Here is a 250,218-nt window from a genome sequence, read left to right on the forward strand (position 1 = left end):
CCCAAGCCCTATGCGTAAGGGAGAATTCCTCCTGCCTGATTGCCTCCTAGATGAGACATCATTTTTCTCCTGCTTTTGGACTCAAACTGAGACATGGGCTCTTTCCTGGGTGTCTAGCTTACCAGTCTGGACTGGAACTACACCATTGGCTCTCCTGGGTCTCCAGCTTGCAGACTGAGATTGTGGGGCTTGTCAGTTTCCATAATTGTGTGAGCCAATTCCACATTTTTCTGTCTGTCTGTCTGTCTGTCTATCTAGAACTGTGAATAATGCAATTATCATGTCTCTAGTTATATTATTCCAGTGATGATGAGGTCACTACTTATTGAAGAAGCACATTTCTTTTGTGAACAGTTACAATCATTAATTCCTTTCCTTTGGTAGATGTTCCTATAACCTCATAGAGTCCTATTCTATATTCTAGAGCAATGCAAAGATAAATCTAGTTTCTTGCTATATTCTAGCTCCTCAGATATTATAGGACAGCTATCTTGATTTATTTATGTCTTCTCCAAGTGAAATATCTTTAGTACTGTTGTTTTTGTTTAAACTGTATGTGAAGCCTCTTAGCTATTGTCACCATTTTCTAAATACTTCTAGTTTATTAATGTTTCTCAGAGTATGATACCTATAAGTGATCATTACTCTGGATGTGGTCTGAGCATTAAAAAGTATTGAATTACCTGAATTCACTCATGCTAATGAGTTAGGTCTTGGAATGCTGGTATTTTCTAAGGGTGCACAGGTGTCCTAAGGACAGGTGTGGAAATGGAAGGAATAAGAATGAATTGGAAAAGGAATGCCATCTGAAGGGGAATGAGACAGTTTCACTCTATCATCTATGTGAGAGTGGGATTGGCTCTCACATCCAAGTAGGCCTGCACACCCCACAGGCACAGCTTGGCCCAGAACTGGGCTGTTACTGAAAAGTTAACTTGCTGTGTCAGTTGGGACATTCTCCACATTCTGCAGCTCCTCAGTATTCCACCAAAGATGGTTAGGATATAATACAAAAATGAGAGTGCCTCACGATGTTTATCTGTTGTAATAGAGAACAGGAAATACATGAATAATTGAACAACATAATTTAAAAACTCTTGAGTCACTGGTTTATTATCTTCAACAGATCTTTTACCTTTTTACTCACTCTCTAAAGAGAAATAAAGTATATTGTTATGCTTTCATGCACCTTATCTATATATATTTTTTGTGTGTGTGAGGAAGATCAGCCCTGAGCTAACATCCATGCTAATCCTCCTCTTTTTGCTGAGGAAGACTGGCTCTGAGCTAACATCTATTGCCAATCCTCCTCCTTTTTTTTCCCCAAAGCCCCAGTAGATGGTTGTATGTCATAGTTGCACATCCTTCTAGTTGCTGTATGTGGGACTCGGCCTCAGCATGGACGGAGAAGTGGTGCCTTGGTGCGGGCCGGGGATACAAACCCCGGCCACCAGCAGCGGAGCACGCGCACTTAACCACTAAGCCACGGGGCCGGCCCGGGACTCAGTTTTTATGCCTTTTTTTCCCTTCTAAATAGTATGCACAGTGCCTTGCTTATAGAATGCATTTAGTGGATTAAAAAAACAAAAAAACGCAAAAAACTTGGATAATCCACAAACTTGAGATCCAAATTTAAAAGAATCATTTTTTAAACGTGAGTGGCAGGAGAAAGGTGTTTCTTTCCACCTCTCTGGGTCTCCCTGCTTCTGAGCAAGCTTATAGGCCCTAGAGTGAGACATACCCATGCATGCTGTCCAGCCAGCAACAGATTACCTGTTTTCCCTCATAGGATAATGTTGACCTATTGGTCAAGGTGGATGCAAGCAAGGCAGAGGAAAAGGCTTTCTTTTTGTAAGAAAAATGGCTGAACTGCCTTTTCCCCCAAAGAAATTAGCAATGAAAGTTACTATTTTTATTTGTAACTTAATTTTGGTAACTTTTGAGAGAAAATTTTAACCTAAGCACTCAAAAATTTTAAGTTACCTTACAATTGTTTCCCCTCATCACCCACATTCAGTCATTTGCCAAGGTTCTGTCATTTCTCCAAAAATGCCACTCATACCTGTTTCCATTTTTTCATTCTCCACACTCATCCAAGTCAGATTTTTGTTACGCCTCACCTGGGAAACCTTCAGCTTTCCAATCCACCATCATCCATCCTTCATGCTGACCCCAAGGGTCAGCTTTCTAAAGCAAAGTTCTGACCAAGTCATTATCCTTGTTAAAAACTTTCCAAGATTCCTCATTTTCTGGATCTGTTGCAGCTTTAACATCCCAAATGCCTTAGACTACTTTGTTTTCCCAGATTTATTTTCATTGTTCCCACTTCTTGAACGCCTTTGCCATCTCTGCCTGCTAAAATCTAACCCTTCCTTCAAAGCTCAACTCAAACGTCCCCTTTCTAGTAAGCCTTCCTTCATCTACCCCCATTTTGAATTAATCTTCTCCATTGTGCACAGGATTTTATAGGTTCTGCCTCTTAATAATATTTTTGTTCCTATGTTTCTCCCCTTCCTTGTTTTGAACTTGAGGGCATAGCTTATACTTTATTCTTCTCTGTGTTCTCTGCGGTGCCTTGCACACACTGACATTTTAATTTTAATAGAGCAAATATATTTTATTATATTCTAGCTAGTTAAAGAGAGAAAAGAAGAAATCAGAAAGAGGTAGGCAGAAATGGGTGAGGGTGGGAACAGAAATGGGATAAAGGCAACTAGGAGGGAGAGAACATGGTAGTATATTAGGAAGATAGCTGGGTTCTGATAAAAATCAGCTGGTGAAAATGGTAATTTGTCCACTGTCTCATTCACAAATTAATGATATATAAATTAAACTAGGCCCTTGATGCCCTCACTGTGATCTGGAACAATGACTGCTGAGAGTCACCAAGGGCAGAAGTGGACAAGCATACTTCAGTGATATAGAAACTACGAACACGAGCTGAGCTTTTGGACTTGTCCTGTGTGATACATTAGTACATAACCCAAATGAATCCTAATAAAAATTCAGCAATAAATAAGCACCTTGTTTGTTCTAGGCACTAGAGATAGAATGGTACACAAAACCAACACCCCTGCCCTCATGGAGCTTACAGTCTAGTGCATTTGTTAAATTAAACAGCTTACGGGGGTGAGGTTGAGATGGTCCCAGTGGCCTGCCTATGGGACTTCTAGGAGGGCTGTGAGGTTTCCAGCCCTACCTGACCCAGGGCAATTTTTTCCTCTTGAAGTTCTTGAGTTCTCCATCAACAGTGGCTATCTGACTGTGAAGTATTCCCAATGGGTGAAGGTCCTGGAAATCTGAGAAAAAGAATCCCAAGACCAGGAGAAGGAGGTGGCTATCTGAATAAGAAATTGGAAGTGAGGAGGGTCTGACAAACAGCAAGCAAATCTTTGGTGATTCAGAAGGATAGTCCTGACAGTCAAGACTGCAAGATTCTACCCAAACTGGGGGATTTTGATGTCAGAAAAGAAGAGTTCTGGGCCGGCCCCGTGGCTTAGTGGTTAGGTGAGCGCGCTCCACTGCTGGCGACCCGGGTTCAGATCCCGGGCTCGCACCGACGCGCTGCTTCTCCGGCCATGCTGAGGCCGCGTCCCACATACAGCAACTAGAAGGATGTGCAGCTATGACACACAACTATCTACTGGGGCTTTGGGGGGAAAAAATAAATAAATAAAATCTTTAAAAAAAAAAAAAAAAAGAAAAGAGTTCTCATTTGGCACTCCAGGACGTAAACATTTGTGTAGGAGTCTCAGGATCTCTGTCTCTGACTCCCTTTCACGAAGTTGGAAGACACTAGGCAACAGCTACCTTGAAGCCCAATAGCTCCTGCCAAACCAAGCCACTCACCTTGTCTCCAATCATGCCAGTCCAGTACTGGTGGTCTGTGCTTTTGCTTGGGGTGCTCTCTCTGCCTGCAATATTTTCCCTTCACCCCATATCCACTGAAGTTCGTATGCACACCTTTTTGAAGCGGTACTTGACCAAGAAATGAAAAAGTGAATTGATCCATACTGTAAAGGTCATTTGTCTTCAAGACATTTATCCTTGGTTAATTTTCTATTTGATTTCCTTAGATGACTGTTTCAAACTTTTCCCATTCTTTTTGCCAAATGTAAATAGAGTGGACAATGGTAAATAGAGTGGAAAGAGCACAGGCTTTGGAATCTGACCAGAGTACAAATCTTAGCTCTGAATCTTGTAAGTACTACGATTGCAGCTAAGATATTTAACTGCTCTGAGCCTTAGTTTCTTCATCTGTTAAAGTGGGATAATATGTGATGGATGTTAACTAGATTTATTGTGGTGATCATTTTGCAATATATACAAATATTGAATCATTATGTTGTACACCTGAAATTAATATATGTCAATTATACCTTAATAAAAAAATGACAAAAAAATTGGGATAATACTACCTACTTTATAAGGATTGTTTTGAGGATTCAACGAGAAAGTTTATGTAAATTTGTATAGAGGAAAAGTAATTGATAAATATTACTTAAGTCAGGAGGGAACAGGAAATAAAAATATAGGAGGACTACAATGCGTTAAACAAGAGGTTGAATCAAAAAGTTTATTCATAAGGTTCTAGGTTAGTCGCAGTGAAGTAGACAAAAGAAATATTACTTCCATTTTTAATGAAAATACAATCTGTCTAACATGGATTAAATTTGATTTTGACAATGTCAAGTCAGTTAATAAAAGCACTTTACCATTCATAACATTTTTGTTTACAAAGCCCTGCAAGTCAGTGAGGATTGTTACTTTTGTAGTTGTAGCTTTTGATAACACCACAATATTATAAAAATAAAGCAAAAATATAATTTTACTCACAATCCCAGTGCACTAAACATCTGTTTTTCCTTCCCAAGACTTTTTCATTGGATACCTAATTTTTAGTTATAGGACGATGGATACACTAACATCTTCCCATGCCACATAGTAGCTGCCATGATTCCTATTTTACAGAAGAGGAAACAGGTTTAGAAACGGCAGAGGCAAGGGCAAGGGCAGGAATTTAATCCAGACCACTTAACATCATTTAAGGCTCATTAGTACCCCAGTAACAGGAGGTAAACCATTTTTTAAAGAGTAGAATAGGAGTGATGGGAAAGCTTGCTCGGATTCCTAGTGGAGGCTGTTATCGGGACTCATTCCACTACCTTTACTGCGGCATTGGACTTTTCCTTTCCTCTTTTTTATAATTTTATTTATTTATTTATTTGTCCCCCAAAGCCCGAGTAGATAGTTGTATGTCATAGTTGCTCATCCTTCTAGTTGCTGTATGTGAGAGGCGGCCTCAGCATGGCCGGAGAAGCCCTACCTCCGTGAGCGCCTGGGACTGATTCCTGGCTGCCAGCAGCGGAGCGGAGCTGAACCTGGGCACTTAACCGCTAAGCCACAGGCCGGTCCCCCTTTCCCCTTCCCTCTTCTCCTGTCTTGACCTGATCCTCCCACCCTTCTGCCCAAGGGTAGATCACACCTTCCTTATTTTAAAATCTTCTGCACGTCATAGGATCATTAACATTCAATGAATATTTATTGAGCATCGACCATAACACATGCCAAACAATGTCCTAGGTGCCAGCAAAACAATAGAGAGCTTACATGAATCCTGAATCACACAAATCGCATTTACTTTTTTTTTTTTTTTGGCTTCTCCTGAGAATCTTAGCTTTTGAGTAAACGCCACAATTCCCACTCCTTTAGCCCATGTTTGAGTCTCAACCACATAACACAGTGCAGCTCTGAGCCATCCAGAAGCTCCTATTCCACGACCCAGGCCAACTGAACCTAAACTCCAACTGGAAATTACCGGAAGAGGAATAAAGACCAGAACCGGCATTTCCAGAGTGTTCCTTAGAACCAACTTCCGCCCACCCAGCACAAACGTAAAGAGACATCCGTACGTGAGGTCTTCGTCAAAACTCAGAGAAGGCGTCCTACATCCGCTTTCCCAGAGAGACACTTCATTTTGTTTATCTTAGGGGCCGAGATTTTTTTAAAAGTGAGTGGGCGGAAAAAACCGGTTGTTATGACAACCAAAAATGTCTGGAAAACTCAGCCAATCATCGTGCGGGAATGCCTCCTGATTAGCCAATAGGAAGGCGCGCTGTACGTAGGGCCGCCCAATGGGGGCGCGTGCGGCGCGGTATTTGAATCCTGGAATAAGGCGACATTGCTAAGATCGCCAGCGGTGCGGTCTCGGAGCGCAGACCTAACGACGCCGCGGGAGCTTGTGCCCTCCAGCTTCAGTCCTCGTCCCTCGCAGGGCCCGGCTGGCACTCTTGCCTGCCCCGTCCCTCATGGCGCTGCTCCGACGCCCGACGGTGAGTGGGCCCGGCGACCCCCTACGTCGGCAGGGGCTTCAGCCCCGCAGCCCCTTCAGCCGCCTCTCGCTTCTCTCTCTTTGGCTCAGAGCTTTTCGGTCCCAACCGGCGCTGCTTTCCCTTTCTTCTGGGCTTCCTGCTTCCCCCGCGGCCCGGGGCCTGCGGCCTGTCCTCTCTGGCCGGCCTCTCCCCCCAACAGTTCCGCTCTCTGTTCCCCGCTCCCTCTCTGGCCCGTCCCTGCCCTGGGGGTTGGGGCGGGGGGTAGTGTGGGAATGCGCCTCGGAGGTGGCGTTTGTCAATTGAGCCTCCCGAGCACTGGGCCTGGTACTCAGCGAGCGATCCCCGAGTAACCTATGTAAATACAGGTTCTTCGGCTTTCCTTCCTCTGTTCTCAAACTCCTTGCCAGCAAAGGGATCCGTGGTGGGGATGGGGAGGAGAAGGACTGGAAGAAATTCGTAGACAGTAGAGTGTTCTGAATGTTTGATCAGGCAACAGCCATGGCTGTTTTTCAGATTTTTCACATTCTGCTTTGTATGAGTTTCCCATTTATTTCTGCACGTGAAGTCTTCCAGCCTAAGTTCACTAGTGTATGGGTTTGTTCCTTTAAAAAATTTTATTTCTTTACTCAGATGTAATAGAGATTTTGCATATAATTTGGAGCAATATGGCAGACTGAGAGACAAGGGTCCAAATTCATTTATTTCATCTTTGCAAAAATCAAAGTGTTAATGGTGTTTTGGATTTTTCTTTTTTTGTGGGCTTGAATTGTACCTGGATCTACTATTCCTTTGCTGAAAAAGAGGGGGCCCTGACACAGCTGAGTTCCATCTTCCTGGCTATAGCCTAGTTAAAAGCTGCCAATTTTCTCTTCCAGATGGATTTAAACTTAGAGTACCAGGCTTCAACGCATAAGAATTAAACTTTCAAATACTTATTAAAATTGGCAATTACTGCTGGAAAAATTGAGTGGTGTGACTTTTGAGAATCTTAATAAGTTGAGTACATTCAGTATTTGATTCCTATCCTTTTGCGGATCTAAGTGGAACTGACAAGTAATTTATCTCTAATCTATCCCATAAAGTTCTTTCATAGTCAAATTCTTTCTATTCAGGGAAGGCTTGAGTTTCCCTACCCCTCTGTCTATCCTGGTAAGTCCATTCAAACCCCCTGTTGGGAGATTTTTTTAGGATTAGGACCTCCAATTCTTGGGGATAGGACATGCTGGTTTTTTCTCATGAAATGTTTATCACTTTTATAATAAAATAAACTTTTCTGTATGAATTTCTTTTCCTAGCAAGTTTTGTTTCTAAGCACATTCTGCTAAAGCAGTTAAGGTCAACTATTGATTTTTATTCATGCAATTCCAACTTTCTCTGAATTTGAGAGTAAAACTATTTTACCCACAAAAACGGTTTCTCTTCTAAGTATTCTTAATATAAGAGAGTCCATGCTATGGTAACCTCATTTTAAAGGGCTGTATCTCTAAAGATCATGTCTACAGGAGCACCTCTTATTTCTAGAGTGGCATAAGAATCAAAGCTAGTTTAGGTTTTAAAGGTGAATGAGTGATTTGCCTAATTTAGAGTAATGTTATCAATCACAGATAGCATTTTTAGACTTCCTAAAATGTACCTTTTCCCTCTGGCAAATAGATCTCAGCATATTCACCTTTCCCTAATCAATTCTAAATTTGGGCATCTGAGATTAGCAAAGTATTGTAAATTGTCTCTTCATTAATTTGTTTTTTTTTTAGGTGTCCACTGATTTGGAGAATATTGACACAGGAGTTAATTCTAAAGCTAAGAGTCATGTGACTATCAGGCGGGCAGTTTTAGAAGAAATTGGAAATAGAGTTACAACCAGAGCCACACAAGTAGCTAAGGTAACAAGCATGAGGACTGGAGTTGTGCACCCTGGGCTGATTTTGTATAGCACTGAGGGTCTGCTCCGGCTGTCTTGCCCTATTCACATTTCTTTTTCCTTGTAGAAAGCTCAGAACACCAAAGTACCTGTTCAACCCACCAAAGCAACAAATGCCAACAAGCAATTGAAACCTACTGCTTCTGTGAAACCAGTGCAGATGGAAATATTGGCTCCAAAGGTAGGAAGTTCTGAATTTATAAACATACTTAAGGAAATAGCCTGTTTTTGGCTGGACTGCAAGGGTGCCTTTATCATCGCTGCAACTTTTGAAGAACATTCGTAGCTAGAGCTTTCCTTTAAACAACAGTGTAGAAAATGAACATACACATCTTTATAGTGATGGTCCCTAAATATAATGTTATGATCTTGAATAACAAAGATCAAAGAAAATTACCTTAATTCTCAAATAAATGTAGTGATCTCAGAGTGAAATTTGGTAGGTTTTATTAAAATAATCCACTGTAAGAATGAACTTGGCCGTGAAGGCTGTGGAAGCCCTCAGTTCTGAGACCCACACTCATGAAAGAACAAGGTAATGCCAGAATTCTGTGTTGATAAATTGTAGTCTCTGTGACTGGTTAGCTCAACTGGAGTTAGAACGCTAATGGATCCATTGCCCTGTTCACCTTCCACCATGTTCAAGTTCATGCATGCTCTCATTCATAGATTAGATACATTCCTGTAATTACTATGAGACAGGCACTGTTGTAGGTGCTGAGAATACAACAATAACTCCTTCACTCTTTCTAGCTCGAAAAGTATATATATATTATTGTATGTTTGAAATCTTTCAAAGTAAAACATTGGATATATTTGAGAAATATATATATTGAGCACTTACTATACATATCCAATTATATTAAGGGTGATAGAGACATTTTGCCTTGAGGAGACTTATCTAGAAGGGGCGTATGTACCTGAAAATTAAATTAGTAATCCTAGGGAATGCCCTGGCAATGGATGACCGAATGTCAAATGACTGGGCTAGATGGAAGGGCTGTCCTTCAGAAAGTACATCTAAAGGAGGGAGAGAACACTGAGGGATGGAGCAGTCAGGGGAAACTTCATAGAATAAGTGGGATTTGTAAGGATAGGGAGAAGCTGATAGAAAAGAGCACCTTTTTATTTATTTATTTATTTATTTTTTCCCCAAAGCCCCAGTAGATAGTTGTATGTCACAGCTGCACATCCTTCTAGTTGCTGTATGTGGGGCGCGGCCTCAGCATGGCCGGAGAAGCGGTGTGTCAGTGCGCGCCCGGGATCCGAACCCGGGCCGCCAGCAGCGGAGCACGCGCACTTAACCGCTAAGCCACGGGGCAGGCCCAAAAAGAGCACCTTTTTTGAGAACAAAGCGGCAACGGGAATCAAGGCACCAAAGTGGAAATAGGCTTATAATCATGTCCTTTGGGCCAGGAATCAGCAAGCCTAAATTGGGTCAGAAGGCTTGTGTGAGGAAGCAGAAGATAAAAGCTAGGAAGAAGGTTGCAGTTGGATTTGAAAGCTTTGGAATTTGGATTTTATCTTGTTGGGCAGTGAGGCACCTGTGAAAAGTTTTGAGGAGGCAAGAAGTGATGAAAGCAGTGTAGGGTGGCCATGGAAGGGACATAAATTAGGAGGTATTGCAGTTGTCTGAGCAAGAGCTGATGAAGGGCTTAAACTAGCCCAGATCTCCCCTAACTGCTCACCCATATACCAGTGTATATATGGGTGCTAAGAAACAACATCGAATGTGTTAGGATGTGCCAAAACTCCCTTCAGGGACATCATCCTGTATTTAGAAGGAACTCTTTGGATATGTTGCTTGGTGTGAAGGAGTGAGACCCTTAAGTATTTGAATATTTAAGAAACCATTTATGGAATAAATTAATAAAAAATAGGCAAGTCAGGAGAGGGAAGTAGCTTTGGGGAAGGTGTCTCCTTTGGCTTTAGATTTGTTGAGATAACAGAGAGACAGCCACCTGGAAATGTAGTTGGAAATGTGCCAGCAACATCTGAAGGAGAGGGTCAGACTTGTGAGCCTTCTACTTACAGGTGATGGTTGCAAGCATGTTGCTGTTTATAAGACAGGAGAAAAAAGGTTCAGATCAAGAATCAAGGTCAGAACAAATAGTCACATTGACCTTCCTTTAATAGGCATCTCCTGGGAGATTTCTAGTGACCTCCTCAATGCCAAACCCAAAGCAGCCTTTCAGACCTGATCTCTTGACCATTGTGCAGCAACTCATGGATGACTCTTTGAGTGGGTTCCTCCCACGTTTCAGAAGGGCAATTTGGCAGTATATTACAAATGGTTATTCTCCATATCCAGAAAGTCTCTTTTTAAAATTTTTCCTAAGAAAATGATCAGAGGAACAGTTGAGGAGTTTTAAATAGTGCTATAATGAGTATCTCTTATATAACAGAGAAATATTCTATATTAGGAGATCCGTTAAATCCATTTAATGAAGTACTATGCAACCATAAATATCATGTTTTAGTAGAATATTTAAAGATATCAAAGTGCACATTAGTGGAAAAATCAGATTATAACACAATATAATGTGGTGCAACCACAGATTTTCTTTTTAAAAGTGTTCATTTATATATAAAATACTGATGGTAGTTATTTTTGAGTATTATGTTGAGCTTAAAATTGATTTTCATTTTCTTCCTTAAAATTTTCAGACTTTTCACCATAAGTACATATTACTGTTCAAATCAGAGAAGAAGATAAAGGCAAATTTTAAAAAAAAAAAGCAACCAAAAAATTTATGAACAAAACAAAAGAGAAATGTCTTCCTGTGACCTCCACAACTCCACTCTTTCTGGGTTCCCTTTACTCCACATCTCCTTGGCTGACTCTTTTTTCTCTAGCTTCCTGACAAAATTGAGGCCACTGTTGTTTCAGATAAAGAATTATGGTCCCGTAGCTCAGTTCATATAAAAATCACTTCTGTGGTTGAAAGTGCTTCTCGTTTTAGAAGACATCAAGGATTAATGAACAATAATTATTTCCAATTCAAATACACTTTTCTCTGAGCAGCCTAGTACAGAAGAGACCACTACGTCCATAATTCAGGGGAAGCCCCACCTCCTGGCAGCTGAGCCCCTCGGCTTGCCTGTCTCTGGTCAGCCCTCTGGCCTTTACTTCATCATCTTCTCTATCTCCAGAGTCATGGCTTCTCCTTTAAGCCAATCCCTGGAGGTGTGGAAATGCCAGTTGAGCACAGGGTTTCTAGCAGCAGGAAGCCCTGCAAAGCTTATAACATAAGCCATGTGTTCATGAAGGCAGATGTTCGCAGACTTCTAAACGAATCTCTGCTCTCCTTGCAAAAGTGGAGGGCAGATGTGTGCCTTTGTAGCAGATAAAGCAACTGAATCGCAGAGGGCCCTGACTGAGACCTTGAAAGGGTATCTACAACAGGTATTCACAGAAGCTTACTATCCTGCAGTATTGGAGAAAACAGTGTTTTTTGTTGACTAATGAGGCTTTGGCAAACACCGAGCAATTTGAAAGGAAGGAGAAGGTTTTTTACTAGCCCCTTGTTTGCTCGACACTGGGGAAACAAGTGGAATGAACCACCTTCTCTGTCCTCAGGTAGCTCCCGATCAAGTCAGGGATGGAAGGAGTAAAAGGATGCATTATAATCACCGTGACAGAGATAGGGGCAAGCTTAGGAGATGTCCTGGGGCTCACAGGTGGAAATTCGAATGAGGTTTTAGATTTACAGATTCGATTTAAACACTAAATTCAGTGATAGTCATTATTCAAGTATAAGGATGTTTTATAGCCTAACTTTTCCTAATAGAAAAACTATATATAAAAGAGAACTAAGCACAAGTGTCACATTAAAAAAAAAAAGAGTGCCTTTTATTTCTAATTACACAAGAAACATAGTCATAAAAAAGCAAAACAATGCAGAAATACATAGAGTACATAGAGTAAAAGGTCAGTTCATTTTTACTACTCTTCTTACCCCCCAAATTCTGTTCCATTGCATTCCCTGAAGCTCATCACAGTAACTGATTTTTGCCTTTCTGCAATTGTGTGTGCCTTTGTGTGCATGAGTACACACTTAACTGCTACAAATCATGAACTAGCTGGTTGGAATCAACCATTTTTCTCCAAGTCCTTCCTTATTGCGCTTCATTGACATTGTTTATCTATCATAAATTTAGTAAATAAAGGAACTCTGTGTTTCACCACAACTTGTGTAAATACCTATATATTTGCATATTAATCTTCATCTATTCCCTCGACAGACCCAACTCAGTAAATGTTAGCACTAGGAGAACTTCAGGAGCCTTTACTCAACTCTACCCAGCTCCTTACCAAACAGGAGCTTTTCAAGTTCAGCAAAATCTCACATCTTTATTGTTTCTGATATGGCTATTCACTTGTCTCTGACAACCCACAGATGTCATTCATTAATCTAATTTGAAGGTGTTCATTCTCAGACCACTTTTGTCATTAAGAAGTTTGTGATGTTAACTAGCTGATATAGTCTTTTAACTTTGCATGCAACAGGCACTGCATAGAGGATTGCACAGCTGGCCCACGGGGCTTAGGGTACTACCTGCACAGATGAGTGGGATCTTAGAAAGGATTTTAGAATAATTAAATTATGTTAAAAGCATTCCTTTTGGACTCCAAGAAATTCTAAATTAAGGGCCAGAGCAATTATCCTTGTCTCATCCTGGTGGCTTTTGGATATGGCTAAACTCAGGTGTATTTCTGAGTAGACACGGGTAAACGCTGCAAGCTGCTAAGGCAGCACGTGAAGCACATGATGATAACCTCAGCCCCCTTAAACCAGGCTTCCTGGTACTGACTGCCCTTCCCGGGGAGAGCAATGATGCTTATCCTCGAAAAAGGTAACCTTACACTGAAGCTACACATGCTTGCTAAAATGCACGTCTGATTCTAGTCACTCTTGCTCAATTCCTTGAGTGTGTTCACTTACCTTTGGATAAAATCTAAACTCCTTAGCCAGGCTCTTGCTCCCCTTTCCAGCCCATCTTCTCACATGCCACTTCCCACCATCCCAAATCAAAGTGCAGTTCGCAGACTTGCCCGTATTTCTTGGCTCCGCCTGGACTTTGTACTTGTGTACCTTTTGCCTACTCATTTTCCTTGAGGTCCTGCCCTCCCTGGTAACCTTGTCTAGGTTTCTCCCTGGTACCTCAAGTAGCTCCTCTCATTCGTTCTAGCCCCTTGAGGTTCTTAAATTCTTGCATAAATGGCATGCATACCTGCATACCTCTTACTCACCTGGCCCTTCCTCAGTGTAAGACCTTTGATTAAGAAGGAAGGGTATGTTTTGAAGTACTATGTATATTTTGTTGTTGTTGTTATTATTTAATCCTTCTCTAAGACTGGAAACTATAATCATTGAAGTTTAATGTAAATTAAAATTGTTTATTATACAGTCTTCTCTTTCCTTGTATATTTTATTACTTTAGTACATATTCTTTATAGCCTAACAGTCCTGTTAGGTTTTACTTTGAGAAGTATTTCTCATTCTTTTAAAAACTAATGGTTTATTTATTTATTTTTTTGTGAGGAGATCAGCCCTGTGCTAACATCTGCCAATCCTCCTCTTTTTTTGCTGAGGAAAACTGGCCCTGGGCTAACATCCGTGCCCATCTTCCTCCACTTTATATGGGATGCTGCCACAGCATGGCTTGACAAGCGGTGCATCAGTGAGCACCTGGGATCCGAACCGGTGAACCCCGGGCCGCCGCAGCGGAGCACGTGCACTTAACCGCTTGCGCCACTGGGCCGGCCCCACTAATGGTTTATTTATACTTCATTATTAAACACTTGTTTTAACTGACTTTATAAATTTTTAATTTGTGTGATTTTTATAAATAATCACCCAGTCAGCATAAGAAAATAAAATACTGAGTATATGCTTGCTCAGTCTTTGCTTCCTCCTCCTATTTTACTCATAGGTTGGAATGTGCTTTTCTGCTTTTCAGTTGCCAATCAGTTTCTCAATTTAGAATAAATTAGTTGACAGGGAGAAAACATTACACTTGCAGAAGAGGCTACTGCTGAAATGAACCGTCAGCTCTGGGAAACTCTGAATCCAGTGTCTAAGTTTCTTTCACTCAATAGATATTTATTGAGCACCTACTATGTGTCAGGGATGATACAGGTATTGGAGATACCTTAGTGGACAAAATTAACTTAAAAAAATGTAAGCTTATAGAGCTTTCATTCTAGCAGAGGTAGACAAAGAATAATGCACGTCATACATAAGTAAACTCTATAATCGATTAGAAGGTTATAGGTTCTGTGGGGAGAAAACACAGTAAGAGAGATGAAACTTACGTGTAGGGGGAATAGGAGCAGATGGTAATTTTAAATAGGAATCAGGATAGACCTCATTGAGAAGGTAATGTGTAAGCAAAACTTGAAGAAGGTGAGGGAATTACCCATGTGGATACAGGGACAAGAGCATTCCGGGAAGAGGGAGCCTGCTTGCAGTGAGGGAGGACCGACCAGAAGGCTGGAGTGAAGCACACCATGGGGAGAGAGGCGAGAGTCGGGTCAGTGAGGGAAGGGAGGGGGCCAGGTCCTGCAGGGCCCAAAGGCCCCTGTGAGGACTTAGGTTTTCACGTGGAGTGAAATTAGAGAGTTCAACAGAACAGTATATCTCTGAAACCTTCATCTACTATATCTTGAATTTATTCACCTCTTACTCTGAAATTTATTTGTTTTGGCTTTAACATATTTCAAAATGCATACGATACTTTTAAACCGGTTGGCTCTGCATGTATTTGTGGCTAAGCCTCCTCCTAGGATAGTAATACATGCGCTTTAATTTATTGATGTAGGGTCCTTCTCCCACACTGGAGGATGTCTCCATGAAGGAAGAGAACCTGTGCCAAGCTTTCTCTGATGCCCTACTCTGCAAAATCGAGGATATTGACAATGAAGATTGGGAGAACCCTCAGCTCTGCAGCGACTACGTTAAGGATATCTACCAGTACCTGCGGCAGCTTGAGGTGGGTGGGCCTTTGTGTTTCGGTTGTACAAGCAATGTGGGATTGACCTCACAGCTGGGACAGAAATGAGGTCAGCTTTTTAAACTTTTAATTCCACCAACAGGTTCTGCAATCCATAAATCCACATTTCTTAGATGGAAGAGATATAAACGGACGTATGCGTGCCATCCTGGTGGATTGGCTGGTGCAAGTCCACTCCAAGTTTAGGCTGTTGCAGGAAACTCTGTACATGTGCATTGCCATTATGGATCGGTTTTTACAGGTAAGTGTGGCTTCAGGGACTTTGTACCAGTGGCCCACTGAACATTGCGTTTATGTGTGCCAAGGTATGGTACCTCTGAAGAAAAGACCAAAAGCCAATTTATGAGAAGCCAAAGAACTTCAGGTGCTAGAAAGGGAAGTAGTCCAACTGTGTCAAACCTCTGGTGATGCTGACTAATGCTGGGCATTCCTGTTAGGTCAGCCTGCTGAAAATGCTTAGGGGAAAACTGCATTGCCACAATCGTTAATCAAAGGAAATATACCAGCAGATGGTCTGAGAGTCAATCTGAAGCCTGTGTGTCTTTGGATGCTGGTTTTCCAGGCCCTCTTGCACAATTTCCATGGTTCGGTATTCTTTGGTATGTTTCTTCATCTGAAAAATGAGTTTGGCTAGAGAACTTTACAGTTTCCAGCCAGCTGTGGTATTGAATCACTGCAGAGGAGGGAGGAGGCAGAATTGTTTTTAAAGGAGTGGGAGTAGATGTGGTGACTGTACTGAGAATGTGAGGTCTAAAGTAAAGAGGAATGTAAGAAACTAAGCTGAGATGTAAAGGTGATCATCAAAATATTTATCAACTGCTAATGCAAAAACACTGACCAGTTAGAAGAAATGCCAGACATAAACCACTAGTGTATTACCTACCAAAAGGTAGCCCTGCAGATAAGGATTTTATTTATTTAAAGTCAACATTTATGGTAGAGGTTTAGGTCAAGTACAAATTCTGCCCAAACAATACAGTAATAATTGTGTTTATAATAATGACCCCAAGATACTGCAAAATCCTAAGTAATCATAGATTCAGTGGTTCTCATACAATCCTCATTGGGGAGGAAAGCACAGCTATATTTAGATTTTCAATAATGAAAATTATTGAAGCAAGAAAAGCAAAGTCTCAGTTTTGGGGGAAAAAAAAACTGGGAAACACTTATACCCTAGACTGAGTTGTTTTCCCTGACTCTGAAAGCATCTTTGAAAGATTCTTCAGGCTGAGTAATGAGTGTACTTTGGTGAGGATTAAGGAAACGTTTGAGACACCCCCTTCCTTGTCCCAGGGCATCCATTGAATTCTTGCCCTTTTGCTTGGCATCACCTTGATTCAGACCATGTAGAGTGCCATGCTGGGGCTGCCCCTGACACTCAGGCCAGGACGATGGGGGTGGAGCAGTGACTAGGAGATGGTGTCAGGCATAATTCTTCTCTACTCAGCAACTGAGTCGTCTTGGGCTGGTGTTTGAATCTCTTCTCAGGCATTCTATTTATTTATTTTTATTTTTATTTTTATTTTTTATTTTTTTTGTGAGGAAGGTCAGCCCTGAGCTAACATTCATGCTAATCCTCCTCTTTTTGCTGAGGACGACCGGCTCTGAGCTAACATCTATTGCCAATCCTCCTCCTTTTTTTTTTTTTCCCCAAAGCCCCAGTAGATAGTTGTATGTCATAGCTGCACATCATTCTAGTTGCTATATGTGGGACAGGGCCTCAGCATGGCCAGAGAAGCGGTGCGTCGGTGCGCCCCCGGGATCCGAACCCGGGCCACCAGTAGCAGAGCACGCGCACTTAACCGCTAAGCCACGGGGGCCGGCCCGTCAGGCCATCTGTTTATAAGTGGGGAAAAAAATATGTGCTGCCTAGGAGTTTTGTGAGGATCCGATGAGATGATTATTAGAATCTTAGCACCGTGCCTGGCACATGGTGAGTACTCAGTAACAGACAGCTGCTGTGAGCAGTGGTGGTACCTGCTGCTAACATTCAGGTTTCCTGTGCCCTTAAGAGGGGTGTGGGCGAGATGACGTGTGCTTCTCTCTCTTTCTCCTACCCAGAACCTGATCCTCTTGTTAGGTATGACTTTTGACACATTCTTCTTCAATTAGGTTCAGCCAGTCTCTCGTAAGAAGCTTCAACTGGTTGGGATTACGGCTCTGCTATTGGCTTCCAAGTATGAGGAGATGTTTTCTCCAAATATTGAAGACTTCGTTTATATCACAGACAATGCTTATACCAGTTCCCAAATCCGTGAAATGGAAACTCTGATTTTGAAAGAACTGAAATTTGAGTTGGGTCGACCTTTGCCACTACATTTCTTAAGGCGGGCATCGAAAGCTGGGGAGGTAAGCGCCTCTGGTTCTGTAGGAGACTTTATTTTGCTGCTTTTTGTCTCATCCCAGAAATATTGATCCAATTATAGGAAAGCTTATGAATTTATAGGAAGCATTATTTAGATAAATCCTGATGCTTGTCTCATCTGTTCTTAAGAGAAAAGACCTCGCATTCTGTGTTTGTCATGGATAGTGGAATAGAGCGATTCCTGGGAAGGAAAAGTGACTTAAGTGGGTTTCCGTTCCTAGGCCTTCACCCAGAATGTTGCAGGAGAGGAATAAAGCTGTGCTTCTTACTGTCCCTGGCTGTTCTTTTGTAGGTTGATGTTGAACAGCACACTTTAGCCAAATATTTGATGGAGCTGACTCTCATTGACTATGACATGGTGCATTATCATCCTTCTATGGTGGCAGCGGCTGCTTCCTGCCTGTCCCAGAAGGTTCTAGGCCAAGGAAAATGGGTGAGTGTTGGGTCTAAGAAGAAATTAGTTAGGTTATATTTTAGGCTCTCTTGCTATGAAAGGCCTTATCATTTTCACAACACTATCCTTGAAGCAATTGTTAAAAGTCCAGAGGCCTAAAAGAAAGCTGCTTGGAGAGATTCAGTTGGAGACCAGGTGACTACACCACGGTACACGAACGTATTCTAGAGTTGTGAAGAATGAGGAAGGCCACTAGGAACTGATATGCTAAGATTTCGGGGACATTTTGTTAAGTAAAGCAAGCAAGTTGTCAAGCGCACGAGACAAAGCAAGGCCAAGGCCTGACTGATGTAGCCAGTAAAGATGGAACGAGCCACTTGTAGATACAAGTAGCCAAAGATGCCACCTCCCTGGGTCCTTGTCTCACACGCTGAAAAGGACAACAGCAAAACAAAAGGGGCTGGATGACTGCAATGTGAGTCACAGGATACCCTTTTGTGGACGATCCCATTCTAGACTGCCACTAAGCAGTTTTATAGTCTGTAGCTGTACTCCAAGAGCAGCAGAGCAAAAGCCTCATCAGAACCTGGGAGGAGATAAGAAATGTTCTCCTAACAGCCTCCTAGGGCAGAGGGAGGTGAGGGAGGTGCTTGGAGGCAGCCCCTCCCAAGCCTGCCAGCCCCTCATGTTCCAGGAGGATCACAAAGCATTCTGCCAAGACAGATCAGCTCTGGGTCAAGCCTTTGCCTGCTGGTCTATGTGGATACGTGCAGCATTGCCAGGGCACCATGGCGGAGCTGTTCCTCTACACAAGTGTATACAGTTTACATTGTATGTAAGCAAGAAGGGAAATAAGAGAGAGTAGATATATGTGTGTTTATGTATTTGCTAATTTTTCAAGAAATACGGGAAGAATAGACCAGAAACTAATGAAAATGGATACCTATGGGGTTGAGTGGTATCAGGGTAGAAGGTTAAGGATAGGAGCAGGACTTCTGGTTGTAACTTTTTATTAACCTGTATACAATGTAATGTTACTTTTTTGACTTTTGAACAATATTAATATTTTATGCAAATCCTAAAACGGAATTAAGCAGAAAGAAACAATGTCACTATATATCAAATTGGTAAAGAACACAGAGTGAAGAGTTAATTCAAATAACTTTTGAACACAGCATTCTGACTGTGCATCTTTAGTGGGATGTGAAGTTAGACAAAACAAAGGACCAAAAAAGGTAACAGACTTAAAGTTTACTTAGGAGATTGCTTGTTAATAGTAATCTGTTATTGTAATTCTGAAACTATTTATGTATACTGTAGGAGAAAGCAAATAAACAAGTTACTAAAGACTAAAATTTCCACTGTAAAAAGAAAGATAAAATATTGTTAACTATTAAAAGCAAAAGGAAAAACCCTATAATATTACATCTGTTTTGGAAAAATTAGTAAATGCACAATGAAAGGGCCTAGAAACAATGACAACCCAATAGCAATGAATATACCTAGTGGCACATCTTGGACACTCAATACCATTACCCACTAGGAACTAGGGCTCCTTCGAGAAATTGCTGATTCCAGAGCCGTGGCAGGGGCAGTACATGGTGAGTCTGGATCAATTTGTAGCATATAACAAGCAAATTCTCAAAGATCAAAAGGACATAGGGACTGGCTTGAGCTCTTACTGACTAAATTGTAGCATTACAAAGAAGAGTGACAGTAATAGATTATAATGCATTAAAAAAGTCCGTGAGTCCATAATGATGCGAAAGAAAGAAAAGGAAAGGAAAGGAGAAAGGAAAGAAAAGTAAAGCTCTTCTTTTCCTTTTTTTAATCAGTAGAATGCTAGCTAATCAAAGTAGAAAGAATGGTAAGAGTTAGAAATCCACTAATTTTTAACCCCCAATGTAATAATTGATTTAAGCAAGGATCATCAATTGATGCTTATATCATTAGATGAAATAATTTTGGGGAACAAGAATCACATGGTCTCAAAGTATCACCCCACCCCAGATATGTAGTAATTCTGAAGAAAAACTGTGCTTTTGTGATGGAAAGATCTGGCAGTTACCTTTAACCCAGTGATCAAGCTTGACATGACCACTGGTGGGACCACCTGACTTGACCTGCCTTCTAGTGTAGTAGGAAGTATACATTATCACCTATGTAGAATTCATGCCCCAAATGTTTGACACAAATCCAATCATCAGGAAACACTCAGATAAATCCAAAATATGGGACCTTCTAAAAGTAACTGGCCTGAATCCTTCAAAAAAGCCAACATCATTTATTTATTTATTTATTATAATTTTATTTATTTATTTATTTTTCCCCCAAAAGCCCCAGTAGATAGTTGTGTGTCATAGCTGCACATCCTTCTAGCTGCTGTATATGGGACTCGGCCTCAGCATGGCCGGAGAAGTGGTGTGTCGGTGCGCGCCCGGGATGCGAACCCTGGCCGCCAGCAGCGGAGCGCGTGCACACTCAACCACCAAGCCACAGGGCCGGCCCGTCAACATCATTTAAAGCCAAGAAAATGGGAGTTTTAAATTAAAAAAGACTAAAGACACAACAACCAAATGTACTGCATGTACCTTGATTGGACCCTAGATCTAAAAAAAAATCTATACAAGATATTTTTGGAACAATTGGAGAAATTTGAATATTGACTATATATTAGATGATATTATGGAATTGTTGGTAGTGTTTCTTATGTGATAACAGTATTGTGGCTAGGTAGGAAAATCCTTTTTGGGTGATACTTCTGAAACATTTCGAAGTGATGTGTTGGGCCAGCCCCGTGGCCTAGGGGTTAAGTTTGGCATACTCCACTTCAGCAGCCTGGGTTTGGTTCCCACGTGTGGACCTACACCACTCGTCGGCAGCCATGCTGTGGCGGCGACCCACATACAAAATAGAGGAAGACTGGCACAGATGTTAGCTCCAGGCGAATCTTTCTCAAGTAAAAAGAGGAAGATTGGCAACAGATGTTAGTTCAGGGCCAATCCTCCTCAGCAAAAAAAAAAAAAAAAAAAAGTACTGCGTCAATGTATTGTGAATATATATATATATTCACACACAATTTTTGCTGAACCATTTGAAAGTTGCAGACACCAGGAGAGAGAGACAGAGAAAGTAGCAAAATGTTAATAATTGATGAATCTACACAAAGGATATACAGATGTTCATTATATTAGTCTTTCAATTTTTCTGTAGCTTTGAAATTTTTTGAAATAAAAAGCTTGAGGCAAAAAGGCCACTGGTCCGTGAATGGTACACGGTCCTGGTACCAATGCTCATTTTAGCCAAATTACTTTGCTCTTAGACATGCTTCCTTGGGCTCTAAACCAATTAACTGTAGGTCTCCCTGTTTTCTGGGAATTGATTTAAAAATTTTGTGTTATTTCAGGCTTCACTCCTGCTTAGTTCTTTTTTTCTTTGAACTATTTTAGGATTAATATTAAATTGTGGTTTATTTTCCCAATTATATTCTGCCTATGAAAGAGATGTATCTTAGCTTTTCGAATTTTATCACAGAACTGAAATAAAGTCAGGTTACATATCTTCATATATGATAAGTCTTATTATCCATCAACAACTGGCCTTTTGCTTGAATTTTGTTCTCCAGCTGGCTAGGTCACGAGGCTGGCATAGAAGCAGTTCTGAGTGCTTTTTCTTCAGGGCTTACCTGCACAGGGCCCAACAAGAGAGTTCGGGGTAGTCTTAGTTCTTTTGGATTTGGTAGATTAGATGGCTGCCTGTGGCCTGGTTTATTTCTGAATTCTGAACCTCTTTCCCTGACTCACAGTTTGGGTATCTGGGCTCTTGAGCTCCCCACCAGCCACTGCTGGGCAGGCCTTTGATGGGGGGGACGTGTGAGATGTGCTGGGCCCAGGTCTCTGCCCTTACTGTACAGGGGGCATTCCTTTGCTGGGTTTGTTTTCACTCTGTCCCCCTTCCCATCCGCTTAGAGTGTGGGGATAGAGGTAAGCCTAGGAGCTTTACTACTTGAAGTACCCACTTCCCTGCGCAACCTTCTTAAAAAAATAATAACACGCGACCTTTGTCGCTTGCTTTAGCTGAGAGCTGTACACGGTCTTCAGTTAGTCTCAGAGCCACATCATCCTGCATTTACTGGCTGCTTTGCTGCTACCGTGGTAGTGGTCAGGGCTGTGATTGAATTTCCAGAAGATAAGAATATTCTCGTATAGCTTTTACTTAAGTTAGGTCAGCGTGTGTGAGGTGTGCTCTTCTAAAAAAGTGGAGGCTTCATCTTGCCCCTTCCCTTTGCATTGCATTCCAGAACTTAAAGCAGCAGTATTACACTGGATACACAGAGAATGAAGTGTTGGAAGTCATGCAGCATATGGCCAAAAATGTAGTGAAAGTAAATGGAAACTTAACGAAATTCATTGTAAGTACATCTTTCCTAAGCTGTGGGAAGCATTGGATTATGGGTTTTGTTTATTGAGAGTATGCGTATGTATGTGTGTGTGTTTGTGTTTTCATGTAAATATGTTGTTGACATATGTGAGAGTCTATTTTAGCACAAACTCTTTATATACAGCAGGAGAGTAGAGCATACTAATAAACCCTGAGAGCAGACTTTCTTTAAAACAAGGTAGCTAGGCTAACTATGTCCAGGCCTCATGTGGTCAGCCAGGCAGCTGTTCAACGTCTTGATCCGTGCTCGTCCCAGCACCCTGGGTGGGGCACCCAGCAAACAGGGAAGGCTGATCGGCGTGTGATCTGGGGCAGTAAGGGCCCACCTCAGAGGGTGCCGTGGAAGGCTTGGGTATTCCGGTGATATTTTTCAGGGCCTTGGTGCAGGATCTTGTGGGAGAATGACTGAAAGGCACCTGACTAGCAAGCACAGCGAAGAAGGAGGGGCAAGAAGCCCATTCAGGAAGCGTCCTGGGGGCCTGGTGTCTGTCTCCTTATGGCCCCCCTGAGAGGAGGCCCCAGCGGAGACTGGGTGCTGTCCTGTGCTTGTGTGATGCTGAATATCAGAACTCACCAAGGCTCTGGTGACAAAGAGCAAGGCTTTTGCACCGAGGGTCCTCGCAACCTGATTTGCTTCCTTCCATGTGGTTTCAGCATGATTTAGCACACCGGTGAAGCGGAATGGGTTTTCAGTCCTGAGGGTATTGTCTGGGATCTGCTAAGCACTGGTTGCCACTCACTTTTATTGCCAGAATTGCTGCCAGTCCTGGGGAAGCTGTTAGGTGCTGATGGCACTTAGGTATGATAACCAGCTCCCATCTCTCACCCCTCTGGTGGCTGATGAGAGAAAGCCTGCTCCTTGGACCTTGAATCATTTGTTCCCTCATCACCTGTGCTACCAGCTGGGCTTAATCCATTACTAGGCGTGGAAGGAAATTGTCATGCACAACACATTATGACCTCAGAGCACTTGCTGGCTTCGGTGATTCGGCATCTTCATACCGTCTGGAGATTGTGGGTCTGGCCCTTCAATACTTGTAAATTAGACTAGCAACAAGGTTATAAGGCAGTGGGGCGGGTGCTGATGTGTGCTTAATCCCAGATGACTTCTACAGGCCGTCAAGAACAAGTACGCAAGCAGCAAACTCCTGAAGATCAGCACGATTCCTCAGCTGAACTCAAAGGCCGTCCAAGAGCTGGCCTCGCCTCTGATGGGACGGTCCTAGGCTGCCAGGGCCCTCGGGGAGGAGTGCTTTGTCCGTGCACCTGGTCTTGCTGATCTGGAACGCTTGACTTTGTATATAGTCATCTGGTCTATTTCATGAAACCTTTTCTCAGACCTATTTTCTAAATGTATATTGAGGAAGAATAAAGCTATTGATTTTTCTTAAGGTATCCTGTGTGTATTTATTTGTCACTTCTCTACTGAAGACATCAGTAGAAGCTCACTTTGACTAAGTTCCTTTTGAGCTTTTATGAATAGTATGTAAATCATTGCCTTTACGGCTTTGGGAAAGCCCTTCCTACTATTTTCTCAAATGGAAAAAACTAGAACTTGGCTTCAGTGAATGCTAACCCATTCCTAAACTTCCTGAATATAAAAAGATTGATTCATTACAAAAATTTAAAATGGGAGGATAGCCTTGACAATTCCCTTTCTAGAACTATTCTTTAATTCTCATACAGGAACACCTGGCCGCTAGGGCGATAGCTGTCAGAAGTAACCCTCATAATATGTCTCTCTCAAAGGCACGGCTGAGAACAGGAATAGCAGTCCTATGGGGCTACAGCTAGAAGTAGAAAATGGGCCTGTGACATCCTGTTAAAGTTGACACTTGGAATGCGTTTTCCTGTTGTGCTGTTTCAACTACATTATGAGTTACTTTTTTTTTTTTTGGTGGGCATTTGATCACATTTAGCATTGTTTTCTAAGAGGGAATGCATTGTCTGTCTCCAACCACTAACTTAAAAACAAACCTCATAAAATAAATAAGTCTTATAGCAGCAACTTCCCAAACTATTAGTTCAACAAGATGTTAATTGGTTTTTTGAGAGAAAAGAGTCAAATACATTTGGGAAACATCACAAACTCATGTAAGATTCATAAAGTTTCTTTCTGAGAAACTTCGCGGTGAACTCATGTAAGTCAGCACGTCCCCAACCTAGAGTGTGGTGATAGCTGCCTGCAGTGAGACAGTGACGTCCTCAGGGGCCTGGTTCTGTGACTCAGCCATGGCTTGTGACTGCTCCAGAGGAGCGCCTGACTCAGCTAGGGCTGGCTTCTCACCCCCTTTCCCTGGGCAGGCCAGGGCTGCCTGACGAGTAAGTTTCGAGCATTTAGAGGAACTGGGTATCTATATGTTGAAGCCCTAGTATAAAATGTTATAAAGATCCTTGCTGAGTTAGTGAAACTTGCCCTTATGGCAGCCTTAGACTGACTGAGGTCACTTGGTAACGAAGTGAGACCACGACAGGAAGGCGTCCTGGCTCTGCAAAGCAAGGTTATTTCCCAGGGGCGCTGAAGCTCCAACAAGAAAGGATGGTTTGTAGGCATATTCCAAAGACATTTTATAGCTTCTTTATTACGTATTTTGCTTAGTTAAATATTAAATACCCTGACTCAGGAAATTCTTACTTCTAGGATGTCATTAAAAAAAGACCTTTAAGATACTTCCTTATGTGCCACAGCAGGCACACAAACTAAAGTGTTATAATAAATGTGAAATAAGCTGTAAAAGTAGAAATGATAACATCATGAACACACTGAAATTAGGAAATGAGCTGATGTAACCACAGTATTTGAAAAGCACAGACCCTGAAGCTGGGTTGCTTGGGTCTGAGTCTACTTGGCAGCTGTGTGACCTCAGTGTCTGTAAGATGGGGATAAGAGGGTCCACCTCGTAGTGGTGGTGTACTAAATATAGTACGTCGAGCCTTTAGCACGGTATCTGGAGGTGCTCGAACGTTAGCAGCTATAATTTTAAGGAGGTTGATGGTCTTGGAAAGAGACAACTTGGCTTTCCAAGATATGTTAGACACACACAGCTCTTGCTCGTCAAAGGAGTTTACACATTTACAGCTGTCGAGTCCTATTTGTGAGTTTTTTTCTTTTTTTAGGTTTTTGATTTTTGAGAGAAAGATAATGGAAGTTTAAAGGTTGACAATTAGACTGACTATCAAACTCCTTAATATTTGTGGAAGACAAAGATGAAAAGTGTGGGCCATGGGTCATCAGGGTTCAAATGATGACTCTTCTACTTAAGCACTATGTGACTTTGGGCAAGGTAGTGAACTGGACTGAGCCTTCCCATTTGCAAAGTGGAGATTTTAGACTAGGCCATACCGGTTAGAGGGGGCAGGAACAGTAGAGTAGGAGAGAAAGACATCAAGATTAGCTGGTAGGAGTAAAAGTGAGTTCCTAAATTCAGGGGGAGCTGTGGAGATTAGCTAGGCCTTGGGAGAGACACAAAACAAGGAGGGAAAGGGGCAACATTACAGAATGGCTCCCACTCTTGACCACAAAAGTGAGGGGTGCCAGGAACATGGTTGGGCTCTCCACCAGATGCGCTATGCGCACTCCACTCCTGAAATGACTCGCCCCCACCCGCCAGGGAAACCACCCAGAAAACCACCTGTAGAAGAAGTAGAGCTAGAGGCAGGGCCAGTCTCAGTCTGCCCGGCTCCGCTTGGAGGTCTGGGGAGGAGATGGAGGGAGTCACGGAGGGGAAGGATTTGGCTTATATAAGCTCTGCTCTGTGGCAAACCAGTGGAGATCGTAAGTTATATGGAGGTACAGCCATGTTGTCTCTCATTTGTTCTTGTGAGCCTCTCTGCCTGGAAGGAGCCATGGCTGAAGGAGGAGGAAGCTCTCCCTGGCACCCTGAGCAAGCTGCTCTCTGTGCAGAGACTAACTGTCCGCAGCCAGAGACTCCCAGCTCCCCTTGCAGCTGAGGCCACGTGACTACGTTCCCGCCAGTAGAGTATGAGTGGACATGGTGTGTGCACTTTGCAAGGAATCTTTTTAAAAGGAGCTGTGCTCCTCGCCCCTTTTCCACCTTCTTGGGGCTGGACTTGGTAATGGTGGTGAGTCCCGTTTGATCAGATGGCCTGAGACAACACGTTGGGGTGTGGGTGGTGTGCACTCCTATTGGTGGGGAGCAAGCTCATAACAAGGCCCTTCCCCTTTGTCCTCTCCGTGGGCGTCATCGCTTCCCCAAGCACTGTGGAAGAGAGGGCCTTTTTGCATAATGTTTCCAGAAAGCCAGTTACTCTTCCTGCTACATCCCCTATGCATTAGCACGTACCCCTTCTGGCCGTTCTCAAAATGTGTCCTAGGGACCCCTGGGGGTTCTTGAGGCCCTTTCAAGAAGTCCATGAGGTCAAAACTATTTTCATGATAATACTAGGATGTTATTTGCTTTGTTTCACACTCGCTTGTCAGTAGTGTGTGGTGGAATCTTCTAGAAGCTACATGACTTGTGATGATGTCCTCACTTTGGCAGTGTGTGGAATGTGTGTTGGTGTTTTAAATTTTTCTCAGTTTGGATTTCTGAAATGATAGATGCTGAGAGCTATAACCGACAAAAGCAGAACTACTTGGGGTCCTCAACAATACTGAAGAGTCTAAACAGGGGTCTGAGGCCAAACTGCCGTTCTCCTGCTAGTTGGACCACCTCTGTCCCAGGGTCCACCATCAAGCCTACTCTCTTGGTTCATGGTTACTTTAAACCTTTGGTTGAAGGGCTCTGTCACATCTTCACACTGCACATTCCACTGCTACACATGTGTGGTGTATATGCACATGCACACCCCTTATCCCAAACAGGATGGCACGTTCTAGAAAGCAGGGATGGCCCCTTGATCCTCTTTATTCTCCCAGGTTAAGTGACTCATGTACTAATTGCACATTTGTTTAACTCAACAGTGAACCAAACTGCAGGCCTGGCTAGACCCAGATTAGAGGAAACCCAGGTTAACGACTTGAGTCTTCTTCACCTATAAACATGAATTCTCTCACCTATTCAAGCAACAGTGGTCAAGCACCTCCTTGAGCTGGCGCTGGGTGGGGTACAAGGGTACAGGGACGCAGGCTTGCTCTGTGATCCCCACGGATGAGGGGTCTTCCTGCTGCTCATGGGGATGTTGAACTCAGTGCCTGTTTTGTCACCTAGAGCCTGAAGGGGCCCAGTTACACACAATTTAAAAATGACAATCATTAAATTAAAAGCAGCCAGGACTGACTTTTTTGCCCCAGTGAGTTTTTTTCTTTTTGTTTTAATGCATAACATTAGGGAAAATTTAAAACCAACAAACTTTTATTTAAGAAATTTCACACATTGTGGTTTCTTCTACTACCCATCAAGGTCACCTTAGTTCCTCCAAAGCTTGAGTTAAGATTTATTCTCAAGATAGCCCTTTTAAACAGAACCTATGCTTAATCCAGACTTTTCCTGGCAGTCAGCAACAAATTTTTTTAAAGTTGTGTTTCTTTTATCTCAGGACTGATTTTTAGCAGGAGAAACAAAAGGTTGTCTTAGCCAGCCAGGGGTGTATGGTAACAACAGAAGGTAATCTTGGTGTTCCTGACTATGAGAGAGCAGCCTGTGCACTGAGGCTACGGAGAGTCCCTGATGCTCCTCGGTTCGAAGTCTGGTCCTCTCCTTCCTCCCACTTACAGGAGTCCAGGAATGTCAACGTCCTTTGTAAAATATAAAGACTTTTGGTGTCAACGGGATTACCTTTCCTCATGTCTTCACGTTATGGCTTTATTTTCCTCTCTCTCTTAATTGGTCACAAAATGAACTGAAATATACTTTAAACATTATTTGTTATTGTTACTGAATGAAGTTTGCTCCCTATTCTTGAAGTAAAACACAGAATTAAATCGTTTACTTTGTTCCCAATGCGGATACATTTTTTCCCTTCTTTGTAACCCCTGATAATTTTTTCCCATGGATTTGGGGGTGCTGAAGTGACAAGAAGGTGTGTGCTGGTCAGACGCTGCTTTCCCAGTAGCTTAAGGATGGCTGTGGCAACTGGGAGAAGCAGAGGTAGAGAAGGGCCGTCTCCCCTATAACCATTCTCTCACTGATGGACGTTACATTATTTCCAATGTTTCACGATTACTGCAATAAACATTGCATTGGTTTGCTAGGTCTGCCTTAACAAAGTACCACAAACTGGGTGGCTTAACAACAGAAATTTATTCATACAATTGTGGAGGCTAGAAGTCTGAGATCCAGGTGTCGGCAGGGTTGGTTCCTTCTGAGGGCTGTGAGGGAAGGATCTGTTCCAGGTCCCTCTCCTTGGCTTGCAGATGGCTGACTCTTCACATCCTCGTCCCTCTCTGTGTGTCAATCTGTATCCAAATTCCTCCTCCCTCCCTTTTTTTTTTGCTGAGGAAGATTTGCCCTGAGCTAACATCTGTTGCCAATATTCCTCTTTTTTTGATCGAGGAAGATTAGCCCTGAGCTAACATCCGTGCCAATCTTCTCTATTTTGTATGTGGGTCGCCACCTCAGCATGGCTGATGAGTGGTGTAGGTCCACACTGGGGATCCGAACCCGTGAACCCAGGCCACCAAAGTGGAGTGTGCTAAACTTAACCACTAGGCCACGGGGCTGGCCCCCCAAATTTCCCCTTTTTATCAGGACACTAGTTATATTGGATTAGGGCCCACCCTAATGATTTCATTTTAACTTGATTACCTCTGTAACAACCCTATTTCCAAATAAGGTCATATTCTGAGGTATTGGGGGTTAGGACTTCAACATCTTTTTGGGGGGAGACACAATTCAGCCCAGAACAAATGCCACAAAAGAACAAGGTGGTTCACTGATTCCTTTATTTATTTAGGAGGTAGGGGGAGGGTCACAGAGGAGACAGAGGAAAATTACCTACAGGGAGAAAGGGTTGGGAAGGGTTTGCAGGGACCGAGCTAGAAAGCAGTAACACTGATTCTATAGCTGAGAAGAAGTGCACATTTGTAAGTACCTGGTGCGAGTTCTGTAATAAAACCTACCTTATTGATAAGTACAGTGGGATACTACTTAGTACATTCATACATGTTTCTACCATCTCAAGATTTTTATATGTACAGTATATGATCTGTTTTTATAAATGTACAGCTTGAAAAAAAGAGATCCTTCTTGTAATAGGTACAGCATGAAACACAAAACCAACATGGGCCAGCCACATTCCAAGTGAAGACCCAGAGAAAGCAAGGCTGACAGCCCAGCCCCCAGCCCCTGCCCAGCCCGGCAGCTCTGATGGTCCCGGCAAAGTGTAAACCAGCACCCTCTGCACCTGTGGCTGAGCGGGCCATGCCCGCCCTTGGCATTTGCACGGGAAGTGCCCACTCATGCCAAGCCCAGCCTGTAGAGAGTGGGTCCTGCCTGAGGGAAGGTGGCAGAGAGGAATGTGTGTGTCAGGTCAGGAAAAGAGGAATGCAAGAAATGTGCTCTTCAACTAAAGGCACTTGTCAGCGGCCACCTACAGCCATTCCCTGGACCTGGTGAGTGAGCAGGTTACTGTTTTGATAGAGCCAACAAGGTCTGAGCGGACCTCCCTGTCCTCTCACCAGGTTTAAATACAATAAATAAATCTTGGTGGTGGTTTTGCCCTCCTGGGTTCCTATGAATAGGCTACCTTTTTGCATAATTTATGGAGTGACACTCCCTTGTCCCCAACCCAGCTTTTCAATGTCCTCCTTGGGAAGGTACTAGAATAACTCCAGGTCTTGCAGAAGCAATTGCTCGCTATGGATCAGAAGGAGAGCCTCAACTGTCCCCTCCCCTGTCTGTGCCTGGAGCTCCTTCGTCCCGTGTGTCAGAGTCTCTGTGCGCTTCAGATCTTGCTCACATAGTTGTTGGGGAACAGGCCTTGCTTGCCTCGTAGTCGACCCGTCCACCAGCCAGAAGGATCTGCAGGGAGACAGAGATGGTGCACGTGAAGACGAGGAAGGCTGTTCTTCCCCGGGCCAAACAGATGCCACTCCCATGGGTGCATCACATGGGCAAAGGTGATTTGGCTCCATCTGTGTTGTTTTTCCTTCTTCATTCTCTTTTATTTATTTATTTTTTAAAAGATTTTATTTATTTATTTTTCCCCCCAAAGCCCCAGTAGATAGTTGTATGTCATAGTTGCACATCCTTCTAGTTGCTGTATGTGGGACGCGGCCTCAGCATGGCTGGAGAAGCGGTGCGTTGGTGCACGCCCGGGATCCGAACCTGGGCCGCCAGCAGCAGAGCGTGCGCACTTAACCACTAAGCCACAGGGCCGGCCCTATTCTCTTTTATTTTAGATGAAAAAGTTTGTTGTAAAAAGTAACCCCTCTCCCACGGCAGACACACAGATGTGCTGCCCAGATGGGAGGTCTTGCTGACAGCCTCCAGCTGTCCGCCTTGTAGGACTGCCCAGCCTCTGAGATGAGGCCGACTGCTCTTGTTGAGATCACCCTCCTCAACAGGCAGGCCTTGCTCTGGAGCAGCTGCTGGGCTGGCAGACTGTCCGGTGGCGCTGTGGTCTGATGGCTCCCAATCCAGCTTCCTCCCCTCTCCCTTCACAGGAGCTACGCCCCCCACCCCCAACTCCTTTCACACTTCCCACTCCATCTCAGTCTCTGCTTCTGGGAGAACCTGTCTGCACCACTTCAGAAGCCTTACTTCCCATCTTAATCCCAGACCCTTCACCAGCAATAAGAATTTGGTATATATTTTTCCAGACCTTTTTCTGTGATTATAAACACACACACATGCATTCATTTTAAACAGACAGGCCATCCTATATCTTACTATTCTGCATCTTGCTTTTGAATACTTGTAAATATAATCTTTCCATGTCTGTATCCCATTTTTTAGACAGCTGCATCGTATACCAAAATTTATATAACCATTTCCTTATTGATGGACATTTGTTCCCAATTTTTCACTATTTATGCAGTAAACGTCCATACATGTTATCTTTATGCCCATGTGCAAGTAGTTCTATAGGACAGATTTCTGGGTCAAAGAATATGGACCTTCTATTATTCTTCGTAATAAAACGTAATTTATTTTTTTGTAATAGGTAGTACTCTCATATGTACAGTACTTTCGAAAGTACAAAATGATAAACAGGGAACACAGCCACCCAGATCCCTTCTTTGAGGGCAAGCAATATTACCTACTTCTTGTACTTTCTCCCAGAGATATTTCATGTATATAAAAGCAAGTATTTATAAAAATTACCCTTTTGAACACAAATGATAGCATACCATGCATATTACATGTTCTGTACTTTTTCTTAACCTTAATAATATATGCTAAAGATCATTTCCTATCAGTATATAAAGAGCTTCCATATTCTCTCCTATAGCTCCATATGTTCCACTGTTCATAGCATTTGCCTAGTTTTCTATTGGATGTTGGTCTTTATCTAGTTGATTAGAAGTTCTTTATATATATTAAGTGAATTTGTCATATGAGTTGCAAATATCCCTCCTCCCATTTTTATTAACTTTTTATGATATTTTAATATTTAAATAGTTGAATTAAATGATATATTATTTTATAGCTTCTTGGTTTTCTATCACTTTCAGAAATCCTTTCCCACCATGATATTATTAAAAAAGAAAACACTCCCATACGTACTGCTAGGACTTTTTATGTTTATTTTATACATTTAAATACTTATTTATTTGGAATTTATCTTGGTGGAAAGGGTTAAACATAAATCTGAAGTAATCATTTGACATGGAGATTTAAAAATTTTGATAAGTACTATTAAATTTCCTCCCCCAAAGTCTATTCCAGCAGTAAACCATGAAAGAAGGTACCTATTTCCCTGACTAACCACAGATACTACAGGCCACACTTTATTTGCAATGACAAAATCCAGAAAGTTCTGAAAATTAAGTTTTCTGCAACTCATTTGATGGCAAAACTTGACCAGAAGTGACATGAGTTTGTTCATGCTGCCTCTTCCCAGAATGTGAACGCTCCTGTTTCACAGCAGTAACACTGAGTCTGATCTAGGGTGTTGCCCTGGGATCCCCAAGGGGTGTTATATCATATCATATCATATAGGACACATATATATACACCATTATTGACTTCCTAAAAGCTCCCATCTCTGATTTCTGGAACTCATTTAGCTCTAAGGATTTGGACAGGGAACGTGGACTGCACACACTTGACCCTCCGCCGGTGTCACAGGCGAGATGTTTTACCTCTCATTTCATTGATGGTTAGGGGGGCTCTGCTGGGCGTTGCCTCAAGAGCCCTTGTCTGCTTCTGGACAGGACTGTTTGTCCTATTATTCACGTGGAGGAGCTATTGATGTGCACAACGTTCTTTCCCAGTCTGTTTTCTATAATCTAACTTTGCTCCTGGTGCTGTTCACCATACAGAAGGTTTTAATTTAGCCTCTTCATGAGGTTAAATCCTGTATGGTTTATGTCTTCCAGAGGAAGACTTTCCCCATTCAAAGATTAATACAATATTCTAGGTTTCCTTCTAGGACTTTTATAATTTAGTTTTTTTAGATCTTTAATTCATCTGATATTTATTTTGTGTATGAGGTAGAGAGATAATTTTATTTTCAAAATGGAAAGTAATTGTCTATCTTTTCCCCTGATTTCAAATGCCACATTTGCCATATATTAAATACCTATAGACACATGATTCTGTTTCTGGATTCTATTCTACCCCACTTACGTAAATATATATTTATTCCTGCACTCACATCACACTGTTTAAATTACAGTAATAACTTATCACATGTTTTGATAACTTCTAATTGTTTTAATTATACCCAATACATATTATTTCTAAAAAAATTTGAAAATATTGGGAAATGGAAAGTAATAGTCACTTAAAATTCAACACTTGAGACCACTTTAACATTTTCTAACATATATATATGAAAATATATACATACACACATATAGCCATATGCGTTTTATATTTTTACAAAAATGAGACTATAGTCCACAGTCTATAAACTTTTTCTTTTCCCATGAACATTTTTCCATTTCAATAAATATACTGCACTTTTGCATCATTATCGTTAATAAAATAATTTTTGCATCAAAGTTCACTGAATGGATATAGCAAAGCTTATTTAACCAATCCCTGTTACTGGACATTAGGTCATTTCCAATATTTTTGCTAACAAAGCTGGTGAGAAAAATCCTGTTTGTGTTTACTAAGAGTTTATTTCAACACTTATTTTTATTCTGACACTTTTGAAGAAGGATACTAAATGGCTTAAAATATTAAAACCTGTAGAAAACTAGCAGTTAAAGGAGATAAAAATAATGCCCAGAGGCCGTTTAGAAGGAGGTTGGTCCAGGGGCCCAGAAACCCCCCGGGAGTGAGCCCATGTCATGAAGGAACCTATTAAAGGACAATTCCTGGAACTGTCCCTGGCGACTTCTTCCTGAAAGCTAACCCTGCCAAGGACCACTGTCCACTCAGGTGGTCCTCGCTCTGCTCACAAACCGTGGACGGCTGCGCCCTGTCTTCACAAGTTCTCTTGAGCCTGACGTTCAGGGTCCTCTCTGAGCAGTCCGCTGCCCGCTTCACCTCACCCCCCACGACACCGCCTCGGGGAGGCTGCACCGCGGTCGAGCGGCAGCTCCTTTTCCTAAAATGACCCGCTCTTTCTAGCTCCCACGGCTTCTCTCTCTCCCCACCCCTCACCAGAAAGGCCATTTCCTTCATGGTGCTGTTTCTAACATCCTAAGTCAGGAGTTACCTTTGTTTTTTATGCTTCCATAAGGACTGATGCTTGATTATATGTATATTATATTCTAACTTATCTTCTCTATCCAATTAATAAAGCATTCAGCCAAGACCACTTTTATAGTGGATGCTATGGGTTGCCTCCCTGGCTTCCATTCCATCTACCTTCATTCTGAGGAGGCCATGAAGTTTGGGTGGGATAGCTCTAACTCCCGTTTCCTAGGCAGTCCCTGCCAGGTCTAACCCACTCAGGGTACACAGCCTTTGTCTTGCTACAGAGATTGGTTCAGGGATGGGCACATGACCAATTTGGTCCAATCAGAGTGAAACCTAGGAATTTTGTCCAATGGCTAAAAGAAGTTTCAGAGATAAAGCAGATTTCTGACATGGTGAGCTCTGTTGGCCTGGAACTGATGCGGCCATTTTGCTACCATGAGGAAAACAGCCTGAGAAGGGAGCAGATACAAAGAAAAGCACAGAGCCGAAAGAAGCATTAAAAAAATGAAGCTGGAGTCTTGATCAAACTGAGCCTGAAGTTTGACCTACCTCTGCAAGTTTCAGTTAGAGGAGCCCATAAATTCTCTTTATGTTTAAACTAGTTTTTATAGCAACGTGACCACATGCTCTGTGGGTGGCCGTCCTGGCCAGCCAACCAGCCATGTACTTACCTTCTTTGATAATATCGATGATGTCATTGGCATTGAAGCTGAGCTCGTCAGTGTCCTGAGCATCATAGGCATACAGAGCCTTGCACTGTGGCACCTGAGGCTTAGGCTTGGGCTGGGGTTTGGGTCTGCCCCCTGCAGGGGGAGGCCGACTGGTCGTTTGTCTCCGGACCCTGTGGAGAGAGTGGAGACAGGTGAGGGATGGGACCCGACAGGAGGCAGCAGCAACACGTGGTCATCTGGAGCATGGGGCCAGCACTGGCCTGCTCAAGTTCAAATCCAGCTCTATCCTTAGAAGGCTATGTCACTCCCTAAACCTTCTCTGAGAATAAAATCCCCTCCCTGACAAAGTCACTGCAAAAGCACATAGTTAGGTCTTAATAAACATTAGCTGCTGTTATTGTGTCCCTAGCATAGAAGGAAACGTGGAAAAGACACATATTCATACAAAAGTTTATAAAGCATATTTATACATCTAAATGATGAGAAAACAGATAGTCACGTATCTATCCCCCCTGCTCCAACTTTGGAACAGAACTTTCGCCAGTGCCATTAAGCCTGCCGGTGCCTCTCTTCAGCTGCAATCCCTCCCAGAACTAACCACTACCCTGCATTTTGTATCAATAAGTCTGCTTTTCTTTGTAGTTTTACCACACACAGAAGTATCCCTAAACAATACCTGTAGTTTGCCTGTTTTTAACTGTATAAAAGGATATATTAACTGTATATTCTACTATCGCTCGCTCCATTTTGAGATGTACCCTATTGACGCATGTAGTTGTAGCTCACTCACTCTCATCACATGTAGCTGTAGCTCACTCACTCTCATCACATGTAGCTGTAGCTCACTCACTCTCATCACATGTAGCTGTAGCTCACTCACTCTCATCACATGTAGCTGTAGCTCACTCACTCTCATCACATGTAGCTGTAGCTCACTCACTCTCATCACATGTAGCTGTAGCTCACTCACTCTCATCACATGTAGCTGTAGCTCACTCACTCTCATCACATGTAGCTGTAGCTCACTCACTCTCATCACATGTAGCTGTAGCTCACTCACTCTCATCACATGTAGCTGTAGCTCACTCACTCTCATCACATGTAGCTGTAGCTCACTCACTCTCATCACATGTAGCTGTAGCTCACTCACTCTCATCACTTTATACCACTCCCTTGCATGAGTACGTCACAACTTACTCATCTAGTCCACTGTCGATGGTCATCTGGGATAACTGCAGCTATATCACACAACAATGCTGCTGTGAACGTTCTTGTGAGTTTATCTGGAGCAGTTTCTCAACGTCAGTGCTACTGACATTTTGGGCAGATAATTCTCTATTGTGGAGGCCGTCCTGGGCACTGTAGGGTGTTTAGCAACATCCCTGGCCTCTACCTCCTGGATGCCAGTATCACCTCCTCCCCTCGGTCATGATCATCAAAAATATCTCCAGCACCAGAACCCCAATCCAGGGCTTCTAGCTCTGAATGTATTCTTCCTACATACTGTACTGCCTCCAGCCGCCATCCATGCACTGTCTCAAAGGCATATAACTATAGCTTGTTCTCACTTAGTGAGAGCTTTTATTTTATTTTATTTTGTGAGGAAGATTGGCCCTGGGCTACCATCTGTGCCCATCTTCCTCTACTTAACATGGGACGCCGCCACAACATGGCTTGACAAGCAGTGCGTCAGTGCCACCCAGGGGACCGTGAACCTGTGAACCCCGGGCCACCGAAGCGGAGCACATGAACTTATCCACTACGCCATGGGGCTGGCCCCTAGTGAGATTTTTAAAAATATCTGAAGCAACCATTTATTAAATATATTCATAAAAAGCATCTAGAAGAAAAAAAGAAATAGAAATATAGAAAACATTTTTCCCCACTTTGCTTAAGGACAAATTAAAGCCTACATTCATTTGCTTGTAAAAGACACAAGATTTCTTCTAAGAGGGGTTGGGCTGAACTCAACACAGGGGGGCTGGCTGTTAGGTCTGGCCGGGTCTGTTAACACCTGCAGGATGAAGAAGGAAAAGGGAGGGTCTTTGAAGGAAAAAGCACACCCAGTTTTGAATAGTGCTCTCAGGAGGCCAGAGCCCTCTGTGCTTGCTGGGGTCCTGTCATAATAGACGTTAACTGGGCACTGATGAGCAAGTCGGATTACGAGGGGGTGGTTGGTGGGGGGGGGGGCACTGGCTGCCAGCTGGGTGGTAGGACTGTCCCTGGCAGGAGCTGGGTTCCTAAGGTGCTGCCTGGGGCTCCCTGCCTGGGAAGGAGCAAACCCCAAGGCTACTCAGGCTCCATTCTTCTCAGGCCAACCCCGTCCCCACCTTCCCACCCCCACCAAGCACTCTTCTTTTATTATAGAGGAAAAGCATCTCATAGACGGTTAGCGTGACTTCATTTCCTCCCTGGTCTATTGGAAATCCCCATTCCCTGCTTGAGAAGTGCTTGCTGCTCTGAAAGCTGGCCAGGCGAGCAGGCTTTTAATTAAGCAGCCTATACATTAGGGATGTGTCAGCATTTGGTTAATAAGAGCCATTAGCCTGGATTCCAGAAGTCACCTGATTTCCCAGCAACAAGGAATGGGGGGAGAGGGTGCATTACAGCACCATGGGAGGGAGGAAAGCCTCTAGCCTGGCAGTTCCAGGGAGTAGGGCTGGGAGCGTACGTGTATATATGACACACGTGCACATGTGTGCATACACACACACGCACACACACACACATTCCCCAAATACTCCCAGATGGAGAGATGGCCTCTCTTACGTCCAGGGGAAAAACCTATCATTAGTGCAGGTTGATGAGGCATCTGGAACCCAAGAGTATTGGGACTAAGGTGCAGTCCCCGGGCAGGGGGCCTCTCAGTGGGGCGACAAAGACGGGTGACCACCTGAAAGGTAGGTCTAGCCTCCCTGAGGCCATCCCAGGAGTGGACCCCTGCCCCTCTCGCCCGCCCATCCGCCTCCAGCTTTGACTAAGCCCTCTCAGTTCCTCCTCCTTCACGTCTTTCCTGCCAGTTGCTTCCCTTCTGGGCTCCCTGAACATTCCCCCAGCTCAGAGTTTATTAGCTTACCTCATCTTCCACTGAAAATCCTTCTAACAGCTTCTCTCTGCTCTTGGGAAATGGACCAAAACCCTTCATGGGGCCTACAAAGTCCCTGCCAGGTATGGCCCCTGCTTGCTCCCAGCCTCACGTCCTGCTGCAGGCCACACTGGCCCCTACCTACCTTCCTTCAAGGAAGCGCCTGAGCCCTGGTTGGGGTTAGGACCCCCTATCCACACACTCCTAGCTTACATCATATTTGCTGGTGAAAGACAATGCTTCCCCCCACGGTCAGGAACAAAACAGGGATGTCAACTCTCTCCACTTTTGTTCCATACTGCACTGGAAGCTCCAGCCAGGGCAATCAGTCAAGAACAATAACAGGCATACAGATGGGAAAAGAAGGGAAAATACCTCTATTTGCAGATGAGATCATCTTGCACATAGAAAATCCTAAGGAATACACTAAAAAACTATCAAAACTAAGAAACAAGTTCATCAAGATTATAGAATACAAGATCAATATACAAAGATCAGCTATATTTCTATGCAGTAGCAACGAACAATGCAAAAATGAAATTAAGAATTCCATTTACAATACATAAAAAAGAATATAATACTTAGGAGTAAATTTAACAAAGGAAAGATGATTCTATTTTTATGAAATGTCCAGGAAAGGCTAATCTATATTGACAGAAAGCAGATCAGTGGTTGCCTAGGGCTGGGGCTGGGGGTTGGGAGAATGACTGCTAATGGGAAGGAGGTTTCTTTCCAGGATGACGAAAATGTTCTAAAATTAGATTATGATGATGGCTGCGCAACTCTGCAACTGTACTAAAAACTGGTGAATTGTACTCTAAATGGGTTGATTTTTATGGTATATAAATTATATCTCAAAAAAGCTGCTTTCTAAAAGAAACAAGGAAGTTGTCCGGGCCCCCGTGGGCTCTGCAGTGCACTGCTGATACCGAGAGAGACCTCGGCCAGCCTGTGTGCGAGCAGCACTGGGAAGCGGGGGAGGGCATGGAGGTGGGCAGGACGTTTCCACACCTGTGTGAGCACAGCCATTGCATGGTCTTCAATCCCAGGGCATCAGATGCTACTTCCTCAGGATAAGTCAAAATAAAACCCATCAAAGGAAAACCTCAGGGATTACTGGGAAATTTGGGTTCCTGTGGCAACAGCCACAGGACTTGATTGTCCCAGGCCCTGGACAACTGCTACCACACTGGCAATGTAAAGCCATCTGGTCATTTATCACTTGGCTGAATGGGGTTCACAGCACTCCAGTCGGGGGAGGTGGGAGCATCCAGGAGATGGGGCGTTGTTTGCTGGGGGGCGGAGTGTGTGTGATGGGGACTGAGGTGGAGGAGGAGAACAGCTCTGCATTTTGCACTAGGGGAGGGTCTGTTTAGGCAACCCTGAGGTCACCATTGTCTGACTCTTTCCTGTTTAAATGTCCTCTGTGACAGGAAGGGGTACACCCATTCCAGAAGGGCAGCATCTTCCCAAAGTGAGCCCGTTCCAGCAAAGCCCTCCTTCTCGCCAGCCACTCCCGCCTTGTTCTCACATCTGGGCATGTCCTCGCTCTTCCCGTGAGTGTCAGCAGATGAGTTCTCCTCTGGAATCCCTGCCGGTAGCCTTACAACATACAGATAAGCTCGCCCTGGCTGTGCCCACTCTGGGCAAGGCGCTGTGCTAGGCATTTTCACCGACGTTGCTTCATCTAACCTCATGACACTCCCGTGAAATGACTGATGCAGGTTCCTGGGCTTCTTGCTGGTTGTCACTGGATGGCACGATGGCACATGCATAGGCTCCCAGATCCAGCCACACTGACCTTTCTGGTCCCTTGGTCTGTCCCCAACCCCCAGCCAGCATTGCTAATTCCTGCTTGGCCTTTGGATCTCGTTGCAAACCCCCTGCCACATGCTCTGGTAGCCTATGCCTGCTCAGAGCAGGGGATCCAGGTAGCGGTACAGAGACTTGTGTTACCATTCGGCTGACTCTCTATTAGGACAGTAGGTTCCACGGGGGCAGGGCCTGGGCTGTTTGGGCTCACCACTGTAGCCCCTGGACCTGGTGCCAGGCCCAGGAACACCATGTGGCCTCAACCTGCACGTTCTGATGGAGTGACAGTGTGCAGCAGGAAAAGGGACGCTGGCTTAAGGGTCAGTGCACTGGGTTTCTGGCCCAACTCTGCCACCAGCTGGCACGTGACTTGAGTATGTCACTTCACCTCTTTAGGAATCAATGTCTTCATCTGTAAAAAAGAGCGATTTAGGCAAGGCCCAGGTCCTTTTCCCAGTTCTAAGAAAGCTTTACAGAGTGCTCTCAACAAAATCTCTCCTGTCAGATGTACCACAGAACACAGGAAGCCTGTGCTGATGCAGCGATCACTGTCCCTACAATTCTCCACATTGTAGACCTGGAAACCACCATAGAAAACAGTCAGCGAGAACAGCCATCTTCCCGGCTCTATGTCAGACAGGCTCAGCCTTAAACCCAGACAATCTCCTTTGCATCACTAGGTGGCGATCCTGTGTAATAGACAATGGGAGGAGAGAATAACTTTCTATGAGCTGCCAGAAATTGGTTAATGAGGTCTTTTAGGTGCCTGGAGCCCTCCACTTGCAGCCAAGGGGCGATTGGTCAACACAGTGAAGAAGGGACTCAGACTTCCTTACATAGCAGACAAGACCCTCGTGCCCAGGGAGCTGGAACGGGCTCAGTCCAGCCTGTGAGAGAGGATGTTACACTTTCAGGAATTTTGTGGGTCAGTTGCTAAACACAACCATTATTAAAATTAAATCGACCATACTTATGGCTGATTAAATTTAATTAAAAGTAAAGACAATAAATACTCATAACTCAACCCTTCCTAATTATTTTACTACATCTTACTTTTATTTATGCTCTTGAAGTTATTAATGCCTGTCGCTTGTGGATGGTGGAAAGACTACATAATGGTGTGTGACTGTGCATCTCTTCCCAACTCTGAGACCAGTGGTAGTCATGCTGGTAGCTTGAAATTGGCCATGGTGAGAGTAGTAATTGACAAATGTTACAACTCAGGCCTTTCTAACCCCAGAGAGCCAGTTGTTCCCCGGCATACCACTGTCCCCATGCTGCCCCCAGGATAACTCACATTCACTCATCTGAAAGTGCTTTGCCTAGAAGTGTTTTGTAATGGATAGGCAGGATTTTGATAATTTTAGTACCTCTGGTGTTTTATGATACTTGCATTCCTAATAAACCTTACATGATTGAAAACTGTGTTATAAAAACAAGTATTTCATCGGGATAATCGGAGTTGAAGCAAGAATTTCAGACTCATGATAACAAAGTTATTTTTCCTGTTGCCATTTCAGTAATAAAGGTTCACTTTATATATATCAGTATATTATAAAACTCCACATCACCAAGCAAATCCAATCCAGTTTCATTATATGTAACTTTGGCACAACATAATTTAGTTTTCCTATTACTACTTGAACCCCATTTCAGCGTGATTTGTACACACTTAGCATTTTCCTGTGTGTATTCCCCACTAAGAAAACAAACGCAGGTAGAAGCTGAGCTATAGCAACTTGCTTTTACAGCAGGGCTTTTTTCAGAGTAGAGGGTTAGACCTTTAATGAATCACATCATAACCTACAGTACGAAGTTCCCTGAGTGGTCCAGCACATTGCATCCAGTTTGCTTTGTGAAAACTTGCACTGCTGGAGAAGTTCTGTTTCAGTGACTGGGGAAGACCAAGTGGAGCCTTTGCCCCGAGACATCAGGATGCTGACTGACATCTGAACCCTTGTGGACAGCTGCCCAATCTCACAAGACACTGAAAGCCCACAAGAAAAGCAAAACCCCAAATGACATCAATGACCACAAAGCTCTCCAAAGTGAGGGTTTGTTCATCTGCTCTCTCCTGGTAATCCCTGTCACTTCCCATGGGATGTGCGTTGTTATGGTGATTGGAGCAAAGGATGTTTAACAAGAAGAAGACTGTTGAATGGTATGGCGGGAGAAGGAGTTTTGGACTTTGTTTACACTGTCCAAATGCAGCTAGTGTCTGCTGCAATATGATCTCACAGCTCTCTGTTCTGCTGTTGCTCTGAACCCAGAGAGCAGCACAGCTATTTTGTGTGTGTGTGTGTGTGTGTGTCGGGGGGGAAGGTGTCTCCCTGACTGGTCCCCTTGTCTTGGCTTCCCCAGGCTGCCCATTCTCCCTGGTCGAGCCAGCAATGCCTGAAGCTTAGAGCCTCACAGAGTCCAGAGCTCTAAGCAGGCCTGAGATTTGAGTTCTTGAGAGGAAAGCCACAGGGCCAGGGGACACCCACTTTTCAATCCTGGTAGAATATTAATATTTCCCTGTAAGACCAAAGCACATGAATAACAGTAATAAAACAAATGCAAATAAACTTTCAAGTTGCATAGTGCTTTATAGTTTGCAAAGCCCTTACTTAATCTTCAAGAAACTCTGAGGAGAGGGCTTTAAAATTATATGATTATTATCCCTATTGTACAAGTGAGGACACCAAAGTGTAGAAAGATTAAGTGACAAACATGAGGCAGCACAGCTGGTAACTAGTGAAATGATTCATGTGCCCAGCACATGGCACATAGAATGCACATGGCCCAGTAAATATTCGATGAATGAATCAACAAAGGAACAAATGCATGAACTGGGACTCACACCCAGTCCTTGCAACTGTGAATCCCGTGCTCTTTGCACACCACCAGGTCACCTTCTGGGAACTTCTCTGCAGCTCCGACATCTCTGGGGCACCGGGTGTGCCTACTCTATGCTAAGGCGAGCTGGGATTAAGCTTTCAAATATCACTTCTTTGTTCTGCAGATGTGAAATTTATGTCTTGAAATTCCAAGAAGGAAAATAATGGCATTTTATTTCATTGGCTCTTTAAAATATGCTCTGTTCCAAAAGGTTGAATCTACAAACATTACTGGAAATGTGGGAACGGAGGCCAGGAATTCCTAAGCTTCATGTCTGCCTGGGCCAGGATACGGCTGCAGCTCCTGTCGATTATGGGTTGAGAAATTGCTATTGGACACTTGTTGGAAATTTCAAGCCCCTTGAAAATATGACTCCATTAGTAGAATCTTGTGAAGAGACATACAGGCAGCATTTAGATTTTTCTATCGATCCCTCTTTTGTGGTATGGCCAGAAGCCCTACCACTGAGAACTTTCAATGTTTCTCCAACGTCTAGTTGGATTAATCTCTGGCGTGTCTTGAAATTTCCTGAAGTTGTCCTCCCACAAAATGGACCACAGGATTAAAAAGGCCAACGGAAAAGATATTTCCAGTCTGGGTTTCAATCCTTCCAGTAATGAACTGGAGGTAGATTACGTACATCTCAGTTATAGGAGAGAATATACAAAGCACCCTTGATTGGCAAAGCAAGTGTTCCTATAAAGTCAGAGCAAAGGCTGATGAATGAACTGTGGATATGATTCTTGCTTGACTTTAACCTGAATCAGACTTTTCAAAAGGTATGCGAAGGGACTGCAAGATAATGATTCCCCCTGCATCTCTCGTAGTTTTCTTGGGCAGTGATGATAACGATGACAACAAGAACAGCCACCATGTCACAGACGTGGCAAGGCAAGGGTGAGGAATCCAGCTGGGATGGTCATTAATTTAGTGAAGGCTTCACGCTCTCCCCCCGCAAAAAAACCTGACTGAACCTAAAATAAGCTGACAAAGACTTTCCTGAATTAACTGAAGTGCTAATTACACCATTTGATTTTATCCACATTACATGATGCAAAAGAAATGATTGCTTATGCTAAATATGTCTATAAAGAAAAGTGCCTTGAGGGGGTGGGAGAGGGAAAGGAAAGATACACCCGAGGGTGTGAAAGCCCAAGAAGAGAAAGACTGTGGTAATCTTGTTTTTATAGATCGTTTCATGTAGACAGGAATATGGCTACAGGAATTTTCGTGTTTATGGAAAGGTACAAGCTTGCAATCCCCAGACTCCTTGCTTGCTCCAACAACCTCCTGTGGAATAAATGCAATTGAGGTCTTCTTGGCTGAAAGGAACTGTTAAATGTAGGTAACCATGAGGCTCCTGAAATGCATGTCCAAGGTCTCTTGGACACATTAGAAATTATTTTAGGGGCTGGCCTCTTGGCCTAGTGGTGAATCTTCCTCAGCCAAAAAAAAAAAAAAAAAAAAAAAATTTACCTTTATGTGTTTTTTTATTTTATTTTATTTTATTTTTTTGTGAGGAAGATCAGCCCTGAGCTAACATCCATGCTAATCCTCCTCTTTTTGCTGAGGAAGACTGGCTCTGAGCTAACATCTATTGCCAATCCTCCTTTTTTTCCCCCCAAAGCCCCAGTAGATAGCTGTATGTCATAGTTGCACATCCTTCTAGTTGCTGTATGTGGGACGCCACCTCAGCATGGCCAGAGAAGCGGTGGGTCGGTGCGCGCCCGGGATCTGAACTGGGGCCGCGAGTAGAGGAGCACGCGCACTTAACTGCTAAGCCACGGGGCCGGCCCTAACCTTTATGTGTTTTTAAAAAAAGATACTAAGAGAAAGCTCAGCCCTTTGACCAGAGTACGATTTCTTAAGGGATGTTTGCACCACAGCAGATTTCAGTGCACACAGAGGAGGCTGGCTGAGATTCTTGTAGCTACTGGACTCAGTGTTTCTACCAAGAGTTTTACACACAATAGACAGGAAAATCTTACTGCCTGGTAGATGGTTATGAAGGTGCCCTCTCCTTCCAGCCTCACAGCCATCGCCAAGATATCATCATGTATCTTTAGGCCTGAAGGTGGCAAACGGTGTGTTAAGACTTAAATAGGGAACCACGTAACTGAGGACTGGAACGGAGCAGCCTCGGTTAAGACACAATGTTCCTAAATTGCCTGCTTTTGGCTGACAGATGCTCCCAGCTGGCTGGTGTGCAAGTCTGTAACTTGCAAAGCAGGCTGGAAAGATGGTTTTGCTTGCCAAAACCAAAGAAAGTAGGAAGCTAGCAGACAGAGCTAAGAGATTTGGTGCATTTTGTTGACTAATTTTAATCCCCTGCCTACTTTGGGACATCAAACTGGCCCAGGAAGGGCTGTTTATTTTAGGGATGTCCGTCCATCCGAACAGTGTATGCCGAAAATCCCATTGTCTCAATAGCACCCTTCTAATTCACCTTTACATGGAACTTTCCCTGGCTTTATCAGTCAGACAACAGGTGCCTTTAGACAAGTGGTTTTCAAAATGTGGTCCTTGGATCCGCAGCATTGGCATCATCTGAGAACTTGGTAGAAATATAAATTCTTGGGCCCCACCCTGAACTGACTGAATCAGAAACTCTGGAAGTGAACCAGCAAGTTCTCCTGGTGATTGTGGTGCACATTAAAGTTTGAGAACTACTGCTTTAGACCAAGCCACTCAGGTAAGAACTGGTGGGATAGAGCTACTCACACAAGAGCCGGGGGAAGTAGGGAAGAACAGGTGTAATAAAGGGTGGTATCCACTCTACTGATGGCCATCGGTACAAAACTAAGGTGCTTTCATATCTGTAGCCCAAATGAAGTTAAGACTTGCCAGGGGAACAGGAACACCAAGAGAGAGAATATGGTAAACTTCCTAAGAGCTTTGTGGTCTTTAGAAGGAAGTTGGCAAGGCAGGAAAAACATCTCATAATGGGGCATGGAGTGGAATGAGTGGCTGCCCACCCAGGGGAAGGAGCTGCTGTTTCTCTCCCACCACTGCCCTATTTTGTACACAAGTCTCCTCATCCACATTTGAAACTTTTTCATCATTCTAGAGATATAGAGAGAATGGAAAACAGAGGTGGGCATGAGGGAGGGGAAGAGCGGTCTGGAGCAAGCCCATTATCAGGTTCAGCAGAGAGAACGACTACACCACTGAGAATCATGCAGAGTTAGAAGGTTCCTTAAAAGTCACTAATTCAATCACCATGAGATAATGGTTGTATCATCATCATCACCATCACCATCGTCATCAAGCTACAGTTGACTGAGTAGCCTCTGACACGTCCAGTATCCTGCTAGGTATTTTACGTATATTATTTCTTGTCCTCCCAACAACGCTGCAAGCTTGGTGGTATTACATCAGTGTACAGATGAGGAAAATGAAGCTCAGAGAGGGTAAGTAGCAGGTCCAATATTAGATAGGTAATAGGGGCTGAAATAGGATTCTCATCCTTATCTGATATTTGACAACATTACTCTACAACATTTCTGCCTGAGGATTTCCATCTACTCTGTGCCTGAATATTTCCAGGGACAAGGTGTTCCTTACATCCTAGGGCAGTTCATCTTTGGGCTACTAGAATGCTCTTTCTTTTACTGGTGCCAAAATCTACCTCCTGGCAGAGGTCACTCACTCGTCTCGGCTCCAGTTCTCTGCCTTGTGACTCCAGAGGACACGGTTAGCCCCCTTTCCACACTGATAACTCTTTGAATATCTACACAGAGTTCCAGGAATCTTCATTTCCTCAGGCTAAAAAGCCTGGATTTCTTTTACCACTCTTCATTTTCTGTTCTAGAAAGGCAGAGAGGCCCTCATTTTAAAGCTCCTAAGATCTGTTTTCATAAACAAACATCTACATCTAATAGAATGCTGGGACATTATTCTTAATGTTTCTAATGACGCTTTGAGCGGTTGTGTTTATGCAAATGCAGACACAGAAATAAATCAAAAGCCTCATTATCTCCCAACCATGCCAGAGAGCAGAAAAAGTCACAGAGCAATCAAATCTCAGGGCTTAAAGAATAAGCTCTCTCTGGACAATGAGTTGTGTGCCATCAACCTAGCCATACTTTTAGAATGCCAACCAAGATCCTGACAGCCTTGGCTCCTGGATTACAATATGTGGATGGAAAACTGAACTTTAGAATCATGCATAGATGGCCCAAAGAAATCCCTGAGCCTTGGTGGGATTGATGGAGATGGGGGTCACCAGCTTCCCCCACGGGAGGTGGGACTCTTACCCTGCAGCACCCTGATCCGGGACTTTAAGGAAATCCAAGCTCTCTGGCGTCTGTGACACTCGGTCTGAGCCAGTGGACTGTTGTCGTGGCAAGGGCGGGCGGGCCATGGAGGTATACAGACTTCTCTGATTTGACTTCTGGTTTCCAGGAGCTTGGGAATGTGGCACAGACTGATTTTTGAGGACTCCATTCTGATGGTATCCTAGAGAGGAAAAAAGGAGAAAACAAAGCTTCTATCTTCTGATCCTTTGCTAAAAGGCTCTCCAAATTTCTCCCATCTATTAGCCAAGAGTGTTACTTAACTTCTCTAGGCCTCAGTTTCCCCATCTGAAAAAATGGAGGGTATAACTGCTAAAATGTTGTGAGGAATAGAGCCAATACATTGTAACCTGCCCAGAGAGTGCCTGGAACAGAGTAGAGCCTCACACAGGTTTGTTGAATTTGACATTAGAATCACCAGATGTTGAGGGTTTCAAAGCCCACAGTCAAGGAAAGGTAAGCTTGCAACTAGTTGGCAGGCACATTTTTGGATCTAAGAAGAATTATGAGGTTATCATTCAAGAGGGCTTGGCAGACAGCTGTTTAAACAGTTGGACATCCATTTTCAAGGGGTCAGTCTTGGGTGTCCTCTGCAGGAGCCCATTGTGGGAGGCGGAGGGAGCACTCCACACAGCCACGGGAAATGTGGCTGCTGGTTGGATCAATCCAGATACAGCAAGCTCTCTTGGCCAAACAACTGCTCCCCGTCAAGATCACATTATTTGGTAAGTAATGGATTATGGTGATGGGCTCCAAACCATGGGCCTTCGCTGAAAGGGCATTATCATTCCCTGCTATGTATGAAGAAGCCCTCATCTCTTCTCCCACGGGCAGATCTGGGCAAGAGCGAAGGAGAATAAGACTCCCCAAAGCACACTTGGGTCAACCCACCACAAAACCTCTTCCAACTAAATTAAGAGAACTCTTTGGTACCAGCAGGATGACCCTTAGTTTATTAGAGGAACTAGGTATTCAGTTTTGGCTCTGCCTCTGATAGCTGTGTTGACCTTGAACAAGATATATGACCTTTCAGAGTGTCAATTTCTTCATTAAAGAAACAAGGAGCTTGGTGAGACCCACTTGCTTCCAAGGTTGCCCAGGACAGGGAGGGGCATGCCAGAGCAGGACGTGCTCTAGACCTATGATTCTCAAAAAGGGGCCAGAGATGGCCCCCTCCACGTGGCTCATGACCCACTTGCCTGCGATAAGTTCAGAAATCAACAGTAAACATTTATAAATGTTCATAGCAGTTTCACAGACATATTTCATGTCTATTGAAGCTAATAATAAGAAATTTTGGCTTATATTTTGTATGCTTTTAAAATCCCATTCTTCTAGTAATTTTTATTTTTATCTTACAAAAATGTGGCTTGTGATGGATTGAAAATTAAGAAAAACAAACAAACAAAATCAGCGACTCTGGTCTTTCACCACAGACAGAGTGAGAAGTGCTGATCTAAGGGATTCAGGTCCAATTGCCTCCTTTTAATGACGAAGAAACTGTCATGTAGACAGGTTGGGAGCTGTGCCCAAGGTCAGGTACTTGGTCTGAGACAACTTTGGCCAACCTAGCTGAGGCAAATGAGCTTTCCAGGTGGTCTGGCCAGGATTCTGCACGAGGGGCCAGAGCATAAGTAGTAACACAATACTACACTGTTTCTCTTTGGTTCCTCTGTGCTTGGATTTTTTTTTCAAAGGTGAAGGCAGAGGGACGAAAGACAGTTGGGCCAGGCAGGATGGGGACTCCAAAAGAGATGAGAATTCGTTTCTCACTGCTAGGCCCAGGTGTCCATATTTTAGCACATAACTATGAGATGCCAGAGCAGGAGACAAAAGATAGGCTTTTTACTGCTTATCTTGGACACCGCTACAAATAGGATTCATTTGTCTGGGATGATTTGAGTTGTGTGGTCCTAAAATGACCTTTTCAAACCTAGAATCCTAAAATTACTAAAGCAAACATTCTGGGGGAAGTTTCTTTTCTTTTCTTTTCTTTTTTCATGAGGACGATTAGCCCTGAGCTAATGTCCGATGCTAATCCTCCTCTTGTTTTTGCTGAGGAAGACTGGCCCTGGGCTAACATCTGTGCCCATCTTCCTCTACTTTATATGGGACACTGCCACAGCATGGCTTGACAAGCAGTGCATCGGTGTTCGCCCGGGATCTGAACCTGTGAACCCCGGGCCACCGCAGCAGAATGTGCACACGTAACCACTACACCACCAGGCTGGCCCCAAGGTGGGGGAGGAGGCAGTTATTTTTAATTGAATTTTGTGAGTGATGGAAAAAACATTTCGTGAATTTCGAGAGCACTCTTCAAACACCGAACAGATTTTTAAGGGCAAAAAATTTTACATTTATTTGCGTTTGGATTTTATTGACCTGCATGCTATATTTTTATCATAAAAAATGAGAAATAATGAAACAGGATCTAAAAAATTTTTTGTATCAATCTTTTTATTCTCTCAGATATTACTTTATTTTTTGGAGCAGTTCACTTAGATCCCACCTGATGGAGAATAAAATTTTTCTACTTAGTTGCAAAATATTGTCACGGTATTTGGCTGGAGCTGGGTAGTGGTGGGGATTATACCTAGCAAACTGCCATTTCCATAAAAGCAGCATCCTTCAGCTTAAAAGCTGACAACATTCTGGTTGTCCCGGACAAGGAATTCCTTTTTCTTTGACTGATGTAGGAAGCCTTTCCTAAGGGAGTAATCTTGCTGGGTAATGAAATCCAGATCGTTAAATTAGCCACCGTTCCGTCTCACTAGCTCACACTTTTCCTGAATTCTGGGGTCACAAGCAGGGCCACTGTGTTGGTAGCAATACATCTGACACTAAAATGGCTCACGCTGGCGAATAATGTGTGCTAACAAGTTTCTTCCCAAATGTATTTTATGAGTTATGGGTCCAGATTAGTGCCCCAGTCTATGGCACACGCTTAGCTTACCTGGGGGGGGAGGGGCCGCTCTCATTGGGTAGTTGGCATTGTGCGTCCCACCGGAATAACCTCTGTTTTGAATGGTGCTCCTTCTGGTAGGACCTGAAATCAACAAGCAAGACAAAGTTGAAATCAGTACTAGTGGTTGGTTTAACGGATCCTGATGGTTTGTTGCTTATGGAAAACTTTTGAGAAGCTTGGAATCCAGGACCCAGTCAGATCTGCAGGAGACTGGTTGCAGCGGAGAAGCGAGATTTGAGGGAAGTACTATCCTGGTAGCTATTGGATGGGAGGGGCTGGAGGATATGTTGATGGAGGTACGGTTTTATATAGAGGTATTAATAATCTTACAAAGGTTTCTATTTTTGTAGACGTTCAAAAGAGACAGAGGGGACATTATCACGTTTGCACTCGTGTTCTGAACACAGCACGGAAGTTGAGCAGGCAAGAGCTGCACATCGTGCTCACTGGCATGAAGCACTTGTCAGCACCAACTGCATATCTGCCTCTGTCAAGAGCCTTTCATGCCAGAGTTTGTGTTCTATGGTCTTCCCGTTAAACACAGGGACCACAATGGATAGGAGCAGACTTGTACCCTTGACATAGACAGGAAGAGTTAGAAAACAAGCTGGTGCTAAATGAAACATCGCTGTGGGCCAGAATTAGGGCTGGGATGGCAGGGCCACTGGTAGCCAGATGAGATCTCTGCAGAGACATCTGTGTTGGAAAGGGAAACAATAAGTAAGGTCTCAAGTGGGAGAGGAAGGAGGGTAGGATTGAAGCAGTTGGAAGAGGGATGCAGAGGGAATTCCCTGTAAAGAGAAGAGCTGAAGAATAGAGAAGGGCAGGCAGTCACAGGTGTGAATAGCACGCAGCAAAGGAGCTGGGTCTCGGGCCCTGGGGCAAGGGGAAGTGGACTGGAGAGGCTCATCCCCTCAGGACCTCGCCCCTCTTCCCTCACAAGGACATCACAAAACACCATACGAGACAATGCTCTACTTTGGGGCCTACTGAACATTGCCACACACATCCTACTGGTTATCTCAGCCCTTCTTTGCCATGCCCTGTGCCCTGGGGTCACCTGGGCCGCTAGGCCTCTGCATTCCATTGGGTTTGGCCAGTGGGAGGCACTGGCAGGAGACAGGAGTGCCCAAGGAGGGAGAAGTCAGGGTACTTATTCTGCCTGCATCTTTCGGCTCAGCTCTTTCCTCTCTCTGCCCCTTCAGGCTTAGGGGTAATAACGGTGTCCTGTTGTTCTTTGTCCCTGGGTCCTCACTTTGTTCCCTTAACCCTGCCCACATCTTGGTAAAGAATCCTTTTATTTAAAAGTCTTTTTAAAAATCCCACCTAAATGTGCTGTCTGTTTTCTGCAAGTACCCACTGACACACAGACATACACCAACATGTTCCAGGTGGCTATCTGTCTATATTTATTGTATTAATGAGTTATAGTACATGCCATTGTGTACCTTTGTAGACAGATTTCATAAAGGTTTATTTTATATACTCTTCATTGATCATACACAGGGACTAAATTTTATGAAGATATCTATATTATATGAATACATTGCATATATGATTACTCTATACTGTGATTTATAAATATAATTTTTAAAATATCATTTATAAATAGAAAAAGAATCAAAGGCCAATAAAGGAGTGAGACTGAGGTGTGAGTTAGCGCATGTGTGTCTTCTAATGAAGTGTGCTAAAGCGAAGGTGGGAGATGTGAGATGTGATGCACAGTAACGTGGTGAAACCATGTAGGGAGTTGGTAAATTTCTTTAAAATTGACAGAAAGGATAAGGTTTGTATTGTTGACAAGATCCAACTGGAAAGGGCTGGGAAATCTGAAGCCAACAAACTGATCTGTTTTAAACACAATTAATGTTGTAATGCCAGGAATACTATACATAACTGCTAACTTATTCAGACAGGTTTAACCCGCCCATTTGCACTGATGTTGGTTGAGTTCGGCAGGGGGAGGGGGGCCAGGCAGGGAGGGAAAGCCCAGAAGCCCAAGCGGTGGCCCCGCCCGCGGGGCCCGGGACACTTACGGGAGTTCCTGGGCAGCCCGGGGCCGATGCTGACCTGTAGCACCTTGTTGCTGGGCTTGAGGATGGCCAGGTCCCCAAAGCCCTGGTGGAACTGCACTTGCCGGGAGCCCCCTGCACTCCAGGGACCCCAGTTCTCCTTTTTCAACTTGAGTTCAAGCCTGCGACAAGCATATTTGTTGGAATTAACAAGTCGGAGTGAAGCAGAGAGACAATGGTGCTCACAGACCCCAGCAGCGAGTTCTGCTGCTGGGCACATGTGCTGTAAAAACGAGGCAAGCCCAGATCATCAAACCAGCACAGGGCCCCGAGGATGGGTATGACATCCATGGGTTTGGCTCGGCAGCGGGGTGAGCCCACTGACCAGAGGCAGAAGCATTTGGGGCCCAGCACCTGTGAGAAACCAGCCGGTGAGGGAGGTACCCATCACAGGTGCCAATGTCACTTGTCAGGTGGACGCTGGTGGGACTGCCGGGAGACAGAGGAAGGGGACAATTTCCAGGCCACACTTGCTGTGGTGTGTCATTGTGCCTCTCTCTGATTTCCCTGGGTTTGTGTTTGTGGAGGACTGAGAGATGCCAGACACAAGATAGTCCATGTCTCCTTGGTATAGAATGTGGTTATTATTTAATGAAGGTCTATTGCTCCACCATCCCCCCACCCCAGGTAGGGAAAAGGACAACACTAGCAATCAAAATCCAAATAGAAGGGAGGCTCGCTCACAACTCCAGAACTCCCCAGCTAGTTTTTATTTTTCATATGGCCTATATGCCTACAAAATGCAGTTCCACATTCTGCTTTTTTAACTTATATTTTCTCATGTTGCAAGACAGAAAACTAAAAATTTTAAGTAGCTGCCTATTATTCTATCGAGTGGCTTGGCTACACAATTCTTCCTTTTTTTGTTATTCCTTTATCACAAATTCCCAGACACAAATAATGGCCCCTGGTACTGATGGCCAAATTGTTCTTTGGAAAAGCTGTAATGAATTCATGCTGCTACCAGTATCTATTTCACTGCAACCACAGCAGCATTAGTTATGGTAAGTTTCCCTCATCATGGAACTAAGGCTTTACTTTGGCCTCATTCTCACGAATAGGAAGGGATGGAGGATACCCCATTTTAAAGACAGGGAAATTTAAGAAGAAAAGCTAACTAACTCTCACTTGGCAAATATGAGATTAGAAGCTCAACAGTATGAAATATCTGGTTCATGAGACCATGTTGCCAAAGCAAATAAAAGTGACCTGAGACACAAGACGTTGGCCATCGCAGGCCCTCACGTCCCCAGATGGGCCACCAATAGGTTTTATTATGCATCAATTTTGGGAACTTAAGCCCCTACTCCCATCTCTTCCGCTTCCAGCCTTACTCCCCTTCTATTTGCTCTGCTAAGTAAAATATTCTTTTACTGGTGATATATAAAAATCAGCCTTCCCCTGCCACTTTGGTGACCTCTGTCCAAATGATAAAACACACCATTTGATTATTTCACAGAAATAATTTCACAGAAATGTGAAAGTGACCTTTTCAAAGCCTGTGACAACCATCTGGGCTGTCCTCTGCAGGCTCTAAGATTCCACAGGGGAAGCTAAGGCCCCCAAGGCTGGGCTTCACTGAAGCCACCGGAGCCCATCAGACCACACGCCCCACTCTGTAGGCTCTCCCCTTCTCAGCCTGGACCCCACGGGTGAGGTCAAGGCCCCCTCTAGTTTCCCTCAGATGTTTGGGCCCCGTTTTCCAACTTACGTATTGCTAAATTTCAGAGGTAGTTGCTTCTGAGTTTTTTCCTCAAAACGCTTTGCTAAGAGGCTTAAGAATTCAGTTTTGAAGACAGATTCAAGCAAACTGTCATACTCTTGTTCATGAAGAATAAAAATGTCATCCTGCATAGTACTGCAAAGAGATTGGAAAGACTTAATGAAAGTTGCACTTTTGTTTATTCTATTATTTTTTTCACTCATTTATTTATCCTCTAAGACAGTACTAGGTTTCTATAGTCTTTCTGTAAGAGATAATCTTTAAAGCAAAACACAACAACAATGAATTACGTGATAAAATCACTGAAATCTGCTTTCGAAGGAAGTCTATAGCCCACCAAAAGCACAATCAAAATACTTTTCCCACATGACTTTTTTTGTTTGTTTGTTTTTGTTTTTACTTTTTGGGTGTTTTTTTGGTGAGGAAGATCAGTCCTAAGCTAACATCCGTTGCCAAGCTTCCTCTTTTTGCTGAGGAAGATTAGCTCTGAGCTAACATCTGTGCCCATCTTCTACTTTGTATGTGGGACGCCGCCACAGCATGGCTTGATGAGTGGTGTGTAGATCCGCGCCTGGAATCCGAACCTGTGAACCCTGGGCTGCTGAAGTGGAGCGCCCAAACTTAACCACTATGCCACCAGGCCAGCCCCCCTCGTGACTTTTAAAATCAGAAATTTAAGGACAATTTAGGCTGTCTTAAAAAAAAATCCATTTTCAAATTCAACTTCTGTGTTCTTAAGGTCATAAAAATCCAGAATGTTATGAATAGAATGTGGCTGAAAATGAACAAATCCACGTTAAGTTCCAAGTTAGTAGAATTTACGATATGGTTGTAGCTATTGTAAGAAATCCTTACTTGAAGAATTGTAAGCTCAGTTATCAAAGGGAAGCTAACGTCCTGGGCTTCATATGCACTTATTAGGAGCCTTTGGGGATACAGTGCTCCGCTTATACTGCATGCCACATGCTGCTGAATGCACCACCACACCAACCTACAGGTACACAAGACAGGTGTACAAACAGCGAGCAGGCACAATCGGCACCTTCCCGCTAATGAATTTCATGGGACAGGGAGAGCACACGCCTTTGCAGGAACAGCGTGTTTGGATAGGGTCGGGCTGTAGGGAAACTCATGCCTGGAGGGCAGGGAATGTTAGGAGCTGCAGGGAGCACGGGAGAAAGAGGCTGAGGTGAACCCAGTCCTGGAGAAAATGGTCTGTGGTCGGGGGTTGATCAGACACAGCTCCATCTCCAGGCCCAGCTAGACTTTGTGGAACTACAGCACACGTATAATTGAGAATTTTTATTCCCTAGCTGTTGGATGTATAGCTCAATTGAAGAAGGCCACCATCCCAAAGTCTTCATAATATACACGTTTACAAGTACCTCCAAGCACCACTGTCAAATGTCTAAGACAACCCTCTAAAGAATGATGTTTGATTAGGGATAAGTATTTTTCAAGGTATTAAAAACAATTTAAGTGAACCTGCTTCAATGAATTGATCAAAGTAACACTTTAATCTCTCCAGGTGCAGAATGTGGCAAAGACATGGTTCTTTCAGTAACCAGAGCTGAGCTGTGTCACAGGAGCTGTGCTCTGCTCTCGGGGCTCCTGGTACTGCTGCACCAGTAGGATTACTGTGGCTGTGAAAAGGCCAGATGGTGAGGCAAGTCGGTTATATGGAGGACTGGGCTATAGAGAATCTCTGAGACCAGGGACGCTTCTTTCAAATGCAGAATTTGAAACATTTAAACTGCAACTCCTGTGGTCTCTCTGTTCAGTCCTATGAACATGGAAAGGTTGGGGTGGGCAGTCCTTGGATCCAGAGGTTTTCCTTGGGCAAAGAGAGCCTTGGCGGATGATCCCAGGCTTGTCAGGAACCTTCTCTCTCTGGGCTGAGGCAGGGAGCTAATGACCTGAACCCGATAGAGCCAGTAGCTATAGTCACGGCCTGTCTCCCTGAAACCTCAGCCCCTCAGTTGTCCTACAGGAAAGGAGCTTGGTAATCCACAGGAGAAAAAAGGTCAACGGTAGGACCACAACACATTTGGAATTTCAAGGCTCAGAATGGCAGCATGCACAAACCACAGGGGAGGGATGGAGTCTACTACCAGCAAGATACCAGCACCAGGGAGAGGAGCTTGGCCCTTCACAGCCTGTTTACTGAAGACGAGTATGCCGACAAGTTCTCCTTGCATGTGAAATCAGAATACTTTACAGGTGTTTTTGGACAAATAATGGCCATTTGGGTGGAGCACTTGGTCATTATTATTACCTCAAGAGTTGGTTGTGAAATATCCCTACATCACAGCCATGCTTCTTGCCCACCCTTGTGATAGCTGGCTCACAGGTTTTTCTGTTGTGATGAAGACCTTGACAACTGGTGGTTTAAACAATATAGCGTTTTTATCTCTGGCACTCAACAGCACGTGCAAAAGCAATTCAGGGCCAACATGACAGTTCTATAGCGCCTGGGAGCCAGGCACCTGCTCCTTCCTATTAAAGCTATGACCAGGAAGTTGTACAAGTCACTTCTGCTCACACCCCATTGGCCAGTATTATGTCACATGGTTACACCTAGCTGCAAGGAAGCCTGGGAAATGTAGCCCTTGGCTAGGCTGCCAGTTGTTAATATGTAACGAAGAGAATGGGTATTGCAGGACAGCTCAGAATCTCCACTACACCTCCTTGATAACAAACTTTTCCAAACTAGGAATTGGAATCATTTCCAAAAGGTTGAGAATAATACCTCAGAGGGTGTGGCCACAAAGCTACTATCATCTTCCAGGTTCTGGTCAGATGAAAACTCTGGAATTGTGCTAATCACTTCAATTATAGCAATTCAAAACTCCAAAAGGCACTTATATAAAAGCTGCTCTCCCAAGTCATTTGGACTTAATGAAATAAAGTCCAAGCATCCTAGCAGAGGTGTAAGGAGACTGCTGCATTGGGAAGGGAGCACGTGCAATGGGAAAGAGTCAAACGGGAGGCACTACTTTTTGGTGTGTGGGGTGAAGAATGAAACTCCTTCCTGTTTCAGTTGCTTGACTCTAAGCACTCTTTGACATGCCTGGACATGTCTGCTTGCCTGGCTGTCCTTCAGGTGGAACGGTGATTATACAATAGGGCTAAGTGAGCCCAACACCAGTAACCCTGAGTAGTTTAATGTGCTTAGATGTATTAGGAGCATAAGGAAAAAGAGCAAGCAGGCCAAAACTTCAAGGTTAATTAACAGCATGAGTCTGGAAATGAGAAGAGAGTGTTTGGACACTTTGACTTCAACCATCCAATTCAATAAACCCTGCCTTCAGTGACCCAGGCATAAGAGTCAGTGAAGGCATCTTCTCCCAGGCCAGAGTTTCAGCTCATTCCCCTCTTCAGCCCATGCTCCTAAATCTGGAAACAAAGCTTTGCCATTTATTTATTCTAAAAAGTCAGACTTATCTTTGGACTTCACCCCATCTTATTCATATGCTCAAGCTGCAATTCCTCACAGATGTTTGACGCAGTACCCTGTGTCGAAAGATCCTTACTAGTCCTTGGTTTGGCTCTACTTGTTTTCTATCCACTCATCTTTGTGGCTTATCGCTGTATTGCTGACAACACTAGCAAATTTTGTTTTGTTCCCTTAACCAATATCTTCTTTGCAAAAACGTTAGTTACAAAACACTGAGTAAAGTCTTAAAGGAGTTTTTTTTTTTAAAGCTGAAAAGGCAGTTTCCAAGGACAGCCCTGCCTTTATTTAAGCTTTAAAAAAAATTTTGCTGATTAAGAAATACATACTCCTTTTAGTAAACTGGAAAGCACAGAGATAAACAAAGAAGAAAATAAACTTTACCCGGAATTCTACCACTCAGAGGAACCAGCGGCACCAGTCCTACTGAATTTCTCTGAGCAAGTGCAGACATGTGTTGTGTCAGGTCTCCCAGGAGAAGCTTCACCTGACCCCCAGGTGAAGAGGCTCACTCCTGTCTTTCGTGTCCCAGGAGTATCCTGTACTCTATCCAGTATCACTCTCTGAACACTTGTAACCCCTATGGCACATGTTTACTCAGGTGTTTGCTCCTCCTTCCAGAATGGGAGGGAGCTCCTTGAGGCAGCGATTATGTCTCATTCACCTTTGAATCCCAAGGCTGAACACAAGGTAGCTGGTTAGTCCAAAAATGTTGACAACTTCCAGGTTCCCAAAGCCCAAAGGCCACAGCGAGTCAAGATTTCAGTAACGCTTCAGGTCAGCTGAGCAGGGAGTGAAGCAGGCTGTGCTTACTGCCAGAGGTTTAGGGCAATCGGGCAATGAAATGTTCTAGGCAAAAATGCTGTGACCAAGGGAGCTGGAGCCTCTGTCTAAAGCCCCCTCTTACTGGTTGCTTTTTCAATTACATACAAGTATTGGAAAATCTACTGACCCAGACAGGCAGCCACGTAGCTTGTTGTCTTAGGCCTCTAGTGGTCAGCTACGGGAACGAGAAGCCTCATCAGAGAGAGCCCCATATATGAGATTTGATAGTACCAATCTCATTGCCTGCAACAGGAGAGCAAAGTATATAGGCTATGACACCTTGTGGCCACCCTTCCTGCGAATTGAGTTTTTCAAATAAGAGTGAGGCCCACTCAGTATTCAGACAAGAAGTAGCTCTTGAAGGATCCTTCAAAAACTGATGCTCAGCCGTCCATCAGCAGATCCCCCAAGCCTCAGAAATCTGATGTCTCACTGTACATTGGTGTGCCATCTCCTGATTTCCTTACCAAGTCCCCAGTGAAGGCAGAAATGTAGGCGTCAGTGTTTTGGTCTCACTTATTTAGGATAAAGGATTTATCCTAAATCCTTATTTAGATAAGGATTTTCCCTGTTCAAATTATCCTGGAGTCCCTTTGCAACTGTAGTCTTCATATTTCTCTGAGCTTTAGGCCCTATCTTATTTTTTTCATGTAAGTTAAAATTTCAACTATAATTCAACTAGACATATTTCAGTATATTCATAAAGAGAAAGGACTTCTAAAAATATGATGTCTACTGGAGCATTAGAAAAAACTTTTTATTATGGAAAATTTCAAAAATATAAAAAAGTAGAATAGCAGAATGAACCTCCACATGTCGGGAGGCTTCAACAATATCAATCCACAATCATATTGGGGCCGGCCCAGTGGCGCAAGCGGTTAAGTGTGCGCGCTCCGTTGTGGCAGCCCGGGGTTTGCTGGTTCGGACCCTGGGCGCACACCAACGCACTGCTTGGCAAGCCATTCTGTGGAGGCATCCCATATAAAGTGGAGGAAGATGGGCACGGATGTTAGCCCAGGGCCAGTCTTCCTCAGCAAAAAAAGAGGAGGATTGGCAGATGTTAGCACAGAGCTGATCTCCTCACAAAAAAAAAAAAAAAAAAAAAAAAAAAATTTCACAATCATATTTATCTACACCCCCAGTCTCCCCACTTCCACACACAGACTAGGTTGTTTCAGAGCAAAGTATAAATATTATATTATTACATCCTTTAATACTTCAGTGTGTATCTCTAAAAGATAAAGCCCCTTTAAATAAAAATAGCCACAATATCATTATCACACCAAAAGAAATGAGCAATAAATCCTTCATATCAAATATTTAGTCATGGTCACATTTCCCAAATTGTCTCATAATTGTTTTCATATGGTCAGTTTGAACAGGGAGCTGTGAGCCCACTTTGCCTTGACAGTAGTTAGCAGAGTTAGAGATGGGTTGAAAGATCAAGCTTGTAGGACACTCTGATAGTCTTAACTAGAAGGAGCCATTAGGTGATTACTCCAGCCAACAGTCAAGTAGTAAGCCTCATAAAGCCTTCAAAACACATACAGATGTTACAACTTTTTTTCCTGAAGTGCAAGACAACTGTTAAAATCTTTCTCTATCCCAGTATTAAAATATTTTGAGAAAACACACACACACACATTTGGTGCTCTGGTCCCACAACCAATTTCCACTCTGGGTTTGATTCTGCACACACATCACCCATCAGGTTGCATTCCTAACTTGGTTTAGATTACTGGCCTAAACCCAGTGGATAAAGGAAATGAGGGAACAATACTAGTCTTGGTAAGTGTGAGGTTCAGTACCTGCGACAGGCAGAGATCACAAGTTAAGATGACTCAGGTTCTTTTTTTTCCCCTAGAGCCAGAACAACTTTCAGGCTAAGTACCTCATTTTATTACATCCTCTAAAAAGGAAAGGCCACACGGAAGAAAATGTCCAGACAACGAATGCTGAAGAGGAAGCAGAAAAAAGAAGCTGGTTATAAAGACACTGTATTCTCAGAGGCTGTGAGAGAAGAAAAAAAGACAGAAGGAAAAAATTTGACTGTGACTATCCCACACCTTGATAAGCCTCAAGGACTTGATCAACAAGATAGTGTCAAAGTGCCTGATAGAAATGTAGGTACATTATGATCATTTATTATCAAGTACTCCAGGAGTGGTCTGAAGGCTATAGACAGACCTGGGCGATAATAATAGAACAAAAATTACTCTTAGGTAGTGAGCACATGAGCCCTAGGGCTGTGATTCCCTGGCTTTCAGCAATAGCAACAGTCAAGTGTATACAGCGTGGTTCAGCTAACCCAGCTTAGCCCAGGTAGAGCAGGTTCCCATGCAAGAGAAAAAGAGAAGCTTCCAATTGTGTTCCTTGGAACACCAAGGGCAGCCTCAGTGCACAGCTAGCCAGGAAGAGTGTGGCCAGCAGGCCGGCCAGCTCAGGTTGTGACCCAGCCAGGGAGCCAAATGCTCAGGAAGACCTTCTGAAAACCAGGTCTTCGAGTCTAGAGCTTTCCCTTGAAATCAATGGCACCGAGCCCTACCTGACGGTGGGGCTGCAGAAGACTGCTGACAGACTCATCTGCTTCGAAGTTTTACCACATCCTGAGTTGGAAAGTTTTAAACACTTAACCTCACTGCACTGCCTGGCCCTTTATGCAGGAAAATTGGGAACAGACAGAATCAGAAACTACAGTAACACAGGCAAAAATGGACACAACTTGAAATCTGCTTTGGAGTATCACACCGTCGCCAGGATTTCCAGCCAGATAGGTCAGACGCCTGAGCACACAAAACCCCTGCTTCTTCCTGAGCACAGCAGTTTTGTCTTCTGAGCAGAGTAAGAGTTTAGAGAGGTGTCCCAATTCCAGTAAGACAGGTTCACAAGCGACCAGAACATCGCTACTTTTAACGCAATGGCAACCCGAAGTTTGCCCTGGCCAAGGCAGCGGTATCCTCAGAAGGGCCCAGGGAGGCAACTCAAGGAAGAAGATACTGGGCTCAAAAGGGACTTTATTCTTCTTTTCTCAGCCTCCCGTGGACTGGGAGGACTTGCTCTCAGCAGAGAAGACTTAGTCTGGGAGTCTGAGCATGGTAGGATTGAGGGAAGTCTCTTCCCGTGCAGGAGTCTCTCTGCCAACAAAAGCCAGAGTGCTGAGAGGAAGAGCAAGGGCTCCCGCCTGTGAACTTGGAGTTGGAGGCAGCATTTGGCGATGACTCCGGGGCTTACAGATTATGAAGACCAATCTGTAGTCCCTCCTTTGCATGAACAGGCAGAAAGGACCCTAAAGAAACTTCCCTTCCAGGACAGTCAGAAATCACAGCAAACTAAAAAGCAATATTGATAACCTAATGGCCACCTCTGCCTGGGCCTTTGCTGGGGAAATGGGGTAGGTCTTCAAAGTAGGTGAGGTGGACTCGGGGAGACGGGGCTCTGGACCCTCGGGCCTGCTTCAGTAAGAGCAACTATACTCTGTTTGTTCCATATCCTAGGTTTATTTCTCAAATTTTATGGGAACAACAATCTGAGTACCCTTTGATTAGAGGAGCTGACCAGAAGGCAGCTTTTCCTTGGTACCTCATTCCTGGCATATCAGGACTCCCTGAGACCTATGAAGGTCATGTCTTCCTACGGAAGAAGAGGAAATTCAGTTCTCTGCATCATGATTTTGACAACTGGGGAGCCTGGCTGGGCGTTTCTCCAGGCTGTGTTTGGAATAGTGGATGGCGATGCTGAGGAGAGATCGGGCTCCCCTCCCTCCACACCCTCGCCACTCACCTGAGGGACACGGACAAGATCCTCTCCATCTCTATTCTCCGCTTCAGCACTTCCTTCACCAGGCCTTTGTCGGGGCCTTGTTTGACCTTCTCTCGTCCAATTAAGTACAAGCACTTTGGAGTAAGAAGCAGGTCTCGCTTTACGCCCTGTAAGGAGAGGTGCTTTCAGAAAGTGGGTAGACAAGTCAAAGTGACAGCTGTCCACACAATGGCATCTGTTACCAGATGAAGGGATGCTGCCCTGGGTAGGAAAATTTCACTGCCATTGGGATGGCCATTCCATTTATCATCTACCCCCCCCCAAGTCCCTTGAGAGTGAAAGAGGGCATTATTGATGATTATCAGGTTGACATATATGAAGTTGCTGATATTTGACTCTCTTGACTTACAAAAATAGCAAACTCATATGCATCCACCTGAGGTATCAGGACCGCAGGTGTCAAGGGACAGTCCCAGCAAACCAACACATATGGTGTCCCTACCATGTTACCTACTAGAGCACATTTCTCAAACGGGGATCCTTCAAGTGTCTGCATATATATTTTTTGTAAGTCCATGAAATTTTTACTTTTTAAAATCAATCAATTTTCATTTCAATGATAATCCTTAAAAATCTAATATAAACGTACTTTGGAATATGTGGGTTACCGACCACTTTATCCCCAAACACTAATGAGAGACCCAATCACTCATGTTCACATTCAAATCTGCCACCAGAGCAGCTGTAAGGAATGATTTAATTTCAGCAAAGAGCACCATCTTCCTCATTAAATTAATCCTTATTTACTTCATTTTTTTTCCTGACCAAAAACCAACCAACCAACCAACCAAACAAATAAAAAGTTCTTCATGGGTCCATGAGCTACCGTGGCTTCAGATTTCACTATTAGAGCACTATTATCAGGCAAAAAAAAGAGAAAGTGTCTAAGGAAAGAGGTAAAAGCATCAGCTGTCCCTCCAGTGGCAATGTGAAAGCCTTGCTTAGTCATTCACTCAAGGAAGATGGGTGAGAACACTTTGCAATATTGCTTGATATTCTGAATCTTCTGACCAACGATTCCACTCCTATCAATGTATTCTTTTTAAGATTTTATTTATTTATTTATTCCCCCCCCAAAGCCCCAGTAGATAGTTGTATGTCATAGCTGCACATCCTTCTAGTTGCTGTATGTGGGACGTGGCCTCAGCATGGCCGAAGAAGCGGTGCATTGGTGCGTGCCCGGGATCCGAAGCCCGGCCGCCCGCAGCGGAGCACTGGCACTTAACCTCTAAGCCATGGGGCTGGCCCCTATCAATGTATTCTAAAAGCATCAGCAGATAAATGCACAAAGATATGTGTGAAAGGCCCCTTACTGCATCCTTTTTTAAGTTAGTAAACAAACAAACATACAAATCCACTAAAAATGGATAAATGAGAAATTGATTAAAAATATAGTGAAGCATCTGTTGAATGGAATACCATGCAGCTAAACAAAATAATTTATATTGATATATCTATTAATATGGAAAGCTCTCCCTGGTATATTTTAGGGAAAAAAAAAAAAAAAAGCCCAGGACATAAACCAGCATGTAATGTAGATCTCATTTTTGTTAAAGTAAATATACAAATGGATGTTGTATAAAAAAAGTTCTAAAGGATACACAAAAAATGTTAACAGTGATTGTTTCTGGGTACCGGTGGCTATTTTTCTTTTAGCTTATCTGTATTTTCTAAATTTTTTCTACAATGAACATGCTCTGTTTTGGTAGTAAGAAAAGCAAAATTATGAGTTATTTTTAAACCTAAGGAATCCTTTTGGCGACTCTCAGAGGCAGGCGGTCAGCGTGTACCTTGAATCTTCTGTCGTACTTGGTCACCGTGTCTGCAAAATCAATCTTCTCTCTCTTGCCCACAAACTGCTGGAGTTCCGGGTGCTCCTCCATCCCGATGTAATCCCCAATGAAGTTCCTGTTAATACTGTTTCTCCTTCTCTCCTTCTTGTTCAACAGGAGGTCTGAGGCTGCAGTTCCCAAAAAGGCAGAGAAGGGAGAAGGATCAGTCCCTCAGAAAAATGAGGAAGGTATATAGTGTGGAAACACACAGAAAAACTCTAAATGAACGCCAAATTTTTAACACACAACATCATATGCAAAGTAAAATGAACTTGTAACTTCACCTGAACTCAAAATTATTCTTGAGATTTGTCAAATGCATGAAAAAAAATGACTCAAATACCTTCTTCTCTCATTTGGACATATTTCTTCCGAGCTACGAATTTCCTCCATGATTTCTGTATCACTCGAGCATACCCATCATACTTTCTCTCTCTCATTTCTTCTAGAAGAAATAGCTGTGAATGTAGAGAAGACAAATGTGAGCCAATTCACAAGACCCGAGCTTCACTTTTTTCGGTTATTTCAGGGACACTCAGTTTAGTCAAGGACATACACAGAAAGCAGCTTCTCAAACTCAAACAAATGTGAAAAAATGATTCCTAGGGCATGTTGTTTATGATCACTATAACTTTTTAATCCATATATTTTTTCTTTTAACATAAAACATAATGGAAAATAGCTGGGTCTGCGGGTATTGAGTTGGACCTTAATGGTGTCTGCCCTGCCTTGCTCATAATCTCGGTGAGAATCAAATGAGTGATTCAACATTTATCCACTCATTCCCCACCTGGATCCAAAGAGGATTATTAGGTGGCTAGGTCAAATGAGTCGGTGGAGGCTGTTTTCTGCTGCATATAGCCTCTTAGTAGAATTTTCCAGCTTTTGCAGGAGCAGAGCTTGTGCTGCTGTGGAAAGAGGACTGCCTTACTGTCAGTTCCATGAAAGTATAGACTTCCTGCCTCACAGAATGCTCCAAGGCGTCACTGGGGCAGAGGACAATAACCACAGGGATTGGAGCTAGACTTAAGATGTGCTAGTGAGGACTTGGATTCACCAAGAGGGGCTGAGACTGTTGTTTAAGGGCCCGTATCAGACACCAGCAGGTCTTGAGACTCCGGCCATTTTAACAATTAATACTAATTGTTGCATCCCACTCAGTAAAGCTCCGGAATAATGAAGATGATAGCAAATAAATGTAATGTACCAAATACCTGCTATGGTCAGGAATCATTCTAGATGCCTTACATACACTATTTCATGCAACACCTCAACAACTGCAAGAGGCACATATTTCTGTATCTCCAGTTTACAGATGAGAAAATTGGAACTAAGACTGGGTGGGGCTAGAAGGTGAAACAGTGTCTTTCAGGATCTGCCAGGCTCTTCCTCACTTTGACATAAAAGTCTTTCTCCGCAAATCTGCATTTGATCAGCTCGTAAAACAGTGGGAAACTTTATCACTCACCTAAGAAGTGGTTTACATGACTCTCTAGGAAAAAATAAAATAAAATAACAAAAACCCAAAGTAAAGATGATAAATAGCCATTGCAAAAATGTTCCAGAAGTAAACAAGCAAATTTGGTTTGAAGGCAGCTGGGCCTGATTTGTGGTCTCTGTTTATCTGGGTCCATACTCAGGAGCCCCATCTATCTCCTCCTGTCACTCAACTTTTCCTTCTCACAGACCCAGCTGTGCAGAAACAACATCTCAAACTCAAAATCCCAAAGGAGGGACCACTTCATTCCACAGCCTTCAGTGCCATATACAACTGGCATGAGGAATATATTTCCAAAAACAAAAGTGAATACATGGTTTAATAACCAGACAGAATGTTTAAAATCTGAGCCCTGTGGTTGCCTGTTCTAAGAATATTCGTTGGTGTTTCTTATCTTGTGTGTTGGGTTTCTGGGTAAGTCTTGTTTTCTTCTTCTTTCCCAGAACTATTTTGGGAATGTCATAGAAAATACACTTGTGACTCAGAAAGGATGAAGAGACAACCAATTCCCTACTTCCTATAGACTATTTCAAAGATTGGCTGGGTTTTAGGTTCTTTCCAAAAGCTATGGGGGTGAGAAAGCAGGGAGGTTCAAGAAAAAAAGGGATAGAGAGAAAAAATCATGGACACATGTAACAAATAAGCAAAACCAAACCCTTTGGTGTCTGATGTCTAATGTGGGTTCTTAAAGCAAATGGGTTATCTTGTATATTCAGCACACTTACTATAAAGTCAAGGCAAAATCACAAGGTGGATTTTTAAAAACCAATTTTTGTAAAAGTATTTGCAATGTCAAGGCTAGATGTGGATGGATGAGTGATGGGGGAGGGAAGAGAGTAGTGGTGATGGTGTGTGTGTGTGTGTGTGTAAAAAGACAGGGGGAATGAGAGTCAAGTGAAGGTAATAAGCAATTGGGAGGAAGAAAGGAAAAGAAAAACCAAAAATAAATCTCAGTTTTGGAAGTAAAACCTCAAAGCTCAACTAAATCAGAAAAGCATGAAAAATATTGAGGCTGTTTTAATTATATGTGAAAATTTAGCAAGTCGAAAAACTAAAAGCGGGTATAAAACAACAGAGGAGCTGCATTGTACTGATAAATCACTCCAGCCTGTTTTAGGAAGAACAGGAACTGTTCTGTGGGCTGCTTAATGGTGTATGACACAACATTTTCATTTTATATTTGGAAATGAAATTGCTGTGAAGCTACAAATAACTTGAAGTGGAAAATGCTACCACAAACTTTTCATAAATGGGTTCTATCGACATGTGCCACTTATTTATTTAATAATTTTTATGGTTCATAAAGCCATTCAGTTACAGCCATATTCACTTCTGAGTCTCAGGCTGATCCTATGAGGCAGGCAGAATAGCAGCTGTGGGGCCCATTCTAGAGAAGAAGAAAACTAATTGCAAGACCAGGATTTGCCTAAAGTTAAGTGTTTCCGTTATTACCAACGCTGCAAGTTCTCTTATTATTTCCCCTTGATCTGATGACTAACTTTGCCAAGTTTACCATAGACTCTTGAAATGGAGTCTTGTGATTGTCATAGGAACCTCAAGAAATGATGACATCAAACCTTGGTTAGTTCCAGCAGTTTCTCCAACTTAACAAGTAATGTCTTTATCCCATAGCCCCGGAGGTAGTTGGGCAGCAGAACTGAGGGGCTGTGTTGGATTCCTGCTCAAACTGAGAACTTCCTATGGACATTCATTGGGCTAACACCCTCATCTGCACCCTCATCAGGAAAGACAAAGAAGTTCCTATAAATTAATCTGTCGAGATCTATTAAGTTTGTGAATTGTATGTTTGAATTCCTTACTGATATTTGTGTTCTATAAAACCAGAGATTTCTCCTCCTACCTATTCGTTTCCTCAAAGTCCTTTCCAGACTCCCTCACGGTCTTCAAGGTACAATCCTAGGAATTCTCACTCCTGGACTCTGCTCCGCCTTCAAGGAGGAAGCTGGGGCCTGTGCGTAAATGACCCGTTTGGTGTCACTCAGGTGAGGATGTAGGTTTACCCAAGCCTCCTTTGTGGGACAAAGAAGTCCCTTTTTAGCTTAGACACTATAAATTGGACACTATAAATACCTACGGGCACCTCCTATGAGCACTCTCTGTACGAGTCTCTGAGTACACAACGGCATACAAAACAGACAGGAGGCCCTGACCTCAAAGAGATGGCCATCTAGAATGGGAGAGAGACAGTAAGTAAGAAAAGAAACCATTATCTGATGACATCTCTTTACACATGCTGAGTGCTCTGAAGGCTATGAGGGAGCAGGCGTGTGGGGAACGACCTACACTTAGATTGGGAGCAGAAGGAAGCCTTCTTTGAGGAGATGACAATTAAGGCCTGAATTGAAGGATGAGAAAAAGCAGCCAGCCGTGTTGTGGGGAGGGGGCCGGCGGAGGTGCTGCAGGGGAGGGGCCGCCGCACACTCACAGACTCGGGGGCTTTGATGAACACTTTGCTCCTCCCGAGCTGGAACTGGTCGCTGTCCATGTTGACGGACTGCAGCAGGTGGAGGACACCCTGTTTCTCATCTCCTCTCCACGAGGGCCAGGTGGCCTTGGTCAGAATGGCATACCTGTGAGGACAATTCGGGAGAGAAGGATCAGACTAAGACCAGACCACCCCTCAAAGGCACCCGGTGCTGCTGGGGTCCTGGTGAGACATTCACCTCCGTTCACAGGCTTAGGGATGGACCGCAATGACTGCACAAATCCCCTGGTCTGGGAGGCCCATTCTGGAGCCGCCTCCTACTCCTTCTCTATCCCACCATTTCCATGTTAACGCCCTGGTGAAAATCTGCTTTTCCTTTCCACCACTGTCTAAAAATAGCATTGCTGGAGGTCACCAATGACACTCATTAAGCAAAATCAAAAGGTCTTTTCTCAATATTGATTTCCCCAGAGCACTTAACAATTAATGCCAAGAATTTTATAAAGCTTCCCATAAGCAGCTGTTATTATTACTACGTATCAACTTTCATTTTTGGAATTCTGTGCATCTCGAGTCACCAGGCCCTGGTGATCTCGTCCTTGGCTATTCTCGGCTCTTCTCCAATCTCGCCTCTCCTCTCCCTTTGGCTCACTGTGCTCCTGGGAGCGGGGCCTCTTCACACACACTGACCCTTTTCCCTCCTCAGAGCCTTTGCCCATGCCATTCCCTCTGCCAGGTGCTGTTCTCCAAACTCCTCCCAGGGCTGCTCCTACTCAGAGGGACTCCCCTTCAGGGACACTTCCAGAGACCTTTCTGGACTCCTCAGGCAAAAATCGCCCCCCTGCTATTTTCTCTCATAGAAAATAATACTTTTTTTCTTCAGAGCACGCACCATAATTTGTAATTACATTCACGTTTGTGCTTATTTCGTTAATTTATGCCTCCTCCATGAGGACAAGAGCTCCAGGAGTGAGAGCCACATCTGTGGGTTCATCCTGCACACCTTACACAACGCCTGGCACACAGAGGTAATAACTAACATTTACGGGGTGTTCCCTCTGCATCAGGGGCCGTTCTTGGTGCTTTAGACGTAGGATGTCATTTTATTCTTACAGCCACCCGATCAGGTTGGTGTTTCCATTTTGCAGAGTGGGAAACACAGGCAAATAGAGACTCGCCCAAGACTACTTAGCTGGTAAGTGTCAGAGCTGGGATTTGGGATTTGAACTCCCATCTGTCTCTTTAATCACAGCACTACATAAAAGCCATGGATTGGTTTATATGCAAATATTTCTCTTAAAGATTATACAGTCTACTACACTGGTCTATGTTAGAAACATTATAATTATGTAAGAGGCTGACATAACAGAGGAGAGGGAAGTACATTACAGGATGTCAAACACAGAAGGTACCAAAGACTTGAGGTGGAAGGAAGGAAGGAAGAAAAGAAAGGAAGGAAGGAAGGAAGGAGAAATCAGAGAAGGAGAGTGTGGGGGAGAAGTTGGAGGGCATGCCTATGAGCAGGCACATCTAGAACACAGGCAATAAATGGGCCCCAGGCCTCTGGAGAAGCCAGGGCCCTCTTCTGTTCCCAGAAGCTACTATGAGAGTCAGACTGATTTATGGCACCCAAGGGAACCTTGAGAAGAGTGGCCCTGCCTTCAGGACCCAGGGCTCCTTAAGATGACAGAACCATGTGTTATCCTACCCTTAGGGCCAGCTGCTTGGGACTAAGGTGATTCTGGGAACTCTCTCTGCTCCTCCCAAATATCCACATCTTGCCTGATTATGTCATAAATTTCCTGGAGAAGCGGATCCTCCTATTTCCTAATTAGAGATAAAAAGCTTAAAAATGAAAATGCCTAGTTGAGCCATATTAGCATGAATACAATGTCTTCCATGAATACACATTTCATGGTATAATGAAGTCGATGAAACAAATTAAGCCACATATAAGTGACTGATGGCAGAACCTTTCTAGATGCCATTGGGGGACCTGGTGAAAAAGTAGGAACATGCTTCTAAATGGGCAACCTAAACAGATGAGGGAGAAAAGTTCACGCAGGGTATGGGCGAGAAAGAAAATGTGACAGTTTCTAAGAGCACAGTTGTGCTTGGCTTGAGCTAATCAAAATTATAAACTAAAGTATCTTTATTGTGCATCTGCGAACAGGTAGCTCTTTGCAATTCACATTTTTCCCCTATTAAAACAATGCTGTAGTTCTCATTTGTTTTTCAATAGTGAGGAACTTGTTCGCAGAGACTCTCTCTCCCTTCTCTATAGTGAGGCTCTGGGTGAGACACATGGATGGCCTGGCATTTCCAGGGCCCGCTGACCATGGACCACTTGCAGTAGTCCCCTTTGCTTTCATGAAGCCTGATGCATCCTCCTCACTTCCTTTTGTATCGCACTAGAGAGACAAGGACATACTCCTAGTACAATACGCTCCCACTAAGCAAGTACACCCAGTTCACTCACTCGTCTTTCTCCAGGATACTCTGGTGGGAACAGGTTGCACAAGGCACTGGTGCACCGCCTAATTGGTGCCTGTGATAATTTCATCAGGCACTTTCAGTTTAAGAGTCAAATACACCAATATTTCATCTCAAGGCCTTTGCACTGGCTGTTTCCTCTGCCTGGAATTCTCTTTCCTGCCCTTAGACTGGGAGGCTCCTTGTTATCTCTCAGATGATCGGTCTCATGTGTCCTCCTCAGAGGAAATGCAGCTGACCCCAGTGACCTCTAGCTGCTGGCACCTGGAATTAAGCATACAAAGATCCTGGAGGCGAGGAGGATGCGCTCGACACCTCATGTCTTCCTGAGCTTCCTATTCTTTCTTCCCTCTGGCCCAGCACGTGGAAGGCCTTTCCTCACAAGCATCCCTTTCCCACCCCGCCATTCTGAGGGGCTGGGTCAAGGTCAATGGAACTATGTTTGTGAGGAATTCTAAATGCTGCTACAAGATAAATTTTGCAAATCTCTTATGTTTCTATCACATTTTTCCCCCTAAGAATCAGAATCCACATTTGGGCTTATTTCTCCCAACCACAGTAAGGAGCACACGCTGCCTAGCTCAAAAGGTGTTTTCTAAGAATTGGCAGATATTTTCCCAAGCTAAGACTCAAGGTGGCTGCCACTTCTAACAGCTTTTTATCATTTTCTAAAAGCCTGAAAGTTGTATCGGGCAGGTGGTGAATGAGGGGTCTTCCTTTTACTGCTTAGAGCAGTGCAGGATGTACGTCAAGAGCACATGGCCCACCGGTGAGGAAACGAAGGCATCTTTTGATTTTTAGTCTCCAATTCTCAGTCAAGAGGGATGGTTTTGATAAATATAAGGGATTTTTCAGAGAGGAAATAAACACACACAAAAAGCCCCTGTTTCCTATTTTCTAAGCTCTAGGTAGAGTCTGAAGCAGTGCTCTGTTTAGACCCGTGGGCTTCCTGCCCAGGGAGGGGTGTATAACACACACACATGTGGATAGTCGTGCTGGGTATTAATATATCCTTTCCCTTCAGGTTGTTGCTTCCTGTTTCTCACTTGGCAGCTCTTCTGTGGACACCTAGAAAGCAACTTTATAAACAAAGCCTTTTCTCTCAGCCATGGAGAGAATAAAGGTACGAGATGGTCAACTACTCACAGGGGATCACAAGATGAGACAGCTAGTGGCAGACTCGGGACCATTTCTGCATGACCAGGATCCTAGACTCATATACCTTATGGAAAACAGCATTGTCTCCAGAGAAATATTCCCTGCCCGTTGACATATATGGCTTTCTAGTCATTTTTTTTAAATTAATTAATTAATTAATTTAGTGTGTTTGTGTGTGTGTGAGGAAGATCAGCCCTGAGCTAACATCCGTGCCCATCTTCCTCCACTTTATATGGGACGCTGCCACAGCATGGCCCGACAAGCAGTGTCTCGGTGAGCGCCCAGGATCTGAACCCAGGCCGCCAGCAGCGGAGCGCACGCACTTAACGACTACGCCACGGGGCCGGCCCCAATTTCTAGTCGTTTTTGAGTGGGAGACTAAATATGTACTTTTTATTGAAAAATAAGTTTCCTTCCAAACTTTTACTTTTATTCTCCTCCCAGTATTCTCAAATCAAAAGTATGACAACATCAAAAGAGGCTGCTTTTTATCAGACAGGGCTGCCCATTTGTCTCTTCTGAAAGGAAAAGCCACCAGCAGGAGAGCTAAGAGAGGAAGCATCCATGGATAGAATCATTTCAGTGAAAGTCTCTCAAAACACAGGGCATGACAGATATTCACTAAACGTTCACTCTGTGTAAGGCACAGAAGAAAGTACCGTGCCTGGAGTGACGGAGCTAGCATGGCACTTGAGACAGTTCCAGATATTATAGCCAACGAGGAGGTCATGTCACAGCTCACTTAAGGATCTTCTGCAAACAAATAACGCAGCCTGCTCAGCGTACCTGAGACATTCCTGTGAGGAGAGTGAGGACTTCCTGCTCTCCCTAGTGCTGTGGAGTTCACAGCATTGCTCATGGAAGTTAGGTTTGTTTTTAAATTTATTTATTTATTTATTTATTCATTCATTCATTCATTCATTTATTTATTTAGTTCGTTAGTGTGTTTGTGTGTGTCTGAGAAAGATCAGCCCTGAGCTAACGTCCATGCCAATCCTCCGCTTTTTGCTGAGGAAGACCAGCCCTGAGCTAACATCTGTGCCCATCTTCCTCCACTTTATATGGGACGCCGCCACAGCATGGCCCGACAAGCGGTGCGTCAGTGCGCGCCCGGGATCCGAACCCGGGCCACCAGCAGCGGAGCGCACGCACCTAACTGCTACACCATGGGGTCGGCCCCTGTTTGTTTTTAAATAATATGGAAGGAAGGAGGTCTTTCAGAACTGGTTTCTCAAAAAAAAAATCAAGGTTAGGTTTTTCAAAATATCTGATCAGTTTCCAATAGTAATGCCAATTAGAATTTGTATGCATCAAATAAAGAGTTTTTAAGTACAGAAAAAGTACTAAAAAAGGACAAAATTATAAATGTTTTGGAATTGTTGAGGGCAGGCCTTTCTTTCTTTTTTTTTTTTTTTTATAATTTTATTTATTTATTTTTCCCCCCAAAGCCCCAGTAGATAGTTGTGTGTCATAGCTGCACATCCTTCCAGTTGCTGTATGTGGGTCGCGGCCTCAGCATGGCCGGAGAAGTGGTGTGTTGGTGCGCGCCCGGGATCCGAACCCGGGCCGCCAGCAGTGGAGCGCGCACACTTAACCGCTAAGCCACGGGGCCAGCCCCCTAGGGCAGGCCTTTCTGAATTAGGGAAAGATGGAGGAAATACTTTTCATTCTGTTTAATTTTTTTCTTCTTAATTAAAAAAGGGTATTTTCAAGGAAATTAAGTTTTGCAAAAACTTTAATGATTATCTAAGCCACAGTTCTCAACTGGCTTTGCCCCCCAGGGGACATTAGGCAACATCTGGCTACACTTTTGGTTGTCACAGCTTGGGGGGTGCAAATACTGGCTTCTAGTGTAGAGGCCAAGGAAGTTGCTAAACATCCTACAACGCACAGGACAGCCCCCACAACGAAGACTCATCCAGCCCCAAATGTCAATAGCTGAGGTTGAGAAATCTTGTTCTAAGCTAGTGTTACTGATTATTTAAAGAAGAGCAGGGTCTTTCATAATTAACATCTCAGTTGTTCATCAGCAAAAGATGCTGCTATAGTGATGTAAGAGCTCTACAAACTTATTTTCTCAGCTTCCTCAATACTTCTTTTCATTAGCCTCTGCTTACACTAAAGGTGCAGTGGCCCCTTTAATTCAGAAAGCCATGACGGTAAATTTTACGCCTAGTCTAATCCACCTCCAAAATTATCAGGAATCTTGAATGTGTGGGGACAGAGTCAATGAGGCTTAATTGTCTGGAATGATCCACCCTCTTGTTAGGCTCTCCTGACCGTCCACATCAATGACTTTCCACATATGATGACCCACATTGATGACCAGTAGGTCAGCGGTCCAAATCTCTTGGCACAAGAAACAACAACAGTCCCAAAGGAAAAACTGCTTTATCAGAAGTCCTGAATTTCAAAACCAGTAATTAAGCTCTTCTTCAGCCTGCTACCTCTTTCTTACATAAAATGTGGATTAAAAACAAAATTCTTACATCCTGCTCCTGTGTCATATGCCAGGAAGACATAATTATTTCCTGATTAAAATGCTAAATATGGCTTTTTTCTTTCTTTTTTGGTAAGGAAGATTAGCCCTGAGCTAATATCTGTCACCAATCCTCCTTTTTTTGCTTGAGGAAGATGGTCCCTGAGCTAACATCTGTGCCCACCTTCCTCTATTTTGCATGTGGGTCACTGCCACAGCATGGCTTCATAAGCATGATGTAAGTCTCTGCCTGAGATCTGAACCCAGAAACCCTGGCCGCTGAAGCAGAGCACACTGAACTTAACCACCATCCCACTGGGCCGGCCCCTCCTTCTTTCTTAAAGGAAATTAAACAGATGTAAGAAATACAGTGGAACTCCATTAATTTAGGATCATTAGAGAAGTCAGAATCATGTAATACTTTTTTTTAAAAATATTTATTTATTTATTTAGTGTGTGTGTGTGTGTGTGTGTGTGTGAGGAAGATCAGCCCTGAGCTAACATCTGCCAATCCTCCTCATTTTGCTGAGGAAGACTGGCCCTGGGCTAACATCCGTGCCCATCTTCCTCTACTTTATATGGGACGCTGCCACAGCATGGCCTGACAAGCAGTGCGTCGGTGCGCGCCCAGGATCCAAACCCGGGCTGCCAGCAGCAGAGCATGCGCACTTAACCACTATGCCACGGGGCCAGCCCCAGAATCGTGTAATATTTTAAGGACACTAAGTTTTATCCTTTTCAAAAACAACAAAATATAAGAACAATTTAAGTACAGGTCCTTTACAGTACAAAGATACTTTAATGGAAATATAAAAATCAGTTTAAATTTGTACATGGACTGTACAATTTTTTTTTTTTTTTTGATGAGAAAGATTAGCCCTGAGCTAATATCTGTCACCAATCCTCCTCTTTTTGCTGAGGAAGACTGGCCGTTGGCTAACATCCGTGCCCATCTTCCTCCACTTTATATGGGACGCCACCACAGCATGGCTTGACAAGCGGTGTGCCAGTGCATGCCTGGGATCTGAACCCCGGGCCGCTGCAGTGGAGCACGTGCATTTAATTGCTGTGCCACCAGGCCAACCCCAGGACTGTACAAAATTTTAAAGTTAAATACTTTATGCTTGTTTTCTTAAGTAGGTTAAATTTTCCTAAATTGTCTTCATACTATTAATTTGCGCAGTCAAGTTAAACCTCAGTCCTTCCTGTGTTACAATTATCAGGAATTTCTGAACTTAAGTGTTACACTAAACAGACCAAATACTTGTGGCTACTGATTTATTCTACAATAAATTATGGTAAAAAAGAATTCTGTTACAGCTTAATAATAAAAAGACAAATAACTCAATTAAAAAATGGGCAAAGGACTTGAACAGATATTTCTCTAATGGCCAATAAGCACATGAAAAGATGCTCAATGTTATTTCCCATGAGGGAAACGCAAATCAAAACCACCAGGAGATACCACTTCATACCCACTAGGATGGCTAGAATCAAAAAGTCAGATAATAACAAATGTTGGCAAGGATGCAGATAAATTAGAAGCTTCAAACACTGCTGGCGGGGATGTAAAATGGTATAGCCACTTTGGAAAACAATCTAGCAGTTCATCAAAAAGATTAAACACAGAGTTACCAAATGACCCAGCAATTCCATCTTTAGGTATGTACGCAAGAGAAGTGAAAACATATGTCCACACAAAAACGTGTATATGAATGTTGATAACAGCATTATTTGTTATTCATAACAGTCAAAAAGAGGAAACAGCTGATGTCTATCAACTGACGAATGAACAAGTAAAATATGGTATATTGGAGTACTGGTGCAATGGAATATTATTTGGCAAAGAGCAGGAATGAATGCATACGATACAACATGGATGACCCCTGAAAACATTATGCTAAGTCAAAGAAGCGAGACACAAATGACACATATTGTATGTTTCTATCTATATGCAATGCCCAGCATAGGCAAATCTATAGACACAGAAGTGTCTGCCTAGGGCAGGGGGAATTGGGGTTGACAACTAGGGAAGTGGGACTTCTTTTTGGAGTGATGAAAATGTTGTAAAATTAGTTGTGGTGATGGATGCACAACTCTGTGAATACATTAAAAGCCAATGAACTGTATACTTTAACTGGGTGAACTGCATGGCATGTGAACTATATCTCACTAAACCTGTTTAAAACAAACAAAAAATCCACAGTCACTAGTTCATTACCTCTGTAGGAATTTTTGGAAGATGCGCCGATAGGCGTAACCAGCTCTTCTCACTCGAATGTTTTCTTTCAGACCCAGGTATTCCACTTGGTGCTTTACCCTATAATGGAGAAAATGGAGCCAAGACATTACTGGATAATTCTTTCACCACCTCTCCTACCTCCCATCTTCCCAAACCCTCAATTCCAGGCTGCAGGGAAACACATTAAAAACACGACAATTTATAGCATTTAGAGTTTGAGCTGACCCTCAGGTTATATAACATTAATTAAAAAAATATTTTAATGTAAAATACAGCAATTATAGAAGAGACTTGACATGTATAATTTTGAAAAATAGTAGAACAAAAAGCTAAATACTACCTATCACCCAGACTATGAACAAAAATATCAGTTTTCTAAAAGACTAAAGGAAAGAACTTTTTTTTTTTGCTGAGGAAGATTCGCCCCGAGCTAACATCTGTAGCCAGTCTGCCTCTATTTTGTATGTGGGTTGCCTCCACAGCATGGCTGTTGAGTTGTGTGGATCCGCACCTGGGATCCAAACCTGCGAACCTGGGCTGCCGAAGCAGAGCACGTTGAACTTAACCACTATGCCACTGCAACCAGGCCGGCCCCCTAGAACTCTTAACTTTTGAATTAAGTGACACTAGAGCTGTTTTTGTTATCAACTTTAAGTTTAATAGCGATTCTAAACCTAATGAGCTTATACTTCTAGGCTTTTCAAATATAAGGTAACAAAAGGCATATAAAACCATTAATTTCAAACACCTAAGTTAACAATGTTCTAAAAATATATGTAAATTATAGTTTTAGTTGGCTTTTATAATAGTAAAAAACTAGCAGTGTATTTTGGAAAATGGATGCAGGGTAATACTAGAGTGATGCTTTCACACAGGGGACGTTCATAGCAGAGAAAATGCCCCATGCTCCGTGCCCCGCACCTTGGCGATTCTGGTTTAGTAGGCCTGGGACATCTGGGCCGGTGCACAGACACGCAAATTGTGAAAACCCATTCCTTGTTGAGAAGCACAGTGTCCTAGAAGCCGAGTGACAGATCTTGGGCATTAGCTTCTGATCCTCCACTCCGGGGAGATAAATGGGGCCTTTGCTGCGTATTACACAGACTGTTCGAATACAGACACTTGGAAACACGATATTTGAGGAAAATGAGAAATAAAAAGTAAACTCCTCTCTCTTTTGAAGATGGGATGTCAGAACTGTGCTGTGGCAGGGAGGCAGCTCCCCATTCAGTACAATTGGGGTCAACCGCACTAATGATGGATTCTAGAGAACGGCCTCTCAGGAATCTGCTGTGCTGAAAAGGCAATTAGCAGCACCCTCCTTCCAGCTTCACACAGGTTCCTGAGAGTTGTCTCCCCAGCAAGGCTCTCATGAAACCCATCATTTCCAATGAAGCCCCGCACTTGCTGATGCCCACTCTGTGCCACTATGCACCATACTATGCAAGGTGCTAGGGATACCAGAAAAGGCCAGTGCTATGGTTCCTGCTGAAGACCTCGCAGACAGCACGGCAGTCAAGGGCTAGGATCTGGAGCTGGGTTGCTAGCACACCCCTGGCTCTGCCACTAGGTAACCTCTCTGAGCCTCAGTTTCCACTTCTGTAAAATGGGGATGATGACGTTACTTCTTTCTTCCTACTTGGGTAAATTCCATATAAATCACTTAGCCAGCTACTGGCATGAGCAACATAAAGCTGTTATTGTTCTCATATATTCACAGCTACAATAAGTAAATCAGGACAAGGAGACGAGAAGGAAATGGATTTTTTGTAGTGAGAGGACTCTCAGAAGCAGTGACATGTGCTGGCCCTGGAAGGCTGAGTTGAATTCACCAGGTGTAGAGGAGGGAGAGGCAGGGGGCACAGTAGGAGACGGGAAATTCAGCTGAAAGAGGAGGTAGAAGCCCTGGGAAGGACGAGGTCAGACAGTGAGAGGTGTTTGAAAAGTCTCAAGTCCTACTGGTCTTACTTGAACCAGCATCCAGAATGTCAACCCCTTCAAGATAATTAACTTTTAAAAAAACCTTTGTATAAAGAACTAATATTCAACATCCACATCTGATTTTTGACACATAATCTGGTTAACTAAAGGGGTAGAAATCCGATTCAGGAAAATAATTACAGTCACGTGCCACAAAATGACACTTTAGTCAACGACGGACCACATACACAAGGGTGGTCCCATCAGATTAGTACCATGTAGCCTAGGTGTGTAGTAGGCTATGCCCTCAATTGTGTAAGTACACTCTATGACGTTCGCACAACGACAAAATCGCCTAACGATGCATTTCTCAGAACGTATCCCTGTCATGAAGTGACGCATGACTAATTTTCCTTTCTTCCATCCTCCAAATCCAAAACTCACCACTGGCCTTTTCTCAACTACGGAAAACACACGTGAAGCTGCCAGTTTTAGATATTTGCTCATTTGAAGTACTTTTCACTGATATTGGCTTCACCCCAAACTTTTGAGGCAGGGAATGCATCACCCATTAATTCAAGTAGAAAAGTTCCTTTCCCATGAATCACATAGGAAACACTATGCCTCATGTTACAACATTGTTACATTCATTATAACTTCCACCATCTTTTTCTATAAGAAAATTTCCTGACAATTTTTTCAGGACAGTCTAGCAACAAGACAATCAGTTTTGCAAATTCTGTCATGTTTAAAATTTCATGTACTCAAAGGATCCAAGTTGGTTTCTAAGTTTCTAAGGAAACTTAGAGCGCCGTCACCTCCTGAGCAGACACCAGCCAGAGTGGCAATGTTCCCTCTGTTGTGCCGTCTCCTCTCCTTGGGGGGAGTCCTCTCCACCACTGTCCTCGGCCATTAATGCAAGTAGGTCATGGCCTGAGAGCTCTGCTAGGGCAGCAATTCAGAATCCAGGGCAGACAACTTTGCCAGAGCCAAACAAAAACACATTTTCAACAGGAAAAGAAAAATAAACCACACCCTATAAACTTGTGGAATGAGTAACCCTGTCCACCAAGAACTTCAATTGACCGTGTAATCCTCGCCAACAAAGCACACTGCCCTTTCACAGACCTCGATGCTCCACACTCACGGAGGAAGTGAAACCATATGTCACATGATAAACCTGAACTGGGATTGGGGGGTGGGGGAGAATCCCAGGAAGCGATCCTACTGGAAATAAAAATCAACACTTGACCAATGAGTACCTTAGACTTCTTAAAACCAGTTTACACGAATGTATGTTATGAAGTTCCTTCCTGCAATTCAAATAAGGGACTTTTTTTTAAAAGGAAAACACCATGGGGAAATTCTAGGAGGATTTACTGAATAAATGTACCACTGTCTTAATTTCTCTATTTTATGATATTCCAATGAATCAGTTTAGATGTTATGAGAAGGTAACATCAGGGTTAGGGAACTTCCAACCAGCAGCTATTGAAAAATTTCTATGTTAGAGAAACTTATGGCAAAACAACCGACGTGGGGTAGGGGAGAGTGTGCTGGGGAGGTATTGCATTTGTAGGGCGAGCAAGATGTTTTCATTTAAGATTGCTGGGAAGGGCTGGGGAAGGGAAGCTGCTCGGAGTCTGAAGTAGGGAAATGGTGGGCTAAAGCACCCCTCAGCAACACCTCTGCTTCCAAGACTCCTAAGATTTATCTCTGAGGTTGCCTATGACACCACCCTTCTACATGTATGTGTATGCGTGCATGAGATGCGAATGTGATGTGCATGTGTGTGAACGTGTGAGGGGGTGAGTGTAGGAGTGACACACAGACAGGGAGAGGCAGGCTGACAGACATGGGGGAACAGATCTGGGAGAGCTCATTCTGTCAGACTGAAGGAGATCCCATTCTGGATTGACCCTCTTAGTTTAGAGAGGAGGAAACTGAGGACTGAGGAGATTAAGTGTCTCACGCAAACTAGTTAGTGACAGGCCAGGACCAGGATTCAATTCTTTCAAACCCCAGTCCAGCCCTTTGCTCTAGATCAGCTGTTCTGAGAATATGAGGCCCAAACTATCATCACTAGCATCACTGGGGAGCTTCTTAAAAATGCACATTCTGGGCCCCACCCCAGACCCACTAAATCAGAAACTCTGGGAGTGGGGCCAGCAATCTTGAGTTTTCATAAGCCCTCTGGGGTATATTCTGATGCATGCTCAAGTTTGAGAACTAGTGTAGGAAGGCAAAAAACAGACATTTTCTATCTTTAGGTGGGAAGAGGTGACAATACTGCTCCCCTCTTGGCCTCAAAGGAGAAACTGAGTGACACATTTCAGAAAAGCAGAGGGCAAATTAAGTATATCCAACGGAATGACCAAGGAGGGGAACAGTCAGATTCCAAGTCCAGTTCCTTCAGAGGAACTGCTGGAGGAACTGAGAGCGATGAGCTTGTGGAAGAGAAGATTCCAGGGAAACATGATGACTGCCTTGAGCTAGCAGAAGAGCTGTCAAATGGAAAAGTCATGAGAATAATTATTATGGCAAATTAGAGATGTAAGATCAGGGTAACACTGATTTCGAGAAGGACTGTAGAGCCTGCAAACAGCAAGAGTCACCCAAAGATGGACTGATGACCTAGGAGGAGTGAGCTCCTCATCACAGCCTGAATATTATTAATATTGTAAGAAGAATCTTAGATTAACTTAAATTGAAAAATTTCAGCAACTCAATAGAAAAGATGATTTAGGAACATGCATCTATTGATGAGATTATTCAGAATATTTTGGATTGACTAAATGGAAGGCTGTTACACCCCAGTAGCATCTTAAGGTGAGAAAACAGACTTGGGCTGCACCATGAAGTGTGAAAATACAAAGAAGGACTTGCAGATAGTGAGTGTTTGAGCTTGGGCATTTTCCTTACTGTTTCTCTTTTCCTTCCTTTATTTTATTTATTTATTTTTTTTGTGAGGAAGATCAGCCCTGAGCTAACATCCATGCCAATCCTCTTCTTTTTGCTGAGGAAGACCGGCTCTGAGCTAACATCTATTGCCAATCCTCCTCCTTTTTTTTTTTCCCCAAAGCCCCAGTAGATAGTTGCATGTCATAGTTGCACCATCCTTCTAGTTGTTGTATGTGGGACACAGCCTCAGCATGGCCGGAGAAGCGGTGCGTCGGTGTGCGCCCGGGATCCGAACCCGGGCTGCCAGTAGCAGAGCGCGTGTACTTAACCGCTAAGCCACAGGGCCGGTCCTCTTTTCCTTCCTTTAAAGGACCAAGTATCTTCCATCTGCCATGGGTTAGACAGGATCTTGCTGGTAGGATGGGAAATGGACATACAAACGTCTCTCAGAGTAGGTAATAAGCAGCAAGAATTTTAATCCTGGTCTCGCTGGAGTTTAACCTTCATTAAGTTACTTGATAACTAGAAGAGTCTATCCACCAAGAAAAAAGATAGTAATTCTGGTATGCTCGCACCCAGGGACTTGATTATCTGGTGACAATGGCAGGGCTCTTTTCTGTAGTCCAAGTCACCCACAAGGTCCCTCCCCAGCCCTGCTTCTCATGTTCTGTGCACAGTGGGATCAGGCCCCTTAGGAATGTGTGTCTGGATCCCTCAGCTGGATATAAAAACTATATTCCCTAGTCATCATCTTAACATTTTCCGACTCCACACCCCCATTCCATCCTGTGTAGGCCACATCCCTAAATGCCAGTTGTAGGAGGAATAGTGATGTAGGATTCCTCAGAAGTCAGGGTGGACAGGGCTCACTGCATGCTTACGTGCCACAGTGTCTCTGTTTGGCTTATTCCTTCCTGGGGAGAGTCACTCCGCTCATCAACAGTCCTCGGGGGGAATTACAGAACCTACAGCATGCCCTCAGTATCCTCACGAGCAACAGTGAATGACCGATTGCTTTTTAACCAGCTCTTCAGACCTTCACTTCAGCTCCGAGCTAAGCACTCTAGGCCACATCCTGTGGGTGCCAATGAGGAGCTGAGTGTACTAAGAATGTCTGCACAGAGCCTCAAACTAATTTTAAAACCATCCTGATTCTGCAGTATTAAGGTTTTTTTTTCCATTTGCCCCTAGACTAGCCAAGATCAACACTGTAAATTGCTAATTCTGAACTGAATGGCACTGCTAGCATTTTAGGAAAAGACAAGGAGGGAAAAAAAAATACATAGGCTTCATCCTGAGAAAGTTAAGACACAAGGACATGAAACACATCTGAAGACAATTTAAACTGCTTTTGCCTTTGGCATAGGATGGCCCATTTTGAGCAGAGGGAAAAATGGGCTGTGGCCCCCCTTAGCTGGCTTTGACCTCCCCATCTGCCGTCTCCACCATACCTGCTTTCCTCCCAGTCTCTGGGCTTCTTGGTTTCATTTGGTTTAATGCAGCGAATGTAGTGAGGTGTACATTTCATCAGGGTGCTCACAAGGTCATTGGCTTGTTTCTAGAAAAGAAGAATAACATCAGTTAGAAACATAGGACTTTCTCTATAGCAGACCAACTTTCAAAGGAGACCTGTGAAACTCCAGTGTGGAAATATATAGCTAGAAATTAATCTTCATGACAATTTATTCATTAGGTTTAAGTCAGGTCTACTATACTTTCTTAAAGCTCTACTGACTTTTATGATGATTTTAACACTCATAAATGGGTTTGAAATTAGATTTTTGAAAACAACTAGGACTTTTTTGTATAATTAATAAAACAAAAAACCAAAAAACCCAGGAAATCTTCATATACAATTAATTTTATGAGAAACAAGGAAGCATGCCAGTTATTAACAAATTAAGTTAATTTCATATTGATTTAGGGTCTTTGCAAATACATTGTTCTCATTAACTTTTGGGGGGGGCACAAATTATTTGCAAGCATAAGTTATCAAAATTCCCTATACCCTCTTTCCTGGCAATCCAACAATGAATAATATTCTTATTAAAATGATGGAAATTCAAACAGAGTGGGAGACACATAAAAATCTCAGAATTCGTAAACCTTTTATATGCCATTTCATTCACCTTCTTCCTCAGGTCCTCTTACAAACCTGCAGACTCTGAGCCCTTTCAGTGTGGCAGGTAACCTCCTCCTTCACAAAGCTAAAATATTCAATATAAAATTATCTCTCACTACCTGCGCATTGGATACCCAAAATGGAACTGGGTTCAAGCAGAAAAGGCCATAAATAAAGTTAAATAAAGTTGAAATTGCTTATGATGTATTTCAAATCATGAGTATCTCAAATGTTGTTTGAAGAAACAGGAGCAGAGCCCACATCAGCATTCCCACACCACACAGCTGAGCATCCTGTGGGTCCAAGGAGGGGGCACACAGGCAAACTCTCCTTCCAAGCAAATCAGCATGAAGAGAGAAAACCTCTAAAGGAAAATATAGAACAGGGATCTCCAAAGCCAGAAAACCATTACAGAGTCAGCAGAAGGGATCTGCCTGCAGTAGACAGCCCCTTCTCAATTAGGGCTTTTCTGTTTTCATGGGTTTGGGAAATCTGAAACCCTTGAGAAAAAGTCTCGGGTATATTCAAGGCAAGATGTTCACTGGTGAATTAAGTTCTCTGTTCAGATGTGTAGAATATAGCATTCTTTGCAATGCTTGGAATCGAGGACAGAGCTGCAGAGGCTGTAGGGCCAAAGCAAATCCTATAAGGAAAAAGGAAATCAACTCATCTTTTTTGTTGATGGAGATTGTACTTGAGAACAAATCTGATGATCTTTGCCACACACAAGGTGAAGCTGGAAAGGGACTGCTTATAATGAAGCTTTTTTAAAGTCCCCAAACTCTTAATTTTTATTTTAATTTTTTATTTAATTAAAACTTTTAATTTCCAAGTATAACCTGGCAGACTTTTAGCCCTAAGCGTTGAACACCATACCTTCTTTTCACCTTAGCATAAGAAAACACAGGGGCAAGTGTGACTTAACTTTCTGTGCCACTTGACATAGTTCTGTCTAGCTCAAAATAGTACTGGGTAACATTTACTGAACATGCATCACGAGCGAGACACATGGATTTTCTCACTTATGCCTCACAATTCTAAGAGGTAACTACTGTTATCATTTTTCCCGTTTTTTAGAGGAGAAAACGGGGCCTTAAAGAAATAAAGTATTGCTCAAGATGACACAATTAGTAAGCAACAGAGATGAGGCTTGAACTCAAGTCCATGAGCTGCCAAGTCTGTTTCTTAATCACAATGCTATCCTGCCTTCCTAAGGAAGAGCTGGGATAAGTTAGTGTGAGATCAAGGGAATTAACTGGGCGAGTTAGGATTAGACAGAAGCTTTTAGGTTGTGAGACAATTAATTTCAGCAAATAGGAATGCATCTTAATATCAAAATTATCCTGAATTTAGCTATGGGTCAACTTTAGATGTCCCAGAGGTGGTTTTACCATGGATGTACCGTGACTCCAGACAAGAAGAATCCATGAGTTAAGACAGAAAGCGACCAAAGGCACTTGCCCAACAGAAGCGAAGTCAAAATATGCAGACAGAATAGTGAGAAAAGGCTTAGGGCGAAAGCTCCTTCTTCTACCCTCAACACAGATTATTAGCAAGCCTGAGTTGGGGTCCTGGCTCTGCTATTTGCAATCTACATGACAAATTACTAAATTTCTCTGGGCCTCAGTTACCCCATCTGTGAACTAAGTAGGTTGAACTAGAAGACCTCTAGTATCTTAATCTAAAGGTTGGAATAGATGTTAAACATCAACCAGTCCAATGACCACATGGTGCCTGCATCTCCCATCATATCCACTCCTTCAGAAGTCCAGGCTCTTAGATAAAGCTGCCGTCCAGTCCCCTCTGCCAGCTCTGAGCCCGATTCCATTTCCCTATAGCATCAATCTTTGGCTTTAATTTCAAAACTGGTCTCTTCCTTCCTGCCACAACAATGTAGAATTTTGTGAAGCCTCAACATCAAGCGTTATTAAATATAGAAACAATACTCTTATTTATAAACAAGATAATGCGAGTTCTCACCAAACAAGTATTCTGTTGATTAAATCCTCTAGATCGGTTTTAAATTTTAAAGAATTAGAATACAACAAAATACCCAACACTAAAACTACATTGAACATACATTTAATTTTTCTTCCAAGGAACTTAGGATCCCTTTAAATGCTTACACCTCACAAATATTGTTAAGATGACATGTCATATCTGCAAAACACCGTGGATATGGAAGGTATAAGAGACTGGGCCATGGCTATGCATCTCTAAGAGATGTCTTAGAGGGGATCTACAAAACAGGGAGAATTTCACTCCTATTTGGAGGCAGAGCATCAGACAGACATAGGTCACACAGTCCACCAAGGAGGGTACCATTGGAGTGTGAGAATATGCACAGTATCTTCCCCCCTAGATAAGCTGGCTGACTTCAGGTTGACCTCCCCATAGCAAGGATGGCAATCCTTGCAATCCTGAACATTCTGAGTATACCCAGATGGTAGGTATTTTGAGAATTCAACTAGACAAGAATATAAAGGAAAGAAAGGGCTCGAGTCTTCCAAGGAGAAGAAAAATGCCCCTCCCCCACCCTCCTTTTTATAGGGAATAAGCTCCACTGAGAATCCAGACCACTTGAAAGTGAGTCACTGCAACCTTGATGATCTGGGCCCCTTGGATCTGAACGTGACAGTCTTGTGACTAGATTTTCCAGCCCAGAGCTAATCCTTATCCAGGAGCTTGAAGTGAAGGCATGAGTCAGAAGCTTCACAGACATTAATATATGGGGCCTCGTGAGAACTGCATCTGCTCCCTGCCTTCAACTCTGCTCCAGTGAACTCAATCCAGAGATGTCCCAGGACTACTAAATTTCGCTAGTTCTTTGAGCATGATCGTCCTCAATCCCAGAGGACTCTACCCTCCAGCTCCAAATCCTGCTTACAACGGACTTCCTCCACAAAACCCAAAGGCTCCTCTAGACTGGAATCTTCTCGCTGCTGTGAGGTTTCAATGATCATTTCCTTTATTCCAGCCAGTGTTCTTGCCCTCAGGGGCTGGGGAGGCAGGCTTCCATATGTGACACACTCAGAGAAGAAAGAGCCAGCAGACAGAATGGACAGTAACAACTGTGTGTCCATGAAGCTGGGGTTACCCAAGAGAGAACTATGAGGACATGTAGGATTCGGACACACAGAGCCAGTGAGGGGGAATGGAAAATCTAGGCGGGGAGCCAGCACATGCACATACAAGTATCCACTACGAGTCAAGCAGAGAGAAATAAGCATGGCGTACAGGAAGGGGACTGACGGAGCAGAATATAATAGGAGATCATACACGTTCTGTGTTCATTATGTTTCAGGCAGTGTGTTAAATGCCTTAGATGGATGATTGAATTTAATCATCACAGCGCCCCCTTGAGATAGATCCTAAGATCTCTGTCTTACAGACAAAGCAAAAGAGGCACTGAGATTTTAGATAACTTGCTGGCAATCACATAGCTGGTAAGAGCCAGAGCTGGGATTTGAACACAAGCCATCGAAACCCAGAGCCCTGTTAATCACTTGATGATTCCATTGATTATAAAACTGGGGTAGTATTTAACTGGTATGATTCCTTTAAAAAATGTTTTTAACTAGTATGATTTTTAAAAAATAGTTTAGTGACTATTTCTCAAAGAGTTACACAATTAAGTGTGTTTGATACAACCTCTCAATTCAGAGCGCAAATAGGGACAATGAATTTTGTCACGCAATGGCTCAGATAACATAGGGCACTACCCATGAGGGGCTCCCAAGAAACACTGTAAGAATTCCTTCTGACTCTGAGACACTACAGGGCCAGATGTGCCTATAATTTGCAGAAAGGAGAGGCCTGCAAGATCCAGTGAGGACAGTGCATAAATTGCTCCGATAAGACCCAGTAGAATTTCAGGTACATAAAGTTCCATAATTGGCCAGTTTTGGGGTCTGGCCTGGAAAATGGTCATCAAAATCCAAAATGTGGCTCTCAACCATAAAAGTTCTCTGATAGTTTAATGTGAATTCTTCCAGATTCAGTTTAAAGTCATTTCCTCTTAGAAAGTAGCTGATTATCATCTGCTGACTATTAAGCTGTGAGGTACTTACTATCCATTTGGGGTTTCAGTACAGCCAAGTCAAATTCAGCCTGCATCTTGTAACCCTTTTGCAAGCAACAACATTACTTCTGGGCACCTTCTGTAACCAATGCGTTACATCTCACTGACCTCATCCTGGCCCAGGGGTATACTGCCTGACTCCTAGAAAACCCTGCCTCCTATAGGAATCTATAAACTTCCCAAAGTAGAACAAACCTTTATTTTGCTTCCGGCAGTAGTTGGGCGCCCTTTCTTGTCAGCTTGCAAATTTTCCGGAAATAAAGACTTTATAAAAGGTCTGGAAACAGAGAAAGAGAGTGGATTAGCAATCAGTAAGTCTGTTGGAGCATGAAGCCTGCTTCCGTAGAGAACGGAGACGAGGGCCGTCCAGAAGCACACAACCTTGGCTACAGAAAGGCCATCTGACTCAAAGCACAAGCCATCAAGATGTATCCCAAGGAAATAAGCAACAGACAACAGAAACACAGAGAAAGGATTCTAAGATACAAGTATCTCAGAGTCTAAGCTTGAAAAGTAAATTTTAAAATTCTGTCTTTAGAATTTCCCCTCACTGGAATTGAGGTACACCTCAACAACAGGACATCACAGAGGGGGGTCAGTATGGCTTTGCTGGGTTAAGTAAGATAGACCAGAGCTCAGGGACTTGTATCAATTATTTTGCTCTAAAGCAGTGTTTCTCAACCTTGGCACTATTGACATTTGGGATTTAAGGTTGGGTAATTCTTTGTTGGGGGAGGGTCGGGTGTCTTACGCATTGTAGAATATTTCCCACCATCAGTGGCCTATGCCCACTAGATGCCACTAGCACTGTCCCCCCTCCCTGACCACTGCAAAAACCCTGACAAACTGGGCTTTTCAGTGTGAGTAATTTTAAGTGGAGCAGTAGTAACTCAAGAATGCTTTGCCTGCTGAATATGTTTTCCTTAGTAGTTCTAATTGAGCTGCATTTGTTCACAAGCCTGCCTTGCCAGGGCACAGGGCAGGGACAACGTCTTAGTCACCTTAGTGCCTCTGGTGTCTGGAACATAGCCTTGTACACAGTAGGTGCTCAATAAATATTTGCTGACTGACTGACTAAAGTGATCCATGTAAATTAGCAATCTGACACTCAAATTTAATTCCTCCTAAATGGCTTTTCGGGCATCTCGAATTCTCTAGGAAGTCTCCCCAGCAATCTACTTTTAACTTGACCACGCACAATTGTAGATTTCTGCAGCAAATGTGTTTAACAAACAATAGACTATGTCTATAGGACAGGAGTTTATGTGGAAGCAGCAATAGCTATCAAACTTGGCAATAATTTTAATAATCAAAAAAAAAAGTCTCTGAAAGCATGTCTGTACCTGACTGTCATAAAACCCACAAGCTAGGACTTGTGGCTTACCTGGCCTTTTAAGAGAAGAACAAATAGATGTTATGTGTTTTGAATGAAAAGAAATCCAGAGTCTCAAAAGTGGGGGGAATGAGTGCAAAGAAAAGCAGGTGTGGGGAGAAGAGGGCCGGGGAAGGAGGGGGAAGAGGGCTGGCAGGGGAGGGGGAAGAGAGTTAAATGGAGCAGAACAGCTTCTGACCACAGCCTGAAAAGGAAACTCAGTTTTGCTTTCCTAGCAGTTAGCCCTTTCTTAGAAAATGATCAGGCTCGCAGCTGTTGATTAGAGAAGTTAACCTTGATATTATGACAGTTTAAGTAACAGAGACTAAAAGGGCAGCTACTACTTGGAGGCAGCTCTAAAAATTATAAAATCTGGAAGACTGTGCAATATTGTACTTGCCTGGCATGTAGAGGCCTGATCATGTAAATTACGTCTCATATCCATTACCCAGGATCTTGGGAACGTTTGCAAGGAAGAGGGATGGAAAGGACATAGCAGAGCTGGTCCTGAGCTCCAGCAGCTTGCAAGGGGGAAGCCCCTACTGCTTCTACCCTGATAATCAGACAGGGTCTTGATAATCAAAATGGATCTCTGAGGCAATCCTTGAGTTGACCCTCCCAGAGTTCTTGAGCCATTTCCCAAGTGCTTCGACTCAGGTTAACTTGGGTCTTGCTAAGCCATTAGCCATTTTTAAAAATTGAATGGCTATGGGAAATTCTTGGGATGATGTTCCAAGGACAAAGTATCACAGCACCAGACTGTTGCACTCTTAGATGGTCAGAAACAGCCATTCCAACCCAACCCCAGAAGGGTCACCGCTCCCTGATAATGGTGCTGAAAATGATGAAGCCAGGGGCCCTGAAGGGCATGCAGATAGCACTTGGAATTTGGGGACAGGAAGTATTAGAGGTACATGGGAGAGACTAAGATTGGGAAAAGAAAAGCTGTTTTGAGAAACCAAATTGTCCAATGATAACCCAGACCCAACAGCTCACAGGAACAAAATGCTCACCACTCAAATGCCAGAAGTTTGTTTTAATATTGAAAATTCGATCAAGCCAATATCCAATGTCATATAAGGCAAAACACACTTACAGCTCACTGCTCTGCATAAGCTCGATCAGATCCATAAAAAGCACATCACGGTTCCTTTCACAAAAGCCATCCATGTCATAAGATACCTGGCCAAGAATGGAAAGAAATCTAATTTTATCCTTTAAGTATTTCATTGAACAAAAAAATCCAGGTTGGCATGGCCATCCTCACCAGAATGTGTATATTTCCAGATGTAGCATTTGGCACTTCATCAAGAACTGGCACATTAAGGCTGTGCATGTTTTACTTAACTTGTTAGCTGATTTAGTTGGTGATGGCCTGTGGATACTGGTGAATGGTATCTAGCTGCCTACACAGCCCAGGCGACCTATGACTAGGACTCCAGCTCTCATGAACACATACCTCTTCTTCAGTGGATCCATAGGGGTGTCTAAGTAATATACTTAATTCTTTCCCTAATTTTTAGCTAAGATGGAATAAAATAAAACTCCTTATGCTCCATGGTCCATTGCAATGGACTATGTCATCTGAGACTTTGCAATTTCTCCTACAAATGGTGTCAGAGTTGGATCAATCTGGCCAATAACTCATGCTCAGAGACCCTTGTTAACAAGAGATTAGTTGAAATGAAAGATGAGACCAGCGTATTTCCACAGGGTTAGGAAGTCCTCAAATATCATGACCAGCACCCACACAAAGCCTGGTACCTCATAGGCACCAATACTCATGCATTTTATGAGAACAAATACCAAAAATGAGCCCTCAGACCTTACTTATACTCTCAGTTGGCAGGTAAGGAATGCAGGCTTGTGATTGCAGCAAGAGGCAAGACGAAAATCTGTTCCTTCAGCAGTTAATATGCTTATTCATGCTTATATTATATTCATGATTCATGTTTATATATTAAGGGAGATTGATGCTTAAAAAAATATGCAGGGGCCAGGCCAGCAGCATAGTGGTTAAGTTTGCATGTTCTGCTTTGGCAGCCCAGGGCTCATAGGTTTGGATCCCAGGCGTGGACCTACACACTGCTCATCAAGCCATGCTGTGGCAGCATTCCATATATAACGTAGAGGAAGACTGCCACAGATGTTAGCTCAGGGACAATCTTCCTCAAGCAAAAAGAGGAAGATTGAGAACAGATGTTAGCTCAGGGCCAATCTTCCTCACCACCACCACCAACAAAATGAGGGGTAGTGAATATCACCTTTTGTTTTGCCTCTCCAAATACTTCATAGGTCCCATGTTGTTGAATAAATGTTTAGTGAATAAAATACAGTGAGGGAGATGAAACTATACGGATATTGTTATCAGCTGCCTCATGAGAAAACAGATTACAGACCGGAAGTCTTAAAACAGGTAGACATTAAAGGATAACTTCCCCTTTCCTGTTGAACCCCTGCTCTCCGGCCATACCTTCCCAGCATAATGGTGAATAATGAAGCCTTGGTTCCAGCTGTTGAAGTGCTCATGATTCCCGATCTGCATTTGAAGTTTCTGGAGCAGCGTCTGATCCGCCCCCTCACCCACCGCGTGCATCGTGGCACACACGTCATCCAGGATGCTCATGATTCCAGGAGGGTTCTGATGGTACCAAGAAGGGAAAGCCCCAATTCAGTGACTGTTCTAAAACACACACTGCTTATCGGGTCTTTTCTTAAGCAAGGAAACAGCTCCCTAGACTTGATACCATCTTGAAAGTCAGTCTCTCCCTTTGAGCAAGAATGCAATTAATAATCCCAAATGGGAGTTACCACTTAGATCTAACGATGGAGGAAAGTTCATTTTCTAAAAGAAAAAACTAACTCCCTGAAGTTCTATTCAAAGTCATACACAGATCATTATCTGCTCACTCCTATTCATATTTCTGATTTTAAAAACCCAAAAGAAAAATAAAAACATTTTTCTTTGCCTCTAATTCATTTCTTAACGTTCGCTTTCAGCCTGTCACCCCCATAGGCATGGTTTACACAGTTACACAGTGTACACATTCTATGAGTATTACTTTTTTTTGCACAGCACTATTTTATAAACTATCCTCATGTTTTCCATAGTCTTCATACTCATTATTTTAATGGCTACATTTCCCTGATCTGATATGCTGTAGTTTACTTATTAGACTGAATTGTCTATAGATGTTTTTACTGTGTCCAGTTTGGGGATTTTATAAAAAAACAAAACAGTACTGTAGACCTCTCTGCCTTCATCTTTTTTTTTTTCTTTTAAGTAAGTTCTAGGGCTATAGTCCTAGAAGTTGTATAAATAGTCTAGAAGGCAGAGCCAATTTTATGTCTCTCTATATGCTACGCTATCAACCATAAGTGATAGCTGTCTTCTCTTAGAATTCAATAACAACTTCCACTTGTAAATTGACATTTTAGTCATATACACATGTTCATATTTACTGCAAGAATAAAACCCTACTGCCCTATTCACACATACACATACACACAAAATTAAAGTAGTTGCTAAAATTCTCTGCAAATCAGAGTAGCCATGTCACCTATTCCAAAACAATGACAAAGAGAACAAAAACTCCCTTAATGTAAACTGTGAGCAGTGAAGTGACACCAGAGCAATACTTACAACTTTGTTCTCTATGAGGTCACACACGATTTTGTTATTAAAGTACTCGATGGGTGTCCATCTGATTCCCTCTTGAACATATTCTTCCTGCAGAACCGAAAGCAGGAATTCACATAATTACCCAGTGAAAACTAGTGGGAGCTCTACACAGATGGATACCAAAGGCACAAAAATCACCATGAAAGGAAAACTTGAATGTCCTTCAACAAAAACTTGGAACTTTAATTTTTTCTTTCTAAGAGGGATAGGAAAGGAACATTTCATTGCTGGGTAATTTTTATGTGTAATTTGAACCACAGGAAATTGCTACCACATAATCGTTTTTGATATTCAAAAATGGCAATTTAATATGCTTTAACCTATATGCCCATTACAAAGTAATCTCTTTGAATTTAACATAGGACATCAGTACAGATTGGCGTCTAGGCACTTAAGGGGACGGCCCTTTATTTGGGCCAATTGCTTATTTAACTTGGAGAACAGCACCATACTCTCCTGGTTCTCCTCCTTCCTCACCAGCTTCCTTTGCGGGCTCTTTCTTCTTTCCAGATCATTATATAATGGAGAGCCTTAGGGCTCAATATTCCAGCCTTCTTGTTTTTTCAACCCTCCATGTCTAGGGGACTTCAATCAATCTCATGGCTTTAAATAACACCTATTGGCTCACGACACTTGAATTTATTTCTCTAGTCTACACCTCCCCACTGAGTTCCAGACTCATATTTCATATACTGGAATCTCCACTCGGATGTATAATAGGCCCCTCAAACGTAACATGTTCAGTGGAGTTCTGATTCTACATTCCCCCACCATCTCCAACCAACTGCTCTCTAATCTTACTCTTGAGTAAACAGTCTCACTATTGGCCCTGTTATTCAAGCTACAAAGGTAGGAATAACCCTTGACTCCTCTTTCCTTCTTAGCTTATTGCTAATTATTTTGAGCAAGTCATGTTGACTCACTCTCTAAAATATACACTGACTCTGACCACCTAACACCATGACACCATCATTGTCTATGCCCCCATTTCTTCCCCAGTCTCCTGCAGAAGTCTCCTAATTGGTTTTTAAATTTCCACTCTTGTTTGCCTTCTCCTGCCTTACCCCATGCTCTAAGTCTATAGAGCCAGAGAGTCCTTTTCAAAAACAAAACACAAATCAGATCATGTATCTCTCTCTGCTCACAATTCTCCAGTGGTTTCCCATCATACTCACCACAAAATCCTGTCTTTGTCATGCCCTGCCAAGTTCCTATATGATCCAGCTGCTCCCATCTAAGTCCCTACCACGCTTTCCCTTGTTGTTTTGCTCTAGCTCCTCTGAGGTGGCAGAAGCCTAGAATCCCAGGACAGAGGTTTATGTGAAAAACATTGGTCACCGGTGTTTCCTAAGCAGAGGCATGAACATTTCCATGACTAAATGTCCCCAAAACAGCCTTTGATAACGTGTAGTGGGTAGAATAGTGTCCCCCAAAATTTCATGTCCACCTAGAAACTCAAAATGTGAGGTTTGGAAACAGGATCTTTGTAGACATAATTAGATAAGTATCTCACAAACGAAATCATCCTGGATTTAGAGGGATCCCTAAATCCAATGACTAGTGTCAAAGGAGAGGGAGATTTGGACACAGAGAGAAAAAGGCCATGTAAAGACAGAGGCAGAGACTGGAGTGAGGCTGCCATAAGACAAGGAATGCCAGGAGCCACCAGAAGCTGCAAAAGGTAAGGAAGGATTCTCCCCTAGAGGCTTTGGAAGGAGTGTGGCCCTAGCAACACTTGGATTTCAGATTCTGGCCTCCTGAACTGTAAGAGAAGAAATTTCTGATGTTTTAAGCCATCCAGTTTGTGGTACTTTGTTACAACAACAATAGAAATCGAAAAACAGTAGATACTGGAATAGAAGGGAACCTATGCTGGACATTCAGAAGGTAGTGTGAGCAAGACATGTTACTTTAAGTGAGAATTAAAATACCAGCTTTGTTAAAGAACATTTATTTTCAGGGAAGATTGGGAGTAGAGCAAATCTGAGAAAACCAAGTTTTTCCTTAGGAACACAGTATATGCCATACACAATTGGGGTTGGAACTAGGCTTCCATTTTCTACTTGGTTCAATGAGTCAGACAGTAGCAAAAGCAGTCAGTCACAAGTCCAACTTCACAGCATCATTTACTTAAAGGAGAAAGAAAATGTAGCAGATGGTGTTTATATTTCACAAACTAAAATGTCACAATGGCATGTGGTTTTTCTGCCTGACTCTATTACGTACCTTTCCTAATACAAAACTAAAACCTGAATCTATTACCAAAAGAGAGAAATCTAGACCCTTTTAAACAAAATAAATTAGAAATAGAACACGGTGAAGGAAGAGGGACTACTTACCTGTTCTGCCTTTAATGTCAATTCAATAAATATCTGCTGTAATTTTTCATTAACAAAATTGATACAAAATTGTTCAAAGCCATTTTTCTGAAAATAAAGAAAGAAAGAAAGAAAGTTACCTGTTTGTAATTGTTTCTGAAAATTCACTATAAAGTCATTTCTTGAGTGATTTAGTGAAAACGCTTAACAGAAATGCTGGAGGCATCAATAGAAAGTGGCATAGTTTACACTCAGGAGAAACGAATTTGGTAAAGGTACATGAAGAACTCACAAAGGCAAAAATGAGCCATAGTGGGGATTTTTCATTGCCTAGAATTATTTCTTTCAAGCCAGATGACATGAATCACCCTCCCCGGACCCCAATTATTCAAACTTGTCTTACCTGGAATATTTCAAAGCCATAGATGTCTAGGACGCCAATGTTGTATTCTTCATGGTCCTTCTCCATCGCTTTGTTGATGGACTAGGAGAAAGTAAACAGCACGGTAATTAACTCCTTTTCATGCATATTAAAAATAGACATGCATGGAGAAAAGGGAAGCAAGACTATACACAGCACATACTACTGCCTGCTGGACACAGAGGACGACAAGAAGACAGGTGAACTGCAGCTTCAAAAAAGTCTCAGCGCAACGTCAAGTTCTCTGGGAAACCACCAGGATCTAAAAAAAATGTTTGCTTAATGAGGAAAACCATTTCTGGCAGAGCTAGTTTTTCTCAGAAGTCTTGAGAATTAGAAGAAGAAAATGTCCTCTTGGATGATCGAAGTAAAACCTATTTCACATAAAGAACCAATATTACAAGATCTGTAAATGTTATTTCCATTGACCCCGTTCAGCAGTCATTTAATGATCACCTAACATAATATGCCAGGGTTGTCAAGGAGAAGACAGTCTCTGTTCCCAGGAGCTTATACAGAGAGTGAGCCAACTACAGATGATAACACTAGCAATTATTATTAAAGTGATGATAATAAAAGCAGCTTACATGTATTTAACATCCACCTGTGCCAGGCTTTAAGTGCTTTCTGTGTGTTGTTTCATTTAACTCTCATAACAATAGTGGTAACATTATAATCCCTAAGATTGCACTGGGCAAGAGGCAAGGCTTGGGATTAAATTAAGTAGTTTGATGCCTAAATCTGTGTTCTTGATCACTGTGAGAAGAGACTTGCAATTCAATGGAACAGACTTAATGATAGGAGGGTAGGTGTAGGTTAGAGGGGGTTAGTGAGGGCTGCAGGGGAGGGAGGAAAATAGGAGAAAAATTCCTGGAGGTGGTGGATACCTGGGTGAATTCTGAAGCACCAGAGGTGTTTTCCAGGCAGAGAAGATGACGCAGCATCTTTGTGAGCTAATGGGTAATGATGTACAGCACTCCAGCCCGCGCCTGGCAGGCAGTCAGTGCTTAGTAAATGTCAGCTCTAATTAGTACCACTCACATGGGGCACCCCACTCCCTTTCACCACACAAAAAACTGAGGGAAGACAGAAAGGAAATAAGGTGGGAAGTCCACCGCTGGAAGGTGCACTGAACAAAGAGACAAGAGATGTGGGTTCTACTCCCAGTTCTGCACCATCCTCTTGCTGAATGGCCTGGGACAAATCCACCAATACGCAGGCCTAAGATTCCCTTGTCAGTAAAATGAAGGGTCTGGACAAGTTAAAAGCATGACTAATGTTTAGTATGATCCTGACCTTCCTAAGCAATCTTACCCTTAAAATACCCACAAGAAGTATACCAAATGATTACCCTAGCCTGCCCCACCCCACTCAACCCTAACCACACCTAACCATACTTTAAGCCTTATAGATGTTGTTGCCTGGATTCAAATATAGACTTTTTGGATCTAATGGCCACGTTACTGTCCCTTGACTAGGGTCCCTCTAGGGTTCTTTCTAGCTTGAATATATAAAAGACAGAGGAATAGAATAGCTGGAGCACTGCCAAATTACCTGGGTTTAATTCCTAGATTTATCATTAATAGTGGTGTGACCCTGGGTAAGTTCCTTAACCTGTCTGTGTCTCTAGAGCTTATCTGTAAAATAGAGATAATAATACCTAAGTCACAGGGTTGTTATAAGAATTGAGTTATTTTTTTCTAAAATATTTAGAACAGTATCTGGCACATAGTAAGTACTATATAAGTTTTTGCTGTTATTATTCTACCATTTGGAAGCTACAGTGATTAAGAGACTGTCACTGGCAGTTCTAATCTGCTGAAAGACTAATTTTCTGAAACTATATGTGGTATACATATATAAATATGTATATATAAAGTATACACATGATTATGCCATCATAAAAAAAAGTCTATGGTAGTCTTAAAATATATCCAAAAAGTCTTTGATACTCCTCCCTTCAAAAGGTGGAACCCAATTCTCCTCCCCTTAACCGTGGGCTGTACTTAGTGACTTGCTTCTAATGAATAGAATATGGTAGAGAGGCAATATTTGAGTCCAGGATTAGGACACTAAAAGCTTTGTGGCTTCTTCCTTGCTCTCTCTCTTAGGTCACTAAGAGGGGGGAAACCAACTGCCATGTTGTGAGGATATTCAAGCAGCCTTCAACATATTCAAGGGAGGCTTGAGTGGCAAGGAAGTGAGGTGTCCCACCAACAGCCAATAGAATGCGCCATCTTGGAACCAGATCCTCCAACCCTAATCAAGCCTTGAGAGGACTGTAGCTCCAATCAGCATCTTGACTACAATCTCATCCCTGAGTCAGAACCACCAAGCCAAGTCACTTCCAAATACCTGACCCACAGACACTGTGAGAGAATAAATGCTTATTCTTTTGGGTTAATTTGTAACATAGGAATAGATGACAAATGCAACATTCTAAACCTTTAGAATGGTTTTGAGGTTTGGAAACCTCAAAAGTTAAGAAAGGTTCATGACCATGGGTCTCCTCTTTTTCTGGTCTATAGTCCTGGCTTTAAAAAATATTTTGTCCAAAAGAAGCTGTTATCATATTAGTGTCTTGATGGACAATTCTAGAAGTAAAAGTGGGATTTGATGGTCCAAGGGTGAGAGGATAAAAAGTGGAGGAGTAAGGTAATGGTTATAAAGAATGAGCCACAACATGAAAACAAAGCCTTTAGTAGTTTTACTCTTTATAGCTAAAATATGAAGCATCACCAATGTCAACCTGTGTTTACTTACATCTACCAAGAAATCAAAGACCCGGGCGTGCAGGGCCTTGGCGAGCGCATCCCTGGTGTAACAGGCCTGCTCCACGTTGAGGGTCACATGGATGGACTCTGACTTGCCTCCCCACTTGCTATCCATCTGCCGGCTCGTTAGCTTTTCTTTTAACCGGTCCTGGTTTATTCCCAGGAGATACGCAGGAAAAGCCAAAACTATAGAAAAAATAAAACATGATTGTCTTTCAGAATTTTAACAATTCATCTCACAAATAGGTGGAGGCACTTGGTGTGTGTGTGTGTGTGTGTGTACACATACAAGACACCATCATTAGCCCCCAAGAACTTTCACTCTAGTAAAGAGTGCTTATCAGCAATCCCACACACATCCATCCACTTTGTTTCTCCCAATTGTTCTATTACATGAGTCAATTCCTATGACGACTGAGACTTCCAATAATACAAATCAGTGACCCAAGAAGGGTGGCAAACCAATTCCCCCTACTGAGATCACAGCTAAATGCCTAAAATGGACATCTTTCCAAGCTTGCAGCAAGACAGTCCGGAAGGAACTAAATCAAGAAACATTTTTTTGGCTCCAAATATGGTACAGTGTTTTCATAGCATCATTCCCAAAGAGCTTGAAGCACCTGATATCATCAAACTAATAACTATAACCAATCACATACTTATTGAGTGCTTACCATGTGTAAGGTTACTAAAGAGAGAGGACAGGATACAAAATACTTAAGAAATCTAGAAGACAATCTAGATGAGGCAAACATAGTTTACCAAATATAGAAGCCTACTAAAAGTTGAGTATGTGAAACAGACAGACAATAAAGTCCTGGAGGAATTCCAAACAGGAAGACATTACTATTTGCTGGAGTGGTCGAGGAAGACGTGGGACTTGGGCGTGGCCTAAGAGAATAAACAGAATTTATACAGATGCAGAGGAAGAAAGAAGACAGAGAGAGGGGGAGGAATGTTCAAAGGTGAGGAGGCAGGAATTCAGGAGACATGGTTGAGGTGCAGTGAGTAGACCAGCACTGGCTATAGCTGAAAGCTAAGGCAGATGATTACAAGGTTAGGACGAATTCTGATGGTGGAGGTCCTGGAATGGTACGAGACATCTGGGCTGGAGTGAAAGGGGGCCTAGATGGCTTTTAGAGAGGGTTATCAGATTTCTCTGGGGGTAGTATATGGAGTGAAATAGAGGAGATTGGTGTTATTCATATCACCGTACACCAATCCCACTCCAAGGACACGTGGTTGGCATAGTTTGTGGTCTTCGGATAGAAAAACTGAAGTTCCCATGGCTCAGCAACTTGTTTCAGGCCATGAAACTCACCAAGAGGAGGGCTAGTGATATAAACGGATTTTCCTGACTTCTGATCAAAATGCTCTAATGTGAATAAATGACACCATTTTGGGCATGAAAGAACGCTCAGATTTTTCCCATTATGAATGAAAGATTTTTATGGACACAAATAAAAATTCTGAACTTGGATATGAGTCCTCTTTTTCTGCATAAAGCTTTACCAAAATTCTCTCATGAAAGCATTTTATTAAAGACCTTACGATAATGCTTAAAAATCACAAGCCTCCCAATAAAGGAAAATCTGTTTGAATTTCACAGATGGTGTTAGAATGTAACAGGCTGACATTTCTCAGTATATACCTTCCAATGAGATTAAGTCAATGAATGCATTTTGAAAAAGTGTAATGCCAGAACAAGGTATTTATTATCTTTATGAGTGTTCCACAAAATGCTCTGACTAGTAGAAGGCTTCCTTTTACAAAGGGCATGTGAACAAAATCAAATGCACTAATTTGCCAGTGGCCATTTCCTTTCATTTAGTTTTAATGTTAACACATATGTTTAGGAATCTGGATGCATCTTCCACTAAACTGAAACTTATCTTTGCACAGAGAAAGGACATAAAACACCCATAAATCAGATTGGACACATGTAGGGCGGCTGTGAGAATCAAGAGACATTTACCAAAGGGTCTGACATATAAGAGATCTTCACTAAGGGGAAACTATAATGTTAGTTACTGCCACCATCACCAGGCAGACAGCCAGGTACGTGTATATCTCACTTGATAAAGTGGTTACGTTATCAATGGTTTATAGTAAATTCACCAGGGCCCCTCATTGTTCATGGTAACTACACAGTGAATAGCTGATACAACAAATAATTAGCTCCAATTTGTCTGTTTTGTCAATATGGGCTTCTCCTAAGCCCCTAACCATGCTAAAATAGGGACACAGTTAAAATATCTGGTAAAAATGATTATGCCACTATCTTTAGGAACACAGCTAAAGAAATAAAACAATATGAGCTAAGTCCTTGGGTCCTCGAGACAAAACAGACAGACGACTCTGACAAAGAAACATGCTATACTTCCATGTCTCGTACCTCTTCTGTAGAAGAGGGCACAAGTGAAGGACCACAGGCACTCAAGAAAACAAGGCATGGAAATTGGCCAAGAATCAGAGCCACCAGCTTAGGGAAACAGCTAAGAAGTCTAGAGAGGAAATCTAGTACTTGCTTTCAAAAAAAATTCAGGCCATGTTTTTCAAGTACAAGCTTTTACGGCCTCAAGTTTTCTTCAGTGGCTGCCCTGGTGCTGAAATTATAGGGCTGCTCACATTGACTTCCTTCAGGCAGTAAATTTCCACGAGGGTGTGTGCGAGTGTGGCATCAGTACGGAAGCTTGGAGGCTGTGGGGAGGGAGGGAGAGTAGGGAGGAGGCATTGATTAATTTAAAAATACTGATGTAACTCTGTATAGCTAAACAGTTATGTAGAACATAAAAGAACCTGCTGGAAAGCAATGCTTCAGCACATTTTCATAATGAATATAGATTTCTGTTACTGCATTAAAGTGTAAAGCAAAGTTGGACTTAATTTTTCCATTTAAATCTGAAATATAGGGAAGACAGAGAAATGAAAAATGTAGCAAAACAAAATTCCATTTTTACATTAAAAAAAAATGGCAAGGTAAACGTAGTTTACGTGTCTTTGATGCTGAGTCTTTGATGCTGAGGGTCTGTGCTTTCTAATTCACTAACAACAGGGCAAAGAGAGGCATTGTCAGTTGTACTCCCATTGTTATTTAAGTATTTTTATCTCCTTCAAGAAAATTTTCAGGTTAATTTGTATGCAATATCTTTCAGGTAAGACTTGTTTCCAAAAGCACGTCACCTTACCGTATTGAGAATGACAAGTACACATGTGCCTAAGTTGAGGTTGGCTTGACTTCTCAGCAACATAAAGGTTTAACTCAGGATATTCTATAGCTCCATTAGTCTAAGGTCAGGCAACAACATATGTTGTTATTAATGGCTATTTTGCTTCAGTAGGCCAGTTGTGATGCACATCTTGCCATTTTTTTCCTACAATGTAATAGCTAGAGAAAGGCTGCTTTCTTTCTTTACGAAAACATAGGCTAGCACTTCCCTCTACAAATTTATGCCACAGATACACTCAGATATGAGAAAGATGACACAAACCAGGTTATCCATGTTAGTAACTGGAATAGCAGAAGATCTGAAACCATCTTAATATCCATAAACAGATGATCGGTTCAATAAATTCCCTTGCTGTCTCAGAGTCACGACTTTGTTCTCTAGCATTAAGAGGCAGTAAAGGATTATAATACCCAAGAAGGCAAGAGAAATCCAGTCTACTTCCACAGAAACTACCAAGAAACCCAAACTGTCAATGTTAAAAGGCAAAAGTTAATGACCTTCCTGGACATACATGTGCATTTGTTAAATGTGAAGGATAATGTACATAAAGTCTAGAAACATAGTTATTATTACTATTACTTTTAGGTTGTATTTCTAGACTTTATGGGCACCCTGTATATTTATTATTTTCCACCCTACTTCCTTCCCTGTTAAACATAATTTATCTTTCTCTTTATTAGATAGACATCAGAAGTTAGCAGAACTTCCCTCTTTTATCACAAAACAAAAATATAAAAAAAGAACCTTATTTGGAATGGAAATAGCCTCGCTGCATTGTCAGCAATGAGTGGGATACTATTTATTACTAAGCATCTAAATTTATCATCCTTGAAGAATGCTGAGAAAGAAAGAAATGTCTTCCTGGGTGGTTAAAGGATGTGTGGGTTCTGAGAGCAGTCTGGAAAGTCTTCTGATGCCTCAGAGGCTAAGTCACGCACCACGGTGGTGGTGGCAGATTGTAGCATACATAACCAATAACATCTCTCTGCAGCAAAGACCTGATTTCTTCTCAGAGAGTAAAAATGATCATTCAGGTCTTCAGGCTCTGACTACTACAGAGGTGACCATTAGAGGCGATCATCGGCAATATGAACACAACAGTCCATGACCATTTTTTTTCTGTTTTCAGAAATCCAATCTAATCCAATTTACTGGGCAACGCGTGAACCTGTGAGCTTTCCGTATTTACATATAGCCTGTCACCTGTTCTTCAGGACCTTTAGATGAATGAAGACTGTAAATATCAGTTACAGAAAGGATTTTTATTAGGAGACAAATCTTAGGAGTTATTTAGCTATGACTCTAATCTTCATTAAAGTATCACTTTATTTTTAAACCTAGACATGAAATTCTGCCAGATCTCCCCAAGGTTAATGATAAATTGGAATAATTTCATTAATGGTCTACGGTGTGGGGCATGGTGAGGAGAGAGGCAGGTGCAGAGAAGAGGCCTAGACTCTCATAAGGCCGTTTTGTTCTGCCACAGCAGGACACAGAAGACTTCTCATATCTTCCCAAAACACCCCGGTTGAGATCTAAGCAAAGGCAAGTGGTGGGTAACTTTTGATTGGAACTAAACAATCATTTCCCCTCATCCAACAACCGTGTGCCAAAGCTACTCACACTCTTCACTTTCCACTGCCGCGTAATTGCCAACTTCTTTGAAGCTGATGTTTCCCAGGTGGAGGACGCCTGCCACTATCTGCAGCACGAGTGTTTGCTCCTCTGCGAAGATCCCGATCACATTCATCGCATGCTGGAAGAGAAAAGAGATTATCCAGACAAGCTGCTCATCAGCCTTATAAGCATGTAATAAAGATGCCAAAGCTTAGGTTGGCTTGTGCAGTTGTATGTGCCTTAGCTTGCAGTGGCGGCTAGAAGTCCCTGTAAGATACTGTCACCGATCCATGCACGCTCACACATTCTTCAAGTCTCAAAGTCGTGCTGGAGAGGCAGTTCTGTCTTTAAATGCAGCATGCAATCCCCCAGGAAAAAGGACAAGACAGCTCCAGGAGGAAAGATACTGAGATGGAGCAGCTGTCCACAGTCAACAGGTCTGTCCTGGTCCCTTGGTGTGTTCTTGTTGCCATCCCTCTGTCTCCCTCTAAGGGCACTCATGCCTCCCTTCCAGCTACTCCAAGTAGACTCAGAGATTGTTCACACTTCATTGGGAGGACTGAAAACAGATTGTGCTTGCAAAAGGATCTTGATTAAAAATCTCCAGGAAATCAAATAAAAGCACTATTTAAAAAGTTTTCTTTCTGAGGTCCATCAGATTTAATAAAAGCAGCTGAAATTCCTGAGTCTTAGATATCCGTATCCTAAGAGAACTATATTCTAGGGCCAATGCAGGCCCCTTATCTGCATTTTTTTCTCCCAGCTCCTTTGAGGTCATGTGGCCTCTTGATGCCATCTTCTTTCCTGGCACCCAAGACACAGTCTGAACATCTTATCCCTTTCCAGCATAAATGTCGGCTCCCCTCCAACTGCACTTCTAATAGCCCATTCAGGGTCTCCCACTCAGTTCTGATGTGGGCTGAGGATGGGCCTCGCTGGTAGCTGATTCAAAGGGCAGTGGTGATACAGTTCTTGGAGGCTAACTGAGTGACCAGACCACCTCCAGAAAGTTCTAGACTGACTTATTAAGTCGTTTCCCCGAGGATGTGACCCCTTAATAATCTACCTGGTTCACACCTTGTACCATAACACACACACAACGTGAAGAGCATAGAGTAGAGATCGCCCTCTGACCCCTACAATACAGGGGCGAAGAGAAAGTGGGCAGAGAAAAGACTGAAGCTGTTCTAAAATTTCTAACCCTGATTAAGATCATAAGAGTGCTCGTCACTTTCCTTTCTAAGGAAACAGCTCAACAACTGCGTAAGCTATTGGCAAACAGGTATGGCAAATATACTACCCACAGGAGTTTTTACCTATTAATCAGAGCTCCTGCAGGGAGTGATGATGAATTCACTTTTTTTACTCATCTCAAATCATTACATGGTCCTCAGGCAACCCGGCACATGGCTATCTAAGGGTGCTTAAACATGTGTTTTAGGAAATGGAGTGCTTCCAGCAGAGTGAGGTGGAAATTTCATGCTGCTCTTGCTTTGTTAACCTTCACTGCCCTTTCTACCATAGGCAACGCCCTGTCTGGAGGGCAGATCCTGCCTGGCCCTGGGCCACCACTTACCAGAGTTTCCTGAAACTCTCGCCTATCGTCGATGTCATCCACCTTGTAGGACCCAGAGAGGCTCAAGTAGTAATAATAGTCCATGCTGGTGATGCCGAGGCTGTGCTTCTGCTCTGCAGAGGCGCCCTCGATGAGCTGGAGCAAGAGAAAGTGGGGTGTACATGATGACGCCCTCAAAGCGATCAAATGTACTTCATGGTTCCTGCCACCACCAGCCCCAAGCTCAGGCGATGGGACCTTCTAACCCTGCTTTCTAAAATGATGGGTGGTCCTCCTTCCCAAAATATGGGCTTCAGAATATCTGCTCTACTTGCAGTAGTCCCAAATCGTCCATGCCAATTGTAGTTCTTAACTCGGATGAGACCCGGAAGAGCTGAGAATTTTCCCTTGTCCAATAAAGAGAACCGCAGTGCCGCACTGGTGAGATCCCTTCGAAGAGTGGAAAGCAAGCCAGATTATAATTATTTCAGTGCTCTCAACTTGCTTATGGCTTTTTAAAGTGCAGCTGGCCTCTCCACGTTTCTCATTGCTGGGCGCATACTAAAAAGCAGCCTCAGGTCCCACACTGGCATTCTGAAACCTCCTGACCACTGACTGTCCCTTGGCCCTTTGTTCCATCTCTGACATTTGCCTTAGGTCTGAGCAAGACCATCTCAAAGGGCTCCCACCAGTGGTGTGCTGGAAAATGTTTAACAATCAACTCTTGGGGGGGAAATGGATTTGTAGTGTTTGCTGATTTTCATGGTGTAAATACTCCCACCCCGAATGATTTCAAACTATCAAGAAAATGTCACTGGAGGAAGTGAGAAGAGATGCACACAGCCCATGCAAACCAGCTCCAGCACACCACTGGCTCCAACCCAATAGGATTTAGGAAAATAGAGGCAGCTCCTATCCACACTTTTCCATCATGGTCAAGTTCCTCATGTCTTCTTGGCTCCACACCCCCAAAATAGGGAAACTCATCTGCATTACTGAGAAGTTCTAAGTCATCCCATGCCATCAGGTTCCCTTAGTTTTCTTCCTGGTCTTCTCAAAATCTTCTTGTACCACTCTCTTCCTCTTTTTCCCCTTCTGTTTTTTTTGTCTGAAGAAGAACTTTCCTCACCTCTTTCTCAGTCTTCTTCCTACCCACATCACTTAGCCCCCCTCACTTGCATCTTCAAACCCCTCTTTCTCTAACTCTCTCTCTCACCTACAAATGCACATTGCTCTTTGCCTTCTTTAGAAGCTTTTCGTCGACTCTTGTGAATTTCTTCAAGCTGCAGAATCTACTTCCTCATCAAGACCTAACCCCTGCACTCTGGCTTCTCCCCTCACCATTCTGATGAAGTGACTCCCGTGGCTACTTTCTAGCAGCTAAATCCAACCCTTTCTTGGTCCCCAGACCCCTGCCCCACCCCTTCCCCATAAGAGCTCTGAGCATTTGATCCTGCTGCTCATCTCCCCGAGCTTCCCCTGCATTTGGTGACACTGTAGGATCCTGGCGTTACTCCTGCGACTACCTCCCTGGCTCCTAAATGTCTCCTCCTCCCACAGACAGTCTCCAGGCCCCCAAGTCCTGCATGGACATTATTTTTCTCTCCACACTCACTTACACAAAAGTCTCATCTATTTCACAGCTTCAACAATTACTCTTACCTCAGAATCTTGAACTCTGTCTTCTCCTGAGCTCATCACTTGCCCAGCCCCTATTCTGGTGTTTTCCAACCTGTGGGCAGAGGACTACTGGAGGGGGGTGGGGCTGGCATTTATTGGAACGGGTCTTGGAAACAATTATGAACTTCTCACTAGTGCTTAATAAATAACATACTATGTGTGTGATACACAAAATTATTTTTCAATAATCTGTACATCGTGCTTTGATTAATATAATTAAAAGCATTACTGAATTCATGGAAGCTTTTGGTCATTTATGTATTCTTCCAACCAACGGATACCAACTAGAAGAATTACTTGCCATCATCTAAGATGTCCATGTAATTGAAAAGACTGAATGTGAGCTACCAATGCAGTTTAACTTCCTTCTAATCCAGGGATCTTCAAACTATAACAAAACAAAACTAAAACAAAAAACAGTTGCAGGCCCTTCTTCAAAGAAAATCTAATGTGAATCTCCAATATACAACATACTAACATATAAACCCATACATGAAAAAAATTGTTTATGGTATCATATTTTTTAAATACTTGTAAATATTTTAAAAGATAGTCAAATCAGATGATTGCTGAAGCCTGGTACTCAGTTTAAAAGCATCTTGCACACACTCTAGCCCCAAACTCTCCATGGCTTCTGAGCATCTAAATCAAAACTTTTTGACCTGGCATTAAAGATCCCAAGCCTATTTCAAGTTTTTCATCCAACAGTTCACCTTTTGGAGACTTCTGCCCTTGCAAACTGGTTGAGGCCTGGCTCCTACCTCCACTGTGTTGTTCAGACCACCTGACTTGCCCGAGCAGTCTCCCTCCACTTTATCCTGTACCTCCTTCATATCTCTCCTTACTATCCCAGCCAAATCTGCCCACGTGAATGCCTATTTGGCAAAGAGTCAAACACTTCTATTTTTGTTTTAGTTACATCAACACTTTCTTCATTATTTGACTTTGGGGAAATTTTTGTCTTCTCACCCCAACTAGAACTTACTCTCCTTGTGGGTAGGGATATTCTTATAATTCTTTTGCACATTGACCTACACATACTATAGTAATAAATACTCCTTGGCTTGCCAGACTAGATTGTCTAACCTGAGGGCTGAGAAAAAAAAAATTTTAATGTAGAGAAGGAATACGGAAGTAGGAAAGAAAAAATATAAAGCAAAACCTGATAAAATATGTGAAAACTCCTCTCGCCAGGGTTCCTCATCACCACCCTAGATTTTTCCAGAAGGAAGTTGGAGATCTTTCCACCATCTGGTTCCCCACCTGGACTGAACTGGATTTCAAAGTATTTTCCCTGTAAGAAAGTTAGGGATTTCCTTCAATGGTTGGTGAACAAAAACATGATGTTCCAAACAGGCTTTGGATACAGAGTATAATTCCAGGAAATTCATTAATGAGAGATACGTTCTGAATTATTCCCAGTTCTGGTCTAGACTTCCTTACTTTTTCCTCAGACAATAACCCATGCTCTTGTCCAATCACACAACTCTGTATGGAGAGAGAGGATCTATCGTTCCAGCCTGACTAAGTAAGGACATGCTATATTCCTTGCCCATATTCCGCTAGAAGGTGCTTGCCTGCTAAGCCGGAAGCTGTAAAGAATGGAGCAGAAAATCACATGGTCCTCTTAATCTAACAAGAGTGAACTCTATCAGCCTCTTTCAGAGGAAGCAAATTTTCCCTCTGGCAGACTTATTTTAACGGCTTTGAGCAAAACCAATCCCTTTTATCACTGGAGTATCTAAAATTTTTATACAAAATAAAAACACTTGATTAGAACTAACGTTTTTTGCAGTTATTTGTGGGGTGTGGGGATTTTTGTTATTGTTGTTGTTAATATTTCCTTTTAAATTATTACTAATAGGAACAAAGGAGAATACAACCCTGGAATTTGGCTGGAAAAGGTATCCAGATTGTTAAGTAAATGACATTTTTTTCGCACTAGAATTGAGTTTCTCTCCTCAGAAAGGTCCAGGAGGGTAAACTTAAATGAAGGAAAAGATGAGAATGTGGGCGTCAGGGAGTGCTGTGGCCTAAGGTCAAACTGGAGAGCATGCCCAGCTGAACTGCATTCACGTTTAATATTTTTAAAATGTGTATGAGGATGAAATCCATCCATCTCAGGGCTGAATCCTGCCAGGCTGCAAGTCTGCGACTAGAACCACAAACTCATTAATGACAAGAAAAGCACACTGCGTGTTTTTCCTGTTGCCTACAGCAGCCAGTACCTGCTGTGTTCCTGTTAAGTTACTTGCTGATTCCAGGTGTCAGAAAGGCTACAAAAGAAGGCCACCCTCTGATTGTCTATTGGTCTTAATCTGATGACTCCTCCTCCTCCTTCCCCTCCCCAAAACAAACACCCATAAGCACCAGACATAGAGAAGGAGCACAAACCACTGCTAGCCTGAATTACAGTAGTTCCTGAGAAAAGCCTGCTGAACAAGGTGCCCCGTGCTTCCTACTGTGGCCCTCCTTAACCACCTTTTCCTTTTGGCATGTTCTAGAGGGAATAATTCAGCGTCCGTCCCTGTACCCACCCCTCTCCATTCCCATCAATCAGTGGGTGGAAATGAAACCAAACAGGACGTCAAATCTAGGAAGGGCAGATGTACTAAATGGCAAACTCTCAAGTCCTTCTAGAAGTGGCTCGAAACCGTGGCTGCCTGTTAGAAAGACCTGGGAGCCTTTAAGAAATGCTGATGCCCAGTGCCACCCTACACAAGTAAGTCAGAGTCTCTAGGGACTGGAGCCCAGACCTGAGCAGTTTTAAAAAGCCTGGGTGATTTTTATAGGCAGCCAAGGTTGAGAATCACTGCTCTAATGTAATAGAAACGCATATGCACAATTCAAAATTGTTATGGAAAAGTTAAAATTCCTAAGGAGAGATCAAAAGTTTAGTTTTGTTATAGAGCAGGCTGGAGGGAAAGAGGAAATCGTATAAAGAGAGGATGTTACATTTTCATAATTAAATGGAAAGAAACTTCGACTTTTGAAAATGTTTTACTTCTTAAGCTAAGTACTGGGTACCCCGGTGTTCATCGTATGATTTCTAAACAGTGTTTGAAATATTTCATAACATATTACCTAAAACTTGAAAAGATTTCTAAGTGGAAATATATGAATTTTTATAATTCATACTACATGTCCATTTTTAAAAGTGAAATTACCCCAAATCCCACCCTGATACTGCTTCTACCTCCTCCTACCAATCACTGTACTAGTGTATTCAAACTCTGATTTACAGACACCTGAATTATGTTGTATATAATGTGCACTTTAAAATAAAAAATGGGACCATATTGTAAATATTGTTCTGGACCTGTTTTTCTTTCCAATTTAACAATATATTATGGATATCTTTTTAAATAAGTTATTATTAACAGAGAACTTAGATATTATACCCTAAAAGTACTGTTGGGTCAAAGACAATGAGCATTTTAAATTTTGATAAAAATTGCCAAATTGCCAAATTGGTCTCTGGGGGAATGTATCCATCTTCAACCAACAGTGTCTTTTCTCCAGTATCATCATTATCCTTAATATTTGCCCATCTGAGAGAGAGAAAATGATATACAGTTTTAATTTATATTTCTCTCATTATTAGTGAGAACATCTTTTGAAGCCCCATCAGACATTACTCTGTGTGTGTGTGTATGTGTGTGTGTGTGTGGGTGGGTGGGTGTGAATTGCCCATCCATATTGTTTGCTTTCTTTCCATCAGGGTTGTACGAAATTTTGTAATGAGAAAAATAATAAATGCTGGGTAGTTTTGTTTTGTTTTGTTTTACAAAAACTGACTAATGTATCCTCCTTGTCCAAGGATAAAGAATAATTTATATTTGAAAAATCAAGAAAATATTGATTTAATTATTTCTCTGCTCTCTAAGGAAGGCAAAGGGGAGGGTATGGGTAGCTAGAGAGTTAAATTGGTCAAGTCCATTTTTACAAGGCAGATCGAGATTGACAATTAGGGAAAAAAAGGTCTGGTGGAAAATTCGTTCACATCTTCTTTCCTCTTTCATTACCTAGAAACTTCTTCAAGATAACACAACGCAGGCATTCAGCAGAAAAATATGAGAGATGAACAAGTGAGTAAACAGTTTGAATAATATTGAACAGCAAGGAAAGTGAGGGCAATTCTGACAGATATAACTCACCAGGGAACTTAATTCCCACATGAGAACTTAGTAAGAATTCTCTTGGAAATAGAAGCTTCCTTCCAAAATAGAAGGGTGAAAAAGAAATTGTTTTTCTCCAAAATTTCCACTTATTTATTTTAAAATGGTCCAGAATCAGCTTCACAGATGGCTCCTTGAATGCTTTACTGCCAGACATAATCTATGGTTGATATAAGATGCAAAATCTACATAAATCAAAGCTACTAGGCAAATATTCATTCCTTTATAAATATGGCTTTTTGTCAAGGGGAATATATTCACATTCATCCTTGCCAGCCTTCCAATTCGCCCCCTCAGGAGACACTCAGAAAAACGTTTGAATGGGCATTCACGACAGTGCATTCGGCTCATATTTTCATTACCTTGGGTGGGTCAGTAGGAGGCACTCTGTCTGGCTAAGTCCAGTCACTTTTGATGTTACGATGTTATACGAATAGATATAAAACAAATACACAAAGCTATGAGGGGTGGGGTAGGCAGTCACCTCACTCTGGCTGACAGAGAGGAAGAAGGTTCTCTCCAAGGCGCCAGATCAAAGTATCTGCTCCCTCCAATGTCCACAGACCAAGGTCTATGGAGCAAAAGCAAAGCACCAAGACCTGGGATCTAGTCTACTCATTTCTTTGTCTGGGCAAGAAGGTCTTTCTCCAGGGCACAAAGCAACTCTTCCAGCACCAAAGCTGACGCTTTTATCAATTTTTATTTTTCTTAGTAAGGAAACTCAAGTTGAGAACTGTTTTCAAAAATTATCTTATTTATAGCCTGAGGCTCAAAAGTAACAAGTCAAAGGGCAAATGGGAGCCTGACAGCTCACTGCTACAGAAAATGAAGAAAAGATTGAGAAGGCAGCCTCCTGATGATAGGTGAAAAGCTCCTATTTCCTTGGGGACATCAGACTTAAATCACGAATAGCAACATCATCAATCAGGTGACATTTTCTGAAATAGGGGAGAGACTTACAAATCGGCTGGAGTTGTTGTTCCGGACGGTCTTGGCATTCCCAAAGGCCTCCAGCAGCGGGTTGGACTGCAGAATAATGTCCTTGACATGCTATCACAGCAAACAGACCAGAGATTAGGAGGGTGCAAACACCCACCACACAACATACATCCAAACTTTCCCAAAGGACCTGGTTTCTGAACGTAGTAAGACGAGAGGCCTCAGAGCCACGTGCTCCTGGGGTTTCTGGAGGATATTTTCTTTCCTCTTGACAGACCTAAACCTGTTCGTGTGTTCATGTCTTCCAACTCCCTTGACCTGATGCAGGATTCCCCAGAGCCAGGGTGCCAGTAAAATAGGATCTACGAATGTTCCCGGACTGGGTTTCCAAGCTGGATGCTGCAGCTTTACCTGCAACCCCAGGTGTGCCGGGAATCACAGCAGGAGGGAAGGTGAGGCAGGAGGGGCGTCTCCTGCTGTTGTGATCATCATATTTACTGTCACCACCTCTTCAATACCCAACCTTTCTACCCACCTATTGCACCCCACCTCCACCCTCTTCACTGCAAGTGAGAGGCACCTTAAGGGATATTAAACAGTTTTTCCTCCCCAAACAAGTCTGTGGACACATAGTCTTGTGCTTCCCAAACTTTAATGTGCATGAATCACTGGGGGATCTTGTTAAAACGCAGATGTGGATTCCGTAGGTCTGAGGCAGGGCCCAAGAGTCTGCATTTCTAACCAGCTCCCTGGGGCTGCTGGTTTTGCCAGCGTGGAGCTATATTTTGAGGAGCAAGGGCTGACACTGAATTGTATGGAACAATTCCTGGCCTACTGGAGGGGAAGAATTTGGTTTTCAAACACCCCAGTTCTGTGCCAGACTGAAAAGTGTGCAAAACACCCCATGAGCAAGACAGCTCAACAGATAGGAGTTGATGTTGGAGAGGTCTTTCAATAAGTGAGTCATTCCTTGTACTTCTAATTATTCGCATGCTATGGTTAAACTCGTTCCAGAAATAACAAGTCTTTGGTTTGTGCTCTTTCGCTACTGACTAATTTCAAGCCAAAAGCTCTGTATCATTGTCCTCATAGGAAAACAGGAAGAGAAAAGTCAACATTAAACGTCTGCAGTCTGGCCGCTAGGTTGTGGTCTGTAGCAAAAAGGACTAGATAAAGGCACTAACTACTAATTGACTACGTAACAGCCGAAGCGTTCCTTTGGCACCCTCCTGAACATCCAGAAGAGGAATGACAACTGCAATTCACAGACCGGGTACATGTTGTTAGCAATGGTGCCAAACACAAATTCTGGGTAGTCCTTTCATGGGGTCAGTTTCAAAGCTTAGAAACATACTTCCAAGCTGCCTACTCGCCTTTAAAAACTCATGGATTTATATAAACTTTGCTTTTCTTTGTAAAATTAATTTTGACTTTACAGATCTTCGTTAATCCTTTATATCTGTTTGCTCACCAGACCTGCCTACACCAGTTATCAACACTCGGTTTCTTGTAGGGATAGAACAAAAAAGAAAGATCTTCCCTGTTTCTTCTCTTCTTCAATTATTGACTTTTTAACTAAGAATCTTTATGCATGTATGCATGCATCCATCCATCAACAATCAAGATGTCCAACAGGATTTTGTGGCAATGGGTGAGCGTATTAAAGAAAAGAGTAAGAGAAAATTAAGGTAAAGGAGCAGCCCACCCACAAACCATATCCTGGATTCCTGTCTCCATGTCAATTTTCTAGGGATAGGGTATGATCACATGAACGGAAAAAAGCAAGTGGACTGCACTACACCAACCTACGGCCTCGAACTGCACTCACTGCCCAATATGGAAGCCATGAGCCACACGTTGCTGTTGAGTTGCAACATGGCTAGACTCAATTGACATGTGCTGTAAAGGTACAATACACACTGGTTTCAAAGATTTAGTACGAAAAAGAACATAAAATATCTCATTAATTTTTTATATTGATTATATACTGAAATGACATTTTGGATATGTTGAGTTAAACAAAATATATTTTCAAAATTAATTTCATAGGCTTCTTTTTATTTTTTTTTAAATGTGGCTACTTGAAAATTTTAAATTACGTATGTAACTTGCACCATCTTTCTACTGAACAGTGCTGCTCAAGACCTTCCTTTCATTCAGGGAAAGAGGCCACTCTAAGAATCTTCTACTCTGCAAAAGGAATTTTGGAGGCTGCCTTACACTTTCTGACCCACCAGACACGATGGAGCACTATTTAATTAGCAGACAGAGCCACAATAAGGAGAATTTTGATGTGTCTTTTTAAAGTCTACAGCCGACGGTGGCAATAACATTGCTTATTAAATGATTCTGATTAAAAAATTAATCTTTACAGTGAAATCTACCTTGGATCATGAATTCCAATAAAAAAAAGTCCCCAGCAGTCTGTGCCAGGGATGAGCATGTGAATTTGGGCAGCACTCTGTGGATGCCACCTCCCCACCCCCATCATCCATTGCTATTTGGGGAAGGGGCTTCACCCATTTCTGTGGATGCCAATTCTGCTATGACAATGAGTAAAACTAAAAACAGATAAAGCTGTATCTACCCCATTCTTCATACTGTCCTCTTGAATGTGCTGCTTCTCTGCCCATATTGTATTCCCCTCCTTTTCTTTTCATCTCTCCTGTGTCCTCATTCTCCGGGTCATCCCCTTTTCCTAATATTTACCCTCTAACCGTTCCTTCTTTCTTTCTCTCTTTCCCCTTTCTCTTTCTCTCTCTGTCTTTTAAAATTTTTCTAAACTGATTGAATTGGAAATTTATTCACATAATTCAAAACATAGAAGGTTCAAAAGGGTATGAAGGGAGAGTATGCCCTTCCCCCAGTCTCCCAGTTTCCCTCTCTGAAGAAATCATTATCAGTTTCTCATATATCTTTCTAGAGATATGTTACACAGATCCAAACAAACATTGATATATGTTCTCTTTTTTTCTCAAATGGCAGCACATTATACACAATGTTCTGAACCTTGCTTCCTGCAATTAATGATGTATCTTGGAGATCATTCCCTGTCAGTACATGAAGTTTCATTTTTTATGGCTGTATAATATTCTATTCTATTATGAACCATAAATTAATTCACCAGATGCCAACTGATTAACATTTAAGTTGTTTCCAGTCTTTTACATTACCAAAAAATGCCACATCAAATAACTTTATACACGTATCATTTTGCATACATTTCAGCACATCTGAAAGAAAAATTCTCTTAAGCAGAATTGATGAGTCAAAGGGTGTATGCAGGTAGATTTGATAGATTTTGCTGAAATGCCCTCCATGAAAGTATACTAGTTCATGCTCTTACCAATAAGGTATGAGAGAGACTAAGTCCCTACATTTTTACCAACAGAGTGTTTAAAACATTACAAAATTTTTGCCATTCTGACAGTTAAGAAATAGTTTTCTGGTGTAGTTTTAATTTGCACTTCTCTTATTATCATGAGGGTGAGCACGTTTTCATGTTTTATGATTCATTTACATTTCCTTCTCTATGAGTTGTCTTTCATGCCCTTTGTTTACTTTCCTTTTGGATTTCTGACCTTATTATTGATTTGTAGGAGCTCATTACATATTAGGCATCTCCATTTCATAACATGTTATTTCTTTGCAGATTTCAAGTTTCTTGGTTATAGAACCAATGTCTTTTCTGTGGAAGAAAAATTATTTTTTAAACAGCAAATGGAGGGCCAGCCCCGTGGCTTAGCGGTTAGGTGGGCACACTCCGCTGCTGGCAGCCCGGGTTCGGATCCCGGGTGCGCACCGACGCGCCCGCTTCTCCGGCCATGCTGAGGCCGTGTCCCACATACAGCAACTAGAAGGATGTGCAACTATGACATACAACTATCTACTGGGGCTTTGGGGGAACAAAATAAATAAAGAAAATTAAACAGCAAATGGAGCCTCTTACATTTCACATAGTACAGAGGCTCAAAACGGGCCATATCACCAACTCACCTGGACTTTGGGGCCTCCTCCAGACACTCTGGAGATGTAACTCATGATGTATTTGGCAGCCACTGTCTTTCCAGCACCACTTTCACCACTGAGGAAAGAAAGACAAAAATACCCACCCATGAAGTGGATCATAACCAGGGAGGTCCCTCCTGAAAAAAAACCAAAAAACTAAAAAAGAAAACAGACACAAAGGAATTCAGTAAAAAATGCACAACACTGGTTGAGAAAGGCAAATCATGGCAGGATCAGGTCACCTCCACGACTTGTGTGAGCAATATTAACATGGTGTGTAGACCAGGGTCTTGATAATCATCATTGTGTATAGGATAAAAAATTTAAGCATTCTAAATGCCTGATGATAGGGGACATGATTAGAACATTATGGAATATCAGAAGGTTGGAATACTATACAAAAATTACAATTGACATGAAGATTGTAAACATAGGAAAAAAAGTATATGAAGTAATGTTAAGTGAAACAAATCAGATTCAAATTATACATAAAACATGGTTACAAAATGTAAAGAAAAAGGTACATAAGAAAAAAAAAGACTAAAACTAGCACAAAATATTAGCAGAGGTTTTAGTAAAGGAAAAGATACCATAGGAGACTTCGTTCAGTTCATTATTTTCCAAACTTTTAGAAACGCATGTTACTTCTGCAATTAAAAAACAAAGTAGGCACTTAGGTTTCAAATCATGTGCCTTGAACTGATGCAAGCAACTTTATTTTAGAAGTTCTAAAATTAAATGATGAGGCAATATTAATCACATCCTGAATAACAAAGACTACCTTCCGTTTGGTGGCCTTACTCCATGGGGAAACCCTTTTGTTAACAGTATATAGTCTGTTCTTCAAAATACCCGTTCTTCCTTCAAAATCCCCTTGACTTGATGATGATCTCAATTCAAAACATGCTTAAGTCAGTCAGATTTCTCATCTCTCTGTTGGTAGCCTTCATGTTACCATGACATAATTAATTAGATTAAGGGAATTCTCATATAAAATAAAGGTGGAATTTGGTATGAAAAATTCAGGCTGCTATGAGCTCATAAGATAATATTTTTGTTGGTTATTGGTGACCAGGAATTTTGAGGTACAGAGCAAATGTTCTTCTATGAACACTCAACCTAATGAACCATTATCAATTGCTTAGTTACTTAAGAAAAGAGGAAACATTTGCTTAAGGTACAACCAAGCCAGGTGATCCCATACCCCCAAAAGAAACCTGAAATAAAGTTCGAAATAATTTGATATTTCAAAACAAAACCAAAAAAAAGGATTAAAGTAGTCATCATAGCAAAACTCAGAACTTTGTTGAATTTCCTTGAACTAACATATTATATGCTTAGTTGGAGAGATTATGGGGAAGAATGAGGGAACCATACTCTTTGAGGACCTCTAAAGGTCTGAATCCATCCATGCAACTCATTCACCATCCTAGTACTCGGCTCCCGGCTTATGGGTCACATGAATAGGGAAACCAAACTGAAATTTCATAAGAAAGATACGGTGGCAAGTAGAAAACCAACGAGTCTGGGATGAAGTATCACACCTTTACAGAGGACACGCTTACTCGCAGGCACAAGTAGGTACAGTAAATATTTCAGCTCCAGAAGGAAATTATCTGTTTAAATGGTCCATATAATCAGATGACTTATATGCTAGATTCAGGGTCAAAACATGCACTCTTGCCCATTTGAAGCACAGGTTTTGTTAACAATGAAACTCCATTTTATAATGTTGTAAATAATGTGAACATTCAAGAATATTGAAAGTCCAAGAGTACAACGGTACAACCACCAATATAATATTACACAGACATTTAAAATAAGTAGAAAACTATGTCGCAACATAAAGACAATGCAACTAAGATTAAGCAGCAACATAAGCAGAAGACAATGTATCTATAACGTTATTACAACTACGTAAAAATAATGTATGGACAACAATCGAAGTGGAACAAGGAAAAAGAAATATTTCTGACTTGTTGACGGGCTGGCAATTGGATGATTCTTGTTTTCTTTTGATGTGATTTCTCTTAATGCTTACATTTTTGAGACAGGCAATTACTTATAGATTTCACCTTTTTAAAAGAGCATTTCCAGAAAAGGTGGGATCACACATCACAACGATAATCAACACCGATTAATTTCTTTAGATTATTATTTGACTTCCTTTATCACGATGAGTAAACATATTTTCATATTTAGAATTCCTTAAAGCAAGCTGTGTGTGTGTAAAAAAGAGAGAGAAGAAAGGAAAAAACAACAAATCCTATTTGAATTATGAAATAAAAGTATAGCAATTCCCCCACTGTGTCTTTGGTTAATAGTGTGATCAGACATGAAATACTTTGTCTCTTTTGTTGGAAGAAAAAGAAAAGAATAATAATGGAAAGTAACTCATTTCACATATTAAAATAAGTATGCCAGGTCTAATAGGATATCTATATTCTCAGTAATTGTGATATTTTTCAGAAGATTTAAAATAATTTGATCTGGCTGAATATTGATCAGAATTTTCCTTTCTTGGTTTCAGTTTACAGACACTTAAAAGTTTTATTGATCAGAGGCCAGTAATTTGCTCAGAATATGGTACAATAATGGAATGTTACATAATTACTTGAAGTTTACAGTATATACAACCATAATTACACGGGCCCTGTTGGTCTGGGAAAATATTGTTTCTTCCCCTGAACTAAAACCTAAAAGAGTGTGAAGGTATCAGAGAGATTATATGGCACACCCAAAATTATTTGCTTTGCATCTCACAGCAGTTAGAGCAATTTGCTTTGCTTATGGTTATGGGCAGCCTTTCTTAATTTAATTGCTTTCACTTGACTTCTAAAGTGGACGAAAAAATATTCTAGACGTGTATGTGCCTTAAATTAGAAAAATGCCCCATTGGTCTCTAAATCCAGCAGCCTATCAGAATCCTCAGAGTACTTAAAAAATGCCCACGTTTGGGCCCCTCTTATGATCTGCTGAATTCCAGTCTCCAAAGACAGAGTCTAGAAATAAGAATTTCTAACAAACTTCCTAGTTTTTATGTAGCTGGCTGGGAACAAGCCAAGCAAATTGAAAACAAAGTCAAGATAGCCGTCATAGGAAATATCAATTCAAATAGGAAATAATGTAATATTTCTGTGTGCATTAGCCATAGAAATGGAAACACATGCTAAAATTTCAAAGAAATGGAAAGAATGTTGTGGAGGGAAAAAGCTATTTACAATAGTATATAATAATTGGATTCAAGGACTATAATTGTTTTTCTTAGTCCGAAGGTTATTTCTCACTTAAAAATCAGTAGTGTTTTCAATTCACTTCAACTTATTCTAGCAAATGTAGAAATATTTCAGTCATATTTTGCGGGGCGATATCCCATAGGATAAGCAGAGTCAACCATTCCTACGTTTGGAGGATTCACCAATCTACTCCTATCTCGCCCTTCCTAGTCTCAAAATATCTCTACTGGTTCTTTCCACAGTAGCTGTCATTCCTTATAACTGATCAAGTTAATGTAATTGAAATATTGCTTTCCCAACTTTATATTTGTTTGCACTTTAGAAAAAATAAAGATCTAAAACAAAATTTACACGTGCATTTGTTCACCCATTTGCATTGTCTAAGTCCCTCCACGTGCCAAGCTCGAGGCTGGAGGCTGGAATGAGATGTGCTCCTGCCCTGGAGGATCTCCCTGCCTCCTGGGGAAGGCAATTGCACAAACGCGGTAACAACACCAAGGAGATGTGGGTACAGTTTTAGGGCCTCCTGGGGGCATCTATCCCTGATTGGAGTGCGTGTTAGGAAAAGATTCTTAAAGGAAGTCACACTATTTAAGTCTCAACAAGACAGGTAAAGTTAGCCAAGTGGGGGGTACGCAGGTGTGTGCACGCACACATGCATGTGTGTATGCGCAAGTGCCCTCGGATCAGGGGGTGGGGGTGAAGCCTGAGCCACAGCTGGAGGCAAAAATCCCATGGGGTACGATTGGAAGGAACTACCAGCAGTTGACTAGGACTTGAGTGTGAAGTGAGGAGCAGGAGGGGTAAGGAGAGGGGCTGGAGGGCAATGAAAAGTTCATGACAGTGGCCTTGGGTATCAGGTTTGGGGAAGGACCAAGAGTTCTGGTCAGTGTCACATTTTATACAGACTCCAGACTTGAGTCCTTTCTGCACTATACTCACGAATTTTCCCTTTACCTTTAAAGACCAATTGACCTATTATTTTTCTCTAAATTGACTCAATTTACTTAAATTTATTTTAAAAGGAACCTGTATATGACTACTATAAATAGAAAACCACTATCACTTGCCCAAAATTGGCAAGCTTAAAAATAAATACAATGAAAATAAAAGTTTTTGTGAAAATAATTAAAATATCCATCAACATAGAATAAATAAACTGTGACATATTCAAAAGTGGAATTCCAGAAAATAATGAGAAAAAAGAAAATTACAGCTACTCCCAACAATATGGCTAAGTTTCATGAACAGTAATGTTGTGTGAGAAAAAGCAAGTTGCAGAAGTATACACAGAATGCATATAATATGATTCCATTTACATCAAGTTCAAAAGCATAGAAGGCTAAACAAGATGTTGGTTAGGGAAGTAAATATAGGGGGTAAATCCATAAAAGGAAGGGGAAGAGATATTCAAAATTCAGGACAGTGGTTATTTCCCTGTCAATTGGGAGGAGAAGGTACTGGGATAGGTTGGACAGGAGAGGGTCACTCGGGGGATGTTCTTTTACTTACAAGTGAAGAGATGGGTGATCTTTGGGTCATTATTCTTTAAATTTATATGTATTTTATAGAAATAATATTAATCTACTTAATAGTTAACACGAGCAAAATTTGAAGTTAGTAAATTCTAGCTGGCCTGCCAAAAGCCTTGAGTCTGAAGCTTGCTCTCTTTAAAGAGATTTACTCCTTGATAGAAGCAGAAACACTGCAATGAAACTCAACATGGGCTCATCCTCTGTATATACTTTAATATGAGGTAAACGCTGCGGTGTGCCACCTACAGTCACTTGGTGTCCCCAGTGGTGCCCAGGCCACATTGGGAAGTGCCGCAGTCATCAAGGAGGAGCATTCGAGGAGCATGGAGGTTGGATTGAAAGGAGGCAGTCAGGTTAAAAGGGTGTGCGGGGTCCAGGTGAGGGAGATGAAGGCCTCCATTAGGGCAGTGCTGGTGGCAAAAGAGACAAGGGGGTAAACTTACGCCCTATTAGGTGGTAAAAATGGTAGAACTTGGCAAGGGATTGGTTATGGCAGAAGAGGGGCAGGAAGGAATCAAGAGTGACTTCTTGGTTTGGGGCCTCAGAAGCTGGTGAATATCTTATCACTGAGATAAGACTTTAGGCAGTGTTGGGAAATCATGTAGTGGCAGGAGCCCAGAGACTAAGGACGCAGAGCAGCAAAGGGCATTTGAGGGGCCACCCAGAGGCGTGGGGCTAGGGGGCCTGGTGGGCCAGGACTTAGAGCCATGAGGGGTGAGAGGAGCACTGAGGTCATGGATGGAGGAGATGGCTGGTCACTGGGAGATTGACTAGATTGAGCACATAAATAAACAGATGAGCAATACATAAATATATAGAAAATAATGTGGAAACAAGACTCTCATTGTCAGGGAAAAGTATTAACAAATTTGCAAAGAAGCAAGAAAGAACCCTGAGGGGTTGGATTGGAATTAAAGGTATCAATCCAAACTGTTGGAATTAAAGGTATCAGTATGCACACACACAGATATAGAAATAGCTATAAATAAATGTGTGTGTGCGCATGGTGTGCATGGTACATATATATGTACATATATATTTCCTAACATTGTCCACTGACAGGGTCTAAAAGCAATGACACACCAGTATCAATAAACACTAAGAACCAGATCTTGGTCTCTAAATACCCTTCTCCAATAAAAGGAACCAGGGCTCCTTGGAGAAATGGTCACTCCAGGGCTGGGCCAGGGAAAATACAAGCTGAGCCTGGAACATGTAGCAGTGCCATAAAGTAAAGAAATGTACAGTGACTGATGTGGACATATGAAACACACAGGAGCCAGTTCGAAAGGGTTCCCACTGGCCAAATCAAGATAATGATAATAATGGATTATGATCCATTGAATAAAACAGGAAGCCATAAGTCCATACTGCAATAAAAATCAATCAATCAATCAATCAAGAGAGGAGAAGGGAAAAATCTTCCTTATAGTAGAGTGCCAACTAATAAATGTAGAAGGAATGACAGAAATAGACTGTCACCATTTGGCAACTGTCACATAGGTGATTGATTCCGGCAGGAGTCCTCAATGGTGGGTGGAGGTTTGATAAGGAGCAGGATGTTGCCATAATCTCAGAATACGTCCCCACAAAATGCTAACACATCATAAAGAAAATGTGGTGAATTTAGAAACACAGCCAACACCTACAGGACAGACCAGGTGATGGGAAGAGCATGGCATTGTTTCTATGGCATTCCTGCCCAGAATGAATGACCTAAGTCTGGTCATGAGGAATCATCAGACAAACCCATGCTGAGGTCAGCCTACAAAATTGAATGCTTAAACTCGTTAAAACTGTAAAGGGCAGAAAACACAGCAAAAGTCTGAGGAACTGTTCCAAAATGAAGGAGTCTGAAGAGACATGTATTTCTGGATAGGATCCTGGAGCAAAATGGAAAGAGATATTTTGGGCTGAACTGGCAAAATGTAAATGGGCTTGTGGGTTAGATGGTAGTGGTGTACCAATATCAACGTCTTTATTCAGAGTATTGTAACTGATTATTTAGGAGAGCATCTTGTTTTTAGGAAATACCCACTGGAGGGTTTAGGGCTGATGAGTTATTGCACCTGTAGCTTGACCTTAAAAGGTTCAGAAAAAGACAAATATCATTGGTAAAATCAATAGTTGTGTGAGTGTGTGTGTGTGTGTATGTGTGGACGTGGAAGGGGAAAAGAGGTGGGAGGGAGGAAAGGAGGGAGAGAGTATAAACGTGGTAAAATGCTACCAGTTGGAGAAAGTAAGTGAAGGAGATATATGAGTTCTTTGAACTATTCTGGCAATTTTTCTGTACATTTGGAATTACTTCAAAATAAATTGTTTAAAAGAGAGCTTATAGGAAAAGTCTCAAATCTGAGGACAGGGAAGGAAGAAGTAGATGGAATATTTGTTCACTTGTGTACATGTGAAACACACACACACATATAAATATACCCAACCCCTTTCAATTTTGTTGATTGGTGGCTGATAGAGACGGTCAGCAGACAGTTGAAAATGTGAGCGTGAAGCACAGGGAAAGGTTCAGGATGAAGATACAGTGATGCGAGTGATCAACTTGTAAAAGAGAGTTGAAACAGTGAGAGTGAGTGAGATTACCAAGGCAAAGTGTGATTGAGCACAGGCTGAGCCGGGACCTTGGGGACTATGGTGGCCACTGTGTGTTTCCACTCACGCTCTATTTCCAACCTCCTCTTTCCTGACAATATCCTGATTTGGTTCAGGTATCTGTCCTGGCACATGAGGCACAGGGAAGCTGGTCGCATCCTCAGCTAAGCCCATCTGCACCTGATCCCCACAGCAACTGTCAAGTGTCCATATTAACAAAGTTGCCCAATTAGACTGAAGGGAAGGACTAATGAGAGAAGTTTCTCCTCTGGATGTAAGGAAGTACATCTCTCTGATTGCCACTGGTAGCCACCTGGAACTGCCTAGGGGAACGAATCTCAGGATGTCTGGACTGTGAAACAGAGGGGAGGAAAGACCTGAGTCCTTGATGGCATCACTGGACCACTGAGTCAACCCACCCTGGGGTCTGCACATCCTCTGCATGTTTTGTTACATGAGATAATGTTTCCTTAAGTTCTAAGCCAGTTTGAATTAGATTTTCTGTTGCTGGCAGCCCAAAGGATGTTAAATGAAATGAGGGCCACTGAATTTCAGGGCATGCTGCAGACGCTCCACGTGGAGAACAAGATGGAAAGGTTAGAGGCATGAGGAGAAGCAGGAGGATGGGTGTGGTATCACGGAGCCGAGGGAGCTGGGGGTCAACTGTGTCAACATGGCAGGGAGATTGATAAGACAATGAAGTTCTGAAAATTCCCACCAGGATCTATCCTCATAGACCCTACTTTTTTGATGTAGAGACATATTAGTATTGAACTTGATGCTTATTTCAAAAGATATAACCCAAGGATAAAAAATACAGGGATAGTTTTAAAAATATATATATTTTTCTAATTCTAGAGTTATAAAAGATGAACATATTAGTGACTGAAAAATGAGTCACCAGAAGATGAGAAATAATTCCAAAGGAGATTTGAAAGGAGCAAACTAAAATACGGTGGATGTAATAAACGCAGCATGTGTCCATTGAGTGGTTAATGCCCGTCAGGGACTGTTCATTTGCTCTGAATAACAGCCCTGTGAGGTAGCTACTATTCTTATCCCCTTTCTTTGATGAGAAACACTAAATAACTTGCTCAGGGTCACAAAGCTAGTGAGTGGCGTTGCTAGGAAAGGACTCGAGACAGTCTGGCTTGAGCCTGAGCTATACTGCTTCAGATGAGGGTATATATTTAAAATCTTCACATGGGTTAGATAGTCAGTTAAAATCAACAGTGTTTCCCAAAGTAACTCCATGAATAGCACCGTTCATAGTATAATCAAACTTTTAACTACTCCCGAGTCTTTACTGATAGACACCCCTCTAAGTAAGGCTTCTGCCAAAAACATTTATTATCTCCCACACAGATGGAACTAACAAATAATAGCCTGCATCACTCTGATCACAAGACAAGATGTGATTGAGAATGAGAAACACATCAAAGAAGGTTCTGCACAGCCTTCTCCAAAGACCAATTCACACACTCTCTTCCTGGCAGCCATACTGGATCTGGGAAAGAAATAAGTCTGAGGCGAAGCATCTCTGCTGCCCATCTGAGGGTTCCAGGGCTGAAGAGAAAAGGGTAATCTGTCAGCTCCTATAAGACACTGAAACGTAAGTCCTCAAGTCCATGCAATGGCTAAATGTATAAAATACAAAATCAAAAAGGCATGCCAAATGACTGAGTAAATGATAAAAATTCAGTCTTTAACGTAATGAGGAAAGTGTGAACAAGACAAAGAGCTGTTATTTCTCCCCAATCAATTAGTAACGTCAAGCAGACAAAATTTTCACCTACAGTCTGCCAAGAAAATGGCCCCATGGCAATGCTCATCTTGGCCCAGCTGGATGCAACAGAAGAACGCAATGTTTAGTCTGAAGACCAAGTTTGAGTCCCAGCTCAGCTACTGATTAGCTCTGAAATCCCTTTTAATGTTACTAGCAGATATTTTACATCACTCCTTAACAGTTTAGAAAAATGTTATGTATATTTCCTTATCCAGCTTTCCTTATATTCCTTTAAGATATTAATCCCTATTTTGCAAATGAAGTGACTGAGGCCTGCAGAGGTCACACACTTTAGACAGAACAGAATAAAGAGTCCACCCTGTGACTCAACCCCACTGGTGTAGAACTTTCCACTACACCACATGACTGTGGGTGGTAATGGATTACTAACCATATAACCTGACACCTACTGGCTTCCAGCAGCAGAGAAAAGTGGAAAGAGGGTAAGGGGGGAGCCCTGGCTTGGAGCACGGTTTTGCCACATTTCAAATATGAGATGTTTAACACGTTTCATTACCTCTCTGAGACTCAGTTTCTTGATCTGCACAAAGGGAGGTGGCAATAGTTTTCCATTTTGCCAGGTTGTAAATGATATAAGTAAAAGATGCTGAGACACAAAGCAAGCACCTACTCAAAAAAGGGTTACTGTTATGATTATGGATAATATATTAATTAGCTAAGGAGTCAGCCTTCCTGAATAACATTCTTTGATGATAAAGAAATTTCAACAACCATGTAGGCCAGAAGATAAGATCTTCAGGAAGCTTGGGAGAAAAGGGTAGATTCGAGCCCCTGCTCTTCAAACCCATAGCCAGAGAGCAGTCCACATGCAGACCCCATAGTCACGGGTGTGAGCTGACAGGGCCTCCCAAAGTCAGGCCAGAGGGACAGGAGCCTCCAAGGCCAATGCTGGGATAAACAAGAAATTGGGTGGACCAATAGAAACAGAAAAGAGTTCCAATGCTAATAACAAAAGGTTCCTGAAATACATCAAAGACAAGAAGACAGCTTGAGAATCTGAGAGACACTTGATGGTGCTGAAGCAGAGACGAGACACAAGCCAAATAGTGGAGGTGAACTGATTTTTTAAAACATTTCACCTTTAATCTTTACTACTACAAATATTAGGGATTCCAAATCCCAAATGTCTTTTGAAGCAGATGGTCAGAAATTCAAGATCCAATAGTGACAACTCTCTCCTTTTCCTCGACCAAAATTCTCACATTCAATGGGTCACCAAATCCTCTTGAAGTACTTTCAAAATATCTCCTACATCTTTATTTATCCTTTTAAAAACATTTATTCAGCATGTATTCCGGATACAACCTACAAGACTTTGCAAACTGGTGTTGGACACATTAAGGGCAGAATGCCCGACTCTCCAGAAAACAACTGCTTCAGAATATTTCAAGCAAAAAAATTAGAAACTGCGCCAAACGTGATGCTTTCAAATTGACATCACATTTTTTAAATAGGCTAGAAGAGCTAGAGCTGATGCAGGCCCAAAGTGATAGGAATTCACTTTTGATGGCAGCAATAAAACTGCCACATAAACGTTCTGCAAGGCCCCGTAAGTCTCCACGGAGGTCAGTTGGCAAGGATTTCAGAAATGCCTCTGGCCACACTGCCAAGATCTTATCTGGTGACACAGACATCATAGAGAATACAAGAAAAACTTGCTAGTTCTCCTTTCCCTTTTTCCATACCATGATTATTTTATTAAGCAGATTTGCATAGATGTCTCTGATAGATCCAAAGATATCACATATAATTCTAAAACACAAATCCAAATTCTGGATTTTGGAGCACAGAAGATTAATGAGCTAAGCAGATATGAGTTGCTCATTTACTGGGCTCACAGGTGTCTACCTGCATCTTCAGGTGCTCATCATTGTCAAGGATATTAATGAAGCTATAGCTGTTACATTTTTCTGTTGGCACCGCCTGGAGTCCACATTCACTTCCTATTCCTTTATTCCTTCACATGCTTATTGAATGTCACACATCAGTGTCCTCATTGCCTTTCCAACTCAGTCAGGCACTCATAACCTCACTAGATATCTGTAGTCTCTCAAAATCCAATCTTTTTTTCTACCAATAGACTATTTTGTGAACCAGCCTTTTGTGGTATCACATCCCTGCTCAAAGACCGGTAAGACATCACCAAGGCCTACAGGTTTATCTGCAGATCACCCAGCCTGTCATTCAAGAAGGTTCATGCCACCCAGTCAACCTTTTCTCCCCACATCACCAATCCTGCACTACTGCACAAATGCTATGTGGCTATAATATAGAAACACAAGTGGAAGACCCAGTTCTGGCCCTCAAGTAATTTACAAGGACCATTTGTCAATGAAAGTCTTCTTTAACAACCACACTGATATCCTCCTCATTTTCTCCCCATCACATTGTGGGTCCCAGAGACTATGAAGCCGTTTCCGTTTTCTTCATCACACACATCCTATAGGGAAGACTCAAATCAAGTCCCAACATCTCCGTGACACCTTTACTGTTTCAGTCCAAATTGATCTCCCCATTTTCTAAATGCAAATAACACTTACAGCTTATTTCAAGTATTTCAACTTCAAAATTATCATTAAACATTTATTGTGTATACCAGAGAAACCAAGAAGCCTAACACCAGTTTCTAGTCATCAAGGATTGAAAAACTACTTAAAATGAGAACATGCTAATTAAAAAATAATAATATTAAGTAGGTGGTGAAAAGGAAGGGTATATGAGGTGCTACTATAATTCAGAGGATGGAGAGATCACTGGGTTGAGGTAGATGAGAAAGGGTTGGGCAGGAGGGAATAATTCTAGACAGGGAGAGCAACTTGGGCAAGGACTTGGAGAGAGAAATGAACATGACTCGTTCCAAGGAAAAGAGTAGAGCAATTTGGTTAGAGTAGCAGAAAATAGAGTTGGAGATGTCCCAAGCTAGGGATTTTGGACTCTACTGGGCAATGGAGAGCCGCTGAGATATTTTAGCAGAAGTGGGACGTTGGCTAAATGATATAATAGTTAAGGAGCATTCATCTGGCAACTATGTTTGGAAGAGAGAGTTGGTGGTGGAATAAGTTTTGGGGTAAAATAGAAAGAACCATTATGAACTTGTTAAATTTGAAATGTTGGTATGTCACATAAATGTAGTTATCGCACTGATAATTTGTGCTTAACGCAGAAGTTGGTAAACTTTTCCTGTAACGGCCCTGATATGGTCTCTGTCACTACAATTCAACTGTGCAGTTGTGGCACAGAAGCAGCCACAGTTTCCACATGGAAACTAATGAGTGTAGCTTTGTTCCAATGAAATCGTATTTACAAAAACAGGCATGGGGCCGTGGTTTGTGAACCCCAAGGTTAGGAGAAAGGCCTACACTGGAGACACAGGCTCTCTCAATTCTCACAATTAGAATTCTTTCTGATGTCTTCATACAATATGATAGTGTAATGCCCATTTGATAAAGAATGATTCCAACTTTTAGTGGAGAAGAACTCAAATAATTTAAATGTATCTCCTTATAAATTTATCAAAAAAAAATCCATTTAAACTTTTCGAGATAGCTTCTTAAACAGATATTAACCATGTACACCATGAGAGACTTTAGAAATCCTGAAATGATAAACAAAATTAATATTTATTAAGTTTACTTAATGTTTATTAGAATTCTATTATTTCATATAGGTCAACTTTCTAATACACTCACATTTTACTTTCATGTGCCAAACATGCATAATTTTACATAGCACACTAGGGTCCCTTTGACAAATGCACACATTTAAAACTACATGGCTTGCAAGGAACATACTTTGGGGTGAAAAGCAGGGATACCAGTAAAGCTGATCTGCTGGCTTCCTCAGTTGATGAAGGCTTCTGTAATGGAATGTACCAATTATGGATGGGATCAATACCCATCGATAATTCCCTCACACATGTCCAGGGACAACAAGTCAATCAAGATAAAGAAATGGCCCAGGTACGGCCATCTAGTATATAAATTCGTCTTCACTTCTCGGTAAGAAATTGAGATTAACATATTAATTCGGTCGTGTTCTTTCATTAAATCCACCTATGTGTCAACTGCCTGTCCTCCAGTTGATGACAAGCACACCCATCAGCCTCCTGGGTTGCAGAGAGCATCATGACCAACAACATACAACGGATTAGGTTAAAAAAAGCATCCTTTTAGTGGGGAGACTTTTATCCTAGGGGTTCAAGTCCACGATACTACCCTTGTTGAATGTTCTGACCTCATCTTATAGTATATGGTAGCTATTAACACATCCACTGAAATGTGGGACACTGAGACACAGAGAGGTATCACTTACCAGTAGGGTATAGATTAAGTGTATGAGGTTTGATGTCAGACAGGGCTAAGTTCAAATAGAGGCTCTGCCGTTTACTAGTTTGAGGATCTTATAATTCTCTTAAGCCTCATTTGCTGGATGAAACCTCAAGAAACAATAATGTCGACTCCCAGAGTGGTTGTGAGGATGAAAAGAGATAACCTATATGGAAAGCACCCAGCAGAGGGCAGCCACTCAGGAAGTGTATCTTGCCTGGACTTAATGGTGCTAAAGAGAGGAGGTGACCGGGAATCAGGATTTCAGAAGGCTTAGCATTGGTTTTCAACTGGAATAAATTGGGGAATGTGAAAAAAGATATTGCTGCTCTGGGCCCATGATAAATCAGTTGAAACAGAATCTCTAGATGTGTAGCCTAGATATCTTTATAGCCACTGAGCTAATAAGGCAACTCAGGAATTGGAAATATTTATCCCTGGAAAATTAAACTAGTGAACACAAGGCATGGTGGATGAAATTAGCATCCATAGCAGCCACTATCCCTGAGCTGTCTGCCAGTGGGCTGTTGGGAAAGACTTGGGAAACATCTAAAGCAAATCCTGGGGGTTTATTTCTGACTAGAACTTAATTAACCTAATGGATGGCATGGGCTAGCAGGAGAAAGTGTAGGCTAATAAAAGGGGGTTGACCTACATGGAGCCTGGACAGGAAGATAAACAGCAGGAAAGATGGGGTTTTCCCCAAGTGAACAGACCACCGAGGAGTAGAGCAACACCCTTAGTTCACTGTCCCCGGCTAGAAGTGGAGGTCACGATCTGATGACATTTGCCAATATAATCATCCCTTTGCTCCAAATTCAACCCTCTCATGGTAACCTGGCTCCCCTGGTGAACTGTGTTCCAGGGAAATAACCAACTGCACAGTCCACTAGCAGAATTCTCCTTATAAATCATGACTGGGGTCCAACTCACACTCATTTCTGAGTTTGGCCAGAATCAGTCTACTTGAGGCTGCTCAACTTCAGCTACTTTGACAAAGCAAGTCCAGATGTTTGCAAAACTCAGGACCAAGGCTTTGATGGAGGCCTCTTGAGAAAGCAGCCTGTCTTCTTCCTTGATTTCCTTCTTTTTAAATTCAGTTTGTTACACTGATTTCTAGTCCAGAAATAGTCAGTGGCCAGTCCATCCTGTCACCGTATCCACCTCTTGAGAAAACATGAGTAAGATTGGGAAGAAACTGATAATACCACCTCTCTGTGCTGCATTATCCCCTCTAAAGAGTGTGCACTTCATCATGTAGACAAGGTCACACCAGGGAAATCGGGAGGTGGAGGTCTAAAAGAACACCAGAGAGATTAGGTCATCATCAATTTTTTATTTCCCAATTAAATGATACTAAAAATTCCTAGTCTTTCCAGCTATGGCAGAAGCCCTTAGCACAAGAAGCAGGCTTCCCTTCCAGCCCCTGGGAAAATGGGTGTTGTTTGTTTTCTGTTTACAAATGTACTCAGGCAGGTAGCATTCTATTCGGCCCCTGGATGATCAAGCACCCAGCTCTCCCAGTGTCAGTGGCTGCAAACTTGGGCCTCTCTACCCAGAACAGCATTTCTCTGCCTTCTCTTCCCTCTAGTATTATTTGCAAGAAAGAGCTCCAAAACCAGGAGAGACCTTGGAGGTCATCTGATCAATCAGTTTACTCACAAATGAAGAAACTGACGCCCAGACAAGCGTTAGGATTGCTGCCCAGGATCACAGAATTGGTGCGAGTGCCAGAGACAGCAAATCTACTTTCTCAAAGCAGATGAACCACAGCTCTTGGATAGTAAAGAAGTAACACAAAGAGAGGCTGGGTTCAGATACTGGGAGATAACCTATAGGGCCCTGGAATATCCTGTCTGACAGGAGTGTCTCTGTTTGCCTGGGGGCTTTGGGAACTGGACCATGATTTATGATGGGCGCTTTGGAAAGCACCATGTAAGTTCTGACCTCTGGAGGAACTGGAGACTAAAGGTCAGCCATGCAGGCAGTATGTGATTGAGCCCAAATAAAAACTCTGGACACCAAAGACTCGGGTGAACCTCCCTGGTTGGTAATACTATCGCCAACTCACACATCCTACTGGAAGTAGGTAACACCATCCGTGACTCCATGGGAGAGGACGACCAGATGCTTCACATTTGGACCCCTCTCAGACCTTGCTATGCATCTCCACTTTTTTCTGGTTTGTATCTTTTTACTATAATAAAACTGTAATCACAGAAACAGTGTTTTCATGAGTTCTGTGAGTTGTTCTAATAAATTACTGAACCTGAGGGGGTAGTGGGAACTCTTGAATTTGTAGCTAGTTGGTCAGAAGTGAGGATAGCCTGGAGACCCCCCACACCCCCGCCGTGTCTGACGTGAGGGCAGTCTTGTGGAGGACTGTGCCCTTAACCTGTGAAGTTTGGCCTAACTCTGCGTAATTAGCGTCAGAAGTCAAAGCAGCTCCCTGTTCTACCATCTCCTAAATTACAGCACAGCTACCGCATCAGAAATCCTTGGAGCAGGGCCTTCAAGTCTTTGCCACCTGAACAGCTGAAAAGAAGGATCCTAGAAGTGGTCATGTGTCATGCTTCAGTGCACGAGTATCCTGCAGGGAGAGGTTGAGGGGATCTGAAAGTGGGAGAGAGGTGGGCTGGGTAAGACTGAAGCAGCTTCCAGACTCGTGAAGCTCAGGTGACAAGACCATTCCCTTCCTTCTCATCTCACTAGAGGCCCAGGAGGAAAGAGAAAGGGCAAGGGACTGATATAGAAAACTCATCCTGTACTCTCTCATTTAATTCCACTTAAGACAATGCCTCCCACCTCTCTATTAGCCAGCGACCTCAACTTGGGGTCAAGCAGAAGCCTTTCCCTAAGCAACCGAACTCATCATCACCCAAATATTCCTTCTAAAGGGGCTTAACCTGCATCTAACTAAGCATCTATATCTAACTTCCAATTTACAGAAAATCCAGTTGAAGGAATAAGCGTAATGAGACCATGAGGAAGCAATTAGAAAAACCTAAAAGTTGTCTATGGGAAAACTCTGTTGGTCTCTTCACCAAGTCAATGTCAGAAAAAAAACAATGGTGGTAGTAGGAGAACTATGGTAGGACAAAAAAAAATGAAGGATTCATACCCAAATGCAACCAGTGTTCCTTGATTTACAAAAACTGGCAAAAAAGGACATGTTTGCAACAATTAGAGAAATCTGAATGTGGACTGCTTATTTTTAAATAATATTAAATTATTATTAATTATTTAGTTGTGATAATGGTCCTGGAGCTAAGTAAGAAAATATTTTTACTTTCCAGAGATGAATATGGAAATATTTAGAGGTAAAATGTCATGGAGTCTATATTTACGCTGAAAATACTTGAGATCTACATTTACCTTGAAATGCTTCAGCGTTCTTGATTTATAGTGTGACTTTGGGGGCATGTAAATGTTTTAAATAATTATAAAGCAAAATTAAAGTTAAAAATTTTAAATCCCTAAAATCCAAAATGAAATAAATGAAAGTAACTATAGGTCAGGTTGGCACGTTAATGACACAGAAAATGTTTGTTTTACATGACTTTTAAAACCCAATATTTTGACTGTACATGCTAGGACAAAAAGAACAAAGAATTTTAAAGTGAATTCAGTATGGCTACTAATATACTGGTATTGTTATTTTAAAGCATTAATAAAATTACTTATTTGCTTTACCCCATTATATATATTTATATATATACTTATTTATTTATATTTTTATTTTTATACACACAGTATAAAAGTAAATAATTGTGATAATGTCATCAGGAACCAAGATTTTCAGAATAAGAGAAATGAGATACAAATATAAAAATCAAAGAAGTAAAAACCCTATAATCTTAAAAATGAAATGTAAGTTATCAGTATGAACTCGTTTCATTTTTTTCTTAGAGAAGTTCATATTCCTTCCCTTTGTCCTCTGAAAAGAACTAGTAGCATGGACAACATACAGCAGTGAGCACTCTTAGTGACTAGATTGGTGGTTTCTAAATACCCTTTCCCATTAAAATGAATCAGGCCTTTTGGTGAAATGGTTGATTCCAGGGCTCTGCAGATGAGCCTGGAACATCTTAAACAAGGAAACTATCAAAGACTACTGGGGTCATGTCAAAGGGACATAGCAGCCAATACAAAGGGGTCTCACTGGCTAAAGACAGGACCGTTTGAGCCAAAAAGAAAAACAGACACGTAGTTAAACAGATAAGATATTTAAAATCCACTAGTTTGGAATGATACTTAAAATAAAAACATATTACCCTGGGGAGTTGCCAGGGCATGAACTTACTGCTTTGAAAATTGGTAAATAAAGACGACGACTCAAACTTTTTATCTAGTTTTTCCATATAGATTGCATTTTAAGGTAACCAAATAAAAGAATTCTAACTAGTAAACGTAGAAGGAATAATAGAATTAGAAAATAACTATTTTTCAACCATTAATTAAACAATGACTATGAAATGAGAATTTATAATGGATGGACCCACTGGCAATCTGAACATCACACAAAGAGAGACCAACAGGCATTAAGTGCACAGCATCACTGACGAAGCATTTTTGCCAAAAAATTGATCTGAACCTGACCAAGCTTTTAGATCTAATTAAATTTACAGCAAATATAGGGGACAGTGCAAAGTCAACATATACAATCAGATAATCCCAGACTGCAGAAAATTCTGCAGGACAAACAACCTTTTTCTTTAACAAATAAATGCCAAGAAAACAAAAAGTAAGAGAGAATTGTTAACGATTAAGAGACTTGAGAGACAATAACCAAGAGCAACGTGTGAGCCTTCTTTGGAACCTATATAAAAGACTTTATAAAACAGTTATGGAATTGGAATACTGTTAATATTAGATATTTTAAAAGTTATTCATTTTTCAGGTGTGATAAGAATTATCTTTTAGAGGTACATACTAAATCACTGACAAATGAAATGATTTGCTTAAACAATCAAGTGGGGCAGGATGGGAGGACCAGGTAAAACAGGATTGGCCATATGTTAATAAATGTACAAGCTGGATGATAGATACACAGGGGCTTATCATAACACTCTTTCTAATTTTGTGTATGTTTGTAAATAACCATAACAAAAAAATTCTCAAAAATTCTTAAGATAAAAAATTAACTAAAAAAAATGAACACAAATGACAAAATGTTAACTGTTCTAAGCGATAGGAACATGTATGCTTATATTTTCTGTATGTTTGAAAATGTTCATAATAGTAAACAAAATTGTAAAGGAATTAACCTAGCACAGACTCAGAGCTGACTCAGGTTAAAAGGATTTTGAAATGTAGCGACCGACAGACACCTAATGCTGGCATTTACCAGTAATGCCCTCAGAAAATTAAAAGCAAATGACGAAGTACACCAAAAAAGTTTAAACTTGAACTACTAAATTATTAAGGAAAGGAAAAATAGACACCTAGAGAAAAAGACTCCAGCTGATAAAACAGCAAAACATGCTTATTATACTTATGACATAAACGATCTCCAATGAGACAATCTCCAGAGTAAAGCCATGGTACAATCAAACGGGAGGAGAGACGTTTTATGATTTCAGTTCAGGGCCCAGTGACGATCAGGGTAGATCTGGCTAGCATGTGCCCTAAAGCTGTAACAACTTAAGTGACAGGGGTATAAACAGCAACCCCACAGAAGCTCAAAGCTTTTATGATTTGGAGTTATAAAATAAACCAGGACAAAGCAGACAGCCTGCTTGTTACTCAGATACATTAACCAGCCTCTGACATCAGCAGCCAGTGCAAAAGTATTGCTTCTTCGCGGAATCCTAACTATAGCATTGTCTCACGTCCTCTGTACCTAATAAGGCTCTTTCCCATACCTGATGATGACACACTGGTTCTCTCTGTCAATGATCATGTTTCTGTACATATTATCTGCAAGAGCATAGATATGTGGTGGGTTTTCATACTGTGCCTAGAAAAGCAAAAAAACAAAACAAAACAAAACCATGGTCAGATAGAGCAACACACTGAATTTCTTTTCTTGGCCTTGGAAATGAATCCACCACTGTATAGTTCCAATGCCTATAATTACATCTTAAAGGTTACCTAATACAAGAATTCATGAACTTGCCTAGGTCATGAGGAGTTACACCTAACAAAATGAAGATGGAATTTGGAAGGACTCTTCCGTAGGCATACGTGTGATTCAGCCTTCAGACATGACCGATGTCTTCAGATGCTCCACCACCACACACTTCCACCCAAAGACGCCTCTGCAGATGACATGCCATTTCTAAAAGTTTCTGAAGACACTTGGACAATAGGTCTTAAGAGAGGCCTACTAAAAACCTGGATCTGACTTTTACTAGAATTCTAAATCCCTACATAATTGTTTTTCTAGGATAGCAAGTTGGACCCCAGAGGAAATTAAGTGAGACAATCTATGAATGCGCAGAAAAACTGAAAATTCTCCCTAAGAAGATGTTAGGAGGTGTGGTTCCTTAAAGGGTTAAACTGGTTTGACCAGTTTGTTTCATCTCAATACGGAATAAAAATCCTACCACACCAAGATATTCTCCTGGGTTTGCATTTGAGTCTCATGCATATCTTATCTATGCATAAATATAAATTCACTAATGAATTCACTATGCCAGGACGACTTCAGCTCTGCTTTCTTCAATTTCTTGGCCTCACCTCCATCACTCCCTCAAAAATTACCAAAAAGAAAAATACTTCATGTGGTGTAAAGCTGGAGAGGGAACACTCCTTAAATTTAAAGCTATCTAACAAAAGAGTGAAAAGAATGTCAGATCTAGAGTGAGAAGACATTTAGATTCTGTCTTTCCCTTCACTGGTCCTCATTTCTAAAGTGGGGATAATAATGTCCCTGCTACAAATCTCACAAGGCAACTGAGATGGTGGATGGGAAAGTAATTTGAAAGGTAGAGTAATATGCAAAGGTAAAGCATAACTTAATCCAGCTTTGAGCCCAATTACGCAATGACTTACTATAGAGAAAGGGGCCTGGCCCGGAAATTGCCACTCATTGCAAGCTCTGGCAGGTCAAAGTTGGGTGACGAGAGGGGAATGGGAAGGTGCTTTGATGCTTGCACACATGTTAAGCACTGTATCCAGTGTATCCCGTCTCCATGGTTCCCCACATGTTGTGAGCAGGGGGCTCACAGGGGAACTGCCCAGAGAGGGTCAAGGCTATTCTTGGGACTGGTCAACTGGATAACTCTATATAGGGACCAGAATAATGTCATCCCTGCCTTCACTTTACAGCCAGAAAGGGTTGCATGATGGGACCTCAGGATATAGTCTTAGATGGGCTTCTTCTAGCCCAGACTGCTTACGCAAGAATATTTTCAACACCTCTTTGAAAACAGGGAAATAGAGGATTATAACAAAGAAAAGAGGATGGAAAATGGAGGAAATGGAGTGCAGAGAAAGCTATGGGCAGTGGAGGGAAAGGTGTGGACAAGTCATTGTCCAATGAGGCTTCAAAGCTGCTTAACTAGTCATACTTGACATTTGCATGTGACTCTGTATTTTACAAATTGGTTTCCCACCTATGGTCTCAGTGAACCTCTCAGCTGCCTATGAGAATTATAGGGCAGGCATTTCCTCTACCCGATTCTTCCCTCCCCTGAAACCCCTGAGAGTCATTAAGACCTATTCAGTTCCTAGCTCCAACACTCAATAGATTCAAGTATTTCACCTGTCTCTCAGCCTCAGTTTCCTTAGCTGTGAAATGGGGATGGATAGTAATACACAGCCAGCATCCAGGGCTGTTTTATTATTGTTGCAAGTGTAACATAGTACCTGGCACTAAGTAAACACCAATTTACAACACTCTGTTACCATCAGCAAAAACAAATATATTTTTTAAAAGTTCTAGGGAATTTCTTTAAAGAGAACTCTTCAAAAGATGAATGATCTAAAAAGGGAGTGATGTAGCAACGCTTTTCAGAGAACTGGAAAGAACCATCACAAACGCAAGCCCTTGCATCCACCCCGCCTTGGCTGTCATTGAGGATGCCAAGCCAGCTCCCCGCCTGCTGCCCTGGGGCCCTGCTGATCAGAGCGCCAGGGCAGGGCCCAGCCTCTGCTGACAGTGTTCCCCTTGTGCTGGGCTCCCATAAAGGCAGCATTATCAAAGGTCTTTCGCGTGGCAGCCTCCTTCAGCTCCAGCCACCAGCACCATTCATCTGGCAACAATGGGGTGGGCTCTTGCTCTGGGTAAATTGCCTTCCACTTCAGCTGATGAATTTGTGTGGGCTCTCTTTTGTTTGTTTTCCAGGGGTCAGGATTAATGAACGCTCTTGTGCTTCTGCTGCAGAGGAAAGAGGGAAGGAAAAAGACGCAGAGATAGGGAGGCCTGGGGAAGTGAGGAACCACGTAATGAAATATATTAATTAGGATTACAGTTTCTATTTTTATCGCACAACTGAAATGGCTATGACGCTGGGTTTGAATAGGGACCAGAGTCACATTAATAAATGAAGTAATAAAAGATTCATTTTTCATGTTCCAGTCATAGCCACAGCCTAATTAAGATTCTGATTTGAAGAGAATGGTTCCCATCACTCTATTTATTTTTTATCCATTACTGATTTTTTTGTCCTCAGAATTTTGTGGCATATGCAGAAGGAGGAAGATCCCCCAAGCTGTACATCCCATTTAACTAATTTTGTATATAATGTTCCAATATTAGATAGTCCTACGCTTTTTTGAGCTGTACTTCAAAGAACAGCACATCATTCAAAATCAAACAATGTCATCTACTTGAGCTTCCTCAATAAATAATTCATAATAAGAAAATGCAAATGTATTGCCAAGTTCAAGCAAAACTGCCCATGCATCATAAAAGCCCTAAAGACTACAGTAATTTATGTAGCATGTAACTTACCGCTCCTTGGTACATTTCAATTTCCTTTTCCCCAAAATATGGCATCTGCTTGAAAGGGTTGACTGAGATTAACACAGATCCTATATATGTCTGAATTTAAATCCAGTCAAGGTCCATCATTAATCTTCATAGCTACACATTTTTCAAATTAAGTAACCAGAAATTATCAAGAATTCAGAATGACTGTCCCAATGAAAATCTCATGGACTTGTTTTCTAAAAGATTACAAATAAAGACAAAAGCAATTACCAACTAGCCCAAGTTTTGTTCCTCTCCAGGAAGAGTAACGAACTTAATTACCAAGGTGCTACAAAAGAAATTATTATTTTAAATTAATTAAAGCACATTCTTTCAAGAATGGTGACATGTCCTGCTAGGAAAAAACAAACCAAAACAGAAATGACCAAGGAGTGAAAAGAGCAGTTACCATTCCTCTTCTCAAATGATATTATTTTTTCCTTGGAACTTTCAAATCTCTAAAAACATATTCATTTACTTATTTAACAAATAGAGGGATACAAGATGAACTGAACAGTCCTGCTCTTGAGAAGCTTAGGAGAACTGAGTTGCATCCATAAGACATTATTCAGAGAAGAAAATTACAAACCCAAATAGATGAAGTTTAAGGGGAGAAGGTATTATTTCTGCGTGGGGAATCCAGGAAGGCTTCTCAAAAGAAAACATGTGAGTGTGCCTAAATAAATGAAGTGTTACTATAACATAAAAAATATTTCCATTTATTCATTCAATAATGAATTAGTTTAAATTGAGTGTCTACAGCATGTCAGGCACTGTTCTAGATGCTGGGGATACAGCAGTGAACAAAATAGAATAGATAAAACTCCCTGCCCTCATGGAGGAAAGAAATCATAAGCAAAAGAAAAGAAAACAACAACAACAAAAAACACAAAACCACACACATACTCAAAATTGTTTCTCTTAATCAACGATTTCAAAATGTTGAGAAATTTTGCAGTTAAAGATGCAAAGCTCTGAGATCTCGTCCCCCGAGGGGACATCTATACATTAGGACCCGGGTGCCAAATGAGCAGCACGGGGAGTCCCGTCAGAATGCCCAGTTCCCCCAGCTCAGTTCCACTCTGACTTTGGGCAAGTCACATCTGGAGGCTGTGGTTAATGGATGATGTGGGACAACAGGACCTACTCGATAGGCTTGTTATGAGAATTAAATGAAATAAACAGTACAAAATGCTCAGCATAGTACCTGGCACGTAGTAGATGCAATTTCCTTAATTCTTATACTTCAAGACGCACATTTTGTCACATGTTAACATCTTTGAGACACAGCTTTGACCTTATTATTGAACACAAATGAGCTAAGTGTGCGATGGATCATATAAAAGTTAATATTTATACGCAAAGGTGAGAAAGCAGAAATGATTCAGTGGCAATTTTGCTTCCTTTTTCACTGATCAGAAAGATCTTCAGGGGCAGGCCCGTGGCTTAGTGGTTAAGTGCACGCGCTCTGCTACTGGCGGCCCGGGTTTGGATCCGGGCGCGCACCGACGCACCGTTTCTCTGGCCATGCTGAGGTGGCGTCTCACACACAGCAACTAGAGCGATGTGCAACTATGACATACAACTATCTACTGGGGCTTTGGGGAGAAAAGGGGGAAAAAAAGGAGGAGGATTGGCAATAGATGTTAGCTCAGGGCTGATCTTCCTCACAAAAAAAAAAAAAGAAAAAAGAAAGATCTTTAGACTTGAAAGGGCTGTACATGAAATGGTAGTAGAAAAGATGGGGTCATTTTAAGAGCATACCAGTACACAGTGCTGGTCTGGGGGCAGAGCATGCACTAAGAGAAAATGTGAATGAGACAGTGAAGCATAACTGAAAAGCACTGAAGAGTCACGGAAGCAGGGCCAGGAGCCAATGCAGTTCTAAGTGCCAAAGTCAGATGAGGCCAACGAAAGATTAGTGGCCAACTTTTTTTGAGGCAAAATTTAAAATAGATAAACATATTATTAAAATTATTAAGCACATAAGAAATGTCCATGACATTGTAGTCAAGACTCAGTAAGTGGTGATAATAAAAACTAACACTGATTGAACACATACACATTCACATGGTACTAATCTAAGTTCCTATCAACAACCTTGCTACTATTTCAATCCTATTTTACCATGAGGAAACTAAGGCATAGAGAAATTTTAAGACTTGCTCAGGGGCTGGCCCGGTGGCGTAGTGGTTAAGTTCGCGTGCTCTGCTTTAGCGGCCCGGGGTTCGCAGCATTTGTGGGTTCGGATCCCAGCTCGGATCCCCAGCACGGACCTACACGCTGTTCATCAAGCCATGCTGTGGCGGCACCCCACATGCAAAATAGAGGAAGACTAGCATGGATGTCAGCTCAGGGACAATCTTCCTCAAGCAAAAAGAGGAAGAGTGGCAACAGATGTTAGCTTGGGGCCAATCGTCCTCACCAAAAAAAAAACAAAACAAAAAAACCCAACCTTCTCCAAGTCACAAGCCAGTAAGTGGCAGGGTTATGACTCAAATCTAGGCAGTCTGGATCTACAGTCCAAATTCTTAATTAACAAGCTATAATGTCTTTCTAAGATTAACAGGTATTGTTATTATTAATATTATTCGAGTTGCCAGATTTAGCAAATAAAATACAGAATATCCAGTTAAATTTGAAGTTCAGATAAGCAATGACAATTTTTTTAGTATATGTATGTCCCAAATAAGTATGCCTCAAGCAATATTTGGGACATCATTATACTAAAAAGTTATTTGATGTTGATCTGAAATTCAATTTAACCAGATGTCCTGTATTTTATCTGGCAATCCTAAATTGGCAGCACCAGGAGCTAATGCAGGGTGGAGGGGGGTTGCATTAGAGAGCTCTATGGTCTCTTCTAACTTAGAATCTATGATTCTTTGAGTACTCAAAACTCTATCTCCCTTAGTTGATTTTTTTTAGTATCCTTTCCACATGGTGGGGACCAAATCAAAACTGAATGAGTGAGGTTTGGCCCTCATTCTGATTTTCATGGTAAACAAATATAGTGATTCTTATAGTAAACTAAATTTTCAAGAAATACAGCACTGCTACGACCATCCTCATTTCAGAAGAGGAGGACATTTAGGTTTAGGTTTATCTCTAGGTAAAAACAAAGTTGGGCAAATATGATCTCTCCATGGAAGAGGGTGCTCCTTCCCTTAGTTATAAAAGGAATACTGTGAATGTCACCTGTCCTAGACAAATCGATCACTGCACACAAAGAATAAAGAGCTGCCTGATGACATGAGCCAAAGATATCACCTCCCCACCGGTCCCTTCCTACCCACCAAGCCCTAGGTTACCAAATAATTGTGGATCGGGTTGCAGAAGAGCTCCTACAGGAACCAACATCTTTTTACTATTAATAATCTGCTATGTGAAGAGACAACTTGTAAAGTCTTGATTTTCACTAAGTAGACTATACAAATTCTGGGTAGGGCCTGGTAAGGAGACACTCAGAGGAAAAACCTCTTTCAGACTCTTGTAGGCCAATCCTGAACCAACGATTCAATCCTGAATCAACGAATGAAGAGGGAAAACTGGAGTAGTTCCCTAAATTTCCCAGTGGAGCTCTCAAGGCCAATATTATTTGAGAGGATGCCTAAAAAATAGTTTGGTTTAAAATGGATAATGTAGCTCGTATCTCTGCCTCAGTAGCTACAAACTTTCCTCTATCAGAAGAACTGAGACAAGAGAATTTAATGCAGAATTTAAAGGAAACAAACATATTTTAGTTATTTTAGGTAAGAGTTTGGCCTCATTGTTTACCTAACTACCCGCCTTTTTTTCCACCTGGCTGGGTCTGCAGAGACCTCAACTACTTCCCTGAGAGCAGAGGTCTCCTTCGGGGTTGTGTCACTTCTCTAGATAACTCGAATACTCACTCCCACTGCCTCCTACATAATTCAGGTGTGCCTCTGGAAAAAGCTGTTCCGATCAATGTCTCTACCCACATAATCTTTGGCTGTGAAGGTGTGGCCCAAGGCTAATTTTCAAAATGTACGGAGATACAATGCTATGATACCAAAAAGAAATAATAATAAATGTCATCTTATTTAATAGAATATATGAGACGAGAGAGACCCAAGAGATCTTTAATTGATTGGTTCCCAAATGCTTATCTGTGGATCTATGAGTTTTCATTGATCTGCAGCAAGAATGACAAAAAGAGAAACAACGCCCTGAATTTTTCATAAAGCTCAATTTATTCAATATAAGGGAGTATCCTTTAATCTTAAATTATTTCCTTTCTTCTTTTTTGGTGTTAAAATATTCTTTCTTTTATAAAATATGATGGTAATGCAACTTCTGTAAGTTTGTTTTTTAATGGTCTTATTAGGCAAAGCCAAGAGTTTTACTTTTTTTAAAAAACATTTTTTTTGTATTATATTGTATACCTGAAACTAATATAATGTTATATGTCAATTATGTCTCGATTAAAAAATAAAAACAAACCCAACCTAGTTTTGTTACAGGAGTCCTATTAAAAACTGTAGGATACCTTAAAAAACATGTTGTTAGCCAGTCAATTCCCCAAAACCGCCCACACTGATCTAGTGGACTCCCCTGGATTTATCACTGACGTGGGGCACGGAGACTTGCCTGAAGTCACATCTGTAGAGAACGGTTGAGCTGGAACTTGAGCCTCTAGCATCAACCAAAGTTCAAACCAAAGTTCACCCCCTCGACGTGAACTGACTGCCCAGGGCCAAACCTCACTTGGAACAACTTAACGGCCTTGAGCTCCGGTCAGTCTGGTACAAAAGTCTCAAATCCTAATTCAAGGGCTGAAAATGCCAACCACACTCGAGTGTGGTCTTTGAGTAAAAACAAGTTTGCAGAAAGTTGGACCAAATGAGCGTGGAGTGCTTTGCACAGGAACTATTTTCACCAGCCAAGTGGCTATAAATGATGTCTCGCCAAGTATACAAGTGAACACTAATGTTTTCCTCATATGTTCGAGAATGTCTTTGTAAGAATGTGGCAATCTTCAGGAAAAACGGATGGTAAATTAAACCTTCTTTGCCTTAGGATAAATAGCTGAAAAATATAGGTTTTTATTGGTACACAATGTTAGCATTTTCTAAGTAGTTTTTTTTTCTAAAATAGAACAAAGAAATGTGCATTCAGCATGAATGCAGTAACAACTGATTGCTCCAAATGCTGACCTTCAATACAAGACAAAGTGCTGGTATTAGATGTAGAAAAGGTAAAATGAGCAACTTTATAACTTCATGTGAAATCGAATCTCTTCTCGTCTATAGTTATAAGTCTATAGTTATATAGTTATATTAAGTTATATAGTTATATTAAGCTTAGGAGTGGGGGGGGGAAACCTCATTTAAAATAATGCTACTGCATCATAATAATATCCCCCTAACATTGAACTGATATAAAGGAGGCTTTTTATCACTTATCAGAGGAAAAGATTTGCAGTTAGACCCTTGGTCATATTTCATAAACATCCAACAGAGGCATCAGGCTCCCTCAAAGCTGAAAGCTGCTCTGTGCTATTCACGGAAAACTCATTGATGCCGAGTTTCTCATCTACTGAGTGGGTACAGACTTCTAAAACACGAAGTCATTAGTGGTCAGCTAACTCATTTCCTTGGTAGAACACACGATTAGTCAGTCATTGATTCAAAGGCATTAATTCAAAGGCTCATAATCAACCCCCTCTATGTGAGTTATTAAAAATTCTGCTATCTGAATATAAAAAGCAAGTCTTGATATTCAACAAATTTTCAATGAACACTTAATACAATGCACCATGCCAAGAATTATGCAAGAAACTAAGAAACACAGGATGCAAGATGATGCCATTTTTTGTTAAAATTAACAGCAGGAAAGCACATAAATATGCATGTCTATTTGTGGTTAAATTGAAAAATATACACCAAGAGATTAACAGGAACTAACCCTATATGGTGGGATTCCAGGTGATTTTAGTGTTCTTTCCGCTTGACTACATTTTATGTCATGTTAAATGAACACATATTGCTTTAAAGGATTTTTTTAACTTTGGTTTTTGAAAGAAGATATACAAGAAACAGTCCCCAGCCTCAAGGAGTTTCTGGTGTTTTAGGGGTAAACAATCTTCCTAGGCAGAAGTGAGGGTGTCTGGGTTGACGATGCACTGACTGCTGATAATCATTGACATCATTTTTTCTTATCTTACCCAGCTTTCAAAAACCACGTTTCTATGTAAATAATGTAATAAGCTGAGCGCATGTTCTAAGAACATTCCAATAAATAATTTGTTCAACTACATTCAGTGGAAATTAGCCTTTTATGGGCTTGTCAATAAACCAATCCTCCATTTACAACAGTTTCTATGGTAAAATGCATTTAAATTTCCAATAAGCAACTTTACAATTGAATTTTTGGAACATAACTCAGAAATACAGGAGGAACTTAAACACCCACCTTAGTGTATGATAATAATAACTAACGCATACTGCATTCATTATTTCATTTAACCCTACAACAGCCTCACGTGGGAGATTTTATTCTCTCTCCCATTTTACAGGTGAGGAAAGCAAGGCACATAGATCACAAGACTTGCGTAAGATGACCAAGCCCACGCAGAGTAAGGTTGGAAGCCAGGCAGCGAGGATCCACATCCTTCATCCAGCTCTGTCTAGTCTATCATCTGCCAGTCTCCATGCGCCAGGGGTCTTGCACATAAAAGTGATTAAAATGTTTTGATGATGATAAGCCCAGATAAAGTGAGCATATTTCAATTTTTTTTTTTTTTTTTTTAACATTGTAAAAATTTCAGGTGTACATCATTGTACTTCTATTTCTGCATGGACCACATCATGTTCACCACCAAAATACTAATTACAACCCATCACCACACACATGCACCGAATTATCCCTTTCATCCTCCTCCCTCCCCCCTCCCCTCTGGCAACCACCAATCCAATCTCTGTCCCTATGTATCCGTCCATTGTTGTCACTATCTACTACTTAATGAAGGAAATCATACGGTATTTGACCTTCTCCCTCTGACTTATTTCACTTTGCATTATACGCTCAATGTCCATCCATGTTGTCACAAATGGCTGGATTTCGTCGTTTCTTATGGCTGAGTAGTATTCCATTGTGTATATATACCACAGCTTCTTTATCCATTCGTCCCCTGATGGGCACCTAGGTTGCTTCCAAGTCTTGGCTATCGTGAATAAGGCTGCAATGAACACAGGGGTGCATGTACCTTTGCAAATTGGTGTTTTCAAGTTCTTTGGATAAATACCCAACAGTGGAATAGCTGGATCATATGGTAGTTCTATCGTTGATTTTTTGAGGAATCTCCATACTGTTTTCCATAGTGGCTGCACCAGTTTGCACTCCCACCAGCAGTGTATGAGAGTTCCCTTCTCTCCACATCCTCTCCAACACATGTTGTTTCCTGTCTTGTTAATTATAGCCATTCTGATGGGCGTGAGGTGATATCTCATTGTAGTTTTGATTTGCATTTCCCTGATAATTAGTGATTTTGAACATCTTTTCATGTGTCTGTTGGCCATCTGTATATCTTCTTTGGAGAAATGTCTGTTCAGGTCTTTTGCCCATTTTTTAATTGGGTTGGTAGATTTTGTTGGTGAGATGCATGAGTTCTTTATATATTTTGGAGATTAAGCCCTTATCAGATGTATGGTTTGCAAATATCTTCTCCCAATTGTTAGGTTGTCTTTTCGTTTTGTTGATGGTTTCCTTTGCTGTGCAGAAGCTTTTTAGTTTGATGTAGTCCCATTTGTTTATATTCCTATTGTTTCTCTTGCCCGGTCAGACGTGGTGTTTGAAAAGATGTTGCTAAGACCGATGTCGAAGAGCGTACTGCCTATGTTTTCTTCTAGAACTTTCACAGTTTCAGGTCTTACATTCAAGTCTTTAATCCATTTGGAGTTAATTTTTGTGTATGGTGTAAGGTAAGGATCTACTTTCATTTTTTGCATATGGCTATCCAGTTTTCCCAACACCATTTGTTGAAGAGACTTTCTTTTCCCCATTGTATGTTCTTGGCTCCTTTGTCAAAGATTAGCTGTCCATAGACGTGTGGGTTTATTTCTGGGCTTTCGATTCTATTCCACTGATCTGTGTGTCTGTTTTTGTGCCAGTACCATGCTGTTTTGGTTACTATAGCTTTGTAGTATATTTTGAAGTCAGGGAGTGTGATACCTCCAGCTTTGTTCTTTTTCTCAGGATTCCTTTAGCTATTCGGGTCTTTTGTTGTTCCATATAAATTTTAGAATTCTTTGTTCTATTTCTGTGAAAAATGTTGTTGGAACTTTGATAGGGATTGCATTGAATCTATAGATGGCTTTAGGAAGTATGGACATCTTAACTATGTTAATTCTTCCAATCCAAGAGCACGGAATATCTTTCCATTTCTTTGTGTCTTCTTTAATTTCTTTCAGAAATGTTTTATAGTTTTCGGTGTACAGATCTTTCACCTCTTTGGTTAAGTTTATTCCTAGGTATTTAATTCTTTTTGTTGCAATTGTAAATGGGATGGTATTCTTAATTTCTCTTTCTGCTACTTCGTTGTTAGTGTACAGAAATGCAACTGATTTTTGTATGTTGATTTTGTATCCTGCAACTTTACCATATTCGTTTATTACTTCTAAAAGTTTTCTGGTGGATTCTTTAGGGTTTTCTATATATAAAATCATGTCATCTGCAAATAGTGACAGTTTCACTTCTTCCTTTCCAATTTGGATCCCTTTTATTTCTTTCTCTTGCCTGATTGCTCTGGCTAGGACTTCCAATACTATGTTAAATAGGAGTGGTGACAGTGGGCATCCTTGTCTAGTTCCTGTTCTTAGAGGGATAGCTTTCAGTTTTTCACCATTGAGGATAATATTAGCTGTGGGTTTCTCATATATGGTCTTTATTATGTTGAGGTACTTTCCTTCTATACCCATTTTATTCAGAGTTTTTATCATAAATGGATGCTGGATCTTGTCAAATGCTTTCTCTGCATCTATTGAGATGATCATGTGATTTTTGTTCTTCATTTTATTAATGTGGTGTATTACGTTGATTGATTTGCGAATGTTAAACCATCCCTGCATCCCTGGAATAAATCCCACTTGATCATGGTGTATAATCTTTTTAACGTATTGTTGTATGCGATTTGCTAGTATTTTGTTGAGGATTTTCGCATCGATGTTCATCAGTGATATTGGCCTGATAAAGAGACTGAAGGGCCCACAACAACTACAAGCAGCTGAGCATTACAACAGCTGGCCAGGAGCATAACTCAGCCTCCCTGGGCGCCTATAGGGAGAGCTAATAGGCCACAATAGAAGGACACACGTAGCCCACATAGGGGCCACCCCTGGAACATTGAGAACTGAGGGAAGCACACTGGAAGCATCCTAAGGCATCACTTACATAAGGTCACCTATCCAAGAGCAGGAGACGTAGCTGACCTACCTAATACGTAGACACAAGCACAGGGAAAGAGGCAAAATGAGGAGGCAAAAGAATACATTCCAAGTAAGGGAACAGGACAAAACCCCAGAAAAGGAACTAAGTGAAACAGAAATGAGCAACCTACCTGACAGAGAGTTCAAACTAAGAGTGTTAAGGATGCTCACTGATCTGGGGAGAAGAATAGATGAACTCAGTGAGAATGTCAACAAAGAAATGGAAGATATAAAAAAGAACCAAGCAGAAATGAAGAATACAATATTGGAAATGAAAAATTCATTAGAGGGACTCAAAAGCAGAGTAGAGGATACAGAAGAACGGATCTGTGAGCTGGAAGAAAGACTAGAAGAAATTACCCAAGGTGAACAGGTAAAAGAGAAAAGAATTAAAAAGAGTGAGGACAGTCTAAGGGACCTCTGGGACAACATCAAGCACACTAACATCCGTGTTATAGGTGTCCCGGAAGGAGAAGAGCGAGACAAGGGGGCAGAGAATCTATTTCAAGAAATAATAGATGAAAACTTCCCTAACCTAAGGAAGGAAACAGACATCCAGGTACAGGAGGCACAGAGAGCCCCAAACAAGATAAACCCAAAGAGGCCCACACCAAGACACATCATCATCAAAATGTCCAGAATTAAAGATAAAGAGAGAATCCTAAAAGCCGCAAGAGAATGTCAAGTTACATACAAGGGAAACCCCATAAGGCTATCAGCTGACTTCTCAGCAGAAACCTTACAGGCTAGAAGAGAATGGCACGATATATTTAAAGTGCTAAAAGGAAAAAACTTACAGCCAAGAATACTCTACCCAGCAAGGATATCGTTCAAAATGGAAGGAGAGATCAAAATTTTCCCAGATAAGCAAAAATTAAAGGAGTTTGTCACCAAGAAACCAGTGTTACAAGAAATGTTAAAGGGACTGATTTAAGGGGAAAAGAGAAGACCACAAATAGGAAAAATTATCTATTTCCACGATTAGAACGTAATGGATACAAATGCACAAAAAGAGGTTAGATATGATATCAAAAACATAAAAGGAGGGAGGAGGGTAGTTAAAGAGTACAGCTTTCAGACAGAGGTCAAACTAAAGTGACCATCAATTCTGTATAGAAGAAGTAAGGAACAGAGAAGGACTACTTAAACATTGAGGAAAAAAAAAAAAAGGTAAAAAATGGCAGTAAGTACATACTTATCAATAGCTACTTTAAATGTCAATGGACTAAATGCCCCAATTAAAAGGCATAGGGTGGCTGACTGGATAAAAAAACAAGACCCATATATATGCTGCATACAAGAGACACACTTCAGACCTAAAGACACTCACAAACTGAAAGTGAAGGGATGGAAAAAGATACTCCACGCAAACGGCAATGAAAAGAAAGCTGGGGTAGCAGTACTCATATCAGACAAAATAGACTTTAAAACAAAAACTGTAAAAAGAGACAAAGAAGGGCATTACATAATGATCAAGGGAACAATCCAACAAGAGGATATAACACTTGTAAATATCTACGCACCCAATGTAGGTGCACCTAAATATATAAAGCAATTATTAACAGACATAAAAACAGAAATAGACAGTAACACAATAATAGTAGGGGACTTTAACACTCCACTTACACCAACAGATAGATCATCCAAACAGAAGATCAATAAGGAAACATTGGCCTTAAACGACACCTTAGAACAGATGGACCTAGTAGATATATACAGAGCATTCCATCCAAAAACCGAAGAATACACGTTCTTTTCAAATGCACATGGAACATTCTCCAAGATTGATCACATATTAGGCCACAAAACAAGTCTCCATAAATTTAAGAAGATTGAAATAATACCAAGCATCTTTTCTGACCACAACGGTATGAAACTAGAAATCAACTATAGGAAGAAAATCAGAAAAGCCACAAATACGTGGAGATTAAACAAAATGCTACTGAACAACGACTGGGTTAACGAAGAAATCAAAGAAGAAATCAAAAATACCTGGAGACAAATGAAAATGAAAATACGACATGCCAGAATTTATGGGATACAGCAAAAGCAGTTCTAAGAGGGAAGTTTATAGCGATACAGGCCTATCTCAACAAACAAGAAAAATCTCAAATAAACAATCTAAAAATGCACCTAAAGGAACTGGAAAACAAAAACAAACAAAGCCAAAAATCAGTAGAAGAAGGGAAATAATAAAAATCAGAGCAGAAATTAATGAAATAGAGACCAAAAAACAATAGAAAAAATTAATAAAACCAAGAGCTGGTTCTTTGAAAAGATCAACAAAATAGACAAACCTTTAGCTAGACTCACCAAGAAAAAAAGAGAGAAGGCACAAATAAGTAAAATCAGAAATGAAAGAGGAGAGGTTACAACAGACACCTCAGAAATACAAAAGATTATAAGAGAATACTATGAAAAACTATATGCCAACCAATTCGACAATCTGGAAGAAATGGATAAATTCTTAGAATCATACAACCTTCCAAAACTGGATCAAGAAGAAGTGGAGAATTTGAATAGACCAATCACCAGTAAGGAGATCGAAACAGTAATCAAAAACCTGCCCAAAAATAAAAGTCCAGGACCAGACGGCTTCCCTGGTGAATTCTACCAAACATTCAAAGAAGACTTAATACCTATCCTTCTCAAACTCTTCCAAAAAATTGAGGAGGGGGGGAAGCTCCCTAACTCATTCTACGAAGCTGACATTACCCTGATACCAAAACCAGACAAGGACAACGCATATTTCAATTTTTTAACCAAATAAAATAAAATTGTATTACAACTGAATATAGTAACTTCCATACAATTAAAGGAAGCTTTACAGCGGTAGCCAGGAGTCAGCAACCTTTTTCTGCAAAGGGCCAGAAAGTAATTATTTTAGGCTTTGCTGATCATATGGCCTGTTACAACCACTCAACTTTGCCACTATAGCATGCAAGCAGCCATAGACAGTAAGTACACAAATGAGCACGGCTGTGTTCCAATAAAACTTTTGTTATAAAATGGGCGGTGGGCAGGATTTCGTCTGCAGGCGGTACACCCCTGATCAGGATGCTATTATAATGTAGCTAGCTAACAAATCCAAATATATCTGTTAACCCTTAAAAGCAGAGGTTTAGGGATTTAACTCCCTAGATATTTGGTAAATTTCCTACGGTAAATAAGAAACAACACAATATTGGTCAGAACGGTCTAAGCGCCTTGGAATAATGTTGTTAATTAATTAGTACTGCTAGATAAATTATCTGGTGAGTTGAACTCCGCCTTCACCAATGATGGCATAGGCAGTCTCTGCAAAAGTATTGTTGCATAAGCATGAGTGTTTTTAACTAATAGTCAAATGAGCAGTGTAAATAATGAACAGAAGCTAGCAATGTGAAAACCATTCCTCCCTACTAAGCTTAAGGGGTTAAAATCTAAAATGTATGTTACAAAGGTTACAAAGACTCCCCCTGTAAAGATCATCCATAACACCATACCTTCAGGAGTCACCAACAGCGTCAGAATTAAACTTTCTGGTTCTACTCTATAGATTTTCACAGCTCTTTGCACGTCTATGACCAACTCTACAGTAATTCCACTAAAAGATCTTTACATAGTTGCACCAAAGAAAACTCCTGAATCCTGTAGGAACTTAAGTAAATATCACACTTCTTTGTTTATAATGAAGTCAACACACATTTGAATCAAATTTCCATTCAGGATTTTTAAAAGCCCTATAAAAAATGGCACCTGGCAAGCTAAAATTGAAACATAAGGAACAATTCAAGAATGTCAGGCATTTCCAATAGTTGATCTTCACTTCTCATGTTTCCATTAATGAATGTAAGAATGCAGAAAAACTGGAAAAATTGCATATTTTTTGCATGAGGCCAGCTTTTTTAAACCTTTTAAGTCTGGACTTAACTGTCTCTGCTTTACATTAGGGACCTCTATCGATAGAACTCTCTGCAGACTAGGTCTTTTCTCAAGGAACAGCAGAGGTTTTAGATACCACGTGCGTGGCCAGAGAACGTCAAAGGTACAGTGCCATCGATTAAAATAGACAAATATTGGCTACACCTTGATTTTGCGAAATGCCAGGAAAATAGTTTAGTATCAGCTTCGCCCTTCCCACAGCCTGAACCAAGGAACAAAAAAAGTACAAAACCACGTTCTGAAACGGTGAAAATGGTGTGAGCATATAACATCAGTTCAGAATTTCAGATGGATCTTCTGACACTAGGAATAAAGCCACGTTTTACCATGGACATTGTCATCTCACTTAGAAATGTCCAAAGACACCAATAAAGGATACAAAAATGTAGTCGTCCATGTATCTCTTCTTCAGATTCTCCACAATGGCGTTCTCTGTGATCTTGGAGAGCAGGACCATGTCGTCCACGCCACTGTGCTTGACATTGTGGCTCTGCCAGTGGTACCGGTAGGCACCTTTGCTTCCCTGCAAAAGCAAAACACACAATTATTAGGAGAGTTTATTTTTTCTTGGAGTAAAAAAAAAAAGTCACTAATTTCCCAAATATTCTTCATATCGAATGGAACAGAATGAGCAGAGCAAACAAAGATTTTGCTATCAACAGACCCAGATTCAAGTTTCAGCCTGGCCACCTACTGACTAAGTGAAGTGGAGAAAGGTCATCTAAGCTCACAGCATCACTTCAGCTTCTCTTTTCTCATTTGTAAATGGGAGAAATAAAACCCATTTCACAGAGCTGCTATAATGATTAAATAAAATGACATATATAAAGTGCCGAACAGTGTCTCGAGTATAGCACAATAAATGATCAATGGTCTCCCATAATTCCTTCAACCTTATTGTTTTGTAGAATTTATCAGTGAAAAGCTATGAAATAGAAACTTTCTAGACTTGTTTTGCAAATCACATGACGGAACTCAGAAGCGGAAAGAATATGTACCACACAATGGCTAGGTCATGTTGTCATAATTCCTCAAGCCATCTGAATTATTTTCCCTCCATAAACTTATCACTGGCAATGTACTATTGGCCTCCCACGTGCAAAAGATAAGCTATATTTTAATAACTGATCACTGCTATACTAACGAGGAAGTGGGCAGGCCAGCCTAAACATGACCACAGAACATGTATGGACAGGAGGGCCTCATCTGGCCCTATGGCCTCCTAGGATAGATGAAGCTGTGGCTCTCATCTGCTCCTTGGATTTACAACACAACACCAAGGGTGGCTTCTGAACACCCTATGGACTGCATGGCTTCCTTTCACTTGGCATCTCTGCAGTGGGATCCCCCGTGTGTTCAGCTATGTGCCAAGTCCTGGGGTTAGGGCAGAGGGGAGCACCATGGTGGCTGCACTTGGGGAGCTCACCATCCACTGGAGGAAATCTACATATAGGTGGAAGTGATTCATGCCTCAGTAACAGTCAATATGTAAATGCATGTAAAAATGGGTGTTCCAAGAGTTGGGGGAGACTCCTTTGTCCTGGGAGAGACAGAAATAACTTCCTACAGAAGGTGCCATTTGAAGTGCATTTAAAATATTTTGAATTTGCCGGAGGAAACTAGAGAAGGAAGGATACTCATTATAATCTACATTCACTGGAGCAAAAAAGCTAACAATACGAATGAAATAACGGCAAATATTACATGACAAGATATCAGAAGATTCTCCCTTCCCTTCAAACCCTTCATGCATCCCACTGGACGTGTCACACACTGGACAAGTGTGGTGGGCATCGAACTGAGTGAGACTCGGCTCTCCTGCCCCCTTCTTGGGAGTTCACTTTTTTGGGGAGTTTGGACAAAGGAGAGAAAAATTCTGAATAAGAGTATCTAGAAAGGCCACCTGCTCAGACATCAAAACTAGGATGAGAAAAGGTAATAGGAGGCTCTTCAAGAGAAGGGGGAGGTGGGAGGAAACGAGATGGACACCATTTTAAACTCACTTAAAAAAGTGTTCAATGTTTTCTCTGCAGGAGATAAGAGTCCTTTGATAAGAGCAAATTCTAAGAGGTTCTGGGAAAAGCAATCTTTAAAAACCATCCAGGAAGGGGCCACCATAAGAAAAGCATACCAGTGCCATGGGCTCAAGCTCCAGAAAGGGGTTCTGGAAGGTTTGCCACTCATGCTGCCTTGCACAGGGAGACTGTTTATATGATATATTTGGCCTTCTCAGAACCACACAGAGCATCAGTTCCACAAAATTACCTCAGATCTCACCACTCCTTCTTCCTCTTGTGGCAAAGCAGAAAGAGAGAAAAGCACTGGCCACAGCATGACTCACTGGACGTCAATCAAAAGTCCACGGTCTACTTCCAACCAGATAAAGATTCCTGGTGACTCCTCCCCTCCTCTGCCCTCCCTCCTTTCCCAGCTTCATTATTCTTTCTGGGCACCCACAAATATTACTCTGCATAGAAAACTAAGGTCCTGGAGTCACTAACCAGTAGGTGTGTTTGTTTGTTGGTTAGTTTTTAACCCCAATAAATATCCACCTACTTAAAAGAGGCCAAAAATGTTATTTTCTCTTTGAAAAATGTAAGCACAGTTGAACAAAACAGAAAGGCTATTAATCAGCTGTTATTTAACTTTTGCAAATGACAAGAAATGGGGAGCTCTGTGTTAGTGTGTGTGTTTGTACTGATCCACAGAAACTGCCCTCTCAAGGTAACCCTAGTCGGTCTTGGCGTCCAATCCAACTGTCTTTTCTCTGTCTCACTGTACAGTGATACATTAGTGTCTGTCCCCTCTCAGAGGTGGTGTCCTCCTCCTTCTAATGGCAGGTATTCCCCAGTATAACAGGGCTCCTTGTGGAGTTCATTGATTCTCATGGTCCCAAATATCCTTGGATACTGAAGAGTATCGAGACCTCTGGGTCTCCAGACCTCTATCTACAGAGGATAAAGGAACCAATAATAACTGAGCAGTTACCAGAGGAAGGCAATGAGCCATTTGATTTGTGGCTGTTGCTCCTTTTACTATTCCAAACAACCCTATGAGAGAGGGGTTAACATTCCCATGCTTCGTAGAAGGAAACAGATCTCCCAACTAGTAATAGCAAAGGCAAGATGTGAACTGAAGTAGTCATGATTACAAACTCATCCAAACACGATGGTTTCACACTGTCTCCCCATTGCATATTTTTCTCTGTTACACTTATGATGGCAACAGAATGACAGACTGTCTCCAAAACTGAATTCATCATTAAAAAGACATACAATCTTTGTTAATGACCACCTTCTCTTAGCATCAAAGACTAAAACACTGGAGTTACTTTTTATGGACATATTTCCTATATGCAATTTGGTCACAAATCAATCTCTCTTTCTCTCTCCCACTCCCTCCCTTCTCTCTCTCCCTCCTTCTCCCAGGCAATTACAGTTACATATGTGAACTCATTCTGCCTTCACAATTATCCTATACTATGTATTATTATCTCTATTTTATTGAGGAGAAAACTGTAAATTGCCCAAGGTCTTCTAGTAACTTCTCTGTCTTTATTGACGCCCCCTTACTATGCCTTTCTCCTCCCTCCATCCCCGTCAAAAAAACACAATTCATATGAGGTAAAGGGAGGGAGGGAAGGTAGCTGGGAAGGGTGGGAGCAATCAGAGACTTTGGGGGAAAGCTGACCTGCCCAGATTGTCAAGGACAAGGTCAGAACCCACCAACAGGTAAATGAAAGCCAGGCCAGGGCTAGGAAGTTCCATCTAGCACAGGGTGAGAACTTCATCAGGGAAGCTGGAAACCAAACATGGATGCTTCCAAGTTCCCCACAGTGAAACAGAAAAAACATTTTCTGTTTTCCCTAGGGGACAACAGAGTTTGATCATAGTGTGACTTTTCCAGAGGCCTTCCTTGGAACACAGCGGCCGACAGGCAGCAAGTGGGGGGCATGGTGGGAAACAGTTATCATTTACAACCCTAGACAATGTCCTCGGAAGCAGAGGACACTGCCTTCATGAAGACATTGCCTTCAGATCACAAACTACTGTCCTAGAATTGTGAGAACATAAACTAGGGTTCTGGGGCAAAAAACCTTGACCCCTTTGTTTCTTCCTCCCACCCCTGACTGGGAGGGTAGGGGCAGGACTGGCTGCCCCGTGTGCTGGGAGGAGAAGGGCAGCAATGGGCCTTCCCCATCTGTGAGGAGGGCCATTTTCTTCAGGTGGTAAAGACCCAGTTTACCAGGCTCTCACTTCAACAAGAGTCAGCTTCCTTCCCTTCTGTGGGCTTCTTTTTGGGTGGGTAACTCCTTTTTGTTTCCCCACTAAAAATGGTAACATTTTAAACAAGTAGGATACTCAGCAAGGTATTTTATTTCCCAAAAGTCCTTGATGAGTGAGACATCACTCATCAGGAAGGAATGTCGCTGCTGACGTGCCAGCTAAGAAATAATAATAATAATAAAGATGATGATGATGATGATGATGAAGTTATTCTTCGCCCTGACAATTATTACAAATTATGAGGGAGAAGTTTCCCATTAGATAAAGATTGAGCGCAGACTTTCTCGGGTCCACATTTAGTTTCTAATGATGATTCAGTTTATTAAAAAGCAATGGATTCACACACAAGTTCTAGAAGGTAGGGTACGCCCATATCCACATAATGGCCTGGTTTGTTCCTCACATTTAGGAGGTGGCACCAAACACAGGAGTCCCTCACTCCGAGGAAGAACCTGGCTCACTGATTCTCTGACTGACTTTAAAAGGCGGAGTGTCACTAACTGGTGTGTGTTTGCCAGGGTGGGGACTAGGAAGAGCAAAGGTGAGTCAGCACAAAGGCAGGGACTGTTCTCTCTGAAAGCCTACCTTCACTCCCAGGGAGAGAGCCCCAGCGTAGGCCCTGCCCACCACAGCCGCGGCTCTGCAGACACTCGCACTAGCGTCTCAGGGAGCATTTTTCTTCTCTGGTTCATCCAGGAGAGAGGAGGAGACCATATACTGCATAACTACAGTCTTCAAACACCCTTCAGACACCCAGAAAAGGGAGGCCATTAAACGTGCTGTGTAAATACAACAGGCCCAGTGTTGGGCAGGGCCTGAGGGAAGAGTGATCATAAATATTGTTATACTCTTCTAGAAGAGGACACTGTGCTGTATTTTTAGAGAACAGTGTGGAAATAGATATCAAAATTTTAGTCACACAGACCAATATATAAGCAAAATAAAAATAAAATTCACACCCTCTTTGATCCAGCAATTGTATTTTTAGGAATCTGCCTCAAGATAAATGCCAAGTACGCCGAGATATATGTGCAAGGTTGTTCACTGTAGCAAAGTCTGTAATGGGGAAAGCTGGACGCATGGTTTGGGGACTGACTGGAATATGGCACACCCTGCAAAGGACTTCTATACAGTCATCAAAAGGAATCTGCTTGTGCTGACACAGAAAGATCTTCAATACACATGAATTTTCATGATCTACAAGTTTCATGAAAATAGCAATCAATATGTGGATTAAGTATAGAATGACTACATTTGTTTAAATTTTTTAAAAGACACGCTATAATTGTTTTCTTGAAAGATGTACAAGGCTCCATTGGGGAGAAGGCCTGAGGTTTTGGGAGAAGGGCAACATTTACTTTCCATTTTCAACTTTTCTGCACAGTTTATTTATTTATTTTTAACCATATGCATGTGTTAGTAAAATTTAAAAGTAAATAGATATGTTGATAATGACGCCAATACAATCGAGCATTTTCTGGGGGTGGTGTTGGGTGCTCACTGGGCATCCCAAAGTTGGGACCATCATTGTAAGCCTGGGTTCTGTGTCCCTTCCAGGTTTGAAAGGTGGATTGGGGGCCAGCCCGGTGGCGCAAGTGGTTAAGTGCGCACGCTCCGCTGTGGCGGTCCGGGGTTCACCAGTTCAGATCTCGGGCACGCACCGACACACCGCTTGGCAACCCATGCTGTGGCAGCGTCCCATATTAAGTGGAGGAAGATGAGCACGGATGTTAGCCCAGGGCCAGTCTTTCTCAGCAAAAAAAAAAAAAAGAGGAGGATTGGCAGATGTTAGCACAGGGCTGATCTTCCTCACACACACAAAAAAAAAGGTGGATTGGAAGACAGTGTCTGGATGACAAGACATTATCACACCTGTGACGTTTAGCTGGTCCATGAGCACAATAGAACAGCAGATCTGATTTCCAGAAAACCTGGGACTAGAATGCCCCCAATGTTGCAAGCGTATCACTCTGAAAGGCAGATAAACCATATTCTTATTGCGAACAATGGACAATGGGTAACGCTCTGGCCTGCCGTCGAACTGAGATTGTTTTTGAATGGGATTTTTCTGTCCCAGTGAATCATAACAGGAAAGGAACAGAACTCTCTGTTAGACTTTCATCTTTCAATTGACAGTCTGGGAATTCTACCTTTTGCAGTTCTGCCATTTAACTGGAATGAAACACTTCCATTGCAAATGTTTGAAAAATCAACCATAAATATTTGTTTGTTTTATATGTGCTAGGCACAGTAAACCAGCTTGCAATGTGTTTCAACTTGATGGAATTTAGACCCCCACCCCTCACTCTTTTGGTGATGTGAAGCTGTATGTTTGAAGCACGCGTGTGGGGGTGGGGCTGAACTGCAGTGAACAGAGTGCAAGGAAGGAGTGTTACAAGGAGCTGGGGGTGGGGTGGGGCGGGGCAGGCAGTAGCCAACAAATACCCCCATTCCCCTCAGTCCTTGGGGTAATTAGAACTAAGATTTACTGAACCCATAAAAAGGTGCCAATGCTTTAAGTGATCTCATTTAATTCTCACAACACTTTTGAGATGTAATATTACAGTCCCTCTGTCACTATTTGACAAATGGGTAAAGTGAAGCCTGGGATGATAACGTACCAAGTTAGGGCCGTCCCAGTGGCATAGTGGTTAAGTTCGCGGGCTCCGGTTCGTTGGCATGGGGTTCGCGGGTTTGGATCCCGCGTGCCGACCTATACACCACTCATCAAGCCATGCTGTGGTGGTGTCCCACATACAGAAGATTGGCACAGATGTTAGCTCAGGGACAATCTTCCTCAAGCAAAAAGAGGAAGATTGGCAACAGACGTTAGCTCAGAGCCAATCTTCCTCACCTCCCCCCCCCCCCAAAAAAAAAGATAACGTACCAAGCTGCCTCTGCTTGGAGGGCCTGGGGATGGGAAAGTACATTGGGAGATGGGCACACAAAGTAGGGGAGAGGGGAGGCTCAATGAATACAGAAGATGTGCTCATTAGCTTCACTCACCTAAGTATATATGACCTGACCAAAAGTTCAATATTTGTGTAACGTTTCCAAACACATGATCTCAGTTAAGCCCTGTGACAAAGGGCCAGGGCTGAGACTTGTCATCCGGATTTCTGACTTCCTTTTCTTTGCTCTTTCTACTACACCACAGCTCACTTCCAACACCATTGTCAAGGCCAAGTGTAGACACTAGCTCAGGATCACTAGGTCCGGTAGCTCAGGATCACTAGGTCCAGTGATCTCTTAGCCAGAGTCAACCTTCCTGGAAGCGACTAGAGCAAACAACTTATCATCCAAACTGGGACACTTTGAGTGCAGAAGGGAGTGTTGTTAATAATAAAGCTGAAACAAGAGGCATAAACTGGGACTGTTTCAGGCCACATGGTTGTATCTGTGACCAACTTGATCTCAGAAAAGTTATGGGCTCTCAAAGACCAGCCTTCCCAGCCAAGATCCTGTGCTACTTAACCACAGGGTCTCCCACAAATCACTCAGCCTCTCAGAGCCTCTCGGGGCCTCTTAGCTGCCTGTTCAGCAGAAGGATGTTCATAACATTACACTGCCTCCAAGGCTACTGTGAAGATCAAACAAGACTGACAATCATGAAGCCAGGTATCTGAGGGGTACTGTAGATATTAAACCAATTTGCTATTTTTCCTGTTTAACTTGAGGGGTGACTCAGGGGTCTCGAGGATCTGTGAGCCTGTTTTGCAGGAGAAAGAGAATGCCTTCGGGGAGGTTGCAATCACGAGATGGATGGCAGGATGGCCGGCCCTCAGCAGCTGTTGAAGCCCAGAAGTCAGATTGCCCAGAGGCTTATTGGGAGTGACCCCTTTGCTTCCCTGAAGTCCCTCCTGCCAAGCCCCTTAGTTTTATAAAACCCCCCTGCTTTCTGTTCTAGGGGAGGTGGATTTGAGCGAACCCAGGCTCCCACCTACTCGTTTTGGCCAATTCGAATAAACCTTTCTCATCTGCAAGCACCGACGTCTCAGCGTTTGCCTTGCTGGGCATCGGGCACACGAATTCGAGATTAAGAGGTTCGGTATCAATCACACCAGCCCCCGATCCCTGTAGGGGTCGAATTGGTTTTAAATGATGACATGATCACGGGGCAAAGTGGGATGGTACACATCAGGCTGGCAACACTGGTTAATTGGTTGGACTAGTTGAGTGGAGCAGGGAAAAATGGTTTGTAAAAAAATAAGAGATGGTAAGGTGTCCAAATTTTGTTTTAATTGCATATATGATATTACTTATGTAAGATGATATCTCTGTATGGAAATATGGTTGTTAAAATATCGGGGTTGTTTATCTCTAAGTATACTTTCTGTATGGTTTTATTTTTCTACTGAGCACATATTTATAAAACGTGCACACACACATATATAGCTGTTTTCAGTGGAAAAACATTAGATCAAATAAGATAAGGAATGTGAAAGTACTCTGCAAAGTGAAATAAAATATATATGACACTTTTCCATACTTTATCTTATTCCGTGTCAACTCCAGGGCTCCAATTCTTACTGTTAATCCCAGCTTGCAACTATAGTGAACTCTTCTTTAAATAACAATGGGCCTCCCAGCGGGAAAAGAAACAGCCTTTCTTTTACTTACTCTGCCTGAAATGTCACTCCCAAAAGGGTCATTTTCTATACAAATGAACAGTTCAAATCAAAGATGTTATAAATGAACAGTTAAGATATTCCATCAATTCTAAGATGCATTTTTTTCATATTCTAACATTCTGAAATTGGATGTGTCTTACAATCAATGCTGCATCACAGCTTAACTGGCAACGGTTTTTTTGTGTTTGTTTTTTAAACCGGAAAAATAAAATAATGATGTCTCGCTTACAATCAGTAGCATGTTAGGCTTGATGAATTACCGCCAGACACTGCTCTATGCACTTTACAAACATTAAGTCATTGTTTAATATTATCAAAGATATAAAATATTTTAGAGATTTCAATTATTCTGGAAGCATCGTACCATGTATTAACGTCACTTCAGGAACTGTGTAGTGGTTACACCGCTGAGGTGATGATTGCCCGGTTCTAGAGGCTTTGCTGTGAACATTTTCGGAGCTGTTGCCCCACTCCCCCACCCCAAACAGGATGAGGGTGAGTGTCCTGGCCGACAAGCTGCTCATAACAAGCTGCCCACCATTAGACCACAGGTTTGCAAAGCAAGCTAATTTCCTCTTCAATTTGTAAAGGCACATTCGGATTTGTCTCTCTCTCAACCTAAAATTTCCTTCAGTATTAAGACCATTTGAAGCAGGAAGGTGCACCGTCCCCTCACCCACCACGTGACATGTCCGCCCCAGGGATTACAATGAGTTCTGACCTTTATTCACATACACTATACTCCAGTGTTTCCTGGGAAAACTAATAAACAGAAACCTCATTTAAAACGCAGTTGGGAGGCCAGAAGGGGGAGCTCTCATGCCCTGTGACGATGGCAGAGCCCAAAAGGAAGGAGACACCCTCTTCTTGCCCAGCAAGAGCTCAGCCAATGAGAGACTCACAACTCAGCCAATGAAAAGCCACTACACTTTGGGACTCCTAAATTCCTCCAATGGACTCTTTGTTTACAATAGCCCTTCCAACTGCCTCTTCCCCTCTATAAAAGAGTTTCTTCTCCCCTTGTTCTTTGGAACTTGCAAGTGGTTCCCTAGGGTTACAGATTCGGAACGAACCCGTTCTTGCTGGAGAAGTAACGATTTGTTAAAGGCCAACATCAACCTCAGTCATTTTCAACTACTGTTACAACTTTTGTATATCCAAGTTCCACCAGTCCTATGCTTCAAATTTTTCTATAAACTGTCCTTTTTAATTTGGCTAAATCCTAACAATCATCTCCGTAAAAATCTCCAGTTTGGTGTGTGAGTTTTATTTCTTCGATATGTGTTAAAATCATAATGAAAGGATACGATTTAAAATACACAACGTGGGGCTGTACATACGACTCTTACTGTGCGTCTTGGTGCCATGTTCCACACGTGGGAACCTGCTGCCATTCTCTATTGGGCCTGTTCCCACCAATTTCAAGTCAAGCCATAGGGAATTTAAATGACTGCTATTCTATTTCCCAGATGTATTTTTCTCTGCTGTGGAAAATCTCACACGGCAAGACTAGATTCCCCTTTAGATACTAGGTGAGAGCCTAGGTTTCATTTTCACAAGTAGAAACTACTCTGTATTCCAGTGTTCCGAATCCCCTGAAGTTTTCCATCAGGGGTCCCAAGACCCCTCCTCTAGTCCTCTCCCCTCAGAAAACCCTCCTGGCCACACATGGGACATTTTAACGGTCCCCCAGGGTGAGGGCTTGTCTTGAGGCTGAGAAGGAAATTCTCTCTTGGGCACTTACAGTTTACTCTCTCTCTCTCTAGGGAAGTAGTTCCTGCAAGGATGATCAGCACTGTTCTATCCTTTTCCCTCTCCGTCTCTAGGAAATCCAGAACGGTGGCTCTCTCCCCTTTGGGAGAGTATTCTTCTCACAACAGGTAATTCTCATTACATACCAGCACTGTTCTAAACATTTTATACGTGATAATTTATTTAATCTCACAACCTTACCAGGCAGGAAACTGGAGCAGACAGAAGTTAAGTAACTTGCCCAGCTCCAACAGCTGATCTTCAAACCCAGACCTCCCAGCTCTTGAATCTTTGCACTTAACCATTACACCTACTTCCTCTCCTAATAAGGCCAGTGGCTGTTGGAAACAGCAACAATTCTGAAGTTAACAGTAATTGCTTTATTGTATGTTTACTACTTGCAATGTATCAACCTTTTTCATCCGCCCAACAACACCAGGAAGCAGATACTTTTATTATTGGTATGTAGGGTACCTGAGGCAAAGCCCAGCACCTAGGATCCCACAGAGCAAGCAGTCTGGCTCTACATGGCCTTGCACAAGTCAGAGAAAGCTCAGTGCCATGCGGTCGGCCTTGGGAGCATGTCTGGTCCCTGCTGTGTCCCCAGCATGCGGGGCAGTGCCCGGCACATGGTTGTGCTCAATCAGTACTAGTCAGGTGAATGAATTCCAGGCCGCTTTGGCTCATCTCAGAACTAGAAGATCTCACTGTGGCAGCTATCAGTGGGGACAATGGGGGTGTTAGGCCTGGAGTCCGCCCCACAGAGGAAAGAAGTTTTCATAGCTTTCTTATTGCCCCCAGCCCAGGAGATCAAAGGGAAGAGATGTTGCTCCTAAAGACAAGTCTCCTTCTCCTAACTGCCCACTGCCTTCCAGGGAAGGAAAACAGGCTAATCTTGATCACAGGGTGGGGACACTTCAAGCTACAGAATAAAATGAATCAAATGGTTGAAATCCTTTTATATGACAAATGCTCATTTTACTTCTGCCTCTATTTATATTTTAATCAAACAAATGATGGAGAGTCACAGTGATGTCAGTCTCTGTCTTTTCAGCGGTGGCTCTGCTAGCTTGACAACATAAAGCATTTATCAATCCCTTCAGAGACCTCCCTGTCATCATTCCTGTTTTCAAGTACAAAGGTTGGGGAATACAGACTCTTCTTGCTAACCCACCAGTTGATTAGAATTGTTAAAAAAAGAAACAGGCCCAAAATGGAGTCAAATGTGCTAAGTCCCACAACAGCAAACCAAGACTTAATATCTAACCTAATTGCAGTTTCAACCCCTCCCAGGAATGTGACCTTTACCCGGTCAATCTGGAATTACCTGATCAGCACCAGTGAGGTCATCTGCATGACAGACCCCTGCCCTTTCCCCAAAGGTAGGTGACCTTGCCTGAAATAATCCTTTCTTTTGCTCATGGCTTCCTTGTCCCACCCCCTTTCTGCCTTTAAAAACCTTCCATTTTGTACAGCTCCTCAGAACTCCCTTCTATTTGCTAGATAGGATGCTACCCAATTCATGAATCATTGAATAAAGCCAATTAGATCTTCAAATTGACTTAGCTGAATTTTGCTTTTTAACAGAATCAACACACTTGGGTTCAAGTACAAGCCGTACCTCTGTGACTTTGGGCAAGGTCTATTTCATGGAATTTTATTCTTCACAATTAAGGCAGTCTATTAAGTTTATACCTAAATGTGATTTAGGTTTTGCATCTTTACTGACAAGACTTGCATTAGTGGGTTCATAAACCAATAAAACAAAATCCTAGCAGACTATGTGTCCTAATTGTTGGTTTGAAAATTATAGTCCCTGAAGCAATGGTAGCTGTTCAGGAAATTTCTTTAATTGAGTTAAGAAGCCAAAGTAACAATGCAGGCAGACCAGCTAGAAATACCGGCACCAATGGCTCTTGTTCATATTATTGATTGAAATGGAAATAAAAACAGGGAGATAATTGAACAATTCCTTGTCACATAAAATGAACTATTGCTCTGTACCATGGAAGAAAGAAATCCTAATTTAAATGCTGTTCTGGGGAAAAAGAAAAATATGCCAAGACTTAGCAAACTGCAGCAGAGTTGATAACAATCTGATTAAAAACAGTCTCCCAGGACTCACTATCTTTCATAGCATCTTTCTGTATTAATTTCAAAATATGCATTATTTATGTCTTGCAAAACAGTGGAGGTATGATAGCACAAGATAATCAACTCATTTTATGGTTTTTAAAAATATTAATTTTTCTGAAAAATGAACTGTGTGGGCATATCTGAATGAGAAAACTCAATTAAAAAACAAAGCTTTGTCAGGTTAATGGAATTATTTTCTTACTTATATTTTTTTAAAGCGAGTGTGGAAACACAAAAGGGGTATAAAGAGTAGGATTTTAAGTGGAGGTAAAACAGTAAGGTGTTGATATGTCATCTCCCACCTAGGAGTGCTGTTCCAGGATGTGCTAAGTGGGAGAAGGGTCTGGAATGTGATCAGGGGTGTCTCAGGGGCATGGGCAGCCTTTGTCATGGAGTAGCCATGGAGATACTGAGTCCAGGATAGAAGCTGGGCTCAGGGGTGAGGGGCATCCCCTGAGCACCACAGTCACTAGCCAACACCGAACAGAGAAGTTCAGAAGTGACAAATGCCTTCCACACCTGCTCCTGGTTGTGGCACGGGTACATCTAGACCCTTTACTTTCCTGATCTGGCCAGATCTGTGGCACACAGGTGCCTTTTTCCTCTAGGGGCAAAATGGAGCCATAAGGTGTTGGTCCAGGAGCTTTTAAGGTATAAATGATACATGTTTACCAGATCCAGAGAGATCTCGGGCTGACAGGGTGGCAGAGAGGAGGGTTCATGGGCACATCTCAGAGAGAGAAGCCACCAGAGCAGCCACAAATCAACACTGCGGGTCAGTGTCACCAAGGGCCCTGCAGGCTCAGGACGGCTCCATGTGTGAGGATACACACCTGGTTCATCCTCTTACTCCCTTTCTTCACCTAGTGGAGGACACAGGACCCACTGTGCCATTTCTTCTCATGACCCACACCTTGGACTTCAAGAATAGAACAAAAACAGGGTTGGGCTGAAGGAATTTAGAAAGGAGTGGAAAGAATCATGTACGGATACACTTGATAATTCCATTAAAAGCCCTAAGGTAGATAGCAAAGCAAGCACTGTCTCCTGAGGCCCAGGTTATCAGCTTATCTCTCAGAAGCCACACCTGGACTGCAGAAGGTCAGCACAGGGGCCGCGAATGGGCGGGGATGGGCATGGGTGCCTGGGCAGCAAGGAGGAGCAGAGACACAATCTTGTATTTATGTGTCCCTTGCCTACAGAATTTTCAAGGAGCTCTTACCACCCACCTGCTGTGCATCCCCCTCCCCAGTTCAGTAAGCCAGTTATGGGGACAAATTTGCAATATAACCAATTTGGGAGATCAGTATAGCCTCACTGTGAGCATATCCAGGACCATCGTTACTGTGTTATTCCAGGGTTGGGGCGGGCACCAACATGTAGACTTTGTCTTCCTTTGATCAATTTAAATCCTTACTAAAGGTTCAACTGTAAGCAAATATAGATTTTTAAAAATACACAAATTAGAAAGGAAGGTAAAAAGAGGTTGGGCAGAGGGAGAGAGAAGACCCTCTGTGACAAGAAGGAATTCTAACTGAATAGAGAGGTCTTAGTCCCCCTACAACTAAAAGACTTTTACGGAAGTTAAATATTTCAAGGACATTTAGTAAAAGTGGTATTGCAAGGATTCCAATCTCTAAGCCTCAGTTTCTTTTTCTGTAAAATGGGGATAATAACAGTATCTACCATTCGGGGCTTTTGAGGGCATTAAATGAGATAATGGATGGAGAGCTCATATTACACTGACTGGCCAACCCTTAAGTGCTAAGTAAAGTTGCTGTTAATAATAACAGATGAACTGGGGACACCGTAGCCAGGATTCGTGCTTTGATTGGATATCTGATGTTTCAAGAAAGAATCAGTACTGTCATCTCATTTGGCGAATAAGAAGACAATAGCAGAGCCAGGATTCAATAAAGAAATACGGAACTTTTAAAGTTTCATGATGCTCGAGTGATGCATAATCGCACAATGTAAGAGACATTTGAACCCCTGAGGGATCTACTACAGCAGAGTAGAGGACAGACAGTCGCTGCCAAAGACACGTAGGGATTTAACAGGCTACTAAAAAGGAAGCCCTAATGAAGAAGTACGGTAAAGACCATCTTGAGTAACAGATTGATGCCTTCTAGCAAAAAAGTGAAGATGTTTAAACAAACTACAAAGGAAGAGGGGTAAAGAAGGGTAGAAAACGTCTATATTTACATTCTGAATCCTAAAATGTTATAGCAGGAAGGGGCCTTGCCTATGGATCGATCACTCCAAAGCTCTTACTTAAAGATGAGGAATCTAAGGCGCAGGGGGTGATATGCGTCCATGGTACCAGCTGCTTAGCAGGAGAACCAGGACTAGAACTTGAGTCTTCCAGCCCCCAGTCCAGCACTGCACAGCTCTCTACCGCCAGCCCCTCCCGAGCAAACCCGTAGCAAAGATTTTTATCACCCACAAAAGTTCTGGGAAGAACAATCAAATGAGTCTAGGTGTTTAAATATTTTAAATTTCTCAAATAATAAACATTATCATTTGTGAATCTTGACCTTCTGCAATCCAACTGCATGAGAGCACTGGTGTCCATCCAAATATTCAATATTTGAAGAGCTTACTTTCTTCCTAGTTTTTAATATAAACAGAAGTTTTCATATTTGCTTTCCAGTGGGTTATCTTACATGCAAAGGTACACAGAACCCACACTTTGGGAACCCCTTTCCTAGAACTCCTCGCCTTCTATCTAAGATAGAGGCCTCTGTTTATGGGGAAAAAAAATAACAGTCAAGGCATTGGCTTAAAAATCAGAAACAAGCAGATAAAGGAGAAAGGCAATCTCCAGAAGATGGGGGAAATGCCAGCAGAAATTAGAGAGCTGTAATCAAACCAGAGATCTCTGGCTGTAGAATTCATGGTGCTCCTTCCAATAGTAACTTTCTTCTGCAGGAATCACTAAAATTGAAAACAAAACACAAGCTAACCGTGTCTGATGTGATTACAGGGCATGGGTGGGTCATACCAGCTTACAGCTCACAACTCCATAGAAAATCCAAGAAATTTTTGGTGATGGCTACTCATTGCTCATTGTATTCTGCGAAATATAATACTGCATCAAAAAGGCAGCCCATGTCATTGAGAGGTGAGCTCCACAACGCTTAGGGAAAAGGGAATGGGCATTGCTTTTCTCGAGCACCTACTATGTGCCAAACACTATGTTAGGTGCTTTGTTTCATTTGGTCTCAAAAGAATTGTAGAGCCAGGGAGGTGCTATGATCCCCATGTAACAGATGAAAAAACTGGCCAGAGAGAGAGTCATGGAGTCCAGATCTGTACCCAGGTTTGGTGGGTTTAGCAGCCCACAGCAGCTTCCATTGAGGCTATGGTGGAAGACAAAAGAAATGGATTCCCCATTCTGTGAAACATCTCCAAGGAGACTCTGATACCAAGGTTTCACATGCAACACCTGAAGGTGCTTTTAGGTCCCACGTGGCAAGTTGGATGAAAGATTACCTTGGCTCCAGAACGGAGACTGCCACTCTAAACAGAGGGGCATTTTAGAACACTGATATGATTGACTCGTAAAGATAACGAGGCCATGAGAAGCCTCAGTAGAGACCAGAGCACTGGGGCCAGCCTAGGCCACTGGGTCTCTGTCTCGTCTCCTTCAAAGTACCCCTTGCAGCCAGTTTCAAAGCCAGAGCCCCACACCCCGGTCTTCAGTAAGTGCAGGCTTCTCTTTCCAAATTCTTTGGGGAATAGATGATGGCTTCCCTTTGTGGCAAAGGTGCCTCTTAGCACAATAAGGACACTCAAATATGTTAAAAATAACCTCACAGAGATTCTCACTCAGACAAAATGGGCAAGATAGACATCAATTGCCAGAACAGTCCCAGCTAGGGATCCGCTGGAGGAACTTGTTACACAGCTTCCAAAGCCAAGCCGCATGCCACTCTCAGCCCTACAGTCAAGAGCGGGTAGGAAACCCTGGTCTTCCTTGTAGTATGGACAGGAACGAAAGTCATGGGGGCTGGGGTTTGACACACAAATGACCCCAAAGCAGTGATAACAGAAATCACTTCATGCAAGGAATTGAGACACACGGAGACCTGCTCTCCGCATTAGGTAGAAAAGAGTCTGCCCACTCAGTTATGTAGCAAACTGTGTGCTCGATTTTGGACAGGACAGTGAATAGAAAATAGATGTCTACACCACCACCTCACAGAGGGCTGTGCTCCAAAACTGCCAGCAAGACCACAAGTGGATTTGCAAAAACATTTGCATGGTTTCTGGTTGCAAAGCTGAAAGGGTTTGTACTACACTCTGCTCCCCAGTGCACAAAAGTCGCTTTCTACCTGAGCCCCTGAGACCTGAGCAGGAGGAAAGTAGCACCAGCAGTTCTAATATTCTCCCTGGCTGTGACCCCTTCTCTTCCTGGGAGCTGGGCCAGAAGCACAGGATTACTCACTGATCAAATAACCAACACCCACAGATACCTGGGAGTGACCATGCGTCAATTTCATCAGCATCAAAAGCAAAAGGCTTCATGTTTGTTTGATGGCGTTTGCTGGGTTTAAGATACAGAAGTAGCTGCTAGCTTTGCACTTAGAAGAAGAGCTCATCTCAATGTATTTTTTTAATTCAGTAGAGCGAGAAGAGTACAAAGGTTAGAAAAGAGAGAAATAGCTTGAGATCCTGAGAAAGATAAAAGGCAAATGATTTAAATTAAACATGCGGGAGACATTAAAGAAGGGACGGACATAAAATAACCCTAGAGATCTAAATATACAACAAAGGAAAGTTGTTTGATCACAGGGCCAGCCATGTGAATAAATAAAATAAAATACCATAAATGCTCTAAAGGAAAAAAAAATATGAAAAAAGTTTCCTCCAATTTCCATTCTAAGGAAACCACAGTTCTTTTGCTTGGTATAACTACAGCTCACATGCTAGATGGCTAACTTCAGCTTTGAAAAACCTATGTAACATTCTCTAGTTTAGAAAAAGTGTAACTGAACCAATCATATCCTATCAGTGGGTAAATTTTGGTGGTTGGGTGGGTTTGTTTTGAGGAGCTGTGAATAAAGGCAAGGGTGATTTTATTTTAGTTTATTTTTTTGTCATTTAAAATTTTCACCATTCAAAAAAAAAAAATCTGTTGTTGTTTTACAGGACTCCAAGGCAAATTTATCAGTTTTGAAGAGTGGTTTGGATATTTTTAAACATATCCGACTGGTGTTTCCCTTGTCTCCAAATCAAAGTCTGTACCACCTTTTCTTAAAGGTGTTTCTGTAGCCCTTTCTGGCTGTGAGTTTGTACACTGCTCTAGAATTGTTATTATTATTTAAACTTTCATGAAATGCACTTCAACTGGCAGGCACGTGAGCTGTGAAATTCAAAGTGTATTACAGGAGAAATAAAATTAAAGCTGGGTGCGAGGATGGAGAAGGTGCTACAGACGGCAATGGGAGGCCTACAACAACATGCTGTTCCTTTCTATTCTGTTTTGCCCCATTGTGTTTTGAATAGACTGAATCCCTGCCCAGCTTCGGGCCCAGCCTCTGAAAGGCCCCATTGTAAGGGATCCACTTTCCAGAGCAGAGTTAAGGTTGCTGCAGTAACCTTCACTATGAGTTTCCTGGCCAGTGTGATGAAAATCGCAACTGAACTGTGACATTACTGTACAGCAGTTACAAACAAGACTGCAAAATGAACCGGGGCCTCCCCATTTAGGGGTCTTTTCTTATCTGAACATAACCCACTATCTGCTGCCTCAATCATCCACGTAGCCAAGGAAGGGACTGAATTTCCAGGAGCCAGAGCCTGAGAAGTGAACCTGTACAGTATCACGAAGGGTCTCTCCCACGGGCTTGGGGGGGTGGGGAAACGGGAGTTTGCAGACCCAGGGGGGACACCTCACAGTTCATGAACCGTTTGAACCATCATCATGTTTGCTGGGTTGGGAAAGCCGCTTTTCTGGTGCTGAGCAAGGGGGCGTGGTCCAAATGCCACAAGCAAAGAATAAGTCTGCACTTCACTGGGAGAAAACAGTTCAGGATTCAGCAGAGTGGAAAAAAAGGCAGAAGGCAGTCACCCCAATTTGCCAGATGGAACACTAAGCTAGAATGAAACCCCTGTCCAGTGAACTCCATCAAGGGCTATGTACCAAGTAACTTCGAAGCTCTTTACATATATTAACTCATTTAATTGTCCCACCAAACGTATACGGTCGGCCTTATTATTAATCCCCATTTTAAGGATAAGGAAGCCCTAGGACAAAGAGGTTACATCACTTGCAGTGAGCAAATATTCTGCTTCCAGAATGAGCTTTTCCATGTAGGCATTGGGTGTTCACATCTGGAGCTCTGGAGCTTAGGAGAAAGGAGCAAGGAGCAGGCCAGGAACATCGATGTGGGAGTCCTCCACTGGCTACTCAGAAGTTGTTGCCATAGACATGGGTGAGATCGTGGAGAACAGGGAGCAAATGGGAGATAAGAAAACCAAAGATGGCAAGTATTTCATCCATCCATCCGTTCATTCATTCATTCCCATAGTTGTGTGCCTACTAGAAGCCAAGCACTGTTCTAGGCACTAGGGTAACACTTGCAGACCACACAGACAAGGCTCCTGCTTTCATCAATACATAGGAAAACTAGAGGCGGCCAAGGGAAGGGCAGGAGGGCAAGGCTGAGTGCTTGGCACTGGAGACAGGAAACAGGCAGCCAAGATGGAATCCCTAGTAGAGGGTGCAACCCAGGTCACAAAGAAAAACTGTCTTTCTTCCAAAGGGGATGGGCCCAAACTACTTTAGTCAGATCCCCATCCAGTAAGAGAAATAATGCCACCTCTTATTTGTATATTGCTATTGCTTCCAGTGTCTCGCTACTTAGCTTTTTATCATCCCATGTGAGTCCTAAAGCAACTCGGTGAGGCAGGGAGGTATAATTATCTCCATTTTACCGGTCGGACAGGCTGGCAAAATTTCCAAAATTTGATACTTGAGAGGACTCCAAAGGAGTGGTGGAGATGGGGGGAGGGCTGAAGAGCAAATTTCCGGTTGGGCTCATCAGCTTTGGGGAATGTCGCTGTTTATCCATCTAGCACGATAACGGCTATGTCACTTATTGCTGGGTTATTATTAAGCTGGGCTGTGAGTCTCTCTGTGTGCCAGATCTCGCCTACTTAGAAATAGAGAGGGGGCAGGAGGAGGGAACCAGAACCAGCAGCAGAGCTAGACTGCTTTTAACCTAGAGACAGGGAAAAAACAAACAGCTCTTTAAAAACAATTTCTAAGCATACTTAAAGGTAGCAATTCCAGCCTAAAAGCCTCTAGGCTTGGTAATGCACCACCCTAGAGAAAGGGCAAAATTATCAAGGCAGAGAAAAGCAGGAGACGTCAGGCTGTGGATGAAGGCCCTACTCCATGCCAACTTCTAAGTAAGATGAGGAATTACAGTAATTCAGCCCACAGCGATTTCCCATTTTAACTGATGTTTCCTGTTTTCTATGCTGGGCATCGTAAGGATATTCAAAACCGAACCCGGAGTTCACAGGCTGTCCCTTCACTGGGGTACATTCTTTTCTGCTCACTCATCGCATTATGCGCAACATTACAACCCGAAACAGATCTGTTTTCCTACTGACCTCAATTTGCGGCCACCATTACTGTTGCTGAGAGAATTCTTGGCTCTGTGGGGTTGAGATGGAGAGAACACAATCTCGCCTAGCAGTTCCCCGACCTACTGCCCTTGAAATAGAGTCGGCACCTCCGGTTGTGTCTCTGCAGGAATCGACCATACTTGCCCAGGGCTGATTTGATTTAGGAGTAAGGATGAGGGGCAGAAAGGGGGCAGAAATCTCTTTCCAGCCCTTTCAGCTGACTGTTGACCCATTCCATGGTAGAGGAGACCACTGGGTTTTTTGTTCCTTTTGTTTGTTTTTGCTGGTAGGATAAAGAAACTATGGTTTTTTTATTAAATCTTTTATTCTGAAGTAATTTCAACATTGCAGAAAGTTACAAAAAATATACAAAGAATGCTTATACTCATTACCAATTTGTAACATTTTGCCACATTTGCTTCCTCTTTCTCTCTCTCTCCTCCCTCCCACCCCCCCATCTCTCTATACATACGATTTTTTATCTAAACCATTTGAAAATAGATTGCATATATCATGCTTTTTTATTTCTTAACACTTCAGTGTGTATTTCCTAAGATGGGAATTTTCTTATATAACCAGAGTAAACAACTTTGGAAGATGTAACATTGATACAATGCTTTTTTTAATGCAAGTCAATATTCAGTTTCATCAATTATCCCAATTAATGTCCTTTGACAAGATTTTTCTTTCCTGGTGCAGGATCACATATTGCATTTAGTTTTCATATTTCTTTAGTCTCCTTTAATTTCTAGCTCTTCAGCTTTCCTTTGTCTTCTATGATGTTGACATTTTAAAGAATTTGGGCCAGTTATTTTATAGAACTTCCCTCAGTTTGGGTCTGTCTGACGTTTCCTCATAATTAGATTCAGCTTTTGCATTTTTGGCCAGAATTCTAGTCAAGTGATTTTGTGTCCTTCTCAGGGTATCACGTCTGGAGGTACATGATGTTTGCTGGTGATATTCATTTTTATCACTTGGTTAAGTACTGCCCTATTTCTCCACTGCATAATTTCTATTTTCTCCTGTTATAACTACTAAGCAATTTGTGGGGAGACACTTTGAGACTATGTAAATATCCTGTTTCTCATCGAACTTTGACAACCAATTTTGATAGGATTAAAATGTAAACTTCAGTTCTTTGGCATTCAGGGAGAATGCATTACTCTTGGAAGCTGAGTGTTTCAGACAGGCAAGGGCTATGGAGCATCTGTGTGGGCTTCTCAGAGATGTGGTAGGTGGTTTCCTCACACCTGCTGGGTTCCAGATAAACTGAGGTTGCTGGGTGGCTGTGCTCCTCATCTGTGACACCGTGGGTTCCACCTCCACAGGGTGTGAAATAATGCATTCCTAGAAGCTGAACTGAAAACCAGAAGTATGACTCAAGACGATTCTTAATGGTCTAGACAGCACTGTGGAAAGAGGTATACAAGGAAATCCGGTCTGTCCATATGCAAAGCTATTACATGTGGGACGTTTATCTCTGGCTCCCTCCATCAGTGTGCCTATGAGCTTCATCCCGACCTCAATCCTGTCCCTCCTCTCTTCTCTAGCTACAGTGCTGTTGAACGAGTCTCTACTTAAAAGGTGGACGTGAAAGAAGTTCTTTTGGACCAGAGAGCTTAAAGCCAGGTGGGGACAAGTGGGTTGGGAATAAAGAACAATGTGAGTGAAAAGAGTCCAAGTAGTCAGTTCAAAGAGACTGCCAACAATTGTTCTTGAGCCACAAAGAAGGAAGAAGACCTTTATGCCCAACCTTAGATCCCAGCCATTCTTGTTCCCACAGGGGAATCTGCTACCCCCTGGGATAACCATCAAATATTTTCTTTTTGCTAAAAATTGTTGTGTGGAAATATTACCTCAGAGGACTTTTTTATACAAGAGCCACCATTATATAAGATGGCCACTTCCACAACAAGAGCGGTTGGGCCAGAACCTTGGAAAGAAGCCAAAAGAGTCTCTATAACAAATTATCACAGAAATGAAGACCCGTGAGCTTACCAAAGATTCTTGTTGCCCTGTCAATGTCACAACCACATGTTTTATAAGCCTGGAGCCCATTTCTGAAAGGTATGTGTAGGTTAGTGATTTTAATAGCTGCTGCTGAAACACCACTGGAAAAATTAAAGTTTTACACTTTTCAGGTTAAAAGTTTACATTTAAGATTCATGTTTTTCCTCTCCTAGCTAGAGTAATGAGATAGAAATTATTGGTAGTGTACTTCCAAATTCCTAAGGATTCATAAACATAAACAGGAGTTGACATCAATAATAGTAATTTCAGGGATGGCATTCTTCTAATAACAACTGTACTCTGGTGGTCTTTTTCCTGAACCACATCCCATGTTTTTCACTTATTCAGTCATTCATTGATTCAACCATTTAACCTAGTCAACAAAACTGTGCTAAGTACTGTGCCAGGTCCTGGGGATATAATGATTTTTTTTTTAAAAATATACAAAGGTTTACAAAATAATCAAGTCTGAAGTTGTAGCTCCAGTGTGAAGAACAAATTTGTTTGACTTAAGATTCAATTCTTTCATGTATAAAAATACTCAATGAGCTGACAACTACTAGGAAAAAGAATTCGAATGCAATTCACACCTAATTGGGAAATATTACCCCTGGCTGCCAGGTAAGCTGAGACACAAATCATTGATCTTCGTTGACAACTGAATTCTAACCTGATGACCCCATTTAAAGAACTCTGTAGTTAATTTCATTTTAGAAACACCAGCCCAAGCTCTGTCAGACAATGATCAGCTCTAATAATCGCTTATTCCATTTAAATTAAGTTGATTAGATTTTCTCTAAAAATTGTTGGGGGTTTTTTCCACCTCAAACATTACTTTTTACAAAAAATCTCAATGCCCACCTGTGAGATTCAGAAATTTGGTGTGAAGTATGTGATACCATCTCCCATCTGGCATCAGGTTTTAAGTATCCTAACTGGAATCTTTAAATCTTTAATGTAATGTAAGATCTTTGTCAGATATACGTTGTTGCTGTTGAGAAGCTGGAAGGGCGTTGGAGCAACTGTTTACTGCAGACCAGTTAGCTACTTTATAATTTATCATCAAGTAAAGTGTTAAATGCCCGGGCTTTGGGGTCCCCTTGAATCTCTTCTAGACAATCTAGGGCAGCTCTTCCCAACTAGTAGGTCCAGCAAGACCAGTCCTTGGAGAAACGCTGAGGTTGGACTGGATTTTCCTGTTCCCATGCCTCTGCCTACCCATGCTGAAGGCCATCCCCTTTCCTAAGTCTTTATTGGTAAAAGATACTACCAAAGGCTTCCAACCATTTAACAGTCTCCACCACCATTCTCAGCCACTCATCCTTCCCACCCATCCCTCACTCTTAGCCTTAACCTGGGGAGGAAGTGAATCTACCACTGATGCTGTCACAATTTTTGAAATCTGGAAGTGGGTCACATGATATAAAAGGCAGTTGAACGCTGGTTGAAGACAATGAGCTGCTATACCAATCTAGAAACCTGTGACCACTTTCTAGTTATAAATCTTCCAGGGTTCTAATTTAAAAAGACATTCCAAAAATGCCTCTCTTTGGTTGGAGGTATGGTTATGAAGAATTTGGGCAGGCTCTTTTGAAGGTCTCATAGACTAGCTTTAAGGAAATATCCATATGATAAAATCATAATGATAACAAGAGTAACAGAAATAACAAACTGTTTGAGAGGGCTTATACCATTTTTTTTTTTTTTTTAATTTTAGCAGTAACAGCCTATGAATCCACAGGATTTGTTAAAAATGTCTCCTTAAGGGAACATTCATACACTGCTGGTGGGAGTGCAAACTGGTGCAGCTACTATGGAAAACAGTATGGAGATTCCTCAAAAAATTGAAAATAGAAATACCATATGATCCAGCTATTCCACTACTGGGTAATTTATCCAGAGAACATGAAATCAACAATTCAAAGAGATTTATGCGCCCCTATGTTCATTGCAGCATTATTCACAATAGCCAAGATGTGGAAGCAACCCAGGTGCCCATAACTGATGAACGGATAAAGAAGATGTGGTATATATATACAATGGAATACTACTCAGCCATGAAAGAAGATAAAATTGTCCCATTTGTGACAACATGGATGGACCTTGAGGGTATCATGCTAAGCGAAATAAGCCAGATGGAGAAAGACAAACATCATATGATTTCACTCATATGTGGAAGATAAACAAACACATGGATAAGGAGAACAGATTAGTGGTTACCAGAGGGGAAGGGGGTGAGGGGTGGGGGGTGAAAGGGGTAAAGGGGCTTATATGTATGGTGACAGATAAAAACCAGACTATTGGTGGTGAGCACAAGGCAGTCTATAAAGAAACTGATATATAATAATGTACACCTGAAATTTACACAACGTTATAAGCCAATATGACCTCAATAAAATAATTTTTTAAAAATGTCTTCTCAGTTAAGGACCTACATTAGTTAATGTACCCACAGCCCAGGAAGCATCCACTTTGGAGGAAAATGTGGACTCCAAATCAGAATGTATATTTTCATATCTGAGCACTTTAAAATAGATAAATTCCCCATTTATATTATGGCAACTTGTAGTCACTAAAGTTCACCTTCTCTTTCCTCAGAAATGTCTTCATTCCTAGGAAACCTTACCCCAGTCTGCTGCAATTCCGAAAGCCAGCCTTCTTTTGTGGTGTACTCGTCCCCATCACAGACTTATCAACGGGACCCTGACCCTTCCCACCCCATTCAAAGGCTATAATTTATAGTGGGGAAGCTTCTTTGGAGGCTGGGAGGCATAAAGTGAGGGATAACCACTCTCAGCACTTGAGCAAACTTTATGAGCACTAAGTCCATATTCTGCTGTACCTGGCAGAGAGCAAAGGCTCAGGATGGGAGCCTGAAGAACAGACTCAAATTTCCTCTTCTGCCACTTACTGGCTGGGTGGCCTGGGGGATTCACTTACACACCCTTGTTTCCAACCTCTCAGGGTTGTTAGTGACGGACCAACAAGATAAAGAACAGGAAAAGCCTTTGTAAACCTTTTGGTGCCATATAAATGAGTTATTTTGATAACATCAAGAGAGAACCAGAGACATTATTTAATTTACTAATTTCTCCTCATTTATGCCCTCATGCTAATTGTGATACACTTTCCCCATCCTCAAACCTGTTTCCAAAAAAATGCAAGAACACCTAAATAAAGGTGAACTTATCCACCAACTGGCAGAGGTAAAGCCTCTGTTGGTGGTAATGAGAGAATATGGGATCTGGCTAAAACCCCAGGAAAGTCCTGGGCAGGATGAGCATCAGATGTGGGAAAAGGCGAAGCAAGAAAAGGTTAGAAACAGCACACCTTGAAGCTAAGAGAAGTCAGCACGCCAACGGGGAGACCAGTCAGCTACTAAAGTAAGATCTGGGGACATGCCCAAATAACTGAGGCACTTTCCTAAATGTCTGGAGAGAACATGCAGCCCCAAATGTAATTTCTACATAAGCAACAGAAACTCATCTGTCATCTTGATATGGCAACATGCTACGAAAGAATGCTAACAGGGAGAGAGTGATGGGCAGCGTGCTGACCTGGAAAAGGCCAGTACTTAGAAGTCAGGCCACCTTAGCTGGGTGACCACAGCAGCCACTTAAGGCCACTCGGTCTCACTCTCCTCATCCATGAAGAGTGTCACAGAGCCATTGAGAGAAATGTGCTGTACCTGGGACCCATCTCAACTGTTGGGTTTGACATGCCGTCTTGATGTTAATTAGATGTAAACACAGCTGATTCTCTGACCAGACCCTGCGTGCCATGTGGGCAGGGAAATCTGTTCTCTTTTCTCTGAATTCCTGGAGTCCACGTAGCACAGTGCTTGTCACTTCTCAGGGTTTGATCAATTTTACAACTGAACAATGAGGTGTAAAGTGCATTATAAACTGAATATACAAGGTCTATGAATATGTAAAGGTAAGCTATTGAAGGCAAATAAAAGACTCTTGCCAATTTAAAATCTAAAAATGGTGTTGGAAGGTAAGGGCTGGTCAGGGCATCTCCACTTCTGCCCAAGAGAGAATGACGTTGTGACCAGGGCACTATGAATTTAGTCTGCTCGGCGAGGGCATCTCCAGAGTAGGGAAAGGAAACCCTCTCAAGCTGTTGTCTGGTGAGACTATCCCTCAGCATCACTCCAAGCTACCTACCACATTAACTGATTCCCACATAAAAGAAAATATGTCGCCCTGGCTGGTTCTTCCAGAAACCATCTAGCTTGACAGGTAAGCTCCATGTTGCAAACACAGCCTTCAATTTCAGACCCCAATCAAGTCTAAATCTGACTGGTAGAATCAGCTGCCAGCTTGATAAAATCCATTATCTGAAATACAAAAGCAAGTGGCAACAGTGCCTTCTAGGTTTCCCCTTGGAGTAAGCAGTGCAACCCCACAGTGAGGTCGTGTCTGCAAGTACTGGCACTGAGGTACAAACATCTCCTTTCATTTGGCCATCTCCATAGCTCACAAGAGTGGTCAGTGAAATGCAGTGGCACAAATTGTCATACACGTGATTAGCACAAAGTCGGTGCTCGAAAGCTGCTCATTATACTGAACCAGTTGTGTGGGACCCTCTCCTAATAAAATGACACCACCAGGAATACAGTGGTTCCTTTCCTGACCAAATGGCACGTCACAGTTAAGAGTTTTCACACACATTATCCTATTGGAGTGATGCCTGAAGCAGTTATAAGGCAGGCATCCCTATTCCCATTTCCTAAATGAGGAAGGTGAAGTTCAGGTGCTTGGCCAAGGTCACATATAAAGCAAAAGGCAGAGCTGGATTCTTACTCCTCTGCTTCAAGTAGCTTCTTCTCATCTCTTCACAAAACTGGGGTGATAGTGATCCTGAGAAATAACTGCAGTTGAAATATGTCTTGGTTCTAGAATTTTCCTTGAGACTTCTGAAGCCCACTAAAAAGTTTACAGCGGGTGTTAGGAAAAATGGTTATCTTCTAATTACTTAGGTATGATACAAAATAAGTCGTAATGTGACTTTTGCCTTTTTTGTTTTCTCCATTCAAATGAATGATGCATTTTCTTTTCGGAACTTTCCTTTCAAGAGAGCTCTGTTGAAACTGCCCTGGTTTGGGTAGAAATGCCCAAGGATCAGGCTCTTTGTTCATATTTACTTCCCAAGTACAGGTAAGTGGGGAGTTGAATGTAAAACTACTTACTGATGTAAATTAAGCTTTAAATTGAGCTATTCACTGACCTCGGCTCAAATCAAATCTTAGAAAAATAGAATTTGTCATTATTTTCCCTGTCATAATCAAAATTAAATGCCTTAGCTTTGTAAAGTGCTTTGTAATTTTAAAAAGCACTTTCATATATATTCTTTCATTTAATCTTCACAACTTTGTGAGGTTGATATTACCATCCTCAATTTATAGATCAAGAAGCCAAAGCGTTTAGAGGTAAAGAAACTGGCCTGAGGTTGCAGTGAGGTCTCCTCCAAATGAACCCAGAGTTTCTGAATTTATAGGACAGTATTACCCCCTCCACTATACAACATGTTGATGTCTTCCAGCCGAAGACTACCGGGAATACACCTGCAGTTGCACAAGTTGGGTTCATTATTCATTGCAGTCAGGGAGACCGTGCGCCATGGGGAACCGTGGGGCCTCCTAGTGAGAGAGTAGTAGAACCTATTATAGGATTTGGGCTTTGGCTGGGGGTGTTTTGGGGGAGGTCTAAGGAAGCAAGTGTTTACTCTAGATTGGGCGCTGTCAGAAAGTGGGGCCATTCTATGACTAGCTCAATAAATTTTATCTATAGGGAGAGCTGACTAGAGTACAGAGAGAACTGTAAAATGGTAAAGAAGCAGTGGCCACTCCTATTAGCTGGGTGAAAGGATGCTTGGTAGGTATTTGTGGGTTGTACAGGAACCTTGTTTTTGTCTGTGCTTAGACAAAATTACACAGTGGCCTTGCTTGGTCTCACTTGGCCATGGTTTCAGAGGGACCTTGTCTGAGGCTAGTGCTGTGTGAGCTTGCTGATGTCCAGCATGAGGACAACGTGGCCTAGTTGTGAGGGCCAGGCCAGCTTCCAACAACACCTCATGAGGCCCACCTGTGTCAGACCAGAGACTGTCAGCACTTGCTTTTTTCTTTCACAAACAACTTCCTGTGAGCAGCCGTTATATCTAACAGAAAGTCAAGAAGATCCTTCAATAATAATTTAATTTAAATAAAACCTTTACTTGGTGAAACCAAAAAAACAATCAGCACTAAACTGCCCCAGGAACTCCCTAACAGATGGATAAGCTGTGAGTCACGGTCTTCTTGCATGGACTTGTCTCCTCCTCCATTCAGATTTTTCCCTGTCTGAACAATCAGCTCATGGGCAGACGGTAGGTTGAAATGTGGGAACACCTTCAAGTTGTTCCCCAGTGTCAATGTTCCCTTTCCTTGAGTAACACAATCTCTGGCTTTTAGTTGTGCACATGCAGTGCACTGCCTACATCAGAATGCTAAGTGAGAGAGAAATTAACACACCACTGTAACAATCAATAAAACTCACTCGTAATTGCAGCTGCATATTCTCAGGTGGAAATTTTTTCCATTTAAATGTGGTAAAATTAAATTTAATCCTGGAAGTTCTTTGATAGCACCAGGCTTACCCAAATCTTTCCCTACTGGAACCCTCCGCTTTGCATTAGTCCTTATCTCTTCTAGGTAATGCACAACACAGGTGAGAATCTGTTCATAAGGTTGTTATATATTGCTATGCTCGCTAACGGTTTTATGAGTATTTTTATGGTTTATCTAATCACATAGTATATTTCTAATTTTCACCTTTTTATCTTACCCTTTCCCAATATGACAGAGCCCATTGATAGGGGCATAAAAGATACTGAGCAAATGACTGTTTTAATGAGCCTCTAAAGATTCTATAATGCAATCATATTTTAACACCTACTTCTTCATCTGTTCACTTCCCGTCCTCATGTGAGATATTCACATTCGTGGATGGACAAAAGTATATGCCTCAGCTAGACTCCAAATTGCTATGGGATTGCTCCCCAGGTTGGCAAATTCTCAAATGTTAAATTTGTGAGTGCCAAGAGTTTAAACACATAGAATGCCTTTATTTGTAAAAGGCCTCAAAGGACTTTTCTCACCGTTGATTCATCATATCCCTTACATTTGGATAACCATTTGCAATTTACAAAGTGCTTCATACCCATCATCTCACAGTCCTTGCAGTCAGGCTGGATATTAGTGATTTACATGGTACAAACAAGGAGCTAGAAGTTCTGAGATGGTGAATCACTTGCTCAAGGGCCATGCATCTAAAAAACCTTGAGGATGGCACTTTGGGTTCTTTTCCTGGTTTCCCCGTTATGAGCGACGCTGCAGTAAGCTTTCTTGTTTCTGTATCTTTGCACCTTGGGCCAATACTTCTATGGCATGGACTCTAAAGTGGAACTTCCTGTCAGAGATATGGGGACAAGATGTGAGCAGGTAGAGGGGGGCCTGGGAAAGCATTCTTGGCAGGGAAGGAGAGCACAGAGACAGAAGGTCAAGGAGGCAGGCCTGACGAGATCATTGTTCTAGTTTTATTTAGCTGGAAATATAGGCCACTTCTTTCTAACTTCAGAGTGAAACCAAGTCCAAGTGGACCTCACCCAGGGGAGCAGCTGGGATGCTTCCCAGCGTCTCGGGCAGCACGTGAGCATGGGTTAGCTGACCAGATCTGCCAGCAGCTGCATCAATACCTTGGGTCCCAGGAGGATGAGGTTCTGCAGTTGTTCCCTATTGGAAGGAGAGCAAGCAGGACCCCCAGCTGGTAGATAACAGCAGCTGGGCAGCTGGGACCAGCCAGTAAGGGGAGCAGTCAGAGGGAGCACCAGATTCTTTCAAACTTGATCTGTGTTAATCCTGATTATAATTCTGACACTTCCTTCTCACCTTGACCCTCAGGGTTTGTTCATATACTCCAAGACCCCTAATCTAGCCCTTTGGACGAGTATGCAATTTATAATTGACTCCAATGAGTTTAAAACAAATCCTCTATAGGAATTGGTTTATAAATTATTTAATTTTATTTATGTATGTTTTAAATAAGAGGGATAGAATGGCAGAAAGAGCTCTGGCCCTAAGAGTCAGACAACCTGAAAGAAGAAAGAGAAGATTGGAGAGGAAGGGGAGAGGGAAGGAGTATGTATTATGCACTAGCTCTGAGCCAGTGTTTTATATACATTAACTGATGTTTATCCTCACAATAATCCTAAAGAATGGTGTTGTTGGTCCATTACAGATGAGAAAATGGGGCTTTGAGAAATTAAGAGTCTTCTCCAAACACTCACCTCCAGACAAAAACAACAACAGCAGGACTTGAATTCCGTTCTTCTGACCGTCAAGGAATTTTCCATTGTTCCAAGATTGTGAAAACCAGATGAGATAATGGAAGCAAAAGATACTGACAGCTGAGAGAATATTATGATGATAATGCCAACACCCGGCAACTTATATTCCCTGAGAACATCTGAGTTCCCTGGAGACCAGCCAGTTGGCCAGTCTCAGCCGGACGATGGCCTGGAACTGACTTGAACAAAAGTCTGTGGGGCTGCAGCAGAAGTCCACCTAGCAAGCTGGTGGCTGCTGTTCCCTTAGACAACGACCGTCCATTTAGAGGAAGCTGCTCAGAAGGTGTGGCCCAAAATGCGTGTCTTTTTTCCATTTTTCATTTTCAAACATCTTTATTCCCATGGATTTCCAAAGTTGCTCCTCACTTTCTTCCATATCATTTCCACTTTATTACTCTCTTTTTCAGCACAATAAAGCATAATTCAAGTTAATGGGAGAGAGACAAAGAAAGAGAAGCTTACCTATAAGGCCTTGTTTATCATCACAAAAAATATAAATGTACATATATAATATATAGATAGATATCATATACCTACACACACACACAAACACACAGACACACACATTTTTCATTAGGCTAAGAATCACCTTTGATTCCTTCCACCCTACATCCAATCCTGTTGGTTCTACCTCAGACCTGTTCCTCAACTCCACCCCCACTCTATTCTCACTGCCTTACTTAAGGTCTCATTATTTCTTGACTGCAATAGCACCCTAACCGGTCTTTTTGGTCAGTTTCCCACCTCCTGCTGCTTTGGTCCTGTGGACCCTCCCTTCATAATTACTTAAACGAGCTGCTAGCATTACTCAAGGTGGAGGCAGCTTCCTAACCTTCCCCAAGAGTACATCACGCCAGAGAGCTGACCAGCTGGGGTACAGCAGCAAGCCCATTGCTACCTTGAGCCCTAAAATAATAAGGCACAGCAAAGTAAGTGTCTGTTATGGGTTGAATTGTGTCCTCCTCCAAAAAAGATGTGTTGAAATGCTCAACCCCAGTACTTGTGAATGTGACCTCATTTGGAAATAGATCCTTTGTAGACGCAATCAAGTTAAGATGTGGTCATGAGGGTGGGCTTTAATCCAATATGACCGATGTCCTTATAAGAAGAGAAGAGACAGACACACAGGGAGAAGGCCATGTGATGATGCAGGCAGAGACTGGAGTGATGTCTATCAATCAAGGAAGGCCGGCAACACCAGAAGCCAAGAAAGGCATGGAACAGGCTCTCCCCTAGAGTCTTCAGAGAGAGAGCATGGCCCTCCTGACAGACACCTTGATTTTGGATTCTAGCCTCCAGAACTGTGAGAGAGTAAATTTCTGTTGTCTTAAGCCACGCAGTTATTGGTAATTTGTTACAGCAGCTCTAAGAAACTAATACAGTATCTAAAGAAAGGTGGGAAGAGCTGACCATCAAAAAAGAAGCCTTCAAATCTGAACTCCTCTACTTCACAAGTTTGCCTCTGCTAGTTTCGTACCTGCTCCATAAGAAGCCAGTGGCCTCCAGAATCACAAACTTGATTATGTCATTCCTTTTCAAAAACCCTCCATTTTCTGTAGGACAAAGTCCAAGCCCCTAATATGTCATGAAAGGCCTTCACAGTCTGGCCCAACCTACCTTTCCAGCATAATCACCATCTCCCCCCACCCCCCAACTTCTCTCCTTGCATGCTGACCTCCAGCCATCACACTGCCCTGCTTCTCAAGCACAGCACACAACAGGCATGGTGACAGCAACCATCCACGATAGCCCTGAGAATGGGCCTTGGGTGTCCACCATACTGAGCAAGCCCATGGTGTCCCTTCTCTAGAAGACCAAAGTCTGGGCCATGCTGAACCAGGAAGAAAGATCTGTGGCTGTGAGCACAGAAGTCACAGGGGTTCACCATATCGCAAGCACAATTTGGTGGGTATATCAGGCAGTACCAGTTGGTGGTATATACCGCATTCTATTTCCTCTCTGAATTCACTTTGAGTCTTCATCAATCAATAAATTATTGAGTTATCTACAATGCACTTGGCCCTGTGCTCGGTGTAGGGACACACAGGAGAGTATATGAGGCGTGGTCATGTTCACTAATCAAATTACTTTGATCTAGTTAGAGACAGGACTAACACACAATGTGCATATGATAAAAGACAGCATATTCAATTCTAGGGCTTAATTTAAAAATTGGAAGAGTTCAGAGAAGGGAAGCAACCTGTGTGGACCAGAGCAGTCAGGAAAGAGTGGAGGAATGGGAACTGAGGCTGGGCCTGGCAGATGCAGTAGACATAGCTGGCCAACGAGAAGAGGAGGACTTTCCAGGGACAACACAAATGAAGGCACAGAAGCAGAAGGAGTGGTCATCATTACGGCTGGGGAAGCCTAGTGTCTAAAACACTATTCTTGATTAATCTAGTTGGTAAAAGGGGCCCCCAGACCAGCAACATCAGGAACATCTTGAATCTTGTTAGAAATGCAAAGTCCTGGCCCCACCCCAGACCTTCTGAATGAGATGCTCTGGGCCTGGGGATGGGGCCCAGAAATCTGTGTTTTCACAAATTCTCTAGGTGATTCCCATGCAGGCTAAAGTTTTTTAAGAACCACTGCTCTAGTGAGAAGATATGTTATAAATAAGCCTATAATATCTATTCCTAGAGAAGAAACTTTTTTACATCACCTCTTACCAGAATTCATAGTTCTTGATATAACCTAAATGGCGGTCCAGCAACCTGTGCCAAACACCAAAGCAGAGACACCGTGTACACACACGTGAGTATGTGTGTGTGCACAAAGACCAAATCAATCGTCTGACTGCCAGGAAATAACTGTTAATATATATCTGTGAAAGATCTAGAAAAATTAATTATTTAAGGAAGCAACAGAGGTCTGATGTCACAGTCGTATGGGACAAGCAATTTTATATACTAAAGATAAAGAAAGTGATTTAACTGTGGTTACCTAGGACCCGGAAATAATGGGAGTATGGATACAACTACTTCCCTCGTCACACCATCATCTTTCTGTGATCATTCGGTGGCCAGTTCTCAGATGACCACACACCAGAGATAAGATCTGCACACTCTTTTGTTTTAAGCTTCTGTATTTGAGGACTGCCAACAATTCCCTACTTTCACCATTCCTGCCAAATGAAGGTTGGGTTTATTTTGATTTGTGTTGGGTCTGCAGCTCCTCGTTAAGTAAAGTAGGACTCTGCGTCTGGCCAATGCGTTCAAGAAGAGAAAAATAGAAGGAATTAAAGTGAATTGTAGGGAGGGAAGGAGGGGGAAGTTCCCTGGAAGTCTAAAAGTGGGAACCAAGGGTGGTATTTTTGGCTTGGGACTTTCTGTACCACATGAAATTAGGAGAATGACTTAATTGTTCCTGTGCATTTGAAACCCGAGAGAGACCATAATGGCTGGGTTACACCCAGACAGACAGGAGCAGGAGTTAGACAGGGTGGCCTCCTGCCAGCTAAACCTGCTCTGCAAACATGAGTGCTGCGTGGTTCATGTTTTCAGGGCCGGGCTGAGTCTGATGATGGCTGGCTTGGCTTTTCTCCCTCAATCTCACCAGAGTAGACAGGGTGGTATGTTACAGACAGCTGCCATTTCAGGGGTAGCCAGTGGGGCAGGGGTGGGCTCCAGAAAGCCTGGGTTCCAGTCCTTGCTCTGTCTAGTGGCCATGTGCACTCAGCAGCAATTTTAACTTCTCTCTGTTTTCTCATCTACTGAATGAGAAAGGCAAATTATGTGCCTTGGCTATTTCATAGAATGGTGGAGAGAAGAAAATGAGGAGATAGATAACAAAGAACATCCTCTGGAAAGTTAACATTGTTATACTACTGAGAGTTACTCCTGGACTCGCTCTTTTGTTTTCACATAGTATCTTTTGCATCCCTCTTCTTATGATGGATACCTCTTGGGTTGCCTGCCCTGCTTCCCTTTCTGCAGGAGGTGGCAGTCATGATGGTCAATGCCACCTTGCCACCTGGCCACAGGAGAAGACCCCTGATGCAAACCAGGCCGATCAGATTCTCAATCCCAGAAATGTATAATAGACAGGCTTAGAGACTGAGTTGTCGGTGGCTTAGGCTCATCACACTACCCCAGTGGTTCTCATTGGGGCGACCTTCTCCCCAGGGGACATCTGGCAATGTCTGGATTCATTTTTGGACGTCACACTAAGGAGAGGGTACTATGGGCATCCAGACAGTGGAGACCAGAGACGCTGCTAAACATCCTCCAATGCACAGGCTAGCCCCTCACAACAAAGAATTATCTGGCCCAAAATGTCAGTAGTGTCAAAGATGAGAGATCCCGCGCTACAGGAGTGGTTGCAAGGCAAATGCCTGCAGGGTCCAGGCAGATAATAAAGGGCCGATGACTCAGGCAGCGGGGAAGCTGAGCTGACTGGTGAGGAGTGTCTAAAGAAGGTGGCAGCCACTATGCGGCTCCCGCCAATGGTTCCCACAGGGAAAGGAGGACTGAAGGTTGCCAGGTCCGAGTTTTCTAGAGAAGCTGGAAATCTGGATTTTCATGTTAAATCTTCTGATTTTTAAATGCTGGCTCAAATTTTTAAAACGTATGGGCCAAAAAATCCATCCCCAGGCCTCACGGAGGCTAAAGGGTCACCAGTTGGCAAGCTCTGATCTGCAGAAAAGATACAAAGTCTCCTTTACTTGAACCCTTGAAGCTATCCAGCTCCTCCCTCCACTTCCTTGGATGTTGTGAGGTGGCCTAGGATGTTACATGTGCCCCCAAAACCTTAACTAGTGCACACCCCTGCCTCTCTCTCTCTCTCACTCACTTCAGCTACATCTCTGACCTGATGTTTCATCTCCACTCAAACAAGAATTTGAATCTCTCAGGGGTGGAAGGGACCTTAAAAAAGGTCTAGTATTGACCTGCAAAGAAAAATATTTGGCAAGTTACTTAACCTCTCTGTGCCTTAGTTCCCTCGTTTGTAAAATGTGGATGAGAACAATAATAATACTTCATTGAGCTGTTAGGAAGACTGAATGAGTTCATCCATCACCTTGACCTGCTCCTGGAATCCTTTGCCTTTGGAAATAACGCTCTAATGCTACTGCTGCTGTTAATAAAAATAATAAAACCAGCACACTTAGATCAAGATTAATGTTAATATCTGTTTGAAGCTTAGCATAAAAACTCACACAGGGGAAAACTTGAACATTAAATCAGACTTTCCCAGGACAAATAAGCCATGTCTCATGGTTACTTAGACACATTTTTGGAACGCTTTGCAGACGCCAAAGAATATTTTGTGTGTTGATGCATGGGGGACCAACGAGTACTAGGATGATTTGGCTTATGGTGATACTGAGAAGAGGCATGAACAGCATGAAGAGAGAGTGAGCAAAGAGAGGGCTGCTGTCAAACCATCCAACCTCCACTTACAAAAAAAGGGAAAAAAGTATACAAGAAATTCTTGGGCCAGAGTACAACAATCTCGCACCATCTTAAGAATTTAGTGAATTCAGGTTTATGGCAAATCTAACCTGTCACAAGGGCTGTGGCATTCTTCACTGCAGCCAAGTCATTCTGGGCTGAATTCTTGCCAAGGCTAGTTGACCCTCATAAAAATCCTTGACAGCGAAGTGGGTGCCATTTTTTCCCCTCTGCCTTTGAAAGCTTCCTTGACAGCACCCATTACAAAGAGAATAGGGTCTGCTCTCCAGACTGGAGGCCAAAATGCTAATTAACTTATACTCAAGTCTGCCAAAAAAATTTGTGGGTAGTACTCTCTCTTTCCAGCAGTGTTACAGATAGAAGAGAAAGAAATGGAACGGAAATGAATAAAATCCAGAAAGAATTCTGATATTAAGACCAAATGATTGCATATGTTTTTTCACATTTGTCCTTCCTACTTTATTTCTATCACGTTTTGCCAATATAAACTTTTCTTTCAACGACAAAATTCATTTCACCACGTATGGATTGAATACTGGTTCTGCTGCTTCCCAGAGACTTCGCAGAGGATTTACGTGAGGTCTTCTGGGTTCATTAGCAATTCTTTTTCATTATTTCTATGAAAGCACTGTGCTATGTAAAGAAGATATCATACAAATCAAATAATGCAGACTGAAAATGGAAACTATACTAGGAAAATAAATCTGGATTCAGTCCAAGTACCTGTGAAAGTTGATATTAAGAGATCACTCATAAATGCTAATAACTAAACTTCCATGGCTTTATCAGAAGCAAAGCCCAAAAAATAACCTCAGTAGCCCAAGACTATTCTAGAGCATTGAGTTGCGTTCTTGCTAGGAGTGGTTTCCTCCCTAGGCAGAGAAGAAAGTGCATCTGATGTCTGCAATTTGGAAATGCCAAATGGGCATTATACTTTCCAATCTTGCTCTATCCATCCACCCATTCAATAAATCTTTATCGAGTGCCTATTATGTGCCAGACATTTTGCTATGAGTTGGGAGATGGAGACGAACAAGACAGGTACTTTGCCTGCCCTCATAGAGCTTACAGTCCAATGAGGCAAAGAGACAGGTTAACAAGCAGTTCCACCAGTTTGATAAGAGTCATGTTTGGTAAGACTTGCCTTTCTCTCTCTCCTCCCCGAAGAAACCAGGAATGAGAGGCTGAGAGAATTTAACCTGATGTGAGTCATGGAGACAGTCAAGATTCTTGGGGCAAACTCGAAACTCACTATCACCAAGGTAAACCAACAGAGGAAATAACTTGGGAAGAGAGCAGCAATAGAGACCTTCACAAAGATAGGGAGGCAGAGTGAGGGACAGATTTGCGAGAACAAATGGTCTGGTTTGTTAGGATCCTAGGAGGACTAAAGAAGGGTAATGAGAGAAGTACCACGAAAGAAAGCTGGTGTGACATCAAGGAGGGCATGGGATAACTACAGCCAGGGACTGTTCCAAGACCTATATGTAGGCTAACTAATTCGATCTTTATGATACCTCTATGAGGTAGGCATTATTATTATCACTCCCATTCTACAAATGAGGAAACTGATGCAGAGAGGTTACAAAACTTGTCCAAGGTTGTTAGCAAGTCATGGAGCCAGGATTCCAGCACACCCAGCCTGGCTCTAGAACTTTTGTTCCATATTACATGTGTGTTGAAGAATTTAGACATGCCTTAGAAGGAAATGGGAAGTCACAGGATTTTTAAGCAAGGTACTATGTAATTAAAACGCTGACTTCAGGAATTCACGTAGTCACCAAATGTAGAATGAACTGGAGGGAAGGGGGAAGGTAACTGGCTTTTAATGAATGCCCAGACCTCTTCAGACATTACCTTATAATTCTACCTCTTATCCAACAATCACTCTGGAAGAGGCAGACTCCCATTTTACTGATACTGGAACTAAGTTTCAAATGAACTTGCCCATTCATTCCTGTAGGTGGTGGAATCAGATTTTGAACCCAAGTGAGACTACCATTAAAGTCCTTGCTGTTCACACCACACTGTCCTAGAAATGCTGGAGGCAAGGAAATCAGATAGCAGATCTTTATAATTGTCAAAACAAGTAGTCATGAGAATTAGAGGAAGGGGTGGGTGGAAGACCTGATAACTGGACACTGAAGTCAAGGCAAAGATTGAAACGAAAAAAAAAAGAAATGACATCAGGATTTAAAATTATGAGACTGGAACTTGTGGTGCCATTCACAGAAATTAGGAAGTTAAAAAGGAGTAAGATGTTTTCATTTTACTTGAGTTTGGGAGGGAGAGAGTAGTACCAGAAGCCTACAAGAGTGGTGACTAAGAATACGAACTTTTATTAAGCACTTACTGTTTGCTAGGCACTGTTCTAAGGGCATTACATGTGCCAACTAATTTAATTCTCACAAAACTCTTTCTTATCCCCATTTTAAAGATGAGGAAAATGAATAAGTTACCCAAGATCATGCGGTGAGTGAATTGCAGAGCTGAGCTTGAACCCAGGTCTGTTTAACTTCATGTCTTATAGGAACTGGACATTTCCTGTAAGTCTCAGAGGAAACAGAAGACAGGTTAATGGGTTAGAAAAACTTGCATAGCTGGGTAATTCTAGAGAAGCACAACCAGTAGGAATGGATGAATAGCATAAAAAAATTAATTTTAGCTCAAACATGAAGTTTCTCTGGCAACCTGTATTTACTCTAATTTCAAAAGAAGATAAATGGATTACATAACAGTCTTTTAAAAAAGAAAAATAAAAGAAACATAATCGCCCTGACATTTCTAATAAGTTTAGCTGTTCAAAAATAAACAGGCTCCTTTCTGAGACAATAAGTCCTTAATCACTGGAAATATTCAAGAATACTGTCAGAAACTGTCAGCAGGATTTCTAGACAAGGCAAAAGCTGCCAACATAAGAACACTAAGATGGGTATCTCTTAACTCGAGAATCCTTCCTGCCTTTTTTCCTTCACTGGTAACTTCTCAATGTTACCCTTATTACTGGATGATGTTACTGGACTCTACTGAGAAAATGTATCCTTTGTGTCAAATAAATTTATAACTTAAGACACTGTCATAGTGAAGCTGTATCTATACCTACAAATTGCTTTGGCAATTTTGACCTTACGAACTATTTCTTAGTTTTGATAAGTGAAATTGAAAGAAAAAAGAAACCCACAGCATTTTTAGATTTAAAAGCCAAAACTTTTTGTGGTTAAACAATCCAGACCATTCGAGAGTACAGTCAAGTTCTTTTCTAGCAGAGGTAAGAAGGAAGATGAGAGAGCTGACGATGGGCTGAAAGGAAATTGTCTTGCCTACATGGCTATTTTAAAAACATAAGTAGCTCTGTCAGAGGGAAAGTGAAATCTAATCAAGTCCCGACCCAGATTTCATCAATTCTAAGGAGCACATCGGGAGGAAAAGAAAGCACATTGTTTTGTTTTTGCATTTTAACATATCTGAAATCAGACTTTATCTTACAATTGATGGATGTCTCAATTTAGTTAACAGCATTTTTCTTTCTTAAAAGTACATTAAAAATGGTGCTTCTTAAAAATCAATGGCAGGGGCTGGCCCGATGGTGTAGTGGTTAAGTTCGCACACTCCACTTCGGCGGCCTGGGGTTCGTGGGTTCGGATCCTGGGCATGGACCTAGGCACCATTTGTCAAGCCATGCTGTGGCAGCCTTCCATAAACAAAATAGAGGAAGATGGGCACGGATGTTAGCTCAGGGCTAATCTTCCTCAGCAAAAGGAGGAAGGTTGACAACAGACATTAGCTCAGGGCTGATCTTCCTCACCAAAAAAAAAAATCAGTGGCGAAAGAAAATGAAAATAAGGTTGACAGAAAATAAACATCAGTTTCTTAAAAAAAATAAACTAATGGAGTCTTAGTTTTGATGAAATATAGTAATTTCTGAATATGATACATAAAGAAACAATTTTGACATGAGAATTAAAATTCAGACTTAAGAATTAAGGACAATATGGAGAATGGCTGCGTGCGCTTGTCTGATGATTGCATCCTCTTGGTGTGCGCTCTAGGGCCTCACCGTGCTGGAGGGGCGGGGGCCTAAAGGTTAAGGGAAAGCATCAGGCTTGGGATCTGGTGGCCCACAAGAGCATCTGAGGGGCTGTCACCTTCTATTTTTACTAAAGCTTTCAGAGCTCTGCTGTTCTGAGTTCGGAGCCACAAAGACCCTTCCGTGTGCCTACTGTGACTGCTTCAGCTCGAGGAGCCACGCTGGCTGCCTGGAGACAGAGGAAGCCTCAAAAAGCAGGAGGAAAACAGAACCTAGAGATATCCGAGGTTCAGGACCTAAGGGGGGCAGGGGCAGGAATCTCCCATCCTGCCCCAGCTGTATATTTGAATGAAGTGGGGCATCTTTCCATGTGCCCTCAGTCCCAGAGAGCAGCACGTACTTTGGCCACAAATCATAAATAGGAAAAGAAGCCTTAACTGGGAGAAGGTTAAGGTAACCAGATTTTCTGAGGTCAAGAGCATGGCACAAAGTCAGACAAGTACATATATCTATGTGGACAACCAGGCAGAGTACACATCTCAACTGTTAGCAAACTCAGACTTCACTCTGCTATGCAGCGTCCTCATGTCTATAAATGCACAAAAGTGCAAGTGTTGGTCAAATCAGTTAAATTTCAAGTTATATAAAAGACAATAGTTTGTTTTTTAATTAAAAACAATAACATTAGAAAATCAGGCTGTCTTGGGAACTGGGCAGGTTTTGGGGAGCGATTGTGATGCTGGAGAATCTGGGCTGGTTCAAGGTGAGAAACGCTGGGGAAGAAGCATCTCAAAGATGCTGACAGACAGAGCTAGAGCTTCCCAAGTTCAAGGTGAACATTCTTCTCCCTGAAGCCCAGGTAGGAGAGCGCTGTGTCCTGCTGTGTTTGTCCCCATCCAAGCACTGTGCACAGACAGCAGCACACAGCAGAGCCTCAGAATATTGGCTGCACAAATGCCCAAGTGCTGCATCTACTTCTTCAGACTGTTTGGTGAACTTTAGGAGTAAAATAGAGTCTTAGGTCCTAAAGATGTTAAATGACTCCTAAGGACCTTACTTCTAAGAGGGAGTAACGAAGCATTGAGAAGAATCCAGATTATCTCAATTGCAAGTTACAAATTTAATAACAGTTGGATTTGTTTTTATTTTTAGCATACTGAGGTTTTTGGAAAGAAATGACTTTAGTCTGGGGAACCATCTTCCCCTTCAGCAGGTCTCACGATCTAAACTAATTCAATTTTCCTTTTCTATTAGGAAAAAAATATATCCAAATTACACAACCAGAGATTTTGTGGAAATGATGCACAGCTTGACTGAAGGCCTTAGATTCCTGCAGTGAGTCCTAGTCAGCAGGGGGTGAGATCAGCTGACCAGCACACAGCTCCACGATAAACTGTTGGTTGAGGTGATTCACACATTTCAACTAGAGATTTTCTGGAGTTTGATGGTGCAATCCAATAACACATCTTTTAAAATAATAAGTACTAAAATGTACATGTCCAATCACTTTGTTAGCTTTTTTCCATGAAGGCATACTAATAGTTATTTTTTAAAATCTAGCACTTCCTCCTTATTTTTAAAAAATTAATTTAATTAATTAAAACTAAACCAGCATCTCCTTCTTAAACGGATCCAGGCCGGGAAAAGCTGCTGGGCGTGGAAGCAGGTGTCTGTTTTCTCGGCATCTGTAGTGACCCCACGTTAGCTTAGGCAAGTCTCTGAACTCTCAATATCTGGCCCTGATTTTCTCACCTGTCAAATGGGGGACATGGATTGACCTCCACAGCCTCTTCCAGCTCTGACCTCTGTGACCTATGAGCAGGGCTGTCCAGCAAATCAGAATGTGGAGGCATCAAGAATCTTCTCAAAGCGCAAGAGGCAACCAATGGAACTTTCAAAGTAATAGGAAGAGGAAAGTCACCACACATTCTTCATGGTCTTGGATACTTTAGAGACCAAACTCTAATCAAACTCAAAGGTTCAGTTCCTCTTCTATTAGGTGCATTTTTTTATTATCAGGTGCTTACATGAAAGAAAAAAAAACCCAGACAGCTATATATTTCTCTCAATACACAAATAATTCTCACTTCCTCCGGAAAATTGCAAAGTAGAATTGGGTGTTCAGCCTGAACCCACCTTCCAATCTAAAATCACAAGATGTTTTTCAATGTCACATCTACTGGTGATATCTTTTGGTTTTTAAATAATCCTTTGAGCCTAAATGACTCCTACACAATAGATTTACATTTTTATGATTTTATCATTCTGTTTTTGTCTATGGACTTCCTTTTGTGTTAAAATATGCATTGCTACTTGTATAGCTATACTTTAATTAAAGATGACGTGGGGCCGGCCTGGTGGCGTAGCGGTTAAGTTTGCACGCTTTGCTTCAGTGGCCCAGGGTTCATGGGTTTGGATCCCAGGTGCGGACGTACACACTACTCGTCAAGCCATGCTGTGGCGGTGTCCCACATACAAAATAGAGGGATATTGGCACAGATGTTAGCTCAGGGACAGTCTTCCTCAGGAAAAAAAGGAGGATGGGCAACAGATGTCAGCTCAAGGCCAATCATCGTCACCAAAAAAAAAAAAAAAAGATGACATAATTGCTACATAAATTCCTCCCTTTGTCAATACAGTAGAAAGGACACTGGAAAATGACTCAAAAGCATCCAGTTCAGATATTAGCTGAGTGGCCAAGATCCTGCCCACCTCCCATGTATGTGAAAAGCTTTTGTCAAACAGTTAAGTCAGGGAACCCCTCAGAGGAGAGTAGGAAGGTCTTGAGCACCATGATCAGGCAATCAGCTGCATGCACCCCGAGGAACTGGAACCCAGGTGGGCCTTACTGGGTGAGACTCACTAGAGAAGGAACATGGTGATGATATCATCTCCCTTTATGGGGAAGGTATTTTCCTACTAGACTCTTTCATGGAGTGCACAGCTCTATGCAGGAGTCTCCGGTCTGGTCCTCCACCTTATGGGGGACAAGACTTTGCCTCTTGTCCCCAAGCACCCACTACGTGCAGCCCCAGGTCACCACGGGGCACTGACAGACTCTATGCCTGCTTACCTCTCCATATACCTATGTGATTTTGTAAACAGTTTCCGGAAATCTAGTCCTAAATATTACTTTACATGCTGGCACATAGTAACCATTGTATAAATATATGCATTTATTTACTTTAAATACAGCACCACTCTGTGGAGAATGCAGGAGGGCAAGTGTGGAGGCAGAGAGATGGATTAGGAATATCCCGCACCATTTTAGGTGAGAAATGGTGGTCACTGAATTAGAGTGGCAGCTATGGAGTGAGGTAAACCTATCAGATTCGATGTATATTTATAAGTAGAAATGACAAGATGTGCTGATGGCTGGGATGTGGGGGATGAGAGAAAGAGTAAAGTCAAGGAAAGGCTAGGTTGGGCTGCCATTTCCAGACACATCCTGGGCAAGCCTGAGACGCCCCGTCAGGGGGCAAAGGAATGTTAGCCACATGGACACCCTCTTCTCCCTTCCCTCCCCAGCACCATGGGAGCTGTCTTGAGAGACGAGGCAGTGGGCCCAAGAGCACAGGCAGGAGTGTGGGGTGCTCGCCCCTTGCTGAAAGGAGCCAGAGGAGGAGAAGACAAAGCCTACCAGAGGTTCCCACCTCTGAACGAGATGGAGCTGGGTGGGGGGACTGAGGTGACGGTGGGGCTGGCCCCAGCAAGAGCAGCTGTGGTGGTGACAGTTCCTGATTTCATCGCACTACACCCAGAGGGCACAGGGCCAGGTGACAGAGGTATCAACACAGAGGCTGAGTGAAAGTTCATCCCTGGATATTAAAAGGCCTTGTGGAATTCGGCCTTTGCTCAAACCAAAGATAGGAGGTAGGAGCAGAGCAGTGCATTTTCTTGCACTGGGTTAAGTGGCTTCTACTTGGCTCTGTGCTGCCTCCCAGAGTGTGGACTAGAAGAGAGATTCTGCAGGAGGAAAGAACTCCATCCATGTCCACACTCGAACCGTCAAGACTTTGTAAACTCTGAAAAGAAACTGATCTGCATCAGGTTGGCAATTGACCAGACTTTGGACCAAAGGGGTATTGGTGGTGGTGGGGGGGGGGGGGTTGGGTATCAGAAAGTTCATTTTACAACCTCCTTGAATCCCAAGATGTGTTGTTGTTTTTGGTATCTCTGCAATTCATATAACATGAAGTAGTAGTATTAGTAGTATTTTATGAAGGCAAATCATAGAAACTTAAAGGACACAGAATTCCAGCTGTTCAGAGATGAGCCTGATCAAAACCCCGATGTTTTGATCAACGTGGGGAGGAAATCTGGCCACTTGCGACAAACCGTCTCAGCATGGCTGTTCCCTAGCGGAGGACTTCACCAGACCTCCACACACTGGGCAGTCTGCAGTGGGCCCTGGTGTGGAGCATACAGCACCTGGAGGGTTAAGCAGTTAGGGGATGTGAAACTCCAAGAAACGGGGAAAGGAGTAGGTACGGGGTTGTTTATATCCATACGTTCTCAAAAAAACTAAGGCAGAGATTTAGTACTACTCACTTAAACTCTATGAAAGGGCAATATCCCAATTCACCCGAGTGAAGTGGAAACGAGGAAACTAGCTCAGAGAGATTAAGCAACTTTGCACACAGCTAATCAGGGCAGATCAGGACTTGAACTCAGCACTCTGCTGACACCACAGCCACTTCATAAAGATTACTGTCATTGGGGCTGGCCTGGTGGCGTAGCGGTTAAGTGCACGCACTCCGCTGCTGGCGGCATGAGTTCGGATCCGGGCGCACACTGACGCACCACTTGTCAGGCCATGCTGTGACAGTGTCCCACATAAAGTGGAGGAAGATGGGCACAGATGTTAGCCCAGGGCCAGTATTCCTCGGCAAAAAGAGGAAGATTGGCATGGACGTTAGCTCGGGGCTGATCTTCCTCACAAAAAAGAAAAAAAAAAAGATTGTCATCAACAGAAGGTAATGAGAGCAACTCAAAATGGAACTTGAGTCTAAGGGTAAGGTAAGTAACAAGTACGAGAATATTATGAATTATGACGGTAATAACTAACATTTACCGAGTGCTTCGTATTAATTTATTTAACAAATATCTTTTGAGCTCCTTCTGTGTGCCAGGCACTGCTACAGGGACTGGGAATACAGCTTCTCCATGGAGCTTACAATCTCCTGGAGGAGACCTCATGCCAGGTCCCATGAGTTATTCCTCTTAATCCACAAACAACACTATAATGTACATACTGTTATAACCTTCACTCAGTGAGGGAATCAGAGAGGTTAAGTGACTTACCTAATGTGCCACAGCTAGAAAGTGGTGTGGAGCCAGGGCCAAAGCCCCCCAGAATCTTATGACCAGTCCAGTTCATTAGAAACCCCAGTAGCGACCCTAAATGTGCACTGTTGGAGGAACATGGACCAAAGACTCAGAATATAAACATTTGGGGTAGTTCCAAACCAAAAGAGATTTTGACATCTGTTCAAAAGAGCTGTAGGAACACTTTAAAGGACCTTCTAGGACCTCTGCAAATCAGAGGGGGGCGGGGAGCCCACCCAAACTTTCCCACAATTTAGTGTTCCTTCCAAGTTCGTGCATCATCTGACTCTATATGGAAACTGCCAGCTGTCAAAAGCTGGGCAGGCCTGCTTCCTGTATAACCACGGCTTTTTGATTCTCTCTTAAGGTCTTTAAAAGAGCAAACCACAGCCATTCCCACTTCCCAGAACCCTCTGCTGATTACAGCGTGAGATCAAATCCCCCATGGACAGAGAGGGCCTGGTATTTCAAACATGAAATGCTGGAACGCAGATTAATAGTTTACCAGTGACTCTAAACAAATATTGTTCATGGGGAAAAAACTCCTCACTTTTAAATGGAAAGTCAGTCAGATTACCTCAGTTCTTTCAAAAGCAAACTGCAAAACAGCCTTCTTAGAATTCAATATTTATTAACGCTGATGGCTCATTTTTTTAAGAATTAATCATTCCCAGCTTCAATATTCTGCTTCAGTATAAAGTTCACTTTATTCTGCATGTGGATTCCTGCACTCTCTGCCCAAATAAATTAATACATATTCCAGAGTCTGGGGCCGCGATCAATGAAAAACCACAGTAAATTCCTAAGAAGTAATAGATATTCCACATGGCTTGAAACGGTTGAAGGAGAAATTTTTTACAGTTAAGAATCAAAGTACTGTAATTGAAGATCTTAAAAATCAAGCAGCAATGGCTTCTCAAGGTATCTGATGTTGACTTTAAGGATCATTTAAGGTAAACTTCCCTCTCCTAGTCCTTCCTTGCTCTCCCTCTTACACAGTTTCCAGCTCTAAGAGTGGTATATAGTTGGCATTGGGTCAGTGGCATTAATTTAAAATGACAGTGCAATGTGAAAAATGGTAGACTGTGTAGAAAAGTAAGTACTTGAGAAAGTATTTAAGAAAAAGTAAATATTTGAGAAAAGTAAATATTTCTAAAGTCTGTTGCTAGGCCTTAGCCTAATTCAATCCATAGGTACATAGTATAAAGAAGAACTGAAAATTGTGATAACACAGTCTTTCAAAGGTAAACTCCTAAGCAAACTTTGAAAAATCTATCTTTGAATCAACTTTAGGGTATTTACAAATTAACACCCTAAATTAATTAAATGCATTCTATTTAATATTATAAGTGCATCTGTCCTATCTTTATGGAAATGATGTAAAACAAGGGTCAGCAAACTACAGCCTGCAGGCCAAATCTGGCCCACTGCTTGTTTTTGTAAATAAAGTTTTATTGGAACACCACCCTGCTCATTCATTTATGTATTCTCTATGGCTGACTTCACGTATAATGGCAGAGTTGAGGAGTTGCAACAGAGACCATGTGGTCCACTAAAATATTTACAAGTTGGCCCTCTACAGAAGTTTGTTGACCTGATGCAGAAGGACAAATTGAGGAAAATCCCAAAAGGTATGAGAGCAGCCTTGCACAGTCCACAGTTGTGCTCACTATATCAGTGGAAGCATTATGGAGAGAATGAAATACCTGGAGAAGTGGCAAGTCTTTTAAATCACCAACCACCTTTCTTTTCAAACTCCAATCTACAATTAAAAGAAGCACACCCTTTAACTAAGGGAAGAACGGTGATATGTGAAAACAGAGGTCAGCAACATGTCAGAGGAGGAACACTTTGGAACCCAGTAATTGCCCCACGTTTTAGGATAAGACAGAGGAGGTGGAACAATATATACAAATGACAAGTAAAAAGATGGGACAGACTCCCTCTTTTATGGACTGCAATTAATTCGATTTTCAACATCAGCCCCAAATGGTGTCTTAAGGGGGAATTATACAGATGCATCACTCCCCGACCCCCAAAAACACTGAGCTGGAAAGAAATTTGAGTCCCAGATTATCAATACCTCATATCTTCCGCAATTTGAAATTGACTTACGTTAACAGTCAGTAGCACATCTCTAAAAAATGTAAATAATCCTGTTAGAGCGATACCTGTTGGTCATTTACACTTTGATGAGAGTTATTTTAACTAGACTGCTTTTCCCTTTTCCTGTAGCTACTTTCAGCTTTACAGTTCTATCATTTCAGCTTGATTTCACTACTTGCAGCTCTATTTTATTACTGAAGGATAGGGGTAATGTTCAAAAGAGATGAAAGGAAATGAAAGACTCATTTTAAAGCAAGGATAAAGTAGGGCTAATTCAAGTAGAATGAAACCTGAGAGCTCTCTTGATCTAGAATCTAGACCCTACATAAAAATTGACATAAGAGTACAAATTAATTTAAAAGCACAAAATACCCTACAATTTTGCAGTACTTGAGCGTTTACCTCCTTCACCACATTGAGACCTCAGACAACCCTGTGACTGGAAGGAGACATTATTTCCATTTTACAGATGAGGAACTGTGTTCTCTGAGAGCTTCAATCACCTGCTCAAAGTCACGGGGAAAGAGTTCAAAGTCTTCTCATTGCTGCTACTTCTCAGGACATAAAGTGCATGATAGTATTGCAATGTCCAAGAATGCAGCCAATTTAATGGAAACGAATTCTGGGCTTTTTTACACTCTTGCTAACACATTTACCTTCTCAAAATTAAAAGTAAACCCAAAATTTCTAAATTACAACTCACAGTTAGACCAGAATGAGTGAGCACCCTGATCCGGGACTTCTATGTTTTGGTTGTCACTGGGGAGGTGACATTCATCCCCATTAGAATATAGATTAACCTGACTGGCAGCAGCACTGTAGTTACAGGTTTTTCTAGCTGTAGTATCCCCCATCCTATAAATCCACAGCAGAATTCTCATTGACCTGTCTAATGCTAAAGCCACATAAACAAAATTTCCCCATCACTTAGGTCACCCTTATGTTACCCTTGAACAGAAGATATTCTGGGAATTGACTTTATTGGCATTCTACTGGATGCAGCCAATTAGATTGTGAAGACTGGCTCCACATTATTTTTTAATCAGGTGTGGTTTCCCATTAAGTAGACAAACCTAACAGTATTCCCCCTCCCCCCAGTGTACCTCCTAAAAAATGATTTGAGCTGGGCAGAGACATGAATCCCAAATTCTTCCCTCCTTTCCATGAAGACTTGGTGGTCTTACCTGGATTGGCCATACCTAGTAATCTCACTAGGTGGTTGTTGCTTAGTAAACACAACCTAAGTACAACCTACTAAGAAATATCACATTTCTTTTAAATTCTGAAATCATATGTTCCAATTCCACATCTTGCTTTTCAAGTTTCTGTCTTCACTATCCACTTCATCGCTATCTTCTTTCGAATACAGTCCATCCACTCACCAACCTTCTACACATTGTGAGACTTCTTGCTGCCACCTACTCCCCACCGCACACACCAGACCTATTTCCCATTGGTGGCGTGTCCTTTTTTCTAGATCTACTCTCTTCCCGCCTTGATTTCAGCCTCTAGTTTTTCTTCCTTTTTTTCTTTATTGGTATAATGTTTAAGGTTGAGAGCTGAACACAGGAGTGAGTTCAATAAATACCTTTTGAGCTTCCGCCATGTGTCTAAGTAAACACTTTGGAACTAGCACATCCTCATAGGAAAGAGCTACTTTTTCTTCCTCTGAAACCCCCTGGAAATATGCCCAGGTAATAGGGAAGAGTATGAAAGGTAAGAGACTGCCTGACTGAATAGGTCAATTACATTCATCGGTTAACTGTGCAGAGCGGGATATTAAAACATAAAGAATCTCTTGTCCTCAAAATTTTTGTGAGCTTACAGGCAGTGACTTTTTAGTTACTTGGAATTATCCTCCAATAATTCCAAAATGTTACTTTATTTTCATAACTCTCCACTCGTTTATGCCCTTGTTGAGCATGTAAATAGGCAAAACCTTTCTGGAAGCCAATTATGGAGTTCTTCTCAGAGTGTCGTATGCATAGACCCTATGAATCAGCCCATCCCGCTTCACAAAATCCACTCGACAGAAATAGTAGAAGTGTTTAACAAAAATGGAAATAATCTAAATGTCTACCAATACTGGGTATCTCTGAGTAGCAGAGGACAGCAGCAACAAGGGGACAAAGTGGGGTTGGTGATACCCAAGACGCAACATAAGAGGTGTGGTGCTAGGATGGGGAAAGGACACCTTCATTCCACCCACCACATCGTAAACAAACAACAACCACATGAAGACTAGAGTCTGGTGGGATTTTCCCTATAGTCTTGGCCTTTGAAAACCAACCAACCAAACAAACAAACAAACAAAATGCAATTGATTATGGGAATAGCCTCTTGCAGCTGCTCCCAGGATCTCCTTTTCTACTTGGTTTTCATTCACTCAATTAATTAATTAATTAATTAATTAAACAAACTGAGCTCCTACTCTACACCAGGCACTGAACCAGATCCTGGAGAAAAAAGTGGTGAACAGCACAGAACCTCGGCCTCTCTCGGGCCCAGAGTCTGGCAGGACTGTAAGACCAAAAGGAAAGTTGGGGCCCAGAAGACCTCCACATAACCCCACTGCTAGCTTCTGTTCACGCTGCTCATTCTTATGACGGATAATTTCAAATCAGAATAAGTCATCAATGTCTCAGAGCCAATCTACAGCAACAGAATGCTTTGCTCTTCAAAACATGACTGTTATAGACGATTTCTGAGATGAATACAGGAAAATGCTACTGAAGGTCACCTTTTTCCACTATGGTAAGAGCATTTTTTTTCCACTGGTGACAAAGTGGCAGAAATTGCTACAGGCCCAAAGCAGAGTCGGAGGGAAGCAATAAAACTGCCACCAACTTCATCCAAATATTCTCCAAAGCCTGTTAGGTCTTCGTAAGATGATTACACAGAAATCACTTGGCAGAGATCAGCAGCCCCTTCGATTCTCACTGCCAGGTCTTTTGTTCAGTCTGGCAGCATCAAAAATAGTAGGGAATCTGAGAAACACTGCCAACTCTTTAACATTGACTATTAGAACTATTTACTTATCACATTGGTATAAAGATCTCCATCATTTTACTCCATCCACCCATATGTGTCATTTATGGGTGACACTTCCAGAAACCTGGAAGGAAATTACTAAGCAGACAAAGAAAGTTTATTTGCAAAAACACATCCACCAATCCCTCATTGCTGTGAATATTGCTGAGAAAGTTTTAACAAATTTATTAGTATAAAAATTTAGCAGTCTTTGATATCTTTTATAAGAATAATGTAATGCAATCAAAGACTATCAAAGAGAATATTCACATCACAATGGCTCAAACTATGAAAGAAAAAAGCAAATGCATTCATGTGGACACAAGCCTACTGAGAATAATCTTTATTCATTCCTTGCATAGCTCATGGCTTTATACTTTTATTATTAAACAAAGTACAAATTTGATGTTAAAATTCAAAAAGAGAAAAGAACAAGATTTGGCACAACTTGGTGGATATATGTATTATTCTTGGTATGTACTGAAAGGTGGATGTTCATCAAAGAGTGTTAAAATTACTTGAAATCACTTTCAGACACTTCACTGGCAAGTACAGGCTGCTGCAGTATGAGATGTGATCCACCAAATACTATCAGAATACAAGATTTTAGGGATTTTGAAGGAAGCAAGTGATGATGAGAGCATGTTTTTTACATCAACAGATCTGGGCTGAATAAGAATTAATAAAAAACCCAGTCGGTTCTGCATCAAGAGCTGCTTTTCATTGTTGTCCCATGCACTTGCCACATGATGGTCAGGGCTGGAAAAGCAGGGGAGGCCTGGCCAGGCTCACTTCCAGATCTCTTTGAAGTCCAGCACCTGTTTTTCCCAGGTATTTGGAGGCTAGGAGGGACCGGCACTTAAACTGTATTACACTCCACGCCCCAGAGAACAGCCACTGCTAAGCAGCCTGAGTATTTATTTACCAATAAACTTTGGCAGGCAAGATGGGGGAAAAAAAGCTAATAAATTCGAATGAGTCCTCTTGCGAATGGTGGAAGAGAACCTTTATCATCTGAAACAGTGCATGGCCCTAATGTACACAGAGGAATGTTACAGGTGGCATTCAAAATACATGCAGTGCTATTTGCACACACGCATCTGATGCCTCCTCAGGTGATAACCTCCTGGTGGTGTTGTGTGGGAATCTCTCTGGTGACACAAAAGGACCAGTCCTGCAGTGACTCCTGTTTGCTACTCCTCTCCCTCACTACATCCAGCAAATACCAAAAGCAAGAGAAAATCTTGAAGCTTTTTCCTGGATTAAAAAAAAAAATTGTTGAATGTTGACTGAAGTCCCTTTAAATCTAGATCTCAGAATGCCATGACAAGTGTCTTTTATTATTAAAATACGTGTTTTTAATAGGACTTGAATTTTGGACATATGTTGGACCATCTGGAAAACTCTCTGGTACCTCTAGTACTTCATATAGCACACCCCTGAGGACCCCTTAGTTTTAAAGAAAATCTATGCTTATATAATACTTCCTTACAATTATCAAGTTATTTACACTTCCAGATAATTTATTTGACTTGATTCTTACAACAACTGTAGGAAGTGATTTATTATTATGAATATTATGAACATTTCCACTTTACAGATGGGAAAACTGAGGGAATTGCTCTAAAATTATAAGAGCCAGGACTCAAACCAGACTCCATACTACAAATTTCCACTGAATGGTTAAGTATAACCAAATCAAGTTTACTAGAGATATGAAAATAAAACACATAAAGGCAAGCAATTATGATGAAAGCAATTTTGTTTGGCAAAGGAGCTGTGTTATCCATATCTACAAATGGTGAGCTTGATTATGATTTTTCTAAACATGAACATCCATCAGATAACATTTTTATAATGGGAAGCACATGGTTTTATTCTGCTCTACTATTTCACATTTGGCAGAAAATAGACCCTCAGCCTGCAGTACCAGACTCAAAAGAACATTCAATACCATAGTCTAAAATATCTTCTCATAAAGTTCTTATAGGACAAGGTAAAATCCAAGCTCAGAAACATCTTCACTTATGTAATAAGGCAAATAAATCACTTACACACACTCCCTTCATTGCCCCATCCATGATGTGGCTAATGTGGTTAAATTCACCTCATTTTTTTTTCCTCCTACTCAACTGAGAAATGTCACCCAGGAGTGTCAGTTAATCAAACTAAATCCTTCCGAAGGAAGTAAAGCTTTGTGATATTTGCAGATTCAGCTACTAGGTGGAACTAAAGTGGCCCCACAGCAATAACTGCATTGTGAGGCAAAGCAAATGGAATTAAGTTTGAAAAAAGAAATTAATAGATGGCTTAGGAATTTGGTAGCCTCTTCTATTTCTATCCGAATTTCTGTTTTTATTAACAGGAATTTTTTACAATAGCCATGTACACTAAATCAGTGTGGAAACTTTCCTTTTGTTTCAAAGAAGAGTTGAAATGTTTTACTCGGCACACAGTATATTCCTGACTCCTAGATCTGTGCTGAGCAAAATTTCTTTTCAACCTGTTGGTCAGGGAGAGGACTACATGATCAATCCATGCAGGCACATCGTCTGCTCAATTATGAAGTGGGAAGTGGGAAGCAGAAGATTGCTCCGCTGTGGTTTCAGAACACCTCTCCCTGAGCTCACTCCATGAAACACTGAGCCAACTCTGCCCCCCAGGCAGATACTCAGCTCCCCCCAGGACTGTCTCTATGGGCTCTCAGGAGCAATGGAGCTGGTGACCACCTAGCCTGCTGACCAGGGAAAGACCACAGGGGAGTTTCAACCCTCTCTAACATGTAACCACTTCCCAATGGCAGGAGGAACCAGGTTGCCAAAAGCCCCTGTGGCTAAACATTTAGGATGCTAGGGGAAAAACCATGCAAGAGGACCAAAAACAGGAGTGAAACTACGAATATCTCACCAGCATTTTTAAACAGACACTAAATAATAGGGACAATACGCTATTAAGAAAACATCAATTATATTTTATACATCTTGAATTAGCAATAATGGGTACTAAACTCTTAACTTCCACTTTATCATCCCTCGCTAGATTGAAATCTCTCAGGGTCCTCCTCTCCAGTGAGTCTAATAAGTGGTATTGAATTAATTATGCTCGGATATAGATTTTATGTGTAATAAGAGATGTGTGTTTCCCTGTGCCTGGTTCTCTAACCAAATGTTCAACTGACCTTCTAGTTCCCGAGTGGAGCCAGAGATACAAGGTAACTTGGTTACTTGAGGTGGAAAATCTTTCACAAGATGTATTCCGTATTGTGGAGTTGGTATCTCTCAAATCCACTCGCCTGACACCCAGAGTTGTCCAGCCTTCTGTTGACTTCCAGGCCAAAGCCCCTCCCAACAGACAGAGAAGTGCACTTCTAGGGACTTGAGGCTCCCTTCCTAAGCATTCCTTATTTTGATTCATCTATTTTTCCCTTTTCATCTCCCTTCCAGGGATTTTTTTTTCCCCCTAAATATCCTCAACTGGAGAAAGTTGCAATTTGAATATATAGCAACCAGAATAAAAATATGCATAATGGAATTCAGTGTATGGAACTTACATTAGTTAAGTGGGAATAAATGTACTTGGACTTACAAAGTATCTTTCTTCAAAGGAAAAAGAGGTCACTGTTGAATTCTTCAGAATCAGGAGAGCTCCAAACTCAGCTCCAAGGACGTGCAGAGGTGAGCGCAAAAGCCTGGGGTGCAAGGTTGAGATACAGGGGGAGGAGAACAGGGCAAAGTGTAAAGGCTCAAAGAGGAGGAGGGCTTTCCCTGCCTTCACACAATCATCAAAGGGCCTTTCTGAAGAATTTTTAAAATCTTGCCTGACATTTAAGTTATGCAGTGTAGTCCCTCACTCCAGAAAAGTAAATTTCAGACAATATAAGGAGCTACACTTCAATGATACATAAAAGTTCTAGAGAAAATATATATATGATTATACAATTTGGGGAATAAGTAAGACAATTTAGGAAAGACAAAAAAGACCCAGTGCTTATGATACAAGACCAGATCATTTTCAGTTCCACAGAGCTGTAGAGCACTAGTTCTCAGCTATTAGATTTCCCACTGGAATCACCTGGAATCCTTGTGCAAAAGAGATTCTTGAGCCTTATCCCAAAACTACTGAGTCACCTACCCAGGTAAATTGATACTCCACCCAGTTTTGGAGTCCTCTGGTCTAGGGTACAAAGCCAAAGTGGGGAGGGGACAGAAGGATTCAGGTTGCAAGCATTAGCCAGCCTGCTACAGCCTTGCCATCACCGATGGCCCTGGGTGCTGTTCACACGAAGGTTCCTCTTTTGTCAAGTCCCCTAGGAACCAGTCTCTCTTTCTCTCTCTCTCTTTTTTTTTTTTTTCCGGATGAGGAAGGTTAGCCCCCAGCTAACATCTGTTGCCAATCCTCCTCTTTTTGCTGAGGAGGATTGGCCTTGGACTAACATCCCTGCCCATCTTCCTCTACTTTATATGTGGGATGCCTGCCACAGCATGGCTTGATAAGCGGTGTGTGGGTCCACGCCCAGGATCCTAACCTTCGAACCCTGGGCTGCAGAAGCGGAGCGCATGAACTTAACCACTACACCACCAGGCCGTCCCGCCGTGGGAACCAGTCTCTTTTTTATAGAAGTCAAATGTATTAAGCAAATACTCTCCCCTATCCCTCCCTCCTCCTCCAGCCAAAAAAACCCCCTAAACCTCATAAGTTCGGTGGTTTGCTGCAGCATGGTAAAAATACATCCTGAGTAGTTTGCATTTAATGTTGCACCAAATTTTGGCATAGTCAACAATTCTTAAATATCTACTAACAGTGGCTCTCAACCCTGGCTGCTTTTAGGAATCACCCAGGAAACTTTGAAAAGTAATACAGCTGTGTCTGAGTCCCACCCCCAGGGACTCTGATTTCAACTGGTCTAGGATGGAGTCCAGGGACTGACATTTTTTAAAAGATCCACAAGTCCTTCTCAACTAGATTGAGACCATTGGCTAATGTCCAGAAACATCTTCCTCATCTCAAGAGTTCCACATCCTTTTTTTTTTTTTTTTTTTGGTGAGGAAGATTAGCCCTGAGCTAACATCTGTTCCCAATCTTCCTCTTTTGCTGAGGAAGATTAGCCCTGAGCTAACATCTGTGCCCCTCTTCCTTTATTTTGTATATGGGATGCCACCACAGCATGGCTTGGCTAGGTCCGTGCCTGGGATCCAAACCCAAAAACCCCGGGCCACTAAAGCGGAGCATGGGTACTTAACCACTACGCTGCCACCAGGCTGGCCCCAGAGTTCCGCACCTTAATGAGACATAGAATCCTGATGATTCTAACACAAGAGAGACAATGACATAGGAAGTAAGAGCATTTCAAATAATGTACCATGGACATAACGGAAAAGGAAGGAGTCTGTCTGGGAAGGTTTGTTTGAGGGGACGGGATTTTGTTGAGCCTAGATCTAGAAAGTTATCCAAGACTTGGGCATGGAGGGTGGGTACCCAGGCTGGGGCAGGGTGCGGGGAGGAGGGTAAAAGGATCATTAGAAACCTTATCTTGGTTAGTAATTAATTATTTTATTTTCCTCCCATAACTTCTCATATGAACATCTAAGAACTTCTTTATTATTTCTACTTGCAATTATAATTTTCTAACAGAAGATTTTGTCATGTGTACAAAATGAATATAATCATGTGTTCAGCATGCTTCTAGACAAGGCTGTGCTTCCTCCAGCCAAGGAGCAAGGCAGAAAAGGGTGTCCTTCCCCGTTCTCAGTAATGCACTTCGAACAATCTACCATATACAAAAGAGTGACTTGAACTCACTCTATTCAGAAAATTCAAATGCAATAAACCTACTTTAAATTACCCAGCCAACTAGGGAGGAGGGTGATGAGAAATTTTGCCAAGAATTTTTCAAACAGGCAAGCTACCCTGCCCAAATTCAACAAATTCATTACTAATTCATTTCATTCTGTGATTTCTCTTTTCTGCCATTCGTACCTCCCCCAACAAGTAGATGTGCAAGTTTGAAGCTGGGCAGATCAAGCAGAGATGTGTCTGTTTTCTTGACACATTTCTAACTGTATTCAATTGATTCCAATTTTGATGTATTTCCTTAACAGGTAACAAGTAACTCTTTCAAAAACAATCTGTTAAAACACTAGAAGTAAATGGCATGGTTTCCCTAAAGTTTCGTGAACCAGGACTTGAACAAGTTTGAAAAATAATGTAGTAACTGTATTGGCCACCAAGTAACTAGATTTGGTGGGCTAGTGGTTAGGATGCTGCACTCTCACCGTGGGGCCTGGATTCTCTTCCCTGTCAGGGAACCACACCACCCATCTGTCAGCTGTCCTACTATGGGGACTGCATGTGACTGTGATACTAAAAGCTATGCCCCCAGTATTTGAAACACTCGCAGGGTCACCCATGGTGGATAGGTTTCAGAAGAGCTTCCAAATTAACACAGACTGGGAAGAAGGACCTGGCCGTCCACTTCCGAAAAAATTGGCCATGAAAACACTATGAATAGCAGCAGAGCATTGTCTGATATAGCGCCAGGTGAGAGGATGGTGCAAAAAGACGGGGCAGGGTTCCGCTCTGCTGTACACAGGGTCGCTAGGAGTTGGAATTGACTCAATGGGCACTAACAACAAAGTAATTGTACTGGGGACAGGAGGGCAGGAGAACCAGAAAGGAGGGACGTCCTCATAGCGTCAGGCGTGATGGAAGTGTGGTACTTTACATGTCTCAATGATTGGATTCAAAGCATTTTATAATGTTCTTATTAATATTCAATGCTGCACCATTAGGAAAAAGAATGTAAACTATTCTTACTTCCTTTTTTAAAAAAATGAAATTGAAGTACAGAGAGTTAAATAATTTGCTCTACTCAGTTCCAGGAAACAATGAGGGGAAAAACCTCTTTCCTGATCACCAGGCAGGCTCCTGCCTCCTCCTCAGGGCGGAACAGATCCACCACTGGAACAGATCCACCACTGCGTCTGAGGTGGCTCCTGACTCACCTGCACACCCTCGCTGGAGGGCACACTGAGTCACAGGAGCATTAACTTTTAGCCACTATGATCATGCTTGCAGAAGTGGAGAAATGGGAGTTCTAAGAACCAAGCAGAAGGAAAAGGAAGACAAAATTCAAAAGGACAAAGCTTATAGCATCCATCATTCAACAACCATAGATGACACCCAAAGAAAGCAGATGACGCAGTACCTGCCCCCAGGGACCACATGTCTTCCTAAGGGGAGGAGGTGCCTGATCCACAAGCAACCATAATATCCAACGCAAGTGTTGTGGAAGAGCTGTGAGGGAGCTGGAATGAGGAGGGCGCACAGGAATGCAGCAACGCCAAAGGGAAAGATGGTGAGTTCCGAGGATAAAGAAATGTAAATCACTTCTGACCTCAAGGGGCTTACAGTCTTTCTGGGCAGTCTGACTCATACACAGATAGAAAAGCAAGATTACCCATAATTAAGCACCAAGTAAATAACTCCATGACAAGGGCTATGATATAAAGAAGAAATCATCTCAGAGAGCTAAATCAAAGGTTTCCAGGAAATGAGCCTTTATTGGGCCTCAGAGGATTCCGATAAATGGCAAGAAAGGGAAGAGAAGTCCAGTCATGGAAAATGGCCTGATCAAGGAGAATATTCTAGCTAGACTATAAAATGTCAACATGAGAATCAGCTCATTCATTCATTCATTTAATCAATCAGTATTTATGGAGAACCAATTGTGTGCAGGCACTGGGCTAGGAGCGAATAGTGGAAACAAGGCATTCAGGCTGCCCTGATGGGTTTTTCATATTCCAGAAGGGCTATTGGAAAATAAGAGTTGGACAGAGGCAGTCTGGAATAGATTTGAGACAGTCCCGCATTTTGGGCTTTAGCCTGTTCTCAGTATGCGCTGAGAGTTTTTAAGTAAAAGTGACAGGTGCAATGCTGTATTACCCGGAAGATGATTCTGGCAGTGCTGTTTACATTTCAGGGGAAAGAGAGTGAAGATCACTTAAGAAATTCTTGTAATGGTCCCAGTGTGAGATAATGCAGATTCAAACGAGAATGACAGGTGCAAAAAGGAAGAGAGAGCACTGTGAAGACATACTCACAGGGCTTGGGAACCAGCAGGAGTCTGGAAGGGAGGAGAACGACAGACAAGGACCCTGATGTCTCCAGCCTAGATGTCTGGCAGAATTCTAAAAGGAAAACCAGTTAGGAGGAGAAGGTAAAGTATACTTTCACCAGCCCCAAGATTGGAATGTTCTAGAGGTTGGGCTCCTTTCAATACCCTTCTCTATTTTCATGCTATTGCTATTCTCCAGTCTGGCTCTCTTTCTTCCTTCTCCTGTTCTTGGTCACTTTAAGGAGAAGATTCAATAGACTAGCTCCCAGTGAGGTGTTATTAACTGCCAAACACACAGCATTTTATCAAGAACAATGCAGAAGCACCGAGGGATCAGTGATGGTAGAAAGCTCGGCATCAACAGCAGCCTGGAGACATTCTGGATGGACTGCTTACAACCACCTATCCTGTGCATCTACTTAAGGACAGCTGACTCCAGAATTGCCTAGGAGAAAACTTTCCCTCAGTCCCACTCCTGAGCATTGATTGCCCTGTCATTCTTGCTTAAGCAGGATAATTAGAAACAATCGATTGGTTGCATCCCTGAAAGCCAGGGATGTTTAGCTGCATCCCTGTCCTTGGAAGATGATATCTGGAGCACAACCATCAGAATTCCTCTGGCTACACGTTTGGCGTCAAGTTACCTCGCTTGGACCACAGTGTTCCTGTGCACCAGTGCTTTGCAATCACCTGGGGATCTTGTTAAAATGCAGATTCAGAATCAGTAGGTATAGGGTGAGGCCTGAAGGTTTGCAATTGTAGTAACATCCCATGCTGCTAGCCCAGGGACCCACAACTTGAATATGTACGTGTCTAGGAATAGACAGATCCTCTCCAAAGCAGACCTTAGATCCAGGCTGTCCTGAATTTAAATTCGTCCTCTGCCACTTTTCAGATGGGCGACCTTGAGCAGGTTACCTAACTCATGTATTGCTTCCTCATCTGTAAACCAAGAAAAATAATACCTACCTCAAAGGAGGTACAAATGCTGGACAATACAGAGTGGGCCTCAGTAATTGCTAATTCCAATAGCAGATTCTCTTCTCTTCAATGGTGTGGAAAACTGTTAAATTCACAGAAGCATATCCCACCCACCCCCCCCAAAGGCTAAAGTCTCCAGAAGGAATTACTGAGAATGCAAAGCACAGAACACCCTCAGAAACTGAAGACATTGAAAACTCTTTATCAACACATAACCCTGCATAATTACAAATATGTCCAAAACTAGCATTATCCTGTATTTGTCTGAGTGATTTATCACATTAAGTTCTACTACATGATTTCCCAGCTCTGAAAATCCCAAACTTCAGGGTGCAGGGAAAGAAAGCATTTCTTTTCTAAAGAGGCCAGTATACCTAGACTTAACCAACATCAGTCTACTTAAGCTTCTTCTACCTTTAATTTCCCTTTTCCGAAAGGCAGATTCCACCCTGCATTGAGAATTGCTGTCCTGGTGCATTATAAAGCTATTTGATCTAAAATGTGTCATTTACACTGAACTTATAAAAATGCATTTACTACATGAACCAGAACAGTCTTATACTTGGAATTCTTTGTCATAGGTGAAGAAACAAACCTTTTCTACATTTTGAAAAGCAAACCACAGCTCTGTAAATGCAGTTTTTGTCAGGCTAAATACCAACATTTCCTTGCATGCATTAATCTTTTAACCCCCAAAACTAAAGTATTTGAGCCAAGAGAACATAATCACATAAATATCAGGCTCCAAAATAATCCACAGTTTGTTGTAGTATAGACGTAGTGTATATAATTTTTTTTAAAAATCCTCTCACTTTCTCCATCCCACACCCAGAAAAACTCCTATTTAGAGAAAGCCACACCCATCACTCAGGGTTGACCAACTTTTCAAAAAAACATTAAAAGAAAACATTAAGAGCCATTCAAAACCAAAGAGAAATGCCAAGATACTCAAAGAAGTTCTACTCTCAATGCAAATGAAGATGCGAGAATTTGAGGAGCAGAATAAACAGAACAACTAATCCATTAGCATGTCTCCTTGGAGACAGTCTGGCCTGTGGAGGAGAGCAAAACTAGGTCCCCCTTGGGCAGGTGAGCAGTTAGTCCGCTTAAAGAAAAGCAAAGGCCATAAATTCTCCTCTTTAAACCAGAACAGATAGTAACTTTGTCGGGAAGTTTTACATTCTGAAGGTCCACATAGCTGAACAAGGAAAATCTTCTTATCCTATGTGTTAATCTGGTATTGATCTTTTATACCACTGAAAACAGCCTAACCACTCCCCAGCAACAGTGAAGAAAAGCCCTAGGGCAAGGTCACAGGTCACACCTGATTTGGAATGGTTCCATTTGGAGTTGGGAACGTCTCTTCATTAAGGGGCCTGGTGAATTTTGTTTCCATTTCTGCCTGGGAAGAGCTGCACCACCCCTTAAGGGGACAAGCTGGGACTGGTTGTGTGGTCTCAGGCAATCAGTTAGCCTCTGCTGGTCTGCGTTGAAGGAGGATTGGAATAAAAGGAATGAGAGTCAGATGTAGAAGCCAATCCAGCCCACTCCGCTCTCCTCTGCAGTCTGCCTGCAGGAGCTGAGCTGAACTTGCTAATATCCTGTTCTATTAAAAGAAAACTCAAAAGGAAGCCCTACTGGTTTTATCTGAGGGAGCTATTTTTATCTTGGAAAAACATTTCCAGTTTACAATTAGTTAACTGTCTACTTTAATCCACCGCTCTCATCAATCACTCATTCATTGGAGGCGGCCTTGCTACAACCAAGTTGCATTGGAAGGTTTTCGGCTGTCCACGTACGTTTGGTCTAGTGAGGAACAGTTTGGTTCAATTCAGCAAAGTCGTTGATTTCTACCACACCCCAGACATTGTACTAGGTGACCGAAATACAAAAAGGAGTGTGATGTGGTGTCCCCTTAAGGAGTTTACAGTCTAGGAGGACAGAACAGTAAACAAATACTTAATGAATTAATATCACTTAAAAACCTCTCCTTGGCAGGAGAGCCCCAATTTACCTTGCCTGTCTCAACTTGGCCATTCCTGGTCTACAAGCCACTCAAAATTTCTCACTCAAAATGTTCAAACTGGTGATCATACAGTCTTCCCAGACCCCACGAATTACCTGGACTTCTCCCATTCCCCCCTGCCTCACCTTGGAGGCTGTTTCTTCCATACTCTGGTGAACTTCAAATACCTCACCCCATCTACCTGCAGCTGAGCGTGGAAAACATACTCCAAAAAGCTCAAAAATGAAAATCTGCCCATTTTGTTAGTTGATGAGTTCCAGTACAAAGATTTCAGGAGGACAGTTTGAATTTACCAGTATTTGAATTACCTGTGAATTTTAAACATCTGAATTCAACCTGTCCTCCAAAACCACATGCAATAAAAAGTCTGCTTCAAAATCCCATTTCAGGGGGCTGGCCCCGTGGCTTAGCGGTTAAGTGGGCGCGCTTCGCTACTGGCGGCCCGGGTTCGGATCCCGGGTGCGCATGGACGCACGGCTTCTCCGGCCATGCTGAGGCCGCGTCCCACATACAGCAACTAGAAGGATGTGCAACTATGACATACAACTATCTACTGGGGCTTTGGGGAGAAAAAAGGAGGAGGATTGGCGGTGGATGTTGGCTCAGGGCCGGTCTTCCTCAGGAAAAAGAGGAGGATTGGCATGGATGTTAGCTCAGGGCTGATCTTCCTCACACACACACACACAAAAATCCCATTTCAATTCTTTCAATCCTTTCTTCCATCTATTATCTTTGCCTATTTCTTAAACATTCACACTTGTGAAAATCACTGGTAACATACACAATAGATTCCATTTTCTGGGAGAACTATCTTTCTTCACAGATTCCGAAACAATAGGGGGAAGGGTGTTTGCCCTGCTTTCAACATTAGAGCTGACTGATGAGCGAACAAAGGTGTGATGATGGGCTGACGGACTCTCGTGCCTTCCGTGAATGTTCCGTGAATGATCGGCTCGGCTTTCAGGCGCCCTTTTAATATGCATCTTTATCCTCTTCTCTCTGCCCTCACCATTCCATCTCTTCAAAGGGCATGCTGAATGAAGCGAGGAGTGACACCTAGATCAGGCAGCTTCATCATTCCCACTAAAATCAAAGGCTCCAGTGACATTTGAATCACAGGGCGCTTTCACTGCTTCACTCCTACCTGTTTCATTCCATTAGCAGAGTAACCAAGAGCAGCAGTTTATTGGAGTGAATTTTAAGAGTGCTTCCCAGTGTTGGCAGTTCTGCACTCTACTTTTGTCACTCAAGATAAAGACCTAGGGGGCAGTTTGAAAGAATGTATACTCCCACACAGCAGAAGGCAATGCAAGCATTTTTCCCCCCAGTACGTTTAAAAATTTCCCTCAATACATTTAAACTGGATACCTAGTATGACAGGTCACAAAATGGGGTGGGATACAAAGAAGAATGAGAGAGGACTCTACCTGAAAAGTAACTGATCAGAAGGGAAAATAAAATGCACATAAACATTCATAAGAGCTTTGCAGATAAAGAGCCTGGGATTTTCAAGATAACTTCCAACTATGAGACTCAAGAATGTGGCATTAGAGCTGGCCTAAAAGTAGAATTAGACTGTTGGGATGGGGAAAGGGAAGGAATTGATTGCAGCCAGACATCAGCCAAAGGTGAGAATATCCATACCTATAAGGGGCACAGCAAGTAGTTAAACTTGGCCAGGCAATCTAGGTGAGAGACAAAGCAAAAAGGTTGAAGCCACGCTTCGGAGGTGGAATCCATAGGACTCAGTAGGTGGTGGAATCTTGCAATTCACTACATCTTATATTTGGACTAGTATATAAAATACACCTTTGCCAACTGACACTTAAATACAACTGCTGCAAAAACTGAAGACTCGGATTCATAGCCCCAAACAAAGATGACTGTGCCTTATTGTCTCTGCAGAGCAGACAATTCTTGACACATTGGCGCTCCACACTTGCTGGGCAGGTGCTAAGCAGGGTTCAACCGAGGAGGAGAAAGAGGGCTCTGCGGTGGGAGGAGAGAGCCCCTCTTCTTTTGGCAGCCTTAACTATGTGTCCTCACTTCTGAGCAGGTGCAGAGTATGTTTCCTGCCTTCTCCAATCCTCCTCCTCACCCGTCCTGCAGACATCTAGAAGGGAACAAGCCTTGTGGGGAAAGAACAGGACGCTACATAGATGGAGGGTGTCGTTGGGGCTTGAGGGCAGGGGAAAGGAAGAGGCAGAAGGAAGAGGCTATCCCAGTTCCAATTTTTTTTCTACACCCCAAGCCCTAGTCCTAGATAATAGAAACAGAGCACAGAAATCTGCTCCAGAGTCCAGTTATTGGAGTCCAGCAATTTCCTTCTTATGTGTCCTCCATTAGTAAATATTAATTTTATAATTAATACAATGAATCCTCACCAGGAAAATAATGAGCTTTCAATTATTTACATAAAGTTAAAACCTTATGCCCTTGACTTATATTTGAAGTCTGTATTGGATGTATTTCTCTTTGTGATCACAGGAGAATATAAAAATATAATAAACACAAGACCAATGCTGTGACTCTATTTTTATGTTTTATTATTATTATGAAAAATCAAGTTAGTTGTCAATAAATAATACCCACCACTACCTCATGGTAACATATTGGTCTAGTATCTCTGGGAATCTTACAAAAAATGATTTTAACTTAACACTTTCAACCTCCCTTCTCTCTAACGCTTTATTATGTTTGATTTCCAAACATTTCCAGTTAAAGCAGGTTTAGGACCAAGATCCCTGGATTGTGAGTCAAGAGACTTGTATTCTAGGGCCACCTCTCCTATTAACTTGCCAGGGGTTGATTTTGGTCAGGCTACTTAATTCTCTGGACCTTAGAGGGTCATTTGTGGAGGCCATGAACCACTTTGGGGATTTATGAATCTTCTTCCCAGGAAAAAATGCACACATGAACACAGACACAAACTTCAGCATACAATTTCACAGACACCCCCAAGTAGTCTCCGGGATATTTCTCATCTTGACATTCTACGTTTAAAGGTATCTTTTTTTTTTTTTAATTTATTTATTTTTTTCCCCCAAAGCCCCAGTAGATAGTTGTATGTCACAGTTGCACAGCCTTCCAGTTGCTGCATGTGGGACGCTGCCTCAGCATGGCCGGAGAAGCTGGTGCCTCGGTGTGCACCTGGGATCCGAACCCGGGCCGCCAGCAGGGGAGCGCAAGCACTTAACCGCCAAGCCACGAGGCCGGCCCCGTTTAAAGGTATCTGATCGTCGAAAGAAACAAATATTATTTGTACAGCCATCCCCATGATACGGGTACGGATGAGAAGGAATGAAGAGACTAATAACCACAAACTGGCTCTACCCATCATACCTAAAGGTAGTGCCTGAACAGAGCTAGGACTGTAGGGTAGAGAGCCACACCTGCCCTGCACACCAAGACAATGGATGCTGAGATATCACTGCCAAATATTCCTGCGGATGAGACTGTGCCAAGCTTTAAGAAGTCCACCCAGTGACGGGCTGTCTACATTGTTCTGTAAAACAAAGCCCCTACTGTTAAAAGTCAAAGGGAAGCTACTGGCTGTGGTTCTCCGAGACACACCCCTTCTTCCAGCCCAAAGAGTAGTTAGTGCCAAGAGCTGAGTTTTCCTGTATTTAAAAGCTAATGTAATACGGAGGTAGGTAGGATGAAATGATATGATATCTAAGATTTGCTTCAAAATAAACCAAGGGAAGGTGAGAAAAGAGAAAACAAGATTGGAACAATTCCGCACCAACAAATTAGACAACCTAGAAGAAATGGATAAATTCTTAGAAACATACAACCTATTTTCAGAAATAGAAAATCTGAATAGACCAATTATTAAGGAGATTGAATCAGTAATCAGAAACCTCCCAACAAAGAAAAGTCCAGGATCAGATGGCTTCACTGGTGAATTCCATCAAAGATTTAAAGAAGAATTAATACCAATCCTTCTCAAATTCTTCCAAAAAATAGAATAGGAGGGAACACTTCCAAACTCATTTTATAAGGCCAGCATTACCCTGATACCAAAACCAGACAAGGATACTACAAGAAAATTACAGGCCAATATCCCTGATGAACATAGATGCAAAAATCCTCAACAAACCAAATTCAATAATACATTAAAAGGATCATACACCATGATCAAGTGGGATTTACTCCAAGGATGCAAGGATAGTTCAACATCCACAAATCCATCAATGTGATTCACCACATTAACAAAACAGAGAAAACAAAATTGGCCATGAGTTGTCAATTGTTGAAATTGGAGGATAAGTTTTCTCCCCTTTTGTGTAGTTTTAAATTTTCTATTTAAAAAGAGAAAAGGAGAAAGAGAGCAAGTCAAAGTGAAAGATCTATAGGTTAATGGATTTTTTGAGACCTGTGCACAAAGCTAAGTTAATCCTACTCAATTCACATCTTTTGAGGAGCCCACAGATAGCACAGAATGGGGCTCACAAAATATGGAATTGACACGGAGTTATTTTGAGAACCATTTTATAGTCCAAAAGACATGACTTTCAACCAAGACAAAAAAGTATTTTTGTGTGTGTAAGGAATGTCTTTCTCCACATGGACAGCTCAGTGCTGGCTGAAAAGGCAGAATTAGGCAGCGAGCAGTATTGTCCCCACCTGTTCCAAACAGTATTATTCCACCCTTCTGTCCAACAGGCCATCCAGCCCAGGCTGGTTTGGCATGATTCATTGCTGTCTCAGTTTGGACTTACATGTAAAATGTTTGTTATTTTCACAAAGCTCTCTTTAACCGACAGAAAATGACTTTTCTTGTCGTGAGCTTCTGCTTTTACTTTCCTTCCCAACAAAGACAGCAATTTAAAAATCATAATGAGTCTCCATCATGCAAAAGAACTGCAGTTCCAATTCCTCGCGCTTTGGGCAAACAGCAGTGGATGTGTCAGGAGCCACGGGGGCTTCTGTCATACGCAGGGGTTCAGAGGGTCGGCCAGGGGAAACTGAAGCTGTCACTCAATCTATTCCTACCTCAACGTAATCACTCAACCAAGGCAAGCTGAAAGAAAAGGTTGAGGGTGGGGAACTATATCTGAGCCCTTGGGTAGGCCTCTCGCACACTAACTCCAGGCTTGGCCGTGTGACTCACTTTGGCCAATGGGACAACAGCAAGCATGATGTAAGCAGAGGTTTAAAAAACGCTTATGCACTGGGGCTTGCTTTCTCTTTCACTGTTCTTGGGAACCTTGTGACCACTGCTATGCAAACAAGCCAGGACTAGCCTGTTGTGACAAGAGATATACAGCCAAGTCATCTCCATTGCCCCAACTGAAACTGTGCCAACTATCAGACACGTGAGTGAGGCCATCCTAGATCATCCATCCCCAGCCAAGCCACCAGCTTACCACAGGGATCTGATGAGCCAGTCCAGCCCAGAACTGCCCAGCTGTTGCAGAAAATCATGAGAAATAATAAATGTTTATTATTTAAACCACCAAGTTTGGGGTGGTTTGTTATAACAAACCCTAACAGACACAATAGGGTGAAAAAAAGGTGACTAAGAGATGCTAAGATGTACTGAACATCCTGGGATGCAATCTCTAATGACACTTTACCTAACACACTCAATGGGACTTACTACTGATTTGATTGTATATGTCAATTGTCATTAAAATAACCTGACATAGGTCCAGAACTGACCATACTCCCTAATATTCATCTCAAGACAATGTTGGCTACAACTCTTGGGATAATATTGCACTGGCTTTGGAGGTTTACGAACCCCCTAAAATTATATGAAGAATTGTAGGTTTATGTATTTTTTCTTCTTAATTGGAAATACATGTTAAAACTATGGAGAATAACACAGAGAATTGCTATCACTTTGCAGACATATTTCTGCATTAGAGCATTCCTCAGTCTTAGAGGAAGCTGCCTTTATTTACACTCTAAGATAGCTTAATAGGTGTTTCTACATTCAAATTGAAAATTTCCTGTAACAAAGGTCTGCATCTACTTGGGACACTAAAAATCTTATTTTTTTGTTATTTTTGAAAATGCCTTAGAATCAGACACTGATACTGTCCAAATCATTCTGTTACCAAATAATATTAAGCTGAATTGCTGTCAATATGAAATGCTGGTCACACCAATTAAATTACTAAGAGACTAATGATATGATATCCTAATTTTTTTGTCTGTTTTCTGTCACGTATACAAGGACTAAAGGGCTAAATTTCTTGTAGTTATCTTATTTTCTGTTTTTTTAACCTAATTGAGATCAGAGGGCTTTCTAGGATGACTTTTACTTTTATGCTTGCTCCCAGTGTGATATCATCTAGTCCCCAAATTTCATCATATGCAAAGTCCCAAAACAAGAAAATTAAAACCCAGACCCTTATTATTCACAATAGACAGTGCTCTTAGGTCTAAATTAGCCCACCCTGGTACTGTTGAGTAAAATTAACTAAAATATACGATTTTTTTATTAGCTTTGCCTTCCCTCAGGAGTGTGTGAAATGATGAAGTGTTATACAGATACTCAGACTCTGAAATTTTAACTTTAAAAATAATTTATTCAATCACTTTTGAAAGCGCATAAAGTTAGCAGACCTGGTTCATTACATACCAGTTGTATGGCCCTGAACAATCCTCTTTCCCTCACTACACTTTGTTACCTGCAAAATGGCAACAAAAACCATCATTGGTGCAAGGAAATGAAATGATGTATATGAAAACTCTTTGTTATCATTTCTCCGCTAGACTATGAGCCTCTCATAAGCAGAGGCAAGGCTGAATTCATCTTTGATTTCCCAGTGGTTGGCACCGTATTTGGTAAGAATTCCTACATATCAAGCATGTATGCTAACCTCCTTCACAATTGCTGTGTCTTCTCCATGTGGGGTTCAAAGCTCTATATCTCCAACCACCTGGGTTCTCTGATAGAACTACTCATATTTGCCAAGTTGGAGCCAGAGGCCTGAGCACTCACTGGTGTCACACAAATGAGTGTCAATGTCAGAATCCAAGGGGAACACTGGTGGAACCTACCTTTGGGCCAGGACTTGGGAGTGTGGAGTGTACCCGACGCCTGCCCATCCTGCTCCAGACTCTATACCAAAGAGGGGGCTCCATGTATCAGGAGCGACAGGAGGCTGAGCAGCCTATTACTGACCGGAGCAGTTCTAGTGGGTACAGGGCAGAACTCTCCCCAGTACACAACTCTGGAGAAGAAATCTCTGTACAGTTACGACTCAGGTTGAGTAATCAGGATACATGGGAGTATTATACCGCCACCAAAATATGATAAATATGCTTACCAAGGAAAAGGATTTATAAAGTAAGTGGGAAAATACACAGCACCCATTGTATATTTGCCCCATAATTACAACTACATAAAAAGGATATGTGTGTGGGAGAGATTAGAAGGAAATCCAAAACCATGAAAATAATTACCATTAGGGTAGTGTTATTATGGGCAAATTCTTCTAAATTTCTTTCTTATAATCTTTTGAAGTCAATACAGTAATGAATCAAAAATAAGTAACAACCTTCCATCTCCAAGCAGAGTTTTTTGAAGAGTCTCAGAAAGAAAGCTACCTGGTCATGTCTAGACTCTAAGGAAATAGACTCTAATCCACCATCATGGTTTGGTGGGAAAAGCCTTATTAGATTGGGATCAGAAAACCTGGACTCTGGCACCAGCTCAGCCAAAACCTAGCTCTGAGATTTTGCAAGTCATTTAACCCTTCTAGATCTCTCCAGGAAGTCAGGCAAAAGGATTTAGGATAGAGCCCTTAAGCTCTCTTTTGGGCTTTCTACAATGTAGCGTGTGTTTTACTTTCTACAATGTAGTAAATGATTATAAAGTGCTATGAATAATTTTTAACAAACACATCAGAACTCAAAACACCCAAGACTGTGTGGCCCCCTTCAGAGCCATTCTGACACTTACTCCTGGAAAGGGCCACCTCCTCTTTGGCCTCTAGAACCTGTTCTACATGATATTGCACATCTTCAGTAGGGCCAATGTTTCCCACTGTGAGGCAGAACATAACGTCTGGAAACAGTTGAGAGGGACCTGGTGCAAATTCTGGTAAGATAGGTGATCAGGTTGGACACACATATTTTAGGTCATAAAGGAAGTAAAAGAATAGATTTTCTTAAATGACCATTCAAAAGTGCTTTGAACACTATTAATGACGTTGTTCCCATGGCGGCAACTCAGAAGGGAGGGCTGACTTCACTCAGATGTACAGCGTAAGTTCCATGGCTTGCCAAAGACAATGTCACTATTATAGGGACGACCGTTATAGTTCTGCTTCCCTCAAATGTGGCTGTTATAAAGATATGTAAAAAAATACTCCACTAGGATGCCCAAAAACCTTTTGTCTCTGCCAAAATAAATTCTGAAGTTGAAATTCAAAACACAACTTGTTTACCATTATTACAGAATGTTCTTATAAGGGTGAGATGTTTATTTTTAATACCTTTGGCATTTAACCTTTAACCCCTTATTTGCTCTGTAAATATTAAGCCCCAGCAAGGTAAGAAAAATAATTAATTAAAAACTCACCATGAAGAAACTCATTTTAATCACATATTGATAAAAACACGTTGCTGGGGCCGGCCGGGTGGCGCAAGCGGTTAAGTGTGCGCACTCCGCTGCGATGGCCCAGGGTTCACCAGTTCAGATCCCGGGCGCACACCAATGCACCGCTTGTCAAGCCATGCTGTGGCGGCGTCCCATATGAAGTGCAGGAAGATGGGCATGGATGTTAGCCCAGGGCCAGTCTTCCTCAGCAAAAAAAGAGGAGGATTGGCAGATGTTAGCACAGGGCTGATCTTCCTCACAAAAATAAAAAAATAATAAAAATTATTAAAAAAAAACACAAGTTGCTGCATCTTTGAAAAAACAAAATAGTAGATGACTCAAATTTGGAAAATCATGAGTGTACATAATTTCTATCTATCTCATTATGAAACTGATAATACCTGCACTTGTGCAGAGGTTTCAAAATATTTCTGCCTTTTGAAGCTGATGAAAAGAGCTTCCGCAAGTTCTTACCAAGTAATAAGACTCGGTCCTCTCCTCATCAGGAAATGCGAAGGACTACATGTTCTCTCGTTCATCTTAGTTTAACACAGGTTCATGACATTAACACTAAGTACAGGAGGAAAAAGTTGCATATTCCAAGTCATATTTACGAAATGCTCATTATCTAGCCCCAAGGATAACTCCTGAAACAGACCTTGAATTCATGAGATTCAACTGGGAAAAGAATAATAAAAGAGGTCCATCGTGCAATATTGGGGTGGGAGGGATGGGTATTTCACTGGAGGAGGGAATTGGAAGGGTTAAGAAAGAGACATTCAGTTTATAGCCTCATCACTCATAGAACTATCTACACTGGTGTTTAGATAGCTCCGAATTGTAGCAGCTGGATGCAGATTTCCCGTTTAATATCCCATGGGCCGAAAAGACCCGGCAACTCCCTCTCTTAAGGGAAACACAGTGGGAAGGTATGGATATATCAATAAAAATCTAACACCATTACTGTGGTAGGTGGCTGAAGTTGAGACCTTCCTGTTGGTGAGTGAATGGAAGGAAGCACTTGGTTCACAGGACACCACTTTGAGACTTACAATAGAGCGGCTGCAAACAGCTGAACTGCAGGTGTTTGTCTGGATTCTCAGCAATGATCAGAACACTTAAAAATTGGCAGGTGTGCCATAAAAATCTGGATTTCCAGCTTCTCTCAAAAAAGAAGACAATTTGGCAATATGGTCAAGTAATGGTGCCTCTTTAGATGGGGCATACGTTCCATATTTACCCTCTAGAGGCCAGCCTCCATCAAAAATTGTATCCTGGCCTTCCTAGACATTTGAGTTTGCAACCACTGAGAAAGCTGAAATCCTTGGCAAAACTGTGCAGGAGGTGGCTTTCAGCTTCTGCAACTGTCTGTTTCCTCCACTTCTCCATCTCTCTCCATACACTGCCCCACTTCCCTCCTTGCCCTGGGCTGGCCATATATTTCCCACTAGGCTGGCACACTCACACTTCGCCCTAGAAAATGGCCTGGACTCCAGATCTTTCCCTAACCCCTCTGCCCCCATCAAAACTTTTCTGCACTTTATCCCATTCCTTTCTGGTTTTATTTTGTAGAATAATATTGTTTTGGCCAGGAGACTACTTAGCAATCTGATAAACTAATCAGTGGGAATGGACTAGCTTACCTTCCCAGAAAACATTTGAAATGGATTCCAGACTTTCTAAATACATGTCATGCCTTCACCCAAAGGAACTTACCTCCCTTGTAGTCAGCTATCCATCAGATTTCTAAGTTCATAATCTATTCCTGTGCACTTTTATGTGTAAAATCTGCAATTTACTCACAAGTAATATGCAAGTCAGAAAAAGGGAACGTATCTTGAACACATTCTGTGGTGACGGCCGATTCAAATTCACTCAACTCAGTATAAAGTCACAGAAGCCCTATGAATTATAATTTCTAAGTCCAAAGTATATAACAGAGCTATAGACATGGGTTCCAGTCCATTAGACAGTCCAAACTGGTCATGGCCACAAAAGCAGAACTTTCTTTGTGGATGATGATAAAGCCAGATTCTACAAAGGAAAGCTTACATGGGTATTATTATTATTAATTAAAGTCAAAGGAGACTGTTGTACCCTCCTAACCAACATGAACGAAATTATAAAGACATGCAGAGAATTTTTTTTTTCAGGTCTAGTCTCCTAAGGAAAAAGATACAAATTACTATTGCTGGTAGTGTTCCTGGTTCTCCAAAGATGGAAAAAAGTGTCCCAAAGTGAGTTTTCAGGAGGAAGATAGGAGGAGGTCTATAAACTGTACATTGTGTTCATGAGTCAGAAGATGGCAATCTTCCTCATGAGTCACAACTGAATGAGACTTGGTAGGGCCTTGGGTACAGGTGGAGAGCCTTCCCAACGTGCTACCAGATTTCCTAAGAGATGACATACACACACACAGAAACCCACAGTACAGGTGCTCTCCCTCCAGCCCAGCCAAGGGCCTGATGTATTATATCCTCCAGGCTAACCCTCAGCCACACCCACTGAGAGCAATGCCCCTTCTCTTCCTGTCCTAAGCAGCTGAGGGATGCAGCTGGGCAGACCCAGGCAGATGTGAGACAAAATGAAGCCTCATTTGGCTTGAAGGGGTCTTACATAAACAGAAAACATGATAACTGAGGTTTCTGACTATTTAAGATGCTGATGCTCTGTTCTAAGGCAATTTCACATATCTAACAGACAATTTTTCAAGCCAGTGAAGAAATGATTCATTTAATTTTTGCCAAATTACTCCAAATCCAGCAGATCAAATGATGGCACATCTCCTATTTCTGGACAGCCAGCTGTTTCAACTTTTCTGTCAAGGACTTGTGGCTTCAGCAACTGTATCTGATGCACTGATAGTCTCCTGGCAGCCCACAACATGGCCATCTGTGCTGTTGGCAGGGCACCCATCAACAGGTAAGTCACACCCTGTCCTCTGCCAGACATGCTACACAACCCTGGAAATGACTCTCTTCCTTAGAACACTCCTCCTCTGCGCCCATTTGACCAACCATCTACTTCAACAGCAATGGGGCCGAATGGAGCACCGAGTCTCCAAGGTCTCCAAAAAAGGCATCCTAGACTACTTTTCAAGTCTGCTCAGCATGAAAAATAAGTAAACTAAGGGGAAGTTAATTTTCTCAAGGTACCACTCAAGTATTTAAATTCAGTAAGATTCTTTAAGCTCTTGGCAAAAACATGTTGTTTTTTTTTAGAGATATTGAACCATGGAAAATAATTATAGCAATTCTAAAGCCCTAGGACTATCACACTGCTTATGTTCAAGTGGCCAATTAGGCAGTGACCCAGTTAAGTAGCTCCACCCAGACACACACTCGGGGTAATTAAATGGTTTTGTATCGGGGTTCCAAAAATAATTTAGGGTAGACTGACTTCTTAAACCTTAAAACTGAAAGAGGAAATTTATTTCCAGATAAAGTGTCCTCTTAGGCAGGGGCAAAGGTGACATAATTTTAGACTACAGAAAAAGAAAAAGCTTTGGTCAAGGATGCCCTTTTAAATATTTTGTTTGTTTTTTTTTAATCATTCTTTTGAATAAACACAGCACTGGGTCAAGGGCTGCTTTTTAGCGTTGTATGTGGTTGCGATGGGCCTTGGCTGTGATTGCCTCAGGCTGCTACTCGGGACAGATGTTTAAATGAGTGCTGTAGTCGTTACCATTTAGACAGAGCTCCACTTTCACTGTCATTAAAAACAACTCAACACCCAGAAGAGGACCAGTTCATCCACCTCAGCCGGATCATTTGAAAAGAGCAAGTGTGGAAACTATGAAGCCTTGTAGGAGAACTTTTTTTGTTTTTCTGACGGACTGCCAATCTCTTCAAAATAGAGTCCTTGCTTTTGTGCTGCCGAAAGAAAAGTACACCACACCAAAGCCCAAGGGATGGGGCTAAGGTGATGGGGGCGGGGAGGTGGCGGTAGAGGAAAAGTCACAGAAAAAGCCAGCCACTTCCATATATTCCCAAAGCGCCCAAGGAAAAAGAACAAAAACCCTCGACTTCCTCCCGTGCGGACCGTTCGCCGTACCCCCGCAAAGCGCCAGGCACCTCGCACTTGGGGGAGGGCTGGGGGTGGGGGGTGTTTACTCGGCCTTTTCGGCGCAGAGACCCTGCGGGGGGCCGGCGCCCCGCCAGGTCCAGGCCAGCGAAGCTCGCGGCTGCCCCGGTCCCCCTTCGCTCTCCGCAGCCTGCCCCCCGCCAGGTGCTTGCCCCACCTGGCGCCCCCACCTGGCGCCCCCACCTGGCGACCCCGCCTGCCTTTGTGCGGCCCGCGCGCCCCCGCCGGCGTGCGCTGCCGGGCGGGCCAGCTGCGGGCGCGGGCCGGGCGGCGGCGGGGAGAGGAGTCCGCCTGCGCCGGTGCCCGCCGGCGGGGAGGGGAGCGCGGCCGGGGGACGGGCGGGGAGGGCGCAGACAGCCGGCTGCCGCGCCGACGTGCCCGCCGGCCTCCCCAGCCGGGAGGACCAGAGGGGCACCTCCCCAGCAGGAAGAAAGGGACCCCCGCGGGCCGTGCCCCTGGACCCAGATCGGCCCACACTCCCGCTTCCGACAGCTGGCAGACATCGCAACCCGGCCACAAAAAGTTTCGCGACGCCGAAAGCGACTCGAAAGAAAGTTTTCCTTGGCCCCTCGCTCCTCTCCCCCAGCCCGGGTGGACGGAGCAGCAGGAAACAGGAGCTCGCGACGTGCGGACTCCCGCGTCCACCTTCTCCACCCCTGGCCTCGGCAGCGCGCCCAAGGTGGGTGCCCTGCGCCCGGGCTTCCTGCCCCATCCCAGGCTCAGGCGTCCCGGGACGCGGCGCGGCCAACTCACCATGGTGACTCGCGCCGCGGTCGCGCCTCTGCCGGGTCCGGCTGCCGGGGAGCTGGGGCTGGAACGGAGTCTCCTGGGCGAACTTCAAAAGTTGGTTCCCTTCGCCAAAAACAGGCTCTCGACACCCAAGCACTCACAGGAGCCAATGGGAACCCTGGGGGGACTCCATCCAGGCGGGATCGGCGGCGCTAGGTGAGGGCGAGAATGAGACGACTTAGCAGGAGAGGCGCATACTGCCGAGGGCAGGGGTCCACTCGGACCAGGCGCTTGGTGTCCGCCTAGGTGAGTCCGATGCTCTCTGCGCGTCTTCCTAGCTGCCCTGCCTCGCTCCTCTTTCTTCGGCTACTTACTCAGTACTCCTCTGGCTGAGCCTCGGCTCGGGCTGGGCAATCTGTCCATAAATGGAGAATTCAGCTCAGGCCTGACCAATCAGGGTTTGTTTTCACAGCGTCACTCCTCAGGGAAACCGTAGTAGCCAACAAGCTTGGAGCTGCTGGAGTTTCCAAAGACCTCTGGATCCTGTAGTCCTCCTCCACGCCAGCCTGAGAAGAGCGCTGCTGACCCAGCTCGCTCCCGTTTGCAAGACCTGAGCTGTTAGGAAGAAAACTCTGTGTGAAAGGGAGGTAAACCTCTCACTTTTTTTTTTTTTTTTTTAAACTCGAAAGTTAGAGTAGTTTTACCTTCCAAGCTGAAGTGGTATGATGTTCCCACAACTTTTTTTTTTTTAAAGGAGGAAATATTTTATCAGCATAAAAGATCAGAGTCGTGGCAGCAGCCCAAAGGAAATCCTTTTTCTTTCCAACGTCTGGATTGTGAGGAAAGTCAAAAATATCATTTCCCCACCCCTCCTTTTACCTGAATTTCCTTGAAAAACAAAGGAAGGCTTTTTTTTCCCCCGATGTTTTAAAGCTGGAGAAGTTGCACGCGCAGCGCGCAGAGGGATGGGGAGAGAGAAGTGGGAAGAATGTACCATCCATACTCGGTCAATGCATATCTGCTGAGAACAGTTAGCAGTAGAGTCAGACCTGTAAAAAGAACTGTAAAAGTACATTATTCCAGAGTGTCCAGTTTCAAGAAATCAGGTGGGCAGCAAGGAGAAGATTGGGGTGGGGGAGAAGCAGAATCCTGAAATAAAGGTAGGGAGTCTGATTTCATTGTTTTAACGGTTCAGGAAGAAAACTTGGTGGGTCACAGCATGATTGTCCTGTGGGGCTCTGCAGTAGGTAAGATTTGAAAACTTCAGGGATGGGAAAACTGTGAAGCATAATGATTTACTTTATGAACTTCAATGGTAGCCCTTCACTTGAATATAGGATACTAGAGTTGGAATGGATGTTAAAAATCATCTTGTTTAGAATGAGTAAACAAAATGTAGTTGATCCATACGTGGAATATTATTCAGCCATTAAAAAGGAAGAAAGTACTGACACACACTACAACATGGATGAACCTTGAAAACGTTGTGTTAGGTGAAAGAAGCCAGGCACAAAAGACCACATATTATGTGATTCCATTTGTATGAAAGTAAAGAGTGGGGAAATCTATAGAGACAGAAAGTAAATTAGTAGGAGGAGGAGGAGGGGAGGGTGAGAGTAATTGCTAATGGGCATGCATTTTCCTATTGGGGTGATGAAAATATTCTGGAATTAGGTAGGGGTGATGGTTGCACAACTTCATGATTATACTGAAAACCACTGAATTGTGCATTTTAAAAGGTGACTCTTATGGTATGCGAATTATGTCTCCATTTAAAAATTGAAAGAAAATCATGTTGACTAAATTCTTATAATAATCATCCATGCGGTTAGGCAATAGATATAACTGAATGCCTGCGATAGGTCAGCTCAGCAACTGTGGGTACAATGGTCTCTGCCCTCAGCAAGCTTACAATTTTAGGAGGGAGACAGAAGATAAATTTTTAAAACAATAAATAATTATAGGAAAGGTACAAATATAATGAGAAGTGACAGTAATTTTGTGCAAGGAACTGCCATATTTGGACTATAGTTTAGGTTAGAGAATTCATCTGGCAGCATTCTTTAGTGCAGACTGGAAAGGAAACAGCGAGACATCTGTTGAGCGCTCATTATGTACTAGGCATTGGCCAGGTCCATACAGCCGTGATTCAAATTCTCAGGTAAATCGGATTCCATGTCTCAGGGGCATATCAACTTCAGAATACGATCAAGTATTTTAGGAACTAATGAACAAAGGTTACCAAAAGGGAAATTTGAGCTTACCAGTAACATAAGTAATACTACTTAGGTTGGAAATGTCACGTTGCCTAAGCCACCATCCTGTCCATGGTCAACCCTGATTAGTTATTGGATTGACATGGGCTTCAAGGGATATAGGCCAAGATGTAGTTGTTTTCCCCCAGGTTAACCCAGGGATACGATGAGACACTGAAAATTTCTTAATAATCCATCAGCAACCTATCCGTCTCGGATTTATTTAAAACTACCTTGACACTATTTGTCAGTTGTACTAGCATTTGAGGTTTTTAAAAAATGCTTACTTTTTCAAGAGGTATTTACCCTAATAATCTCTTTCCAGTTTCAAGAGGTACTCCCAACTCTAACAGTCGGGACTTTATGATAAAGATATGCGCTTGTGTTCATTTTTCATGATTTTGTAATATGATTCCTTTCCAGATTGAAATATAAATATATATATATTAATTTTTATGTCTAAGCAGTACTTGGATTATGAGATTTAGTGGCACAGAAATCTGAATTTGAAGTATTGCTTTCGCACTTGACTAGCTGTGAGATCTTAATTTCTCAGAGCTTCAGTTCCTTTATCTATAAAATAGATTCATGTGAGTATGAAAGGAAATATGTGTAAAGATGGTCAACGAATGTTGGTTCCTTTTTCCCTTCACCTATACCAGGTGTTCTCAGTCAGGGATTCAGATCTGGGTCCCTGGGTGAGATCAGGCAGACAGCGGTCCTCTGAATTGCGTGCCAAGTTGTGGGGGCTGTTTGTGTGTGCCCTTTTCTTCAGGGAGAGTTAATAGCTGTCATCAAATTCTCAAAGATGCCACAACCGCCCAAACATTAGTACCCACAGCTCTTGATCATATTAGTTATGCCTCTGTGGGTCTTTGTCTCTATCATTGTGTTTTTCTTGAGGCATCAGGATTAGAACTGAGTCTGATACTGTAAGGGCAGAGGTTCAGCTTGGATTCTCTCAAAGTAGAACTCACTAATGCACAGCTTGAACATAGAATATAGTGTGTGATCATGTAGTGGAGCCTATAATTTCATGACGAACTCCTTCAAGCCCTGCCCTGCTCCATCCCCATCTTAGGGAGGTACAGTTGTCAGTTTTGGCTAGGGCGACCTTTCCTCCTGGTTTACCTGGGAGAGTCCTGGTTTATGCCTTTATCTCAGTGAAATTATTGGTTGCACCCCTCTTGCATTCCCCAAAAGGCCTGGTTTGAATGATAAGTTGTGATCACCCTAGAGTTTTGACCAAAATACACCCCCCAAAAAAATCCTCACTTTTTAAAATGAAAGTCTTTCTAATTTTCTTGATTCACACCTATTTTTCAGAGGACTCAGTAATATCTTACCAGATATTTATTCTTGTTCGAGGTCATAGTAGCAATGAAGTTAAAGCAACTTTTAAAATTGTAAAACTCATTCTAGACACATGATGGAGCTAGTCGGATGAGACTGGACATACGTTAGCGTGATTAACTGCATTTTGTCTGGGGCGGAATGAAAAGGAACAAAGGAAAAAATCAAGGTGGATACAAAGTACAATTTCCCATATGAATCTGTCAGTGAAAAAAATCACTGCTTATACATTTTGGAAAACAATCAGTAAGAAGATAATATAAGCAATGAAACTAGTTTCCATGTCAGTGCCATGAAAGAACATCAGAACGCATTCACAACAATAAAATTAAAGGGAAATTTGTTAATGGGAAAATTAGGCCAGAAATCTTTAACAAGACACTAATAAAAGAGAGACTTGTGTCACATCAATGTGAAATGTCCTAGGTCATCACTGTTTCTACCATAACAGACATCATTTATTAGGTTCAGTGCTTATCAGCTACTGATCTAAGTGCTTACTGTACAATATCTTATTTGTACTGTACATATCTTATTTGTATCTTCCATACAACCCTAGTGATGTCATTTGCAGTTAAGAGACTAAGTTGAGAGAGTTTGAAGTAACTTGCCCAAGCTATCACTCAGCTTCCATGCGTCAAATCTATATATTTGCCTAACTCTGAAGCCCAGACTCCTCCCCTCTAAGCCATGAGTTTGTAGTAGGACTGTCCATCAGAAGAAATTTTCCCTGATGCAGGCCCAGTATGAAAAGGAACACACTTATTAAAACTCTAGGAGCTCCTCCAAACCAGGTCTTCTGGAAAAATTCTTGCTTTTTTATGAGACAAAAGAATTACATTTGTATAGTTTAATTCAACTTTAAATATCTTTATTCTTCTCCTAATATGTTGATATTGATCTGTAAAAAAGATATTGCAGAAAATTTCAACAGTTGGATAAAGTAATACGATGCTACTTCAATTAATATAAAAATTTTTTGCTGGAATGTCATAATTATTTTACTGAAATAAAGGAATTATTTTACCAAAATAAAGGAACAGAAATATGTAAATATATGTTTAAATTGACAGCTTATTAAATGCGTGTTTATATACATTTATTATTATATTTTCTCTGATTTCAGCCAATATTTTCTTTTTTTCTTTCTTCCAGTTTCAATTTGATTTTTACATGAAGAAGATAAACTCTGACCTTTCTCCAGATTGATTGATTGATTGATTGATTTTTTTTTCCCCCAAAGCCCCAGTAGATAGTTGTATGTCATAGCTGCACATCCTTCTAGTTGCTGTATGTGGGACGCGGCCTCAGCATGGCTGGACAAGCTGTGCATCGGTGTGCACCCGGGATCGGAACCTGGGCCGCCAGCAGCGGAGCGCACGCACTTAACCGCTAAGCCACGGGGCCGGCCCTCTCCAGATTTAAAAATGATTCAATAACGAGTAATACTAGTTACGGTGTTCCATGATCTTCCAAGGAGTGAGGTGTTCCACGGAAGTGAGATTTCCAGACAACTGACTCTCTTGGGTCAATTCTGTGTCCACAGCCTGGTTTACCTTCGTCTTCCCCCTTACTGTCAATTTATGCTATCTTATTGGGTTTTGTGTGTTTTTGTAAGTCACCATTAATCTTTGCTGGAACAAGGCAAGGCACGCATAAATAAATATATGCATTTAAAAAACTAAAAGATAACAAATAACTGCACGAACCTTGCCTTTTTAAAGCACCAAAACTTTTTTTAACTTAAAGGAAAATTTTTCTGAAGTGAACTGCATGCTTCATTGCCTTGTGAAAATATGCTGAACGTCAAGCAGCCTGTGCCTGAAGACTCAAGGTCGTTGCTATAAATATCGATTATTGCACAGGGTTGCGCTGAGCGGAGGTCCTTGGGGACTATTGAATGGAACCACTGTTTGCCACTATACTTCATGGCCCTGGACCACGGAACCTGTACAGAGAATTTGTACAACTCTCCTGTCTTTTTTTGTTTTTGTCTTTGTTTTGTTTATATCCTGTATTGTCAGAGACTGTTTTCTCCTGCTGTCTGCTGTTCCAATTTAGTCTCTTTTAGTAACAAGGAGCAAAAAAAAAAGTATACGGGTTTCTTCATGAGAAACTTTTTTTGAAGGTATATTTGCCCAGGAGCCCAGGGAAAACAGACAAGAGAGGAAGGTAGGGCTGTACACGCTCTCTGTTCTTGTCTGGCTTCTGGGCTTCTCTGTATGGATGGATTTCTTCTCTGTCTCTTCAAGCTTTCCCCACTTACTCATAGTTGCTCCTTTTGCTGTAATTTCAGCTTGCAAAGTGTCTTTAGTTGGTCATGAGCCTGACTCAGGCCCCCAAATGACCTTTCAGCAATGCTGCCCACAGCTTACTGGAAACGTCCCTCTTGGTCTTTTGATTCAAGTTCCAGAGAAGGGGAGGAAGAGAAAGAGAGGGAATCTGACTCACCCAGCTCATGCTTTCAAATCACGCCACCCAGGTCGAAGGTCAGTGGCAAGCCTGTGGAAGGCTCTGTTTGGACCAGGTGTCTGTACAGTCACATTCCACGCAACTGTTGTCACAAGGGTGGTGTCTTAAAGCTACTGCCCCATTAAGAAGAGATGGTGAATGGGGACAGAGTCTTTGAGGAGGGGACATTGTAGGCACTCTAAATTTGGGGCACACGGCAGCTTGCTGACTACATCTGTCTGCTGTCTTAATTTATACACAGTTGTCTTGGTGAGGCCTAGAGGGCAGTTCCATTCACCTGTTCAACAGAAAAAAATGCATAGGTTTTGCAGCAATCATTCATTGTCATTTCAACTTTATCATCATACACCTATAAATATATTTCTATATTTAAGATGTGACATATGTTTTTCCATTAATATCATGCGTTTATAAATGTGTGTTTATATATATACCTATAAATATTTGTATATACACGTAGATGTGTGTGTGTTTGTGTATTTAAGATGACATGTTTTTTAAGATATTTTTACAAATATTTGGGGGGATTTACTTTTTTTTAATAGACTTTATTTTTTAGAGCAGTTTTAGGGTCACAGCAAATCGAGGGGAAAGTACAGACATTTTCCATTTACCTCTTGCCCCCACACCTGCATAATCATTATCAACAGGGTTTACTTTGAATAGAGTGTTTCTTGGTGTTGGTGCTCCGCACGTGGGCAGCTTGGTTTCCAAACCACTCCTGTTTTCACTCACCACCACAACAAACATTTGCCAAGCACTGTTGTAGGCACTGGAGAAGAACAAGACAAGCGCCCTGTCCCCATAGGCTTCGCATCTTTCCATGTATATCAAAAACTTATACAACAACACAAGGGCTTCCTACTTTCATACACAACATGTTCCTGAAAATGTCCACACCAATGTCAGATGTATCAAATTCAAAGACAGATTTGTGTTTTTTAAGGAGAGGGTTCTATTTTCAGAGAGCCAAAATATAGTATAAAATTCCTAATTGTACCTCGTCTCTTAGATATAGTCTTGAGCTATAATTCCAGAATTTAGTAGATGCTCTTTAACTGTGGGCTTCTCCATCCCAGCTGAGCAGAGTTGACCATCTAAAGTCTAAAAGGTAGCTTTCCGATTTGGGTCAGGCTGTTTACCTCTCTATGAGTCGTGAATTGTTTTCCTTATCTGTAAAAACAGAGATAATGATAGTACCGCCATCATTTATTTCTCACATAGTATTGTGAGGAATCAATGAATTAAGTCATATAAAGTGATTAGAATAGTGACTGTTGCATGAGAGTTCTCAGTATGAGTTGTCATTATTGAGGCTAAAGATTCACCGCCTTCTGCACACCTAATGATTTCCTTCTTCGTCTCGATTGTTCTAAGTTTATGAGAACTACGCATCTGTTTACTGGTGTTCTCATTTATATTTTTCCCATATTTCACTAATTTTGATAAAGCAACAAGGCTAAATGCAACTTAGTGGGAAAATATTTGAATAAATGCTGCTGGGTTGACAAAGGTGGTGGCGCAGATTGAACTGAACTGTGAGCTGAGCTGGCAGGCAGCACCTCCATGAGAGCCATCAAAATGTTCCCTTGTTACCTGGCTTATTGCCTGTTGCCATATAGGAAAGATGGCTCGGGTGCATTAATGTCTAATGCCCTTATCTGTACAAAACTCATGACAGTTATAAACTTCTATAATTTAAGGTAGTACAATTTTGCTCCAAATGGTATAAAATGGATATAAATGTGCACTTTTATTATGTAAGGGACCTCAGTGAATTGAAAAATACATTATAGCACATAAAAATACCACACAACTATCATAAATCCTAACTATATAAATTTGCCCTAAAATAGTATCCCAGCCCCAAGAACTGTTACTTAAACATTTCATTAAACATTCTTTCTTGGGGCCGCTCGGCGGTGCAAGCAGTTAGTGCGCGCACTCCGCTGTGGCGGCCCAGGGTTCACCAGTTCGGATCCCGGGTGAGCACCGACGCACTGATTGGCAAGCCATGCTGTGGTGGCGTTCCATATAAAATGGAGGAAGACGGGCACCGATGTTAGCCCATGGCCAGTCTTCCTCAGCAAAAAAAAAAAAAAAAAAAAGGAGGATTGGCAGATGTTAGCACAGGGCTGATCTCACAAAAAAAAAATTTATCTTAATTTCTTTCCAGTTTAAAAACTGAGAGTGGGTATGAGAGTGGTGGGCAGGGGGAGTGATGCTTAGGCATAATTTATAAAGAAGTACAATTAATTTTTTTAAAATAAATTTCCCTATAAAGCTAAATTATTTAAAACCATTCCCACAGGCACCTGGCAGGAAAAAAAAAAAAAAAAAACAGCTAACAGGATAAAAAGTAGTTGAATGGATAAATAAAAACCCAAAGAAAAGTGACTAGACTTTCACTTTTTTTGTAGTACATTATCATTGGTTTTAAATTACACTTCTTGTTATAAAATAAAGAAGAAATATACACTTCTTGTTATAAAATAAAGCATATGAATTTAGAGTTTGTAAGATAAAAAGTGAAAGTCTACCTGCCCACACTCTCTCCTACAAGCTTTTAAATGTGAGAAAATGGTGGTTCCATCGGTAGAAAGTGAGAAACCAAGAGGAGGCTCCAGGTGCAGTGAGTTCCACATTAGATGTGTTCAGTTGGAGCTAACGGAGGTTCCAGCATCTCTGGGAGAGACTGGTTGAACTTCAGGGGAGATGTCAGGTCTGACATTGCTTGTGCCCCTTGCAGTCTTCATCTAGTTGTCCTCCTGTGGCTTTTGATACTGAACCACTCCTTCCTAAACCTTCCCTTCCTCCTTATCTCTGTTGGCAAGGCTATGGAGAAACAGGTTTCTTCTATATTTTTGGTGGGAGTATAAATAGGTAGAAACCTTATGGAAAGCAATTTGACACTATCTAGCAACATTACAGAATTGTGCAATCTCTGACCCAGCCATTCTGCTTTTGGGAATTTATCCAAAGAGGTACATGCACAATGCAAACTAACATATGTCTACAAAGCATCACTGGCGTAGCAAAAGATTGGAAATAACCCAAATGTTCATCATTTGGACACTCGAACTGGCTAAATATGTTAGGAGACAACATATAATAGAATTTTTAAAATTTTAAAAAGCTTTTAAAACAGAATGAGGAATTCCTCTCTGAACTGATATGGAAAGACTTCTGAGATGTATTGATAAGTAAAAATGAAAAAAGCAAAGTATAGAACAGTTGTGTATATCAGACAATAGTGTGTATATCAAGAATAGTATATAGATCAAGCTACCTTTTATGTAAGAAAATAGGCATAGGGAAATGATAGATTTGTATTTATGTTTGCATGAAGAAATTTTGGAAAAGTCACAAGAAACTCAGACACAAGAAGCATTTGTGAGATGTGGCAGCAGGGGTGGGAGCAAAACTGTACACTAGATATGTTTTATGTTGCTTGATTTTTGAACCATTGTAAACATATTACTTTAGAAACATTTTAAAATATTGTTATCAAGCAGAATACATTGTTACGAATGGCAGAATAATACAAAGGCTAACTAGGGATCATGCAAGCAAAGATTTTGAAAGCATAAGGGGGGCTTCTTGGAGTGGTGGTGTATGAGCTGGCTGGCCTTAAAGATCAATTTAGAAAGGTGGAGAATTAGCATAGGATTTTCTAGGTTTTGGGATCTGCCTAAGCGAAAGCCCCGGGGGTATGAAAGCTTATTGACTTGACTGAAAATGTTTCTCCATAGGCCGCTTTCTCCAACTCATTGAGAAAATAATGAGCTGAGGGTTCACTTTTGTCTCTTTAGGACTGTAGCAAAATGAATCCGTTACCCAGTCTTTGCTCATGTGACATGTAAGATGTAACTTACAATGCTTCTTATATACTGTCGACATTCCATTCACCAGATGTGTCAGACCTCACCCGTTGCTCATCTTTGAGAAAAGTCACCAAATACATGTGAAGTTGCTTATGCCATGAAAAGTGAATCCTAATCCATTTTAGAACAGAATTTATCAGAAAATTCAAATGATTAAACCTGATCTTTAACCTCTTTAACCTTAGTCAGAAACAGGTCTATTGTGACTAAGGGACCCAGGTTTGTGTAATGATTAACTTAAGTATTAATATATGGCATTCACTCTAGTTATATTTCTTATCTTTACATCTCTTGGTTTGTATCTTGTTATCCTTTCCACTGAACATGGATCATGAGAAGAGCAGCTGAGTATTGGAGTAGGTGATTCCTGATGACAAGATCAAGGACAGTCAACTTTGTTTTTACCAAACCCCATGAAGTGGCTCAATAACCCTAAAATGACTCATTTTAGTACCTCAAAATCACATTAATCCAGTTGCCTTGAAAACAGTGCTTTAGGGAAGTGGATCCAATTATGTTAAAATCAATCTCTCTCTCTCTGTCACAAACACACACACACACGCACACACACCATCTATGCAAAGAACAAAAAAAGCCTTGAAGGAAATATAGCAAACGTTTCCAGTGATAGGATTCAGATGGTAGGACCATAGATGATTTTTCTTTTCCTTTGACTTTTTCTATATTTCCCAAATTTTATTTAATGAGCACGAATTACTTTTATAGTAAAAACAGAAAAGAAAAACAGCCAAAGCACATATTTAGAAGCAGAGAGTTTGGTGGATGGACGCCAAGCAGGCCACTTGTCTGTCTCTTGGTTCATCTCCCAGGAAGCCCTGAGTGAGCTGCCACCACTGCCCCTTGTTTCCTTCTCAGACATTTGGTCGTCTACTTTGAAGCCTTCGTGCAGTTAGCTCTGGGGAAGAGAAAGTATGCCCAACATTCCTTCTACTTAGCTAACCTGAATGCACCTGGGCCCTTTGTAGCTCCTGCTGTCACTCCAAGATCATCTCAGGCCAGACTCGGCACTTGGTCCCATCCCTCAGTCACCCTCCTACAAAACAAACAAACAAGTCCAAACGCATAAGCAGTCTTGAAAAATGTAGAGTTCATTGACTTGTCTTGCGGAAAGGTAGCCAACTTTCTCAAAACACATGGTAAAATTTCTCTAAAACTACCTGTACACACTTCTTCTCTTTCTTCAAAGTCCCTCTCCTGGCTGCTGCTTCATCCTTTTTTCCACCAAAATTGTCTCCCAGGTCCTCTTGTGCCTGACATCGTTCCCTTCTTCCTCAGCTGGCACACGCCACACGGTAAAAAGAAAGTTGGGTTGTCAGCCAAACTTGAACTACCTCATCTTTTTTAGGCATGTCTCCAAGGCCCATAGTTCAACTAGATTAAGTTTAATGGTCCCTGGAAGCTAGATAAAACTTGTCTTCTGTTTGATGCCCAAAGCGACACAGACGTGAAAACTAGTATAGGGTTTGTGCCAAACATATGACCATACATACGAATCCTTAACTCAATGCCCTGTAAGATCTAACCACTCTTAGGAGCCAAAATGGGGTGGTTTGGAGAGTGGGACAGATGAGAGGCTGTTCAGCATATGGGTTCAGCTGGACCTCTGAGCCATGGCTTCTCTCCCAGAAGGGAGCAGGGTGGAGTGTGGGGTGTCATAGGCCCCAAGACAAGAGTACAAATGGAGACCCACAAACCATGTGTCTAAATATTATAGTTATAAGTCAAGCTAACAAATCATTAAATAAAATATATCTGTCCTCCTATCTTGACAAAAATACTTCCAGGACAACCTGAAAGTCCAGGTTGAATTTAGAATTCTTGGACTCCTTAGACTTCCTTGCCAGGACATGGCTGCATGGGGAGAGCCAGCCCAGGCTTCGGCCCACATCTTGCTTCCCTCTCTCTTCCCACTCTCGACTCCAGCCCTTCCTGCGTTAGCAGGGATCCCTTGCATACCCATATGGACTCCCTAGCCCATATATCCAAGTTCCTTCCCCACCTCCCAACACCCACTCTTAGTTAACTCCTTAAGCCTGGGGTGCACATACCAGTGTCAGGGGCACCCTTAGAAGGACTGACCTGGAAAAGGCCTGCTCTAGGCCTGGAAGCAAGCTTGGGGATGTCTGGGCAGAGAATCTCCCACGCCTTGTCCAAAAACAGGGATGGGTGTCAAACAGTCCACTCCTAATTTATAATGTTTGTAGGTCCTCCCCTAGATGATTTGGAGAAATTCGAGGTCAAGGTTACTGTTTATTAACTGCCAGTGCTGCTGGGGGGGGGATGGGGAAGTTGGACTTCACGACTTCTAAAGGTTATTTATGCCATCGCAGTCTCCTCTGCTGAACAGGGTATGACATGGCCCACCCCCCACCCCTCGTGCCCTTTGGCCTGCTTCTGATATGAAGCAAAGTGCCCCTCTGTTTCCCGCAGCTTTCTGCACTGTCGGGGATGAGGACCAAGGGAATCTTTAAAGGCAGAGTGTACCAGCAGGAATTTTTAGTTTCCCTGATCTGGTCACAAATAACCTTTCCTGATACCTAGGCTGGAAGGCAGAGTACGGGTATGAGGAGGGTAGTTACAGATGACCAAGGATTGGAGAAGGGCCACCATGCAGTCTGTCTCTGCATCTGTGATTCAGGTGCAGTCAGTCCTGTTGGACGGCAGGGAGATGAACTGTACCAGCCCAAAGCTTTCTGACCCTTGTCAGATGGTGTGGGCCCAACCACGAGGCAGGGCAGCTCTGCAGGCCGTGAGTTCAGAACCTCAGAAAGGAAAGGGATGTGGGAGGAGCCTAGAAGCTGAGAGTGACACCCGGGGCTGGATGTGCTGCTGCAGTCTCTTCTATCCCCTGACTCAGGCTGGGAGGGAGCGGGGTATGCTCTGAAATGGGGGAGGGTATCAAGCCTCTCCTCCCCGTCTTAGCTACCAGGCTCTGAAAATCTCTGACTTGAAGGCTAGCTCCATGTGACCTCAGCCAGTAACGGTGTAAGGACTGGACATGAAAATTCCAGAGAGGGGTTTATACACACCCACATAGGGCCTTATATGAAGACTCATCCTCAACAGAAAATGTTTTTGGGCAGAGCAGTTGGTGAGATGTCTCGGAGAATCTGTAACACCTGACCTTTCTCTGAAGTCTACTCCTCTCAACCCTACCAAAAAACATACTTAGAAGTAAGTACACTATCCTGGTTTGGAATTAAATGTCATTAGCTTGATACTTGCTTTGCCACTTGCATTTTCATTTCAAAAGTAAAGTCATTGGAGTTTGGAGAGAAAGTGACATAACTCCCGAATATTGTGTGTTGAACAAAATGGAGCCCAGGAGGCCAGGTTTGCATTGGGTTGTCATAATATCATCCTTAGAAAGCCACAGTTCACTCTATCCCTTACACTGTGGAAACCCTGCAGTGTTTCCATTAGTGAGAGAGGGAACATTGTAGGGCTAGGGAGGGGCCAGCGGGGTGGGTCTGTGCAGTACTCTATTACGGTAACACGAAATAAAGATGAAGAGAAGCCTAGAGGAAGTTATCTCAGGGCTTTTGTACTGGAGTCTTAACCTCCAGGATCCATTTTGCTTCTATATACACCCGACATGACTCATGGTAGATCTCCCTGACAATCATCAACCCTGAGAAATCAAACGCAAGTTCTGTAGCACCTCTCTCTCTCTGAGAAGATCTCAAACACAGATTTTTGTGACATCACAGAAAGTCACAAAACCAAGTCAACCCCTAGCTTGGGTTTTACAAGAAGATAAATTGACACCCATGTAGGATTGTCAGATAAAATTTAGAACATCTTTATTTTTATTAGCTAAATCTGGCAACCCTACATCCATGAGTCCCCAAATCTTTGATCTCCTCTGATTTCTTCAATAACAAAAGCTCTTTAATGTGTGGGACTGAAAACCCAAGGACATCTGAGGTCTTAGAGAGAGATCAGCAGGGGCCATACAGAAAATGAAAAGAAAAACTCCCACTGAAAACTAGAGTGTCTTTTCTAATAAAGCAGACTTTTCCCACTCAGTGAAATTTGGTGTCTTCCTTCCTAGTCATACACATCTAAGTTGGAATACCTGTTTTGACTACCAATCAAAAAAAGAAAACTCTTTTTTTTTGCTGAGGAAGATTTGCCCTGAGCTGAATCTGTGCCAATCTTCCTCTATTTTGTATGTGGGTTGCCGCCACAGCATGGCCACCGACAAGTAGTATAGGTCCACACCTGGGAACTGAACCTAGGCTGCCGAAGCAGAACGTGCCGAACTTAACCATTATGCTACGGGGCTGTCTCCTACCCACCCCCCAAAAAAAAGAAAACTCTTAAAACCAATAGGTATTAACACCCACTCAATGAGCACCTACTATCTGCCAAGCACTGTGTTACATGCTATATGTGCATCATCTTGTTTCATCCTCACGATATCCTTGAAAATAACTATGTTTTATCTTCAATGTAAAGATGAGGAATCTAAAACTTAAAGATGTTAAACATCTTGTTCCAGGTCACATACCTGGTAAGTGGAAGAGCCAGGAGGATGGTAATAAAGGTGATGATAATGGTGGTGATGACGAAGACAGCTAACATTTGTCAAAAATATATTACGTGCCTGCCAATGTGCTCAGTGCACTGTCCATTAACTCATTCTATTATCACAACTGCCTTTTCTGAATGGTATTCTCATTAACTCCATTTTAAAGATGAGGAAACTCACTCACTCCTAGTCTGCTGACCCCAGAACACTGACTCTACTGTTAGCCAGTCCTGCTTTTGATCTTGCCTTTCCACACACTGGGTTCTGACAACCCACTCCCACTGCCCCTATTGCAGGTTGCTGAACCCATTTGTAGACCTAGCTGCTTTCTAAAATGATAACCTTGGAGCTGGCATATTGGTTCTTGGAAGGTAAGGCATGGTAAAGCCTTAGCAGGGAGATATCATGTCCACTAAGAGTCCCTACCATAAATCTGGCAAATTTTTTGTTTTCAGGCCTTGAAAATACACTTATTACAAGTTTCATGCAAATTACTCCCATGAGCTGACACATAGCCAGAAAAACAGCCTCAGCAAAAACTTTCTCAATCTTACCTCCAGGAAGCACTTGTTTTTTGCTGACCACAATATTAGAGAAACTTCCAACCAAATAGGCAAGTCTGGCCTCACATCAACATGACAAATCTGGTTTCTGTCCAATGGCGCTGATGCCACAGATCCTCTTTGGGGGATGTGCCTGCCCCATTGCCTCAGATGCAAATTCGAGGTTGGAGAGACGAATAGAGGAATGAGCACAAAACTTCCAACCTCCCACTCTCTCGTGATCAGCCTATGCAATATAATCTCCCCCAAAGAAAAGGAATAAAGTTCCAAACATCTGCTCTTGACTTCTTCTCCTATAAAAACATTTCTCTCACCTCATTCTTGTGTTTGTCTTCAAAAGATAGTTCTGCTTTGCCTGGGCGTGTCTTGTGGATTCATTGCCCAGGCCCTCTCTCCCTCTGCTTCCAGAGCGGGCATCAGAAGGCATCAGAGAGAAGGCCAAGCATAATAGTTAGGAGTGCAGGCTCCAGGCTCAGGCTGCCTGGGATCAAACCCAGCTTGAACACATGCTTGCACAAACACTTCGGCACTTAGCCCTTTCTCTGCCTCGACTTCCTCATTTTAAAGATGGGGATGATAACAGCCTTCTGCTTTATTGGGCTGAAGATTACGTGAGGTCATGTATATAAAGCATACAGCAGTTGGTCAATAGGCACTAGCCACTGTTATCCAGCCTGCTTTAATTCCCTGAGAGCAGGGACTCCATTTTTTTAAATCACATTGTATCCCTAGTACCTACCATGGCACCCGGCACATAGTAAGCTCCTCTAAAATATCTGATCAATGTTAGCTGAATGTGTGGGAAGGACCTTGAGTGCCAAGAGTCCTTGCTGGGATCCTCCTTTAAGAGCAACCCTCCCCTGCCCAGAGTCTGTGTAAAAAGGAGAGCCCTGCCACATGGGTCACAATGTGCACCCTGGAGCCGAGTGAGTAGAAGGTTGATGACCAGAGTAACGTGTGCACCATCAGTGGCAGGGGGAAAAGAAGGTTTCATGTAACATAAAGGAGAGAAGTCATTTTATCTGGGCTCTGGCAGCATTATTATTTTGACTCTCATTTATTTTATATGAATTCTCTGATGACTGTACATGAATAGATATTGCCAAGTTGGATTCTCTGACCCCTGTTGTAGAGGGTCAACTTGCATAAACCCTGTGGACATACTCTGGGGAATGAGGTTACTTTGTGGAGGCCCTTGGCAGGAGCCCTAGACAAGCGATTCTTTCTTGTTCCAAGCTGTGGCATGTGACTGTGGCTTTGGAGCTGAAAGAGAAGAATCAGATGGAATAGTATGTGGTAAATTAACTAGTCATTTTAATTATTAAACATTCGTCCTCCAATCAGAGTTATTATTGCAGATTCTACTGGCTTATGACAGTGAAATTCCAAAAACCCAGCATAATTGAGACTTCAACACTGGAAGATGATCAGATTTGTCCAGACATTTGGATATTATTCTGTTGATAATGTATAATTATTTTTGTTTCAGATTTCTAGGCTATTGTCCAGGTTTTGAGCTTTATCTATCTCTTGGCCATTATTACTTTTGCTTATATTTGGAAGACTTTATCAATTACAGGTGAGCCAATTACAGCAGAAACCCTTGGTGCAAGGGCATAAAACACCATCGCACAGTATTTGACCTCTGAAAGGCTCTGGGGGAGAGAAAAGGTGAATTAATCAGCAGAGACTCAGTGCTAGAGTCTGTTAAAGAGTGTATCAGCAAACTCATTAATGCTGTTGCAAATGAGCTGATATACCCGGACACACTCACTCCTCTGATCCTCCCCAAATCCATCCTGACAATCTGTTTCTGCAGCTAGTGATGGAGATGCAAATTCTGGCTACTGAGATTTTCCAGATTGCTTTCAATACTCTAAATGCCAAACCGTCAGAGTTTTTAAAATTACTTTTGACTTGGCAAATACCACAACATCAGGATACGTATTCTAGGAGATGCCAGTTATAAGACATTTTTGTGTGTGTTTTTTTGCCTTCTTGTTTTCTCTGGGTCTCTTGGTGTTATTATTGACTGTTGAGTCCGAGAGAGAGAAAGTGCACTACAGGAGAAATGGACACAGTCTTAACCACGGCATCACCTACAGACTATAAACCCTGAGACTTGAAAGTGGCATTGCAAATGGTTCCACAGCATTGCCTTTGGATAATTGGGGCTGGCTTTCCAGTTACTTCCTGAACACTTGCAGATATATGAGTGATGGGTTATGTTAGGTGGGGGCAACTTTGGAGCCATCTGCCTAAAAAGAAGAGTGTAAACCCTAGTAAGGCAGATTTTGTTTCACTCAGATAAGTAACTGCACAGTGATAATATAGGGTGTAAATGTTTTCATGGGAAAAAATACATGGATAAGTTAGGATTAGATTTGGCTGCATATGACCCAACAACAAAATAACAGTGCTTTACACAGGATGGAAGTTTACTGCTCTTTTCCATAAACAAAAGCAGGAGGTAGGCAGGGCAGAATGTGTAGTGGCTTTATGAAGTCATTAAGAAACAAACTCCATCTCTTTCCAGTTCAAGGCTCTACCATCCCCAGGTTGTGGCCTGTGTCTTTACAGCCCAACTTGGTGGCTAGAGAATCCATCATCATATTCAAATGGAGGAAGGAGAAGAAAGGCATGTCCCTTCCCTATAAGATCGTGTCCTAGAAGTTGCAAACATTTCCACTTTCATATCATTGGCCAGAACTTAGCCAAATGGCCACATCCAGCTGCAAAAGATGCCAGGAAATGTAGTCTTTATCCTAAGCACCATATGCTCGGCTTAAAAATTAGGGATTGTGTACAAAGAAAGAAAGGAGGGCCAGCCCTGGTGGCCTAGTGGTTAATTTTGATGCCCTCCGCTTTGGTGGCCCAGGTTCGGTTCCCAGGCATGGACCTACACCACTTGTCAGTGGCCATGCTGTGGTGGTGGTTCACATACAAAATAGAGGAAGGTTGGAACAGATGTTATCTCAGGGCCAATCTTCCTCAGCAAAAACAAAAACAAAGACAAAACACACTCTTTGGGCTGGCCCAGTGACGCAGTGGTTAAGTACGCATGCTCCGCTGCTCTGCTTCAGTGGGGCTTGCGGGTTCAGATCCCAGCGTGGACCTACACACCACTCATCAAGCCACGCTGTGGCAGGGTCCCACATACAAAATACAGGAAGATTGGCACAGATGTTAGCTCAGGGCCAATCTTCCTCACAAAAAAAGAAAGAAAGGAGAGAATGGATATTTGGTGTCTGCTATTAGCATTCTCTGCCATAAACACTGACCCCAGCCAGGGACATTAGAAAAGTCCTCCTAAAAGAGGTAATGTCTGAGCACAGAATGAATTGTGGTTAGGGACATGTCCAGATGAAAGGGATGTAGGAGAGGAGGAAGGGGAAGGGGCAGCATGTGTGAGGACATAAGGGAGAGGATGCATGACATGTTGGAGGAACTGAAAGATGCTCCTCTGGTTGGATTATAGAGTAGAGGCGGGAGAATTCACTCCCTGGGCTAGGCTCAGGCCAGTCCTCATTCTCCAGTGTTGTTCTCAGGGGTCTGGCTCTCTCCCTTGTCTCCTGCTTCAACTGATTCTCCAAGTTGAAAGTGAGTGGCCACTCCCTCCAGGGCAGGAAGGGGAAGAGCAGACGGAACATCATACCCATGCTAAGAAGACCCCCCACTTTCTCCTCAAAACAGGAGACTTGAATTTCCTTTTCAACCAAAATGAAAAAAATAAAGCATCTTCAGTGGACTGCTTGGAGAGGCTCCAGAGTGGGTGGGAGCTGGAAAGAGAGCATCACCAAGAGGCTCTCTTCTGTCTCACCACACCTGGGAGATAACCTCCTTCCATTACTATGGCAAGCGTTACAGGTGGGGATCTGTGACCTGGGAGACCAGGGGTCACTGGGAGATGCAAAGGCACCTCCAAGTCACCTTGTCCAAGACTGACTTATGCTCTCACCCCCCAATTCATTCCTCTTCGTGTCCCCTGTCTCTGGGAATGCACCTCCATACACCCCAGTGCTCCAGTGAGAAAGCCAAGTTAGCTGAGCATTTCCCTCTCCTTTGCCCCTCACATCCAACCACTCATATGCCTCAATAGCTCTCACACCTGTCTCCTCCTCTCCATCTCCACTGCCCCCACGCTAGTCCAAGCTTTTACCGTCCTCTCCTAACTTACAGTAGTGGTGGTCAGTCTGGTTGCCCTGTGCCTGCTCAGGCCCCTCTACTATCTTATCATGTCACAACCAGTGTCATCATTTCACAGCATAAGATGATCAGGATCCCCCTCCCACACCACTTACAACACGGTAGGAGCTTCCTTGCTGTGGCTCACAGCACTGAGTCATCAGGTCCACACCTCTCCTGCTTCATCGGGTGTCATTCCCTCTCATTCTCCCTTCCGTCCAGCCACCTTGGTCAACTTTCAGCTCCATTAACACTGTGCTCTCCCTTCCATCTCAGGGCTTTCCTGCCAGCTGCTGTGCTCCTCCCTTCTCCCAGGGAACACCTGCCATCTTTCTGTTCTCAGCTCCCTCTGCTTTCTCAGGGAAGTTGTTCCTAAACTCCCAGTCGGCTAAGAATCCTCCTCTGACATTTCCACGTTTCTTCCCTTTGGTACGCATGTTGCCTTGTGATTTCACATTCACCGGCTATTTAGTTAACATCTCCCTTGCTGGGTCACCCGTAGGGGTTTGCAGTCCCCCGTGCTCTAGAACCAGAAGTACAAGCATAAACTCAGGACATATATATGTTATATATATATATATATATATTATATATATATATATATATTATACTACTGATCAGATATAACGTGATAAAGTATCTGGTTCCTTTCATTATGAAACCCTAAAACTGGGAAAATCTCCCCTAATTTTACCTTGTCATTAAGTAATTTACTATGTCTCCCAATTTGTAGCCACAATGAGAAATGGAAATACTTGGGAGGCGCTAGTGGGAGTTTAATATTTTAAAGACAGAGATAAACCTCAAAAACCTAAAGAAGTCTGCTTCTTTTAAGGAAGACACATAGGTAGAGGCTTTGGACCAATTTTCCGTCTCAACTCCTAACCCTAACCAGATGATGAAGGCTTCTGTGCTGAGGTCTCTTGGGTCAATGGGACACTGTTCTCAGAGTGGGGCTCAGACATCAGGGCTCCTTGTTCCTCTGGCAGATGCCTGGCCTCTAGTTTTGTCTTTAAGGTCCACAATGTCAAAATGTAACAAAGGAATTTTCAGTTAGTGATCTTTTCATCCAAAGAGCTACAAAGATTCCAGATTAATTCTGGAAACATTCCTCTTTGCATATTTAGAGGGAAAGTGATCTTTTCTAATATTTTCAGAGAAGAGGAATATTTTAAATTGGGATCCTAAAGGGATATTATTTTATAACTTTGGTTTTATATTAACTTTGCTATTGCTTTATACTGAAATAGAGTAATAAACCCAAATTTCTCTCCCATGAGAGGGAGATAAATTGGTCTGCTGTGGACAATATTAGAAAGATGCCCTAATTTTTTTTGGGGGGGGGATAGGATGGTGTTATCTTAATGTCCCTTAACTGTTTTGCAGACCCAGAACATTTCTGCCTCCAGCTCCAGCAGGGATTTGAAGGTCAAGGGTCTTAGGAGAGCTGCCCATGGAGAGGCACCTGTGGGAAGAAGGGTCAGCTTACATTCTTCTCTCTCCCACATCCCTACCCTTGGGAACAAAGGTCACACCCCCTATACTCACCAGGGGTTACAAACTGGGAGCCTATAGGCCAAATTAATCCTTTAGATGTATTTTGTTTGACTAGAAGGATGTTTAAATTTTTTGTGTGTGTGTGAGGAAGATTGGCCCTGAGCTAACATCTGTGCCAATCTTCCTCCATTCTGAGTATGTGATGCCGCCACAGCATGGCTTGATGAGCCATGTGTAGGTCCATGCCTGGGATCCGATCCCACGAACCCTGGACCACTGAAGCAGAGTGCGTGAACTTAACGACTATGCCACCAGGCTGGCCCCTAGAAGGATGTTTAAAACTTTTTTACCATTTGAAAATGTTAAATGTATTTGAATGCTTTTTGGCAGATAACGTCTGCTTCTGTTGAAATGTATGTCATCTGCCTGGCCCCTGGGAACACTGAGTTTGAGAGCCCCACATTGCTGGGCCTTATGGAGGAGGCATTGACTACGTGGGGACTTCTTGAGTGTAGGGATGTGACCATGGATTAAACGAATGTTTGGATGAAAATTAGAGGTCACAGACATAGGGTCCTCAGGTGACACACCAGAGCTCTCTCTCCAATCACACACAGAGGAAAGAGGAAAAGCATGTGAGGACCCAACAAGAGGATTGCGGACGTGTAAACGGAGGAGAGAGGCCTTACCAGAACCCAACCACACTGGCACCTTGATCTTGGACATCTGGCCTCCAGAACTGTGAGAAAATACATTTCTGTTGTATAAGCCACCCTGTCTGTGCTTTTTGTTATGGCAGCCCTAGCAGACTAATACTACCTTCCTCTGCCCTGGCCCCTCTGGGTTATTTTATGGAAAGGTGTCTCTGGCTAGGAAGCCTCACCTAGGGTCTTCTTTCAGTCCAGGCAATGGAGATCTGGTTAGAGTTGGAGAGATGTTTTAAAAAAAGAAGGAAAGAATTAGCATGCATGGCACACGGGGCGGTAATTGATTCTTTTCATGTTAAAACATTTTATATAGCAAATTTCCTCCAGATCTTAATACATGTTTTCTTCAATGTCTTCAAGACTCAATGTCAGAGAATTAATGGGGATTGAATTGTTTCTAAAGGTAAAGCTCCACAAAAAAACAAACAAACAAGCAAATCCATTTATTCTCAGGGCTGAGGGAAAGTAAGGGACCCATCCGTGAGCAGGCTCTAAACAGGAAAAAGAAGACCCCTCAGGAAGAGAGACCCATCTCCTCATTCCAGCAATGTGAGGTCCACGGTCCTTATTTCTTTCCACCTCAGAGAGTACCAGGTTTCTCAGGTAGAAGGGGCTGTTCCCTTTGGTGTGAAATTCTGTACTAGTAGTTTGATGAGAAAGTCTATTACACCCAAAAGTCTATTCTCCACACGGCCAGAATAATCTTCTCTAAATCAGATCACCTGCTTCCCTTGCTCAAAACCCTCCAAAGGACTTCCCATTGCACCTAGAATGAAATCCACGTTTCCCGTGGCCGGCAAGGCCAACAGGTCTGGGCCCTGACCACCACCCTGAACTAATCTCCAACCACCGTGCCTTCCTCTCTCTCTGCTCCAGCCACACCGGTTTCTTTCCACTCCTTGAACACATAGAACTCACATGTGGCCCAGGGCCTTTGCAAATTCTCTTCCCTCTGCCAGGAACACCCTGCTAAGAGATGTTTGCTTCTTTTGATCCCTCAAGGCTCTGCTAAATTGTCACTTCTTCAGAGAGGTCTTCCCTGAGTACCCAACCTAAACCAGCCCCCCACCTCCTGCATACCTACTCTTGTTAGCTTTTAGGTATAGATTCACTTGATTCCTTGCTCATCGTCTGTGCCTCCCACTAGAACATAAGGTCCGTGAGGACATGGACCTTGTCTAGAACAGCCCTGGAGATGTAGCAGGAGTTCAGTAGATATATGTTGAACGAACGAATGAATGAGCAGGCCAGCCTGCAAGGATAGAGTGGTAATGGGGTATGTGAGGGTGTGAATGATGCGTCTGTATGCTTCTTTCTTTTAAGAATGACTGCTACTTCATTCTGTCCATCCTGGGTCCCTAAAAACTTCAGAATAAAGTGTCCTCCACACATAAGGAGAGAACAAGCCCTCCCTTCCCTCAGGAAGGGTCCAGCCCCCTTCCTCCCACACTGCCTCTTCCTAGAGACAAACACCAGTTATCCCATTTTGCTCCCAATAGTCAGACTTGACTTTTCTGGGCTCATCCGGGCGTCTCCCAGGAGACAGGGTCTCGTGTGCACGTCTAGTTGCCCAGGTCATACCTACTTTAGAGCATCTCGCAGGGCAGCCAGACTGGGACAGTCACCAAGGGGCCCAGAGCACCTGAAGCCCTCTGCTCTCTCCCTGTGCTGATAACAAGTCTCACTCCTTTTATCCTCACGATTTGACCCAGGAGGAGGTGAAAGTTAATGTCCAGAGACCCCTGGAAAGGGAGGCTGGAACTGTGGAACCACTGGACACAGTGGCATTAGTGGGCCTGAGAGGCTGGAAACAATGCTATAACATGTTCTTTGTGGATCATTCCCATCAAAAAACCCAGAATGAATTTCCCTCCCCAAGTCAGGAAATGATCAACACTCACACGTCTCTGCAGGGCATCCCACATTCCTAGTTCTAGGGTAAAGTATAATACTTTCAGAAGCAGTAGCTTTGTGCTAGCTGCTAAGCTAAGTGCTGTCTGTAAATTATCTCATTTAATTGGCATTCTGCTTTAGAGATATGCATTATCATCTCCCACTTTACACTGAGGGATGTGAAATAATTTTCTCCAGTTCACATGGTTTGCAAGTGGTCAGGACTATAATATAGGTATTAACCACCATGTTATTTGGCACAGCAATTTAAACTAGTTACCTACATAACTTTTTTTAAAAAAACAGCTTTATTGAGGCATCATTTACCTATCATGAAATTCTCCCACTGTAAGTGTGCAATTCAATGACTTTAGTAAATTTATAGAGTTGTGCAACCATCACCGCAATCCAGTTTTAGAACATTTCCACTACCCCAAAATGTTTCCTCATGCCACTTGAAGTTAATCCCCACTCCTACCCTCAGTTCTAGGCAACCAATGATCTATTTTCTGTCTCTCTAAATTTGCTTTTCTAGATACTTCATATAAATGAAATCATCCTGCATTATCTTTTATTTTATGAAAAATTGCATTTGTTTGGTGAAGACTGTTTAGTGCTTTATGAACATTCAGTTCAGAGATGTGCTTTGAATGAACACAAGAAAGAAGGTATTGTACCTCCACTTCTGCAGGAGGCCTGGAGGGAGAGCGTTTATTTGTTCGTTTGTTAATTATTCAGGCATCTGAGGACACAGACCTGGGCACTGCCAGGCTGGAAGTGGAGAATCAGGGTGGGGGAATCATACATGTTGATTTTTCTGGATTTTTTTACTTCTTAAAATATGTGAAATAGTTGATTTTCATTCACGGGCTTTTGCTTCAAGTAGTTTGAGGAATGGTTCCACGTAAAATAAAAGAGAGCGCAAAATGAAGCCCTACAAATCTAATTGAAAAAATGTCATCCTAAGGGCCAGCCTAAAGCTGCATCAGCCTGCTCCTACCCAGTAAGGAAGCTCCCCCCTGGCAGGGGAAGCGAGAAAGACTGGAGCACACGGGTTCACTCCCTTTCAGTCCCTCCCCCCAA

The 250,218-nt window shown here is 42.3% G+C and overlaps 2 protein-coding genes across 2 annotated transcripts; one reads left to right on the plus strand and one right to left on the minus strand.

The window, feature by feature from the left end:
* The first annotated feature begins 6,162 nt into the window (after positions 1 to 6,162).
* CCNB2 (cyclin B2) lies at positions 6,163 to 23,864 on the plus strand. The gene is made up of 9 exons (XM_004421636.3): positions 6,163 to 6,332; positions 8,087 to 8,215; positions 8,321 to 8,434; positions 15,079 to 15,249; positions 15,353 to 15,511; positions 17,383 to 17,619; positions 17,928 to 18,068; positions 22,330 to 22,440; positions 23,585 to 23,864. Exons 1-9 carry the CDS (start codon positions 6,309 to 6,311, stop codon positions 23,693 to 23,695), a joined length of 1,197 nt encoding a protein of 398 aa, XP_004421693.1. The 5' UTR covers positions 6,163 to 6,308; the 3' UTR covers positions 23,696 to 23,864.
* Positions 23,865 to 29,295: 5,431 nt separating this feature from the next.
* MYO1E (myosin IE) lies at positions 29,296 to 226,156 on the minus strand. Its single transcript, XM_004421637.3, has 28 exons — positions 225,796 to 226,156; positions 150,910 to 151,053; positions 137,143 to 137,232; positions 134,108 to 134,202; positions 114,725 to 114,812; positions 110,750 to 110,839; positions 106,774 to 106,905; positions 103,953 to 104,087; positions 102,383 to 102,515; positions 97,519 to 97,715; positions 94,738 to 94,818; positions 94,356 to 94,442; positions 91,978 to 92,064; positions 90,808 to 90,975; positions 89,431 to 89,516; positions 87,158 to 87,239; positions 82,211 to 82,317; positions 75,918 to 76,016; positions 67,567 to 67,711; positions 63,966 to 64,080; positions 63,581 to 63,750; positions 61,752 to 61,897; positions 53,681 to 53,827; positions 51,934 to 52,091; positions 49,886 to 49,978; positions 46,894 to 47,095; positions 34,861 to 35,030; positions 29,296 to 30,391 (listed from the first exon to the last, which is right to left on the minus strand). The coding sequence occupies exons 1-28, from the start codon at positions 225,796 to 225,798 to the stop codon at positions 30,315 to 30,317; spliced, it is 3,327 nt and encodes a 1,108-aa protein (XP_004421694.1). The 5' UTR covers positions 225,799 to 226,156; the 3' UTR covers positions 29,296 to 30,314.
* Positions 226,157 to 250,218: the final 24,062 nt, after the last annotated feature.

Source organism: Ceratotherium simum, chromosome 3 (genome assembly GCF_057802395.1).
Source record: "Ceratotherium simum simum isolate JZ-2026a chromosome 3, ASM5780239v1, whole genome shotgun sequence".
Taxonomy (NCBI): domain Eukaryota; kingdom Metazoa; phylum Chordata; class Mammalia; order Perissodactyla; family Rhinocerotidae; genus Ceratotherium; species Ceratotherium simum.

Bases quoted from the DNA above. Each gene is read 5' to 3' on its own strand.
- MYO1E (XM_004421637.3), bottom strand. The intron at 114,813-134,107 runs GTATGGGAAAGA...TTCTTTCCTCAG, and splicing joins AACCAGTGTGTCATCATCAG to TGGTGAAAGTGGTGCTGGAA. The intron at 94,819-97,518 runs GTAAGTAAACAC...ACTTTCTCCTAG, and splicing joins TCTTTGATTTCTTGGTAGAT to TCCATCAACAAAGCGATGGA.
- CCNB2 (XM_004421636.3), top strand. From the start codon at position 6,309: ATGGCGCTGCTCCGACGCCCGACG. The intron at 6,333-8,086 runs GTGAGTGGGCCC...TTTTTTTTTTAG, and splicing joins CGCTGCTCCGACGCCCGACG to GTGTCCACTGATTTGGAGAA. The intron at 15,250-15,352 runs GTGGGTGGGCCT...TTCCACCAACAG, and splicing joins AGTACCTGCGGCAGCTTGAG to GTTCTGCAATCCATAAATCC.